Source organism: Hyperoodon ampullatus (genome assembly GCF_949752795.1).
Source record: "Hyperoodon ampullatus genome assembly, chromosome: 20".
Taxonomy (NCBI): domain Eukaryota; kingdom Metazoa; phylum Chordata; class Mammalia; order Artiodactyla; family Ziphiidae; genus Hyperoodon; species Hyperoodon ampullatus.
The window spans coordinates 30,888,657-31,177,014 of NC_136933.1; the positions used below are offsets into that span (position 1 = coordinate 30,888,657).

The following is a 288,358-nucleotide window of genomic DNA, read 5'->3' on the forward strand; positions in this document are numbered from 1 at the left end:
TTCTTTTTTGAATTGTCTATGTCCTTTGTTAATTTTTACTTGAGATGTATCTGTCTTATTTCATAAGCTATCTTAGAATAATAAGGCAAAGACCTTTTTCATATTTGTTGATTTTATAGCCTCATGTTTTGAAGCAAAACTGAGGATACTAATAAACTGATCTGAAACTGGGGAAGGTGGAAAGATCACCTTTTATACTTAGGATATGGTGGGGTACACTTCTTGTACATCTAAAAATAACTGTATAGTTAATTAAAATATCTGCTTAGGACTGTTGCCCACCACTTATTTTAAAAATTCAACTCTTCTAGTGATCTGTCTTGTAAGAATGAGGTCTCTGGCAGTCTAATTAAATGTAATGGATTTCTGGTGAGGAACTTCTAAAACTTTTTGTGCATCATAAAAGTTACTTATGATGTCTACGTGATCCTCAAATCTAGGTTCTCACCTTCGTGACAGAGTAAGACCCACATACAAAACGACACTGAGTCAGAATAAGCTTAAATAGCAACTGACACTTTCACCCAAACATTTCTAACTTAAAAACAGCAGGACTTCTTATTTATTTATTTATTTTTTGCGGTACGCGGGCCTCTCACTGTTGCGGGCTCCCCCGTTGCGGAGCACAGGCTCCGGACGCGCAGGCTCAGCGGCCATGGCTCACGGGCCCAGCCGCTCCGCGGCACGTGGGATCTTCCCAGACCGGGGCACGAACCCGTGTCCCCTGCATCGGCAGGCGGACTCTCAACCACTGCGCCACCAGGGAAGTCCCAGCAGGTCTTTTTATTTTTTTAATCATCAACAAAACTCACCCTAATTAGAAGCATCAGTGAAGTTTGCCTGAGACTTCTGAGTGGGCTTCTACTTAATAGTACACAAGGGTAAATAAAGAAGAATTGGGCCAAAGTTTTCATCTTTGATACAAAGGCATAATCAATAGATAAGCCCATGACTACTAACTGCTACCAAACACACATTCTCTCCTTTTCTTTCAAATGATGAGAACTCCCACTTAGAATCAGCACACTACTAAAGGACCACACTTCCCAGCCTACGTGGCACTGGTTATAGTGCCAGACCAGTTAAGGATGGTGAGCTGCTCCGTGTAGCTGAGCAGAGATCCAGTTCAGTTTGGAACCTTGCTGTTACCTCAGAACTTCCCTGTAAGGGAAGGGATAGCTATCCAGTTCCAGGAATTTCCTTGTGGATCCACATTAAGGCGCGTCCTCTGTGTAAAAGAGCACACACTCCCTCTGGTTCAGACCTTTCTCTCTCATCCAGACCCCTCTGAAGGATGCCGTGTAGCAGAGACAGGCTTCTTCCACAGATTCTCCTTTTGTCTTCTCACATCTGGCCATCTCTGGTCATGAGTTAAAGTCTCACTGAAAGTGAAGTAAACTTTAAAGGTTTACTGTTTACCAGACAGAGCCTGGTCTCCACTCATGGTATGTTCACGTGAGTAACAGGTGAGGTCATGGGTGTGTTAATTAACTAGACGGAGGAAATCCTTTCACGGTATGGACACAGAGTAAACCACCAGGATCTACACTGTAACTATTTTACAACTTTATCTGTCAATTATACCTCAATAAAGCTGAAAACATAGTTGAGAAAAGATAGGTGGACACATCAAGAGAAGGAATTAAAAGGCTACAAATACATGCATGACGTCTATCAATTAGACACACACTGGAAAGTTGAGGAAAGGAGTTTCTTAGAAAGACTTCTGTTATTTGGTATGAGGGTCTTGGGTATAGCGGTTGCAATGATGAGGTTCAAAGCATGTTATCGGCATCAAACAGATGCAGGATGGACCAATCTAGTTTGTAGCTTTTATGCTTTAACAATTGGCTTTTCTTGTCAAACAACCTTCCCTCAAGCAGGTCCTTGTGGTTATTCATGCTTAATAAAAATACAAAAATTCAGCTGCACGGCACTACAGTAGTACTTCAGTCACACTTCTACAACAAAATAGCTTTTGTAGTTTACCATGAAATGCCCGAAAATATTTCATAGCTACTCTATCAAAAAGCATCACTCTCCATAAATATCCCCAGGAAGGTTCTCCTTAAGGGCCACATGAGTATCCTGGGAGAAGATGGTAAGATATAAGGCAGGGATAATTGGAAATTATTGCTAATTCTGAGATGAGTGTCTGTTTCCTAGTTGAGATGCGCTAGTTAATTTATGTGAAAATGGTTCTGCAATATTGCTAAAGCAAGAGTTGTAAAAGATAAAGCAATTACTCTGCAAATGCCATGAGATAGCAAAACCACGTATTAGGAAAAAAATCTTAAGATTAAACACAAACTGCAAATCATCTAAGATATGCAGGCACAGATTCCATTCAGACTATGCTAACTTTATATCATAAACATAGTTAAATTAAAACCATCCTTTAAAAAGAACACTTACAATATACAACCATGACTAATTTCTTTCCTTAAAAAAGAAGAAAGGAATGTGCAAACAGATCATAAATTCATTTGGTTAACTAGCCAGGCAATGTAATAGGGATTTTAATCTGCATTCCACGGGTTCACAGGTGCCTTCTAAAACCTGTAAACTGCCTAAGGTTAAAATGAAATTTTGTTCATACGTGGAGAGAACTTCAATATTTTAATCAGATTCTCCAAGGACGTCCACGCTCTATCCTACCAAAAAGTCAAGGACTGTTGTTCCCAATGAAAACATGGGATACAAAGAAGATGAAATATTCCATAACCTGTTATAGACCAGGAAATAACTAAATCATCAAGGAACTCCTGAGAAAGTACTATGTGGACCTAATTTGGGGTATGCAATGAGTTTCACACCTTCTGGAAATTCAGTTTTTTATGGTAGAAGGGGACAGATTTTACTCTACAGAACATATTCGTATCTGATCATGACCTGTCATTTCGTTTGCTACATTAGGTTTCTTACCCTTTGTTTTGTGTTGCTGTTGAGGTGGGATTTTGCATTTACCTACTGGAGGGTACCGCACTAGTGATATTGACATCATACAATTTTTGTAAACCCTTAAGCAAAATCCCTAATTACTAATAATTTTAAATCAACCTAACATAAAACCTAACTGATGAGAACCATCCTTTTAATTTTCTTTTGCTCTATCTTACTCATTTTTTGGATGGAAAGGGATACTGATTTAGCAATTATAAATGGAAAGCACATCACTGTCCCCCAAAATACTACTGTCCTATAATTTAATCAGTGCACCTTTGAGCTCATCTTAATCTCAATATTGTTGAATTGCAATGCAGTCCACACTAGTTATTTATCTAAGATATTATAATAAGAGCATCAGTTCCTAGATACTCTGTTATTATCCATATCACCCCTGATGTATACATATTTTTCTGTAGAAAAATGTGCTGAATCTCTAGCAATACCTGAGTTAAACAGATCTTACATATGTTGTCAAAGGCAGTCTTTATAGTTCCTGACATTCGGTAGTGTGAATAATTTATATACACCATACAACTGAAAAGATTAATAATGTGAGAACGTTCTTTCTTTAGAAGAACACTTGACACTCCAAAGGAAGAGAGCTGTGGGAATGTGTACGGGGAAGAACACTGCACGTAAGCATCCAAGTTCTGGCCATGAGCTGCCTGAGAGAGTGACACACATTCACCAGTGACAAGGGAGCAGACCTGCCGCCTGAACCGAGCAGTGTGCTGGGCACGAGGAAGGTTCCAAGGAAGGTATTTCCTATACGTCCCTGTCTCCCTCCTCACACCCCGCTCACCTTGCTGCTTCTCAATCGAGTCCATGGCCGTCAGCGCAGCAGCCATCCTGCTGCCACAAGATGACAAGCATGAGGGTGATCAAGGGTCATAATTCCCAGTTTGTGGGACATCTAGGTTCGCCTGGAGTGCCCTCCTTCCATCTCTGCCCTGGCATTTTCCTTTTCAAATAAACTGCCACTATCAGTAACTGCACTCAAGTAAGCCAAGATGGACTGGGTAGTCCTCCACTCTCCACTTCCTGCTTCTGGTCCTGCCGTATGTAGCAGCATATGGCACGCTGTGCAGCAAACAGCTCTCTCATTTTTTTTTTTTTTTTTTGGTATGCGGGCCTCTCACTGCTGTGGCCTCTCCCGTTGCGGAGCACAGGCTCTGGACGTGCAGGCTCAACGGCCATGGCTCACGGGCCCAGCCGCTCCGCAGCATGTGGGATCCTCCCAGACCGGGGCACGAACCCGTGTCCCCTGCATCGGCAGGCGGACTCTCAACCACTGCGCCACCAGGGAAGCCCAGCTCTCTCATTTTAAAACATGGTTACATCTAAAGAAAACTGGTACCTCCTTCAGATACCGTCTCTACCGATGACCCTCTCCAACGAGGTGCGGGGAGGGTCGGGTGGAAGTAATCTGATGCAGCTGCCACTTGGGTCGCATGCTGCCCTGACCAGACATGCGGTGGCCCTTGCTAAAGGCTGTGAGAGGGACCAAGCTATCGGGCCGCCAGCCAGACGGATTTCTGAGAAGTTGTAGGTTAGATGGATGGGGAAGAGATGAGGAAGCAGAGCCTGAGCAGCTTCTCCTGAGAACAAACCAAGAGGCGTCCCAACACCCGGGCTACAGCGGTTGTTGAGTCACTAAACCTACAGTTATTTATATAGCTTATTCTGGGAAAGCTTTTCCTTTTGCAATGAGCCATTTTGCCATTAATTAGCTACAGGCCATGTTCAATGAAAATACTAAGTACCAAATTTCCATTTCTCGAAGAAGTTGAGGATAACTGTGTAACTTTTCAAAATGTTTGTCCACCGAGAGTCACGGTAATATGTCTGACCACGTGAAACTCAGAAGACACCAATCTGCTGAGGAAGAGTAACTGTTTAAAAGGCAGCAGTTATGTTAGGAAGCCTGGACCTGAACACAATGATTTAGGATGGGAAAAGCTGCAGAGGAGGTGTTTACACTTCACTCCGTGAAGCACGACTGCAAGTACATCAGATGCCTGACTTCTAGATTAATTGTGTGCATTATCTTATTCCGAGTTTTCTTGTGCACATAGGAAAAGCTATTAGTATGTTGTTCATTTAGCAGATGAACTTCACAGTTAAATTATCCTGTGTCATAAATGCTTCAAAGAAAAGCACAAAAATGAAACTCAGTTAAATTTAATTCCCAGACTGATTTTAATTTTAAAATCTAATTTAATATATTTGGGACAAAGCTTTTAGAAGCTCATTCTGTTGAAACTGAAACATGTAACATTATGGCAAATACTACTGTAGTTAGAAAGTTCACTGTTGACAAAAAAGAATTGTTTTTATGGTAATAATGTGAATACAAATTTTGTTGGAGCACAGCTATTGAATAAAAACAGTATTCCTAAGAAATGTATTTGAAATTGGTTGAAATGAATTATAATTCATAATTATATCCAACCTAGTTTCTAGTTCAATATTGTACTAATGAAAATACAGCTGGAGTTGTCAAAAGTTACGTGTGTTTATGTATATTTGTGTGTGTTTATAAAGTTCTCTAAATTTTGAATGTATATCTCTAAATTTTCAATGCTTTTTCAAAATATTCAGAAAATGGAGTGCCAAAAATGTTGGCTTTTGAAGCTTCAGGTCAATTGCAGTTACTGAGAATAAAATGGAACAGAAAAAAATAGACAAGAGCAAGAAAAGAAGTGAACAAATTGGACAATGCGAGATCAAAATGGATTTCAAGATTTAATTTTTAAATTCTCTGTGTTTAGGAACAGCTTGGCTTGTGGAAGAATCCTTTAATAAAGCCCCTATATTTTACTGGATAATTCTGTATTGTGTATGAGATCAAAATAAAATTGAGACGACCTACAATTACGTGGTATCTAAATTTGATAAAACATTTGAAAGAATCAACTTATTTGACAAATTTTTATATATTTGTCCAAGAAAATTACTCTGAATTGAGGCGCGAAGACAGTATTTGTGAAAATAGCTGACCTGACATGTTTATTATTTTATAATATGAGAATATTTAATTAAGAATATTTTTCATTTAGCCAAATTTTCTCTGAGTTTATGAGAATCTCATTTATAGAGAGGATACCGACAATTCAAAATATTATGGTTTACAGAGAAATGCCAGTTGAAGGAGTACTAATTTCAAATTTAATAACCATATAATAAAATAAACTGTACTAAAATCAGACCTATAAATCGCTGCCTTAACTCATATTCATATACATGGGAGTTTATTTAGTCACATTGCTTACAATAAAAATATTATCATTTACAACAGTAGTTTAGTAAAACCAAATAGCTGTCTATGCCGCGAACAAAATATTCTTTAAAATACTGTTGACTTTATCTCATTATTCTAACATTTTCATCATCCACATATTTATAAATGCAATGGTATATGTATAGAATCTACAAGTGTGCACCTATTGGGTACAAATATGGAAACTGTTTCTACTGTAGAGTGCACAGAATATAAAATCTGGAAACCAACACGAGAGAGGGAGGAGAGCTTCTCTTCTGAAACCACCTACTAGGACAGAAGAAGGTGGCTTTTTTGAGGGGATGATTCTTTTTACTAAGAAATGTCTAATCATTTCTGGAAGCACTGTGCTGTTCACAGACCGCAGTTCAAAAACAGAGAAGGAATGTGGTGTCCACAGCCTGTGGGGACTCTGCTGTCACTCCAGACAGAACCCCAACAATCACTCATCCTTGGTGAATACAACCTACAGCATTTAGCTGGAAGAGACGCGCGAACCCCTGAAAGAGAAGACTGAAGCCTGTGGATCTGCCCAGGGGACAGTCAGATCCAGATCTCCCAATCCTTATTCTTGTGCTTTTTCATTAGCTGCACTGCTTGTTTTGTTCACAGGTAGCCCTATTTAAGAGAGCACTGATTAAGGAAAAAGGTACAAGTCATCTCATGCTAGCAAACCTTGTTTTCTACCCACTTGTTTCCCTTAGGTTAATTAGTTTGTGGAAGGATTATTCTGTTTAGGAAGTTTGTTGTCCTCATTTTTAAGGAGGATGTGTAACAACAGTCCTTACTAGAGAGAAGACAGATTATTCAGAAAACAGAAGTGTTTCTCCTTTTTTCATAAATTTACATTTTGCTTCATAAAATGAGTGTCCTGAAGTGAGCAAACTCTTCCTTTCTGAATCCTGAAGGCTTGGGAAGACTCAGGTTTTGCAAAGAAGTCTACAATATGCCCTTTAATGATATAAGCTTCCTCAACAACATGACGGTGACGTGGGACAAGAACGCTGGAATAAATGAAATGAAATAATACAGCTTGGAAGGTGTTATTCTAAAAAAAAATGTATATATTGGAAAAGTCTTGCTCTGGTGACATAATCCCTAACCTGGGAAAATCATCCAGCTTTTTTCCTCTTTATTTGTTTGTCCACATGCAGTGCCTGGATATATGATCTGATAACAAGTATTACAAGTTTAGAAGACTGGGAAATTACTCCCCACTCCACTACGACTTCCCCCTCCCAAAAATAAACATTAAAATTTAAAAATTCTTTCAGAAAAGCTTGGCACAAAAGAGGCGTGGATTTAGGAGCCATTTAAGAAGGAAGATGCTCACTGACCAGTCAAGTGGAAGCTGCAGGGGGCCTGGCTGGAATGGGTGGGCGTCACAGAGAACTGAAACTCACCAGGAAAGGCAGCCATGGAAACGTCAGGGTTAGGGGCTTCCCTGGTGGCGCAATGGTTGAGAGTCCGCCTGCAGATGCAGGGGACGCGGGTTCGTGCCCCAGTCCGGGAACATCCCACATGCCGCGGAGCGGCTGGGCCTGTGAGCCATGGCCGCTGAGCCTGCGCCTCCGGAGCCTGTGCTCCGCAACGGGAGAGGCCACAGCAGTGAGAGGCCCGCGTACCGCAAAAAAAAAAAAAAAAGTCAGGGTTTTTCCCTGTTTGAGTTATCATATGCAAAAGAGAATATGAATACGCATATTTAACTCCAATTCATCACATTTCAATATACTCATTGTTACAAAGCAGTCTGGCCAAAGAACTCCAATTTAGAATAGCAATTTCTATTTAACATCAAACTCTCAAAATTAAAATAACGAAGCTCTAAGGGAAACATTAATTAATTAGTTATGTCCTTGGTTAATTTTGGTGGGTGGGGCTGTCTGACAATACATTTTATCACGCATCTCTACAATATACATTTCCCAGGAGCACCTTCTTTACTAGGGGGCCAGTGCAGAAGTGAGTCATAAATAGGGCTTCCTCATGCTGGAAGTCGACGGCTTATGTGGAATAAATAAACATACATTAGCTCTCAATAGTTTCAGGCCTGTGATTAAGTAAAATAAATAAACAAAAATTTCAAAGCAAGAGCCTTCCCAGAAATAGCCACGAAAATCAAAGGTGACAGCTCTATGACATGCAGTACAACAGTAGGCTTCAACTTCTAAACACCAATGATTTCTTTTCTGTATTTAGAATGCTTTCATAAACAAAAAGGAACATTTTTATATGCCTGAAATCACCTATCTCGGTCAAAATATTTTGGAAGCTCAATCTCATCATGAAACCTCATTAGCTCATGCTTCCAGAAGCCAGGAGCACTTAGAAGCCAAGTGGGCTCTTGTGGGCTCTTCTAAGAGGTCCACTGCACTGTAGCTATTTTATGAAATGCATGTCCCTACTGGTAGGACTTTGGGTTAAACAAAGATAAATTCAGTTACTAAAATACAATAGAATAGTACTCTTCTGCATTTGTACAGTTGTCCTGGAACACATCTGTTGATGGGGCATGTATCAGTATAAGACGTGGGGTGCAGGTTTCTGGGACTGTGGGACGTGGTATTAACTGCAGGCAGGTAGTGCCGGAACGGCTTGGTTTAGGGGGAACCCACACATGTGGAGTACGAAGTATTCAGGAGTCAGCACGTTTTTTTTTTCCCTTTCAGCTATCATGACCCATCAATTCTCAAAAAAATGTGTACAGAGCCTTGGGCATGTGTAAATCACCTTATTAGTTCATGCAACAGATGTAAATACAGACAAAACTAGGCTACTCACGTCTTGTGCATCCACTTCAGCCGGAGACAGAAGTATTTAAACCATTAAATTATAAAGCAGAATGGGATCACTGTGCCTGAGAGGTAGACATACTGAGTGTGGAGCATAATGGAGATCTCACGTCACGTAGGAAGGCATGTGCTCCCCTGTAAATGTCAGGGCCGTGTACCTGTCTGTCTCACCCCTGTTCCCAAGGAACGTACCTACTCCCTATGGATAAAGGCAAACCTACAAGTCATTTCATCTCAACTTCCTTCCTCTTTCCGATTTCCACACAAACCGCCCCCCCAGCAGCTGTTTTATTTTACTGGACATGCAGTGGGCACTCCAGAGATGAATGGTGTCCCCGTCATGGACACAGAGACAACACTCGGTCACTCTCCGCTGAGGCAAGATTCTCTTGTTAATAAAAGCACCCTGTAAAAACGGTGCCTTTTTTTTGCCTCTGACTGAAAACTGCACCAGGAGTTTCAAAATAAAAAAAAAAAAACAGAACAGAAGCTCATCGTGAAGATTACCTCCATATAAACAGTCTTCTTTTTAAGGAGAAGGTTTTCAGACGAGCCCACAGCATATCAACAACAAAAAGCATAAGCCTAAACTTAAAAAAAACAACAACTTTATAAACCTGTCTTCTGTTATTTTTGAAAAAAGGTTTCAACATGAAGTCATCTTCCTAAGGAGCATTCTGGGTATTATACAGCTTATTTTATGCACTTCACAAGCTAAATTTAGACAATTATACTCAACTCTGAGTTAAATTTTAAAACAATCTTTTTTTTTGTGGCTTGGTGAGGTTCTTTTGAGTCTCTAACGCTGAACTTCATTTTAATCCCTCTGAATTCTTCAGAATAAAACTATTCAAATAATTTGAAACTTCTATCAAGAATCCTGGCACTTGTCCTGCAGATAAAAGGGGCATTCCAGTCCTCCCACATACCGAAGAGCGAAGCCAGTACAACTATTTCCCAAACATAGATCTTTTTCTTCTCAGTTAATATTACATAATTCTGGTAGGATGTATTATTATCGACAGTTGATACTCTGATAAATAACTATGTGGTGCAACATTTGAGATTTGGACAATGCATGGCACAGAATTTTATAAATGAATTATCCATTATTGTGATGGTATTTACTCTTCCTAGCTAAACTGACAGATTCTTGAAACAGAAAATCATATCTAATTTTAAAACCATCAAAAACAACAATGAAAACAAACAGTAAGAGTAGTAATCACTATCTTGGTATAATCATCATTATTACAGTCATTGACATCAGAGTGAATATTTACTGGGCATTTAGACTGAGACAGGCACAGACTAACCACTTATTTCTCCTATCTCAATCCACACAGCCATCCTATGCAGTAATCACTATTCTTGTGCCCATTTTACAGAGGAGGAATTTGAGGCAGAGAGAAACACTGAATAAATATTACCTAATGTAACCCCTATTGAAGCCTGAGTTTAGGTTGGTCTAAAGGTTAAGATTGCTTTCATCCTTCCTCTGCTCATGGATAGCAGTTACAGATGCCAGATAAAACACAAGATGCTTAGCTAAATTTTAATTGTACATAAATAACAAATGATTTTCTATTATAATTACGTTCTATGCAACATTTAACATTTAAAATGTAAGTAACACACATACACTAAATGACTATTGTTGTTTATGTGAAATTCAATTCTTATTTTATTAGCTAAAATTTAAAAATTGGCAACCCTAAATTAGCAGTTTTTAACCCCTTCCACTCCCAACCCAGACCCTATGCCTGAGGTTTCAATAACCAACATACACAATACATACATACATGAGTCACTATATAAACACACAAACACACCTGTACAATAAAATAATTTTGAATATCCTACGTTTAATAAGAGTATTAAAGTTTTGATAATAGTTTTCAAAGCTTACTGAGCACTTACAATGTGTATTCTAAGCGCTTTACATGTCTTAATACATTTAATACCCACAACAACCCTGTGATGTAGGTACCATAATGTATCTTATTTTTACAGATGAAGAAACTGAAGCATGGAAAGTGCTATGGTCTGAATGGTTGTGTGTCCCCCAAATTCATATGTTGAAATCCTAAACCCCAACGTGATGCTATTAGGAAGTGGGGCCTGTAGGAGGTGCTTGAGTCATAAATGTGGAGACTGCATGAATGGGATTAAGGCCCTTATAAAAGAAACCCCACAGAGCTCCCGAGACCCTTCCACCATGCGAGGCCACAGTGAGAAGTCGGCAGTCTACAGCTCAGAAGACAGCCTTCACCGGTACACAACCACGCTGGCACCTTGATCTCAGACTTCCAGATTCCAGAACTGTAAGAAATAAACTTCTGTCGCTTATAAACTACCTTCCTCGTGATATTTTGTTACAGCAGCCCAAACAGGCTAAGACAGAGGGGTTACATTCTTTGGTCAAAAGCCCATGACAACTGGTGGGATGGGAGCCCAGGCAATCAGCTTAAGAGGTCTTGCTCTAAATCACTATTCTATATAGAATAACAGTCAGGGAGACACATGCTGAACAAAGTGCAGAGAGTTTTTTAATTTCAACAAGCCACAGTAGACAATCCTTGTTGAGGCTCAAGGCAATCAGTAGACACCTTGGAAGGGTCATGTCTAAGCACCAGGGCTTAACCAGCCCTCAAGTAAAGACAACTGTAAATAGACCTTAACAAATTTTAAAAGCAAGCCCAGAAAGATCAGGCTGACCTGCAAGTAACTTAGCTTCCCACTAAAACAAACTTCAGCACTCTTAATGGAGGACGAAAAACCCAAACACTCATGACTTCTGACATCCAGTGAGTGATTCCTAAAAATGAAAACCAGAAGGAAAATCATTCAACACAGCAGACCCATAAGTCATAAGTGCCAGAGACAATGGAATTAGCAAACAAAAATTTACATCAGCTATTATTAAAATGCAGAAAGATGTAAAAGGAACAAATGGAACTTTTAGAAATAAAGAACATAATATTTTTAAAAATGAGCCTTGGATGGACCTAATAGCCCAATCTATTATGAAGAAAAGAAGAGCTGAAAACATGAAAACTAAACTACAGAAAGACTTTAAAAAAGATCCGAATCTCAGTGACTTTTGGGACAGTTTAATATACATGTAATTGGAGTCTAAGAAAGAAAAAAGAGAGTGTAAGACAGTAAAAACATTTTGAACAAATGATGGCTAAAATTTCCCCAAATTTAATAAAATTCTAAATCCACAGATCCAATAAATTTAACAAGTCTCAAGATGTATAAACACAAAGAAAATCATACCAAGGCATATAATCAAATTTTGAAAACAGATGATAAAAAGAAAATCTTAAAAACAACCAGAGAGGAAAGACATCTTTCATGTAAAGGAAAAAAGATGTGATCTCAGACTTCTCATCAGACACTATGCAATCCGAAAGACAACAGAACATCATTTTTAAAGTGGTGAGAAAAAAAACTGTCAACCTCAAACTCTACGTTCAGGGAAACACATACTTTAAGAATAAAGGTGAAATAAGGACTTTTTCAAACAAACAAAATCTTAGAGAATTTACTTCTAGTAGGGGCACTACGATAAAATAGTAAAGGAAATTCTTCAGCAAAAAGAAAATGATACTAGATAGAACCCAGGTCTACATAAAGGACTGAAAAGCACCAGAAATGATAAACAGGTAAGTATACCTTAAAGGCACTTTCTCATCTTTAAAACATTTCTTGATTAGATAATTGTTTAAAACAAAAATAATAGCAAAGTATTCTGGATTTATAATATATACAAAAGTAAAATGGATGACGACAATAAGACAAAGAAAGGAAGGTGGAAATGGTACACTGTTTTAAGATTACTACATTATACATGAAGATATATATTACATCAAGCTATACCATAAGAAGTTAAAGAGAAAATTGTGAACCACAGAGCAACTACTAAAAATTAAAAATATGATATAGTTGATAAACAAAATAGAAGAATAGGAAAAATACTCAACCCAAAAGAAGTCAGGAAGAATTAAATAATGAAAAAAGAATAGATGAAACATATAGAAAATAAATAACAAGGAGGACTTAAACCCACTTATACTATCAATTAGAATAATAGTCAAGGTCTAAATACTGCAAATAAAATGTGGAATGTCAGACTGTAAAAAAAAAAAACAATGCTCAACTCTATGCTCTCTGTAAGACATACACTTTAAATATAAAGGAAGAAATAGGGTTAAAAGTAAAGGATTAGAAAAGATATTCCATGTAAATCCCAATTACAAGCGAACCACCAAATCCATGAAAAATGGGCAAAGGATAGGATACCTCAAAAAATAATCTACACAAATGATCAATAAGCTCATGAAGATTCTCAGAATCTGTTTTCAGAGAAATTCCAATTAAAATTATAGTGATGTACCAGTGCACACGTTCTAAATGAATGAAAACGAAAGGTTGACAATGTCTGAAAGGTTGACAATGTCTGAAAACAATTGACTGAAAACGAAAGTGATGATGTGGAGTCACACTAAGTCTCAGGCACAGCTGGGGGGAACGTAAAATGGTAGAGCCCTGGAAAACAGTTTGACCATTTCTTACAAAGTTAACATACACTTGCCATGTGACCCAGCAATTATGCTGCTAGGTAGTTAATGAAGGAAAATGAATACGTATGTCCACACCAAGACTTGCACATAATGTTCTTAAAAGTTTTTTTTTTTAATAGACCCCTACTGGAAATAACCCAAATGTCTATCAATGGGTGAGTGGAAAAACTGTAAATCCATGCAATGGGTTCCTAGTCAGCATATAAAAGAAATGGACTTTTAATATCGACAACGACATGTACAAATCTCAAAAGCTTTATGCTGAGTGGAAGCAGCCAGACACAAAAAGCTACATCCCTTTACATTAAATTCTATAGCAGGCAAAACTGATCCACAGCGGCAAAAGCAGATCAGTGATTGCCTGGGGACAAGGGAGCAGGGGATAACCAGCAGAGGACACACGTGATCTTTCTGAGGACTGGTAGTGGTGACACAGTTGACATTTGCCAGAAGTCTTGCTACACTCGAAATGGGTGCATTTTATTTATACAGGGAAATTTTTCCTCCGTGAAGTTGATTATTTTAAATGTTAATTTTACAGCATTTATTCTCTTTTGTAAGCCAGTGATTCCCAAACTCTCATCAATTAACACCTAGGAGGAAAGCGTCATACCCATGAATCTAGGGAACCAGAGATATGCCAAATTTTGGCTATAGATCAAATAAATAATTTATGACAGTAAAAACTAAATTGTTTACTTAAGCTGTTAACTTGAAGCTGTAGTGACTGGACTGCTCTAAAATATCACCCAAATCTGAAGATACAGAAGAAATTACATAGACTGTATTCCTCTCAATAAATGCTGGCACCAGAATTTTCAAAAGATATTGCTTGAACACCAAAATGTATATTGTTTGAGGGCATATACACTTGGTTCCAAAATGTATGGGGTTTTGCTCGAAATTAACTAGCTCAGTAAAAGTAAATACCAAAAAAGGAAATTACCTTTGCATAAATGCTTTCAGATACTCCTTCACATAACAGCAAGGCAGTAAAACCCTCACATTTATTTTCCTTCCTTTGATAACTTTGAAGCTATCATTTATACCTCCAGGTATATTTACAAATTGCATAACAAACTTCTTCATAATGCCTATGTTAGCCATAAAGCACAGTCCCAGTTTTGAGACTGTCACCTAAACTAGCTAACCCTCTGTGTATATTTTTAAAAACAATAAAGTTCAATTATTGTTCAAATCCCCATCTCGTGCTCAGAGGTCACAGCCAGGCACAAATTTCCAAAGCGGATATTAAGAACCGTTTATTTTAAAAAGGAATGATAATCTCTCAGTCCCATTTAATTCCACGTGGATTTCATGATTAGTTTAACACTGATGCTATGATTGCTAACTTACCCGCTGTGTGAGGCTCTGCGCTGAGCATTGACACCGCGGAGGGAACAATGGGCCTTTACCGTGAGGTTCAACCGCAATGGGGCATTAATCCACTGTCTGTACCGCTATATAAGAGCCTGCAGTTCACCTCCCCGACACCGCTGGCCTCTTAGGCGGCAGATCCCTTCCAACCATGGTTGTTTATCACAACTCTCAGGAATTACTCATTCAAAGGTACAACCCGTCACTGCACAGAAAAGAAGTTTCCCTCCAACATTCAAGAAAGCCTGCCCAGGCGTACATCTTCTGTATTCCCTGCAGCCACCCCAAAGCCATTGAAAGACTTGGATTTCTAAAACCACTGCCAGAAGAAAAGAAATACTCACTGAGAGAAATAAAGAATTTTCTCAATCCCCATTTAAATACCAACAAACCAGAAATATATACATATATATGTATTACTTATGAAGAAAAACACAAAACGTTAAATATACTAAATACAAGGAATAAAACATGACTTGAATAAATTCATACTCCCTGAATTCAGAGACTCAAAATCAAAGAAATTTAAATTAAAAGACATCTTTTACTATATACCTATCATTAAGATTTGACGACTTCCAGCTCCACCAAGAGTACAGGACAACAAAATCATCATCTGCTTTTAGAGGAATTTAAAATGGAAATAAATGTGGCAGGAGGCAACTTATCAAAATATCAAAGTTATAAATGTGCATCTTCTTTGACTTAGCAATTCTACTCTTAGAAGTCTAATCTACAGAAATCCTGACTTGCACGCAAGGACAAACTTTTCATTACAGCATTTTTGGGAAATAACAAACAAAAAGGAATGAATTCAAATGCCCCTCCATTAAGTACATTACTTTGCATACCTAGCATGGGTCTATGTAGCCTTTAAAGGAAATGAGTTGTGTCTATATGTACCTCTATGGAAAAAGTTACTGAAAATAAAAAATAAAAAAACAAGTTATAGAACAGCTTGTAGAGTGTGACCAAATTCATGTTATAAAAAAATACGAATGTGCCCAACACATACAAATGGATATGACACTATGCATGACAGTACTTAAAATGCTGGATTATTGAATGAACAAGTCACTGAATAAATACTTAGAAAGAAACCCAAAAGCACGTTGATAACAGTGATTACCTATGGACCGGAGAGCAAAATGGGGGAGGAAAACACTGTGGGGCCATGAAGGGGACTGTCACATTTTATATTACATATTTACTTGAATTTTTTAAACAAGTTATTTTTGAAGAGTTGAATTTAAAATTAATTTCAGTGGGGCTTCTCTGGTGGCGCAGTGGTTGAGAGTCCGCCTGCCGATGCAGGGGACACGGGTTCATGCCCCCGGTCCGGGAAGATCCCACATGCCACGGAGCGGCTGGGCCCGTGAGCCATGGCCGCTGAGCCTGTGCGTCCGGAGCCTGTGCTCCGCAATGGAAGAGGCCACAACAGTGAGAGGCCCGCGTACCGCAAAAAAAAAAAAAAAAAAAAAAAAATTAATTTCAGTGAAAATCTAAAGAAAGTAACCTATCAGAAAACTGTTCACATAAAAGCATTAAGTTCAGAACAAAGCCAAAAGCTAAACGAATGGGCCAATTTTCACAATGAAAAACAGCATTTAAATTGACAAGTGCCACTGAGATCACAAGCTGAAATCAAATAATGTAACTGGTTTGATCAATAAGGTGACTCTCAACCAATTTAATTTAAAAATTGTTAACAATTATTTATATAGATGTGAGTGACCTCAAGTGAATTGAATGGATAACAAAGAGTCTGGGTTTCATCTTATTATACCTCAGGCTTACTCTCAAATCATTTTATTTAAAAGATTAAGTTATTTAATATGCAAATTTTCTAAATTTGTTCATTAAAATTGTTTTGAAAATGCTTGTACCCGAAAAGGTCAATCCTGTTTATTATGATTGCAAATTGACAGTAAACTGCATAGAAGTCTAAATTATGTCTGTCACATATGGATTACGGTTTGAATTCAGAATACATTCGGAGAAGACCCCACATGGCTCTGGCAAAGAGAGCTAACGGCACTCAACTGCTGCAGTCCAAAGGAATATCAAATAATCCTTTAAAAAAAAAACCAGACAAGCTCGTGTAGTAATCTTCATGTCTATAATTTCATTTCCATGTATTTAGAATTGTGAATAACTTAATAATCTGTATTCTTCCTGATGGAAAACCTGTTATCCAAATTAAGAGACTTTTGTCTCTCCTAAATCAGTTCAGCTAATTAATAGACTTATGCTTTCCCAACTGATCTACATTTGCTGCCAGGCAAGTTAAAAATACCAAATTAAAAAGCCAATAAATATGTCTTCCCCAATTAAGGAGAGGCCACTCTACCAGTTTAACTGGCAAATTAAATAGTGCACTAATTTTAAAGCTATTTCAGTTAATAACATAATATGTTCATTATATGTGTCCATTAACAGTAACATAAGTCCACCAGATGGAAAAAGTCAGAAAAAATTCAATTGGAAATTAAAAGTTATTCTGTAGTAAACTACAAGTGAGTGGATACATATCTTGACGTAGAACTAGAGTATGATGATTTTAAACAGAAGCAGCAAGAAAAAGAATCTAGTCTTTGTAGCAGAAAAGGTTTCCTGTTTTTATTTTACATTTATCTGCTTCAGTCTTAACCGGCAGAAAAACATTTATAGCTTGGCAGTCAGAGGTTTTCCTGTAAGCACAAATGGAACCCCAGGGCCTGGTTCCAGGCTATATATGCTATTTCTGGGAAGATGCACACATGCTTTAAAGATCCCATGCTAGTCAAGGTAGGAACACAGCAGCAGAAGATTGCCAAACAAGGTTAGATCAAAGATGGTGCACTAGTCCCTTTATTATTTTATGATAGGAATATTGTTTCTGTGATTGTGAACAGTTTTATCTGTGAAACTGAACATGCCTGGTGGACTACCATTTATGAAATACGTAAGAGGTTTTAGAACCAGAGCAGTCATGAAAGCACCATATGTTGATTGCTTTAGAAAATGTATGTATCAACCAATGTAAATATGATTCAAATACATTTGGGAGCATAATCACAACCTGTTTAAAAAATTACTTTGAGCAAATCTAATAGAAAACATTTACCTATAAGTTTGGGGAAAAGATATATTGTAATTTTGTGAGAGAAAATAATGCCCTTTTGGTTTATCAAACATTTTACTAAGGCAGAAAAGATGGGTACACATTTGAGTTAAGAATAACAGCATTTTCACATTAACAAGAAAAATGTCCATAAAACTAATTATATTCTAAAATCTCTACTGTTGATAATAATTCATTGATATTTTAAAACTGCTACTCAGCTGCAAAATAATAATGAAAGTGAATAGAAATGCCTATAAAATTTTTGTGGTATCTGCTCCAACCAGATTGATACAATTAGGATAACTGGAAGAGGAGCTAAGAGGGAATTTTGAGGTAAACTGCCCATTTTTTAGAAAATATGAATGTCAAATAGCAGTATCTGCCTCAACTGCTTAGTCACACGATCTAATAATTTTAGTTTCTAAATGATGAACATCCTTTTAGTAATATTTTCTGATGGGAAAAGAATGTTAAATATGTATTAATTGCTACTAATTAATATTTTAAGGATAATATTGATGACGTCTCACTTGTAATAAATCATCATCTCTTCCAAACCTTCTGCGTCACTTGCTCTAACATCAGTCCACTTGAGAGACTTATTTTCATCTTAATAACAAATAGCAGAAAATAACAGTTTTTAAATGATGTACAAATGTCTGTTTCAGAATATATGGTAATAAAGTGCCAAAAAACAAGCTACATACAAGCTGTATGTGGCCTAAGATATGCAAAGAATTAATTTCTGTGCTGGCATCTACTGTAATTAGAAATGGTTCTGTGCATCATGATTAAACCAGTAACTATGGTAACGAAAGCAGGAAAGCATAAGTGCAAAAAGAGAGAGGCTGAAAAAGCCAATGATAAGTTGCACTTCATCTGTTTATTTTTAGAGCCTTTGTAATAAGCAGATCTATAAAATGCATATTAACTTTATTCTACTTCCTATCATTCATTGCCAATAGATTAAAACATATCATTCCTTAAACACACACACACACATAAACACACACACACACACACACACACACTACCAGGCGAGCACTAATACAACCTCGTGCACATTGCCCTTGTGTTCACGGGGCTGCATGGAGACAGTGACAGAGCAGAAAATTTGAGTAAGAAATTCACAGTTTTTGGTGTCTTAGCCTTTTTGCTACTAATTTATAGCAAAACCACCTGTTTCTTAGTTGCATGTGGCAACAGGCTCACATAGGACACAAACATGAATAGAAGGCAACCACCAGCCGCATGTCTAGTGCCGGATCTCAGAGGCTCTCCCAGGGCAGTCCACTGAGAGACAGCAGTACAGACACCCCAGTCTCCCAGACCTGGAATTCTTGGCCTTCAGTGTACATTTTTTAGCCTCAAAACCATGCAGGAATAGGAGGAATATTTAAAGCAGTTTCAAAAGAGAACATCAATCAAAACTGATGACGGGTATAAAAAACAAGCCATTTTTGAAGAGGTTTTGTTTTGTTTTGTTTTTTATCATTTATCGAGGCTGGAAAAGATTCTGAGGAAGCCAACAATGTGAGTGCGAACAGCAATTATCTCTTTACGGAAGACGGAGCAAGACGGAATAACATGAGCTTCAGAAAAACAACTTCAATTTATGAAATGACTTATTGTACAGATATAAGAAACAACATATCACTAAACAAGCTGTCAGAATCAAGCTGAATTTTAATAACAGACAGAAATAAAAGTATCATGTTCTTATTTAGCACAAACAGAGCTCACTAAACATTCCCCCCGCCCCATGTTTCAATTTTGTAATTCTGGAATAGAGCTTCTGGGTAAAGAATTGCAAACCTTTTACAACCCTTATTTCAATGTGAAGTAAGTTAGAAAGTTAAATGGTTTCAAAGGTGGAAAAATTAGTCTCAACTAAGACAGGGCACCAAAGACTAATGTTTCAGGAAAAGCTTTATGCAATTGACTCCAATGAGTTAATGTTAATATCATTTCCCATTCATTTATTCATTGTGTCAACCCATTTCAGGCATCTGCTCTGGGTTCTGGGATAAATTGTGAATAAGAGAGACAAATCTCCTGCCTCACACAGCTTCCATTCTGGGCAGGGATGTAGACAGGAAATTAGTAAGTAAACAGATTGTGGTAAGAGCGCTGGGTGAATAAATGGGGGGTGTGACAAAGATTAATTGTCAAAAGCCTACTTTGTTAGGTGGGTCAGGGAAAACCTTTTTGAGGTAGGTGAGGTTTCAATCTATAGGAGCCAGTGATGTGATGACAAGCATCCCAAGAATAGGGAATGGCACGTCCAAACGTGCAGTGTCTGAGGGACATAAGATGACAGCACAGGGATTTCCCTGGTGGCGCAGTGGTTAAGAATCCACCTGCCAGCTCAGGGGACATGGGTTCAATCCCTGGTCCGGGAAGATCCCTTATGCCACGGAGCAACTAAGCCCATGTGCCATAACTACTGAGCCTGCACTCTACAGCCCATGCGCCAAAACTACTGAGCCTGCGCTCTAGAGCCCGTGAGCCACAACTACTGAAGCCTGTGCATCTACAGCCCGTGCTCTGCAACGAGAAGCCACTGCAATGAGAAGCCCACGCACCGCAACGAAGAGTAGCCCTTGCTCACTGCAACTAGAGAAGGCCTGCGCGCAGCAATGGAGACCCAACGCAGCCATAAATTAATTAATAATTAATTATTAGATGACTGCACAGTCAGAAAATGGGGACAGGGGGCAAAGAGGAGAACAGGAGAACAGGACGGTGCACGGCTGCCGAGGCCGGCAAGGGAGAGATAACAGGTGACCTGGTAGGCCATGTTAGAGGTTGGATTTTTTTTAATGTATCAATCTTCCCAACAAATGAAATTTTTTTTTAACCTTTTGGAATCATTTCTTTAAAAGTGCCTGTTAGAAAGAACAAATACGCTTACTCACCCCAAACTTCTGTTCAACTTCCTGCGAGGAAGCCAAGATTGGAGATCACTGTTGTACTGGAAGCAGATCAGGAAAGCAGACAAAAGCACAACAGAACCTGTAGTCCCAAGTCTTCATGCACATTACAAGGTGGAGAGGGCAGCCTTCTTTATTGCTTCTTCCAAACCAAAGATGACTTAACCGCCACCTCCATTCAAGTCAACTAGGCACCAGAAAAGGAGCAAAGAATGTTCTTCCTCTTTTTTGAAAACTGAATGCCATATAACTTTAAAAGTCCAAGTGGAGAGCCTTTAAAAAATAGTTAACATCTTCTCAATAATTCAGAGTATGTTTTTTTGTTTCGTTCTCTTTTCTTTTCAATTTGCTTTAGTTTGATTGTTTTCTTTTCCATTTTGATGTGTACCAACAGAAACTCCTCATGTGATTTCCACAGCAACCGCTAGAGGGAAAACTTCTACTGAAGAAAATCATTTAAAAATATTCAATATTATCTTCATATGTTTCCTAAATCTGAAGAACTCAAAAATAATGATGTCTCCAAGATGAAAGATTATATATACAAGCATCTCGCAAATCTCATATGTATTTTCAAATGAGTCCCAATAATAATTAGCATTTGTGCTATAATACATATTCTGCAAAGGCTTTTACATTCATTACCTCATTTGCTTCTCCAAATGAATGGCTAAGACAGCAGGTATGATGACCACTCAGCTAAAATTTTAAAATGTTGATTTAACCAGACACCCAAGATTTTAATTGCACAATCAATAGCAGAACAGAGGTCTGAGTATTTTTTTCAAGTATGTTATATGGTCTCCCCACCAGGTTTTTTAGGAAAATAGAAAGTTTATAGTCTCAGTTTTCTCATCATATTCTGGATTTTTAGCAAGATACCTGGAAACACAGTAGACACTTGAATAATCACTGAATGTATGGATGAATTAACATATGAATAAAATGAGTGAATGAATGAAGTTCCTCTCTTGTTCCTCTGCAGGGGTGTGTGCTACCACAGCACCTAGCAAAAGGATACCTGGTTTTTTTCCAACCACATCTCATTTCCAAGTTAGTAATTGCAAGGATGCCTAAGGATATTACTTACAGCTTAATAAGCCCTATGAAGAAGAAGAGAACTTTGTAATTCTTTCTCCAATATCACGGAATCCTTATGTCACGGACTGAACATTTGTGTGCCCCCCCCAAAATTCCCATGTTGAAATCCTAAGCCAGTATGTGATGATGTTAGAAGGTAGGGCCCGTGGAAGGAGATTAGGTCCTGAGGGTGGAGCCCTCATGAGTGGATTAGTGCCCTTAAAAGAAGAGTGAAGGGCTTCCCTGGTGGCACAGTGGTTGAGAGTCCACCTGCCGATGCAGTGGATGCAGGTTCGTGCCCTGGTCCAGGAGGATCCCACATACCGCGGAGTGGCTGGGCCTGTGAGCCATGGTCGCTGAGCCTGCGCGTCGGGAGCCTGCGCTCCGCAACGGGAGAGGCCACAGCAGTGAGAGGCCCGCGTACCACAAAAAAAAAAAAAAAAAAAAGAAAAAAAAAAGAAAAAGGAGTGAAGGTTTGTTTCTCTTTGCCATGTGAGAATACTAGAAGAAGATGGCCATCCGTTGGCACCCTGACCTTGGACCTCCAATCTGCAGAACTGCAAGAAATAAATACCTGTTATTTACGCCACCCAGTTTATGGTATTTTGTTATGGCAGCTCAAACTGACTAATACACTTCATCTTGTTCCACCTTCTCTATACTGTTTGACTTTAGAAAACTAAACTAGGAAATTCTGATGATTCCACTAAATCTTATCTAAAGCATTATTATAACAAATATAGAACTAAGTCACATGGGTTAACCTCAGAGGAAAGCAGATACGATTAAATAGAAGAAAGGAGAATTATAATTGTGACCCCACCCCTTCCTGTTGCTGGAATCTTGAAACATTTGCCACAAAGTTATGTTATGGGCCTATGCCCCATCCAGTGAAATAAAAATATGGATACTATAACTAATAATAATTACGACCAATTAATTGCTATTAAAGTAAGTAAAGGGCAATTATTGAAATTAACTAAAGATCCTTGAAAACAAGTGATAATTTCCTGAGAAAGACCAGATACTTTTCCTATTCTAGCAAGAAGGCTGCACTTGGTGGTATGTATGTATGTGGGGATCAGGGTGGGGAGAGGAAACCAGCTACCTTTTCTCCCTCAGTTAAACTTCTTCCATGCAACTAAGGAATCAAGAAACAGCTCCTAAAATGAACAGCTAACCCAAAGTTTCATATACTCCCAGATATCATAAAATATTTTCAAAAGCAATACCCAGAAATTTAAAAGTACTTATCAATGAGTGATGTGATTACAAGTGATACTGATTTTTTTGTGTGCTTTCCTATAATTTCAATTTGCTCACAATGAAAAATGAATTACTTTTTGAACAAGGGGGAGATTTTTTTAATTCAAGTAGTATAAATTTCATATCTGATCTTAAAGTTACCTCTGTTTGGCACATATTTTGTGTTTAAAAAAAAAGGTTAAGCTGTTTTGGTTTTTTTTGTTCAATCTAAGAAGCTAAATAATCAAGTGCTATTAGATTGAGTCGTACCTAGTACTCCCTGTTTCTTCTTATCAAGAGCTGACCTTAGTAAAGATTCCTTGGAACTGACAAAGGAACAAGGGCATCTGCTCTAGCCAATCCTTCCAGAGTCCTTCACCAGTTTGATTTCAAATGCACTTAGCAGATAAAGTCAAACTGTTAGGCTTCACCGTATCTGTTCATTCTGCACATTTAGTACATTCCTTCAGTAGGTGGTTTTGCAAACAGCTTATTTAAAACTTATCTGATTTTCTGCATTAAGTTTTTCGGATGATATTCCATGAAATCAAACAGAAAAAGTTCTTGTAGCTTTGTGAGCTCACATATCATACATCCAGTGAATTTTTAAAATCCAGGAGTGAGGGGCTTCCCTGGTGGCGCAGTGGTTGAGAGTCCACCTGCCGATGCAGGGGACACGGGTTCGTGCCCCGGTCCCGGAAGATCCCACATGCCGCGGAGCGGCTGGGCCCGTGAGCCATGGCCGCTGAGCCTGCACGTCCGGAGCCTGTGCTCCACAACGGGAGAGGCCACAACAGTGAAAGGCCCACGTACCACAAAAAAAAAAAAAAAAAAAAAAAAAAAAAAGAATAAAATCCAGGAGTGAAAGGAGATGAAGTTATTAGTAATCAGACCATATATAAGCACTGCTGAATGACAAATGATTTTGTAAAAAAAAAAAAAAAATGTCAGAACCCCCTCAGAAAAATCTTACAAGCACACAGAGCTCACCATTAGGAAAAGTAATTCAGTTTATAATGAATATCAGAGGGGAAAAGATTCAATAGTTTGACAAAGTTAATATATTTGCTTTCTACAGTATTGTGATACTTTAAGAGATCTATTGCCCATCCAAACTCAGACACCTAATTATATTATTAGAAAAGAATAAATAAAATTATATTACCTGTGGGTCTAATAGAGCCCTAGTGAGATTTAATAAATGTCTATATTTCTTCAATTTTTTATTCACATCATTTTAATGACTTTATAAATTAAATATAATTGTAAGTGCCATTGATTCCTGAGACAAAAAATTTCAAGCATATAACAATATTTCCTATATAACTAGGAGGTAATTTTGAAATATGAAAATAGGACTAGAACACTTGAGAATTATCCTTAATTTTCAACAAAATGCAAATATTCCAGGTTCGACCACGAATTTCAAAGAAAGAAATTGCAAAATAATTTCTGGTCATTGAAATGTGTTTTGGGAGTGAAAAAATAGCTTCTGGAGTGCTTTTAGATTGAGTTTTACTCTCAGAAAAACCTAGGACAATCTGCTACAGTCAACAGACTGGGCAGTCCTCGCCAAACTATTTTTTTTTTTTTTTTTTTTTTTTTTTTTTTTTTTTTTTTTTTGCATTACGTGGGCTTCTCACTGCTGTGGCCTCTCCCGTTGCGGAGCACAGGCTCTGGACGCGCAGGCCCAGTAGCCATGGCTCACGGGCCTAGCCGCTCCGCGGCATGTGGGATCCTCCCAGACCGGGGCACGAACCCGCGTCCCCTGCATCGGCAGGCGGACTCTCAACCACTGCGCCACCAGGGAAGCCCTCCAAACTATTTTTTGCTGTGATAAGGCACATGTGTGGGGGCGGGGATGGAATGGGGAGAGAAGGAACAAAGTCCTCACTTCAATTCTAAGAAAAAATATTACTTTAAATGGCACACAATAGTTTGAAATGCCTTTTCCCCCTTCACCTTAAATGATTACCAGCAAGAATCCTACTATTACAGCAAAAATTACCAACCATACATTCAACTATTTAATTTCCAAAGTACTGAAAATAAGTCATGGCGGAAAGCTGAACTCTCAAAATGGAAATATCTACCAGTGGCTCAAATAATATTGCATTTAAAACAACATGGTATTTGTAAGGCACTTTTTCTTCCCTATGAATAGTTAGAAAGGTTTTTTAAAATTATTATTAGTTCAGGCTTCTGCTACAGTGAATGCCACCCATTCCAAAAAGCTCCTGGAGATTTTCCTTTCCACAAACCAGAACTTACTACTCTTATAAGTAAAATGTTGATAAATGACTGAAAACCTTTATCCTTCCTACTCATCTCACCACGGGACAAAAAATGATACCTTCCCAAGATGACTGTCTGTCCAGCCAACCCTTGTAGTAAGTCATTTTCTTCTTAAATATTATATTTGCCAGGAATGTTCAGTAGGACAAATGAGTGGAAGAATCATACACCATGAATGCTTGGCTCTTTGGCTACAGTAATGAAAGGCAAGTGATCACAAAAAGGGTGCCCTCAAAGGAAGGTATTATTAAGGTATTGTTCAATCACTTTCCCCAATTACCCATTACAACGAGGAGCTGAGGTTACCATCGCTCTGCTTTCTTAGGGTAAGTATTTTTTTAAAAAAGAATTAAATTCTTCTATTTAAGCAACATGAAACTAGGAATATTTAGAAAGCATTAGTTCATTCACCTATTCCACAAATGGTTTTGAGTGTCTCTGTTGTGAAAAGTTTTATGCGAGTGCCTTTCCAGAGCCCATGAAATCAAACAGTAATGTGGATAGCGACCCATCTCTTCCACTAATGAGTCCGGTCCTGCTGGAGTACGATGCCCAGAGAAGACAGAAATCCCCTCACCATGACAGTTGAATAGTGGGAAGGTTCTGCTTTGACCGTGTAAGATGGCATGCATTCTAAATATCTACATTCCTAATTCTCATCAAATAAAGAAGACTATCAAGGGCAGGGAGATTTTATTCTACATCAAACTGTTCCCAGAATTCTATAGTTTTTGCACCTGAAAAACCTATAAATAGACTGTGTTGGAACCTCTGCTGTACCATGACAACTTTCCACAGAGAAGTATTCTAGGAGGATAATAATCTGTGCACTAGTTGTGAAAATGGCTCAGGAAATAGCATTTTCAGAAACCTAAATCTACATCCACTTTAAGATATGTAGTATAAAGGGTTGAGGAGAAAGAACTTTCTAACCACAACAGGGGCAGCCAAATGCCTGCAAAGCAGAAACACGGCAGAAATTTAACTGATGCTCCCCTTAATTGCCATTATACTTAGTTAATACAGTAATATCGCTTTCTTGATTACAACACACCACACAACTTTGAAGCCTGCTGGACACACGGCAGAGGTACAGTGTGTGCTACCACGGTTACTGTTAAAAGGGGGGTGAGTAATGTTAACCCAGTTGGTTTATCATCATCTTTTTTCACAGTTGGGATCAACACTGGCACCATGAACGCTGGGTAATAGAAACGTGTACAGTTAACCTTCCTTGGCTCTTCTTCCCAACCTAGGATGCACCTTGCGCCTCCCAGAGAGGCAGCATGGTCTAGAGCTTCACTCATAAGGTAGACTCCAATCACACGCAGCTATTTACCTTTAAACTTTGTAATGGAATATAGGTGACATACAATATGATGTCAGTTTCAGTGCACAACACAGTGATTCAATATTTGCATACATTACAGAATGATCGCAATGATAAGTCCAGTAACTACCTGTCCTCATACAAAGTTATTAAATTATTATCAACAACATTCCTGTTGCTGTACATCACATCCCTGTAGCTTATTTATTTTATAACTACGAGTTTGCACCTCTTATACCCTTCACCCTCTTTCCTCTGGCAATCATCAATCTGTTCTCTGTATCTATGATTCTGCTTTTGTTTTGTTTTATTTGCTTTGTTTTTAGATTCCACATATAAGTGAAATCATGCACTGTTTGTCTTTCTCTGTCTGACTTATTTCACTTAGAATAATACTCTCTAGGTTCATCCATGTTGTCACAAATGGCAAGATTTCATTTTTTATGGCTGAGTAATATTCCACTATATATGTGTGTGTATATATGTATGTGTGTGTATATATAAATATGTGTGTATATATATACACATTCCACTACATACATATATATATATATATATATATGTATAATCTTTCCCCATTCATCTGTTGATGGGCACTTAAGTTGCTTCCATATCTGGCTATTGTAAATAATGCTACAATGAACATGGTGGTGCATGTATCTTCTCAAATTCGTGTTTCTGTTTCCTTCAAGTAAATACCCAGAAATATCTATTATCTTCTCACTAAAAAAGTCAAGTAAAACCCAAGAGGCTAAAGACTAGTGAATCTGAAATGATGAGTCAGGTTGTCATCTCTTGAGAGAGACAGAAGTCATCATTTCCATTCTTCCTTCAATCATTAAAGAAGGTGATACATTTGTTTTCTGAGAGCAAGGACAGCTTGAAAAGTAAGCTTATTAGGTGTCTGTGGTTGTACATGTAGTTCGGCCTTCACAGCCCCACTATATTTCTGTCCCCATTACTCACAGGGTCTCATATCTCTCTATTTCTTTGGGTCTCAAACATAGTTTAGACTTGAGGCATTTTCTACTTAACCAGGGTAAGAGTAACCCCTTACCTCAGCTGTCTGATGGCAAACAGCAAGGCAGGCAGTCACAACCAAAGACAGATAATCAGGAACTGAACCAAACACCGGTAGCACAGAGGAGGTAGTGCAGGGGGCTGGGAGAGCCTAATAAACATTTCAGTCAAGAGCATCAGACAGTGACCTTTAACAGGTAAAACACTCTCTGTCTCTTAGGAGTCCAAGATAAACCACAACTTTGTTAGACGGCGTCCTAAGGAGAGACAAGTTGTCCATCGTCTGGAAGAAGAGTGGCTGGGCTTTGGCCACACAGATAATCCACGACCAGGCAAAGCCCACGCTTGACGTCTCACCTTTTCAAGATAGCTCGAGGCACTGGCTCTCCACTTGTACCAACACTTACACGCCGTACCCAATCCTGGGTTCCCAGGGCAGAGGGCAAAACTCCACTAGGCCCATTTTCAAGAACAGCTTATTTCAATGCCGTTGTGCCCTTTGCTTTATTCAACAAATATTCAATAGCAAACAGAGAATATGTTCTCAAAAATTCAAATATGCTGGACTAATGGAACCCAGCAACCTGAGATAAGATTCCAAAGGCACAACTCACTAGGTCTGACCTTGTGGTAAAAGAGAAAATAATAATAATAGTACCCAACTCACAGGATTTTGACAGTAGTAAAACCAGCTAATATATGTAAAGCAACAAAAACTGTGCCTGGCCCAAAACAAGTGCTCAAATATAATGTTAGTTGTCATATATCTTGATCAGTACAGAGGCAAAGTAAAATCTTCTCAGGCAGAGGTCATTTTCAAGGTTCTCAGTTTTATTTATGGGCATCCAGTCTACCTCTGGTTCACCCGACTGTTAACTCATTTGGCTGTGCTCTTAACCAGTATTAAGGAATAACTTCATTGTAAGTAATTATTAAGTAGAGTATAATTCAAAATCTCTGCAACTTGATAGGAACAACAGCAACAAAAATTGGTTTAGTAAAAAAAAAAAAAAAGTACTGATAGAGCCTGATTCCTCAGTGTGATGAAGAAACCATCCATTTCTAAAAGTCTATATCCAGTTTGGGATAAAGCCAAGATCTGGGGAGACCCGTGAGGGCACCGCCCAGGGGGGTACTGGGGCTCGTTGGTGCAGCCTTTAGAGGGCCAACTGCGCAGTCTCTCCAACTCTGCCTTCAGTGACACTGAACTTTGTGGAAATACACCGAGAAAGTGGTCAAACACTTCAAATAAGGGTTTACCCCACCCTCGCTAGAGAACTGGCTGTTAAACACTTACCACCATACCACTGGGGCCACAGACCTGCACGGGATGGAGTGCCATCAGCCGGAGTGGACGTGAGTCACACGAAGTCTAATGCTGTGCCAGATATATGAGAAGGATCTTGTTGAGGATACTGTCATCAAATTTTTAAAATTCCTGTTCTCTGAGAACCCACTGGCCAAATTTCTCCCTTACATACCAGAAAGACACGTGTTCTGGCTTGTTTTCATCCTGCAGAAAATGGTGTTCATGTAACTGTATCCCTTTCATGTCGGATGTTAGAAAAACTAGACATAATTTATAGGTTACAAATTTATAGAATTTAATGATATATATACTCTGTTTAAGAATCTCACCCAGCTTCACTTCATTTTTCTAAATTAAATTCCCTTTGCCCTCTTTCCCCTTCACCATTTTTTAATCTCATCTTGCTATTTCTTTGTTTACATTTAGGAATTTATGTATCTCTGCAAGGTACTAACACTTTTAAAATAATGTTTTAAATAAATAATTAGGCTGTATAATTTAACTGTCAGATCCTAAATTATTTCTTAGTCAAATAAAACTTTTTAAATTACTTAGGCACAGATTCTGTGAGATAGGAAGCTATTCCCCAGTTAATCTACACACAGAGGTGTTCAGTGAATCAGGCTTGGCTGGAAAGTTGATGAATTCATCCTCTGACTCTAATTTGTAAATGTTTAAGTACTCATTTCAAGTGAATACTATATTCCTAAGCAATGTAATGCAATTTTAATCCCATTTTATGACAGCAAAATATATATTAAAAGGAGGTGGGGGGTGATGAGGACCATTTGGTACAAGTAACAATGAGATGGTGTTCATTATTCTCTATTATAAATATGGGAATAAAACAAATCATGTATGCTAGTGGGCATATTGTCAGGGATTACCTCACAATATTTTATATTTCTGTGTATTTTAGGAAAATACACAGAAATGACTCAATGGTCCAGACTAAAGTAATGCCTATCGAAATATATTTAACAATTGTTCATACAAACATTGGGGAAAAGGGAAATGGAAAAAAACATATTTGCCTCCTGACAGGCTTGCGGAAAAGACCAGCTCTTACAGAGTGTGCAGCTTTGAAATGTCCAGAATTGAACCATCAGGATTTAAAGGAAGCTGACAGATGAAGATGTAACACACTGAATAGATGCACTTTACCCATCACTACAGCCTCTGATCTCTCCGTCTGTTTCCATTAGTTCTTCTCCACCCCATACTCCCATTTACACCACGTATTGAGCAAAAATTCTGTGCTTCACAATAAGCTAAGTGCGCAGGTAGATATCAAAGATGCACGACAGGGCACCTGCCCTCAAGGAACTTCATTTATTTTCATTTTAATTGAACATACCCGTCGATCAACCCCGACTCCATACTTATGTACCTGACATTCTACAAGACGCTGAAGGTGCTCAGGAGAAATACTTAATTCCCCAACCAGAAATGACCCATAGCCTGGTTGAAAGAATTTCACCCAAGTGAAAGAATTTTTACAATAAATTGAAAATTGTGTGGTATAGAAGGAACGAGAAGGCTGGACAAGAAAACCAAACCAAATTAGGACAGGGATTCGAGGGAAGCTGGCGTGATGCTGATAATCGTAATGACAAAGCTACTCTGTAATCATTTACTTTGGATCAGGCATGATGGTCAGAGTTAAGTTTTAGGCTGACTACTTACGTACGGGCCCACAGGAATTGTCTAGTTGTACAAAGAGGCAAGGCAGACAGAGATATCTTTTGCTATCTTTTGCAGAGTTCTGCAGATTGAAAAATCCTGTGAAAATGTGTGTCTATATGTGTGTTGTGCATGGGATGTAGAAGAAGTTCAAAGACCTTTAGGACGACAGTAAGCTAAGAGGCAAACACTGCACGAAGTTCCAGATCAAAGCAGAGAGCCGTTTAGCAGGTCTATTCTGTGATTATCTGTATGAAAAAAAATGTAATGAACATCACAAAGTAGAATAAAAATCACCAAGGGAAAGAGAAATTTCTATAGCATTTCTACTGCACAGTCTGAAGTAGGAAAATATTTTGAACAAAATATTGAGGAAAGCTTGAATAAAAGTACAGAATCCCTTTTGGAGTTAAGTCTCGGGATAACCAGAAATACAGGAGTCAGCTCACCCTTAAGTAACTATAACTAATCCAAAGCAAATTCTGTGTGTCAGAGTGCCCGTTTCCCTAACGCCACATGAAAATCGAAATCAACATCAAATAGCATTCCCATTAAAAATGCAGAAGAACAAAATCAAAAACAAAATTGTTACATGGTGTTACAGAAATTTTCCAGATTTGTAAAATTTAAAGCAGTGGGTTACATCTGTGTGTTAATTCTCTGCAAAGCCAAAGCAATATATTTGCCCCATGTTGATCTGCACTCAAAAGAAATGAAACATACACAGAGCCTAATTTTTGTCTGTGCCTACAGCAATGAGAACAGCAATGTAACTTGTGATCCTGGCCTGTCACTACTGACCCTGAATGCTAGATCATTGTGTATTTTTTTATATTTCCTGTAAAAAGTTATTTGGGCCAAACAAAATACTTGAATGGCATCATTCACCTTCAAAGTACTTTTCGAATGATGGTCCCTTAAAGGAACGAGTGCCGCAGAGCTTAGGAAACCGTTGTTTATCCAGAAGCAAGTTTACTGTTCTACTTTGTAGTACTGGGTTTTGGGTGCAGGAATTGCAGTTGTATTTGAAATGCATTTTCAAAGCCATTGCCATTGAGAACTATAAAGCAGCTTTCAAACCCTGTTTCCAAATTCATTTGCTAAGTGATAGGGCAAAGTGTAAAAAAACGGCCCGAAACTGTATTCTAAACAGAGATGTTGTCTTTTTCTTTGTCTTTCTTTTTTTTTTTTTTTTTTGTCCTGACCAGAAAGACAGGTTTCCACAGATCTCTGGAGATCTCTGGAGAACTCTGCCCCTGGTCACTCTGAGTATATATCAGCAGTCCATTAAAAGCCTGAATCTAGATCGTATCTTAAAATGCACTGTGGTGTTATCTGCCTAGACCCATGATGTCTGCTTTGCCAGAGCACTAGGGTTCCCAAAAGGAGGCAGGTTTCCACTAAAGGAACCCTCTCTGGTTTCACCCTCCAGAGTCACAGCCAGCCTTCCGACTGCTCCGTCACTATGGCCTTCACTTTGGATGAAAATCAACTTTGATCCATTTGCCTCGTCATTTGTAAAGACCAGGATTTCTTGGCTTCAGATTGAGGCCTAGTATCACAAGGCTGCACGTGAGGTAAATGAATGAAGAGTGCCACTGGTGTCTGAACACATACTACATCTGCTTGGAACTCCAGCTCAAAAAAAGGCTTCCACTTAATCGACTGTCAGTAGAACTGGACAGTTGCAGTGTAGGGTGGCAGCACAACCAAATCATTCTACAAAATCAGTTTAAGAAGTAGAGACAGGAAACAGAGCCACTCTGCCAAAATGAAACATAAAAACAAACAGAAAATTAACTACCTTCAAAATGTCTGGATAGGTGGGGACTGGAAGTCCTGGGGAACTCTATATTCACTTTTTTTTTTTTTTTTTTTTTGCGGTACGCGGGCCTCTCACTGTTGTGGCCTCTCCCGTTGCGGAGCACAGGTTCCGGACGTGCAGGCTCAGCGGCCAGGGCTCACGGGCCCAGCCGCTCCGCGGCATGTGGGATCCTCCCGGACCAGGGCACGAACCCGTGTCCCCTGCATCAGCAGGCGGACTCCCAACCACTGTGCCACCAGGGAAGCCCCTATATTCACATTTCATAAACAGCAATGTGCCTATCTTCATAATACATAGCGTAATAGTCTATACGTGATGAGACCTCACAGCACAGCCAGGCTCACATGTCATGATTGGATGTATGGCTCATTACCTTTGCATGATTGCCATTTCATAACCTCTCATGCACCTAGAATTGATCCTCAACACACACACACACACACACACACACACACACACACACACACACACGTCACATGCATACAATTCAGCGACTGCTGTAATTACACTGGTTTACTTAACGTTATGCAAAAAGATGCTAACAGAAAAGATGAACATCAGAATGTTAGCAGAACTGGCGATTTGGGGGGTAGTTCAGTCACTACAGACTAATGGGTGTGTGCAATGCATTTAAAGACTGGACTTTGCTGCCCTGCGTGACCACAGAATCAGTTACCAAAACTCAGATATACTTCTGCCTCACGGCCACTTCCTCCAGGTATCCACACAGAATGGGTGAATGAAAGGAACTGTTTTAGAGATAACCCAGAAATGGCCAATCATCCATCCAGGACGGTTTTAGAAGGAGTTTTAAATGGAAGAGGACCAAAAATGCAAACCCCAGGAGTCTGATTCACTGTCCTCTTTAATTATCATAGCTAACGTTAATTAGGAAACTACTGCCAGACATTGTCCTAAGCAATGTATACATTTAATTTGTTTAATTATTATAACACTATGAGATAGAAACTATTATCCTATTTTAGAGAGGAGAAAACTGAGGTGCCAACAGGTTAAGTGGTATCCCTACTGAATACCACAAAATCATTGCCAAATACTCTACTCTGGAAGTCAACACCACCCTGGTTAATTTTCTTAAATAAGCTCCGATCACACACAGGTTGGCACCAATGTGTTCCAAATAAACCTCTTTTTTTTTTTTTTTAAACCACCTGGCCAAACTTGGGGTAAATCTTCAAATAGTTTGAATATAATAAAATGAAACATTTTAAAAGTAGAATCGAATTCTAGGCATAGAATTTAGCCATTTTGTGATGAGTCAGATATGGCTTTGAAATCTTTCAGGGTTGCAGGGTCGACACTATAAATTCTACTCTCCACCAGTCCCCTAATCAAGTAAATAAGAGCAAAGTGATCTAAATCTGTCTCGGGACCAAGACTGAAAAATCCCATTAAGAAGTCCAGAATATAAGTCATGCCACATCCTAGCTTTCTGACCCTAGACGAGAAACGTAACTTTTATACATTTGATCTGTACAATATGAGAAACGCTAAGTGATTTTAAACATCCCTTCAAATTCTAAATGTCTGTGGTGTCAAAAGACAAATCCCAGAGCACTGCTGCATTAGGGTGCACAAAATTCATGCTACCTTAACTACAGAGTTGTTTCCATTTTGGAAAAATGACAGTTAATTGTAAGATTAGCTACCTTTCTATTGAAAATTAGGGATAAAGGTAAATATGGGCAGTTCCTGACTTGCGTAGGTTTCGACTTAACGATTTTTCGACTTTACAGTGGTGTGAAAGTGATACACATTCAGCGGAAACTATGCTTCGAATTTTGAATTTTGATCTTTTCTCAGGCTAGAGATATGTGGTCCGATCCTCTCTTGTGATGCAGGGCAGGGCAGCAGCCCTGTGACCACGAGAATCAACAAGGGATAATATCCTTACAACTATTCTGGACCCAGAAAACCACTCTGTTCTTCACTTTCAGGACAGTATTCAATCAATTACATGAGATAGTCAACACTTTATTATAAAACAGTCTTTGTACTAGATGATTTTGCCCAACTGTAGGCTAATGTGGGAGTTTCGAGTATGTTTAAGGCAGGCAAGCCTAAGCTAAGTACAATGCTCCACAGGGTAGGTATATTGAATGCATTTTCAACTTAGGATATTTTCAGCTTCTGATGGGTTTATCGGGGCGTAACCCATCGTGAGTCGAGGAAGATCTGTAATGTAGTTTGACACATGCATACTGTTTAATGGATAAGTATGTATACCTTATAAGCAATATTATTATTGGCTTCTGCACTCCAAAGCCTAGGTAAGCCAGTGTGCTAATTTCTGAAGTTTTATTAACCCAAACATCCTTTAAATATAGCTAACACTATAAAGCACATTTCGAGCTGATGGACTATCATTTGGTTACTTCTATCCAAGTATCGTTTGGTTACTTCTCATGATACTATCATGACACTATCATTTGATTACTTCTCATGATATTCACACAAACCCCTTTACTGGAAATACCATGCATTTGAAAAACAAATTTTTACAGCGCTTGCAGATTATTTTTAAGCAGGAATGTTCATTCCTCAAAAAAATCACAATACCATGGAATGGACTTCCATTTTTGGTCTGGCATGTAAGGAGCTTAGAAGTCACCACGCTGTTCTAACAAGAGCTGAAAAAACTGAAGATGAACGACTCTTGTAAGATTCACCAGAACTGAAGTCCCAGGACAAACTTGTGTCCCCCAGATTGCAGAGACAGATAGGCAGATACAGACAACTCCAGTTTGCAGAAGCAGAGACCCCTCCCTGCTGGAACCAGCGGCACGGGAAGAAAACCTCAACTGTCTGTACTTGATGGCTTGCTGGAAGCTCAGTTTGAGCTTTTAATGAGTTTGAGAGTTTAAAACTCCAGGAGGCGCCAGTCTTAGGGAGGCCCCGGCACTGTTGTGAGCTTCACCTGCCAGAGCCCTGCTAGGTTCTCACAGAGAAGATCAGAGAAAAATTCCTTGGTGCTTCCATTCCGGGGTGGGGTGGGGGGATATAGCCTTTCTGAAATACACCCAGAGCATCCTGTTCTTCTCAACAAGACCTGCCCTCAAGCGAAATATTTTACCAAGACTAAACTGATCTGGAAGAAGGGAAATATTCCAGCCCACTCCTGAGTTTCAGTTTCACCTAAGGGGTGGTGTTGGAAACAGAGAGGCCCTGGGAAAGGTCACAGCCCAAGGTCATTAAAATACTAATACCTAATCGGAGGACTACAGATGCTTCTCTCCCTCCCACCTTACTGCCACATTAAAGGACTCCTGGGCAGGCTTCCCTGGTGGCGCAGTGGTTGAGAGTCCGCCTGCCGATGCAGTGGACACGGGTTCGTGCCCCGGTCAGGGAAGATCCCACATGCCGCGGAGCGGCTGGGCCCATGAGCCATGGCCGCTGAGCCTGCACGTCCAGAGCCTGTGCTCCGCAATGGGAGAGGCCACAACAGTGAGAGGCCCGCGTACCGGAAAAAAAAAAAAGGACTCCTGGGTAACAGCAGGGGAACAAAACTGAGAGAGCTACAAGTCTCAGACCTTATTTAAGAAGGAATTTCCAGGGAAACATTCATCGCTAGTGGAAATGCAAAATGACATAGACACTCTGGAAAACAATTTAACAGTTTCTTATGAAATAAACATACAATTGGCCTTCTGTATCCGTGGGTTTTGCATCTGTGAATTCAACCTAGCTTGGATCAAAAATATTTGAAAAAATAATTCCAGAAAGTTTCAAAAAGGAAAACTTGAATTTGCAGCTCACGGACAACTATTTACACAGCATTTACATTGTATTAGGTATTAGAAGTAATCTAGAGATGATTTAGAGTATATGGGAGGATGTGTGTAGGTTATACACAAATGCTACATCATTTTATATAAAGAACTTGAGCATCCTAGGATTTTGGTATATGCGGGAAGATCCCGATGGAAACAATCCCCTGTGGATACTGAGGGATGACTCTTTTCTTACCATATGATCCGGCAATCACACGTCTTGGTAATTACGCAAAGGAACTGAAAACTTATGCCCACACAAAAAGCTACACACAAATGTTTATGGCAGCTTCATTCAAAGCTGTAAAAATTGGAAGCAATCAAGATGTCCTTCAAAAGGTGAATAGATAAACAAATTGTGGCATACTCAAACAATGAAACACTATACAGCACTAAAAAGCAGCAAGTTATCAAGCCATGAAAAGACAAGGAGGAACTTTTCTCTTAAACGCCTATTGCTAAGTTAAAGAAGTCCATCTGAAAAGACTACATACTGAATGATTTCAATTATATGACATTCTGGAAAAGGCACAAGTGTGGAGACAGTAAAAAGATCAGTGGATGCCTGGGATCTGGGGTGATGGAAGGGGAGACGTGTCTGTGGAGCACAGGGGACTTTTACTGTCTGAAACTATTCTGTATGATACTATAATGGTAGACACATATCTTTATACATTTGACAAAACCCATAGGACATACAATGCAAAGAATGAACTCTAATGTATACTCTGGACTTTAGTTGATACTAAGGCATCAATATTGGCTCATCAATTGTAATAAAGGTACTACACTAATGCAAAACGTTAGTAACACCAGAAACTGTGTTTCTGAGGAGGGATGATGGGGTAAGTGTGAATTCTGTACTTTCTGCTCAATTTTTATGCAATCCTAAAACTGCTCTAAAAAATATGCTTATAAATTTTTTCAATAAATGCCACAGAACAGCACACAATGACAGTTTGAAGGATGAGTGATCATTAAGTATGAAAAATAAAGTTATTAAATTATTTTTACTTTCAAGGCCAATTCAGCAATAGCTTTCAGATATTATTGTTCTTTAAAACACAATGATGATGAAATATTCCACTGTGTCCTTCCTTTCTCCTTTTTTTTTTTCTTTTTCATCAAAGAAAACGTTTCCTACCAAAAAATATTTGGCAAATTCTCTGGAAATAAAACTCTTTTGCCCATGCACTTTGCCACCTCTCAATAAACAAGTTTGTTTTCACCGGAAATCTGCTTTTTGGGGCTTTTACAAAAACACACCAGACTCGTGCTTTATAACAGAGAAGGAAACTGAAGGCTGAAGGTCACATTCTAGTTGCAGCGAACACATGGGCCACTTGACTGCCAAAAGATGGCAGTTTTCAGAGATACAATAAGGAGACTCTCAACGGAAAAGGAAAAATAAAGAAATCAAGGAAAATGAAAAAATACTAGTAAACAGTAATGACAGACTGCCATATAGCTCTTGGTTAGTTTATATGTGTTTGTGGATGTGTGTGTGTGTGCATGTGTGTGTGTTTCACACATGTATCCTCTGAGAAATGTTTATTAAAGAGGGAGCTATAAGGAATACATACAAAAGAAGTTGGACGTGGCTCCTTCCCTCTTTGAAAGAAAAAAACAAATTCATTCTAAGCTTATTGCTTTCCTTATTCAAATTAGATTTAAAGGGTCATATGCAGGGTTGTGTAGCTTAATACCATCACAAGTGAAAAAGGAAAAAGGAGAAAAGAGTCCAGGAAAGACTTATCTTCAAAGCCACAACAAACTCCCTTGTTCTGAAATAAAAGGTCACATTAAAAGGCAGGAATAGCAACTGTAAGAAAAACAAGATTCTATGTCCTTTGTCACCCCTTTATTCAAATGAGCAAACTGCTGGAAGAACGTGTCTTCCGAATGGTAGGTCCACTGTGCTCCCCTGATGTCAGCATCATCTGATACTCACAGCCCACTGCTTTCCAATGGAGGAGCGCGGTCTACAGGACAAAGGAGTCAGCCAGCGCCTGAAGTCACATCCTGCCACTGACCAGCACGGGGCACTCCTGGGGAATTCAGCAAAAGTCGCAAATACAATGCAGCCTCAGTTAGGAAAGTCAAGGATACAGACCTCAGCAAGACTCCACTTGCTAGAAAAAGCCTGCTTGTCTGCAGCATCCATCACCTTCAGGCATTTATCTTCGGCCCAATTTTAAAATATAGAACATGTTTAGATTTTCTATAGCCCTAATATCTTAGCAACTCGGATCAAAACTGGCCCACTCCTGCTTCCATCTCCTGTGAAACCTGTCGTTCAGGGCGGCACTGACATACGCTTTGCCTTGATCTGCTATGAAAACACGGGCTCTTTCAAGGAGCTTGTACTTGCGTTTAGGTTACTGCTCATCCAAACCTAGGTAAGCCTATTCTCTGAGTCACATGTATTTTCAAAGCTGGACTCAAACAAGGAACTGGAGTAGATGCTTAGATGCCTAAATAATGTGCAAACATATTTTTAGAAATTCATCTCTTCCATATGAAAATGAAGACCAAACACACGCATAAAGACACCCCACAACTCCTCTCCCCAAATCCATCTCCTCTCCCCTTATAATATATAATATATATAATATGTATATAATAATAATATATAATTATATTATTATATAAATATAAATATAAATAATAATTTATATATAAATATAAATTATAACTATATTATTATATAATATAATAATATATAATCCTCTCCTCTCCTCTTACACTTCTGCCCAACTCTACTACTGATATATTCCCGTTTAAAAACAATTTTTATTGGAGTATAGTTGCGTTACACTGTTGCGTTAGTGTCCGCTGTACGACGCAGTAAATCAGCCGTGCGTACACACAGACCCCCTCCCTCTTGAACCTCCCTCCCCACACCCCTCCCACCCACCCAGGTCACCACAGAGCATGGCACGGAGCCCCCTGTGCTATACAGCAGGTTCCCACTAGCTAGCTATTTTACACATGGTGGTGTATTTTCCCATCTTAAGACAGAAAGCAGAACAGGATGGAACTAACAAGAGAACCAAACAAAAAAGAGCAGAAGATGGGCAAGGTAATAGAAGAGATGGTACAGGGAAATATGGCCCAGAAGCCTCTGATTGATGCTGTCTTTCCCTTTCTAAAGTAAAGATTCTGAAATAGAGTACTTATGTATTTTTCCAGAAAAATGAAAGTAGGATAGTGATGGTGTTGAAATCAGCAGTACAAGTATGGCTACAATTTACATAATGTGTGGCTTTGGGGTTTCAGAAAGAGAAACAAATAAGAGATTAAAAAGTACATCTTGGGGAAGTCAGTTATGGGTTCTCAGTACTTTGGGCGGTGGAAACAGAGTTATTTTCTGGGCAGGACAAGCTGGCCACACTGCTGGGGGTAGGGCAGGAGCTGGGCACATTGTTCCCTACTTGAAAAATATTTCCAGTCAGAAGAGAGTCATGTGCAGGGTAATTGACCTAAATTCTCCCAGGAGGCTAATATTCATTCTCCCCTTCACATTATGATTCTCTGCATATACTTTATTCTCCATCAGTTTGTTCAAAGGACCCTAGCTTAGCTCTAAAATTTATTTTAAAAAAGCAAAATGTTTTTAGATTTGTATCAGATGCAGCTACTAAGCACTAGATATTTTGTTTTAAATTTTCTTGTGCTGGAAATAAATTCACAAACAATACAATGTTCCAGTGTATCTTACTACTACAAACAATAAAACATATGGACATTTTGCTCAAAAATTATTTTATTTGCAATAAAATGCAAAATCTTTTTTTTTTTTGCGGTACGTGGGCCTCTCACTGTTCTGGCCTCTCCCATTGCGGAGCACAGGCTCCGGACGCACAGGCTCAGCGGCCATGGCTCACGGGCCCAGCCGCTCCGCAGCATGTGGGATCTTCCCGGACCGGGGCACGAACCTGTGTCCCCTGCATCGGCAGGCGGACTCTCAACCACTGCGCCACCAGGGAAGCCCCAAAATGCAAAATCTTTGATGGCTGTTAAATTCATGCCAATAATTATTTCTAGCAAGACTGACATAGAAATAACAACAAAAATTCATGAACATGAAATTTTAAAACATGGACATTTTCACTTGCAAACTGTTTTACTTTACTAATAATCCTTTTAAACTTTCTCTGAAATCTTTGTTATTGAAAACTGTTAGTTGACGTCTTTTTAAAAATGACATGGGATTTGTTGAAGATAAATTTGTAATCCATACTGCCTGGGCAGATAAAAGGAAAAGAAAAAAAAAATCTCCCCAAGACCTTTTATAATTTAAGAAAGTAGAGTTGGTATATATCTATATATTCTAAGAAATATGGCAGTTGCATTGTAGATACTCAGCATAATCCCTGTGCCCTACAACTGTTGAACTGGTAGCTGTGAAAATGTAAACCTCTTGGGGAGAATAGATGCCTCTGCTATTCCCCTTGGTCATCTGAAAGATGAGTGTAAATGTTTCTACACAGCTTTCCTTTATTTATTAGAAGTCTATGGGGACCTGAATCTCGGACTCAAAACCTCTCTCACACCGTACTTTTATTTCCTTCATAACATATTTTTGTCCACACTAGAAAAAAAGTAGAACAGATCATCACTCTTCCAAAGAGCTTTTATCTTGATCCGAGACTGAAACCATCTGCAGCCAACTATAAACACTTCTCTGGATGCTCCAGATATAAGCCTCCACTCAAAATTATCTTCAGTGGCAACAAGTATGTGGTAGAGTGAACAGTGCTGATCAAAGATGCAGTGGAACACCTCAAACAAAACTGTGGCTTACATCAGTGCTGATAACATCCCTGTTTTCACAAGAGCTGAGCTTAAAGCTTGAGAGCCTTTCCTAAGGATTCACAAACCAGAGACAGAAAATAAGGTATCAAAGGTAACAACCAAGAGGCTTCTGGTTTCACTGGGGACGTCAGCGTGGTTAGAGCTGCTGACGGACAGTGGGGAGACCCTGCTCTGCCTGTGATCAGCCACATCACCTCTGGCAAGTCTCTTGGTTTTTCTGGGCCTCAAGCTCTACGCTATAAAGTAAGTGGTTTGGGCTAGGATCTCCAAACATAATTTACAGCTCTCACAGCTCCAAGACCTACATATACACGCTCTATCATCTAAAATTTAGGGAGACTCTGCCTTGATAACACAGTGGAAAATAAAAATCCAGGGCACTTCCATTATCTTTGTTTCTGGGCTTTCTTTTACATACGCTAATACCTCTACTGGGTTTATGCTCACTTTTGTTGTAGTCTGACGCACTCCTTTCCATTCCTCAAACCCTTATGCAAAGTTTCCTTCTTAGATAATGAAGGGAAGAAGAGTCATTCCCTTCTCTGTGCTGTGAGAGCCAGGTACCTCTGTTAACATTTATCATAAGCAGTTATAGTTATACTCGTTACACTTGATTATCTTGGGTGTACAGAGCAGTAAACAGCGCCGGGCACAACAGGAGTGCACACTGAGTGAGAACGAATGGACAATCACATGACTGCCATCTCTGCCTCTTAATGATACATGTACAGGGCTAGGTCGGTGAAGACAAAATGTGTGCATAACAGTGAATACCCATCCCAAAAAGATGGTGAAGCACAGAAGCAGACGGTTACAGAAGTGACACGGCAAAATTAAGAGAACTTAACTTTGTAGATACAGAAGCTTCTAAAGTCAGGTCAAGGATTAGATAACATTGGGACTGCTGAGCCTTTAGGCATATGCAGTGTCCACTCTAGGTCTTCAAACCAAAAGCAATCCAACTTCAACGAGGAGAGGTTTAATCTTAAACAAACAGCCCGATCCCAGAAAGATTTTGCTTTTCATCTAATCCCCAAATGAACTTCACAGAACTTTAGAACATGGCTTTGCTGCTTGTGCTGCTGTTGTTTTCAGGACCCATCTTACTGTAGCTGAGACTCCTTTGATGTGATCAATTAAAAATATGCAGAAAGCTTACAAACCATCACAGGAAAAATGAGGCAATTAAAAGGGTCAAGTAAATAATTAAAATCATTTCCAACTCAACCATACATACTAATGAGATCTTGGGACAGGATGAATAAATGAAATTTTCAGTTAATCCCAAACCACTCTGTGACTATTAACTGCAGTTTAAAAAATGACGACTCATTCCTCAGAATGGTGGCTCTGAAAGAACACCAGGAAGGTCCGATTCAGCTCCTCTGTGCTCCCTCTTGGTGGAGGCGCTAAAGAGCAGTGAAAGGGCTACAAGAGGCCAGAAAGATGAAACGGCACATGTCTTCCAACCTCTCCACTCACACTCTCACTACTCCTGTCCACACTGTGTGGCCTCTATTTTCCAGTATGAAAACAGCCTCTAGAGTAGATCCTCGTTCTCTTTTGGCCTTTTCAGACCCACCCTGAGCAATGCTTCCTAGATGACATTAAAAAAATAATGTGGGGGGCTTCCCTGGTGGCGCAGTGGTTGAGAGTCCGCCTGCTGATGCAGGGGATGTGGGTTCATGCCCCGGTCCGGGAAGATCCCACATGCTGCAGAGCGGCTGGGCCCGTGAGCCATGGCCGCTGAGCCTGCGTGTCCTGAGCCTGTGCTCCGCAACGGGAGAGGCCACGACAGGGAGAGGCCTGCGTACCGAAAAAAAAAATAATAATAATAATAATGAGACCTTGTCAACCGTCTATTTAAAACCTTCTATGGCTCCAGGCTGCTCTTAGGATAAAACTGAAACTGGCCAACATGACCCCAAGGCCCTGTGCCATATGGATCCCCCCTCTTCCTGCAGACATCTCTCCTACCTTTATACACCAATCTGAACTACAGTGAGTTCCCTAAAGTCCATGATCTCGCACGTCTCCACCTTCAGCCTTCATACTTGTCTATAATTCCCTGCCCCTCTGCGCCGCACATCAGCAGAAGGGTAGGCTCTGAGAGGTGGCCACTGGTCCACGATGCTTGTACCTCAGTGAGTCTGTCCAACTCGGAGCTGACGCACTAAAAAGCCCCCTTGGAGAGACTAGCTAAAATCCTGTTCTCTAAGACCACTATCAGTAGTAAAAGAGCTAACACTTCGAGCTCCTTCTGCTAGAGCATTTGTCTTCAATCCAAACTTGGGTGAGTAATAAGGGGTTTTTTGGGGTTTTTTTTTTTTTTTTACTGGATCTTTTCAAATACCAATGCCTGAGTTGCAATTATCGACTTGTGCTTCTCCCCTATTAGTTTATGAATATCTGTGATATCACTAACCATGTTTACTTCCATCACTGTTATATTTTCAGCACCTAGCAGAGTGCCTGGCACACAGTAGGTACAGAGTGGGCCTTCAATCAATATTTATTTAGTGAGTAAATGCATGGACAAACAACAACAACACAACCCAAACTCCTCGGCATTGCATTAATGCCACCAGAGTTTCAGTTCTCACCAGTTTCTAGCTAACTCTTTAGAAATATTTAAACTCTTATACTGTAAATAAAAACATTAATAATTTTTATTCAGTTAATTTATTATTTGATCACAGGTAACTGTTCACTTTTATTCAACGAAAAATATTTATTAATCAAAGATAAAGTAATATAATTAGACTCACAGTCTTAGGACTTTGTTAGTTATCTATCTGGAAAACAAACTATACTAAAACCATACTAAATTAATTTCTATATAAAAGGATTCTGATTCATTCATTGAGGTAGAAATAGAAGCTGTTTCTTTCCAAAACCATGGTAACAGTTGCTTTGAAGGTCTCATATGTGCTAGGAATTAAAAACATGCTATTCGCATTTGAAAATTCAGTGATTTAGACTTTCTTCTAATTCAGACTTGTCTTATCCAATTTTAATAAATCATCTTAAAATGCTTTACACTGATGTTTTTCACCAGTTTGGGTTTTTTTTACTTCAGTTTTTAACTCATTGTCTGTGGTTTAAAATATGTTGTCTCTCAACTTTTGAAAACAACTGTCAAACTGAAGACTACAGGAGGCTTAATTAGCTGATGCTTGCAAAATACTTTGAAAATGAAACCCATGATGTTCCTGCTAAGTATGATGAATACCATTTATTCTTGGATAAGTAAAAAAGTCACCTATTTTGAGACACTCGAATTTGTGTGCACTCTTTACAGAATGCAGATTGTTATTTTTGCGGAAAGAGCAAATAAAACTCTATAGGAAAAATGCAAGATAAATAAATAAAATAAAATACGTTGTCTCTCAAGCTAGTTTCTTACGTTAAAACTGTCCTTTTGGTCACTGTAGGCAATTCAGTAAACCAGACGTTATAGTGCGACATTGTGATTCAGAACAAGTGGTATGTACCACGCATACTCATTAAGTGAAGGTTTCCAACAAGGAGGGCCAACTATCGTAGAGGCTTGTCTGTGTAACAGGTACAGATGACTGGTGACCCGGCAGTAAGCTCCACTGACCGAATCTGCCCTGAATCAGGGACTAGGTGTTCACGTAGAACCCACTGCTTTGGATCATCATTAAGACCCTATGGGTAAGGTAAGAACTGCCACAAAGAGAACCTGCAACTCAGAGAATTCCAACAAATTACACAAACGGCATAACCAACAAGTAGAAGTGCCCAGACTTAAACAAAACAAAAACAGAATTGAATAAATCTAGAAAAATAAAAAAAATATGAAATCCTGCATTCCCTAATATGGTGGGATATGAGACGTGTAGGTACATTTACATAATTAAGCCACTGGAGACTATCTGGTTCTTTAAAAATCATCTAAATATTCTGCAGACTAACAGACTAATATGTAGTATACTCATTGAAATTGGTTTTCAATACTAAAATAATATTTTATTCTTTGGATAAATGATTAATAGACAAATCAAAGAAATAGATTTTAGAAAGCTTGAATAATTAGTGACCAAAATTAATCACAATCGAGACAGAAGAATTCATCGAAGTCAGACTTTAGAATATGATACGACTATAAAATAATCAGAATGATTTTTGACGTACTAATAATGGAAATTCCTATCATGAATTGGAAAACAATTTTCATATCTTTACCATTCCTACAGCAGTTAAAAATATCCATGTAAAAAAAAAAACCCCTGTAAAACCAAGGGTTTGCAGTATTTTATTTAGCATTCTCTCTTGAGAGTGCTGTCAAATATTATTCAAATAAGCAACCTACTTCAATGTCTTGAGTTTAGAATAAAGGAGCACAAAAGTCTTATCGCTCTTTAATAATATCTTGGAATGTGGAGTTTAATTTACCTAAAGTCTACATATCAGTTGGAAGAACCTGGACATTCCTGGTGAATGGAAATACACTATGTTCCTCCCAATATCTGAAAACAGCAATAAACTAACCCTATTTTAAATAGAAGCCCTACAGAAACAGCCTTGTGATTCAAAACCTACATTTATGCAACACAATATTCACATAAAAAGTTAAAGACAATCTCAATAATTCTCTTTCCCATATGAGCAGTGTTACAGTGACATTATCAACAAGGGACTGGAAGGTAAAGTGTGTGAAACCAAACTGAACATCTGCACGCGATGCACTGACAGTAACACCGAAACAGAAGCAAGGATCTCTGGTCCTGCTTAAGAGGTGAACTTTGATAACCAAAGGGTGGGAAAATGTGACTCTGCTTTCTCTTCTACCTTCCTGAATTCCTGAACACTTCAAGTGCACGCTGCACCATCCTCCACATACTGACTGTATGCACCTCCCCTGCATGGCTCTCAGCTTCAAAAGCCATTAATCCAAGCCCTGTGACGACATAAAAATAAATATGTACATGTTTTTTCAAGATACTACACAAAAGTTTAAGGAATAAATCAGTTTTTGATGAGCTATCATTTACTATGGTCTTTGAGAATATCTCTGTGCTTGTTTTCATCAAAATCGGTTTTAGGTAGAGGTTGCCCCGTATTCACCAAACCCAGTTTCCTTTCCTCCAGGGCACAAATTGAGACTAGAATTCCAGACTTCCTTGAACTTAAGTGGAGACCTTAAGCCTGAATCTGGCTAAGGTAATATGGATAGAAGTGTATCTACCAATTCAGGGCTGAACAGAAAACCTCCCACTGATCTCCCTTGTTCTCTCTTCCCTCATTTACCATGTGAAAAATTCTGAGACTCTTACAGGATGATGGCATTACTAGAATAAAAGGGTGGGTCCCCTCCCCACTAGCCTCCACACCCACAGTCACTGGGCTGTGACTTAGGGAGAAATAAATCTTTATTTTGCAAGCCACTGAGATGCAGGTTTTGTTTTTTGTTGTTTTTTTAACAGCAATTAGTCTATCAAGAATAAGTGAATAATATAGAAATAAAAGACCCTAGTGTTCAATTCAGGTGCTCTCAATATTGATTGCATATTGGATTCAAGTACTGAGCTCTTTAAAAATACCAGTGTCTGGGCTATAAACTGAATTAATTGAAACTGTATTTCTATGAGTGGGCCAAATATCACTAGTTTTAAAAAGCTCTCCAGTAATTCTGAAGCACACTAAAGGATGAGAACCACTGCTGACCATGGAGCTAAACTTACACTGAATTATAATAAAGGTGGTATCTTAATACAGTATTTTATCTATTTCATCAGGGCTCATGTAAAGCCTAAAACTATCAATTTAAGGCAAAATTTCTGCATACTGCAAATCTGGAACTCTTACAGAAAAAACACCCAATAGATATTTTACAATAGCTGCCAATAAATGTGTCCTTCAATTTCAGGCAAATATTAGCCTTCCCTTAATTAAAATAAATACTCATATGATAAGAACCAAGTGTTTGAAGAAAAATTTAGTCTCCACCAAGAAACAACTGACACAATAATGTAAAAATTAACTACAGTTTCATGAGGTATAAGTTTACAAACATCATAGACTACCTCGATTCTATTTCTTTTTTTTAACTTTGTTGAAGTATAGTTTATTTACAATATATTAGTTTCAGGTATACAACATAGGGATTCAAGATTCCTATAGATTATACTCCATTTAAAGTTATTATAAAATATTGACTATGGGGCTTCCCTGGTGGCGCAGTGGTTGAGAGTCTGCCTGCCAATGCAGGGGACACGGGTTCGAGCCCTGGTCTGGGAAGATCCCACATGCCACGGAGCAACTAGGCCCGTGAGCCACCACTACTGAGCCTGCGCATCTGGAGCGTGTGCTCCGCAACAAGAGAGGCCGCGATAGTGAGAGGCCTGTGCACCGCGATGAAGAGTGGCCCCCGCTTGCCACAACTAGAGAAAGGCCTTGCACAGAAACGAAGACCCAACACAGCCAAAAATAAATAAATTAATTAATTTAAAAAATATATATAATGACTATATTCCCTATGCTGTACAATATATCCTTGTAGCTTATTTATTTTATGTATAGTTGTACCTCTTACTCCTCCCTCCCCCTATCTTGCCCGTCCCTGGCTTCCTTGCCCCACCGGTAACCACTAGTTTGTTCTCTGTATCTATGAGTCTGTTTCTGTTTTGTTACATACATTCCTTTGTTTCAATTTTATGAGCTTTATAATTTTAAGATGGTTTTTCACAATTAGATCATTATTTTCATGTATGGAGTGAGGTATGAGGTAATGTGTGAGGCGTTAAAATAACTTGTTTTCTATATGCAAACCACTTATCCCAACACCATTTGCTGAATAATCCTACAAGGATTAGTAATCCTTCTCTTAATACACATCAAGGACACACAGAACTCTGAATCTGGTTTTGGTATCTTTATTGTGTCCCAATGAAGACACCACTTTATTGTGTTTACTCTGTTAAACCACAGTTATAATTATTATAGTTTAAGAAATACATCTAGATATTTGGAAGGCCTAGTCCCCACCTCCTTCTTTTTCTTTTTCAGAATTTTGTGAACAATTTGTAGAACACCACTTTTCCATACAGAGTTTTAGAATCCCAAAAAATTATTTGGGAGTGTTACTGGAATTATTACATTGAATATATAAATTAATTTGAAAGGGAATTGGAATATTTCTGATAATGATACTTCACAGTCACTAACCAGATATATCTTGTCATGTTTCATATTTTCTTTTTGCCAGTAAAATCCCATATATTTGGGGGTATGTTTATTTATAGGATTCTTGTAGAATTTTTGCTACTGTTAATTGGGTTTTTAATTAGCCTTGCTTTGGTATTACTGACATATAGCAATACTCTTAATCATATATGGTGACCTTATGCCAAGAGTCCTTGCTGGTATCTCTTATTATTTCTAATTGTCTGTAGTATCTCTTCAATCTACTACGGAGACAAGTATATCATCCTGAGTAACGACACATTTGCCTTTCTTTCCAATTGTTCCTCTTTATTTTTCTTTTCTGATTGCATTGGTTAGGACATCTAAGACAGTGCTGAATAGTAAAAGTGAGAGTAAGAATCCTTGTCCTGCTATTGACTGTACTGGGAATGCTTTTAATGTTTCACCATTAAATATAATGATACTTGTAGGTTTCTGTAGGATAGCCTAGATCTGTTTATTGATGTTCTACTCTGTTCCTAATTTGCTTACAATTTTTACCATAAATTACTATTGAATTTTATTAAATATATATCTACTGATGAGATGATCATATGGCTTTTCTCCTTTAAACATAAAAAATTAACTTTCAGATCTTTAACCATCCTTCCATTCCAATACATGTTATTTGGACATAACTATTTTTAAGACACTTTAAATTAGATATTTTAGTCTTTTATTTGATATTTTTACCTCTATTCTGAAAAGTGATCTTTTGTATTCTTTCCTGTTTTTTCTACTCTCCCAATTATAGTATTTTTTTTATCTCCAATGCTGCTAGAATAATCTTAATAAAATAAAAATCTAAGTATCTTATCCCCATACTGAATAACCAGCAGTGGCTCCCCATGCTTCCTACACTAAATGCCAACAGTCTGTCGACCAAGACCCCCTCGTCTGCCTCCTTTTTACCTCTTCAGTCCTCTTGATCAATGCATACCACCCACATCTCTATACTCCCTTCAGCTGATGTGCTTAAAATTCATTGAACAACTTCATGCTTTTGTCACTTCAATGTTTTATTCATACTACTCCCCTGGCTAGAATGCCTTTACCCTGATCCATGTGTCAAGAAAACCATCTTCAAGTTTTATGGCTCAGCCCCAGACTGTCTCTAGGAATTCATTACTGACATTTTGGGAGAAATTTTAACTATTCTCTTCTGTCCATACACACCATATAAAGTTCCACTGCAGCATCTGTTATAGCTTATAACTCCAACTGTTTTACCACTATATCAAGTATCACATTTTTTTCATCTTTGTACTGGCAATATCTAGCACTAAGTATACTGTCTAGCAAATAACAAGTTTAAAATTGCTTGATGAATGGATTATATGGACAGACTTTACAAGTTCTGATTTTTAAGGCCATTCCTAGACATCTTTTGAGCAACCTTCTTCTTAATTCTAGCCTATTCCTGATAATATCTTCTAACCATAAAAGCCATAGCTAATCAGTTTATTCCTAAGAAAACATATGACTACACTGTGCATTGGTTTTGAAAAATAAGCACTGAGTTGATTGAACTTTGTACTATACTCACAAATCTAAAGTTTCCTGTATGATAGACTTAAAAAAAATTAAGACTAAAGATTTGGTAAGACAAACTAACTTTCATGGTTGTGTGTGTGCGCACGTGCTCACGTGTGTTTATATGTATTGAGTATTATCTCATCTGACGTGTTGTTACACTATTTTAACATATTCCATCATTTATTCTTCTCAACAACTCCAGGTAGTACACAGTGTTATCATCAGTGTGATTATTGTGCCTGCAAATAACAAAATACAATCACCGAAGCTTAGGGAGTTTAGATCGCCTTTCCAAAGGAGTGAGTCTAGGAACTGAAAACAGACTTTTCTAAATCAAAAAATGCAAAGAAAGTGCCATGACTTTGCCAGGGAAGGTTGATTTGTTTAGATTCACTTAGAAATTAATGAATTGGAGAATACAAAATTCTTTTCGAGTTGATTTAAAAAGTAAAACAACTTAACCTTTTTTCCCACCATTAACCCGTCTGGGAAAAGTCTAAACTTTGTAATTCTATGCCTCCAAAGAGGCATGCTACTATATCGTAGTAGAATTTAACACCAAAAAATTAATTACTCCCCAAATCTACCTTTCCCTAGAAAAATAAAATAACTATAGCTCCTCTCAAGATAACACTGTCAAGTGCAAAATGTCCTGAGTCTTTGTTGAAAATTAAACCTGAGTATTTGCCGTCACTGTAGCAAGTTCAATGAACTTCTTGTTATCGCTGGGTATGTTTATCTTTGTAACCCAAGCAATGGTACCCAACAACTTGGCAATTAATCATTTTAAAATTAAAAGATTAAGTCCACTGAAAGCCTAATTATGAAAACTAGAAAAAAAAAAGGAGTGCAAATAATTTCTAGCTTAGTTCACAAATAAACCTTTGAAAGGAATGCTTAATTAACTCTATGGTGTTGTTCTCCAAGAAAAGAACATATTCATTTTCCCTAGGAAATTAAACTTTTTGTAGTTAGATATTCAAAGACTAAAGAAACTTAATTGAGATTCTTAAAAGATAGTAAGTAGGACTTGTTGCTATGACTCCAAAAACCAGCATGCAGCTTAATCAGCATCCATTGCAATCACTGGGAGGAAATGGCTATTTTAGTTCTCAGTTTTACTTCTAAAGATGCAGGGATCAAAACTGAAATTTGACCTAGAAGCTGTCATGGTTCTAAAGATGCTTGACAAAAGGTTTGGCAAGTGTTAATAAGAATAGGAAAACAACAACCAACAAAGCAGTCAGATTTCTCAAACTTTCAGGACAGTAAAGTGCAGCAAACCAGCCAAGAGCCTAACAGCCAAAGATTATACCCAATGTACCGTGATGGGCATGCTCATAGCTCTAATTTGTTGTCAATGATCAAAGACTAGATGTTTTCTCATACTAAACACCCAAAAAATAAACAGTGAGCTACAGCCACTGGGACGGAAGAAGAAAGCCAGTGACCAAGAAAACAGAAGGACTGGCTGGACTTGAGAGCAAACAGCTACTTGCACCTCGATTCTGTAGTCCGTGCAGTAACTGGAAGACCAGAGGCATGCCTGCTGGAGCTATTGAGCAATCAGGGGTAGAGAGACACTCCCTGCACACATCTGAATCTAGACATTCACCTGCCTGTAGCAGCACATGTTAATTTAAGAAAGCTTCAGTGGAAAATGAAAAGACATCATTACAGATATCCAATTAGTTTTTTTTTTTAATTCACCTATCCAGAATGCATTGTTTTAATTATACAGTGTTTTATTTTAATTACGTTGCTTTGGGTCAGTCCCTTACATAGAAGACGGGGGGGAGAACTCAATGAGTCTTTCAACCCCAAGGATATAGCCTTCTTCAAATATTCATCATTTTGAACTTTAAAAGCCAAGGAAAAGCAAGAAACAGAAAAAAAACCCAGAGTGGCAAAAAAGAGGGGAAACAAAAGAGCGCCCCAGAATTAGGGAAACCTACAAGTAAGAATGTGAAATCTACGGTGTTAAGAAAAAGGGTCTTTCTTCTTTGCCCTTCATCTCAAATCATGCATATTAAATATAAAAAATAGGAAAAAGGAGAAAATATTGCATAATGCTAAATAATTGTGGATAAAAAAACTGTCGGTACTCTGTCATTATCAATACTTAACTATATCGCATTCTTTGATATCTAAAGTTTCAAATTTTTAATTTTTCAGCTTAGCTTGAATAGTATAATTGTCCATTGTTATAATCTGTAATTAAATATGTAGAATTAAGTTATTTCATTTGTAATTAAGTGGATGGCTTTACATCTCTGAGTCAAATTTTATAAATTTCTGATGATATCACACAGTCAATAGGAAATCTGATCTTAAGAGCTTGTTTGAAGGTTCTATCTAGATAGCGAGTGAAGCCAATTCCATAATCTTAGTATACTAACACTCTTTCATCCGGAAAGTTTGTCATCTTGCACAGTTTCCAGGGAGGACCACGTAGGTAGCAGGAAGTAACAGAACATCCCTCTGGACAAGTAGATCAACACAGCAATCCTGAATCCCTGGGTTGACAGAAGTCATACCAGATCACCCTCTTATTTAATAACATGGGATTTGATATATACAGTTCAGTTAATTGGCAACTGCCTGAACTGTGAATATTTTCAGTTTGTTTATGCTCATCCTTGATGGCTTCTTCCTCTCTTTCATCAGAATACAATTTCTTCTGGTTGGTATTCCAACAGACAAAAAGATAGTTTTCTTTTCATTATCTCTCACATTTCCTTCCTTTCTGCTTCATCTGTAACAAAATCTGCTAATTTCTTTATCACTCCCTGGCTGAGATGCTACAACTGCATGATCGCGCACTAGAACCGTTTTCTCAGTCCTTGCATGAAGGCTTCCTCCCGTCTGTGCTGCAATAATCCAGGCTCTGGGACAAAAGATCAAGGGAGTTAAGAAAATTTGCAACAGAGTGGTCGGGGTTCTGGGCCATGCCTGAGAGAAGGGAAATAACGATGGGCTGGAGCAGAGGGAAAGCCAACGAGGCTGTCGGGGCTCTAGGAGGACAGTGAGAAGGGTCAGAGTTGGAGAAACAGAGTGACAGCACAAAGGTTAAGATGCTGTCACTAGCAGACCCAACTCTGCCCACCGCTGGGCACCATTCCCACGCATTCTACACGACAGGAAGCCCTTGCGGCACACAGAGTGCGATGGGAATCACAGCCTCTGGTGTTGTGCCATGTTACTGATGCTCTGAGCATGACTGGTTTTAATTTACACAGTCAGCAAATCCCACTTAAGGACAGAATCCAGGGGTGAGTTACAAGAGCCAGGGTTGAGGGCGGTACGGGGATGGAAATGACTCGTCTTGAAAGGGATGCCCACGTGGGCCAACACGCTGGTAAGATCTGGGGGAACACAGTAAGAGAACAAAAGAGCTGAGGACGTCGTCTACACGTGAACAGGACTGGCAGGAATATGCAGCAGTCAACTAGAAACTGAAGTAGACAGATAGCCTGAACAGCAAAGGGGCAGACGTCTACTAGGGTAGCACCCCATGGCCCAGTCCAGAGGTCACAGAGAGTGGAAAAGTCAGGAGCCTTCACGCAAGACAGCTGGAGGGGACGCAGATTCAGGTGGGCCCCAGGGCACACTCACCCCACCTCCACGGCTTTGCACCTCTGTGCCTCCTGGGCTACGCCCACCTACTACCACCCTACCTTTTGACAGATTCACAGAAAGTCCAGGTTCTCTTCAAGATCCCTTATTCAGAAAACCTCCCTGATGACTGCAGCTTCCACTGGTCTCTTCCATTCTGGACCAATAGCTTTAGCAATTATTTTTATCTCCCAGTTAATACATAAACCCTTTTGGAGCAGAAATTATAGTTACTCTGCATCCTTCACTGTCATTATGTGTAGAAGGGCAGGCATGTGGTTGATCCTTAAGAAATACTTGTTCAGGGCTTCCCTGGTGGCGCAGTGGTTGAGAATCCACCTGCCAGTGCAGGGGACACGGGTTCGAGCCCTAGTCCGGGAAGATCCCACATGCCGCGGAGCAACGAAGCCCATGCGTCACAACTACTGAGCCTGCGCTCTAGAGCCCGTGAGCCACAGCTACTGAGCCCGTAACCCACAGCTACTGAGCCCACAAGCCACAACTACTGAAGCCCATGCACCTAGAGCCCACGCTCCGCAGCAAGAGAAGCCACCACAGTGAGAAGCTCGCGCACAGCAACGAGTGGCCCCCGTTGGCCACAACTAGAGAAAGCCCGCGCTCAGCAACAAAGACCCGATGCAGCCAAAAATAAATAAATTAAAAAAAAAAAAGAAATACTTGTTCAGTCAAATCAATATTCAAATATACTTAAAGGACTTCCCTGGCGGTCCAGCAGATAAGACTCCGTGCTTCCACTGCAGGGGGCACGGGTTCAATCCCTGGTCAGAGGACTAAGAGCCTGCATTCTGAGCAGCGGAGCCAAAGAAAAGAAAAGAAAATACATTTAAGAGTCTGCTTTTTTTGGGAGGAGTACTCTTTTTAAATTTATTTTTCACTTTCTTACATTTTTTCAGCTTTAATGAGGTATAACTGAGAAACAAAATTGTATATATGTAAAGTACACAACATGATGACCTATGCATACATTGTGAACGATGACCACAATTAAGTTCATTAACACATCCATCACCTCACAGAGTTAGCTCTTTATTATGGTGAGAAGCTTCAGATCTAGTCTAATAACTTCAAGTATATAATATACCGTATTATTTTACTATGTAAGTGTTGGTGGCCTTAGGTACGATGATTCTGCCACAACGATGATTTTAATATGATGCAATGAGATATATGAGCTATCACTGGTATTTTTAATTTTTTTACCTCCTTTGAGAGTATCACTTTACCTCCTAGTTTATTTAAACAGGGTATATTTATCACGTTATGTAAAGGGACGTTTATTAAGGTAATTGCTGTGAAATGATTGAAACTAATAACACTAATTTTTCTAGTGATCACTACTTCATTTGTATCTAAGGAACCAATTACTTACAAATGATGCACTTATATTAATAGTTGCTCTGGATTTTTCTTCTCTAGAGACTTGTCACCCTGAGTTTACTTTCTCATCTATAATTAACAAACAAAATTGTACTCTTCTTTGTAAATCTTTCTTTAGGAAGGAAAGAATGTGTAAAACAGTGACAATAATGGGTCTTTGTCACACGTATATGTAGCACCTCATCATGAATTTTTGTCCTTGTTGTATTATCTAGTAGAAAAACTGAAACAGGACTGCAGAAAACTCCCTTCATACCTGATGTCTGTTATCTGAGCTTCAAATCTAGGCTGAAGTAGATAGCTGACTTATCTCAATAATAGAAAATGTCTACTAAAATAAATATTACCGTGTATTTAGTCTTCAGCATTTTTTGAAAACGCAATTCCATTTCAGCATTTCCCTTTTACATAGTTTTTCTAATAAAAGAAATAACAAAATATTACACCCAGATGGAATTAGCCAGCAGTGAGTTATATTTTATTTTTATATTTTATATTTTATTTTATATTCTCATATGTCACCTCCTTCTTTATGCCCCAATATTTCTTTTTTAAATAGTGTTTGTTTGGGCTCATAGACTAGGATATAACCATGGTGCTATTTTTCACCAGCAGAGAATGTTGCTGATGGTTAAAAAACCAGTTCCAACACTTGCAAAATGATTCCTTTTCAATTATAACAACTTCACAGGACACTACTGTGTACTCACACACATAAAAATTAAACAAATCAAAGAAAATGCAGGAACAAGAACCACCCCCCCCCAACACACACACACACATATAGCCACATACTTCAGAAGTTCAGGATCCTACCAGGATAAGGAATACAAACCTACATGTTAAAATATATCAACCAGTTCCCTCACTTATTAATGATATATTAATAATGATACATAATGAATTCCATGTGAGCAATGTAGCCTAACGAAGCCTGAGATAATTTCTGGAAATACGTATGCCGGTTGTTTTATTTTGTTTCAGTTGTTCCTTTATCCTCACTTGGTAGGTATAAAAACATATACGTACAGCCATGAAGAAAGAAAAATACCAAAATCTTGTGGCTGAAGCCTCGAGAGTCTTCTCTGTTACAAAGTCTAGGTTGAAGCCACAAAGAAATGAGTAAGAAGGACAGATCTGCTTGCCATTTGAGAACCACTGCAATGAAACTATCCTCATGGATATGCTGTATTTATTTTTTGCTTGTTTATCAGCTTATGGGCATTTAGAGCTGAATGGAATCCTATGGGCCACTTAAGCCAAATCCTTCATTTGTACCTGAGGAAAAAGGGAACACAGACGGATAACAGCAGAGCTGGGACAAGAACCACACAGAAATCAGGAATTTCTGGTCTAGGGAATACTTAACCACATTCAGCTTCATCTCTGTTGCTTCATTTAACTGTTTGAAATAGATCATAAATTTATCTGTATATTCTTAGTATTAAAGGTATAAATATCCTCTATAAATGAAATATGAGAAAAATAAACACCATATGTTTGTCAAAACAGACAAGTTACAGCATCTTTACTGGACTTATTATAACACAATTTAAAACAATCAAGAATCATGGTCTTGCATTAAAAAAAAAAAAAAAATCCTGGGCTTCCCTGGTGGCACCGTGGTTAAGAATCTGCCTGCCAATGCAGGGGACACGGGTTCGAGCCCTGATCCGGGAAGATCCCACATGCCGCGGAGCAACTAAGCCCGTGCGCCACAACTACCGAGCCCACGCGCCTAGAGCCCGTGAGCCACAACTACTGAGCCCACGAGCCACAACTACTGAAGCCCGCGCGCCTAGAGCCCGTGCTCCGCAACGAGAAGCCACCGCAAGGAGAAGCCCGCACACCACAACGAACAGTAGCCCCCACTCGCCGCAACTAGAGAAAGCCCGAGCACAGCAACAAAGACCCAATGCAGCCAAAAATAAAGTTTTTAAAAAATCTTCAAATGGCATCATTTTTATCGACAAAATATAATTTTTTACTTTAAAAACCCTGTTTAAATACCAAATAGTTCCTGTGACTAATCGCTCTGTACTACGTTGCCCAGGGATCCTGACATTCCAAGGCATCGGCAGTGTATGCCTCTCCCTGAGGTCACTCCCCTTTTCTTAAAATATGAAGGAATTCTTGCAGTTCTTTTCTACCTGATAAAAACCTTCTTTTGACCTTGGATCCACCCAAATCCTTTCCTTCTCTCTCTCTCCTTCCTCTTCCCCCTTCTTCCCTCCGTCCTCTTTCTTCTTTTTAGTCTTTGAAATCTGCTCCAGGAGAGCAGGTTTGTATCTTCACCCCTTTATTAAAAGTACTGTAACCTCAACGGGCTTATCAAGGAAAAATCCGTCAATGCAAAAGGGATGTCATTCCTCCATTCTTCCTTCTGTTGGGCTGGACGCTGCAGGTTCCTGGTTTCTCAGAACGCTGTCCTCCTTGGACTCTCCTGCAGTCGAACTAACTCTGTCTCGTCTGTTTTCAGAGGATTCTTCTAGGGCTGTTTGCCTTCGTGTTTCCCATCTCATTGGGGCCTTTGGCCCAGTGCTGAAACCCTCCCAGGACCACAGCCCTAACTCTGTCATTCCACGGTCCTGCCTTCTTTCCTGTCTCCTGCCATGACTAATTCTAAATACAGTTTTCATCAGTAAGAGTCAGATGCTGTATTTCTGTAACTTTCTACTAAGTTAGTGAGGTAAACAGTGTTAGACAAACAGCTTAAGGGTGACAGTGTTTGCTGTGTTTATGCCAGTTATCTGGAAGGTGCCGTCTTCAGAATCTGGACGTGACCTCAAATAATGGGGGAGAAAATACACATTCACAACTAAACGTCCCAGATGGAGAAGTAAGGTGCTGAGAGTGCACAGAAAAGGCAGACTTTCATTAGATGCAGCGCTTACCAAATTCCAGGCACTTGTGCCCCATAGTCACGGTTTTTACCAGATTCTCCTAACAATGCGTAAAAATAGAATACTTTACTCAGCATTTATTACATTCAAAGCTTTTTTCAAATACCCCTCTTTTTTTCTAGAAGCATCCCTGTAAGATAAATATTGTTGGTTTTATCCCCACCAATTATAAGTTGAAGCCCAGAAGGTTAAGTGACAAAAGAGCCCAAGTTCCGTGGCTAATTAGTGGATAAATTAGGATAAAAATTTACTGAAATACCTATGTTTTAACTACTTCTACAGAACAAAATTGGCTCCAGGTATATGGTTTGTCCCATATTTAAGTATCATCATTATTCTCCTTTATTTGATATTTTAAAACACAATTTACATTTTTACTAAAATATATTTTAAATGAAACTTTAAATCTCTACCTTAAATAAAAAGTCAGTATTTCTTATTTTAAAAACAATGAAAAAAAACCAAAAAACAATGATTACCAAAGGCACAAAGTCTAGGTCCTGCCCTCTCTTTATTAAAAAGGGGAACTCTCTGAAATATCATTGATACTCTTTAATTATTCGACCTTTTTTTGACTTGAGTACCATTTTACCTCTCAGTTTATTTAAACCTGGATGCCTTTATTATGTAAAGGGAGATCTGTTAAGGTAATTGCTGTGAAATGAATATAACCAATAACACTAAATTAGGATTTCTTTTTGACTTAATCAAAAGAATTGAAAGAATATTGAGATGAGAATAACTTTATCACTGTAACATTCAACTTTATTTAATGCCATGTCCTTGAATCACCTAAAATGGAAAGGCAGTATAACATAGAGTCTCTGGAGCCAGAGGGCCTCAGTTCAGAATCCCTCTTGACTGTTTACTAGTTAGGTTACCTTGAGCAAATTATTTAAACCTCTCTGTGTAAAAATGAAGATGATGATAATAACGCACATCATAGGATTGTTTGGAAGATTAAACTACTAAGTACTTATAAAGCATTGTAAATAGTGCATGGCACATATTAAATAGTGTAGAAGTATTTGTGAAATATATAAAATAAAAATAATGGGGACTTCCCTGGTGGCGCAGCGGTTAAGACTCTGCGCTTCCAGTGCAGGGGGCCCAGGTTCGATCCCTGCTCAGGGAACTAGATCCCACATGCATGCCGCAATTAAGAGTTTGCATGCCACAACTAAGGAGCCTGCCTGCCGCAACTAAGACCTGGCACAACCAAAGAAATAAATAAAATAAATATTAAAAAATAAAAAGAAGCATTATCACAACTCATTTGTTGAACATTTAAAAAAAATACTTTGCATTTCACTAGCATACATCCCATGCTTTGGAAAACACTAAGCTGGGCAGATAGTGGACATTTTTCATGCAGGATATATACTTAAGCTGACAATAGTTTTGCATTTCCATTGGGACATAGAAAGGACGTGCCATGGAGTAAAAACGAGCATGATCAAGTAGCTGGAGGTAAGAAAAGGCTGAGGGTGAGGAGATGAAATTAGTTTGTAGTTTCTTTCGGTTAAGGGATAAAATGCATGAGCGCTAAGAGCAGGAAATGAAGTGGGGGAGGACAGCGACGCGATAAGAGCTGTGCTTCAGTGGGGTGTCTTGATCATCACATGGGGGTGATTAGGAGGAGACCAAAGCGGGGAAGTAACTGGCACTGAAAAGACCACGAAGGTCCAGGCTGGAGGGGGTGAGGGACTGGCGGAAAGCAACTGCAATGACAGGGGATAAGAGAGTGCGGACGGCCAGAGGGCTAATGACGTTCGCTCAACAAGGCCAGGTCTATTCGAGTCATCAAGAAAAAGAAAGAGGAGGAAGAGGGCAAAGGAAGAGAAGAGGGGCCAGTCAGATCCCGGCAGGAGGAACTCCGTTTTGCAGGCATTGAGGTTGAAGCACTAGAGGGGCGGCTGGGTGGAGGCCGCCGAGGCTGGAGCCCAGGGACACGGCTTTGGGAGTTATGCGCACGTAAGTTACACTTGGAACCATGAGGCAGGAAAACATTAGTAATTTTCAGAGGGAGAGTAAACTCTGGAGAGCATCACCCTATCCTAAGGCTAAGAAGCAACTGGTGAGGAAGGAAAGAGAAACTAGATAGAGACTTCATCAGGTTAGGTCTCAACAGGACACAAGTGAGGAGTAGCAGCTGTCACGGCGCTCAGCCAGCTTGATGGGGGACACAGGCTTTCCGGAAGAGCCAGTTCTCGAAGCGTGTCCTAGGCTTCATCCTCAGCACTGGTTGAACCGCATGTTAGAACTGAAGGTCCACCGGTCAAGCCCACACCTTCTGAATTTGAATCTTGGCAGTGGGACCCAGCAATTAGCATTGAAGGTATTCTCTAAAGTATTCTATTTAGACAATAAACGTGGAGGTTCTAGAAAAAGAAGTCTTCCAGAAACAGCAAGAGATATTTATTGTGCTATCGTTATATAGTTTGGGTAGACCTCGTACCTTGTAGAGAAAGTAGTGAGTGACTATTTTGACAGGTCACCTTAACAAACGAAAGAAGAATTTAACTGCATGTCATAGTACCTTCTGAACTCCTCAGGCATTATTCCGGTTCCATGGGTTATATAGGTCAGGCCTTTATTTCTTGTTGAGATGTGGTTTTTGTTTGTCTGCACATCATGACTACTGTGCACAAAGCATGTGGCTTCGTATCATCTACCCTCATTTCCTCACCTCTTGTCAAACAGTTGAAAATAGAATGACCTCAAATCAGTCAGGTTGAAACAGAATCTAATGCTTTTTTAAGGCCTCTAAGTTTCTAGGTTGAAACTAATTCCGTCCTTGACTTTAAACCCATCTCATTTACCCTAATTTTTCTTTGTTTTTCGACTGTCTAGGAGAAAGACCTATATTTTTGTATCATAAATGACAGCTCTGACTCTTTCCCGTTAAAAATAATGAGATTTACATTTAAAGTTTTAATAAACTGAATCTTACATGTTTAATTTAGAAACATATCTTTCAAAAAATAAGTACAGTTAAGACTACACTTACTTTTAGTTGCACCATACCAATTCCAATTATGTATTTTGTACAGTTAACACGTTTTTGAAAAATGAAGCAAGCTTCTGAACAGTTAGTTCACTACAAAACATTTAGTTTATTGTGACAAGAGGATCCTGAATAAAGGATTTATGCTAATTGACCTACCTTCCAATTTATGACATAAACTCAAATTTAAGTAAAATAAACAGTAATTTACAATAGCCTTAGAAACTTCAAATTTAAATTAAAATAAGAAATATTAGTTGATCGTATTTGAAATTATTCTGAGTACAGCTTATCCCAGCATTTTACTAACACATTTCCACCCAGGCATGAATTTCCACTCAAATGTTTTACTGTGAAACTTTAGTGTGACTATCTGGACTTCTTCATAGTTCTAACTAAAGTTTCAATGCTTTACCATATGTGTTTCAGAAAACTTGTATCAAATTTTCAGTTGTAAACCTGACAATGTCTCTACTGTGAAACACACATCTCTTTTAGGAATGAGATCAGGTAGTTGCCTACCTCAGTTTCTTCCCTCCTTCTCTCCTGGAATCAGGAGGAAGGGGGTCTAATGCCCCTCCTCTTGAATTTGACTGTCCTGAATGACTTTTGTGACCATTAGAATACAGCTGAAGTGATGTTTTGGGACCTAAGATGTTCTAGGTTATAAGAGGCCTTGCAGCTTCTGCCGTGTTCTTTCTTGGAACACTTTTCTAGGGCTGTTCCCTCTTGGAACCCAGCCACCATGTTGTGAAAAGTCCAAGCCACCTGGAGGTAACCCCACCTGAAGTCCCAGCCAACAGCCAGCATGCGGTCAGCTACAGGTGGGAGCTACTTTAGACAACCAGCCCAATCAAGCCTTCAGATGCTTGAACCCCCAGCAGATACACAACTGCAAGGCAGGAGACCTCAAAGGAGAACTGCTCAGCAGTCGGTCCACAGAGCCATGAGAGAGAATAACAAATTGTTGCTTTAATTAACTAGTTATGGAGACCATTGTTATGCAGTGAAGATAACCAGAATATTCATCTTTCTCTGCTCAGGTTCAGACTATCAGACATTTATAATTTTCTAGGGAATATAACATACTAGAGGCCAATTGACCCTTAAAAAGTTTTGCCCAGTAGTCTAGCATCTTTAACATGTTCTTGATTTGTTTAATGGAAATAGCTCGAGCTTATCTTTTTACATGTTTTCTCCTCTAAGTGTTACTAAATCAAGATCTGAGCTACATAAATGTACAGAATCATGCCCAACCCCTCATCAAACAAAAGAGGAAACAGGATCCCCAAGATGTGCATAATCCACCCAAAGGTGATCATTTGCTTCTCCTACTTCATACCTTGGCTCTTTCTACCCTGTTGACAACTGCCTCTAGGGGTCATATTTTCCTGAAAACAAAAAGTGTGAGCTCAAGACAATAATACCATGTCTCATTATTCTTGGCCTAAACTTGCAAATAATTTTACAGATCCTTAACTAAGTCCATTTTTACTGAAACTGAATGACAGCAAAATATTTGTCTGATGTTCTCCTCTTGTCAGAATTCCTGGACTCCTAGATCTAATACCGAATGTTAAAGATGTCGCATTCCACTGTCCTAATTTTAGGGCATTGATACACATTATGTAGCTGATGTTTCTCTTCCAGCAAACAGTGCTTATCCTCCTTCCCTTTCCCTCAACCCACCTCCCTATACTCCTACCTCCAAACAGATAATTCATAGATTATATGGATTTACCTCTCACCAAAGATTGGTGACCTTCCAACTTTTATTTTCCTTCTTGTTCTTGCCCTCTGATTCATTTCTCACTGTATGTTTCCAATCTACTAACATTTGTCTTTAGATGTCTAGCCATTACCTTTGAACTAACGTTTCAAAAATGAAATTAATCTTCTGTCCAAAGCATCCAGAACATAAACCATCTGTTTTATCCTTTAAATAATCTATCAAGGGACCTACTATATCCCCAATCCTCAAGGTTTCAAATCTCCAGAAAATACCTCTTATTCATTCTCTTCTTTATTGATTAATTTCCTAATTTTATAGACTTTTCATTAGAGATAGCATTCATCTATCTTTTTGTCCCTCCATCTCCATTACTGCCACTCTTCCATTAGGACTCAACTAGACATGTACCATATCATTTCAGGATTACTGTGACAACTGGTTCTGTCCTCTCCAATGTATCCTGTGTCTTAAACAACGCTGCTCAATTTATCTTCCTTAAGCGCTAATTTCATTACAATTCTTCTTTGCTCAAGAACATTCCAGGATTCTCTATTTCCTCTCACATAAATTCTAAATTCCTCTGGTTGCTTTTGAAGGTTCTCCAAAATCAAGTCCCATCCTGTCACCCCAGGTCCATGTCTTACTGCTCGGCTCCCCCAAATTCCTTCCTGCTTTGGGTAGGGGCCCATTATTCTATCTAGAACACCTCTTCCCAAATCCTTAACATCCATCCAAATACCACCAGGTTCAATACCACTCCCTCCATGAAACTTCCCATGATAATATCTAAATAATGAACTAAATAATGTCCAACAGCACCTTTTAAATAAAACAAAGAACGGTAAGTGACGTGGTTAGAGGAGAAATATAAACTATCCCCCCACCTACCTCACACTGGAGCCTGGAATTTCATAATTAGACACCATGTGGGTTAAAGTTAACCTTGCAGCTAAAATATAAATATTCTTAGCAAGGAGTCAGTCCTGCATTTTTTCAGTATGAAATGCTTCATCATAGCCTTTCTGGAGAGCAAAATTTAGGTGCAGAGGGAAAGCCTGTTGCATACCTAGATGAGCTGAAGGCATCACTGAGAAAAGAAAATACATAAAAGGAGGAAGCAAGGGATCCCAAAGTCTCAATTTGCCTACTTCGCAAATAACTTCTTTTTTTGAGGATTAGCCTTGTGCATTATAAATAACTATCCATTATTCAGAATATTTGATTAACCAATTACTCTCATTCTTCCACGATGCTAGAGTATGGATTTCTTCTTCTGAGTCAAGCAAGAATTGATTGCTATATTCACTCCCAGAGCACCATTTTCCTTTTTTTAAATGATAAATTTCAGTTGTCATGACACCAGAAAAAGATGGATTCGGCTTGCTGGCACAGTCAGGCATTCTGCCACACTGCTTTCCCCTTTATCCTAGCAGTTTGGACTCCAATGCTAAACCCTCACCCCCCTACGACCTCTAAATAAAAGAAGTTCTAAGTAATGTGTTTTTCACAAGTCAATGAAAAGAAGAGGAGAGAGATGACCTTAAGTGACCAAGTGTTTTCTCTCTAGTTTCTGGACAGATTTCCTTCCTTCTTTCTCTCATCGGCCCCCTCGGCTCCTTCCTTGGCTCTTGCTATTTGTGGACCGCGTGTCTGGGTCCCTGTCCTGAGTGCTGGCCTCAGACTCTCACTCCAGTGCTACCCGCTTGTTCCTTTCTCTACTTCCCTGACCTCTGGGTTCTCACCTGCTTTCTCTACCCACTCTCTCCTACTAGCCATCTGACACCTTCACGAGTTTTTAGTGACCTTGATTACAACAGGAAAAGGTAGTCCATTCCTGGCAGAAAAAGGAAGAGACAAACTTTATGTATCTGTCAGTTTACAGGTAGGACAGAGAAGACTTCAAGCTCAGGATTAGCAGAAGCGCTCAGGTGCTGACTCCACCCCCTGTCCCGGAGAACACTCTCCTGTAACCTGGGATCCTGTGTAATTTACCCAAGGACACTGAAGTAAACGCCAAGACCGACTGTTTTCATTACAGTTTGGAAATGCAACCTAGAGAAATAATTAACTGCAAAATTATGTGTACTTTACCCCTTGATAGATAGTCCACTCAAGCTTAAGGCTACAAGGCAAAAATGTCATTCTTTCTAGAGATTTTATGTTGGATCCAAATAGCATCTTAATGTTTTCAGTAAAATGAATGGGTGACGTAAGTCAATTATTTTGAGAGCTTTTTCCCTCTATGTGCTATTCTAACAAGAGTTTATATGCCCATGTATTTAGAAAGAAAGGCAAGAAAGAAGGGAGAGAGAGAGAGAGGGAGGGAGGGAGGGAGGAAGAGCCTGAAACTCATTCTGCCATACTTGGGGAAACGTTTTATCTTTCCTTTTTAACTTGAAAATATTCCTTCCGTTTCAGAAAACTTTTAAAGACAGTTCTTCCTGCGGGTCATCTGCAACACTATTTTACTCAAAGGCCCTAAAAATGGGTCTTTCTAAAACTTCTCCAGAATCACGCAAGAGACTATACATGTCTTGACCACAATGAACATTCACAGGCAAAAATGTCCTCGGCTTTCTCTTTCTTCCTTTCTTCCAAGTTGGCCAGCGTCTATGAACTGCACCGATTAGCAGTCAAAGCGTCCCCTAACCCTCGAGCCTGTGGGAACTTAGGAATTTCCACCCGAGCACGTCAATCCCAAAGGCCTCCCGTAGCCTGGAAGAAATCCCTGACAACAAAGGACAAGCGAGAGGCCGGGGGAGGGGCGTAAGGCGCTCGGACGCGCAGAAACGAGAACGCCGGCGTCGACGAGCCAGCCGGGCTGCCGGAGGGTCGCTGATCCGTAACCCTGAGCGGCGGCACGGCCGGGCTCTCTCCCGCCTCCGGGACGGGCCGCGCCGCCTCTGCAGGGCGCGTGACGCCTGCTCTCCGGCCCCCGCGCCCTGCTCGGCTCCCAAGCCTTCTCGTGGGACGCCGCCTCCTCGGGCTCCGCTCGGTCCGACGGGTTCACACCCGGTCCCCCTCCGCCCACCCACATTCCCCGGGCCATTGCAGCCGCAGCCGCTCAGCGCCGAAGCGGGCAGACCCCGTCTAGAAACTTGAGCGGAGCGGCGCGCGCCCCAGCACCCAGGGACCTGGGCCGGGACGGACAGCCCGCGCCTCTCGCCACCGGCCCAGCTCTGCTGGAGGCAGGTCGGCCTCCACGTCAAGCCTTTTGTGCCGCTGAGGCGGGGTCTGGAAAGGGTCCCCAACTCGCCTCGTCCCAGCGCCTTCCCGCACGCACACCTGGGCGAATGGAAAGTGCACGACGTCGCCACTCCTCAAGCCCCGTCTCAACTTGCTCGCCGAACCGCACACTGAAACGTGGCACACGTGGGGACAGCCACCCCGCCCCCCGACTCTGCTTATCCTCCCCCCCGACCCCGGGCCGCCCACGCGCGGCGACCCCCGGGCCGCGGTCCTCCCCCGGCGCCCGGGAAAAGTCCACAGACGGACGGCGGAGGCGGGGAGGCAAGCAGTCCGAGGCCGACCGACACCCACTTTCTTCCCGCCACACCCGCCCCCGAGGCCGAGCCTCACTCACCCATGGCGCCGCGTCCCCCTTCCCTGCGGCCCCTCCGGAGCGCAAGCGGCCGGCGCAGCCCGGGGCCAAGGGCTCAGCGCGCCTCCCCTGCTCCGCGCGCCGCGGCGAGTGACGGCCTCGCCCCTCCCAGCCTCGCCGGCTCCCGGGACTCCCGGCTCCGCGGCGGCCGCGCAGACCCCTCCCTCTTCCCACCTGCGCCGCGGGCGACTGGCTGCGGCCTCGCGGTTCCCGCCGCGCCCCCCCCAGGCCCCCTCCCCTCCCCTCCCCTCCCCGCTCAGGACTGGGCGAGCCACGTGCAAACGCCCTTCCCCGCCCCCCATACGTTAAACACACATTACACACCCGCACCGTCTCAGCGCCCCACGGATGACCGGGTAGCCAAGATAATCGTCCCCAACGTGGAGACCAGGAAAGATTCTTCCAGAAGAGTTTGATGGGATGATTTCTACATTCCCTAAAATCTTCTCCTGTTTTCAGTATTCCACTTTTTCCCTTAATAACAACATTAAGGCAATAGGAAGAGAAAATTCTCCCTTGAATTTGTCTCTCTTCTTCCTTCTCTGTTGAATAAATTTGTTTCTGTAACCTGGTAAAGCTATAAAGTCCTAAAAGACACACACACACACACACACACACACACATCATCATCATCATCATCATCATCATCATCATCAGCATATGCAGAAGTCACCTGGAAAATAAATGACTCAGTGCAAGAAGCAGGAGATAGTGCTGAAAAAGCACTGGGCTTGCCAGGTGGGAGGAATCAGTTGTGATTCTGGCTCTACTACTAACATACTGGGACTCAGTTTCTTAATTTGTAACATGAAAGATCTGGGAAAAGTGATCTCTAAGGTCCCTTCAAGCTAAAAAAAAAAAAAAATTATATAATTCCTTGGGCTATTGGCCTAGTTCTTTCAGGATTCATAGTGGAGAAGTTATTTCAGTAAGTCAGTCCCCAAGGTATCGCAAGCTCCTTTTTCGTACAGGACACACCCTAAAGTATACAAATCTATGCCATGAACAAGCAGAAGAATAAAATGAAGTGCATGGTTACCAACCTTAAGGAACATTGCTAACTAATGGAGAAGACACGATACGAAAAATAATTCAGAGCACGTTTGGCAGAAAAACACGAAGAAATGCTGAGCATATCATTAAAATGGCACAGAAACGTTTGCACAGCTATTTCTCACGTAGTGGAGGAGGCACACTCCTGGAAGGATGCCGTGAATGCCTTTCAGTTAAATGGAAATAGAAAGTTGTTCTTGTGGGGGGTGGGGAAGTAGTCGATAAAAGTCAAAAGTGTTCAGCGTACCACTGAGAAATGCATCACCGTTCTGGAACTGGACGAACATGAGCCGTGATTGCAGCAAAGCATAATACTTATACCTGGGTCCAAGAAAGTTAAATGATGAATGTTTGGAGATTAATTCATAAGCACAGCTTTTGGATCACCACAGACAACTTACTTCTTATTTCCTGAGGCTCTATTTCAAGATATTATAATTCTAAAATTAGAACTATTCTTCTTTTTCCAGTGGAATTATACCATGATTCTGAAATACAAAGTAATAGTTATAAATTAAGTGTGGTTTATTAAGTGTCGGGCACTGTTCTAAAGGCTTTATGTTAACGCATATAGTTCTCACAACAAACTTATAAGGGAGATACAGTTATTCCCACTCTACTGATAAGGAAACTGATCCACAAAGAAATAAATCACTTACCCAAATTCATATAGATAATAAACAGAAACGTGAGATTCAAACCCAAGCAGAAATGCTCCAGAGCCCATGAGCTTCATCAGCTCACCACACTATCTCTCAATAGTTATGTGGATAGCCACATGCTTGAGAAAGATGGTGGTATCATCTTCCAATATTAAGAATAATTCATAAATATTTCAGATACTCCCAGTAAGAATTCTGAAGTACAATAAAGATAGATCTCATTATATACTGCTATGTAATAATCAAAATCTTGATGCTGTCTCTCTTTTGGCTGATTATAAATTAATGTGTCGAAATTTAACATTTAAGTAATCTACCTGACAGTGACCATACAAATGGGCATCAGTATTCTGGATCTCAGATACAAAGAAGCCATTATTTCACCTGAGCTTTAATCAATGACATAATTTTATATGGGAATTCAATTAACTCATTGCCTCAATATATTCTATTCACAACGCCAGTTCTCCAGTATTTCCGTTTTCTCATTCCTCTCACCTCATTGTCCATCAGTCCCTACGACTGATTCTGCCTCCAAACCGTCTCCCCACTCACCCTTCTTCTCCAACCCCACTGCCTGGGCCACCTCTTCACAAGTCCTGTGCGGATGAGACTAGCACTTCTTTTTGAGAATATGGAGGTTCTAATCCACCACTGAACTCAAAATTGAGGCTTTAGCTAAATCCCGAGATGAGTGGAGGAGTTTCATTCCACATTCTATTGCAAACTGCAGGAGTTTGACCTAGGCACAGAGGGACTGGAGTTTGCTTGAGCCTTTTCTGGCTCTGTCAGATATCATTCCAACATCGCCACAGTTTTGATTCATCTTGGGAGAATGTAGAATGAAAAGGAAGGAACACCATCAGGGGGAGATTGGAACACACAGACGTTAATCAGCATGGGCCACAGGAGTCCATGAAGAGGAGTGCAAAAGTAGCATCTCAGTCTAGGGAAAGAACCCAGAGGAAGTCCTGCGAGGGGAGTGTCAGGAAGAAAGTAGTGTCACCTGGATTAGATTTCACAGACAGAGCCAATGAGATGAGGGCTGAGAAGTTCCCTCTGGATTTAGCAGTTATCAAGTCACGGGTGAAACAAGAGTGCTGGTTCAGCACGTCAAGGGTTCCTGGGTGAAATTTGAAACTGGCCCCCGTACATGGGGGACAAAGAGAGACCAAAAGGAAGAGGCAGCCACTCCAGGTTGGGAGGTAGCCGGTGTAATAAGGGAGTGGATTGACGTAGGAGGCTTGTCTTGGGGGCCACAAGACCAGTAGGTGTCCAACCCTGCCCGCCAGACCCTTCAGAGTTTATAGAGAGAGCCCCTAACCGGGTTCAGTCATGTAGACCATCCAGATGGTCTCAATAACACACTGCTCTCTCAAGGCTGCGTCCTTGAAAACGACTCCGAGTGTGGGAACAGTGGGCAGAAAGTACAGTCCAAGGACAGGGAGGGGGTGAGGAGCCTCCACTGCCCGGGTCCAACTCTCCAGTCACGTCCTCACGATGACCTCCCCCAACAATTAGCCAGAGTATTGTCCAAGGTATAACTTTGAAGGACAATAGGTAATGAGGAAGTGGGGGGTAGGAAGGGAATGGAGACACCCTATTCGTAGCTCAGCAGGGAAGGGAAGTAGATTGGGACTCGGGTAACAGAAGCGGTAAAGTTACTGAAAGTGTGAATGAAGGTTAAAAGCTGATTTAGTGGAAATAAAGCTGAAAGATGGGGACAGACAGCACCTTATGTTCAAAGTTTGCTGAATGAGACCTCAAGGTCTCAGAAGTTAAACAACTGGGAGTAAGGCCCAGGGTAAGACCAAAGGAGTACATGTGCCAAGTGCAGTGGAGGTGATGGTAATTGGTATGGAGGGGAGGGACTTTGAGGACAGGTGTTGGGAGGGTCAGCCACAGGGATTCTAAAGTCTACCGCAGTGATATTAGGAGTGGGACGGAAAGAAACAACAAGTCCGAGTCCAATTTAAAGGAGATAATGCATTTGAAAAAGACCTTGAGAATGTTAAAGAGCTATACAAATGTTAGTTGCAGATGCAAATATTCATAGAGAACATGAATGGAAATAGTTTATGGGTGGCCACAGAAGCCAATCAAAGTAATATATATATGAAAGACTCAAGAGGAAGCCGGGGATCCTTGAGCAGGATAACGGATGATGAAAGGGAGGTTTTCGGAGAGCAAGCTGGTTTTTCAGGGAGTGGACATGCCAGCCACAAGACTCCTATCATTTCTGTTGTTTAGTTTAATTTTCTGTTTGTTTCTTTTAGGCTTAAAATATTGGAATGGTCGGTTCACAGCAATATTTATCCTATAGATGTGACCCTCAAGCCTTGTTTTCCCTCGAGCAAGAAAAACCAACACCACACCTCCCAAATGTAGTCCCCTTTCCAGCCCATTGACATGAGTCCTATTCTTAGGAGAGTCTCACCAGGCTTTCGTTCACCTTGAAGGGAAGGGTTTGGTTTTTTGGGTGTTGTTTTTGTTTTTTGGGGTTTTTTTTTCAGTTGGGTCACAAGAGAATTTTGAAGGAGTCAAGGCCTTCTCTTGCAAAGTTGTGGACAAGTGTCTTGTGACAGCTGTAACAGTAAAGCATTATTGTTTGTTTTTAACTATTGTATTTAAACACAATATATAAGTTAGAATATACGTGTGTGTGTGTGTGTGTGCGTGTGTTTATTTCTATAGAGCCATCCTTCCTCTTCCACAAACATGGCTTCCCCTCTTGTCCCAGACTGCTCCTGGCAGACCTTTAAGCTTAGCAGTTATGCTTTTGAAGGCCATGGAGGTGCTGGGTACCCTCTTAGTTTGAGCCCTGTGGAGGGGACGCCAGGGCAGCTTGCACACCTGCACCCTCCACTGCACGAAGTCCTCTTGGCTGGTGTACGATGGACACACAGAGCGTGTGCTTCTTGCTCTGACCTCACCCGCAGCTGTTCTCGTCCACACCTGGCTCATCTGCAGCACTGCCTTGTTGGGCTCTGTGGAGTTCATGACCTTCTGGCTCCATGTGAACGGCAGAGACCATAATCTGACCTCCTGACATTCTTCCTTGATTTAATCACTGCCTCGCCTATCTCTGCTGCCTACCACGTGATGTTTGATCTACTGCAGTCTGCTTTCAACTTGATGCTGGTTTTTTTTCTGGCCAACTTGAAACGCGAGCGCTTGCAGAGGAGATGAAACATCTCCCCGTGGCCCCTTGCTAGCCCTGGATACCACCTGAAGAAGGGCCTGGGTCACACCTCACACCATCAGGCAAATTCCACTGGTTCTGCGCCTGCACCAGCTGCCCACAGGGGAGGGAGTGTCCTTTGGAGGATACGCCCTGGGGGGAGATGGTACTGTGTGGGGTTCCTACACGGCTGCTGGTGCCGTGGAGGAGAGGCAGACACAGGGCCACCCTGGGGGGTGCACTAGGGAGGTTGTCTTCCAGAGAAGGCTGGAAGGCACTTTAGATGCACTGCTGGCCTCTGCCCTGACTTCCAGTCCTCCTCAGCCACTGATGTTCTGAGTTGCTTCTACTCTGACTCTTCTTTGAGTAAGAATTAAAGGTGAGAATGACACGTTGGCTGAAACTCCGCTGCTTTGGGTTGGCAGAAACCCTGTGCTGTACCTTGCAGGATGGGGAAGAAATGCAGGTGTTGGTGGGACCAGGTAAAGTTGGGGGCTTCAGAGTGATGGCGTAGCCCCCCTGCTTGGCTCTCACGTAGCCCAGGAGCAGACAGGTGGTCATCACTTTGTCTTACTTCTGCTCCATTAACGAGTCCTGGATCTCTTCCCGTGTCTAACCCATGGACACCATTACTCCATCTCTCAGGGATCCTTGCAGTCAGGAAGTGGCTCGGCGCAAGGCCTTAGCTCCTGCTCAAGGCCCACGTTCATCCATGGATGCTCATGGTTTCTGCTAAAGTGCCTCTCTTGCTGGGGGTCAGGGTAAGGCATCTCATGAGCGGGTCTCACACTCCGTGGACACGTGGAATAGTGTCTGCTCTGCTCAGTACCTGCTTCTACATCTCCTTGTCGTCTGTCCATCAAAAGGCAGGGACCCGCTGATCGGCCTGGAGAGGATGGCTCCCAGGCCATACACATGCACTGCAGGGCTGTGGTACTTTTCGCCCTGGAAGAGTTCCGGGCAGCATGTGGGGCAGTGCCACAGAAGGTGCCCAGCTTGTTGCCCTGGGGGAATTCATTGCTGGAGCCAAAATCTGCACCATCAGCCTCCAAAAATAGGTTTTCTGCTTTGGATCTCTCACTCAGTTTGAGCTCCTGTAGCAACATACCATGGCCTGGGTGGCTTCAACTACAGATATTTCTTTCTCACAGTCTGGAAGCTGTGAGGTCCAAGGTCAGCGTACCCGTGGATCTGACTCCTGGAGAGAACTCTCCTCCCGACTGGCAGATGGCTGCCTCTCTCTGTGTCCTCACATGGTGGCGAGAGAAAGCTCTGGTCTCACTTCCTCTTCCTGTAATCATGGGGCCGCACCCTTGTCACTTCCTCTGACCCCAGTTACCTCCCAAGGGCCCCCTCCTCCAAAAACCGCCACATTAGGATATCCATGGGGGGTCTGTTGGGGATCCAAATCCATCAACATATGGATTTGGGGGGACACAGACAATCAGACCACGACAGTCCCTGAGGACGAGCCACCCCTGAGGACAGGACTGTACAGCAGACATGATCTGGTGGAGGTCGCCTCAGGCCTCTCTCTTTCTCTCTCTTTCTTGCTGCCATGGGCCACGAGGTAATGGGACAAGTCTCCTCCACTGGTTTACTGCATGACAAGGGCTTCAAGGCCTTCGTGCTTTGGACTTTGTGTGATCGTCCCCGGAGCTTGGTGCAGCTCTGCTGAACCATGTTACTGATCTTCACGGCCACTGCGTTCCCAGGCAGGATGTGCACCCACCATCGCCAACAGGCTTGAGGAGATGGTAGCTGCCTTTCTGGGTCTAACCCGAGGTGGCCGAGAGGCCCCGCAGTGCGTGGGGCTGACTGCTCCATTTTCTAAAAGGTCAGTTTACAATGGTGAAAAGCTGGTCCAAGTCCCCTCAAAGTAAGACCGGGCCCAAAGTCCACATGACGGCTCATTTTGTGTGTCAACTCGAGTGGCCCAGGGGGCCCAGATTACACATTATTTCTGGATGTGTCTGTGAAAGCAGTTCTGGAGGAGATGAGAATCTGAACCAATGGACTCAGTAAAGCAGCTCCGCTGCCCCAGTGCAGGTGGGCAGCCTCCCCTCCACTGAGGGTCTGTGAAGACAACAGAAAGGGGAGGGCGGAGGAATGTTTTCCGCCTTCTTCCTGTCTCGTTGTTGAGCTGGGACAGCTCATCACATCTTCTTCTGTCCTGAGACTGGGATTTATACCATCAGCTCCTCTAGTTCTCAGGGTTTGCTCAGACTGGACTGAATCTCACCACTGGCTTTCCTGGGGCTCCGGCTCACAGATGGCAGATCGTGGGATGGGACTTCTCAGCCTCCGTAATCCTGTGAGCTAGTTCCTTATTATACATATACACATATAATCTATAATAAATCCATACTATAATATACAATTATAAATAACAATTATATTCTTATATAATAGCAATGCATTATTATATAATCTATAATAAAATACATATGATACATAGTGTATATAATATATATACATTATATATATAAAATACATATATACTTATTATATATGTGTATATATAAAATACGTATATTATGTATCCTATTGGTTTTATTCTCTGTTGAGCCCTGACTAATACAATTCACCCAGAAGCTGACGTGGGCCAGTATGGCCGGTGAGGAGTGATGGAAAGGTGATGTAGGGTTAGAGAGACAGCAAGGAGTCCTACCACATTCGACATTATAAGTCATTGTAGAGAGTCTGCAAATCAGGGTCACTACAATGGGAAAATGTTAGTGTATATTAAGTAGTAGAGTGACTTGAGCTGATGCCTACTTTTAAAGGATTATTTTGTTTGCATTGTGAAAAGGGGAATGGAAGAGAAAGGAACAGAAAAACCAGGCCAGTTGAGAGATGATGTTGATTGGAATTGAAGCAATGGGAGAGATGGAGAAAACTGGACAGACAATTTGGACATAAAACTGACGTGATGGAATGTTTGATTGATGTGAGTTGAAAAAGGGAACGGGGTCAAGAATGCCTCCTGGGTTTCCCGTTCAAGGCTCCATTTATTAAAATGAAGGAGTTGTAGGGAGGAAACAGAGGTCCTGGAGAGACCTCATTTGTACATGTTAAGTGTTGAGATGCCTATGAAGCATCCCAGTAGAAATGTCAAGTTGCCAGTTGGACAACTGAGGACTGAACTGAGCTGCAGATGCAGTTGTATGTCTTCACAGCACAGAGATGTTATTAAAAGCCACAGAAATAGAAGGACTTACTTAAGGGAGAGGGTAAAAGAGAGATTCCAGGAAGGAACCTGAGGATTATCCTTGGATGTACTGCAGAAGAGTAGGAATCAGTGAATTAGAGAAGTGGCTGATGTGATTGGAGACAGTGAGAGAAGGGGCTGGAAGAGATTGTTTCAAAGAAGGGGTGATACAGAGACACGTCAGGGAAGCCTCGAAGAAGTGTTCTTTAAATCTGGCAAATTGAAGATTCCTAGTGACCTTGATAAGGGTAGTATCTGAAGAGTGGTGGGAATGGAAGCAAACAGATTGCGCTGAAGAGTGAAAGAAAAGGGAAAGTGAAAACGTTGCATCTTGTTAGAACATTTGCTCTGAGAGGAAGAAGAGAAACAGGGCAAGGATGCTGGGAATAGAAAGGCATGATGAAAGGGAGGTGGGTTCCAGAGCATGCTTATATGCTTATTTGACTAAATCAGGAGGGCAGGAGAAATCGCAGCTGCGAGAGGTGAGGTAAACAGGGGCAGGATGCCCATCCACAGAGGGGAGGGGGAGGGGAGGACAACTACAGACAAGGATGTTGCCGTGGGCTTTGTCAGAGGAAGAGTTTCCCCCTCGTGGCATTTTTTTTTTTTTTTTTTTTTTTTTTTTTTTTTGCGGTACGCGGGCCTCTCACTGCTGTGGCCTCTCCCGTTGCGGAGCACAGGCTCCGGACGCGCAGGCTCAGCGGCCACGGCTCACGGGCCCAGCCGCTCCGCGGCATGTGGGATCTTCCCGGACCGGGGCACGAACCCGTGTCCCCTGCATCGGCAGGCGGACTCCCAACCACTGCGCCACCAGGGAAGCCTACGCTAGTAGATTTTGATTCTGTGAATTGGACGGGGAACATCTGGGCCAGAGTCGGAAATGACGGCCTGCAAGTGACAACAGCATTTCAGAGCAGGAGTGGGCTGCCAGAAACCACTCGGTTCACAGCATACAATCCCTCCACCACTTTATCCTCTCTTCAGCAGCCCAAGTGATCATCCTAAGAATGTGAATCTGGTTATGTAATTTCCTGGTTTAAAATTCTTCACCTAAACATCAAAATAAGACAAACGTTCTTTTAAAATAAATTTTATTTATTTATTTATTTATTTTTGGCTGCGTTGGGTCCTCGTTGCTGCACGTGGGCTTCCTCTAGTTGCGGCAAGCGGTGGCTTCTCTTGTTGCGGGGCATGGGCTCTAGGCGTGCGGGCTCAGTAGTTGTGGTGCACGGGCTTAGTTGCTCCGTGGCATGTGGGATCTTCCCAGACCAGGGCTTGAACCCGTGTCCCCTGCCTTGGCAGGCAGATTCTTCACTTCTGCGCCACCGGGGAAGCCCCAAGACAAACATTTTTTAGTTAATTTTTATTGGAGTCGAGTTGATTTACAATGTTGTGTTTGTTTCTGCTGTACAGCAAAGTGAGTCAGTTATACATATACATATATGCCCTCTATTTTAGATTCTATTCCCATATAGCTCATTGCAGAGTACTGAGCAGAGTTCCCTGTGCCACACAGTAGTTCTTATTATCGATTTTATGCATAGTAGTGTGTATATGTCAATCCCAAGGAAGCAATTTACAAAACAGAAATAGAGCCACAGATGTAGAAAACAAACTGATGGTTACCAAGGGGGGAAGGGCAGGTGGGGGTAGGGATACATTGGTAAATTAAGACAAACACTTTAAGCAGCATAGAAGGGACTTGGTGCCATGGCTGCCGTCCACTCAGCCCTCCAGCCTTACCTCTCGTGGGTGTCATTCGCCACATCAATCTTTATGTTCATCCTGTGCATCACCATTCAGGTTCCTGTACTTTGCCGTGCTTTCTCTCCACTCTGACCTTTGAACATGTTGTTCCTTCGGCTTAAAACAACTCTTGCTCCCAACAAATCTCCTTTCCCACTTTGCTCTGTAAAGATCTGCTGTCTTTATTTTCCAACTTGGATTCAGTGGCTCTCCATGACCTGGAGACTTTGACAGGCACAACCACCGTCTAAATGCTCCAAACATAGCCCGTCCTCCCATCATACTGACTGCACTATAGTTCCATCTCTCATTGTCTGCGTCTCTATTAAACTACAGGCTCCAGGAGGGCAGGAACCAGGCTTATTCTTCTCATCACTGCGTCCCCAGCATCCGGCATAGTGCTTGACACATAGTAGGTGCTCAATATTTTAATTGAAATTTCACACACACATAATCTCTGGTTATCACAGGCATACAAGATATTTTGATTTCATGATCCTTCATCTTCCGGCTTGTGTAGAGGAGAACACTCCTGCCCAGAAATGTTAAACAATTTGCTTTAATTCATGGATTTTATGAGTGCTTAATAAGCATCAATCTCATTGTTTTATTTTCTAAAAGTGATTTTAACAACAACTTAAATCTGAACTCCCTCAGGATGGCAGGCCACTCGACCTTGAGGGTCCCAAGGTCTCTCCTCACAAGGATATTGAAGAACCCCTGGGGCTTAGGGTGCTATTTTCAGAGCCAGCTCTCGAGCTCCCACTGTCCCATTCTCCGTGAGTCCTTCAAGCCAGCCAGCTCTGCAGCATCCCTGCCACGCTTGGCTGGGGTTTCTCTGGAGAAAGTGAGTGCGCTGGAGCCTAGGGTCCTGCCTCACAACCTGCACTATCCTGTCAACTCTTCTGAGGCCTGGCCGCCTCCTGAGGGCATGCGGCAATGTCAGATCCTAACTGATGTCTCCTCCACCCACTCCCAAGCTCAAGCTGACAAAACCTCTTTTTTAATATTGGAAAAACCCTTCCTTCTTTCTTCATATTTCTAACAGAGGAATTCTTTCTCCTCACTCCCTTCTCTTCAAGGCATTTAAACTTTGGGCTACAGAAACCAAGAAGGGAATGGAATTGCAGACAATTTTAGCTTTTCTGCTTTTATGAGTTGGAACTCTTCCCACCCAGTGAACTCACAGGCGTTATACACAGAGAGAAATGTATTGCATTACAACACGGAGAAAACCAAGGTGGGGTTCTGGCCTCAGCAAGCTAGATCCAGGACTCAATGATATCATCAGGGTCTGTTTTTCCTCTCTCCAGCTTAGGGCTCTACTTCTTGCTTAAATCTGTTCTCTGATGATTTTTCTATTATCTCTTGTTACCACCCGCATTTTAGCTTCAAGACCACTAGGGAAGAGAATGAGGCTCTCTATCCCACAATGACCAGGGAAACAAACTTTATTGCACCCGCTTGACTTTGATGAGATCACATTTCACTCCTGACCTCGGTGGTTAATGTAATACGATGCACTGAATGACCTAAACCCAAGTCCCATACGTTACACTTGAGCTGGGGATGGGACTTCACCCAAATCACGTGGATTGAGAGTAGGAAGAATAATTTCCTGAGGGAAAATGGATATGACTACTGAAAAAAATGGGAGAAATTAATCTGGGCAGCATTAAAAAATAACGTACCTTTCTTATAGATAGTCTCAAAAATGAGCTGCCAACAATTCCTCCCCTCCCTGTGTGCACATGACACTAATTCTATCAAGAGGTGGAATTTCCCCTCCCCTTGAAGCAGGCTGGCCTTGTCCAGTAGAATGTGACCTGCCCAAGAAATGCAGCAGAAGTAGCCACTCTGCTGGTTTGGGGACTAGCCCTTAATAGGCCTGGAAGCTTTGACGTTTGCTCTATTAGATCCTTGTGCTTCTGGGTAAAAAGTCCAGGATGTCCTGAGAGAAAGAGGGACCATGTGGAATTGGGCAGCAAGTGGGGAGAGAATGAGATGCCTCCGCCGATGGCCAGCACTGAAGCCCCAGACACTTGAGAGAGACATTCTCGGACAAACGCAACTCAACACAGTTATACTAGTGAGTCCAGCCAACCTCTCGTGGAGAGAAGAACCAAGCACACAATCCGTCATGAGAAATTGTCAATCATGGTTGTTTCAAGCTACTGCATTTTGGGGTGATTGGTTGGTTACACATCAAAAGGTAACTGATATACCCATACATCTCCTTTACCCGCTACCGGAAAATTCCACTGAGACAAGGAAGCCCTAAGGTGTCACCTGCGTAAAGGGGAAGGAGAGACTGGAAAGGACTTTGTCACTTATCAGCCTACCATACCCAGAAGCACACTGGCCTCTGGCTCTGAATTCAGTGCTCTTCTCATTGGGATTCACTGCCACCCTTAGGAGTGTTCCCTGCTGTTCAGACAGGCATGTACTGTTGCTGAGCGTGGATCTGTTTGGACAAAAAGGTGCCTGAGCAATTTAGATTCTGGCGAGAGAACAGACTGGAGAGCTAGCAGGAAAAAGAAATCACTCCAGGAAAAAAAAATTGACTCTAGTGTAAAAAACACTGTAAAAATGATTTGATTGTTCGTACTGACTGCAGCAAACTGCAACAATCATAAGCTAGTTAATCTTACAGCAAAAAAAATAGGATCAGAACACAGTCATGAGGCTATAGAGCTCTCGTCATCATTATTTTTCTGTTGCTTCATTGATCTTTAAATTATATGAAAATAGAGTCAAGCTGTATAATGAATCATTTCATCCGAATTAGAGACGTCTTATTAATCTGTCGTCTTCAGTCTTGTTAAAAATTGCATTGGCTGGGCTTCCCTGGTGGCGCAGTGGTTGAGAGTCCACCTGCCGATGCAGGGGACACGGGTTCGTGCCCCAGTCTGGGAAGATCCCACATGCCGCGGAGTGGCTGGGCCCGTGAGCCATGGCCGCTGAGCCTGCGCGTCCGGAGCCTGTGCTCCGCAACAGGAGAGGCCACAGCAGTGAGAGGCCCGCGTACCGCAAAAAAAAAAATTGCATTGGCTGAAGAATAACAGTTAATTAATTAATATATATATGTTTATTTCACTGCCAACAGTATACTTTAAGACTAAGAGTTTTAAATTTCTAAAATATAATTTTAAAAATAGAATATTTTGAATCCTTGAATTTCCATAAATTTGAGAGTTATTTGTTCAATTCGAAAAGTTCTTGATGGTTAGAATAAAGCTTCCATTTCTGCTTCATAAATATACTTAATCTGTGAAGACTACGTATTATAAACACCCATCTCTGAACATAAAACTAGTTCTAGTTAAGCTATAAGAGAAGCAGGTCAAGAAGGGTTGGGGGATGAGAAAAGGGATGGGAATGGAGGGGAAGTGGAGGTGAGGTGGGATTGGGCAGAGAAAATTATAAAGTTATCATAAAGCTATAAAGGAAGAGAGAGAAAAGGTGTACATGGTCTCTAGCCTCACAAAATTACGATACCTTTGTCTTCCTTGCTATCAATACAAATTGTATTACTTCACTGCAGTGTCACCAAGGCTCATCTTGGATAAAAGTGAGTGCTAACATCCTTTTAATCCACTTATTTCCTCAACTTTTGCCAACCCAAAGTAAAAGAAACAACAACAAAAATAAGTAAGTTAAATTTGAATTTTCAAGAATCATGGAATGAATATATTAAGGTGCTATTAGTTTAAACCATTTACCCAATGAACAAATATGAAGGACACATCTATGGTAACAACAAATTATACATCCAAAAGTATTCATTGAGCCTTCCTACAGGTATGATTTGATGATGGTGTTGATAATAAAGTGGAAGTTATACATGATTATCAGCAAACCACCAATAAATGCTCTTTTGGCAGCATCTAGAGTGCCATGCTAGAATTTTTCCCATTTTATCCCAAAATAATTTTCAAATTTTCTTGGTACTATCACTACTTTATATATTTTTTAAAAGGTGAAGACCTACTGCATTCCTCTTAACAGGGTCATTAAACGTTAGCAATTATGACATATTAATATCCAGAGATAAAGTGTGTATGAACTTAGAGGTAATGTTTGTAGATTGGTAAATATTATGTTCACCCTTCATATCCTCATACTATATGTATATATAGAAATACATTTATAGAGAGAAAAACTTCTACTATAGGAGCAGAGTGTAGTTTATTTAGCTAGTCAGGTTAGTAAATGTTTTAAATGCCATTGCAAAGACTACCCAATGATGTATAATTTTAAAAACTTCTTTGCCCAGTAGTGTTGGTTTTAAAGTTTCCTTAACTGAGTCATAATATAAAAGTTATAGGAAACTCTTTGCTATATCATGTAATATTTACCACACAGTGTGATATAGTTAAGAAAAAGAAAGAAATTAAGATGAATGCCACTTGTGATAAAAAAAAAAATCTTTCGACAGCTCGTGCGCCCTGCTGCTAATATCAGAGTCCTGGCAAAAAATCAACCCATGCCTGGTAAATTTAAGCTTTAGTGAAGGAACCTAACCCCAAGTTAGTGAGTAGGGCTAGGATATCCCTTTACCTATAAAAAAGTTGCACTCTTAAAACAGACAGCACCTATACTTTTTAAAATATTAAAATAATATGGCTAATGCAAACAATTACTTATTATAAGAAGGAAATGAACTATAAAATCAGTAGCTTTTTGTCAAATGACCTAGGCAATTTTTACGGATCTCTTAAATAACAGTGGGGAAACTAGCAGTGGGGAAAAAATGAGAGCATACAAATCCATTAAGAAAATAATTAAACTATGAAAAGATAAAAAACTATTATATGATAACTTATTTCTGATTAAAGCAGCACTGTTATGGAATTAGATAACCATCATTTGGTAACCATCATAGTAATAATTGATTTCAAAAGAATCATTAACAGATGCTAAAACTAGTGGATAAAAAGTAAGTCTGATGAGTCACAGGAATTTTATATTCTTTACTGACAAATTATTTCCCATAATAGGCTTATTTATTACAATGAAAAAATATAACTTTCCATGGGGAAAATGGGCAGACACCACTGTAACGAAATGATCAAAGCAGCAATAGGACAAACGACATCTTGTGCTTCTGCAATATTCCTGCCAAAAATGCGGACACTGAACCCAGTCACACGGCTGTGTCCCATAAAGGCAAGTATAAGGACGGTCTACAAAATGACTGGCCTATATTCTCCAAATTTATCAAGGTTATGAAAACAAAGACACACTGAGGAGTGTTCAGACTAAAGCAGACCAAGAAGACAGAACAACAGGGAGCAAAGTGTGAACCAGGATTTTCTTCTGCTATAAAGGATATTATTGGAACAACTGGCAACGTGTGAATGATGTCTGTAGTTCAGATCATAATATCAATATTAATTTTTTATTTGGCAATTGTACTTTGCTCAGAAAGAGAATATCTTTGCTTTTATGAAAGAGTTACTGAAGTATTTAAGAGTAAAGGGGCATCATGTCTGATGCTTACTTTCAAAAAAATGAAGAAAAAAACATATACAAAGAGAGAAGATTAAACTCCGGGGGTGTGTGTGTGTAACATATTTGAGAAGAAAAGAGCAATAGACAAAACAAAGGTAGCAAATGTTAACGTGGGAACCTGGATAAAAGGCTTAGAGAGGGGCTTCCCTGGTGGCCCAGTGGTTAAGGATCCACCTGCCAATGCAGGGGACACAGGTTCTGAGCCCTGGTCCGGGAAGATCCCACATGCTGTGGAGCAACTAAGTCCCTGCACCACAACTACTGAGCCCACGTGCTGCAACTATTGAAGCCCACGCGCCTAGAGCCCGTGCTCCGCAACAAGAGAAGCCACCGCAATGAGAAATCCGTGCACCGCAACGAAGAGAAGCTCCCGCTCGCCGCAACTAAAGAAAGCCCACACGCAGCAATGAAGACCCAACGCAGCCAAAAATAAATAAATAAATTTATAAAAAATAAAAAGGCTTAGAGAAATTCTTTTCAATATTCTTGCAACTTTCCTACAAGTCTGAAATTATGTCAGAATAAGAAGTTGAATAAAAGTTTAAAGCACTGCTTTTTACCACTTTTCTCAAGCACTGTCAGCTGTTACGATCTTCTTAGATGTATTTTCAGTTAACAGTCCAAAAATGTTTATCTAAGTCCTATTTAATCAAAGAATTTTAACAAGAAAAATAGTTTTTATTCTCTGTCCAGTGTTGAAAATGTGTAGCATGGTTTACTCTGTCTGTATGGCCTCAGGTATAAGCACCAAATAGTTTTTTAATATGCCTAGTGGCAATTTAGCTAGAATATAATAAGGACAACATTAGTAATCTATATGCAGTAAACATATTTTGAAGGGCGTAATATATATGCCTAATAATATTTTAGGCTATTAATATTAGGCTATTAATATTGATTTAACTTCAATAGATAAATGAGAGAAGAATCACTGTCCTGAATGTACAGTTCAGCTTGATAAAGGAAAAATAGCAAGAACAAGAACAAGAACAAAATCTGTTTATGAACAAAGTTGCATTCAGAGACCTGTGAGTGACACATGCTGCCATGACCACTCTATTTCCACTTTGTGAAATTAGGTAACTAGGCCATTAACTTGTGGAAAGACAATCTGCAGTGTGATTCTTTTAATGAAAACTTTCCTTTGCAAGGACTTAGGCATTGTTTTTGGCTGTTCGGTGTCCTTCAGATGATTGGCATTATGCTAATGAAACACTGACCATTCGCTCACTCATTCATTCAAGAAATATATATTGTGCATCTCCTGGTACCCTCAGGCGTCCTGTCCGAGATGCTATAGATACAGCGGTAACCAATATAGGCAAAGCCCCTGCCTTTTTCTAGTGGGAATAGTGATGGATGGATAGATAGATAGATAGATAGATAGGTAGAGAGAGAGAGAGATGAACAGATTTCAGGTGTGGTTGACTGGTCTAAAGAGGACTAAAGTAGGCAAAGGATAATAGAAAGTATCAGGGAAAGAGTTGCTATTTATACAATGTAGTCAAGAAGGGCTGTCTAATAAGGTAACATTTAATCAGAGATCTGAAGGAAGCAAAGGAGAAACACACATAGAAATCTGGGATAACAGTATGTCAAGGCGGAGGACACACCAGATGCAAAGACTAGCTAACAACTAAGAAAAACATGGGGACCAAAGGCCTGCTTTTCCCCACTCTGCGGTGACATTGCAGGCCCATAAAGCACGTCAGCAGCACAATGGCAGAGAGCTTCCTCTGTATATGTAACGTCAGAGGAGAAACTTTATGGGAGGCATATTTCATTCTGAATAGAAAAGGAAATAAAAAACCTTAAAAGAAAACTGCAGCTCACTTGATCACCTCTCAAGTGATTGTGGTTGAGAGCCCATCCCCACCAGAGGTCAGCCTAACCACATGAATGGATTGTGGGTCTTCAAACTGAACTGGTCTTGATACTTCACAAAAAAAGCATTTTAGTGGAATTATGACTCACATCTCTCCTTTCCTTCTCGTTTTCCGAAAGCTTAATTGAAATGCTAAGGCTTTGCAACCATTGTGCTGTTTCTGTTATCGTAGTTAGTTCTTGGTGATAAATTCCACTAACCATCTTGGTTTGCCTGGGACTAAGGGAATTCTCAGGACCCTGGACCTGGGACTTTCAGTGCTAGAACCAGGAAAGTCCTGGGCAGATGGGGACAAGGTGGTCACCCCACCATGGTGACTCCTAGACATTTGTGTTAAGCAAAAATGTCTTTTTTTAATTTAGAAGACTAGGCAACACAGAGTTCTGATTAGAAGGTCTAAGAAGTTTACTTTTAAATAAGCTTCTTGGTAGTTTGGTTACAAGTAGACCTTGCTTTCAGAAACACCAATTTTAAGATTTTGTATTTAAATTCTCTGAAAAGGGGGTATGGGATGTTAGCTCAAGAATAGAAACACACAGTGATTGGGCACAACAATTTATTATACAATGACTTCATTTTATCTCCCCCCTAAGAAAATGACTTTTACTTGGCAATAGTAAAGAATTTATCCTCTGTTAAATTGATTTATATAAGGAGATAAGTATTTTGTCCACCAATTAGAAGTAAAAAACTACAATTTAGAGTTGATATTACTATCTAAACTATAGTCCTAATAGTGATTATTTATTGATTGCCTATTACATGTTGGCAGGGTGTGTCACAATTACATCCTTCTTTCATTTAATCCTTAAAATAACTGTGTAAGGTAGATGCAAATTTTTATACTTTTTAGATTAAGCTACTGTAGTTCAGAGATGTTAAGTTTCTTGCACCAAACAACTAAACCTGGAATCCAAGCATAGGTCTATGACTAAAAAACCCATTTTCTTTTCTCTAAAACAACCATGACATCTCCAAACTTCAGCATTCTAACACTCTTCAGTGTGCCTTTCTCTAGCCATTGGTGGAGAACTTAAAGAGGCCATATTATCACTCACAAAGCAAATCTCTGAAATATTTTTCTCTCAGAAATAATGAACAGACACCGAATAAACAGATTCTGTACCTTTGAGCAGGGGCCTAAACCCAAACTCTCAAACTTGCTCATTTATTAGTTTCCATTGATTTAAGCCCCAGCTCTTGACCTTGGAGATTTCAGCCTTGAAGTTAAACAACCTCATTATTGGGCCCACAAAGAAAGCGTTGGGTCTAAGACTGGGCTGAGTTAGACCTACGCCAGTTTAGAATCATTCTATAGATTCTTCTCCAGTTAGGACAGGACCATGGGTAAGTTCTTGTATCACCAAGCAGTGGGTTGGAAGTACGTAGGGCATGCCGGTGGGCTCCTCCTTGGATTTTGTCCATCATATTTCCCAACTGCCACCGTGGTATCTGACTCCTTGCTTTGGGCCACCATTCTCCTCACTCCCCACTTCTCATTTTGCCGCTATACATTGTGAGGCTGATTTTAATCTACAGTTCATCCAAAAACTTGGGGCTCCACACCACCCGCTCCTGCACCTGCAATTTACCTCAGCCTTGTCCTGTTATGATGTGGCTGGGAGAGTGACCACATACTACCGACAATATGGGAATATTCCTCCTTGAGATGGAAATCTAGAGACACGGTGTTTTGTCTGTTCTAACCATGGAAGTAACCTCTGCAGCTACATTGAGACACTTCTTCAAAATCTCAGAGAAGAGCTAAAAAAGTAACCCTTGGGCTTCCCTGGTGGCGCAGTGGTTGAGAGTCCGCCTGCCGATGCAGGGGACACGGGTTCGTGCCCCGGTCCGGGAAGATCCCACATGCCGCGGAGCGGCTGGGCCTGTGAGCCATGGCCGCTGGGCCTGCGCGTCCGGAGCCTGTGCTCCGCAATGGGAGAGGCCACAGCGGTGAGAGGCCCGCGTACCGCAAAAAAAAAAAAAAAAATAGGAGACATTATTATGGCATAGAATGTGAAATTCTCATTAATTTCTAATATACTTTGAAACTTCCAAAAAATGTTATAGTCAGAGAACCCTTTGGTTCATGCTCCTTTTTTTTTTCTTAAGTGAAAATCTTGTAAAGCACTGATCTGATACTTGGTTTCAAGGATGCTTAGCTATTATACACCACTTGGACACCATTAAAAAATGGCTGCATTAGAGCTGTACCACTTTCACACACATACACAAAGACTTGCAAGGAAATAATTTTTTGTTGTTGTTGTTGTTGCGGTACGCGGGCTTCTCACTGCTGTGGCCTCTCCCGTTGCGGAGCACAGGCTCCGGACGCGCAGGCTCAGCAGCCATGGCTCACGGGCCCAGCCGCTCCACGGCATGTGGGATCTTCCCGGACCAGGGCACGAACCCGCATCCCCTGCATCGGCAGGCGGACTCTCAACCACTGCGCCACCAGGGAAGCCCAGGAAATAATTTTTATACAATTTTCATGCAGGTTTTAGGAAGTAGTCAGTACTGAGGAAGGAGTGTCAAGGTTAGGAACTTCAGTGTGCCCATCACTCAAAACCCTAACCCTGCAAAAGTTGTAACTTAAGATCTTGGGTGATTTTCCTCTGGATGGTGAGAAAAGGCACCTTTAGCGTGTTGTCTGAAGTTGCTTTTCTCCTGCATCACAGCTCCCGTGTTACACCAGCCCTTCAGAAAGTTTGCTCTACCTTTCAGCATTGGGTGCTGCTGATGGGGAGTGTGAAGGGATAGAAAGATCAGAGGAACTGAGGGTGCTGAGTATTCACCCTCCTGCTGCTGCGTTCAGAGGAGGGCGTCCCATCAGGGAACCATGCCTGTGCATCTCAGTGATCACAGTGCAGCGGCAAGCGGTGGGAGGAGAGCTGCCAAGTGGGCGACTTAGCAGGGACATAGGTATGACCTACTGCTTTACAGATACACACAACGCCGAGCCAGTTGGCCCCTGGAAGAGAGGAAGACTAACTAATGCTTAGGTTACATTGCTTTGGCCTCAAGTAACTAAGTAGAGTCACAGTTATCAGAATCAATATATCATCTCAGGGCTGAACAAGCAACAAGTTGTATCTGATTGTTGCTTTGAGTGGAACTTAATGAGCAAGCAAACAGAAGCGAGAGAAGGGACTAGAAATCGAGCCTGGCCTCACAGAACTTGCACGGCTTTCGGGGTGGAAGAGGAATCAACCACTACGTTGACTAAGGATGCAGCAGTGCCACCTAGTGGCAACTCAAAATTGTCACAGAAATCATCAGAAAAATTAGGATTGTCCTGTTAAGACAGTACGTATACTCTTTCAGATAATGTCAGAAGCCTTATTTTTAAACTCCATACCTTAACCAAACAAAAAATCCCCAAGATTTTTCAGTATTCAGAGATTAATACTTTTCCCATTATATATAATCATAATACACTCCATCTATTCCCACCACCAAAAAAATCTCAGCTATGAACCACTGTAAATTTGACAATAAAGATTTGGGAAAAGCAGTGGCGAATTGATAGACTAAAAACCTCTTTTAATGATATCTATTAGATAATTCTAGTTTATAATCATGCCAATGCATATGCTATTTTAAGCTAAGTCTTAAATACTATTTCAGTTCTCTTATAACCAGAGATTATCTTTTTTCCCCCCAGTGAACCTACATGTCATGTTAGGAATCAATCACATTGATTAAGTTTAAAGTCTACATATCTGTCATTTCAATGAGTGTATTATGTATACAAAGCTAGGTCCCTAAATATCACCAGCACAACTGTTGAAAAGCCAGTGGAAATTCATGTATTGACTATCGCCCATCCTTCTGGCTGCCCAATTCCAATCCTATTCATGGTCTTTGAGCTGTTTTGCACTTCTCTTTTAAATTGTAAGTAACTGATAGATATGTAAATTCTGTCCTATCTGGTACAGATTCAGGTGACTTCTTCCTCTTTCCCAGAAACACAATTTCTGCTTCCATTTGAAAGTCATTTCAATACTCCTTTACACACCATATACATTTGTGAAGTTCTGAATTTTTTTTGAACTGGTTATAACATCTGCCTGGTTCCCTTCTATACTAGTAAAATGCTTGTAACTGGGGAAATGGCATATGATTGAACAACACACTTCTCAAAATTTAATTGTGTTTTCATGAACTAGAGGGGGAAATCCATTTGTATACCAAAAGCAATGATACTAAAATGCTCTGGCAATTAGAGAGTTCGAGAATACCTACAAATTAATCCCTAAGGATCTTGCCTCAAGTTTCAACATAAAAATAAAGCATTATGCAATGCAAAGGTTTGAAAAGCTAAATATAACCATCTTTAAAAATATTAATTTATCGACCATAAATTAACAATTTTTAACATTCATTTAACAGAACAACTTATGTAAGTGGTAAGTATTAGATGTTCACTGACCTGCTTAATAGACATTCAAGATTGACTTGCTTATTTACTTAATTACTTTGTCCACACTCTCCTTTTGAGAAAAAATTTTTTCAATATTAACATCTCCAGAAGAGAATTTGGATCCATTGCTTTTCTTATTCCCCTTTCATCTCTAAAAAGCCTAAAACTATAATGCAGTTGTGGAATCAGAGTGGCATAGGGACAAGGGAGTGTGGAAAAACAACATGCAAAAAAAAAAAAAAAATAGGACATACTTTTTATTAAACTGTTGTGCTCCTTAGAAAAATTTTTTAGGCTGTAAAATCAACCAGTTTATAAGTTTTCCCTCTGGAAAGGCAAAATGTAACATATTATTTTCATATTTCATAAAATATATATTCAAAGATTTCTCTTTTTTTTCTTTTTCCTTTTGGCAAGATGGCTAGGATTAAAAATACAGTAACACAGAAGAAATCTTCTAAGGTTTAATTTTACGACTGCTCTCAAAAAGCATAGCCAAAGGAAATTTGGCCATGCTCTGAATGAGATTTTATAAATGCTAGATTTTAACTTATTATTGTAGATGATTTAAGAATTTTAAAAACATGTGAAAAATGATTAAGTGCTCTTAAACCTGGTGTCACTAAAAGATTAAAATTGTGGATTAAAGATAAGTTGTTGGCAGTCATCCCCAGAACAAGAAGCTTTGTTTTAGGGGCCCAAATTCTTCTGAGATATTTTCGGCAAATTGCTTCATGTGGGACTCCCGTTCATAGCAACAACATCTTGTCTTGTTTTCACAGCAAAATGGTCTAAGGCATATTTTCCATAACCAGAAGTCTCAACCTTGCTTTATTTTGTCTCAGCTTTGTCTGTTGCACTGTGTCAGTCTAATATGTACACTTCTTCAGTGCTCTTTATAAAGCTTTGATACATTTTATTTAGATACATAGTTATGTATGTGCGACACACACACAGGAATGGAATGCCCATATTAAGGAAATTTTAGATTTAGAGAGTTATAGTATCTATCTCAGATAACATTTGCCTGTATCTTATACCAAATAATATTTCTATTTGGGATACAATAAGCCAAAAACATATTACTTAAGAGGAACATGGTAAAATTAAGGGTGTAAACTCAGCTTGTACCCTTAAAATTAAGGGTATAAGCTCATGGTAAAATTAAGGGTATAAGCTAAGCTGTCCAAGCAAACAAGAACTATTTTGCCTAGTTTCTATGAACTCCTAATATTCACTGCAAATATATGTTGAAAAAGCATCTTCCATTTAAAATAAAAAATGTATTCACCTAATTTTCTTTCAGTCTGATGGGCCAATTGTACACAATTGGGATATTTTAATATTAACTGGAGGCAGTCATTTGCCAAGATCAAACAGTAATTATTGAGAGAAAATTTACATATGGTAAAGTGCGGCTTTGGCCAGACACAGTGGTGGTGGATTCAGAGCACAGCACCTGAGGTCATCTATCTTTGATGTTTCCTACAGCTGGAGATGAGTGGCACATTTTCAAGTTTATGATAGATAAACAGAAATAAAGACAAATCAATGGATAGATAGACTGATGGCTTTAGAAACACCAAGCATCATAATGCACCCTGTGTCACATTTTTAGACACATTTAAGTAATTGTTAGTGGTGTGCTAATGAATATTTAACAACCAGTGCTCTGAATAAAACAATGTGTACAGGGCCTCCCTGGTGGCGCAGTGGTTGAGAGTCCGCCTGGCGATGCAGGGGATACGGGTTCGTGTCCCGGTCTGGGAGGATCCCACATGCCGCGGAGTGGCTTAGCCCGTGAGCCATGGCCGCTGAGGCTGCGCGTCCGGAGCCTGTGCTTCACAACGGGGGAGGCCACAACAGTGAGAGGCCCACGTACCACAAAAAAAAAACCAAACAACAATGTGTACATATATGTACACAAGTTTATTACAGATTTTGCTGAGATAAATGTTGTGTTACATGTTTACATATAATAATGCAATATTTTATTTTATTTTCCATATAGCTAACTGATTTTCACAGAATTCTTTCAGAATTTTTGCCAAGCCCTTTTATTTGTAGCTGAATGACAGTTGCAGTAGACAAATGAACATAGTGCTTTAATGCTGATTGATATTTTCATTTATGTTAATGAGTCAAAAGGGAAACAATGAAGGCTTTTTATTTAGTCGTTGACCTTACTGTCTTTGCATAATAGGTTCTGAATATTAGAAGCAGTGTTCCTCAAATTTTTTTGCTATTTATATTGTAATAACTATAAGCATATCACAATTGAATTGCGTTATTAATATTTTCTTCATCATTTCCTTAAGTTTATACCAGGGATTGGCAAATAACTTGTTTGGTCAAATACAGCTTGTTTTCATAAATAAGTTTTTTGGGGGCACAGCATACCTATTTATTTATGTCTTGTCTGACTGCTTTCAAGCTACAACAGCAGAACTGAGGAGTTGAGATGGAGGCTGTATGGTTTGCAAAGTCTAAAATATTGATGTTTACTCTCTGGCTCTTTCCAGGAACAGTTTTCTGACTCTGGAAATAAACCAGCACTTACCAACAGAACTTTCTGTGATAATGAAAATGTTCTTTACCCGTGCTGTTTAATATAGAAGCCACTTAACCACACTGACTGTTGAGCACTTGAAATGTGTCTACTGCAACTGAGGAACTAAACTTTTCATTCTTTTTAATTTTAATTAATTAAAAAAACCCACATGCTGCTAGTAGCTACTTTATTAGACAGTGTAGGTCTAGACAGTCAACAAAACCATGAATCACGGCCTGATTGGCAGCATTTGTTGATTTGGGGATTGTAAATACACTGATTTTGGCCAGTTTCAAGCATCCAATATCACGTCATGGAAAGATGAGTTGGGAAGAAATATACAACATTATATAGTATTTCCACCAGGCAGACTTAGACATAAATAGACATAACAGACATAAATAACATCAATAGCATAGACACAGATAAAATACTAAAAATAATTAGAAAGTGATGAGCTTGAGTATTTGTTTTTAATAACATTTTAAAATTTAAGTTTATATCACTCAATTTTAATAAGAGCTCTGTACAGCAATGGGTTGCTGAAAACGATGACAGCTGTCTCTCTCAAGCCAGTGCAATCTGGTTTCCGCCAGTGCTTTTATACACTGTAAGTCTCTAAGTATTTAGTTCTCTACGCGTTTACTGCATATCAGTTTGATCGCTTTTTTTTGTCATGCTTATTTCTGTTCTCTTACCATTTTTACACTAAAAATAGTGTGAGAAAGCTTTTCACTTAGGTGAATCTAAAGGCCTTTTAGCTAAATTTTCCTAAAATTTAAGTTCAAGAATTTCTACCTGGTTGCTTTTTTTTTTTTTTTAGAATATCCACAAAAAGTGCACCTGTCACATTAAATGGACTGGACACCTTTTCAAAGACGCTTCTCTCACAGAACATGTCTATCCTTGAAGACTGATTGACTAGAATCAATTGGTTCCCCTAATCCCTCTTCTAGCTAAGAACTAATGATTGCCCTGAAACTGTCAGCCTGAGTGTCTGACTTTTTTGGTTGTGAGATGAGAGCATCACATTAAATATTTGTTGAATAAAAGAATGAAAATCTCGGGCTTCCCTGGTGGCGCAGTGGTTGAGAGTCCGCCTGCCGATGCAGGGGACACGGGTTCGTGCCCCGGTCCGCGAAGATCCCACATGCCGCGGAGCGGCTGGGCCCGTGAGCCATGGCCACTGAGCCTGTGCGTCCGGAACCTGTGCTCCACAGTGGGAGAGGCCACGACAGTGAGAGGCCCGCATACAGAAAAAAAAAAAAAGAATGAAAATATCAGTAAAAAGATGTTTTCCTTAGAAATTAGGTTATACTATTTCTTTGGGTTCTGGATCTAACTATATCTGTGATTGTTTAAACCTCCCTTTCAAAACTTATGAACCAAATCATGGTAAAGGGAGGAGAGTACTGAATTGGGAGTCTGGGATCATGATATCAATGCTGCTGCTAATATAGCTGTAGGATCTTGACAAATTCTAGAACTTTCCAGGCCTCAAGACCTTCATCTTTCAATTGTGCATGCATAAGCAGATAATTTCTAATGTGTCATTTGGTTTTCTGATTCTTAACTGGAGAGTTGAAACAATTATGAACCGATTAGTTGTAAAAGACTTTGATGGAACAAGTTAGACATTGGGTCTTTGACAACTTTTTCTCTTCATGTTTATTGTTGTCACTGTACCGAGCAAATATCTGTCATAAATGAAAATGACAGTCTGTTTTCCCAGAAATCTTTCTTTCGATCTCCTCTCCATCATTCTTATTTTCATCATCTTCATTCAGGCCATCAGCATCTTTTCCCTACTCGATCATGCTTTTCATTTCTTTGCACCCTTATGGACCCCCAGCATTTGTAAGGTATCTTTTCTCGAGAAAAAGCTCTGGTTTTAGAGGTTAAATTCTAAGGTCTAACCTAATCAGGGAGTCCAATGTCTTCTTAAATCTGGTTTTATTATTTTTTCAGTTTAATCTTTTTGCCAATCTCTTTCCCCCCTCTTATCTTTAGATATTCACCTTCACCTCCTCCAGAGAATGCAAACAAGTCAAAAGTAGTTAAATCAATCATGCATTTTCCCCATTTTGTGCTTTTGGCCATGCTGTTCCTGCTGCATAGTATGTCCAGTCCTTTTTTCCAACAGGTGAAATCTAGTTGTTTCTTAAGTTCCTGTCCAAATATCACCCTTCTTGAGAGTTACTCTAAAAACAAAGAAAATTTTCTCCTTCCCTCATCTGAAATTATCTCACAGAACTTTTATATAACCCTATTTTAGGACTTAACACACCAAATATATTTATGTGTTGTCCTCTCTACTTTCTCTGGTAGATTATGTGCTTATTTATTTATTTATCCGTCCATTCATTAAACATTTATTGAAGATCTGCTCTTCACAGGCACTTCATTAGAATCAGAGAACAGACCTGTAAGAACTGATTCTAGCTTTTGACAAGTTTGTCTCTGTGGAGAGGTAACTTTTAAGTCAATTTTAATTTGCAAAACAGAATGCTAAGTGCCGTGGTAGGGAACAGTCTGCAAAGAATACTTTGTAAGAAAAAAGAGTATGGCATAGGAGGGTCAGAATTATGTCCAGGGAGTTTCCCTGGTTGGCCGGTTGGGGTAAACCATAATTTACTAACTATTTAGGGGCTTCCCTGGTGGCAAAGTGGTTAAGAATCCTCCTGCTGATGCAGGGGACACGTGTTCGAGCCCTGGTCCGGGAAGATCCCACATACCGCCGAGCAACTACACCCATGCGCCACAACTACGGAGCCTGCGCTCTAGAGCCCGAGAGCCACAACTACTGAAGGCCGCGCGCCTAGAGCCCGTGCTCTGCAACAAGAGAAGCCACTGCAATGAGAAGCCTGCGCACCACAACGAAGAGTAGCGCCTGCTCACCACAACTAAAGAAAGCCCGCGCGCAGCAACGAAGACCCAAGGCAGCCAAAAATGAAGAAATAAATAAATTAATTAATTTTAAAAAAGATCTGAAAGATGCTATTAAAAAACAAACAAAAAATTTATTAACTATTCAGAGTCTGACATAAAATTAAAGCTCAGTAAATGTTATTAAACATATATTCCGAGTATATGAAAGTTTATTTTCTCCTTGGTGTTTGATAAAGGTCATTGGTAGTGAAGATATTTCAGAGATACGAAGAAGGAAATATGAATGACAGTGCCATTTCCATTCAACCAGATTCCACAAGGACAATGTCAGTTTGCACACTTTGAGGGCAGGTGTATTAACTACATACAAATCCACCAATAGAGACAAATCGCATTCATAGGAGTCTTGCACAGAGCTTCTTGAGCCCAATCAGACTATAACGAAGTGCAGAAGAGACAGCATGCTGTACTCACCTTCCAGGTGAGGATCTACGCTAGTGTAGCCTAGCCTCTGAAGGAGGCTCAACGCCCACCCTCAGGCTCCTCAAGAAGATGGGGTGATTTATTTATTGTATACTTGACTCATTTTCCTAGAAAGTGCAAACCCGCTGTGCGGAATCTGTCAGGTGGTGAGAACGCTGGCCGTTCACTGTTCTTCCCTCCACTTTCAGCCTCCCTGTAAACTCTGCTGAAGCCTATCTCAGGGCCTGGGAACAACTTCAGAGCCGACTCCCGGTTGCCAGGTAACCACCTGGGCGAGCACAGTCTCCGGGGTTCAGGGGCCGCCTCCGCCTCTCCCCAGGCGCTCCAATCAGCGGCCAGTGTGGCTGTCACGTGGGGCTCCGAGCGGGGCTCAGAGCGGGACTTGTGGAGCCCGCCTCCCAGCCCTTCAGACCCCGCGGCCGGACAGCGCAGCCTCAGATCACGCGGCGCAGGAGGGGAGGGCGGTGCGGATCGGGTCCGGCCGCCGCGCCCGCTTCAGCACCTTTCGCTGTCCGCCGCTGCGGTCGCCTCCTCCTGCAGGTAGGGGCCGGCGGGCCGCAGGGCGAGGGACGCGGGCGGCCGCGGGCTGGAGGAGGGCGATCTTCGAGCGGTGAGGCGTCGCGGGGCTGGGAGGGCGTCCGCCCTCCCCCGCGACGGTCGCGGACCCGCGTGCGCGCGTCCTGTGGGGCTTGGCAGGCGATGAGGCCCCGAGCGCCCGCGCCGCTCACCGGCCGAGGACGGGACGCAGCAGAAGCAGCAGCAGCCCTTGCGCGTCTGAACTGCCCCAGGAGTGTCACCTGCGACCCTGATCGGAGACACTGCCTTACGTTTTAAGCTTATTCAGCCTCTGTGCATCTAGAGTCTAGATTGTCGCTCTCGTTACTGTGCCCACGGGCGCTTCTGTAAGGACCCCCAACCCCTTGAAGGTGGCCTTCGTACTCAGGCTGCGGCAAGAAACCCTGGGGTCAAAGGGAAGCGCATCCCAGAAAAAAGACAGACAGTATTGAATCTCAGAGGCGCACTGTGTGCTAAGCGAATCTTAAAAATATTATCTTTCCTATTTTTCAGAAGCTAACAAACCCAGACTTACTCTTTTGCATGCAGATATTAAAAGGAGCAAGCATTGGAGCTGACTTTTTTTTTTTTTTTTTTTACTATATTAAGTAAAAGCAGTTGATTGGAATGAAGTTTAGTGATGCCTTGGATCATGTATCAAAAGTAAAGCACACTTGTTTTGTAACTTCCATGTCCATTTGTATATGTATTTATTGACTTTTTTTAATTTAAAAGTCTCCAACAATGGTTTGAAGAGAGCGATTACATTTCTTTCATTGTCTGAGTATTTCAGAAATAGACACCCTTCGGAGAAACTCATTTCCCTACCAATTTTTATAACCGAAATTACAAGTCTTCCTTGAACATTTTAAGTCACCTCAAGTGAGAAAAAGCTTTTCCTTTAGGGTTTGTTTCTCTAACAGTAAATTCTTTGGGGAATTTCAAAGATTCTCTCCAGGTTTTCATATCTAATTTCTGGCTCACAAATCTCCTGGGCTCATCAACAGTAAGAGGATAGCCTTGGTGTGATTATCATAGAACACAGCATGGTCTTGGGTGTTATGTTGTCTCCCTCTTATTGGCATTAGTGGAGCTGATTCTGGGCTTGTGGTGTGGACAGCCCCTGTAGAAAAGCACTCTCTTACATCCTGTTGAGATTCTGCCTTACTGGCCCAAGTGTGCAAGAAAGTGAGCGTGGTCACATCTTACCTGTGTGAAGGCAGAGATCTGAGAAATCAGTCTTGACAGTCTTTCCTGTTCTGTGATCTAAAATTAAATACAGTAATTAAATGCCTTTGAAAAGTTGTCAGTTAATTCAACAGAGTTGGGGGAACCGTGCTTTAGGTGACTGTTGAGAGATTAATGTTACAAATGCTAGGTTTAGGTCATTGCATTGAGAGTTCCTGGGAAGTTTGCTCAACTGGAATAAACCAACGGCTTGTTTGAAAGGGCCCTCACGGAAAGAAAACTCATATACTTCTTAAGTGAGCTCCACAAACTTACTCTATATTAAAATGGCTAGTTGAATTTTACTACTTATATTGAGCTGATTTTCCCTGTGTTTATAGTACTAGGAATACTTAAAGAACTGTGGGTATCTCTGAAAAAAAAATTAGATATATTTACTTAAAAGTTTGAAATTCTTCATTCTTTTTATCTTTAATGATTAAATATTGCTGTACTAAAAACTTTTGTTACTACTCACACAATAATCCTATATATTCGAAAGCTGCAAATCAATTTAGCTTAGAAAATAACGTTTTAAAATTCCTCTGTTCCCAGTAGAAGGACTTCTAGGGCTAGAGTGTTTTTTGTTGTTGTGTTCTGTGAACTCTACCTTGCAGCCCTTAGCCTGAGCATGGGTGAGCTGCAGCAGCTTTTATATTGCTCAGAGAAGAGTAAGAACAGTTTTATGTTTGTTTCTTTTGCCCCAGTAGATACTGAAAGTGCAACATGAATGATTAGACTGTTCCTGTCAATAAAATATGTGCAAATTCTCCATACTACCTAATTTTACTTGCCTAAACTCTGTAATGAAGACTAAAATGAAATTCAAACAATTTGGAAGGATTCACATGTCCTTCCTGTATTCCAGAATTTATTCAAAGTCAGATCTAATATGCAAGAAAGGTAATGGTTTACCAGATTACTGAATAACGTGTTTACCCAGCCATTCATGGTAATGATGTGTATACAGACATTACTACTACTTTCTGCAATTGCTGAATTATCTCATCTTGTATTTTGTATCTATTCCATGTAGCAGATTGAAATATTAAAGTGAAATTATATATGTAGCTTCCAGTGTGTCTTCAGGAACAGAGGTCTTATTGAGAATATTTTAATCCATAGAAATCATATTAGGAGATTGGAGGGATTTCTTACTAACTGACACCTCCTTTTCTTTCATGTGAGAAACATATATTAGACCAAGAGTGGCTGGCATTTTTCAACATCCAGGACCAAGCTGTGTTCTATGATAATCATGTGGAGATTATTCTCTCACTGTTGATGAGACTATTCCTTGGAGATTTATGAGCAAGAAATTAGATATGGATACCTGGAGAGAATCTTAAAATATTAATTAAAAAGTGTTTTCCCACAAGTTGTAAAATTTTTTGATTTGCTCATTAATAATGATTTAAGTTTTTCTGCAAAGTCTTCTGTGATTTGGGGGGATCCAGTTATCTTATAAATTCTTTATCCTAATGCACCTCAATGGTACTTAAGTGTACATAGCCATCACATCTACATAAGTGTACCTAGCCATCACATCTACAATTGAATGTTAGAAATAAGAAGCTTTTGGAAGTTACATCTGAAGCCTGGATTATGGTTACCATTGGGTAAAATTTTGAAGTTGGACACATTTATTTTCTAGACTTTCTGACCCTTTGGTACTAGATGCCATCTAGAATGGTGTTATTCGACATGTATCTTAGACCAGCATCCCCTGGGAGCATGTCAGAAGTGCATACTTCCAGGCCACAGCCCTGCCAAATCAGAATATCTGAGGCAGCACCTGGAATCAGTGTTTTCAGGAGCCTCGAGTGATGCTAACGCAAGGTCACGCTTGAGAAGTACTGATAGACGGTACATTGTGCCACTGGGCCTAGACTTCTCTTGAACTGGTGGTGTTCGTATACAACTCCACCTTTGAAACTTTACTTAAACTACTAAATAAATGAACTCATTCCTGAAAATATTGAATACAATTGTGGATACATTTCATAAACATTTAAATTTCAATAGTAGCTTTTTGGACACAATATCTCATTTGCATTATGAATTACATTAGTTCATCTTTGTGGGAATTTTATGTTGGCTAAGGAAATAATTTTTGACAGGTGGCCCGTTGACTAGATTAGTAACCTGTCTCATATATGCACTGGTCCTGCCTTAGCTGATACAACTCTTCACTTATCAAACTTTAGGGTTTATTTCCGGCCTCTTATCAATGTATGGATGCATATATAAAAGAAATTTTGGACGTAGTGACTTTGTGTGAGCTATTTCTTAAAGCTTTCAAGCTTTAAATCCATTTGATTTCCTTTGTTGGTTTTTCTCAGTACTTGACAAAAATAATTTTTTTAATTTTTTTGCGGTACGCGGGCCTCTCACTGCTGTGGCCTCTCCCGTTGCAGAGCACAGGCTCTGGACACGCGGGCTCAGCGGCCACGGCTCATGGGATCTTCCCGGACTGGGGCACGAATCCGTGTCTGCTGCATCGGCAGGTGGACTCTCAACCACTGTGACACCAGGGAAGCCCCGACAAAAATAATTTTTAACACCCTTGGCCCAGAACATGAAAATGCCAGTCTGACTGTTTCTGCCAAATGAGAATCCTGATTTTCAGACACAGATAAGCATAAAGACCCACCCTACTTTAAAAACTCATATACAAAATCCAACTTACAGAACAGATTAATTAGAAGGGGGACAGGCATCCTCAGGTTTACAGAACAATTCATGCCATAGCTTCTCAAATCTTCCTTCATGAGGAATGATCCTATTTATAAAAATAAAGCTACTTATTTTTGCCATACCCTATTATAAAAATAATCCTACATCTTTTTTATGACAATGTTTACATGTTTACTTACATAATGTCTCTTTCAATGGAATATTTACCTCTTAACTTCTTAGTTTATGGGTGAAAAATACGTGATTTCACTCCTCTATTTCTCTTTGGCTGAGTCTCTCAGAATGGTTAATTGAAGGTATATGAATGATCCTATTGTTCAAGAAAAGTGTATTACATCTTTGATCAAATTAAAAATCTTTTCCACATTGCAGGTCAAGAGATTCTGTAATCCTTCAAGCGCCTTGAAAATCTAATTTCATAATTCAAATCCATATAATTTTCACTTTGGTGGTTAAAATGTAGGAAGTATAAAAATAAATATCTAGATGAATGATAGATTAAGTATATAGATGGATGATGAAATAACTGCATTCACTTTGCCACATCTTTGAATTAGTGTTTTGGTCTTCTTCGTCTTACCTATAATCCTTTGTTTTGCTGATCAAATTGGAATTCATACTGGTATAAGTGGTCATTCTGTGAGTCCAAACTAGAACAACCATAATGACCTTATTCTTTTCTATTCACTATCTAATCCAGGATTTTAACGTAGGTTAATACTGTACTTTGTGACCTATTTTATCATCTAAGCTTTTAAGAACATCAGGATTTGACATATGTTGGGGATGTTTAGATATAATGTCCTGCCAAGCACATGAAAGGTAAATTTAGGAATGATTGAAATTTAAGAGATTAATCTGGTCAGTAGAAGTTACCAGAGGCAGTTTATCTGATAAATATCTTTACTATTGTTGCACTAAGTAGTTCTCAAGCTTTACTGTGCTATATAAATCATCTGGAAATGATGTTAAAAAGCAGGTTTCCAGACTCCACCCCAAGATCCACTGGCCCTAGACTGTGATCCCGGAATCTTCATTTTTAGCAAGTTTCTCAGTTAATTCTGATGCAGGAGACCTGAGAACCACACGTTGAGATGCACCAATTTAGAGATTTTTAAAATTATATTTATCCTTGATAATCTATGGCTGTACATATCAGTGAAAATAGTGGTCATTTAGAATTATGGATACTAGACAGAGGAAGAAGATCTCAAGTTAGTGGGCTAGTGGCTGCTTAAAAAAAACCTTCCTTTTTTTTTTTTTTTTTTTTGCAATTTCCAAATGCTTTCTAATGAGCACATATAGTAAATACTAACATATTAACTATATGTGCTCACTAGAATTTTTTGCATCACTCTCAGCATATAGTGTATTCAAATTTTAAACACTGATTTTCCACATGATATTTTTAGTTTTTTTTAAAAAAAATTACTATAGGCAATAGATTTCTATTAAGAAAATTAACAAAATTCTGAATAGGACAAAGAGGAGTTCAAGAAAACTACCGAGTCTCTGCATGGTGATGTTTGTGACCCTGACCTTTGAATACACATTTTTATATACTTGTATTGATTTTTCTCTTTCTCAAGGCTCCCCGGAGTGCTTCCTTGTCAGAGTCTCTGCTTTTGCTTCTCCCTCTGTCTAGTGCGCTTTCACGTAGTACCTATGACACAACTATAGTACCTTTTTAAAATTTATTTATTTTTGGCTGCGTTGGGTCTTCCTTTCTGTGCGAGGGCTTTCTCTAGTTGTGGCAAGCGGGGGCCACTCTCTTCATCGCGGTGCGCGGGCCTCTCACTGTCGCGGCCTCTCTTGTTGCGGAGCACAGGCTCCAGACATGCAGGCTCAGTAGTTGTGGCTCGCGGGCTCTAGAGCTCAGGCTCAGTAGTTGTGGCGCATGGGCTTAGTTGCTCCGCGGCATGTGGGATCTTCCCAGACCAGGGCTCGAATCCGTGTCCCCTGCACTAGCAGGCAGATTCTCAACCACTGCGCCACCAGGGAAGCCCTATTTTTACTTTTCATATAGTCTGATTTTCTGGTAAAAATACTTCATTTTCAACTATTTTTGTTCTTACATATTAAAAATATCATGTGACCTAAGCTAAAGAGAAGTATACTCTATAGATTGTCACTTTGTTACTAGTGGTTAGAATCACCAGTAACTGGAGGGTGTTGTCAGCTATATTGGTTTGTTGTTTTTCAAGGGTGAGCTTTCAAATTGTTCTTAGGCTGTAGCTATTTAATATTTTTGGAAGGTCTGGTCAGGGCATGAAATGCTGGGATGGGAGCTATGTGTCGCTACAGATCGCTGCCAGCATTTAGGAACGTGCTGGTGGAGATTGCTCTGGGGCACACCCCTGTGGAATAGTACCAACTGAGGAATCAGAGGATCTGTTATGGGCGTGGCATTAGCAGGCATCCACTGTGAACCATCACGGCTGAGTCATCAGACTCTGTGGGTGTTCTTGTGGACCCCCAAATACATATCCTTAATCTAGCCCATCTCAGTCCCCTGCTGCTTGTTTTGCAGACTTTGGTTTTTACCCATTTCCTGCTGTGAGATTATTTGTTCCTTGTGTCCACCTTCCTCATCCGCTTGTCCCTGACGTTGCTTCTAAAAATACTTGTGGGTTAAAGCAGCATTAGTGCATATCTCAGAGAAAGACTTAACATGTTGCAAAATATGATGGCTGGGGGTGGTAAATGGGGCAGGAAACTCTAGGGGCAAAATAAAAAGATAAATAAAAGTGTCCAAGTGAAGTTAAAAAATATAATCCATTTATACAATACCTACTTGTATGTGGACAGGTCATTTCAGTTTTTATTTTTCCTTTAAAAATTAATTTCTGAAATAATTTGATTAGCCATTTCTCTTCAAGGAATTGAATGGTAATCCCATTTCGCTTGTTGATGAGTATATTACCTGTAATTTGGATACATTTCTTTAGCCCCTTTCCAAGTTGCAGTTATGTGTGTATATATATATATATACACACACACACACACACACACCCCTTCGGTTCATGTGAACTACCACTAGTTGACAAACCCTTCTAGCGTGTGTCAATTCACTCAACAAACATTTTGTACCTTCTATACAAATATGAATAAAACATGTTCCTTTGTCTTGGGCAACTCACAATTTTTGTCTCTGCAAATAATCACTCTCCAGTGCACACAAATATAGACTTAGAGGCATACAGATGAGGGATTTGGTGCATTTGTGAAAGGCTTCAAAGAAGAGGGACATTAAGTTGGGTCTTGATAAATATGATACAGCTCATTAGTCACAAAAAAAGGCAAGAGGTAAGACAGCTCAGGCGAAAGCATTTCACAACAACTTAAAGGCATAAAGCCATGCTGGTATAGAACATGTTTAGGAATTGCAGTGAAAGCGGGGAGGTTAGTAAGTAAAGTATTTCATTAGTTGGTACAAGACGGTGGCATTAGGGATGGAGGGAAGGGGCTTTTGAAGAGACATGTTAAAGGTAGTTGTTAAGACTTGGTGATCAAATGTAGCGGGAGGTGGAGGGGAAAGTGGTGAAAGAATCAAAGATGGCTCCATGTTCTTACTTCGGGTTACTGTCGAGTATAGTTTTGGTCACTGGAACAGGGAATGCAGGGCAAATGAAAGACTATTGGGGGCAGTAGAAAGGGATTCTTATCACCCGAAAGGGATAAGCTTGGCTTTACCGATGTTCATATTGAGATTACCAGATACAAGGCTGCGGGATGTAGGTACAGTAGGTACTTTAAAATGGAGTTTAAGGGCTTGGCATGAGAGACTGCAACCACTGAAATGGTGGCAAGGTAGTTAGATATACCCTGGGTAGGCGCTAGATATAGGTCCAGGGCGGGGTAAAAAAGCGTAAGGCAGGACACAGACACAGATCTCTAACTCAGAATAGGATAGACAATGACAAGAGAGACAGCAAGGAAGGACCACCAGTCCAGAGGGTGGGACCCTGCAGGAGATGCAAATTCTGAGCAGTTAGCCAGGAACCAGGGGCTCTGTGGGAACCCAAGGGCAGGACAGAAAGCGTGGTCCAGATTCAGGGACGTCAGCAAGATGGAAACAAATTGAGCACCAGAGTGTACGAGTCCTGGAGCTTCCTGTGGAAGCCTATTCCCAATTGACCTGGGGCTTCAAGCAGATATTCTTGAAAATATTTCTAGAGAATAAGGAAGAAGAGGAATTCTGAAGGGTACCATGTCCCATTTGGTATATTTTTAGAGTGAGATAAAGATGTTCTCAACTAGCTGCAGTGATATTTATGTGTCATACATGTGTTTCTATGCCAGAACAATGAAAAGTGAGGGGCTAATGAAATATTTGACATAGCATTCTCTAGTACAACAACATACTTATCATTTGATTTATTTCTTATTTGACTATAGGCTTACATTTTCTGCTTTAGCATTATTTTTACAGACACTGTTATTTATAAATTATTAAAACTATTTCAAGCTGCAATGTGTATGTACTTCTAGTTTCTTGTATTGAACTACATTTCATAAGGCAGAGTTTGGTAAACCCATTTGGTTGAAACACCTTGTTATTACTTTAGGTGCTGACTATTCTGAAGCCGGTTTCCAATTGCCTTGATTAAAGTAGAAACATTCTATGGCTTGGATGACTTACATTTCACATTGGTTTGAGCAAGATGATTGGTATGAAGGACTACAAAGAGTAAGATATATTTACGTTGTAATTATCATTTTCTGTGATTTTTTTCTGCTTTATTTCTCATGCAGCTGTATTTCTGTGTCATTTATATTGTGGACATTTTTGCATTGCAGGATTCTGAGGGTAAATAGGATACTTATGTGATAGACTTAAAAGCAGAGGTAAGAAAATATATAAGGATAGTCATTTATTGAAGAAAAGGTGTTTTTTTCTTTCCTGATTTCAGATGAATTCTTAATGTGTTCAGATTGTCTTTAGGCTTTAAAGATAAAATAGGATTCTTTCTAATGAGATTAATGTATGAAAATACCAATAATTTCAAGAAAGTAATTTTACATAATTTTATGATAGAAATATGTATGATAATACCATGTATTTTAATAATATTGTAAAAGAAAATGAAAAAGTGTTCTGAAGAAGAGTGCCATGTTCCATTTGGTAAATTTTTAGGCAATTAATTATGCTTCAAAGGGATTTGCATTGTTACTATGGCAACTTTCGGGTAGCATAGCTATTCTGATCTATTTCTACTGCGATAGCAGAAAACTGCCATCTTTAAATGCACCTTATCAAAATGGATTTAGTTTAGAATAACATAAGATTTCTCTTTGATTATGTTCACCTTTTAAATGAAGGATTTCTTAATTATTTAAATGAAGGAGATTTTTGGATTTTTCTTTTCATTAATGAGTGGAACAAAAGAGCCAGAATATCTTTATGTAGTTTTACCAGCTTTTTCACAATTGTTGTTTGAGGGCATATACTACTAAAGACATGCAGCACTTAATTTTTCTTCCTTCCTCCTTACTTCTTCAGGGTACTATTCTAATCACATCAATCAAAGATATTTTCTCAGCATTTTACTTCTTTTAGATTATCTTTTTAGTTGTAAATCCTCAGCAGTTTAAGCCTCTTGGGTTTTTTTCTTCAGATTTTTTTTTTTCCAGCTGTGAAACCAGCTGGTAAACATCTCTGGAGCCAGTAAATAGCTAACTCTGGAGAATAACCCTCATGGTATGGATCCTAAAGCATTCTTCAGAAGGGAGGTTGAGAATTACTGGCTAGCTCATCATCCTGAATTCCAGCCTTAACCATAATGATAGAAATATTTCAGCTTATGAGTTTAATAGCTGTATTTGAAGTTGCGCTGCACACACACACACACACACAGACACGCATGCACACACTATAATGCCAGCGTCCTTTTTTATATTGTGTGTGTGCACTTAAAATGTAATAACAGTGCATTTCTGATGTTCAAACAGAAGGCTTTTTTTTTTTTTTTTTTTTTTTTGCGGTACGCGGGCCTCTCATTGTTGTGGCCTCTCCCATTGCGGAGCAATTGCTCTGGACGCGCAGGCTCAGCAGCCATGGCTCATGGGCCTAGCCACTCTGCGGCATGTGGGATCTTCCCAGACCAGGGCACGAACCCGTGTCCCCTGCATCGGCAGGCGGACTCTCAACCACTGCGCCACCAGGGAAGCCCCCAGAAGGCTTTTTTTTTTCAGGTGTACTGCATATATTCCTCTATGGGAAAGGAAAGGGATGACAATCTAATTTGGAGGGAGGGGGTGACTGATTTTAAGAAAATGCATTTTGCTAAAATTGTGTGTCTCTTTTTAGTGATTTTGAGGCAGCTCATGGAGATTATGAGGATTCAAAATCCTTCCCTCCACCATAACCCCAATCTGCACTTTAATAAACTATGGCCTTTATAAGTGAATTCCTTGTTCCGAGACATATTAAAAGAATAACTAGTCTCATATATAGATATAGTCCAACCCTAAAATTACCATATCCTCTTCATGAGTTTAAGCTTTTCTTGGCTCAAGTTTTGATCAGTTCTTATACAGACTTAGATGACAATGAAACAGCTTATTCTAAATAATGAAAATTGAAACATGATTATTTAATTTCTTCTAAAATTCCAGCTTAAAAATTTTCAGATAATATATATGTGCACATATACCCTATATAATTAGCATTCAGAACACCAGATTTTTCCATAGTTATATTTTTAATGCTTACTGGAAAAGATAAGTTGGTTTTTGAGCTAAAAATTATAATTTAGAAATGTAGTGTTTGAAAAAAATCACGTACAAGTATGAGTTTTATCTTTAGATCACTGAAGTGGCCTTTATACTTGATATAATTAATATTTATGGCATATGTATATATTTCTACACACACAGCACATGTATATGAACTTGATTTTAACTTAGTTTTATAATTTTATTTTTGGCAGTATTGTAACTCTAGCCATATTTAAATTTCATGCTTATGTCATATAATCTTGCATATTCAGAGGTGAGCTTTATTGTTATACAAATCTAATGCAAATATACTCTTATAACTTGCTTTTTTACATTTCATACACTTACACTTCAGTGTAATTATAATGTATGTATTGTGTATTCCATATAATATAAGATTGAAACCAAGAATAGAATTTAGGTTAAAAAAATGAAAATAATATCTCTGTAGGGCTGTAGTTGCCAGGCTACTGACACTGTCAGTTGCATGTGAGGTGACACAATGCTCAGACTTTCTTCCTGAATCCTTTGTAAATCTGCATTATTCAGTGAACTGCAAGGTTTAGTACTTTATCTTTAAAGTGTGTATATTGTTTCTGGGCCAAAAAGACGATGTTTTCTGAAATAGCAAATCTTTAGAATGGACATGGAAATTCTTAGGCGGTTCACATAAGAATGAAACATATTCTTAACTAAAGATAAAAGGGTACGTAGTATTTACCTGAAATATAAAACTACCTGTCACATACAGTCAAAATATATTTGATTTCCTATATATGTGACATATTTGTAGGATTTATATTTAAAATATAAACATGTATTTTGAAATGGACCTTCAGTTGAACGTTTTCTATTTTTAGTAATGCAGAATCACTAATTGTGTAACCATTCATGCTGGCCACAATGATATCAAAAGCTTCTGGACATTTCTTTTTATCTCCTTGGTAACTGTAGATATCGCTTAATAAAGGCTACATAATATTATATATATATATTTTATGATACTTTTGAGAAAAATAATATAGAAGTTTCAAATACTAGCAGTTTAAATACATAATTCAGAATTATAGATGCAATAGTATTCATATGTTTAATGATGCATGAGTTTTTAATACCTCATTCAAAATCCTAATTTTTTTAAGAAGCTGCCATTTTGTTTTTTCCTGTTTATTATTTTAATGGCTGGTTTAGACAAGTTATTCAACTCTGAATTATGAAGGATTTAAGTTGTTGGACTATAAGACTTATAAAAGCTGCTTAGGAATGTATGAAGGCATACCAAATTGTATGACAATATTGAAATGTTTATATTATCTGAAGTTAGAAACTAAAAAGAAGTAAATCAGGATAAACTGATAAAATAAAAAGTATTGGCATGGATTTAGAAGTAATTTATTTGTTTTCAATAAATAAAGAGTTAGCAGAGGGACTTTTAGTTTCCAATTTGTCATGTAGGAGCTCAGAAGTCTTCACTCTGGCCTAAAACAAAACAAAAGAATGAAAACTGAAAAATCAACAACTTTTCTTAGATTCATAAGAGAAGTGAGGTCACAAGGCAAACCGCTGCCCCATATTGGAGAGACAGACAGGCAGATACAGAGAATCACAGTGCACCAGAGCAGAAACCCACCAGCAGAAACCTCTGTGGGAACCAGAGCCAGAATGGAAAACCTGAACTGTAATTGATGAATTGCTGGAGGCTCATATATCAAGTCCGAGAGTTAAAAACTCGGGAAGGCGGTGGGAGTAATAAGGAGGCCTCCAGGCTTTTCTGAGTTTTACCTCCAGGACCTTTACCAAGTTTTCACAGTATGTGTCAGAGAAAGATCCCTTCATGCTTCTGGCAAAGAGAGAGGAAAAGGAATTGTTTTGAAATATGTCAGAGCACTCTTCTTCTTAACAAGGCTGCCCATGAGGAGAAACTATTTTACCAGAGCCTGATCTGCAGAGATTATATCAGCACCTAACCTATCTGGGGGAAGGGAAAGGCCCAGTCTGCCTTAGGACACTAGAAAAAAAAAGAGCAAATTGAATTCAAAGTAAGCAGAATAAAAGAAATAATAAAAATTAGAGCAGAAATTAATGAAATTGAAAATAGAAAATCAACAGAGAAAACAAAACTAAAAGCTGCTTCTTTGAAAAGATCAATAAAGTTTATAAGCCTTTAGCCAGGCTACTTAAGAAGAAAAAAGAGAAGAAATATATTACTAATATTAGTAGTGAAAGAAGAGGTATCACTACAGATCCTATGGACATTAAAAGGATAATAAAGGAGTACTATCAATAATTCTATGCCCACAAATTTGATAACCTAGATGAAACGGACCTATTTTTTGAAGACACTCACACAAGAATAAATAGACAATCTGTGTAGACGTGTATCTAGACCTGAATAGACCTATGTATCAACAGATGCTGAAAGTCATTTGACAAAATCCAATACTCCTTCATGATGAAAACTCTCAGCAACCTAGGAATAGAGGGAAACTTCCTCAACTTGACAAAGAACATATTTATTCCTCATCTTGATAAAGAACAAAAACCCTATAACTAACATCATACTTAATGGTGAGAAACTTGAAGTTCTCCTGCTAAGATCAGGAACAAGGCAGGGATGTCTGGTCTCACCACTGCTTTTCAACACTGGACTGAAGTCCTAAGTAATGTAACTGGACAAGAAAAGGAAATAAAAGGTATGCAGATTGGCATGGAAGAAATCAAACTGTCTTTGTTCACAGATGACTTCAGTGTCTGCGTAGAAAAAAACCTCCTGATACCAATATAGTGATTTTAGCAAGATTTTAGAATACAAGATTAATATACAAAAGTCAATCACTTTCCTGTGTACCAGCAATGAACAAGTGTAATTTGAAATTTAAAACACATTACCATTTACAATAGCACCCAAAAAATGAAATACTGAGGTTTAAATCTAACAAAATATGTACAAGATCAATATGAGAAAAACAATGAAACTCAGACAACAGATATCAAAGAACTAAATAAACGGAGAGATATTCCATGTTCAGGGATAGAAAGAATCAATAGTGTCAAGATGTCCCTTATTGCTAAAACTTGATCTATAGATGTGATAAAATCCCAACCAGAATCTCAGGAAGTTATTTTTTTTGGTTATTGACAAACTGATTCTAAAGTTTATATGGAAAGGCAAAAGACCCAAAACAGCTAACACAGTGTTGAACGAGAGCAACAAAGTCAGTGGCCTGACACTACCCAACTTCAAGGCTTACTGTGAAGCTACAGTAATAAGACAGTGTAGTATTGATAAAACAATAGACAAATAGATCAGTGTAGCAGAATAGAGAGCCTGTAAATACACCCACATAAATATAATCAACTGATCTTCAACAAAGGATCAAAGGCAATACAATGGAGAAAAGATAGTCTTTTCAACAAATGGTGCTAGAACTGGACATCCACATGCAAAAAAATTAATCTAGACTAGACCTTACATCTTTCATAAATGGATTTTAGACCCTAAAGGTAAAACATAAAACTATTAAACTCCTAGAAGATAACATAAGAGAAACCTAGATGACCTTGGGTATGGCCATGAATTTTTAGATTCAACACCAAAGGCATGATCCATGAAATAAATAATTGAATGCTAAACTTTATTAAATTAAAATATTCTCCTCTGTGAAAGACAGTGTCAAGAGAAAAAGAAGACAAGCCACAGACTCGGAGAAAATATTTGCCAAAGACCACCTAATAACTGTTACCCAGAATATGTGGAGAACTCTTAAAATTCAACAAGAAAAGACAAACACCCCAATTAAAAAAAACCAAGGGGGCTTCCCTGGTGGAGCAGTGGTTGAGGGTCCGCCTGCCGATGCAGGGGACACGGGTTCGTGCCCCGGTCCGGGAAGATCCCACATGCCGCGGAGCGGCTGGGCCCGTGAGCCATGGCCGCTGAGCCTGCGCGTCCAGAGCCTGTGCTCCGCAACGGGAGAGGCCACAGTAGTGAGAGGCCCGCGTACCGCAAACAAACAGAAAACAAACAAAAACAACCCCCAAGGACCTACTGTATAGCACAGGGAACTATAGTCAATATCCTGTAATAGCCTAAAATGGAAAAGAATATGAAAAATAATACATATATATATGAATCACTTTTCTGTACATCTGAAACTAACACAACATTGTAAATCAACTATACTTCAATAAAAATAAAAGGGAAAAAGACTTGAAAAGACACCTCACTGAAGAAGATGACATGTAAGCTATGGAAAGATGTCCAACATCATAAGTTATTAGGGAATTGCAAATTAAAACACCAGTGAGATACTACTACGTGCCTATTCGAATGGCCCATCTAAAACACTGACAACACCGAAGGATGGTGAGGATGTACAGCAGCAGGAACTCTCACTCATTGCTGGTGGGAATGCAAAATGGGGCAGACGCTTTGGAAGACAGTTTGATAGTTTGTTACAAAATAAACATACCCTTACCAGGATCCAGCAATCTCTTCCTTTTCCACTCCTTCTTATTTACCTAAATGAATTGAAAAGTTATGTCCAGACAAAAACCTGCATACAGATGTTTATAGTGGCTTTATTCATAATTGCCCAAACTTGCAAACAACCACATGTCCTTCAATAAGTGAATGGGTCAATAAACTACGGTACATCAAAACAATGGACTGTTATTCAGTGCTAAGAAGAAATGAGCTATCAAGCCACGAAAAGACACTGAATACATATTACTAAGTGTAAGAAACCGATCTGGAAAAAACACCATACTGTATGATTTCCAGCTATATTCTGGAAAAGACAAAGCTATGGAGACAGTAAAAAGATCAATGGTTACGTGAAACTACTTTGTATGATGCTACAATGGTGATGCATGTCGTTATGCATTTGTCAAAACCCGTAGAATGTACAACACCAAGAGTGAACCCTAATGGAAACTCTGGACTTTGGATGGTAATGATGTGTCAGGGTAGGTTCATCATTATAACAAATGTACCATCTGGTAGGGATGTTGATAGTGGCGGAACTTGTGCGTGTTGGGGAACTGGGGGGCAAGTGAAAATCTCTGTAATTTCTACTCAGTTTTGCTATAAACCTCAAACTGCTCTAAAAATAAAGATTATTAATTTTTTAAAAAGTAAAACAGAGTTAGAAGAAAGTGAAAATTAAATGACTCCATTTTGCCTGTATATTTAAATATCTTTCCCTTATGTTTCTTTTCCAACTTCCAATAAAGTCAAAATTTGTTTACACACAAACATTAATAGTAATCATGCATACCAAGGATAAACTATAACAGCCTCTTTAATTCCCATGTGGTTGAAATAATGTATATTTTCAATGAAAAGTAATATTATCCTAACATTACTAATTGAAAAAAAGTGTATTTTTAAAATTTATCCAGAATGCTAGGAGTCATTAGAGGAGGAAGAGAGCAGGTATTTGTAGCCGTTTCTTATACTTGGAAGCACCGAAAGGTTGGGAGCACCGCTTTTTTATCATGCCAGTTTTCACTGCAAACTATTTACTTTTTGGGGGAAATATATCACTAGTTCCACCCAGATAAAGGAATTTAATGGGATGAAGATAGAAATTGGAGAAGAAAGAGAAGAGGAAAAAAGAAGAGATATTTTCAGGAAGTGGAAATATGAACTAGAAAAGATACAAAGAGGAAAGTAGCTTTATAAGTAAATGAGCTATAACGCAACTGACTCTGGGCTCGTTTACTCTGAAATCCTCTGCCCTGCCACATAAACGATTTCTATTCTGTGATTTCCAGCTTCCTTCTGTCCTGTCTTCACAATGAACACTACTGTTAACCCAGCTTGTATTCCTGCCTCGTGTACCTCGAATAGTTTCTGTGAGGCCGTAGAGTCAGTGTGAAGACTGTGAAGTTCTGAGACAGAGAGACAATCTTCCCAATATTGTATCGGCTCACAGCGTTTTACACTTGAATCTGCTGCCTTGAAGGAATTGCCAGTGTATAAAAATTGGTACGTTTACATCAAAATCTGGATATTTCCATTTCTTTGGGAAGTTCCAGAAATCTGGCAACATGGAGTAACCTTCTCCAGTGGTACTAGACCCTTTAGATAGGATATGCACTTTCTATTTCACTCTGGTCCCTGTCACTCCTGGTAGGATTACCAACCCTTGGTCAAATGTCAGTTGTCATTCATTTTATAATCTCTTGCTTTCTTAATTGAAATGACCTGCCTTGATGTTTGTTGACATTTGGAGATTTCAACTCCTGTTCTTTGAAAGTATACACTGAGATTGATAGTAGAAAATTTTTTCAGGGCGTAAAGATGATAAGGATTGAAGAAAACAGATGTAAAACAAAGAAGAGGAAGTTTATTGAAGAATGGAATTGACTGATATGCCTCTGAATTTGTTTTTCAAGGCAAACATGTCCCAGGTAAGACAAGTGGGACTGCTGGCTGCTGGATGTCAGCCGTGGAACAAAGATGTGTGCGTTGCCAATGGAGACAGGTTTGCGTACTGTGCTACCCTGGCCATCTATATTTATCAGGTAAAAGAATGCTGATTCTTTCCAAGTTTTCCTTTTATCAGGTAAAATTACTATTTAATTAATACTTGAAAAGCTTAATATTGTAACTTTATTGATATTGGTATTTTATTGTATATTTTGTTACTATTTATACTATGTTAGTTTTACCAGTCAAGCTTTTAGAAAATGCTCATATCATAATATTAAATTATTAGCAAATTCTTAATTGATTTAGTAATCCTATTTTGATGCTATTCATCAAAAAGAATTTCTTCAAGAATTAAAGGTCCTGTTTTATGAACGGTGAACAAGTAGTTCTTCATTCTTTTAAACTATATTCCCATATAAATAAATGGCATTCATTTGTCCATTTATTTCAAACCTTGCTCAGTAACATGTGATAAGAGAAAATTGTCTTATCAGTTGAAGAAGTGAGTAGTCCTTTAGAGAGCCTTCTATTAAAAATAGTGCAGGTGTAACATATTTTGAGATAGTCTTGGGATAAACACCTTTATCACTACCTTTTTTCATGTGCTGGCTCCATCCAGACATCTCTTATCAGTTCCCAGTCTACACAGCCAAGGGCCTTCTGAATTTTTTCATATAGAGGTGCCGTAAGCATCATAAATCCAAGTCCAGTTTTTCTTCTTAAACCTGGAGCCAGTATTTCAGTGTCACCCACTAGCCATTAGTCTAAATTACAGATGTGAGAGTTATCACTGACTCCCTCTTCTACTCACGTCCTACACCCTAGGTAACCAGGACTGGTTCTGGTATTTTCTACCTTTTATTCCCTTCTTCATATCCTTCTCACCTAAACTATTATAATAGTTTCTTAATATTCTCTTTGCCTCTGTCTTGACTCCCTCTAATTTATCCTTCAGTGTAATCAATCATCTATAATGCAGATCTAAAATTTCCAATCTTCAGTCACTCTTCATTCCTTAATATTAGCATCCAACCTCATCGTATGACATCCTTTCATGATCTTCCTGTCTCCGTCTCCCTGTCACCTTGTGCTCCAGACACTGAGATCATTGCCTTTTCCAAAACTACTCAGACTCTTTTGTATCTTGCCTGTGCTTGCACTGATTTTTCAGTTTGCCCACATTGCCTGTTCAGAGACGTTTTCTCGTCTTTCATATGTCAGCTCAAATGTATAAGCTCTTTTCTACATTCTGCTTTTTCCTCTTTCTAGTGAAGGACCTTATGGAATGGATTGCATCTCTACATGCTTCCATTGACCAAAATGAGTCTTGCTCATCTTTGAATTCTCAAGTTACTGCACACTCTTTGGCACTTAGTAACCACTTATTAAATGTTTCTTGAATTTTTTTTATCTTGAAATACCAACTCATTTCAGTTAAGAGTGAAAAAAAATTATTGCTTTATTCTGGAGTAAAAATTCCTTTAAGTTGCTAATAGTGTTGTAGTTTATTGAAAATTTAAGAAATAATAGCATTAATCTATAAATCAATTAAGTTTCTACAATGCTAAGATTTTACGTAGTCCATTTCTCAAGATTGAGGAAATATCTAGCAATCAAAATGCAATTTCAATATAACTCACATTTTGTTTTCACTTCCCATTCCCCAGAAGACAGGAGCAAACCTTCTAAATGCCCCTTTTGTTTTGCCACCTACCTCTTTACCACCCTGTGTGTGTTGCTAAGCTTCCTCTTAAGAAATTTCTCCCTTAATCTTTGGTCCCTATTGTCTTGTCTTTTACTTCCTCCTAAAGAAGAAGAATTTATCAGGCAGGGAAAACTATTCCTCTAAGGAGTCAGGGAGGTAAGAAAGTGGATGAAGGCAAAACTTAATTTTTTTTATGTTTGCATATATCTTGTTTAATGATGACATTTTATGACTTGAGTATTTAGGAAGATTAAGCTAAAAGTATTAATCTAAAAAACCTATGAAGAAAGTTTGCGTGTTATTAAAGACTAAAAAAAACTAAAAATTACCCTGATTTAGAAGTTAATACAAATAAACTTAGGTGACAGTTAATTACAGAGTTTGCTGAAAAGCTGTGTTTCAAAATATGCATTGAAAATGACACGATTAAATAGTGACATTGACACTAATTAAACATATAAGTATTATTTTAAATGTGAACATCTAAATTAAAGTGCTTTGAAAATTTTGCTGTATGAAATATTATGATTCTTTTTAGAGGGAATATTTATTAAATAACACCGAGTGTCAATGCACAAAATCTGAGTCCATAACACTCTGTATGATGACACTGATGTAATTTCAGATTTTTCTGAACTGTTATATGATATGTGTACATGCCACTAGCATTTTTCTTTAACCATTGAATTGTAATGCACTAATATATTAACTACTCTAAAAGTAGAGTAATTTATGATCCAACTCATTGTAAGAGTACAGTCTTAAAATACTGAATTGAAAATATAATAAGAATGTATTACTGGGCTTCCCTGGTGGCACAGTGGTTGAGAGTCCGCCTGCCGATGCAGGGGACACGGGTTCGTGCCCCGGTCCGGGAAGATCCCACATGCTGCAGAGTGGCTGGGCCCGTGAGCCACGGCCGCTGAGCCTGTGTGTCCAGAGCCTGTGCTCTGCAACGGGAGAGGCCACAACAGTGAGAGGCCCGCGTACCGCAAAAAAAAAAAAAAAAAAAAAAAAAAAAAGAATGTATTACTGAATTAATTCCTACAAATAGTTCATTATTCTATATTGTGCTTAAGATCCTATATGGATAATTTGTAAAGTCAGAGAAGATCACTGATGTGCAAAATGGCTTCTTCATACATTCCTTGTATTCATAGACTCTTTCACTGAGTGTCTAACTTATATATATATTTCTTTCTTTCTTTCTTTTTTGCGGTGCGCGGGCCTCTCACTGCTGTGGCCTCTCCCGTTGCGGAGCACAGGCTCCGGACACGCAGGCTCAGTGGCCATGGCTCACGGGCCCAGCCGCTCCGCGGCATGTGGGATCTTCCCAGACCGGGGCACGAACCCGTGTCCCCTGCATTGGCAGGTGGACTCTCAACCACTGTGCCACCAGGGAAGCCCTGTCTAACTTATATAGCAGTTTTTTTCTATTAGGTTCATTAGACACATTCACAATATCTACGATAGGTAACCTAAATCCCTGAATACTTTAAAACTTACAAACCTATGCATCCCTAAATGTACAGAAAATGCATTTATATCTTTAAACAGCCCAACTTAAAGTCACTATAGTTGTAACACTAATCAGATGAAAGCTCCATTGGTACTGAGTCATCTTTAATAGTATTTTCTCCAAGAGTTGTTCAGGAATAGATGAAGTTCAAGTAGTAAAAAAAATACAGGCGTTATATAGGGTAACGCCTTAGGAAATAATTAGATCATTAGTCAAATTTTTATATATGAGATATTTGCTACAGCATTTTCTGTGATAGCAAAAGTTAAAAGTTGTTTAAATGTTAAACAATAGCACAACAGCTCATTCTTTCAACAATATTAACAGAATCTCTTCTATTGGCCAAGCATTCCTAGGCACTAGGAATGCAACTAGAACAAACCAGGCAAATTCTTCTCCCGGAATTCATAGTCTTAGGAAGGATGGGGGCAGGGAGAGATAATAAACAAATGAGTAAACAAATGAATAAATACAAGCTTTAGGAAGAAATGTGTTCCATAAAGATGTAAAACAGATAATAAGATAGTCATTGACACCAAAAGCAAAGGCAACAAAAGCAAAAATCAACAAGAAGGAGTACATCAGACTAAGTAGTTTCTGCACAGCAAAGGAAACAAAATGAGAAGGCATCCTACTGAATGGGAGAAAATATTTGCAAATCATATATACGATAAGGGATTAATATCCAAAATCTGTGAAGGACTCATACAACTCAACAGAAAAAAACCAAATGTTCAGAGGACCTGAATAGACAGTTTTCCTAAGAAAGCATACAGATGGCCAACAGGTACATGAAAAGGTACTCAACTTCACTCATCATGAGGGGAAAGCAAATCAAAACCACAATGAGGTATCACCTCACACCTATTAGAATGGCTGTTATTTAAGAGACAAGCAATAACAAGGGTTGGTGAGGATGTGGAGAAAAAGGAACCTTTGTGCACTGTTGGTGGGAATGTAGATTGGTGCAGCTACTATGGAAAACAGTATGAAAAATTTCCCCAAAATTAAAAATAGAACTACCATATGATGCAGCAATTCCACTTCTAGGTACTTATCCAAAGGAAACCAAAACAATAACTTGAAAAGATACATGCACCTCCATGTTCATTGCAGCACTGTTTACAATAGCCAAGACATGGAAGCAACCTACATGTTCATCAGTGATGAATGGATAAAGAAGATGTGGTATGTGTACACACACACACACACACACGGATATTATTCAGCCATAAAGAAAGGAGGAAGTTTTGCCACTTGTGACAACATGGAGGAACCTTGAAGGAATTCTACTAACTGAAATAAGTCAGATAGATAAAAACAAATACCAAATGATCTCACTCTTCTGTGGAATCTGAAACACAAAACAAAACACCAAGCTCACAGATACAGAGAACAGATTGGTGGCTGCCAGAGGTGGGGAGTGAGGGAGGGCAGAATTGGTGAAGGTGGTTGAAATGTACAAACTTCCAGCTATAAACCAAATGTATCATAGGGATGTAAGGTACAGGATGGTGAGTATAATTAACAACACTGTATTGTATATTTTAAGTTGCTAAGAAAGTTGATTTTAAAAGTATCACAAAAAAAATTTGCAACTGTGTGTGGTGATGGGGGTTAACTAGACTTACTGTGGTGATTATTTTGCAATATGTATAAATATTGAATTATTATGTTGTACACATGAAACTAATAGAATGTTATATGTGAATTATACCTCAGTTTTAAAAAAAGATAGTGAAAGTCATGAGACAGGTTCTGGGGAGGAATATGAATTTATTTAGCTACCGTGGTCAGAAAACACCTCTCTAAAGTGGAGTTTTTGAACTGAGACCCAAACAGGAGAATGAAAAACCATGAGCAAATCAGTGAGGAGAGCATTCGAGGCCAAGGGAACAGCAAGCATAAGCCCTAAAGCAGAAATGATTTTGCTGTATTAGAGGAGCAAGGATGTCGGAGTGACCAGGGAAGAGCATGAAACCAAATGAGACTGGCCCGAAAGCAGAGGTTCATGATGCTGGGCGTTGAAGGCCGTGTTAGCAGTTAGGATTTTACTGCAAGTATACGGTTCAAGAAAGGTTGGTGTAGTTAATAGTTAATATGATAATGATTTGAAAAACTCTTATATAAAACTGTGAAAGGTTGGTTATGTGTTAAATGGAAAAACCAGGTTCAACAAAATGACATATACAGCGTATACATCTCAAACATGTTAAAAGTGATAGAAAGATGAATTGATCCACTAATTAATGGCACATTTACAAAGGAAATAGGAAAACTAGGCTATTCCTTTTGTCCACTTACGTATAAAAACACAACATAATGACCCTTCCAAAAAGCAATAACATAAAACAGGTCCAAATGATACCATGTAGTAATGAGCAACTGGCTTATTTAACCTACATTTTTTTGACTCAAATATAAGTTAAAAATTTGCAGAAAAAATATTTTAAGAACCAGGTGTTTTTCCCTCATAAATAGAGAGAGCTATGGAAAATAAGTCTCTGAATTATTATGCATATTTAAATGTACAACATTTATTGTTACTTCTTTTTCAAATTGGTATGTTTAATTTCAATTCTCTTTTATTTTTTTGAAAAATGATTTCTTTCAGCTAATTGAATACATTTGAATTCACTTGAAAATAGACCAAGGCTTGAATTATGTTCATATCTTGTTATTAGGTGTACTGATTTTCATGTATGTAGCTTTTTAAAAATAATGTGATTATTAATGGAAAGTGTATTACATAGAAAGAAGCACTGACATGTTTTATTTATATATTTTTTAGTTGGATCACCGTTATAATGAATTCAAACTTCACGCAATTATGTCTGAACATAAAAAAACAATCACAGCTATCTCTTGGTGTCCACATAACCCTGATCTGTTTGCAAGTGGCAGTACCGATAATTTAGTGATCATTTGGAATGTTGCAGAGCAAAAAGTCATTGCTAAACTCGACAATACAAAAGGTATACCTATAACTGGGATTTATTTTAGTGAATGAAAATAAATAGAATGTTACATGTGAGTTATACCTCAGTTTTTTTCTATTATTTCAATAAGCAAAATATTTTATTTCAATTAGCTCAAGTTTTAAAGTAGTGTTTTTCAAGCTTTCTAATGGTAATCTATATAAGAAACACATTTCACATCATGACTCATTATTGTGTATGTGCATGTGTACAAAACTGAAACAAAATTTCATGAAATTATCAGACTTAGTACACTGATCAATTAAAAAACATAGTCAACACCAAATAACTTTATTAATATTTAAATATAATATTAAAAAATTCCAAAATAAATATAAAATTAATAATTAGATACAATTTTCTCAATGAGACAATTGGCCTTGCTTGAAACATACAAAGACAATATTATGCATGTAGTCACTGCTCTGCTGAGTTGACTTCTTTCCTATATTTTTAGGTCAAAGTAGAAAGTTCTAGTTTATGCAAATAGATCTTTGTGAATGGCATAATATCATTACTTTCTTTCTACCTAGCATCTTACCCCATAATGATTATGAAGTTAAATAATCATTTTTCTGTGTTAAATGTCATAATAATTCAGTTCTCTTTTTGAGCGCTGAGTGTAGCTCAATTACCGATTATGTTTTTGAAAGCTACTGCTGGATATATTTTCCACATTCAGCCTTTTCTCTAAAAAGTACTGGTTGTAACTTTGAGATAGTAAACTGAGATGTGACAGTGTCACAAACTTTACTTTTCACAGAGTTTCTTTATAATATTCTTTTCAGTGTGTAACAACAATATTGAGAAGTCATAGGCAATTGTATTTAAATCTTGCTTCCAATATAACAATAACGATGCCTTTTGGAAGCTTTGGATATGTTCGACATAGATTGAGTATGGCTTTTCCCTTGTCTTTCCAAATTTAGGTCGTTAGGAATGCTGAAAACATCAGAAAAATACACCAATTTTGTTATGTAACTTTCGTCCTAAAAAATATTTACCAAATATTTTCAGCTAGGAAAATGAGCATCTCCTTCCCAGGTTCATATACGCTGCTTATTATTTTCACTTGCAGCGACCAGTGAATTTCAGTATTAGACCGTGAGTAGTTTGCTTCAATCTCTGAGAAAAATCTTTTCAAAAGTCATCTATTCAGTGAGCTTCCATTAATGTAAGTAACAGTTTTCCTTAAGGTTTTCAATACTCCAATGAGAAAAAGCCAAATTATGTTTGGTGCAAAGCTTTGTGGTGTATAAACAGTGATTAATAGCCTCAATCAAGATTTCATGTTTTTCTGGTCAAAGCCATTTCTCCACCAATCACAGATCCTACGGTTTTACCAGTATTGTTTATATTGATCAACAGTGCACTTTCCCAATACTTTAAATACAGCTTTGTGTGAGATTAATTTTAAATAACACAATAAATACTCCTTAAAATTCTTTCCATATTTCATGTGACATAAACTAAAAATGTTATACAATGCCATTGTGCTTATAAACTTGTCACAAAAAATCTATGCTAGACTATAACTGCATAATAACATTTTCTAAATGTTATGGAGAAAGACAGATTAGACAGCATATTATGGTATCATTACCTAGTTTGTGCACTGATTTGTCATCAAACACCATATGCATCACATCCATTCATTGTGGAAGAGATTTTTGTTCAGCTGTGTGCACCATAGCTTCCTTTGCCACTGAATATGCAATTAAATAAGACTTTTTCATTAACATGTGTAGAATGATTAAATAATTGTGGTAACAATTTGATCAATTTTATATATTTTTCCTTTTTCTGAAAAATTTCAGAGTAAATTCCTCATGTTGTTTTCAAAGATCTTAATTTGAAGATTGAAAGTTTTGATATTTGCAAAAATTATGAATATTTTTGGTCATTTTTATTTAAAATAATCCCCTTTGAAATGGTGTAGACTCTTTTTTTCTTTTCAGAATCCAGTTTAAACAGAGTAGAAGTTTGCATTGTCAAGTTAAAAAAAAAAAAATTAGAACTTCCACATCCGGCTGTTGAACTTGAACATGCCTCTGTATTCTTTTTACTTCATCATTCTTTTTTCTTAATATTAAAAACGTCACTTAAAAGAAAATGAGTATTACTTTGTTTAAATGTAAAAGGTTAAAAAATTGTCACCAACCTGAAAAATGTCACACTTAATAATACACTTTCAGAAAAAAAAAACAAAAACTGTTAACAGTAGAGAATAATACTACCTGCCTATATCAGAATATTGTTGGAAGAATTAAATGAGAGGATATTTGTAGAGCTCTTAGAAGTGCTTGCGTGTGACAAGCCAGTATAGCAGTGTTTTCTATTATAACTACATGAAATCGTTTCTGGTCCTTTCTCTTCCTTGCTGTGCTTCTCAAAACACACATTCCGAGAGCCATCATTCCAGTGGCTTCCTTCAAGTGGGCTGTGGTGGTTTGACCCATACAGCATGTCTTATCCCTTATTGGGGAAATTCTACTTCTGTTAATGTATCCGAAAACCAAACAGCTTTTTTATTGGCCTTATTTATGTACTCATTCATTCATTCAGTGAGTATTTATGGAGTTCCCATTGTATGTCAAGCCCTGAAACAGTTTTTTTTTTCTCTCTTTTTTTTTTAACATCTTTATCGGAGTATAATTGCTTTACAGTGGTGTGTTTGTTTCTGCTTTATAACCAAGTGAATCAGCTTTAGCTTCTGCCTCTTGGCACATTGTAGGCTGCTGACACAAATTGAATTTACGGTCAATGAACAACTTTCAACTCTGTGTCTTTGTTCATAGCATTTCCTCTTCCTGGGAAATACTTCTTGACCCACGTATTGAAACTCTGCTGTTCCTTCAAGGTGTAATTCAAATCCAGTTTCTTTCCAGGGCAGTAGCCCAAACAGTCAGAAACCCTTATACACATAAAAATCATTTGGAGAACCTTGTTAAAAATAGATTCCTGGGCCCTAACTCCACACGATCTGATATGCATATTCAGTTTGATGATTCCGATTCTATGTCGGGAGATTCACAATCTGTCTCCTGAGTCATAAATTTACCATAACATTTATTTCATCTCTTATTTATTTGATCACAATAACAGGAGATTAACAGTTAACTTTCGTATTTTGTCTTTTAGTTTAAAAAGGATTTTTACATACATCATTATTTTTTCTTGCCCTAACTTTCATGTGAAACAGGTGGTCAGCTGTTTTTAGTCATGTCTATTTTAGGTGAGGAAACAGGTTTACAGAGAGGTAAAGTGGCTTGTTTAGATCATTCGAGGCAAAACTAAGACTTAAATCCAACTCCTGATAAGAAGTAGTTTGTAGTGTTAATTTTGTTGTTATTAAATCCTTTTAGTAGCATGCAACTTTTCATAAAAGTAATCCTTATCTCCCCAAGTTATACTTAAGATCCTTTAAAGCAGGAATTGTCTTCTATATTAACTTGTATACCTAGAACGCCTAAAGCAGGTCTTATACACAAAAACTCAGTAAGAATTTATTGCTTTAATATATAGTTTTCTGAAAGAAAGAAAGAACTCTATACATTTCTTTGAGTATGTGAAGCATATGATCATATTAGTAGTTTTAAACCAGAAACTAGGTACTTTTTCATCATAGAAGTACCCTGCATACATTCCCTGCAGTCTTTAGGGTTACTTTATAAATCAAATTTCCAAGTAAGAAGGTAATATTTTTTAATAATGAACACAGTCTTGTATTTTAGTTGTTTTAGAAAGGTAGGATGCAAATAACATTTAACAGTACGATCTTATGCCATTTTTCTCTACTGTGTATTTGTATTTAATTTATTCCAGGGACGCCTGCCTCTCTCAGCTGGTGCTGGAATGCAGATGACACAGTGGCGTTTGCTTCCCAGAGAGGCCCACTGTTCATCTGGACCATCTCAGGACCAGACAGTGGCGTGACTGTGCACAAAGAAGCCCATAGCTTCCTGTCTGATACCTGTATATTCAGATGGCATACCCAAAAAAAGGGGAAAGTTGTCTTTGGTCATATTGATGGAAGTCTATCAATTTTTCAACCAGGTAAGAATTTACTAGTCAGGTCTCTTAAATTTTATTTTTCTCAGCATATATAATTTCTTATTTACACAGCATAGAAAGTTAACAGTATTTTAATTTTTAAATAATAGTTGTGCAAATATTATCCAGCACTATGCCAATTCCAAATAATCACTGGAAATAAATCTTATTTGTAAGACATCGTAGTACATTTAACTCAGCTCTGCAGATTTTACTTTGAGTTAACCCCTGTCAGGCATTTGTCCTGCATTTTTACTTTTTAAAGTCAGTTGTTTCATTCTGCACATTTACTAAGAAAATGGCCTGAATGACAAAGGACCTACAGCTGGCTTATATAATAACTTACTAATACTACTCAAAAATGTTTTCCCACCCTCTTGTAAAATACCATTTAGTTGTCACAGCTCCTTAGCAAAGAGTTTGAACTTGGGATAAAAAGGAACAATAACTCCTTGTAGCCCTATTAGTTAATTAACATGGCTCAGTGGAAAGGTCTGATAAATTAGTTTATGTTTATTTTTTAAATTTAAACAATAACAAAATATATAATAAAATTGAAAAATGAGATGAACAGTTCTCCACTTATAAGTAAGCACTGCTGACATTTGAAAAACGCACTGTTAGCCATCTGGTATCTCTGTTGATGGATGTGACTCCTGGTTCACTAGGTAGATGGATGAAAGTGCTGTTTCAGGATTAGAATAACTACTTTCACAAGGCATATTACATTCAATTTATCTGAAATTAATAGAAGAAATTGAAATTGAACAGAACGAACAGTGAACATCCAAATAAATTTTTTCTTTCCTTAGGGAATGATCTTTCTAATGTTAAAAAAAAAGCTATATAAATTATTGATAATGTCGGGCCATTTTATTTTTTTTAATTCTTTTTAACACTTTATTTTTTAATTTTTATTTTATTTTATTTTTTAACATCTTTATTGGAGTATAATTGCTTTACAGGGTGTGTTAGTTTCTGCTGTATAACAAAGTGAATCAGCTATACATATACATATATCCCCATATCTCTTCCCTCTTGCATCTCCCTCCCTCCCACCCTCCCTATCCCACCCCTCTAGGTGGTCACAAAGCACCGAGCTGAGCTCCCTGTGCTATGCGGCTGCTTCCCACTAGCTATCTATTTTACGTTTGGTAGTGTATATATGTCCATGCCACTCTCTCACTTTGTCCCAGCTTACCCTTCCCCCTCCCCGTATCCTCAAGTCCATGCTCTAGTAGGTCTGTGTCTTTATTTCCGTCTTACCCCTAGGTTCTTCATGACATTTTTTTTCTTAGATTCCATATATATGTGTTAGCATATGGTGTTTGTTTTCCTCTTTCTGACTTACTTCACTCTGTATGACAGACTCTAGGTCCATCCACCTCACTACAAATAACTCAATTTCGTTTCTTTTTATGGCTGAGTAATATTCCATTGTATATATGTGCCACATCTTCTTTATCCGTCGGACCATTTTATTTTAAATACATTTTAAAGAAGATCTATTATATACATTTTTAAGAAAGGTGAGAATAACTGTCCGTGTGCTTCTTTACACCTCCCCTCTGTGCTCCTTGTACACATCCGCTTGCCCCTTCTGGTTGCACTGATGTAACACGGGGAAAGTGTCATCTGTTGAGAGTAGAATGGGGAGGGACCAGTTCTTTGCTTCCTTTGGATTTGTCGTCTCGAATGCCCTCACCCAATCTGTTCCATTCTCTGCATTGGGAGCAGATTCTGGTTATAGTTGGTCCCTGAGGCTCACAGTTAAGTGACATAATTTGCAGACTTGCTCTGTGCCAATCAGGTAAATACTACTTCCTCTCCCTCCTCTATTCTTCATCCTCCTCAGCACCTGGGAGGTGATTTTGGGACAGTAAAGACCTGCCCTGTGAGCAGGTCCTGCCCTCCTCCTCTTGCCTCTCTGCCCTCTGGGGTGTATGTAGGGACACTGCCCATATCTCCCCCTGGCTGGCCCACACCTAGAGATTTCATGGGGATCGTGACACTTGCATCTTGCAGAATCTGTGCTGCCTGAGCTCTGAGGAGAATAGTGGAGATGTGCTCTTATTCCGGTCCATATTTCATTTTGGGTATTGTTCATATTTTGTAATTTGTCATTGTGACCATCTCCTTTTTCATTGACTGGGGCTTTCTTTTCTTGCTTTATTGCTGTTATTGGGCGTTTTTGAAGGTTTTAATCTGTTAAGACATTGAGACATAGTATTATGTGTCTAAGCTCTGAAACACTGAGACATTATACGCTTATTTTGGCATAGAAAGGACAGGCAGGAAAATAAAGCCTCCTGCACTTTTCTGTTTAGGTTTATGTGAGGGTAGAAAGTATAATATTTCAGCAGTCTGACCTGTGTGACTTCCAGAAGAAGCCACTGTTTTCCCATAACTCAATCACCAGGCTGTTAAACAAGGTAATTTGTGCATCTGTGCCCATATCATCAAGTGCTATTTTTCTGGATCCACCCATGTATTAGTTTGATAGGGCTGCCCCAACAAAGTACCACAAACTGGAGGGCTTAGAACCACAGAATTTTTTTTCTCTTATTGAGATAGAACTGGCATACATCACTACATGGGTTTAATGTGTACAGCATGACAGTTTGATTTACAAATCTTGTGAAAAGATTCCCATGATAAGCTTAGTGAGCATCGTCATCTCATACAGATACAATAAAAGGAAAAAGAAAAAAAGGCAAAAATAAATTTTTTCCTTGTGATGAGAACTCTTAGAAAATTTATCATCTTACAATTCTAGAGGCCAGAAGTACAAAATCAAGGTGTCTGGCAAGGCCCTCTGAAGGCGCCAGAGAAGGATCAGTTCCAGGCCTTTCTCTTAGCTTCTGGTGGTTCCTTAGCTTGGAGTAGCATAATGCCAGCCTCCCCAGGGCATTCCTCCTGCGTACATGTGTGTCTCTGTGTCCAAATTCCACCCCCACCCCCCCTTTTTTTTTTTTTGCGGTTCTCGGGCCTCTCACTGTCGTGGCCTCTTCCAGTGCGGAGCACCGGCTCTGGACGTGCAGGCTCAGCGGCCATGGCTCACGGGCCCAGCCGCTCTGTGGCATGTGGGATCTTCCCAGACCGGGGAACGAACCCGTGTCCCCCACATTGGCAGGCGGACTCTCAACCACTGCGCCACCAGGGAAGCCCAATAGTGTTATTTTAAAAATAAAAACTTCTTCAAAGTTTACAGTACTTAGGAATAATTGGTACTTCTGTTAAGGTTGTAATCTGTAAACTTAGTGTTTCACTGCCTTTCTTTTGTGAATGAGAGAACTGTTTAATTGGAGTCCCCTTTGGTGTGTTAGCAAAGGCCTTTTTTTCCATATCTCCAGTGTGTATATATTTTGGAAGAAATAAGAGGATTGTTTGCTGATCCTTTTCTTCACTTAACTTCACTTGTTTCATCTCCCTGTTTTTCTGGCTGCCTCTTTGTTCTGGTAGCCAGGAGTGAATTATGGTATGACAAGTGATAGGATGAATGAGGTCGGATGACAATAAACATTGGTATGCAGTTTATCGTATGCCCCACTGTTCAAAGCACTTCAAGCAACTAACTCGTTTACTCTTAAAAAAACAAACTCTGGTATCGTTATGTTCTCCACTGTAAAATAAAAAACTGAGCGCACAGAGATTAAGTATCTTGGGACTAGGATCTGGACCCAGGCAGCCTTCCAAAGTCTGTGCTTTTAGTCAGAACACGATGTTCTTCACTTCGGTAAACACTTCCCTATTCCTATGCTGTTGTAACTCAGTGAAATTGTAGTTGATGACAAGATGATGTATATTATTTTCCTACGTCTTTTTCTTACAGCTTTTCAGTAACAAATAGAAAAACATAAAGGGTACTGGGGATTGCCAAAGCAAAGCAGTCCAGTACGACTTTCATCCTTAGGACAAACTCTAATTCCCCTGCATTCCCTTGTCAGTTATGACTTCTGCATAGAAATGCCAGACTTGTATTCCCAAGACTCTCAGAGATCACTGGTATGCGAGGAGAAAGTTCATGTGATCTCAATGATTAATCTTATTTTGGAAATTTTGTTGAAAATCATGCTCTTTACATTTTAATAGGTAATAAAAGTCAGAAGCATGTTATGAGACCTGAATCTCTTGAAGGGACCGACGAGGAGGATCCCGTTACAGCCCTGGAATGGGACCCACTGTCTACTGATTACCTCCTAGTGGCTAATTTGCATCGTGGAATTCGCCTAATAGATTCGGAATCACTTTGTTGTATAACAACATTTAATTTTCCCAGTGCAGTAGCTTCTGTGCAATGCTTGGCCTGGGTTCCCAGTGCTCCTGGCATGTTTATAACTGGAGGTAACTTTACCCTACTCCCAGAGGTTTAAATATGTGTATATTCTTTAATTGAATCAGGGAAATTGTACTTTTATTGGTTAATTTTGTGTAAAACTTATTAATATCTCAAACATTATTATTATAGTAAATACCTCGTTTACTTTTATTTATACAGTGCATCATTAACACAATGACAAATAAAAATGAAAAGAAGGCCCAGTTTTCCAGGTTTCTGGTAACATTGGAATATGTCATATATGTACACACATGTGTGCATGTCTGTGTTTGTGTGTATACAAAAGACAAAGGCAGTTCTATTTCAGCCGTGGCAGGGTGACAGTAAAAATACTGGCTAGAAAAACAGTTTATCTGGATGAGGAGTCTGTTAGCCTCACTCAGGATTTTGACAGTCATGATTTCCTAATCATAAGAGAATTAGCAAAACTAAGAAGTGATGGGGGATGGGAAGGTGGGGAATTTAAAATAGTAATTAGGAATCAGATGACTCTACTTTGACCGTTTACTTAGCTTCAGAGAGAGAGAGGTCTCTGGAGACAGCACTTTCAGCTGCTGTATAAATACTTCCCATATTTGCTAAGTGTAAAATGAAAGACAAAGAGTCTTTATCTTTTCAACATTTTTAAAGAAGTCTTTACTTCTTTAAGCAGTTAAACTGCACATAGAAGTAGATGGATTCTTATTGGTGTATCTGCATTGCCTTTAATTTCACAGGATATAATTAATGATAGATACATATTCATAATAATATATCTATTATTATTATTATCATTATTATTGACCTGAGATTCACATACCATAGAAACTCACCGTGTACACTTAAAGTGTACAGTGTAGTGGTTTCTGTGTCCACAGAGTTCCACGACCATTAGCATCATTGAACTCCAGAGCGTTTCCTCATCCCCCTAATAAACCCTGTTCCCATCCGCGAGTCACTCTTCATTACACCCTCCACACCCCTTAGTCACTCATGTGTGTACATAAACCACTAATCTACTTTCTCTTTTGGTGGATTTGTCTTGTTCTAGACGATTCATAGAAGCAGAGTCATTCAACACGTGGCCTTTTATGTCTGGCTTCTTTGACTTCACGTAGAGTTTTCAAGGTTCATCCATGATGTAGCATGGATGAGTACTTGATTCGTTTTTATAGATGAATAATATTCCATTGTATGGATATGCCAGGTTTTGTTTATCCATTTATCAGCTGATAGACATTTAGCTTGTTTCCACTTTTGTGTGGGTATGAATGCTGCTGTGAACATTTGTGTGCAGGCTTTATGGGGACACACGTCTGTAATTCGGTTTGGTGTATATGCAGGAGTGCAATTTTTGGGTCATATGGTGACTCTGCGTTTAATCATTTGAGGAACTGCCAAACTCTTTCCAGAGTAGCTTATTAAGGTAGGATTTTTCGAAGGAGGGGGCTTTCTAATGAATCTTCAGGTATATCAGGCAGTCTTTGGCTGCAAGTGATCAAGGAAGCAGTTTACAAACATTTCGAAAGGTGAAGGATTACTTAATGGTAGAGGTGGAAAGTTTTCTGTGGCTGGCTTTCCTAGAGCAAGTGTGTCCCTGGGGTGCTTTTTTGTGGTCACATTGTCATAATGATCTTTGTCGGGGAAGCTCCCAAGGCAGGCAGTCTCTCACCCGAGAAAGAGATTTGGAACAGAAAAAAAAAAGGCAAAACGTGCCAAAAATGGAAAGGATGAATATCACTTCGTCTGTTTCTTTGTATTATGATATAATATTACTGTGTGAAGAATGTCAGTAAGTGGTGCTAAAAATCTGGCAAGTTGAAATTTTGTTATTACTTTTATATCTAGGCATTTTATGTTTCAAATAAAATTTGTTAATATAATGCTTTTTTTCTTGATCTGACTAGATTCTCAAGTGGGTGTTTTGCGCGTTTGGAATGTTTCTAGGGCAACACCTGTTGATAATTTTAAATTAAAGAAAACAGGGTTTCACTGCTTACATGTACTGAATTCTCCTCCAAGGAAGAAATGTAAGTAAAAATATCAAAATCTGATATTTTAAAATATCGTACTTGCTGCTATCCAATAAAATGAGTGATATAATGATATAAACGTATCAAATACTGCTACTGAAAAGCAAATTTAAAAAAATAGCCTTTGACAATATACGTGCTAAAGGTACCATCAAAGCCACACAACATCTAATATTGCTAAATTGAAAATATTTAGAGCAAAGTTACATTTAAAAATGCTATTAAATGAGGATATTAAAATAATCTCAAATCTACATGGGGAAAATGAAACAATGATATTGGTGAAAATGAAAAATATCAAGAGTGATGGGATTAAATAAAATTGGTCTGAACTAGGGGACTTTGTTTTAAACATGGCTCTTTTACAATCTATATGGTTTATAGCAAAGTTAAAATAACCTAAACATTGGAAATGTAGGATCTAGAATATATATTCCATGTTTGAATGTATTGCATGTTTGTCGCAGGATTGGTAGTTAGTATTATAGACGTTCTTCATTTATTTTTGTGGTTTTTTCTGATTGCCTTTTATTACTTCTATGATTAAGAAAAAATTATAAAATACATTTAAGGTATAAAAGAAAAATCTGGAGTATGGGAGGGAGGTTTAGAACTAGAATTTTTCCTAAATATGAGGGAAAAGAAATTGACTTCCTATTTAAGTCAACTGTGGTTACTCTGCATGGTTGGTAGTGTTTCTTTTATTTCTGTGTGGATCATAAAAAAACCTGGGGAAAAGAGTTTAGTGCTGGAACAACCTAGAGTTATTGATTCCTCCTTACTCCTGTCTATGATATACTAAATAATTAGTGAGCCCTGTTCAAAATAATGTTGTTTTGGTTAGCAAATTTAGTATCTAATTTTGTGGGCAATGGTGAGTAGTAGAAAATCTCTGTATTTGAACCTGCAGTCTTTTCACAAATTTAAGTTTTTCCTAATACTTCTAAATCCTGGAAACTGGAGGGTCTAGAAGCATTAGGACTGGAGAAGTATTGATAGTATGCTGGGGACTGGCATATTGTTTATGTATCCTGCATTTTTTGGAACTATTTTTTTCTTTGTTTATTTGCTGTGAACACCCATCTCGTAAGATGACGGAAATATCGTAGGTTCTTTTCTTCCTTATTTTTTTCTTATTGCAAAAGTGGTCCAGGCCCATTAGAGAAAAATCAGGAAATATAAAGAAGCACATACTGATCTTGTCATTTTTCAGTCTTCCCTTTCAGGTTGTTGATAGTTAGTTTTTTCTCCCAATTTTTTAATGTAACAGGAAGTGTGGAGTAAGAAAAATTATGTAAAAATGAAAAACTTTAAATGTAGACATAATCATCAAATTCTGGGAAAAAAGATGAATTATGGATAGATAGGAGCATAAAGGGTATCAAAACCACCTATAATATCAACAAATTAAAATATTAGAAAACAGTCATGGATTATATTAATTTTAACCAAACTTTCAGCAAAATTTCGTTGAACCAAATGCTTCTTTTGTTATTAATGGTTCATTCTAGTTTGGACTGCCTGTCGTTCTCCGATTCTAAGAAATGAGTATTATCCTAATGAACGCAGTAAGGAAGACTTTATTATATTTGAATCAAAAAAGACAATATACTGGGAAATATTTATACTCCAGTGTGTAATTAATCTAGATTGGTCTGATAATTTATGGTGGTATCATTATTTTGAATTATATTTACAAGAGTATATTTATGTTCTAAGGAAAAGCTTTTTTGAAAGAAGACAAAATATGTGATAAAGAATACAAAGAAAATAACTGAACAAGGCGACATTTATGTAATTGAAAGTTGGAGAATTGAAAGTCTATGAACAGTAAAAATTGAGGAAGAAGAGAGAAATTAAGATGCAAATGTATATCAGACAGTTGTAATTCTTAATTTGGGTGCTAAATTAAAGTGAATTATAAATAATCTCAAAAGTAATTATTTTCATTGGATTGAAAATTAGTGGAAGAGAGTTATTAGTTTTAAAAGAAAAAAGTTCACATGCGTGTGTGTTTGCTTATATAGAGGAAGAAGTAAGCTATTACATCCGCACTTTGAAAGAAAATTTTAATTCAGAAATAATCGTGCTGTGCTTTAATTTATGGGGCAATAAGAAACCAAATATTCATCACATGTTGTGATTCCTCAGAAACTAATTTTCATTCATTTTGCACCCCTTGCACTTCTATACACCTCTTTTCAAAATAATATCCCATTTTGTGTATATAAATATATAATATGGGAAATGCTGCTAAAGTACTCCTGTGGCAGAAAATCTGATCATTGCCTAAGAGTTTACTGATATAAATTCTGGATAAAAGAAAACAAAGAGCGTCTTTGTAAATTAAGTCCTGTGGTTTCATTCCAGCCTATGGGAAGATACTGGCATAAATGTTTACTTGTTTATTTATTTTTTTCTTTTCTAGTTTCAATCCAGTCCCCAACCAAAAATCATTATACATCCTCAACGAGTGAAGCAGTACCACCCCCAACTTTGACACAGAATCAAGCATTTTCTGTTCCTCCTGGTCACGCAGTGTGCTGTTTCTTGGATGGTGGAGTTGGACTTTATGATATGGGAGCTAAGAAGTGGGATTTTCTTAGGGACTTGGTATGTCTGTGGTCATTCTTTTATACACAATACTTACTTTGTGTATAAAATGATGTTTACTTTTACTTATGTATTATTGATGATATTCTAAAATTATTTTCATAGAGAATCATATATTAGGACTTTATCTTGGTTGATTGAAACATTTTAGAAAAATGTTTAGAACTATTAAAATTATTTAGTTGTAGACATTATAAACATTAAACTTCTTTAAATATTAATGTCTGTTTAGCTTATCAGGATTACTGTGCATTTGGTAGTTTTCCCATTATTGTGTGGGCCACGTTACTCCTTTGTATAGTGGAAAATCACATAGTTGTAGTATATTTTGGAAGCAAAATGAGAAATAGAATATTCTTTCAGAAGGAAGGAGAAGTCCACCTCTGCCAGTTACTCTGAGCTTTCTTGTTCTCATTCATGAAATGAGCAAGGTTGTATTAAGTGTTTTCTAAGATTTATTTCTATTATGGAGTCATAATAATTCTATGAGTCTACGAACTTCTGTTCTCATGATCATTAAGCCTCTGTGTAAAATAGAATACAACCCTGCTGAGGACTCACATTTTGTCTGGGTTTGTGCTATGTTTTTTTATGCTGCATTCCTAGGGTCACGTGGAAACTATCTTTGACTGCAAATTCAAACCTGATGATCCCAATCTTTTAGCAACAGCTTCATTTGACGGCACAATAAAAGTCTGGGATATAAACACACTGACGGCAGTGTACACTTCCCCAGGGAATGAAGGGGTTGTTTATTCCCTTTCATGGGCTCCAGGTAAGAAGTATTTTATTAAAATCAGAAATACAATTAAATGACTTTCCTAACTTTTTTTTTTTTTGCGGTACGCGGGCCTCCCACTGTTGTGGCCTCTCCCGTTGTGGAGCACAGGCTCCGGACGCGCAGGCTCAGCGGCCATGGCTCACAGGCCCAGCCACTCCTCGGCATGTGGGATCTTCCCGGACTGGGGCACGAACCCGTGTCCCCTGCATCGGCAGGCGGACTCTCAACCACTGCGCCACCAGGGAAGCCCGACTTTCCTAACTTTTATTTTCATTTGTATTATCTTCTTCCTCACAGTGCCATCTTACTCTAAATGATTGTGGAGGCAGATTAGTACCAACATAGTTGTTGGTGCAGTTTTTGTGGGTTTTAGAATAGACTACCTGCACAAGCACGTTGATTTCTGGGCCCTTTTGTATGACATAGTCATATAGAAAAGCCACAGTAAATCAGGATGATACTGACCCATCTAGTTTTAGCTGCCTTTGTATAGATATGCCTATAAAGGTGTAGTGTATTTTACATTATAGAAGTTTTCCTTAAAATTTTCATGTGAATGAAATATATGAAAATAAAACATGTATTTTCTAAAAATTATAATACCTGTCTCTGATACATCTGTTTTGTGAATATGAATGATTATATATCATCACAGTTTAATTGTGAGCATGTGATTCTATATAAACTCTGCTTTTGTAATATTGAAGAACTTTTATGCTATAATTGGGTCTTTTCTTTGATCTCAGAATGATGCTACCTTTATACCTTCCTGTACGTAAAAAAGAGATGTCCTATGAAACCTCTGACATTTTCTCCCAAAACATTTTCTTCCTGTAATAAATAATTTTACACACCTAAAATGAATTTTTCACTTTATAAACTATGTAGAATGCTTTACTTATTTGTCCTAATACTAACATATTAATTTAAAACCCACTTATAACCAAGATATAGCTTATTTTTTAGCTTATCTCCTTGTGCACAGAGATTTTTAGCCCTGAATATATGGGCTGTCAGGGTTTTGATGTCTTCAGAGAATTTGGGAATCTCTTGGAATTTTATGCATAATTTTTAGCATATGTGTGCATGTTCCTATATCTGTCAAAGATTATCACAGCTATCAGATTTTCAGAGAAGTCCATGATACAAAAAAGGTAAAGAACTACTGTTTTTGTATCCCTTATCTCCTACCATGAGGAGAAGATCTAGAAGAAGGTTTTACTTCCAAGTCTTAATGACAGCAGCTGTTCTCTGAAGCAGAACATACTTAGTGCCATTATAGATCCAAAGCTAATTGGAAAAAAATGTTACTTCACTAATTAAGAAGTGAGGAACAAAAAGAACTAGCACTCTTTTCTGCTCCCTTCTTCACCTCCATCTTCATTTTACTTGTGATTGTGAGAGCCAACATTTATCAAAGAGGATCTGAGGTCAGAGAGGTTGAGGAACTTACCCAAGATTATATACATAGGGAGTAGTGGTGGAGTCAAGATTTGAACCCTTGTCAGTTTGATGTTTAAGCCTGTGCTCTTAGTCATGGTAGTTTGCATCATCACAGCAGGGCCTGCTGGGTTGAGATACAGGTATTGGGCCTCCAGGGCAGTGACACTGTAACAGCAATGAGCTGATCATTCTTCCTTCTACAAAACGTATTCAAGCCTCAAACCTAAAGCTTGAATAGAAATTGTGACTGTGAAAACCATTGTTTCAAATCATAACACAGAAGGCCCAATCTTACTTAAAGTTTATTTCACTCTCTACATTGAGAATTTGCCTTAAGAAAATAAAAATGTTGGAAAATGGAAATTCTGCCACTTTTTGCAACGTGATTACTGATGAACCACTATTGTTGGGTAAATATGGATGAACCTTAAAAGATTAGCAAAGGTTGACACTGGATGGAAGTAGAGTAGGTTATAGATGATTGCAAAATTTCCTTTATTTTTAGAGTAGATATCACAGGAAAAGTTTTAGAAATGCATATAAATATGGAAACTTTCCCCCAATAATTTTAGAGCACTAAAAGGGTAGCAGAATGAAAACCCTAGAAAAAAATGGTGAGGCCTTTTCTTTTAGTATTTATAGTCATTTATCACAAAATAATTCCTCCATATTTTTACTCCTAGGAGGCAGATATCAGCTATTTCTTTCTTCTAATGGAGCAAACCTCTTCTTTGACTGCCTTGCAACAAATTCAAGACCAGCTACTAACTTAGCTGCAGTTCGATTTTAACAGATTTTTTTAACTTCTTAAAAACAGAGAGCATTGTTTATGTCCTTGATGGAGAAAATGAATTTTTTCATGTGTCCTGCTTAGAGAAATACTTTCCTAACCATTAAAAAAATTACTAGATGGTCAGAAAAATGTAAATACTGACTGGATATGTAATAATATTGAGGAATTTTATTTTATTTTATTTTATTTTATTTTTTTTTTTTTTTCGGTACGCGGGCCTCTCACTGCTGTGGCCTCTCCCGTCGCGGAGCACAGGCTCCCGACGCGCAGGCCCAGCGGCCATGGCCCACGGGCCCAGCCGCTCCGCGGCATGTGGGACCCTCCCAGACCGGGGCACGAACCCGCGTCCCCTCCATCGGCAGGCGGACTCGCAACCACTGCGCCACCAGGGAAGCCCATATTGAGGAATTTTAAAATAATTTTTCTATTTGTGATTGTAGTAGTTTGGTCATGTTAATAAAAGAGTTCCTGTATTTTAGACATCCATCCTCAAGTATTTATTGATGAAAGAATACAATGTTAGAGATTTGCTCCAAAGAAATCCAGTAGGGGCCTATAGACAAAATAAGATTGACCATATTTTGATAATTGTTGAAATTGTATGATGGATTGATGCATTATGCTGTTCTTTCTATATTTGCATACATTTGATAATTTTCATTATTTAAAAAAAAGAGCCACTTTGCAAACTCAAGTCTTACTTTTTCAAAAATTACATTTTTGAAAAGAATTACATTTGTGGCAAACATTTCGTATAATGTCTAACAAATTGTTTCCTAAGGTGATTTAAATTGTATTGCTGGAGCAACTTCTCGAAATGGTGCTTTTATTTGGGATATTAAAAAGGGCAAAATCGTACAACGATTTAATGAGGTAAGATGTGTTTATTGCTAGTCGAATAACATAATGTCTTATATGGCTTCACGTTTTTTAAATGCTTTCCTCTCTTAATTTATTAGTTAGTCACCAGGTGGCATCGTAGTCTTTTAATTAGAAGAAAATCCAAGAGCACATGCACATGCTAAAATGAATTCTGAAAAATGTAGCTGAGTCTAAGATAAAAAATTCACCTAAAGTTGCATTAGAGGTTCAAAGGAATTTTGGGTCACCTTCCACAAAATTGTCTGGGCAAATATTCAAAAGTTGGAAAAAGACTAAACTCAGAACAAGACCCAAATTATAATCCCAATTTTGTCACTGATTAGCTCTTGACATAGAGAAGTTAATTTTATTGCCTTGAACCTGATTGTTCATTTATTTATTTTTTAACATCTTTATTGGAGTATAATTGCTTTACAATGGTGTGCTAGTTTCTGCTTTATAACAAAGTGAATCAGTTATACATATACATATGTCCCCATATCTCTTCTGATTGTTCATTTTATAAGATGGTGAAGTTGGATTATATAATTTCTTAGGTTTCCTTCCAAGTCTCAAATTCCATTTTTCCATGACAAGTTCTAAAAGCTCCCCTCTTCCTATCTGTAGTGTCACAGATTGTACTTTTCCTTCTGCTTGGAGTTAAATTGGCATCTCATGTTTCCCTGAGTTCTGTTAATATTTTGTAAATACGTATGCTCTTGTCACGGTATGTTAGTTGTGAATGGAGGGAAATGTGAACAGCGTCTAAGATTGTCTCTCACTCTCTTGACATTTCGTTCATTTCAAATGATTACTGTTGAAGTTTATTAAACATATAACTTACTTGATAATTATTTATATATCGAGGCTTTAAAACCATTTATACAAAAGACTGTTCTCTCTCTGAAAATCAAGTAGCGTTGATCTTCCAGGGGTTACGGAAGTTATGTGACAAATGCAGAGCCGTAGGGAAACGTCACCAACCACCAGTGTGCAATTCTGCTCTCAAAAGAGGAAACTTTGGCAAAGGACTACAGGTCATCCTTCCCTTTCTCTACTTAACAACAATGTTCTCAGTTCAGCACTCCCCCAGCCTGCCCTCTGCCCTCCGCATCACCAGAATGATGCGTATCCCATAATAAGTAAGGATATAAGAAGAAAAGATGAACCTGGAAAAGAAACTTTTGACCTAATTCAAGAATCTTATCCTTGGATGTCAGATCTGTCGATTTCTTCTTCTAGCATCTTGGCATCCTGTCAACTAAGTATCTTCCTATTAGTGCTCGGCAGGTGCAGCCTGATTCCAGCAGCCCAGCCCTGAGCATCAGGGACGTCTCTTACGTCCATTTATGTCTTTCCCAGTTCCAATAGCATAATTAAGACCAATATCGAAACCGTTTACATCTAGGATAATAAATGTGGGGAAAATGAACACTTCAGTTCACTAAGTTACACACGCCTCACAAAATAAAATGCAGGACGTGAAGGAGCCATAAGTGCCCCATTCACAGGGACGAACACAGCTGATGGAGGACCTCCCCTCCTTCAACTGAGTGAGTATAGAGACTACCTCCATTCGTGTGTTCATCTTTATAAAGCTACCCACCTTGACCCCCCAAGGAAGGTAAAAATAACAAACTGGAGACCGCCTTAGTAAAACAGCCTTAAGGTTCCAGATAAAAAGTCACTTTAGTCTTCCATTAAGAGCAGCCACGATTTAAGTGCTATATAAAACTGAAATGTTTTAAACAAAATTTGGAAATGGATTGGTTGCAACCTTTATTCACCCATTACCTAGTTGATGAATGACATTCCTATGTATAAAATATATTCTTTGTGTTTTTAAAAATTCTCATCATACCAGCTGTGACTGTATTCCTTTACCCTTTCCCAGTCCAAGAATACAGATAAATGTAGAGTACAGGTAAATACAGAGTGATTTGTTATAATAATAACCTTAAAGCTTCTTTGTTTCATAAAAATAAAATTTTGAAATTTAGAAGAACAATCAATAATAACAGCTGCTTGCAGCATCTCTTATACTGTAGTTTTAGGAGCCTAACTGGGTTAGAAAGCAGATAGATAACTATCTTCATCTCCAGAAGGGCTTTTACAGAAAAAGGTATTAAGCTATTAAGCAGAGCTTAGTTCTACAGATGGCTGAGGAAGCAGATTCTGGGTCTTTACTAGTGTCCACAAAAAGGAAATAGAGCCACCCATTTATGTCTTAAAACAATGGTTTTGTTTCTTAAGTGTTGACAGCGTCACACATTCTTTAAAGTGTGTATTCAGCTTTCTGCTCTTGACAGTAGTGTCTCTGTAGAATCATCTAGAGCAAGTTCCTAATAGAAAAGTAATAGAAGAAGTAAATAAATAAGAGGAAAAAGGGGTGAATTATTTCTTACTGATAGGTATTTTACATTTTTTGAAGCATGGAAAAAATGGAATATTCTGCATTGCCTGGAGTCATAAAGATTCCAAAAGAATAGCAACCTGCAGTGGTGATGGTTACTGGTAAGTACCATGTATGAAATTACACGGTTTATAAAAGATATATTTGATAATATCAGTTGTATCATGTTAGCACATACATTAAAATATTCGATGAGATTCCATTTGTACAGCTCTACCTACTATCATAAATATTATTTATAAGCCCACATAGGCACATGCTACATTGCTATGATATATCAGTAATAAATAACAATGCAATGATGTTTTAAGAATAAACAAACCACTAATTCTTTCTAAATGAAAATACTACTCGAATTTTAACTAGAATACTGTGACTTGCCTCAAAGAAATTTAAAGGACTTTCACAGAGTCTAATTTTCATCACATTTTGAGGGAGTGGTATTTCAGTTTCGCAAGTGATTAAAGAGGTTTCAAGTGCTCTAGAAACTTGTTCACAGTAGGTGTTATTATTTAAAAAAGGATAAAAAGGTTTTGTAAGGAGGAATAAGATCATGCCTGTGGGAAATGCCTATTTTTAGAAAGTGACTAACTTCTCAGAAATATGTGCTTTCTTAATTCTGTTGAGTCCCAAGAAAAAGTAGGCTTCCAAGAAATATATGTAAGGGAAGAATTGCCTTTGAGTTAAAAAAAATGTTTTTAATCCAGTGGTGCTACCCTATAGCTATAGGTATTGTCATCTTTGACAGGTAGTATAAGCACTTACGGTTGTTGAGAAATAGTAAAGTTTATCTCCTCTTAGGTTTTGCTATACCCAGCCCCAAATCCTCTCATCCTCACTTTTTAATTTCAGTGGAAAATACAGTAGTTATGGAAACCAAAGATCTTTACCAAGAAGTTAAAATTTTCAGAAACAGTGATTTTTTTCTCTTGAAAATGACTATTTGCTCATTGATACATACCAAAATACGAAAGATGTACGTAAGAGTTTTTTGACTAGGTGATACATGATTAGATTTACCATATATTCTCAGCGCGTTACTTATTTGATAAATACCACAGTCAATGACTAAATATTTGGAAGCGTAGGTCACCACCATTCTCCAGTAACCTCAGAGTTTTGGTGGGCCTAGTGATGTTTTAAAAGGGTCTTTTCCAAAGACTTCTAAAACTTTGCAATACATTAATTTATACACAGCTTTGTGTCCCTAATGGAATCAATAGCCCTTGCACTATGGTAATATAATAGGAGGGTATTAGAGCTTCTTTTGTTTTTGCAGTGAAAGTATATAGGATCTGTTTTAGGAGAAGGGGTCCTCTGAATTTCTAGTTGTATCACTTAAAATATGCCATGAAAATATTATATGTCTTGGAGTTGGTGTAATAGTGCATGCACCCAACACTATAAATGAGTTGTTTTAAACATACATTTTGAACTGTTAAATTTTGAAGCTGAAATCTAATGCATATGTTTTAAAATATATGTATTAAACTATGTATTTCCCTAATTAAAAATATAAGAAATCGTTTCTAAATAAAAATGTATCTCCTTTAAATTGGTTTCAGTGGGTTACCATAATTAATACTATGTGATATAAATATCATTACTCATAATTGGCAATATTTACACAGTACTTTTAAATGTTCCTTGTGCTTTGCAGACAAGGTCTCTTTCCTAAAACACTTATGCTCGAATTTTACAGTTTTGGCTTTCTTCCCTTGAATGATGTATTTAGACTGTTGTAATTTTCTATTAATATATTATACTTAATTTCAGTATTATTCGAACAGTTGATGGTAAAGTACTACACAAATACAAACATCCAGCTGCAGTGTTTGGTTGTGATTGGAGCCAAAACAACAGGTAGGTATTTTTTCCGGAAACAAGTAATAATTACATTTCAGAGATTTTGAATAGCCACAAAGTTTAATGTTATTTCCATAGGTAATATTCATGACTCTTTTTAGGTAATATTCCCTTTGCCTAGCCTTGTAATTGCATGTGTAACCATCTGTTTTTATTCTGTGAGGTTTTTATATGATTTAGAAATACTGATTTCCTACTTTCAAGCTATTTCCTGCTGCTTTAAGGAAAAGCACATGACTAACTAAAACATGGAAATCAGCCCAATCTGTGTGTCTTCTGAGGAACGTGGCCCTTTCTCTGAACCCTTTTTAGGAATCTGGGCAAATGGTATTTTGTTCCCCGTGACTTTCCATTGCCTCCACCTAATGCAAATGCCACGGCCTTGGGTGATTTCCCATGACACGGAACTTAGAATGGTTTTGAAAGGTCAGCCTTGCTTAAGAGCCTGGCATTAAAGATCAGCTTAAATTTAAAAATTAATCCAAGTGAAACCTCCACTAAAATTGATCCTTTAAGCCACTGCACTTCCAAGAATCTTGTGTTTCAAGCCTCTCTTTGATGGGATATAAATTATATTTAAAAATTCAAACTTTCTTTAAATATTGTGAAAACAATGTGAATTATGCTTTTCCATATTAGAGTCATAAAATATACATACTAAAATATTAAAACCTTATTACACTGTGTTCTGAGTCAAATCACATATTATACAAAATGATGGATCTATGAGTTTCTTCCAGTAAATATAGAAGCATTTATTACACAGTTATGGGTACTTTAAAAAAAAATTTTTTTATGTGGACCATTTTTAAAATCTTTATTGAATTTATTACAATATTGCTTCTGCTTTATGTTTTGGTTTTTTTGGCCCCGAGGCATGTGGGATCTTAGCTCCCTGACTGGGGATCGAACCCATACCCACTGCATTGGAAGGCGAAGTCTTAACCATGGACTGCCAGGGAGGTCCCCGGTTAGAGGCTCTAAAATGAGCTCGTGACCAGCTCTTCCGCAGTATTTCGCATCTCAGTGGCCTGAAAATGCAAACAACAAACTGCTAAAGCCCAAATCCTTGACCTCTTATTTTATTCTATTTTTTTTTTTTGCGGTACGCGGGCCTCTCACTGTTGTGGCCTCTCCCGTTGCGGAGCACAGGCTCCGGACGCACAGGCTCAGCGGCCATGGCTCACGGGCCCAGCCGCTCCACGGCATGTGAAATCTTCCCGGACCGGGGCACGAACCCGTGTCCCCTGCATCGGCAGGCGGACTCTCAACCACTGCGCCACCAGGGAAGCCCTCACTTTTATTTTTAAAAATCTTTTCTAAATGTTCTAATTTCTGTATTTATATTCCACGTAGCATCCTAGGAGATAAGTGAAAAACACCTTGAACTTATAAAAGTTTATTCATAAGATATTTCTGAATTTATAATTTGGATATCTGTATGTACCTTCTTTGAATATTTTTTCATTTCTAAGATTTTATCTTTATGTATCTGCATAGACATATATACAGAAATATGCTCGTGTATACGTGTAAATATTTGTATTATGCAAAATATATTTTCCCACATAGAGGAACGGGCTGTTTATCAGCGGGCCTTGGGCACATGTAATCTACACATTTATAGATCGGCATGCAGTTTACAAACTGGTGTATTTATGCATGTAAGGTTAAATAAATACAGGTATTACAACCCATGCGACAAAAATCAACAATTTGAAGTTTGGAGAAGGTTTTGATAACAGCTGGGTCCAAAACGTGTAACTTCCCCTCTTTACCTTTAAAGCCTAGGGACTGTTTATACGGTTGTTGATGTTCCTTGGGGGAGACCGTTCTGGCTGGTACCTGATGCCACAGGCCTGCCTAGTCCTCGAATTCTGTTGGGAACAGTGTTCCAGGCATGACGGCTAGGGTACACAGATAGTTGCTTAGCTATCTCACTCTCTTAGAGGTAATGAGCCAAGATCATTAAAAGATCAGATCCACATATTATATTCCCAGAGGATTCTGTTGGATCAAACAGTTAAGCATCTCACCAAAGAGAATTGGAAAACCAGGAATGTGACTTACTGTCAGATGAGACGACCCTGGTTCTGCGGGGAGCTTTCCAAGTACACTTCTGGGGGAAACATTGCTATTTATAACCCCACCACAACAAAATTTACCAATGGTCAGGGCATGTAGTAATTAATAACGTGCCTACCAGCAGTTAAGCAAATCTCAATCACAGACCATTCAGGACCCGTCTTAAGACCCAGTAGTTGCAAAATATAAAGGTCTGAGAAATACTAGTTATGAATCTGGACATCTTGAAAAAGAATGTATAGAAATAACTGTACCATTATCTCTCATAAATAAAATAAAAACACAACTGATTGAAAGGAAACATTGAGAAACTCTGTACTAGAGCAGTTGCTGTAAATAATGTTTTTATTTATGTAAGTTTTCAGTGTAACTTCATTAAGGAAGCAAAAAATTCTCGTTTTAGAAGTTAGAACTGTGTGCATTTAAAAACTATCAGTAACAAATAATATCAAACTTTTTATTTTTTTAATGTGCCGTGGGTGATATTTCAGAGACATGATAGCCACTGGCTGTGAAGACAAAAATGTTCGTGTCTATTATGTGGCCACCAGTTCTGATCAACCACTGAAAGTGTTTAGTGGGCATACAGAGAAAGTGTTCCATGTTAAGTGGTCTCCTCTGAGGGAGGGAATTCTTTGCAGTGGCTCTGATGATGGGTATGTATTTTTGGATTCTAATTTTCTAGTCCTAAAAATCATAAGCTTGTAATTTTCTAGAAGTGTACTTATTTATATGATCCAACGTGTATGTGGAACTATTTTAAACATGTATTTAACAAGTAGGCATTTAACAAGTATCTAGTTGCATCCAACTAAAAGTAAATTAAATTTTTCCATACTTAGCATCTTATTCATTATTTCTATTTCCTTATTTATTGTACTTGCAATAGATGCTTATTTCTCTCTTATTAGGAACAAAGTTAACAGAAATCTGTTGGGAAAGGGAACAACGTCTGAAACAATAAACCTTTGTAAAATGTAGAGACGAGTTTATTTTTAATAATGTTCCCATATTTAATGTGGAAAACAGCTGTCCTCTGTTTTCATTAAGAATTGAATAAAAGAAGATGATTATATATGTTAGCATGAGAAGAAGATATTTTAGAAATGAGAGTGACTTAACATTTTTTCCTGGGTTTATGAAAGTTTCTGAAATCTTGTCTATATTTTATATCCAGACAAGATACATTTGCATGGTACAGTTTGGGCTGTTTGAATATGAGATAAATTTAGGTAAGAAAAATCTTACTTGGTGCAAGTAAAAGTTGTAGTATATAGTAATCACATTATCCAGTCCTGGTATAAAGGGGAAAAAGAAGAAAGGGGTCTTTTTATATATAGCAGAAAGAGATATGCCTTAAGAAATAAAATATGTGGTATGTCTTCTAATAGTGTAATATAACCTTTGGAGTATTAATATTTTGATATTTTTCAGGTTTATATAAATCTTTAACTAAAAGATTATTGTGAATTGTCCAAGCAGAGTTGGCATTTGGAAGTCTTTAATTGATCTTGAGTTCAAGTTGTCCTTCAGTAACATTTATACTCTACAGATTCAAGTAATATTATGAACCCATTTATATTTAAATTTTGTACTTGATCTGAGAGTGATTCCACAGACTAAGAAACTTATTTAACTGACAAAAACATGAAGTGTTTCCTGTGTTGATAAAAGCATAGATACACATTGATTTTTCAAATAATACCCAACATCATACATGCTGTATTTTCAAGTTATACAAATAATTTGAGTGCTCTTAAATTATTGTATACATGTTGTTAGTCATATTTTTCTTTGGCTTTATCTGCTCTGGATATTTTATTTTAAGAAAGCAACTTTTTAAACATATAAGCTGCAAAATCATATATTTAGTATCAGGGGTTAATGACCAGTAAAAGTAAGGAAAAAATATTGGAATAGGATGGCTCTAGCCTAGTTAATTATTCATTTTAAAATAAATAAAATTCATTTTTATTTGCTGTAAAGAAGAGAATCATAACATATATTGAAACATAAAATGTTTTTTCAATATACTAAGAAATAATCATTGTGTTCCATTAAGAATATGCTGATACTCTAGATAAATTATAACTTGAATGGTATTATATACATAATATTCTGTTTTCAGTTCTGTTCGAATCTGGGATTATACTAAAGACGCATGCATAAACATTCTTAGAGGACACACGGCACCTGTGCGGGGATTAATGTGGAATACTGAGATCCCATACCTACTAATATCTGGCAGCTGGGACTATACTATAAAAGTGTGGGACACTCGGGAAGGAACGTGTTTGGATACCGTGTACGATCATGGTGCAGATGTATACGGTAAAGTGTTTTTCATGTACTTTTAAATTTTGCTATATTAATGATTATAATTTCTGAGCAAGACAGTATTTTTGAAGAAGTCTTACAGTGTTTCATTTTGAAATAACATTTATCTTAGTAGAAAGTATACATGCTTACTATTTAAATATCAGAATACATAGAAGATAATAGAAAATGTCATCAGAAATAATCAGAAAATAACTCTTGTTAGCACTGTGGTGTCTTTCTCTCTATCCCTGTAGAGAAACATACACACACACACGCACGCACGCACGCATGCACGCACACACACAGATATACCCTTGCACGTATTCTCATGTATGGCTTGGATTTTTCTCCATTACCTTACCATCACCCCAAAGGTAAGTTGTAAAACAGGAAATCCTTAATAACTTAGGTATGACGTAGTTAGCCATTCCTTTACCTCTATTTTTGGATATTTGGGGCAATGTTTTGTTTCTTAATATAGTATGACGTTTTTTACTATAAATGAGTTGGGGATGGAAAATCAGATTCCTTACCTTTTGCACATGATTTTACTCTCATTTGTAGTACCCAAACCTTGATGGAGTTGAGTAGGGAAATGAAGAATCAAAAATGATTACTGAGGGCTTCCCTGGTGGCGCAGTGGTTGAGAGTCCGCCTGCCGATTTAGGGGACACGGGTTCGTGCCCCGGTTCGGGAAGATCCCACATGCCATGGAGCGGCTGGGCCCGTGAGCCATGGCCGCTGAGCCTGCGCGTCCGGAGCCTGTGCTCCACAATGGGAGAGGACACAACAGTGAGAGGCCCGCGTACCGCAAAAAAAAAAAAAAAAAAAAAAAATTGATTACTGAGAGCAGTTAACCCCAACCTAGTCATTGTATCCATGTGCTTGACGCCAGTGACCTCTTAGTTACTGCAGCGCGGGACTGAGTGTGGGAGAGAAGCCCATTTCCGGACATTCTAAAATGCAAGGTCCTCAAGTCTTTCTTTATCGTGTAATGAGAACGTCCACCCATCCATGGATCACTGTGTATTCCGTGGGTATGACAGTCAGCTTGCTGACACACCAACTGAAATGTAATTTCAACACTTTCATCCAGGACCATCTGCTTTCTAATAATTATTCAACTCTGTATTCATATCTACAGAAGATGCTAAATACTTTTTTTACATCCTTGTATTGTTTTCAGCCAAGACAGAAATGGTATCTAAAACACTTCTCCACAACTCCAGTTCTGCGGAAGGGTTAGGAGGTACACATCAATAAGACATATTTTTCAGTGCTTCCTTTAGTAAATGGCGTTATTTCTTCCATCAGGTTTAACATGCCACCCACGTCGCCCCTTCACTATGGCCTCGTGCTCCCGGGACTCGACAGTGAGACTCTGGTCATTAACGCCGTTAATCACTCCTTTACAAATAAATATTCTGGCAGATAGATCCTGGGAAGAAATTATCGGGAACACTGGTACAGAAACTCTGCATGTATTAGATCTTCTTTCTAAATACGATTTTATAAGCGCTGTTTTCTCACTGAGTTGTGTCTCTTCTCCAGATTGTGCTGTAGAACAAGGCATGCCTCCTCTGCTGTGTGGCAAAGTGTCAAGAGATATCAAACAGGAGATAGAGAAACTAAGTGGCAACCCTCGAGTGAAAAAACTAAGATGGTTTTCAGAGTGTTTATCAGTAAGTATTATAGGAATTAAATGTGAAAATTTCCCCTTTAGCCAAAGCGAATCATGACAACTTTTTGTCATTAAGTTATCACATGTTTACATGTGTCATCCCAGTGTAAGAAAGCAAATGGTCCATAAGATGTGAGGGCAATGAGACATTAAAAGAGAGACAGAAGGCGGCAATTTGCTGTTTCCACCCTACTAACACTGATAAAATCAATCATTGACTAATCAGCAGCATTTCTGACAGCCTTTAGGGCACTTCAGCTACCGATCTACCTCCTAACTTGTCAGCTGCTGCTGTGTGGTCTCCATTTGTCTGCTTTTATAGCATGCTTCCTAACCTTCTATTCTGGCCCTCGCCTTGATATTATTGTCTTTTATTATTGGCAATAAATCAACTTTTCCTCCTTAATTATTACTTGCACTTCAGAACTGCGTGTTTTGTTTTGAAGACCCTTTTCACCTCAAGAACTATTCGTGACCTTCCACATGATAATAGATAGCTGAGATTATTTCTGAGCTAACAAAATATGTAATCAAAAAAGTTTGCCACCGACCTTAAATGATTTTAAATTTAGTGTTATTTTATAAATTATAACAGTTTCTACTATATACATTTGAAAATATCCAAAATTTTCATATTATACCACACACACTTATAGACGCACATTTGTATATATAGAGGCTATTTTGTTGGGACTGTGGGTGATTCAAGGATCTTTTGCAACGAATAAAGCTTTTTCCCTCTGGTCCTCAATAGACAATTTGGGTGCATGCATTAATCCAACAAGGATCTCAGAGGGCCTAACAGACAAAAAAGCAAATGGAAACCAGAAACAATAAATAAGATAGAGTATAGTTATTATCCTGTTAATTTTTCAAGTTAGATATGCCTGCATTCTATTTTTAAAGGTGAAAAATGCTGTGGGGTTTTTAATTCATTATTATATCTTTGAATGTTCTGTATCAACTTTTTAGCCTCCGGGTGGCAGTGACAATTTATGGGACTTAGTTGCTGTGATAAAAGGGCAAGATGATAGCTTACTTCCTCAGAACTACTGTAAAGGAATAATGCATTTGAAACATCTGATTACATTCCGAACAGTAAGTAAAGTATGCAGATGTGATGTACTCAAACAAAAAATTGTTTTGCCTTTTCACTATTAAAATATGAAAATTATTTTTTGCATATATAATTAGAGTTGGTAGACTGAAGTAAGTGACCACTGAGGACATAAACCTTCAGTAAAAACTGATCACGAGAGTATCAGTTATTTTGGGAAGAGATTAAGGCAGCCATGGTTTTCCTAGGTTGAATCTCATGAAATTCTTCAAAGGTCACCGGGAAAGCCCTTGAAATGCTTTACCTTTACACTATTACCAGATGATTGTATGTATGGACTACTCTGATTTTTGTCTCAGAGTCCTACTAGGCTGTATTCTGGGATATATTTTATTAGAACTGATCATATTTTATCCCTTAATGAATTTCAGTACAAAACTACTAGTCACCTTATACATGAAGCGATATGCAGTTCCAACAATAAACCAGTCCTGAGACCAGAAAGAAGAAAAAGCTTTTATATTTGCAATGAAGTATCCGTGGGTGACTATTTAATTGTTAGACCATGGAGAGAATCATGCCAGGGATGTGGATTTGATGGTGATAGGGGGCAGCTATTTTCAAAAAGAAGTACCCTTTTCAATCACAAACTAAACACCTAATGACTGTAACAGTTACCTATTGATAGTATAGAAACCAATTAGAATAACTTTTAGTTTTTATTTTTAGTTATTTATTTATTTATTATATAGTTTTTCACCAGTTATATACCACTTTATCACTCACTACCTTTTGGCCTCTGGACTTCTGGTGAGTTTTAAGGAAAATGGGATTTAGCCTCTTCCCACCCACACCAGGCATATCCAAGCCCTACTCTTCACCACACCAAAATATTGTGTTTAAAGAGGTATTATATTTTATAGATAAAAAGCATTGATTTTAAAAAATATTTAATTTCCAGTGCTATATGCTTATAAAATATGTATCCGTATAATGCTTTTATAATGATCTGTTAGCACTAACTGTTGCATAACAAAATTTAGAAAATTTCATTCTCTTCTTAACCAGTCTGAAGCCCAAAAACTAACCACAGTCAAGATGTCTAAGTTTGGTGGTGGTATTGGTGCCCCTACTAAAGAAGAAAGACTGAAGGAAGCTGCTGAAATACACTTGCGACTAGGACAGATTCGGAGATACTGTGAGCTGATGGTCGAACTGGGAGAGGTAAAATGAGCTGTTAAAGCAAAACCAAGCAGTCTCACACGGTGTTCCAAGTCTCAGTTAGATACTAAATATCAAGCTTATCTTCTTCCAGGTCTGGTTGGTTCTCTGCCAATCTGATACCAGGGGTATATACCTCAGAGCAGTAGTTACCCAAGTGAGGTCCTGGCTCGCAGTATCAGCATGCCTGGGAACTCCTTAGACATGCATTTCCCACCCACACCTACAGAATCAGGAACTCGGGGGATGGAGCCCAATGACAGGTGTTTTTCTAAGCGCTCCAGCTTCTCTTCCCAACAAGCTAACCTGTGAGAACCACTGTCCTCGACTCTAGTCTTTGATTCCTAAAAAAAATTTAGCTCACCTTTGTATTTCCCCATACATTAGAGACAAACAATGAATTACTGCTTGATCTAAAATAATAAAGTGTACCATATAAAAATGTTATTTAAAAGGAATTGCAAACTAAAAAAATGTTTAACTTAGGAGCAGTGTGAAACTTTTCTTATGAAGAAATAAAGGTATGACTTAAAAGTAACTTATTTAACAGGGCACTTCTAGAAAGAATATCAAAAGTGAAGGAGAGGGCTTCCCTGGTGGCGCAGTGGTTGAGAGTCCGCCTGCCGATGCAGGGGACGCGGGTTCATGCCCCGGTCCGGGAGGATCCCACATGTGGCGGAGCGGCCGGGCCCGTGAGCCGTGGCCGCTGAGTCTGCGTGTCCGGAGCCTGTGCTCCGCAACGGGAGAGGCCACAACAGTCAGAGGCCTGCGTACCGCAAAAAAAAAAAAAAAAAGTGAAGGAGAAAAAGAATAAATAAATTTGGTAGAACAGTGGAATTCTTTATCTTTCTGAGTTATATATTTGGGTGTATATAATTTTAAACTATATTTAATTCCAATTTAATTCAAGATAATTTAATCAGGCATTTACTTATGGAACTAATAATTTTGTTGTTGTGCAGTTTCATCAATGGACTAAATGATCCAAAAAACTGTGCTTACAACCCTTTAGAAATATAGGTGTCCTTATAATTGTTCCTGATCACCACCTTACAAATAGCTTCTATTTCTGTAAAATTGATAGTATGAGATTAGGAAAACATTTATTCTTTTCACTTGCAACACATGTTTTTATTGAAGGAGCTTGGTGATTTTAAAGTTAATTTCATCTACATTTCAGTTTCTTTCTTCCATTCATCCCTACTATAATAAAGATGAATTTCCCCCAAAAACATGATTATAAATAATGTAGTGTTAAAAATTCCCTAACCTATTATTTTCAGGCTAATTACCAATTTTCTAGCTTTATTTGCAGTAGAACTTGTCTGTCTCGGAAAGCCTTAATTAATATGAAGTTTTGATTTATGTAGTGATATTTCAGAATATTTTCTCCTCAGTTCCCTTCTAGACTTGAATTCAGTGAAACCTGTGTCTTCAAACAACAGTCACAATCAGCCTTAATTGAACAGTGAGCTTCTTTTAGTAGTAGTCTAATTTTTTAAATATGAAGACAGGAATGTCAATTATAAAGGGAAAGATGACAATAAATAAAAATTATGACAATGAGTAGGGAAAAATAAAAATAGAAATAAATGCCGTGTTTGTTAAATATAAGTAACAGTGAAATAAAAATTTCAGTGTATATATGACTTTGAAAATAGAACATAGAATACCATAGACCAGATTACTCTGGTGTTGTGTGGGAAGGTGAGTTAGTATATTTTTCAAACTACATACTTTATGTACTACCCCTTTTTCCAACCTCCTTTCTTTTTCTGTAGGCTTGGGATTTTCCCTGCTAAATCAGGGAATTTATATATCTTATTTTATTTTAAACTATGGTAATACTTATACTCTAGGGAATGCATGAGATAGTATACAAAAAATATCCCTGGAAATCCAAACACTCTAATAAAAACTTGTATTATAAATATGAGTTCATTTTTTAAAAAGTCTGTTAAGAGTTAGCCCATACAATCAAAATGGGTATGTTTCTGCTTTTCTTTTCTCCTGTTCCAGTGGGACAAAGCCTTGTCAGTTGCGCCAGGGGTGTCTGTGAAATACTGGAAGAAGTTGATGCAGAGGTGAGGCAGAGAGTCTGTGTCCAAACAGATGTTTTACATTTTGTTAAAATAGAAGCAATATATAAATATGCTAGTACCCTTTGAGATTTTTTACTTTTATGTTGTTTTAAATGATAACTGAATTTCATATCTCCTGATACAGTAAATTAAACGAATCGGTTATAAGTCATTTGGCGTTCTTATATTTGAGCTGACCTCTGATAAGAACAGTGGTGGAAGGCAAATTCCCCCATGTTGACGGAGGAAATGACAGATCAGTCAGCATACTCACTGGTTAATGTATTGCTATTGAAATATAAGTGGTAAGATTTCTTGAAGGTTACCAGAAGTTTGTGAAATAGTCATTCCATAAATCATCTCAGAAATTCTCTCTGTGGACACTAATTCCTGCCGTGTCCTCTGCATGTGTACAAGGTAGTTCTGATGATGAAGAAGAGTTTTACCACTGAACAAGGTTAACCGGATGTCCTTGCTCTAGAATGTTATAAACAGGATTTCTTCTGAGGTGTATTGGTTTCCTAGGGCTGCCATAAGAAAGGACCACAAACTGAGTGCTTAGAACAACAGAAATGTATTCTCTCATGGCTCTCAGGTTGTCAGCAGTGTTGCTTCCTGCTGGAGGTTCCGAGAAGGAATCAGGTCCGTGCTTTCCCCCGGCTTCTGGTGGTTACCGACAGCCCTTGGCACTGCAGGCTCTGCTTAGTCTTCACATGGCATTATCCCCCGTGCGTCTCTGGGTCCAACTTTCCCCTTTTTTAATAAGGATACCAGTCATATCAGATTTAGAGTTTACCCTAATCCAGCGCAGCCCCATCTTAACAGTTATATCAGCAAAGACTCTTAAAGTCACATTCACAGGTACTGTGGATCAGGGCTTCCATCACGTATCTTTTGAGGGGGAAACATAGACTGCTCTCTGTTCTGTGCTATTCGTTTCACAAATATTTAGCGCTCACTATGTGCCAGTTACTGCACAGGACTATTTAATGAGTAATTACCTTGCTTCTGGCATTAAAAATGAAGTTTGGTTTTCGTTTCATGGGACATGGTTTAGAAAAAAATTCAACTGTAACTCACATGTACCAATAAAATCAATCAGAGACTAAGCATGAAATACAGAAGGATTAACGCATTAGCCGTGGGAAAGTGGACCATTCCCTAGCACCTACTTTCCCCAAATAAGTTAAGCCATAGCTAGCTCCAGCCCTCAGACTGCAGGCTCCTTAGACTAAGCTCTAAGAATCCAAAGTAATTCTAAGTTCATGTATCTTCTATCGTGTGTACAATTACTACACGATTGTAAATGTCATTGCTCCCACTGAAACCTTAATAAAGTCAGGTTAGCAGAGGGTATTTATTTCACAAAGCAATTTTGTTTCAACCTAAGAAACAACAGTCTTTTTCATGTATCTTTGAAAACCAACACCTGATTTTCTCTGCTCCTTAGTTCACATGGTGGCCAGAAAATCATCTCCCTGCAACTCCTAAGTTCGTGTTTTATGCATCCAGCCATTCAGAAAGATTGATCGGCAGTCTCTCAATCCTACTTCTGAATGCCCAGGAAGAGAATATTGTTTCTAAACAGCTATAACAGGGAAATCAGGGTCAGATGGTAAAAGCCTGGTTGTTAGGGAAAACTCCAGTGACCCCATGAACTGGAGACTGTTAACAGTGATCTAGGCAAACAATAATAAAATTGTTGTTTTATTATTAAATAAAAAAGTGTCTACTGCACCCACCCAAAGGTTGGCAATTGAAATGGAGTTTGATGCAGGTGCCAGCATAAATTAAATATACCAGATTAGTTTTCAGTAAAACTGAGATTAAACGTTAAGAGTGGAATTAACGAGGTTGGTCATTGAGAAAGTAATGGGGACTTCATACAGGAAAAGAGAAACAGAGACAGACAGACAGACAGACAGTGATGGATGTGGAGAGACAGAGACAGACACATGTATATCCTTCATAATCTCCAAGATCAGGCCCCCGCTTCCCCCTCGCATATTGGGGGAGAAGTTTTGCCTCGCTTGGGGCAAAACTTCTTAACCCTTTCCAGCATATGAGCACAGCAAAAACATAGCTGGTTATGACAGTGAGTAGGGAAAAAATAAAAACAGAAATAAATTTCATGTTTGTTAATTATAAGTAACAGTGAAATAAAATTTTATTGAATTATCCTTTTTAATGATTCTTAGGCTACTTGCATTTAGAGGCTCGCCAGTCATTGTTGTGCTCACTAAAACACTTAAAATTCTCTGTCTTTAGTGAAGTAGACACCCACATATGCATTAATCCAATTGAGAGTAGATGTCCCATCACACTTATCAGAAAGATATATTCCTTATTTTAATAGCTAAGCTACATTAATTTTAAGACCTGAAATGTTCAGTGCATTTCAAATATGAAAATCTGTAGTTTCCTAAGGGAAAACAAGTACTAACAGTGTTTACTATTTCAGAAAACTTTTGTCCTCATTATGTGATATGATCATAAATCTAAGTCTTTGTGGATTCTGATGCAAATTTTAGATACTTCAGAGAATCTCAGTCACACTGAGAACCTTGAAATTACTATGTTGTATTAAAAAAAAGCTTTGTTGTTATTTTATTAGGAGAGCTGATCAGTTAATCCAGGAAGATAAGGATGATGTCATTCCATACTGCATAGCCATTGGCGATGTGAAAAAATTAGTCCATTTTTTTATGTCAAGAGGTCAGCTTAAAGAAGCTCTGCTTGTTGCCCAGGTACGAACACGTAACGACACAGGCTGGACACACTGGGGGGGGTGCGTGTGGGAGGGGGAAGGTCATGTTCACGTGATGGACAGAGTTGTAGATGGCTTGGCTTCTGCCTACCTCCCGACCTTCTTTCTTGGACATTTCAGTCACCCTCTCTTTGCTCTGGCCACACTGAACCTATTTTAGATCTTTAAACATGCAAGCATCTCTGAACTCTGGCCTTTTCTTCGCTGCTGAACGTTGTATACACTTGAACAACTCTAGTAACCATTCACTTGAAGCTTCTGTTGATACAACAGAGTTCACGGGTTGGTTTTTTTGTTTTTTGTTTTGTTCTTTTTTTTAATTCTAAGGGTATCTCCAAATTGTATAAATTTCAAACATCATTTAAATATACTTTGTTCAAAAGAATATTCTGAAATGGGTCCATTATCAACAGTTAGCTACAGATTAACTAAAGATTGCATTAAATTCCAGGCTGCTTGTGAGGGAAATATGCAAACCTTCCATGTTTCGACACCTAAAGGATCTTCTTATTCTGATGATAACTACAAGGAAGACTTTAACGAGTGAGCGATTCATTCTTTGTTGGGGATCAATATTTTTTTGTGGCTGGTTTCCCTTTAAGGCAGTTCATCCTTCTTGGCACGTAGAGGACTTGTCTGTCTCGTGTCCTCAGCTGCATTTCTCACCACAGTCTTGTTCCATCGCAGCATCCATCCCTGGACGAGGAGGGAAATGTCAGGCACATAGACACAGCCGCCACACGTCTTATGTAGCTTCCAGAAAAGCAAACTGCATTGCAGTACAGAAATTGCATATAAAGCACCTAAAGCCTTAAAATCTGATCAAACCTGCTGGGGAGGAGAGGAAGTAAAAGTAAGATGTGCTGTTTATCAATGTTTCACCCTAGATTCAGCGTGGATGACATCTCCCTGACATCACTCAAAATCCATGACCCTGGTATTAGCATCTGGAACAACACCTAGGCCTCTTGACATATACACGCTACTATATATAAAATAGATTACTAATAAAGACCTGCTGTAGGGCACAGGGAACTCTACTCAATACTCTGTAATAACCTCTATGGGAAAAGAATCTAAAAAAGAGTGAATATACGTATACGTGTAATTGGTTCACTTTGCTGTACAGCAGAAAGTAACACAACATTGTAAACCAGCTGTACTCCAATACAATTTTTTTTTAAAAATTAAAAAAAATGAAATCCAAATACTTAACGTTTTTAAAAGAAATGGAAATTAGGATTCTCCAGCCTTTTGACCTTTTTCAAATCTAGTAATCTACCTTCCTCTGTGTCTTCTCTTAGCTCCTGTCATTGCCCTAGGAAAGAGGATATTTAAACTCTTAGGACACTTGACAAGTAAAAATGATCACAAAATTTCAGGCAAATAATGTGTTGGGACTACCATATTTCTTCCTGGTTTTTTGCTGTTATTCTCTGCCATTTCTAAACTTGGCATTTTAAAGATCTAACATTGCACCACCCCTGTTCCAGTCACCACCTAAATCTTGAAAAGTTTCTGTTCAACCTGTAATTCTTCTAAGATTAACTGCCCCTGTAGCTGAGGCATAACTTATTTGACGTAGGATGGGAAATTCTGAAAATTTGGCTTTTCTTCTGAAAAGGAGAAAAATTGCAGGGGAGAGCAGGAAGCCTATCAGCTCATCTGCTAAGAAAGACTGCTTTCCCGATTTTCCCCCCAAATCAGGCTTTCTACCTAAACCAAGGATGTAAAATTAAATCTTGTTTGATCCCTTAAGCAGCTTGTTATAAAAAGGCATCAGTTCACTTTTATGATGGAGTCCTTGTGTTTATATCCAGTACGTACACTTTTTCTTCCTAGACTCCTGCAGGAAGCCTGCAGAGAACTGGCGGAATGGTATTTTCAGGATGGCCGGGCAGTCCTAGCCGCGTGTTGCCACCTCGCCGTGGATAATATCGAGGTACATTTCAAAGTGGCTCATGTGAATGAAAGCTCTTAAGATATGTCATGATGTTTGAGGGGGAATAACACAGTGACTTTCTATGTAAGATCTGGATTTTGCATGCTTTCCAAGCCTGAGCCATTACATACCCAGTAAACACAGATAAACTCTACAGACTATGAGATCTTTTTATTTACAAGAGACGTATTTGTAAAAACCTAACTTTAAATATTTCATCATATATGAGAAGCAGTAGTGTGGTAAAGGGAAGAATCACTGGACTTGGACTCAGAATACCTGACTTTTGAAAGCAGTTATTTTTATAAATACTTTAGTATATTCTTCACAAGTTATGTTTTTGAGGTATTTTTCATTTGAGCCTCTAAAGTAATAGGAAACCATTAGGTAAAGATGTGGGTTCTACTTTGCATGTATCCTTAGCTATGTTGGCCTTAAAGGATAATTGATAGTCATTGTACAGTACCAAGGAAGACTTTAAGAATTAACTTTTTTTCTGATAGAGAGACTGAAGGACATGTTGAGGATACTGCAGAGAGACTGTTATTAATTAATCACAAAAATGTGAGCAGAGGTTCAAAACTCTTAAATTCTGACCTTATAAAATGTGCTCTGTGTCCCTTTATCAGCTTTTCCATCTGAAAACTGTAGTTGCCCTTACATAAGTACTGTAGGCAAATGTTACACTCAGTATTTTCTAAGAATAATCGATTACAGGTTAATACAACTTTATCTGCTTTATGAGATGAAATAGTGGAATGATGATCCTACCCAGCATCTATGAAACTGAAGGAATTCTTTTCTCATTGAGCAAGCTGGCTATGGCCTACCTGATTCGCGGAAACGAGCTTGAGTTGGCAGTCTGTGTGGGCACAGTGCTTGGAGAGCTGGCAGGACCCGCAACCCACTATGCCCTCGAGCTGCTGGCGAGAAAGTGCATGATGATTCCAACGTGGTGAGCATTTCTAAAGTCAAAGAATAGTTTCAGAGTGATGGAAGCATTTTTTGAAGATTGTAAGTTGGTCTTGATAAGGTGTGTGTTGGGAGAATATAGGAGCTCCTTTTAGATAAAGATAAGATGTGAGCACGAATTAAGAGTGAGAACCACCGTGGCAATGTAGCGAAATCTGCCGTCACTTATTCTAAAGTAGCCCAGTTGTAACGTTCAATATTTCAAACACAGAAAGCACCATGAGGCAGTAAATGTGCACTTCTTAAGATTCTCAGGACCACGCATTCCCACTTTTTAAATTCTGCATGTCTACACTCATTCTTGTCAGATCTTGAGTCTTAGTTTGAGGTTTAGAAAATAAAGTCACTTTTCTAATGGAGAGTAATAATAAAGCTCGTGTAGCCGGACACTTGGAGCAAACTTGGGCTGTGCTGTAAGAGGCAGACCCGGGAGAGTCCTGGGGGACCTGGAACCCCAGCTCACAGCAATTCTCCCTCACGTCTCAGGGCAGACAGTCCTTCATCGTGGAGGAAGGAGATGGTGCTGTCACTCACGTGCTTGTTGAATAAAGATGATTTTAGACCTCCGTCTTCTCTTTCCCCAGAACAGGTAGAACCTTGGGAAATTTCCACATAAGCTTGTTTATGAGGACTTTCACCTCTCCCCACTCCACACTCCCTGCACACAGGCCCCCGCTCTTACGATGCAGCTATACAGACGCCACGTCGAACACCACAGATGAGAATCATCCTCATCGCTAACGCTTCCGTACCGCTCAGTGTGCGCCGTGCACCGTCGTAAGCACTTACGTGCAGCAGTTCACTCAGAACTCTGCAGTAGGTGTTGATTTGTCTCTGGTCTCCATAAATGGTCGTGCCAGGACTCAAAGCTACATAAACTGGCTCCAGTGTTTGCATTCTTAGCTACTGTCTTAGTCAGCTGGGGCTGCTGTAACAAAATGCTCCAGACTGGGTGACTGATAAACAGGAGAAATTTCTTTTTCATGGTTCTGGAGAGTGAGAAGTTCAAGATAAACTGGCAGATTCAGTGTCTGATGAGAGCTGGCTTCCTGTTTCGTAACTGGCTGCGTTTTTGCTGTGCTCACATGGTGGAAGGGGTGAGGGAGCTCCCTGTGACCCCTTTTATCAGGGCACTAAATCCCATTCAGCACGGGTCTTCCCTCATGACCCTATAAGCTCCCAAAGACCCCAACTCCTAATACCATCCTGCTGGGGGTTCGATGTCAACATAGGGCTTTTGGGGGACACAGACATTCAGTCTATGGCAGCTATCTCACGACACCACCTCCTCCTCCAGGCTGAGTCAGAAAAAGAGCAGTGCTTCCCGGACTCCTTTTCTGTTGGATCTGGGGGCTTCAGAGAGATTCGGGAATCTCAGAGTTATTTTAATTTTTACCCGTATGTTACAGTGATGTAAGAGCTCCCTCCCCCATCAGAATGGACTGGTGCCCCACCGTCAGTCTCAGACTTAAGTGTACCTAAGGCAGACCATCCCTTGAGAGGACCCAGTTCCGTCCCTCAAGAACTATGGTAGTTGGCTCAGACCCACCCAAAAGCACGAGGTCTAACTCACACTACTTACCCACAAAGGTGACTGACTGACGCTGTGCCAGAAGTCATCATCTAATTCAAATACAATGTGATTACTTTTTTAAAAAAAAGTAAAGGTAAAAAGTAGCAAAACATGGATATTAAATTTTAAAGAGGTTTCAAAATCTTCCACCTGACTCTATGTCTTATTGCTTTTAATATAAAACAAACTTCTCCTTCCTTTTAACTCCCTCCAGGAGTCCTTTCTCTATATAGCCATAGATTTGTGTACCAGAAACCAGGATAAAGTTCAAATGCTGAAATACGTGGATCTGGCTTTTTTCCGGGTGAAATCTAATCCTAATGTAATTTTATAAACCGAGAACACTTCGTGTTTTTTACAGTTACTGGTAAAAGTTTGCTTTTTCTTGGTTGTCATTGCCTATTCATGGTATTCAAATTTATTTTCTTTTTAGCTTTCCATCCACTGGATACAGGTATTATCTAGTTTTATTAAAATCTTCAGTTAAAAATTCACATATTATTTTATTTTTAGAATACCAACTCTTTACTAAGAAATGATCACTAACTGTTTTTGGTTTATTGCTTTGCAGAATGCCAATTCATTTATATAGTTTAAATAAAACCTAACTACAAAGTAATGAGAACAGTTCCTATAACCTAGGTACAAAATCACTCATGATTTTATACTTTAAACCTGTGTAAAAAATGAACGGTGTGAGCTTCCCTGGTGGCGCAGTGGTTGAGAGTCCGCCTGCCAATGCAGGGGACGCGGGTTCATGCCCCGGTCCGGAAAGATCCCACATGCCGTGGAGCGGCTGGGCCCGTGAGCCATGGCCGCTGAGCCTGTGCGCCTGGAGCCTGTGCTCCACAACGGGAGAGGCCACAACAGTGAGAGGAGGCCCGCGTACCGCAAAAAAAAAAAAAAAAAAAAAAAAGAACTGTGGCTTTCTACAAAAAAACAATAATAACTAAGCAAATTAAAATGCCTGTTCTATAGTGAAATATAAGAGTTTGGATCATTTCGCTGGTCTATATCAGTATATAGAAATATATACACACATTTTCCCCTACTGGCATACTGAATTTTCAATAAATAGTGAATTAGCCTAAAAAGTAAATAAAATTAGCTAGAATTGCTGTAAATTTCTCTGTATCAGGATATGATTCTAGGATAAGAAAGTCAGACTTTTGGCTGTAGTTCATAGAAGTTAAAGTAGAATTTTAGCACAGCTTTTTTAAACACTATAAAAGCAAATGATAATTTCTATATTCTCATGGACATTATTAAAAACTGCTATTAAATGTTAGTATCAGAAAACATAAAGTCATACTTTTTATCAAGAACAGATGAATTGGGCTTCCCTGGTGGCGCAGTGGTTGAGAGTCCGCCTGCCGATGCAGGGGACACGGGTTCGTGCCCCGGTCCGGGAAGATCCCACATGCCGCGGAGCAGCTGAGCCCGTGAGCCATGGCCGCTGAGCCTGCGCGTCCGGAGCCTGTGCTCCGCAACGGGAGAGGCCACAACAGTGAGAGGCCCGCGTATCGCAAAAAAAAAAAAAAAAAAAAAAAAGAACAGATGAATTACTCTAATTTGGAACCTGTAAGAACACTCAAAGATTTACTTGCCCAATGATGACAGATAATTTGACACATACGAATTATCCCTATTCCTGTTCTTTACTCACTGTATTCTGATTAAACGTCTCCCTAATATTTTCTAAAATAATTTATTCACTTGAATGACCAATTTAGATTTTACTGAAGGCTGCACAAAGAAGGTGGAGGGGGCTTTACTCAGAGTGCACAGCACAGCCATTGTAACTTCACATTTGGAATACAAAGTCATGCTGAATGTCTACCATTTTCTTGAAAATTGAATAATAATATCGTAAGCCATTAAAAATTAGTGATTTCTCACTTATGAGGCATGAAACCAAAACCTCCTCACCTCGTGATTTTTAAAAATGATTTTATACAAAATATTTTAATGTAAAGCTGTGAAAGTCCACACATTTTTTAAATGTCTGATTTCAAAATGATCTATTCCATTGATTAAATCTTTAGAAAGCAAATCGGAAAACTGCATTTCTATCTTTGATTTCCACCTAAAGTTTAAGAAATATGCAGAATACCCATACATCTAAACTTATAATATCTAAATATCCATTAGTTTTTATGAGCTGGAAAATACAGTTGTCCATTGTTGGCAAGTGTAGCAAAAGTTGATGAGAATTAGCTTTCACAGAGTCTGCCTTATAATTCGCTCCAAAGAACACGTCTAATACTACTTAGTTTGGTTAGAGAATTATTCTATAATAACAAAAGTAATCTACATTTAGAGGAGTTTGTTAACTAAATAGGAAATTAGTACTGTTTATGTAAATAGAAAAGCAAGGGAGGTGTAATGAGTCTTCTTCCTTTGAAATAGTTCTAAAATGTTATTTTTAGGCGTTTTTTCCTCATTGACGTTTCCCCGTTTGTTCTGTGAATAGGAATTTGGCAGTTGATCTTCTCCTGATGACCCCTGATAGCGAACTACAGTTAGTAAAGCTCTGTGCTTTCTACCCGGGGTGTATCGAAGAGATAAATGATCTTCATGAGAAGGTATGCTGATGGTATTAAGTATTCTACTCTGGAATGCAGTGCTGTGATTTCATTAGCTTTAGGTTTGGTCAAATAGTGATGCACACAGAGAAATGAATATACGATCCTGTCAGAATCCCCTCATAAAGACAACAAAAATTATAACAATAAGGAAGAACATTTATTGAGTTTCTACTGTATGTTTGGAACTGTTCTAAATTTTCACATCTGTCTGTTACTTAATTCTCATGAAACCCTGAAAAGCAGGGGATACTGTTCCTAATTTGTAAAGAAAGTGAACTCAGAGAAGGTAAGGAACTTTTTTTTTTTTTTTTCCCGCGGTACGCGGACCTCTCTCTGCTGTGGCCTCTCCGGTTGCGGAGCACAGGCTCCGGACGCGCAGGCTCAGCGGCCATGGCTCACGGGCCCAGCTGCTCTGCGGCATGTGGGATCCTCCCGGACCGGGGCACGAACCCGTGTCCCCTGCATCGGCAGGCGGACTCTCAACCACTGCGCCACCAGGGAAGCCCGGAAGTTTTAACTAGTTAACGGTGGGGTGAGAACTTCAACGTTTGTAATTTCACATCCCAAGCCCTTTCCACTTTGCATCTTAAGGTACATGTATGCTAACTTTAAAAATAGGCAGTTTAGGATCTTTAAAAGAATTAGTGAAGTATAATAAAATTGGCATGCTTATTCTAAAGTGCTTTTTTAAAATGCTCCATTACGAATACAAGAATTTATATACCAAGATTACATACAAAAGCAATCAAAATGTTCAACAATAGGGAGATTGTATTAATTACAGTACATGTCTATATTTCATTGCTATTAATCCATTAAATATGTCATGAAGTTCTATTTTTATTGACATTGGTAGATGGCTATAAAACAAGTAAATAAAAAGCAGATGATAAAACTATGTACACACCATATGATTTTCATTTGGAAAATCAACTGTGTACATATTTATTTTATTTATAGCACAGTACAGTTCTTTTAAGAAAAAGACGATATAAATAAAACATTTTCTCATCTTTAACTCTCAAAATAACAGAGTTTTCTTATATGAACCTTGATTTTCCCTGCAGTGGGTAAGTGGCTCTATTCATTCAACAAGGGATACTAACTGAGTATTTTGTTAGTACAGATAGACCAAAAGTGTGTGTGGATGAGTGTGTGTGTGTGTGTGTGTATGTGACTGTGTGTGTTTATGGTATCAGGGAAAATACTTGTGAAAGGATAAATGTTGAAAGTTACCAATGGGTTGTGAGATTATAGGTGATTTTAACTTCTTTATACACTTTGCTCCGTGAATCACCTTTTAAATGAGCTGTGCTTTGCTTTATAAACATGACAAAAGTTATTTTTAAGTTGAAGTTAAAATGCACATGGAAGGAGGCAGGAGTGGATTTTTCAGTTATCCTTTAATTTACTGTGTAGTGTTTCAGTGTACACTGACGTATTCTCTGAGGCCAGAGGTGCGGTGTTAGTGCAGAGGCTCTTAAGAGAGGCTAAATCCTTGTCTGTATTTACACAACTATTAATGAGGGGACAAACACAGTATTCACCTGGTCTTTTCATCACACATCCTGAAAGGGTATAATTGGACTCTCTGGCAGACTTCATTAATAACTCTTTAGAAAGACTAGTTAGTATGTGTGTAAAGGTGTTAATAACTCTGGAGAACTTCACAAGTAAGACTAAAAATCATATATACATATATATATATATATATATATTTTGGCTGTGCCATGTGGCTTGCGGGATCTCAGCTCACCAACCAGGTACTGAACCCAGGCCATGGTAGTGAAAGCCCAGAATCCTAACCACTAGGCCACCAGGGAACTCCCCTAATAATTATATTTAAATATTAAGTTATATAGCTTTTAGAATTTTAAGATAGGATAAGAATTACAGGAATGATCAACCTACTTTTCTTATCATATTCTGTGTCAGAATGAAATTTCAGTGGGAACCATTTGTCAATTCCCTCTACTCTCAGAGCATATAGCAAAGTGAAGAAACTTTTTTCTTTCTAACCAGGCACAGTTCCTAGCACATAGTAGTTGCTCAGTAAATAACTGGCATTCAGTGAATAAAGATGGGGAAACAATATGAAATGTCACATACCTGAGAGCTCTTTTAGTTTAGTTTGTTGTAAGTTTTTTGAGAGAGTCTGAGGGGTCTAAAATATTCAGTTTACTTAAATTTTAAACAACGGAAAATATGAAGCTGTGGAATAAATGCATTAATAAACAAATTGAATAAGACCATCTTAGTAACTTACAGGGATGTAAAAAATAGTGAGAAGGAACTAGAGTGACAAATCTCAAAGGAGAGGAGACGGATGGCCTAACTGTGGATGAACCACATCCTCTGCGGTCACAGCACAAAATATTTTTTGCAGCGGAAGCTCCGTCTCAGTGGTTGCCAAAGACTAGTAAGACAGCAGTAAACTATGCCTGTGTTGCTTAGAAACAAACCAACAAACTTTAACACCTAAACTGCAAATATCATGAACATGTCAGAATTTTATCTAAAATTAATTTATAACTTAATTATAAGTTAAAGTATTGATTTAAGTTATTAAGTTACTAATTTATAACTTAATTCCTGTCTACGTTATGGAAGCAGAAAAACTTACATGAGAGAGGAGTAGACTCTCAGTTTTAACAGAAAAAAACATTATCTGAAAAGATGGGGAGCGTTGCTTTTCATTTTACAGTAATGAAATTTCACAGGCTCAAATCTCCACGTTGTAGCATTTCGGAATGTCAAAGCTAAAAACGTTGAGAGCTTGTCCTGCTCAAAATAAAGTTGCTTTGTCTCAAGGCCAAGTGAAAGTAAATCACTGTGTAGACAACACGTAAGCATGCATGCACCTTTTATGTTTTCTACATTTAATGTAGTTTTTGAGACTGGTCAGTATATTTGTTCTCAAGTAACTCATTTCAGCATTTCCTGCTCAATTACATTTGCAGGTACTAATTCTATTATCACAATCAGGACAATTTACTTTCACCTCTTTTATTAGGTACTTGTGTGATTAAAACTACTGACTCATTAGGTAATACCCTATTTATTGTTATTAGATCTTAAAGATATTCCCATAAATGTATGCTTTTAGTACAAATTATTTCATTTACATCTGTTCTCAGCAACTTTAATAAGCAGGCATATTGGAAACATTTCACACTTAATACTATTGCTTTTATCCCTATAAATTTAGTAACAGTGTCATCAAACCAATTATTTTCTAGTGCAAGCTGCCCACAGTAGAAGAATGTATGCAATTAGCTGAGACAGCCCATGCCGATGGCAATATATTCGAAACTATAAAGTATTACTTGTTAAGTCAAGAACCTGAAAAAGCCCTTCCTATTGGTATTGACTTCATCAAAGGTACGTGTTCAGTTGGTAGTATAATTTAAAATCTACTCTTTTATTTGGTATTTTCATTCATATTGATAAAAAGGCGTAAAACCAAGCACTAGCTGTCCTGAATTTAAAGAGGAAAGAGATTGCTGAGTGTTTGGTATCGGGACCTGATTGTGATCTAGAAAATAAAGAAGTAGATAGCGTTGACCAGAAAAGAATCAATTACATAAATTAAAAATTGGATGAACAAGTTTTAATCCTATTATTTAGAGAATCTTTTATTTGGTTTTATTTTGCCAGAATACATCAGTAGTTCAAATTGGACTTTGGATACCATTTACCCTGTTCTTGACCTACTGAGTTATGTTCGTACTGAAAAATTAGTCCTGCATACATGTACTGAGTGAGTACTTTTTCTCCAAAATGCGTCTGAGCTTATGTAATGTTTCGGAATGGCTGTATTTTTTTTAATTAATTAATTTATTTTTGGCTGCGTTGGGTCTTTGTTGCTGCGCGCGGGCTTTCTCTAGTTGGCCGCGAGCGCGGGCTACTCTTCATTGCGGTGCGCGAGCTTCTCATCGCAGTGGCTTCTCTTGTTGCGGAGCACGGGCTGTAGGTGCAGGGGCTTCAGTAGTTGTGGCACGCGGGCTCAGCAGTTGTGGCATACGGGCTTAGTTGCTCTGCAGCACGTGGGATCTTCCCGGACCAGGGATCGAACCCCTGTCCCCTGCACTGGCAGGTGAATTCTTAACCACTGCGCCACCAGGGAAGGTCCCGGCTGTATTGTTTTTGGTGTTCAGATCAGCAAATAAGATCATCTTGGACAGAGAGGTGAATGTGTAGAAAAATTACAGTTTAATTTGTGTTATCCTTAAGTAAAAATACAGAGGTCAGTTTGAAACAAATAGTAAATCTTAGTGGTCCCATTTCCTAATACCTAGTGTGTTCTGTGTATGTACACACAGACACACACATACACACCTGGTTCAAATAGGGCCAATTCGGAGCTTTGGGATGGTTTTGGACCTCATGTCCTCGGTGGTCTGTCTAGTGGTCCTATCTCTTAAATCTCCATGTGTGCAAAGCACACTAGGTTGGGGAAAGAAGTGAAAGTGCTAGAAATTTAAAAATAGACACTATCCTTGAATTCAAGTATTATTTAAGGACATTGTCATCCATGTAACTAAAATCCAGAGACCACGTATATTTATACTGGAGGCTTTGGGCTATTTTTGTTGCACTGCCATGTGGAAAAGCTGGTGCAGAGCCTGTGAAACTTTGGCAAGCTTCCCCAGCTGGGTGTGCAGGAGGCGTTCTCCACCGTCCCCTGCAGTCTGTACAGTATGCCAGGAATCCGTCAGTCCGACCCAGTGCATCACTCGGGGAGCAATTACATGAAGGAACAGACAAGGAAGAGAGAAAAACAAGAAGGCGGAGTTCAATATTATTTAAAGACTTTTATTTCAAAATACAATGTATGTTATTGTGTACATGTCTGAATAGGAGTTAACTGATGAATAAAACATCATCAAGTTTAGAAAATGTTCTAAGCATATTTTGCTATAAATGTCACCCATCAAAATGTAGAGCCACAAGTACAATAACTGTATATGAAAGCAATGTTCTGTACCTCAAGTTATGGCCTCTTTAAAAATAAATATATTCTCTTTCAGAGCTCGGAATGAATTGCTGATATTATGTGGGTACGTTGGTGCTTTGCTGGCCATCAGAAGACAGTACCAAAGCATCGTCCCGGCACTTTATGAGTACACGAGGTAAAAGCAGGTTCTCTTCTACTGTGAAATTAGAGAAGTGCCTTTCACTGAGACGGTTAGTGTCTAAGTGCATCACAGAAGCAACAAATACATTTTGCACTCATCCATTTATTAACTAAGCATGTATTTCATAATAAAGCGGCAGTAAACGATATGAAGTAGCAGTGAACTGGGGTGTCAGTGACAGAAATCCTAATTCTACCTTAAACACTAAGGTTTCCTGGTCTTATGTCAAGACACTGAGGTAGGCATTCTCGGGCAGATTCCATCAAGGATCTGGAGTCTTCCCTTCTTTCAACTCCGACACTCTTGGCTTCCTTCCTCTTGCCTCCGTGACCCCAGGTTACCAGGTAGCTCCCAGCCCTCTGGGTATCGGATCTACATTCGAAGCAGAAGGAGTGATAAGGGTGAAAGGATGGAGACCACAGAGGGCAGGACCCTTTGATTCAGGAAGCAAAGTCTTCCTAGGGCTGTGCACCTACAACCCACTGGCCAGGGCTGTGTGACCCTACTTTCAAAAGAAGATGAAAAACTGTGTATTTTAGCTTTCCCATCTCTACAGTAGAAAAATGTGAAGCATATTGTCTTCAGGTATAACCTACCCGCCAAACTCCTGTGTTTTCTAACAGCTTGCCGAACATCAGCCATTGTGCTTAAAGCTTGTCATACTCAAAAATAAAATCCAGTGCCCCTGGGGGGAGGTCTGGTGTAGCTGTGGGCCTGACCAGCGGGCAGCAGAGATTCCTGCTGTCAGGGCTCTCAAGGAGAGATCTACGCAGGCAGCATGACCCCGATTTGAAAGCAACTTTTAACAATATTTAGAAAATATATCGTAAGAACAGTAGGATGTATCACATGGAACTAATATTATTTAACGAGCTATGTTCAGCTCTGTACGACTTTGGTCATGAAAGAGAGAAAATGGTCCCTTGAAAAAATATCACCAATGCAAGGAAGGCATTTTATTCCTAAGGCAGGAGAGACTTGAGACAGTGCGGCTGGGTTAGAAACGTGTTAGTTCAGAGAGAGGGACGCGAGCTCTGGGACCTGCCTGTACGCTGTCCCTCAGAGCCCACCTCTCGCCTCTGGGCGGACAGCTCACCCTTCTGCGCGCAGGCACAGCGCCTGGCTGCGCGCCCCGCAGCTCGCTGACCTCGGTGCGCTCAGAATTGAAGCCACCTTCCTTCTCACACCTCTTCCTCCTGGGTTCGCTCTTTCTTCTGATGATGTCATTATGCTTCTGTCGTCCAGACTTAAATGTTCAGGATCAGGGTCAGCGGTTCTTCCTCACTGTCAGCATCCAGTTAGGCAGTAAGTTCCCACGCCCGCACGTTGCTCATTCTCTGGGACCCACACTTACTGTCTTCGCTAACTGTCCCCTGTGGTAGCCCTTCCTCTAGTCACCCTACGCCCCCTCCTACCACCCCTACGACGGTGGCATTAGCCTCCCTGACAGTGAGACTCGCCACTAGTGAACAGATAACATTTTAGGTCCTTAGTCTTACTTTGGAATTCCACAGAAGTCACACTCCATCCTCACCACCCACCGTGTCCTGCTACGTGTTCTCGGCTCCAGCCAAAGGGAAACACCTGTGACGCCCCGTACACACGTAAGCTCTTCTCTGATGTTTTCACAGCGCTCTGTCCACCTAGTTACCTGGGTTTTTCTCCTCACTCTTGAACGGTGCTCTGTCTACAGTAGATCATCAAAAACTCCTGGGCAGACAAAGTACTACCAAGTGCAGAACTGTAGACAGGGAAACCATATGATTTAAAGAGTTTGTTTTGGAGCCAGGCTGCATTCTCAATAAAAAAATTTTAAGTCAATAATTTGAGGTTGAAAAAAAACAAGCTGCCAACTGATTTGAGATAATATTACTGAAATGTTAGGGGTACGTGTGTGGGGGGAGGGTATTTACATATTTTTTCTCACCAATTCTGATCATGTCCCAGCAGAATGACGACAACCAGCAAGAGTTAACCGCAAGATATAAATTATAGAAATGCTTACTTTTAGTCTTATATCATCTTAAGGTCTTATGTTCTTTTTCTTTTTATCTCCTAAACAGCTTTTACTTTTAAATTTCAACCAACTAGCTCCTTGAGAAACACACTGAGTTTGTAACTTATGGAAACTAGGACTAGTAATTCCTTATCTACAGCCTCATAATTAACCACATTATATCTGTTTTCCAGTTTTCTATACACAGATGTGATGGATCACTGCTGTCACTGTCTCACTGCTTTGTTTTCACACATCCCTGTCTTTAAAGAATTGAAATCAGCATTTCCATTGCTTTCTGCTAATTGACATTCTTTTCTTACTCTTCCACTCGCTTTCTAAGAGTCATTTTTCATACGGAGACACACCGGGCCACACCGTAGCTGGCCGTGGCTGTCACCCAGCAATACTCGGCCTGTCATCCAACCGATATTTATTGAATATTTTTGACCTGCCAGGGACTTGCATGCACACACACACCCCTACATGTATATATTTACATATACACATAGATTTGTGAGCAACAGTTGTTAAATCTGAAAGTTTTGCAGTTATTTAAAGTTCATTTGCTCTTTTGCTATCTTTGTCTTGGATGGCAGATGTTAATTTCTTTTTCACATATTTCAGTCAGCTATTGAAACGTCGGAAGGTGTCAGTGCCTATAAAAATTGAACAGCTTTCTGAGGAGTTGGATGCATGGAGAGCTTGCACACAATCCATCAACCGGTGAGTGAATCTGATATAAAAATTGGGATACAGAAGGTATCACTTAATATTACAGACAAACTTATTGACAATTTGGTTGTCTCATGATTTATCTTGGCAGGATAATGAATCTTGTGTTGTTTAGCATATATTCAGTAATAATTTACAATGCTCTTTCCTGCCTTTTTTAAGTCCTTCATTTTACTATAAATTGAGCCTAAAGTTGATTTGCCATGTTTTATAAAGGAGAACTAAATAATCATCAGGGACTGTTTTTTAATCTAAACCTTAACAACCCTGGGATTCTACAAAACTAAAAATGGAATATCTGTTGAAAATATAGATCGTCAGAAGAATCTCCATATACACCCCCTTCTGATTCACAAAGAATGGTTTATGCAACTTTACTGAAGAGACTAAAAGAACCACTCAGAGGAATTATTGGACCAGATTATGTGACCGGGTCAAATCTTCCGAGTCATTCTGATATTCACATCTCTTGTTTTACAGGATTAAAAATCCAGGTACAGCGTAATGTCAGGCATAAATTGTGCATGTTCATCATTTTTATTTGTATCATTATTTTTTGACATGTGATCTTAAAATAAGCACAACCTGAATAAAAGAGACCTGTAAACCTGTAAAGAGACCTGAGGCCCAGTGAGAAAATATTGCCCTTAATGCTTCCATATTTGGTGTAAATGTTTTCTCTCTCCTTGAAATAAATTCAGAGACATAGTCATGGGACTGTTATCATAAAAGCAATTCATATAATAGATATACTTAGTAACAAATGTTTTAAAATACATATAGATCATATCCTTAGGGAAATTAAATAAGAAAGACAAAGCAACAATCAACACTGTTACAAATTATTATATCTCAGTAGATTAAATTTAACTTTATAGTCTCCATTTGTATTTTATAAACACAAAGAAAGCAATTAAAAACTGTTAGATGCATAATATATCAATATCATTGATATATTATGCATATTCTTACATTGACTTACTGAACTTTGCAGCAATTAAAAATTACGGGGCTCAGTCGTGAGGGATGGCTAATTCCCAAGGAATGGTCCTTCATGCCCAATGAAAGTAATGATGGTGAACGATGCCAGAGCCTCCCAGTGTGACCCAGGGGTGCCATTATCTCCAGAAAATAAGAGGCGCCTTCATCATCCCAGAGCCAGGACCGGTTGTAGGTGTCCCCAAGAAGTAAACAAAGCTGAATCCCCATGAAATGCTAATGGAGTCCAGGTGGGACTAAAAGAACGCCACCTCTTGGGCACATTCACACTTTACTAAGTGGATTCTTGTATTTCTAACGTAACGTAGCTAATTACATTTCTAACACTGACATGCCAGGTCAATGGAGAAAGGTACATGGGGGGGTAATCACTCCAATTAAATATCTTGCTGCTAATGTAAACTCTAACTATAGCTTGACTTGACACCAGAAACAAACTAAGTCTTCAGAACACAGCAGTATATTCCAAACCACAGACAGAACACATAGTTGTATACGTGCTTATCCACTTACGTTCAGAGATAAAGAACCAAAGCAGTAAATTCAAGAACTTATGATTAAGAGCAAAAACCATTATGCAGTGTTTAGAATACACTTTCAGTGCCACTCACCGCCCCGCATGTACTTCCAGTGCCCCACACTTCCCTGTGTCTTTCTCCTCTTCAGGACTTTTTCTCCATCTGAGACAGATGACCTACTCCACAGGCTAACCTCTGCCTCACACACACATTAGAAAAGGATCTACTCATTATCTTACATACACTAGGGCGCAAATGACTGATTCAGAGAGGGGGCTACCCTCCTAGGATATTTCTGTTCCTGCAGAAAATCAGTGTGTTCTACTTAAAGCTAAAATTTCAAGTACCTGTGAATAGGAAGCTGCCTACTTCATGTAATGGATTTTCTAATATCTAGAAACAATTTACTAACAACAAGCTGTTATCATTTGAAATCATGATAAAAACCCGGATAACTTGAGAAAGTAATGAAGAAAGTAAGTTTTTATTCCATTTTGTGTTTGTAAAATCATGCTTTTCCTTCTAAGAGCTGGGAGATACACATTGAAAGATTTTTTTGGATTTAATTCTTCAGAACTACCCTCGACATACATAATAGCTGATGTAACTAAATTACAGATATACTAGTAAATCACAGGGTTGACAGGATTTTAAATTATATATACACATATATAGCAGTGTACTTTTCATCTTCTGGAGAGCAGGTTGAATTTCTGGCTTAAATAATTTACCCAGCTGTATTGATGTAGGCTGTATGATTAAAAGAGCGAAGTATATTAAAGTCTATTATTAGGCATATGTGCCTTTATAAATGTTAACTTTGTAGTAATCAACAGGTTAGCAATACCTATTGCCACTGACAGCGCCATTGTAATTAAAGAATTCAAATTATAAAACTGAATTCTATTTTGAAAGACATCAAGGCATAATGTCAAGATATTTTAAAATGTTTCTCTATTTGGTGGCAATTCAAAGAATCTAATTTTTCTCTTCTTTTTAAATTTCCTATCAGTGTTGCTTAAATATCACCAGTGGTTTTTTATTAGCCTGAGTCTGTTTCTGGAAGTTTAAAAACATATTGCAAATTCATAATCTCATCTTCTCTTCCCTTAACTGTCACTGTGCAGGGCCCTGTATTTTTCCTTGAAGATGGGAAATCCACCATCTCCTTGAATGATGCTCTGATGTGGGCAAAGGTGAACCCGTTCTCACCTTTGGGGACTGGAATACGACTCAACCCATTTTGACAGAAGGTTTTTCTCACACTTGATTGCTTTTTTAAAGACCTTTTTCCGGTTAGTGTTACCTTTAACCTTTGTTGTCCTAGAGCCAAAGGTCTGGAGGAGGAGGTGGGAAGTGGGGACTCACAGCTGATTTTATTCGTTAACTTCAGCAAATAAAATATTTATATAATTTCAAGGAAAAATAGGTGTCTCCTTATTTGGGAGGAAAGTAGTATTTAAATGATAAAGGACTGACAAATCTAAAAGAGCATATGAACTTTTCACAAAGCACAAAAGGTACCAGATATTCTATTGTTGAAACACGGAAACTTATAAAATAGTGCAACATCTAGAACAGTGCTTGAGGTGCAGTGGGCGCTCAGAGTATTTGGGTGACTGAATACCTTGAAGTGTCGAAATGTAAGGTGTGTACAACTGATCTTCAAGTTAACAAACACTGGTATTGTCCTCTATAAAATGTATAGTAAACCACTAGTTTTAGCTCATATTTAATCGAAGTTTTCAGTTATAAGTTTAATATATATCAATAAATGGGTATGCAAAGCACTTTTAAGTTTTACTTTTTTAAAGAGAAAACATTCCCAAGTTCTATAGCTGAAACTCAAATGTCTAATTATAAAGGAATAGGCTATATAAGCATGAAAAAAATTGGAAGTGAAAAACACAAAATGCAGTGAAATCTATGTGATCATTTGCATTTGATGATAATTCACTATTTTAAAAGATATTTGGTATTTATGAATATTAATTTTGATGAATGTATTTAATATTCACATAATCTCTAATCAAGTTACATTATAATATAGTTATAATAAACAATTATTTGATGAAAATTCGTTTCAAATAAATTTCTGTAAGTAAATAGGATGTTAGTTGAAATTTGGGATATATTATGTAAATTCAGGTTTTAAAAATATTTATTAAAATAGTACATCTGTCGATATTTTTAAAAAGCCTGAGGCATGACGACAAGTATTTCAATTGTACTAGAATTCTGACTTCAAGATTTACGAAATGAATGCACACTAGGAAGAATAGTACTTTGATACTCAAGCTGTTTTACAAGATTTATAATACAGGTGTTCTGTCTAATTAGGGAGTGAGCTCATATAACTAGAATAATGGTGGTTTTTATTATCTTTAAACTTGTTGCATTTAAAATACTTTAAAATTTTTCTTAAGCTTCTTAAAACAGAAAACAATATATATTATGTACCTGTCTATCACACTGACCTACTTCTAACTCCACAAAAAAAGCATTTTAGCCTTAAATTCCATTTTATAAAGAAAATAGTTAATATTATAGAAGAGAATGTATACAACTCAGAGATGCAATGGGTAATGTAAATCGTATCTGAGACTAACACACCATTGTAAAGCAATTATAGTCCAATAAAGATGTAAAAAATAAATAAATAAATCGTATCTGAGAAGTACTTTTTAACCCTTAGTGATACGTGTAATTCAGATTTTTTTTTTTTTTTAGGTGAGGGGTGTTATTAATTGGCATGTATGTACTGAAATCTCCTCACTTAAAAGGTGGCAGTCTAAATCCTACTATCATTCTCTGTTTTGTTTTAAAATAGATTAAAAACCCTAATTTGTGCTTTAAATACTTCAAAGATATTAAGTTATACATATATAAACAATTGTTACATTCTTCTGTATTTTTAATGAATGCAGGAAATAATATTTTAATGTATAAAGTATGAAAAAGATCTTACAACTCTTTATCACATGAAGACCATTGAGGTATAACCCAATATTTGTCTAAAACCTAAATTTGATTGATTCAAATGCAATTCTATTATTCCTTGACTTCAACAATGTTCTATACCTTAATATTGACTATTAATTCTTCATAGAATGTCAGTTGACTATGTTGATCTGTATGTGTCTTAATATGAAAAACAAAAGTTTTAAAAATTTATAAAGTTAAATTTCATTGTTATGTTTAGTATGCATGAAAACCCAAACAAAGAACATGAACTTGTTTTTATTTGAAGGTGTCCATATTACTGATAATGTAGACAAATTATTTTGCAAGTTTAAGTATGCTTTTATGAAAGAAGTCTCATTAAACAATGATTTTAATAAATACTGCAGTTAAAGCCAGGTATGACACAGTTAACTGCTAAGATGAACATCCGTCTTGTCCCTAGAACCACCAGTGAGAGGACACCACCTCTCGCTGAATTCTGGGTTAAAGTCCTCAGAGGTGTGGAGGGCTGCGCCGTCCATCTGGGTTATTACCTGGCTTAGAAACCTAGAAAAATCATGGGACTGGACTGTTCAGGAGGATGATTCTCCACTTGTAAGAAACACTGACTACAATAAACCCCGGAATTAGTATAAGAGAGAGAAAAAAGAGGCTTACTAATTAATATAAACAGCTTATCACAGAAGCTTCCATTCCCGTGATAAGCATTCTGCCAGTTGACTGAAAGGTTCTGTTCCTATAGGGGCTGCTGTAGCTCCTACAATAGTTCACTGCTTCCTTCTGTCAAAGATGTTTGTGAACAAAATGACCTTCCTTCGATTTGCCTGAAGCGTTGGCTTCTGTCGACACAACTCATCTGAAGAAGCTCTTGACGTTCCCTACTTTCAACATATCCCCGCTTCCTTCATTTCCTTAGTCACTATGAAATGAAGCTTCCAGACCCTCCTGTATTTTCAAAACTCTCCGTAGGTCCCACAGGGGTCTTGGGAACTTAACCAAGGTCAGGCCATGAGTGATTAGCTTTTTCAGGAGATTGAACACAGAGTCAAGAGAATAAACTTATTATTTGACTGTTTATCCAAATCTAATCCTTTTCTCTGGACGTTTCTCTAGCTGAGCTTCAGAAGACTTGTTTCTAAAATCCTTTCCTAAGGAACTATATATTATGGTTTAAAAATTATTTTCATAATTTTCTAAACCTTTCCCAAGAAGTCATCGATTTCATCAGGGCTCTCGATAATTTCTTTTACTAAATATTACCTATCCAGAAGGGTATGATTAAACAAGGAAGTCTCTGGAGGTAGAAATTCTAATTAAACTCTCTAAGGCTTCAAAAGTGCAGAAAAACGAATAGAGTTTTGTTGGAAATTGACAAGCATATCATGGGATTCAGCATTAGTAATACTCATCTTGGGAGTCAAATGACACTATTAATGAGATAGCATAAAAACGTGAATAATTCCACTTGAAGAAAATTTTCCAAATACGAATTTTAAATTACCAAGAATATATGAAATATCATCAGTCTTTCAGGATATCACTGCTTTTGTTTCCCTTCAGTAAAAATATGGGGCATGGCAGCAAGCAGGAGGCATTTTTTTTAAATCAAACTAAATTGTTTGCTAAACACCAAGTAAAACATGGTTTTCCTTCCCCACAACTCAGCATCAACAGGAAAGGTGACTATTTTCTTTTTGATGGCTTAAGTAAAGTTATTTATGGAAGTGGGCAAGATTTTCTATGGGCCTATGTATAATAGTAATAATCGTTCAGAATAAATTTTGTTGATGAACATGACGTGTAAATAAATAAATATCAGGCGTATTAGTAGCGTGGCTCTTTTCTTTCTAGTGAGGAAAACATATTACAAAGTAGATTCGCCATTCCTACAAAATTTATGAGAAAGAATTCTTACTCGTCTTGGTGAATTATGTTTAACTGTACCTTTAAAATTATTTTTGTTCATTCTATACTAATTAAGCTGATTTTGTATTTTCAACACCACTAGGTGCAGGTGTTGAATAAATGGTTGTTGAATTGAATTAAAAAATATGTTCTTCAGCCCAACTATAGACAAGACACCCCTTTAATTTACTTATCATTGAAATATATCCAAGACTAGGTGATTGTATCCCTTTAGAGTGGCAAGAGGTGGTGGCATCGCTTCTTCAAAGCCCATTAGACAGGTGCTCTTCTGGGTTCCTTTTCCATGTTTCTGATAGGTTTCATGGAGTCAAAAGAATGTTTTCCAGCTTGCTTCATGTGAACTCCTTTAAGTGGATTGCCACCATTACCTGTATTTGGTGTAATATTTAAATAAAATTAAAATCCATTTGTGGTTATTAAATAGGTATACGGCCATCTGTGTTTCTAACATACCAGACATATGCAGAACGGCTGGCAACAGGCCTAGCACAGGTTAGTCTAAATGCCTGGTAAACAGAATATTTAAAGCAGGCATTATCGTAGTCAGAAATACAAAACCTGAATGCCACCGTCTCCAAAAGTCATCGGTGGAGCCTAAAAATACCCAGGGCTTATTTTGGTGCATCTGATACTGAATATGACTCAACTATTTTTAGATGTTGCTTCAGAAGGCAGGTGAGGCAACAGTGCTGTGATTTTAATAGTGCTTAGATTTGGCAAATATACAGAATTCATAATTCGGTTTCTAGAATTCTGCACTGAGGCATCCAAGCTGGCCACTCAGACTCATATGAGGGGCCAGTGACAACTAAGAAATCTACATTCCCTTGGTGCATTATTTTGCTAGATGATAGATTTAGGTAAACAAAGAGAGGAACTTAAGTGTTAAAAAAAAAAAAGGTAACAACCTTTCTTACAATTAATTTTTGCCACTCTATTTGATAATTAGAAGCTTTTCAGATGAACAGCCTGTGATTTCAGTACCATTATGTGCAATTTTGGTATATGTTGTCAACCATTTAAACACGTAAAAACCATTCTTAACTTGCAGGCTATACCAAAAAGTCAGGCAGAGGCTGACTTTGGCCCGTGTTTGGCTACAGTTTGCTATGGTGTTAAGTGCTTTCTGAATTAACAGGATTTAAACTCGTGGCTTCTTGTAAAACAAGTGATGGGGAAGTCTAGGTGTGCAGGTTGTCTGTATCTGCCTTAGGACTGATTCATCATCCAGCTGCTACAGGATTGAGTTTTGAGCTCTGCCAACGAGCTTCCCCTGTTTCAGACGCACTTTTTAAAGCTGAAATCGGAATTGAAATGGCTCCTATAGTAGCAGGCAGGGAAACGCTGGCCTGGGATTTTCCCTTGTTGTGACTGGTTCTTGGCGGACAGCATGCTCCCACCACCTACCCAAAAGCACACACATCAACCTGCTGCACCGTTCTAGACTGAATGCCTAGACCAACATTTTAACTATTTTGAAATTTTAAACAAACAAAACAAAAACATCATTTTTAACAAGTGAAAAAACTTTAAAAACTTACAACACAGAGGAGCAACTATTTCCTTCGAAACGACTGAGTTACATTTGCACCCAGAGGCTTGGGCAGGACCTTGACTGAAAGTCGATTCTCCCACTGTTGGTTTGACCTCAAACCATTCTATAAAATGTAAACAAAAATTCTTTCTTAAAAATTCACTATGGCCATGGTCAAAATATGACACCACAGTTTTAAATTAAGCAAATTACTTAGACATCTGTTGTATCATATTCCTGAGAGCAGTGTGGATATGTAGGTTAATAACCCTCTCCACCATGGTTCACATCTCTGATGCACAAAATAGTTGCTTTAAAAAAGTTACTTTAAAGACAGTATCCCTATGTTCCTATTAATCTTTTGTTAAGCCTTTTTTGTTTAATTCAACCAATTTATTTTTTATTTTATTTAAAAATTTTTTGGCCACACAGCGTGTGGGATCTTAGTTCCCTCACCAGGGATCGAACCCACGCCCCCTGCGTTGGAAGCACAGAGTCTTAACCACTGGAAGCTCCAGTACGCTTTCATTCAATAGTAATATATGTACAGAAAAATGAACAAATTGTATGTTTACAGTTTGATGAATTTTTGGAGTGAATACATACCTGGATGCCATCACCCAGATCCAGAAATAGTATAGTGCTAGCACCCCAAAATCCCTTCGTGTCTCTCCCATACAGTACCCTAAAACTAAAACTCTGTCTTGACTTCTATCATCATAGGTTAGCTTTACATGTTTTTATATTTCATATAAATAAAACAATACAGTATCTATTTCATTTTGCAAACATTTTTATACTGTAAAAATAGTGACAAAATTATTTTCCATGTTTCCCATATTTCTTATTAACTAATTCTATCAACTGCATCACTTGGGCGTCGGTTTCATTGTGCTTCTAAAGATCACCAGCTCCTCAGCAGCTCACCCTCACTGAGGCTGGAAGACGTGTCTAAGGTCATTTCTGCTCATCAGCCATGCCCTGTTTATGCTTAAACACCACCCTGGTCAGTAACATTCCCAGAACTGTGATTATCACAATTAATTACTTTGGCTGCTTAAAATCAGCAGTCTCAAAAATCAACACTGGTGATAACAGAATTCTGTTCAAGAATCTAAAGTGTTGAGGTATATCCATGGCTAAAGAGAAAATGTGTTCCAAAGAAGACAGCAGAGATATAGGTTAGCTTTGCACTAAGATGGACATTTAAACTGATGACTAAATAGAATGGTTGTGTTTCGTTCCAGGAATTCCCACAAGACCCAGTGAGTGGAAGTAATAGTGAGATAGATTAAATGTAAGCAAATATTTGGTATAAAAAATAGTGATACCTGATTTTGCGGTGTTAAAAAAATAACTTGACAAAACGAAAATGCTGAACAACAAAAGAACTGAAGTGGGGCGGGGGGCTGGTAGGGAGTGGTCAGTGTCCTAGTGTTGTAAGGTCCTTACAGTTTGAGGAAGAGAATAAAGATATTACTCTTAGACTAAAATAAATATGCATGTTAGAATTTCTAGCATAGCACTAAAGAGAGTAGAAATTTATAATTTTCCAAATTAGTAGGGAGGAAAAAAGTCTTTGGATAAAAGTTCAGTCCAAAAGAAGAAGAAAAATAGGTAAGACAAAAACAAGAAACAGAGAACAAATTAAAAGCACAAAATAATATGATAGATATGAATACATATATGGTAATAAGTATGACTGAATTAATAACAATAAAAGTCACAGTAGATGAAATTACAACAGTCTATGAATCAGGGCACAGTGGCAGGCTTTTCTTTCATCTGTGCTCAAGAAGAGCCTTCTTAAGCTTGGAAGAACCCAGTTGACTATTTCCAAGCAAACTTACCTGGATTCAGTTTTCTGCTCAATTTTCTTTGCAACATTTGTAAAAGGAAGAGGAACTCTACTTTACGTTCATTGTTGAGCTTGTTCGGATTGCCTATTAATTCTGATAACCTAATGTTATCTTTAATAGACTTTGAAGCTGTCGATCTGGGGACCAGGGGCAACTGCATCTGGTAACTGTAGTCTGTGAAATTCACAAGGTCATCCTGGATACTTTTAATGCTGGAAATAAAAAAATAAATATTGTTGACAAGCCCCATTTTAGTAATAAGGTTTATATTATCAAAAGTTTCATATTATATTACTAGAAAATTCCAAATAACTCACTCTCGATGTGTTAACAAGGTGTACACCTCCTGTATCAGTATTTCAGGTACTCCGGCTTTACAATGAATTGTTCCATGGATTAGTTCTTTAGGTAATCTAAGTTTTTTTCTCGCCAGGAACTGTAATAGTAGAAAGAGAATATTTTCACCATAAGAAGTTCTATAAAAATCTCCAATTACTGGGCTACCCTGGTGGCGCAGTGGTTGAGAGTCCGCCTGCCGATGCAGGGGACACGGGTTCGTACCCCGGTCCGGGAAGATCCCACATGCCGCGGAGCGGCTGGGTCCGTGAGCCATGGCCGCTGAGCCTGCGCGTCCGGAGCCTGTGCTCCGCAACGGGAGAGGCCACAGCAGTGAGAGGCCCACGTACCACAAAAAAAAACCCCTCCAATTACTGTGAATTCACTTTAATCCCTCTTTAATCCTCAACTAATATTTTGAGGTTTAACATGTTAATTATTAAAAGTTATTATTACTCAGCAAGAAAATCAACCATTATATCCCACTCCAATTTGAAATGAGTATGCTCAGTTTCACAGGTGACTCATGACATAAACTTTAATAACCTTCTTTTCAATACAAGGAAACAAGCTGCCTACCCAGCTGCACTGCGGCCTAAAACATGGCCACACACGCATATACAGAGAAATCCACGACCTCAAGAATACACCTCTTCAAACATAAACTTTTCAACAGTTAAAAGTGTCATTGATTGCTAATTTACCTTTTCCAACTGTGCCCAGTTATCCAACTTGACTTTTAAAGAAGTTCCATTTTTAAAGGATGACAATTTAAGGTCCCAGGGGTAGTGTACAGTGAATATTTCTGCTATCAGGAAGCCATTTGAAAAATCCCTGATCCATAACAATAAGGAAATAAAATAAACTGCAGTTACTTACACAGTTTGTGATTATGGTTCATTAACACCAATTTAATATACTCTACTGACAGCAACTTACAGAATGTTGTTGTACCATTGCTCCAAGGAGGACCTGCTATGGAATAGCCTTTGGGTAAGATGACACACACCAAAGGCCATGGTGCTCTTTTTATGAACCCCAAACTATTCATTTGTATCGAACCTGCATTTTAACAAGATGCCCATGTGATACCTAGGTACACTGACATTTTCAGGCGTGTCTTTCTTGAGGAATACCGAAATTAGTAAACCAGAGTCCTTGCCTGCAACAAAGTCATTATTTTTATGGAATTTAGTTTGCACGCCCAGAGCAAATATTAACTGCCACCAGTATTAATGTCCGATGTCTCTGAAGAAAGAGGCTGGACTCTTTTACATTTTTTTGTAGTCACCGAAGCAGTCTGCATTAGCTCAAGTCTATGTAATGATTGATTGACTGACTGACCGATTGAGTGAAATGCTCCATCCTATTTTTTCAGGTCGGCTCCCCAAGAAAGCAAGCGGTGTGTGTGTGTGTGAGTGTGTGTGTGCGTGTGTGTGTGTGTGTGTGTGTGTGTGTGGTGAGCGGGCGGGGGCAATCCCAGGAGAAAGCCCCTGCGCGGACCCCGGGGCTGCTCGGCTCCGACCGAGGCTCCCGCCAGGCGGCGGGGCCGGGCCCTGCTCCAGCACCTGCTGATGTTTCTGGGGAAGAAGCTGAGATCCAGGCCCTGGAGCCAGCGCAGAACCGACGGAGACACGCGGGAGCTCTTCGGGGGATGCGGATAGACCAGACACTTCTTAGGCCTCCCTCTCATGGGAGCGGCTGGACGTGGCGCAAGTGACGGTGACTTGGGTACCGTCGGCAGTGTCAAACGCTCTCCTCCCAGACCGGCGGCAGCCATGGCGCCTTCTGGGTTTCTATGGCAGCACAGGGGGCGGGGCCGGGCCTCGGCGGGGCGGGGCGGGGCCTCGGCGGGGCGGGGCCTCGGCGGGGCTGGGGGCCCGGCGCGGGCGCCCTCAGCCTCGCGGGTCCTCCAGTTGGGGTCCTGCAGCTCCGGGTTGGCGGACGAGCTTCCCTGGCCTCACTGAGGACTCGGTTCCGGGAGCTTAAGCCTTGGGCGGAGCTTTCAATCTCCGTTTTAATTGGTGTGAAGAATAACCGGTTTAGAGCCCGCCCTGAGAAACTGACATTTTGAATATCGTGGTTTCTGTCCCGTCGAAGGCCTAGTTTCAGTCAAGCATTTGGAGGAGGTTGTGAGGACCTTTCAGAGGACAAAGACAGTTTTTGTTTGGAAATTGGAAACGATAGGGTTTTGTTCCAAAATGCCAATGAAAAAAATCTTCAAAATTAAAATGAATAGATGCTTAATGGCTACAAAATTTAACGTACCTATTTCCTTAATTATTACGCTGTGTTCATAAAAATTACATATTTGAAAGCGATTTGTAAATTCGATTTTCGCACCTCACAAAGATGCCCCAGTAGGCATGATTCATTCATTCATTCGAAAAATATTTATTGAGTCCCTACTAGACCCTGAGCTAGTCACTTGGGATTTATCAGTGAACAGTACAGAGGGGAAATAAAAAGGATTGCAGAGCAGGGACAGACAATTATAAATTAAATATTTACACAGCAGAGTTGTTAACATCCTTTAGAAAGTCTTACAGTAAAAAAAAATAATGTGGTTCGTAATACATATTATTGCACAAGATAAAATATGGGATAGGTCTTGAGAGTGGAGCTATGTAATATTTTGTTGAATGTGTATTCATAGACATGTTTATTAATCAAGTAAACCAATGTGAGTCTGTATGTGGTGAAAAAGAAAAACAAAAACGGAGCTATACAAGTGTTTTTTCTTTGCCCAATGTGTTTTTCACGGGTGATTCATTTACTTGGTGAACTTTTTTTTTGAGGAATTATTACTCGGTGCTTTGTTATGCACTAGGTCTTCACTATTCAATATGGTAGCCACTAGCCCCACGTGGCTGTTCTGATTTAAATTTAAATAAATTTCAATAAAATAAAGTGAGTAACACTGGCTACATTTCAACTGCTCAGTAGCCACATGGGGCTTGTGGCCACCACATTGTACAACACAGATACCACAGTATCACTGCAGGAAGATCTATTGGGCAACTGTGCACTAGATTATTTATAGAAGGTACAGAGATATAAATACCTGAAAAAAGATCATGCACCCTGAAAAGCTCTGCCATGGTAAAAATATATTAGTATCAGGGAGGAAGCAAATAATTTGGCGTGAGGGAGTGTAGGAGTCCTCTCAGAGGAGGTGACCTTTGATGTGAATCGTATAAGGCAGTATTTTGGACTGGTTAAGGCAGAGGCTTTGGAGCACCAGGTCTATTTTTTATTAGTTATGTGACTTTGGGCAAGTTATTTAACCACTTTTATTTGTAAAAGATGGAAATAAATAGGATATACCTCACAGGGTTGTGTTGAAGGATTAAATTAACAAGTTAAATGAGTGAAGAGCCTGGCACAGTGTACACACATAGGGCTCAGTAAGTTTAAATGATATTTCTAAGATGAGCATGGAAATCTGTGGAATGAAGAGGGGAGGGGACAGTTCCACACAGAGTTACTAGTGTGAGCAGAAGCAGACATGATCTATGATATGATCGTTTTTTACGAGTTTTAAGGAATAACAAATAACCCATTAAGGTCAAAGTGTTTTAGGCTTTGGCATGTGGGGCTACCCCAAGATTTCGGTGGTGATGGCTAGAGAGGTAAGTTAAGGCTATAGATTGGGGCTTGACTGAGAACAGTCTTGCTGAGGAGTTAGAATTTTTTCCTGTAGCAAATGTGCCAATTGTGAAGCAAGTAGTTCTCTGTTTCAAATACACCCTTCTAGGTTCTGCCCCATGGAGTTGGAGCTCGGCCCTGTAGTTTCTCCTTTGCTGAGTTGTATTAAATCCTGCCGCTAGGGGGCACTAGAGAGCGACCAGGAGGCCAGAGGAGAGGAGAAAGGCTGTTTGGATGAAGGTCCCCATGGCAACAAAGCTCCAGCGGGCAGGGGCAGTCGGTGCCAGCGTCCAGGTTGGGCTTTTTTGGTTTGTTTTTGTTTGTTTGTTTGTTTGTTTGTTTTGCATTCCCGGAGCAGGTTTCATCGTACTCCCTCAGAGGTTTCAGCGACCACTGAGAAGCGCTCAGAACTCCAAGCCCCAGATTTTACTCTAGGACCGCTCCTCTGAGCATCTGCTGTATACGCTGCCCGTTCCAAGGTCTGTAGGGCTTTCCCTTCAAGTTCTAGACTCTCAGAACCCCTGTTCCTTGCCTTTGCTCTCCAGAACGAGGGGTCTGTCTCTGTTCGTTTGATGGTCTCATTTTAGTTCCGTTTGACCGTTTCCTTATATTAAATTCTTGTTGAATTCGTGGCGTTACTGTGCTTTCCTGCTGAATCATACATTGCTTCATACTCGGAGTAGCTCATCTACGTGTTACCAGGGCAGCTAAAGAACCTGCTACTCCCGTTCACTGGATCCACGGCATCACGAACAGAGTGGACCAGCCGGATATTCTGTGGGATGATACGACACTCAGAAGCCTCTGCTGATCTTGTGGCAGAGCCAGAAAATTGATTTGACCTGCGGCAGGATGATGAACGTGCACTGCTTGTCCTGCTCAAAAAAAGCAAGCGGCTCTTTGTGGTTCTTGCAGGCTGTTAGAGAGGAGAAAAAGTACTTTGCAGATCAATAGCGGCGTAGCAGTTGCTAGAGATTGTGGCGATTTGTTCCAGTAAAGATACTGAAGCAAAGCAGCACCCTACGGTCCTTGTCCCCCGGGTCCTCCGCCTGCCCTTTGTCTGTGGAAAAGCTATAGCCAAAGAATAAGTTTAATCAGAGAAGTGAGAAAATGCAGAAACAAAGACAAACAGTCAAAGGAGACCAAACAGTACTAGTTTACTCATCAAGCAGTCAAGGACCTTTACTTCCTTCTCAAGGTCTATAGATGATATTCTGAGCTGTGTCCTGTGAGCTGTCTTACAGATACCGAAACCCACACCAGGTGGGGAAGTTAACTACGTGATGGCCAGGCTGTAGCCGTGACATAAGCTGCCGCAATTCCGAGAACTGGCCTCAAGAAATGGAAACAAACCGACCCTGGAACCGAAGATTAACTGTACGTAAAACAATCAGGATGACCGATTTCAAGATGACCGTCAGAGCTGCCTGTGCTGGTTCTGCAGGCAGCGCCATCTCTCTGCCCAGAAAAGCTCTTGCCCACTGGTTGCCAAGGGGGGCAGCTGGCCTTTGGACACGAGTCCGCCTTCCCCTTGCCGCCCTGGTTACCGGCATCCAAAATACAGCAAACTTTCCTTTCCACCAGCCTGGCCTCTTAACTGGCTTTGGAGCGGCGAGCAGCCAGACCCCACTTTCAGTTACAATACCTCAAATGGAAAAGCAGCTACAACTGAAGTTACCTCCTGAACAAGCTCACTAATCCACAGTCATCCTCTACGACACAGCCAACTTCTGCGCAAGCCAAACAGCCCTTGCAGTCAGTAACTGTTGTTGACCTATGTCAACATAAGAAAATTCAGAAGAGCTTTACTTGATACGAGTATTTTGTTGATTGAGAAGCAAATGTTAGACAGGGAGACTTGCAACAGAAAGTGCCTAGAAGCTGGCTTTAGGCGATTACAGCACAGTTTATAAAGTGTAAATGTGTGAGGACCTTCAGCCCTCCGGACCCGTGGGTTCCACATCTGTGGATGTAACCTATCTCAGATAGAAAATATTAGAAAAAATAATTCCAGAAAGTTCCAAAAGGCGAAACTTGAATTTACCTCCTGCCAGCACCTGTTTACATAGCATTTACGCGGTATTAGGAATTATAAGTAATCTAGAGATGAGTTAAAGTATGAGTTAAAGTTAAAGTAGGGTGTCCATAGGTTATAAGCAAATACCATGCCATTTTTTTTAAAGTTAATGCTTGTCTATTTTCTTTTCTTTCTTTTTTTTTTACATCTTTATTGGAGTATAATTGCTTTACAATGGTGTGTTTCTGCTTTATAACAAAGTGAATCAGCTATACATATACATATGTTCCCACACCACGCCATTTTTTATAAGGAACTTGAGCATCCCGGGATTTTGGCATCCTCAGGCATTCCAGGGGGACTGGAACCAGATCCGTCACAGATACTAAGTGGCGACGGTGCCCTCTTTTCTATTGTGATTGGTTACTGGAAACGTACACTCCTTTTCATTGTATAAGCTCACTCACCGGTAGCTACCTAGCTAGGAAGCTGTAAGGTCACGCCGACAGGGAGCAAGCTTAAAGTCTATTTAAGGTCAGCATCAGCATTTGGGCAAGTCTGGAGAGCTCAAGTTTTAGTTAAGTGGCTAAGGGTACTTGGTCTAGGGGCATTTTCAAACTGTGGCCTTGGTTTTGATTTCTCAACACCACACCTCTCTTCCACGTTGGAGCTGGGGGGGGTGCAGACAGTGAGCACCTGCTGTGTTCTGCTCAACCAGGGACATCTGTGCTGTACTGGACGTAACCGGCCCCCACCTGCTTCTGCCCACGGGGAGGTGGCGAGGTCTCCCTGATTCTGGAATCAGACAGAAGGTTCACTCAGGCCTCCTACTGAGCCATGTCCTTCTACTTAGACGATGTCCATCTTGAGGTGATATTTGAAAAGAGACCTCAAGTTCTTCCTCTAGTTCTTTTAATGGGGCAAAGGAATTACCTGAGAAAGCACCATGTGACTTACCCTGATCACGGAGAGAAACAACTGGTATATGCTTACAACCATTCTGGACCCAGACAACCACTGTGCTTTTCACTTTCAGTATTCGATACATTGCATGCGATATTCCATGCTGTGTTGTCAAATAGGCTTTGTGTTAGATGATTTTGCTCAACTGTAGGCTAATATATATGATCTCAGCATGTTTAAAGTGGGCCAGGCTGAGCTCTGATGTTCTGTGGGGAAGGTGTATTAAATACATTTTCAACATACGATATTTTCAACTTATGGTGGGTTGATCAGGAGGTAACCTCATACTAAGTATAGGAAGATCTGTAGTTTTTTTTTTTGTCTTTGTCTTTGTGGAATGTTATCCTTGCACCTTTACAGACATACATATATATTATAAGATTTGGATTAGAGGACCTTCAAGGTATAATTTTCAATCTGCACTATCCTACTCTCACTGCCCGTGATACAGTGATTTGAAAACCAGTGGTAAACAAAACTAGGGCAATTGAATCATATTCTCCCATTATCTTCCATTATAAAATCAAATACTAATTAGGAGGAAAAAAAAGTGCTTTATTCCAGGGATAAACATCCCACTTTAATATATTAAAATACAGATATTTAAATTAGAACACATCTTCCATAAGACAATTGTACTCAAGCTGAGATACAAGGTACCAGCATACTAAAATTTTCAAGTGTCAATTTTTATTTTAATATTTGATATTTACTTCTCTTATTGGCACAAGATCAATTAAGAGGGATGCCTTGCATTACTCTTATACTCCAAGATGACCTCTAGCTCAGGGAAAATGCTAGTAGAAAACTGTTTTACAAAAGCAGTTTTAATACATAATTATACTTAATAGGGTTACTCTATAATAAAACAACAGTTAAATGCATATTCTTCTGAGGCTATTACAAATTTATTAAACTGAGATATTTTGTAAAATAGACTAAGTTAAAAGTCTCTACCCACATAGAAGACATTTTTTTTTTCCCCCTGTGGTACGCGGGCCTCTCACTGTTGTGGCCTCTCCCGTTGCGGAGCACAGGCTCCGGACGCGCAGGCTCAGCGGCCATGGCTCACGGGCTTAGTTGCTCCGTGGCATGTGGGATCCTCCCGGACCGGGGCACGAACCCGTGTCCCCTGCATCGCCAGGCAGACTCTCAACCACTGCGCCACCAGGTAAGCCCTAGAAGACATTTTTTAAACAAACATGCTACAGCCTTATTTCTACTTTTGAAAATCTAAAATGATTTTTTAAAAATGCAATCTTAGTAACCTTGGGGTTACATACAATAATAGTTTATTTCCCATGGGTCTCTGAAAGTCAGCCAAGAACTAAGTTCCTAGTACCCTGGGTCATCAAAATAGTGGTCAAAATATTTAATCAAAATTTTATCAAAATTTATAATATAAAACTCATCAAAATATTTTCTTCTACTTTACACAGTGTTATAAGTATCTTGATTATCTTATTTCTAAATCCATAATAAACTCAAATATAGTCTAAATTACAAAGAAGGCACAAAGTCTTTTTAAATTTTTTTATTTAATTTTTAAAATTATGTTTACATCGCACTCAAGTACAGTTAAGCAGAAGAGAATAAACCCCTGCAGGGGACACCGCTACACTAATACATTCTGGTGTACAGCATTCCCTTGCAGTACAGTCTACGCAGAACCCTTGCTTTGTGTAAGAAGGGTTAGAAACACCACAATGAAGGTCCACAGATAGCGTACATTTTCTGAGTTTTCTACATTTGCTAAGTGATAACCCCTTGTCCCTTTCTTTGAAAACCCCACAATTTAAGGCATTTTTCTTCTTCCATTTTCTACAGCCTTGGACTGCCCTGATCCTTGAAGTGTGACCCAGGGCCTCTTTATCAACTAGATATGAAGTTCATTTTCCTGGGTCCAGGTATCACCAGCTATCAGCAGTCTCTGAACTGGGGGAAGGCTGGAGTGATACATGTAAAAGCACAGAAGGGAAACCTTGAGAGGCCACCCTTGAGAAGGACAGGGTGTTCAGATAGTTTGAGCAGGTGTGTAATGTTCCAAAGTTCTCAGGGTGAGAGGGCAGTAGTGACCATTTTAGTCCTACCAGTTTCTGAAATAGGTCCATTTAAAGCAGTGAAGTGACCAGTGGGATCTTTGCAGGGAAGGGGCAATTTATCCTTTCGTTACTGAATTAATCATTATAATGACAAGTGTACATCTAACAGGGTGGGTTTCCTGAATGAGAGTCAACTTTATTTCAAAAAGGATATGACTTGCTCTCTTCTAAACCATACTCATATTTTGTATTAATATAAAAAATACAGAGAGAGTCAATTACAGAGGCCAAAATTTAAAAGCTAACACAGTATTTGAAAAATATAGACCTTTAAAAATATAATATACAAATACTTTTAGTAAGGGTTCACATTTTTGTTTCATTCTAAAAATGAAATGGTGAATTTCTCATTTTCTTCTAAATCAACAAAGGGATATATGGGAATAGCTAGTAATATAGAGATATTTTAAACATACTATAGTTCAAAAACAGTAAAAATGCATAAAACAATAGTATGTACTAGTACACTTTAACTAAAATTGCTATTTCACGTCTTCTCCAGGGTGTTCTCATATCTCTTTACCTTATCTTTAGCATATTTTAATATGAAATATACTCTATGCAGATGAAATAGAACTTTTTGATTTTCAAACATTTAGAATTATTTTACTGCCTTATCGATACTGTAAGAAATTCTGCAGTAATGTTGGCAGCTGGAGCTGTGGGATAAGGTGTAATCTTGGTCTTCCAATGTAGTTTCTGATACAGAGTCTGCAAAGTTGGCACAGAGAGCTTGGGGTGGCTGCAAAAGACATGAAAGTATCTGTTCATTAAAATTCAAATGGAGTTTTCTATGTTGTAAGATACATGAAATCAAACCACAAAAAAACTACAGTGCTTTGCAGTAAACTAGGGGAGTATGACCATTATCCCAGGAAAATTTATATAAGTAGTTGTAATGCTTTTATTTATAAGACTTTATTATAATTGAGGTATAGTCTATGCCCATGCATGTTCTTTAAAAAATTATAATCTTCAGGCTTATGAAATTATTGTTGCATGTAAACCTTCAAAAAAATTTCTGCTTTTAGAAGGAGATATAAATCAAAAGCCCCAAGAAGTGTTATGAACTAAAAGGGAAATTTTAAAATTATTTTTTTCTCAAATTAGGTTTTTACTATTTAAGTCAAAGCAAGTTTTACTACAGTGTCTGGACCAGGCTTTAGAGTTTCTGTTTTAGAACAAAAATACTTCATGATTATGTTTCTATAACACGTTATAGTAATGCATGCCCTTATAAAATGGGGCATGTTTCCAAATATTTATTAAAATATTAAACAGAATTACATATTGTTTATTGTCAAAAGAAACAATATATTTAACTTAACCAAATGAACATAGAATTTAGGTAAGATGAGCACAAAGGAAATCAAGATCATCATGATCCCATCTTTACAGGTGGAATCCAAGTTAAAAAATTACCTTCTTTCAAAAAATATTCCAAATGTTATGCCATTGTTATTTTACATGCCAACAAAAAGTCTTTAAATTTCATCTACTTCAGGCAAACGAAACTTTTTTAATGCCCACATGGATTCTTCTTACCTTCATGCTGAAGCAGTAACCTTTCCACCAAACTGCTAGAGGTCGCTACGTCGACAGGTCTCAGAAGCTCTGTGTTTTTGGCATTGATGTCCGCTCCAAATTCTAGCAGTAAGTTTACAATTTCTGTACAGGACTGTTGAGCAGCAGCATGTAGTGGGGTATCCCAATATTTGCCTTTTTGTACGTCAGCGCCTACATGGAAATGAGGAATGATGGTAGATACAAACAGAGTTAGTTAGACGAGTCACTTAACCTCACCAAGGTGAGGTCAGCCACAAAGAGGACCTCAACTCTTTCTGCAAGGAGTTATTTCTTTATGTATAATATACATAAACATGCATATTTCATCTTAAAACGTGATACAGCTGGTTGGAGAATGCACACTTTTGTTAGATTCTCTAACATTTTTCTCTGTGTTTGAAAGATCTCATAATAAAAAAATTTTTTTTAAATTTTAAACAGTTCCCAAAGGAGTCATATTAATTAGTATTACAAAGAGTGTACAATTCGGTTGACTCACATCCCTTTTCAGCATAATGGATAGTTTTTAGGATTATTCAAGAGCTTATGGCTCTTATTCTTTTCATTTATTTTAAGGCAATAGAGCACTTTGGTTTCTTGGAAAACTCATGAATCTAGATAGGTGAGCTCTTTGGGTAAAGTGTATCTAGATTTTCCTCTTACTTCTCACTCATGTAGTTTAATTCAATAAATATATAAAGGCACTGAGCCTCTTAAACGGAAAGGCCCACTATATTTCTGCATGCAAAACAAGTTTTTTAAATGCTTATATTAAAATACCCTTACACGTCAAATTATCTATTACATAGTTATTTTATCTTAGTGCAAGCCCCTGGTCCATGGTGGTCATCATGTGCAATGAATACATATTGTTTAATACTGTAAACAATAATAATCCCATTTTCCAGGACATAAATAGTTACAACACCAAGACATGTCTATCAATAAAAATCCATTAATTCCTTCTCATTTCTGTTGTCCGATACCATCAGTAAAACTAATGATGCTTATAAGAAGCAGTACATTTTAAGAGTCCCTTTATGACCCTCTTGCTACTCTCAAGTTTCAATAAATGTAATTGTTTTCAATATTTTCAAATCAAATGTAAAACATTTAGTGGAAAAATTATATTCCATAACAAAATCTCCTTAGAGTAAGAGTCAACTCTGTTGGTTATATCAGTTTTATGGGAGAACAGAGCCTGAGAATAACAATCAATCCAGTTAGTAACCATACTTTTCCAGTTTCTTTTTAACCCAATATAAAATATTTGGAAAAGAATAATATTGCTAGCAAAGTAAAGGAAGGTGATAAAGAATAAACTCTTCTGATTATACAAATTTATGGGAAAATATAACCAGAAAATAACAGTCTGTCAGCCATTATTAGCAGAACTCACGTTTAAGACTCTTACTAGATGTAAAGGGAAAGAAATAGCGGATGCAGACACTGCTTGAAGAAGTTTATAATTTAGCCAAGATGATGTGAGTAACGCATAAAGGGATTACTAAAAATATATGTCAGTATATATCAGAGGCCAAATGAGTGTCATAGACAGTAAAAACCATAGAAATTCGCTTACTAATTTTATGTATATTTTAAGCACATGCCACATGAGAGGCATTGTGCTAGAGAAAAGAGATGATGGGGAAAAAAAGACATAATTTATATCCTAAAAGGGCTCCCAGCCCTACAGTGGGAGAGATCACTATGGTCTCAAAAGATTAGGAATAGTCTCTCAGGGTCTAAAGCTGAACCTTGAGGAACTGGTTTGTTTCAAGTAAATGGAGAGGGATTAAGTCTTTTCAGGTAGATTACAAAGTCTGGGAAAATCTTGGAAGAAAAGGTATCTAATCAATTATAATCCCTAACATTTCTTTTGATGGGTTTGTTTACAGAGATATACATACACTTGGCACCATTATATTCACCCTTGAGGATTTTAATTTTATGACCTTTTATATGGCTTTTGGAGTTTTGAGGTGAAGTGGGGTTACCATAAATGAGGTTCTTTTTATGGGTTTTATAGTTATATGTGGGAATGCTTAGAATAAGAACATTTTTAGCCATGCGATGTAATTTTTAAAGATGCTTATTTACAGAAATCAATATGGAGCTGAATAATTGCTTGTGTGTATGAACAGAATGGAAGATGTTGTCCAGAAAATTACCAGCGTAAAGAAGCTTCCGGATGCAGTGGAACTGCTGAGACATAGAAGCTACATACAGAGGGGTTCCCAGATGAGGAATGTCTTGATCTACATCTACGCCCCAGGATATGAGGATTTCCAGACATTCATGGTGACCTGCCAACACAAAGTACAGGTGAGTCTGTGTCTCCTGAATACCTGTTCCCCCCGCAAAATGTACACCTCCGCCTAGGCTTCTCCCTGCAGTATTCACTATACACAGGGCACCGCATGTTGCTGAAGGAGCTTTCTCCCCTTGTCACTTAAGCTGGGGTCACGGGTACCTTTGCTGGCGGCCTCGTGTGTAGGGGAAGGAAGACAGGACTCCAGCTGGGGTTTGGCGCCATATTCCAGAAGCAGTTCTGTGCAGCTGGGGCTGCCTTGTGAGCACGCATTGAATAACGGGGTCACACCGTCTATGGTGATCGCATTTACCTAAACCAAACCAGAGCTCTGAGAATGAGAGTCACAGAATCATACAGCATTCGCTGTCAGGCATTTAAAAACAGGTACATGACCTGGGAACAGATAATCGAGAACTTGTGACCAGTAAAGATGACAAGGCTATTTAGCTCACACATATCCACAAGCAAAGCTTAAAAACTACAAGGATAAATAGAAATATGATGTGGTAGATAATCCACAGGAGTGGGCGTGCAACTAGGAGAATCATGAAAAAGAAAATACCCGAGAATCAAATACACAAAAATGGATTCAGGGCTTCCCTGGTGGCGCAGTGGTTGAGAGTCCGCCCGCTGATGCAGGGGACGTGGGTTCGTGCCCCGGTCCGGGAACATCCCACATGCCGCGGAGAGGCTGGGCCCGTGAGCCATGGCCGCTGAGCCTGCGCGTCTGGAGCCTGTGCTCCGCAACGGGAGAGGCCACAACCGTGAGAGGCCCGCGTACCGCAAAAAAAAAAAAAACCCAAAACCAAAAAACAAAACGGATTCAATGATTAGGTACTCTGTAATTAGGAAAAAAAGGTACAAATGTAAGAATCATGACAGTTGTGGTGAAGCCATTTTGCTCGTGGCAGTTGAAATTGGAAATTCCATTTCTGAGAACTTATATTAAAACAATCATTCAAAAGATGAGCAAACATTACACGCATAAAGATGTGCATCTATGGCTATTTAGAATCACGAAAGCAGCAAATAGCCTGAAGAATACCCCGTATCATGCAGCACGCTACCCATTCTTTTGCAATGACTGGAAATCCTGCTTAGAGCGCGAGAGGGCGATTTGAGAGCTTTATTTTTGTTCTCCTAGTTTTTGAAAACTACGAAGAAGGAAAGAGAAGCAAAACGAGCACTTTGCTTGATTCTCTTAGCCGGTTGATGTGGAAACGGTTAACGCTGCTCAGAGGCACTTACGTTAGCTCCGGCTCGCAGAAGTGTCCTGGCACAGGCCACGTGATCTCCAAGGCAGGCCTCGTGTAACGGGGTGACGTGGTCTATGGTTACTGCATTGACATTATAGCCCTAAATATGACATCAAGAATTTTGAAATGTGAGCAAAACGTCAGAAAAAATCCTCTCTATAATTGTCATTAGAGGGCGGTATCAAAGCTCAGAGAATTTCAGGCACGTCAGGTTCTGGTTTAGCAGGAACGTGGCCAGTTCAAATGCCCACAGCCAGTCAGCTGTCAGAGCCCCTGAACCGAACTGTTGTGACCATCCTATCTGCACCCTGTACTGCCTTAAGTAGTTTGCCCAAAGGATTCTGAATGTTTTCTCTAAGTTCTGCTTCCTTAACTTTTTTGTTTTTTGTCTTTATGAATTGTTTTGGTTGCTATTATTTTGTCTTTTGTTTTGTAGAACTAAAGACTGTTTCTAGGCTGGATCGCCTGTTTTGATGGGGGATGTAAAATTTCAGGTCAGCCTAGACTGGGGTAAAAAGAAATTGTCTTAAGTTGCTCCATGAATTTTTGTCACTAAACAGGTACGACTATGTAGGGGAGAAAAACCTTTTTTCTACTCTTCTAGGTTCTTTTGGCTGGTCTAATAATCAAATTGACATAAGACCAATGAACAGAAGAAAAACAAGTTTAATTTCATACGTATGGAGGCCCCATTGGTACAGGACCCAAGAAGTTGTCTGACACAGGCTGTTTACGTAATTTTATAAACAAAGCATTAATTGTTTGTGAAGACTTGACGAGACAAAAGGATTTGCCTTTTGGAGTAGCAACTTAAAAGTAAGTAGAGTTTGTTTATACGCTTCCTCCACCCCAAATTCGCCTTCTCTGGTGACAAGGATGCTCACCATCCCCCCAGCATGGGGAGGATACCTCCCCTGGGAGCTTTGTTTCCCGATTTCAGGGGGACAAAGGAGAAGCAGAGTGTCCTTCTTTATACTGGCTGTTTCTCAAATAGCTTTAATTCAAAATAATCAGTATGCTATCTGGGCATATTTTGGGGCAGCCTGCTCTGAACCCCATCAACTAGATTGTATGTTAGTGGTTAAGAGGTCTGAATACAGAGTCAGTTAGATGTGGGTTTGAAGCTCCATAATGCAGTAACTATTTTAATTTGGACAACGACTCTAACGGCTAAATTTTAGGGTTACCATGAGGATTAAGTGAGATGATACATGCAAAGCAAGAATGATTACAATGCCCAGCATATAGGAAGTGTTTGATTTTATTTTATTATTCAATGAAAACTAAGTGCAACTTAAACTATTTTTATTCCAATTAAACTAATGATATCAGACTAAAATAATTAAATGTCGCTAGGATATGAGATTCCCCGGCTTCTTGCTCTTTTTGGTAATTCATTGTCTATTGACAATCATTCTAAGCAATATAAAAGGAAGATTTTCATGGCCAAATCCCCGTAACATCTCACAGATTACCATGCTCTGTAATAATACCAGAATGGACATGAAGAATCTTAAAATGAAGGCGAGAAAATAAATATCACCCCAAATCTCTGTCACTAGCAAGTGGCAATTTTTAGGATCCCTTAAATTATCCTTTGGGACGTTTTGAATTGGCTAGCCCGCAGCCAGACGTGGAGAGCTAATTCCCAACTGCTGCCCACTAAGGTGACCCGTGACAGAAGCCTCTGTGAAGGTCAAGATTCCGCCTCACAACGCCTGGCTGGGGGCATCCTCTGACTCCTCTCGCCTGGCCTATCCATGGACATGAGCTACGTGTTGAGAAATGTCCTAAGATTCCTCTCCGAGAACTGCATGACCCTTTCAGGGAGGTTACCCTTTAGAAGTTAGTGACGTTTTTGCAGTTTTTATTGTATTTTTCATCAAGTGATGAGCAAACAACATAGTCACAGGGTTATCCCAGAACTGGAAGGCCGCAGGGAGTGCCTGCATCCTCACTGTACAGGTGAGAAAAAGAAGGCTCAGACAGGCTGTGATTCACCTCAGGTGTCAGCCTGGAATCCAGGGGCTCCAAGCCCCCCGGAATGCTGCTTAAAGTGGGCGACAGCCCTTCCCCCCTTCGGAGTCATCCGAGAAAATTCCTGTCTCCCTGATACTGGGAAGCACCAGGGAAAGGACTTCCAGGTCTGGGTGTGCATTTAAATCACGCTGGCCAAGGCACAGTCCTTTCTACTTCAATAAGGAATCTGTGCTTTTCATTTTTTCCTGAGGTGAGTCTGATGAGCAGACAGGTGCAAAAATGATTGTTTTGTAGCTTTTGTAGGCAAATCCCTGTAACATACTACAGATCACCATAATGTAAAAAAGATTGTTTAGGCATCTGGTCTGATCACCCCCTCTTGGATGTTTTATGACTGAACTAAGGCTGCAATTAGCTGTACACATTGTATGGAGTTAAGCATATTAAAAATGTGTAATGAATAACACATACCTCCAATTACTTCCTGCTTAAATATGACTATCAATGAACAAATATACTGTATGAGAAATCTGAAATAGTAAGACATAAGACTACACCGAAATATTTAAAAAGAAGTTTCGGAGATAAGTGAGAAACTGTGAACTTGGCTAATAATATGAGTTAAAAAGACTAGTAAAATTTATTAAGCAATTTTATTATTTTGAGTTGATTACTATTGGCAACGAACGTTCATACGCTCACGGGACAAGGGCATATTTTAAACTATATGTTATGTTTTACCTGTGATAATAATGTTCTCAGAGCAAGAAGACGACCTTGACTTGCTGCTTCATGAAGTGGTGACCGATCTGCCCAGGAACCTGCCAGAAAAGAAAGAAAACAAACATCTATGAGTCAGGGTAAACCCTGAGAGATACAGTTAATTCACGCGGAATAGACATTACTGAGGCTCCGTGTTCAGCGAAGTGACCAGGATGACTCACCACGTCCCAGAAATTCCATGCTGATCTAAGGGACCCCGATGGGCAGTTTCCAAACCCAGGGGGCTGTGATGCATGTTCTGGAATACGCCTATCCCAGGCCTACTGTACCTTTTGGATTACTCTTCAAAGAAGAGAAGGATTAAAGTCACTAGATCTGCCCCAGAAGCCCCCGTTTCATGGTTTTTCAGGCAGACCCCAGAAAAACAAGTTTTTGCACCATCAGCAGAAACGGCAGCGGGCACACCGACCTCTCCCCACCCCTGCCCACCCTGCTGTCCCCCTGCTCTCTGCACCCCGACGGTGGCCTGCCCTCGGTGTGAGGGGCTGCAAGTGTCTCAAGGAGCTGAGCTCCAAGTCCTGAAACTGCAATACACCAGGCGGGTCCCAGAAATGGTGTGTCACAGGCTGGGAGGGGCAGACTGTCACTGGGGTTTTGGTTTTTTGGTTTAACTTTTTATTTTATATTGGAGTGTAGTTTCAGGTGTGCAGCAAAGTGACTCAGTTATACGTATACATGTATCTCTTCTTTTTCAAATTCTTTTCCCATTTAGGCTGTTACGTAATAGGGAGCCGAGTCCCCTGTGCTATACAATGGGTCCTTGTTGGTTACCCATGTTAAATACAGCGGTGTGTACATGTCAATATCAAACTCCCCAACGATCCCTCTCCGCCACGCTTCCCCCTGGTAACCATAAGTTCGTTCTCTAAGTCTGTGAGTCTGTTTTGTAAATAAGTTCATTTGTATCATTTTTTCGAGATTCCACATTAAGTGATATCATACGATATTTCTCATCTGTGTCTGAAATGGTGCTGAGAGAACCAAGGGCTTGCTTGGGGTCACTGATTCTCCTTGTGCCAGCAGTGGGCGGATGGAGGTACCAAAGCCTCCAACCCTGTGCCCTGGTGGATAAAGCCCTGACCTGTCATGCGCCCCGTGACCCCTCTTCTGACAGGCCTTTGGCACCTCCCCATTAGGAGAATCAGTGCCCTCCCATGTAGAAGCCCCCTTTTCCTTCTCTCCCAGGCCCCTCTCAGCACCCGCCCACCCATCACCTGCACCGCTGTGGTCCACCCAGGTGACTTTATAAGATACTGGGTTGGTGCACAGTGATTTTCTTGTAGGCAAGACCAGCATTGTCAGTTTTATTTAATGGACATGAGAGATCACCTTAGAGTGATTAAACACACAGACTATGCAAATCAGAAAAATACTCACTTACAGGGTATCATCGGCTGATAAAGTAAAGCAATGCTGACAAGACAGAACATCTTCCCGATGTAATGTGATCGTTTGCGAACACCTGTCTCCTTGTCTACTACCCTTTTTGTGGATCCATAGGATGCAATAAATTATTTTAAAATAAAAATAATAAATAAAATTTAAAATAAATTATTTTAAAAAATAAACTGCTGATCAGTCCTAGCGCAATTTAAATAAAGTCACTTAGCTGTTGGTCAGAAACATAAATTTCATGAAAAGCATGTGTAAAGCTTGCTTATATAGGTCAGGAAAATTATTGGAAACCACTTCATTATTCCTACACTTCGTACCTTTGAAAATGCCCAGACATATACCTATGCTTCTGTATGATGGTCTTACAGTAGAACTTTGCCACAAGTGAGGTCCAAACAATTCTGCTGGCTAAAATGTGGGACAGATATCACAAGGTAAATGAAATGACCCAGTGAACCCAGTAGAGAGGGCAGAAGTCAACTGACAATCATCCGTCTTTTTATATCCCATGATCTTATGGGGTATTACTGAAAATACGAATCTTTCTTTTCCTTACGGCTGATTTTCGAGTGACGGAAATCACAGCTGATGTTGAACAGTGTTTACTACGTGTGTGATACTGGTCTAAGCAGTGTGTATGAACCTCATTTAGTTCTCACAGCTCTTTGAGGTACATTCATTAATAATAATGTATTAATAAATAATTAGTATTTCTGTTTTAAAGTTGATGAAATGAGAGCTGTAGAAGAAATGAAAACATTTAAAACGAGTCACATAGTCTAACTGCAGAGCTGATGCTCCTATAGTTCCAACTGCACGGCCGTTGTTTTGCCTTCCCATCAAGCGGTATTTCCTGCTTGTCCAGAAGATGAATAAAGCCAACGTCCAGATCTTAGAATTCTCAACTGAACAAAGAGTTACTGTTACTAGTTTTTGTGTATTATTTCTTTCCAGTAGGCAACACTCCTGTACTTTATTAAAAGCAGAATTGAATTAATGCACCCCAGTAAATATTTGTTGATAGGACAAAATTGGGCAGCAAAATAATAATTTATAAGAACCTGAAACATTATGTTCTCACTAAATAAAATGCAAAAGTCACCATCATAAATAATATTCCTTTGGGGAACAACTGTGTTTCAAGTTCCACCTATGAAGACAATAGTCAATGCTTTAAAAATCATACACATCTGTTCGTTCTATCATTAAACAACCTGATGTCAGTGTGAAACTCTAGAGGACTTCAGAACCTATATCAGTTTTCACTGCGACTATTTAAATAAGAAAATTATAATATTAACTTTCCAAACAGACTGCATGTATGAAACCTCTATATTCAGTTTAGTCGGCAGAGCAGTAGTAACTTGATAAGGTTTCAAGTAGTCAACGCTTAAATATATGTTTGAAGTTAAATATTCATTTATAATATTTATAATGATCATGTGCTCCCTCCTGTATAATGGGTTGATAAATGTCATTATCCTTAATTTACCTCTGAAAGCTGTATGCTGAATTGTACGATGCCCATTTGTTATCACCGCCTATTCTTCCGTTGTCACTGGCTAATGTAGCAATTCACCAGATGTTGGGACTGGGAAAGGCCTATGGAAATGGCCATTTGGATTCATTTTGGACTTATTTCTCTCTAGTACATTATGAAGACATTTAAGGGGCAGCAAAACTAACAATATTTGCAGCTGAGGGTACTAGATATTCCTGTTTTGCGTACAATTTATCCATCGAAACGGCCGCATTAGTCTTCTGAACCATTTCAGCATTGCTTGCAGATGTTCAAAAGAGAGAGAGGAAAGCAGAAAAAGGGCCATTTAGAAACCAGGCCACTCCAGGGCCAAAATAAAGAAATGCAAGTATTCGTTGAATTTACCATCCCGTCACAACCCCAAGACCGTGACATAGCTTTCTGTCCCCGCTGTCATCTTCTTGATCACCAAGACTTAAGTCCCTTAGAGTGGAAGAAAGAAAACTGAAGCCAGACTTTTGTAGGTGCATTTGCTGTTCTCTCTCTTCACTGGCATGAACAAGGAGTTAAGTGTCACACACTGCAGGACAGGGCGGGTGGTGGTCCGTGAGAGAAGCGCCGAGAACACATAGTGTTGGATGAGGGCCCCCTTGGCCCATCAGGCAGGGACCAGGCTTCTGAGAGCCACCGCCCTGGTACTTCCTGGGATGAACTCAGCTCTGCTCACCTGCCTTAAACAGGACCCCTGTTGCCTGTGGTGCCTTAAAGAAGGAGGTGGGTAGGAAGAGGGGGAGAAGGAAATGGAAACCGGAAGGAAGTGAGAAACCAGGTGCGGGTCGGAGCCCAGAAGTCCACGGAGGAAAAAGACTGCGGGGCCGGGAAGGCCTGGCTGTGCAGCCCAGCCTGGGGCGGTGGGCTTCGGGAGGTACCTAGCCTCTCTGCGAGTCAGGTTGCCCATAAAACAGGAAAAACACTACCTACGAGACAGGACTGAGGGCAGATTAGCAGTGAGCATGCTAAGTGCATGCCTGCCATGTAAGTGCACAATTAACACCTAGCATTCTTCGTTAAATATGAACTGATTGACGGGGACATTTTAATATGAATTTTAAGGGACAATACTTTTTTCTCCAAAAGTAGGGGAACTCAAGCCATAGATAACAGCATCTATTGACCAAAATGATTTTCAGTGCTATCAGCTTAATTAGATAAACCACATAAAGCGATTGAATGATTTATAAATGTTTTTAAGCCAACAGTCAACACTGCTGCTGTATTCTTCTTTCCTAAGTAAGCTGTAAGAGATAAAGTCATGTCAGTCCAGTAAAGGAGTAATTTATAGTACATGCTTGAGGTCAATGACAAAAAAAAGGTTTTGTTTTGAATTCTGCTTGCTGAACTCCCAAGCACCCCCCGCTCATTTTCTTCCTTATGATTCCTCAGATGAATTTCTATAATTAATCTGGTAACATGTGAGAATCAAAGGATACATCATGCTCCAGTTTCCGCTCTGAACTAAACCTTCACCCCTCCCTGTTTCTCCCTTTCAATATCTGAAATTTAGCAACTGCAAAGTTCCATTCAAATGTGTTCAATATTAAATACCTTACCTTTCAACGCGGATATGCTTTATAGTAGAAAGATTTATAAGCTTTCTCAAGACCAAACAGAAGATAAACATCTTCATTTGCAGCGACTTTTTAACTTTACAATCTTGTTAGACTTTAAATTGGGTATCTAAGATTTTTAAAAAATGTTCAGTTTAACTCCTTAGGATAAATCATTCAGTGTGAAAATTGTTTTACAAAATATCTGTAACTTTCACCAGCTAATCTAATGTCCACGGTTACGGTCTCACTGCAGCAACAGTGGAGGTGACCGCCTATATTTAGAAACACCACCAGCTCCCAGGCATCTGGTATATCATTTACAGCGAGAGAACCTGCCCTGTTCTGTAAACATCACCTTACCAGAGCAAAACATTTACGTTCTTAGGTATTTACAGATTGCTGGGGGTCTGTACCATACCTAAATCACCATCTCCCCACGGCACTTCAAGCCAGCCACTGTTGAGGTAAATCCAACTCATGTCTTTTTTTGATCAGCATTAACAACAACAAAAAAATCACTTGCCATGTGCTAGCTCTGTTCGGCCATTTTATGGAGCTCTAAGCTCCTTGTAACATGACCTTTCACCCGCAAAAAGAAAAATAGCTTTTGAAAAATCTGATTTCTTTTCGAAATTGCCTTTTCTTATTGCTCACTGCTCTTTGAGGAACTGGCTGTTCCTAACTCATTTTGTTTTCTCCTTACAGTATGTGCTGTGCAATGAAATAAAAACATTACACTTAGATCTCTGCTCAGGGCTATGATGAAACCATTTCAGGTTTCAGAAAGTCTTTGCCTTCTCCCCATCCTGGTCCCATCCGCAGAAGTGGAAGCAAGTCTCATAGGAAAGCAGACTTAGCAGTGGTGCAGACGGCACTCTGGGTTTGGGTCACACTCAGTTTTCCTCAGTGGTCCCAAACAGGAAAGTCAGGACAGTTATCTCAAGTAGGGGATTACAAGGAGAGGTGAAGGGCAATGACCTCTTCACATATGAATCCGAGTGCAAAACGCTAATACCCTTGACAGATGGTCGATCTTAAATCAACAGTCCTCCTCATGGTGGACCTGGATTTACCGGAAGTTCAGAACCCATCACTTTCACGGCCACTTTCTAAGACTCTGTATGCAGTTCCAGGTTATTTGTCTTAAAGAAGATCCGAAGATGTGGCTAAGCTTCAGGTTCAACAACATCTGACCCATCCCTATTCACAAGTTTATAAAATACTTTTAAAATCACCAGGGATTTACTGACCCTTACTGTGTACTTTTCTGTTTAGCAGATTAATAGAGCCACATAAATCCTGGAGGACGTGGTTGATTAGTGGGGAAGTAACATGTTGCCAAAACCAATCTCTTCAGAGATTGAGACCGTCCTTGTCTTTCCATTCTCAGAACATGTGCTTGTCTTTCATTTCCTAAGAACAGTGCTAGTCTGGATCTGAAACCACCAGAGCGAGCTGTGCCTTGGGAACTCCAGGTATATGGACTGACTTGCACGGATGTGCCACTTACTCTGACTGATTTCCTGTTCACGGTCTAGGAGCCCCTCCTTATCTTATACGAAGACAGGGTATGGGCCCGAACAGGAAAAAGCCACAGATAAGTGAAAACATCGCTGTGGTTTATCTCAAGAAAAAAGGCTAAATTTTCAACAAAGTGAAGATAGTGGTTTCCCCCATGAATATCCAGAATCAAGAGAGAAAGACCATTTAAGACGCTTTTTTTTTTTTTTTTTTTTTTTTTGCGGTACGTGGGCCTCTCACTGTTGCGGCCTCTCCCGTTATGGAGCACAGGCTCCGGACACGCAGGCTCAGCGGCCATGGCTCACAGGCCCAGCCGCTCCGCGGCATGTGGGATCCCCCCGGACCGGGGCACGAACCCGTGTCCCCCGCATCGGCAGGCGAACTCTCAACCACTAAGCCGCCAGGGAAGCCCTAAGACGCTTTTTTAAAGCTAGTGCTGCTCTTGGGAGGGATGCCTCCGTCATCCCAATTAACCCTTAGTGACCATTGGTGCTGCGGACAGAGCCTGCTGGGCTCCATCACAGAGACCTGAGTTCAGAGTCCAGCACAGACACTAGTTATAGGAGCTTTGGTAGTTATTTAAACTTTTGAACCTCAGTTTTCTCAACCATAAAGGGAAGGATAATTCTATCTCCATCACAGGGCTGTAATGAACGTGAAAGTACTTAGCACATTTGTACTACACACGTTTGAAATATGACAAACATAATTCTATATTAAACAGGTACCTCCGTATATCTGTCCCATGAGCTTTTTACTACATCTTCTCAACAGGAGATAGAGTAATTTACCTTATTTAAGATAACAAAGCCTTAGCTCATCTTATTCCTCTTACATATATCTGTAGGAGATATAAATGGATAGGAAATGGTCAAAATTCAGAGACAATTATCACATGCATAGGGACAGCTCTCCAAACTATAGCTCTTACCTGGACTCCCCTACAAATTTTAGTGACACATTACAAAATGGACTTCTGGACATTCACGTAGATATTCTGCTGGCATCTCAAGACATTGCTAAAAGCAAATTCATCACCTTTCTCTCAAAACCAGGTATTCCTTTTTGCTTCTCGATTGCTTTAAACAGTGTTCGTTTTCCTCCTGTCACCTGGCACTAATAATATGGTCTTCAATTTAAGTACAACAGTTTTCAGGGGAACTTCATATGTATTGACTATTTCCTGTGCTTTTTTGCAAGGAGGTGGTTATTATGAAACGAGGTACTTCTTTGTCGTCTTTTATTTTTCACGGATCCTCATCCCAAGCTCAGTCCTTGCATCAATCTACACTCATTCCTGGGGGGAATCTCTTCTAGTCCCACTGATAAAAATATTATCTACATGGTGATCATCCCAAATTTATATCTCCAGACCAGCTCTCTCCTCTAAATTCAAGACGTGTATTTCCAGCTGGCTCTCCAACTTCTCCACTTAGATATTTAAAGAGACAAACTGCAACTTAACGTGCCCCAGACTGAACTCTGGCTGTGATCCTCCCAAATCTCCTATCAGTAAATGGCAACTCCATCATCCCGGTACTTCAAGACCAAAAGCCTTTGTGTAATCCTGAATTTGTCTCTGTTTCTCACACCCCACAGGCAAACACCAATAAGTCCGTTTGCCTTGACCATTCAAATAGAACCCAGCTTCGACTATTATCTCATAACCTCCACTGCTACTACCCTAGCCCAAGCCACCATAACCCTCGCCTGACTTACTGCAAAAGCCTCCTGACTGGTCTGTGTGTTTCCACCCATGCTCTCCCAACAGTCTGTCCTAAACACAGGATCTTTGTAAAGTCAGAAAGGCTCCGATAGCTTCCTTTCTCACCCAGAGTAAACTCCAAGGAACTTATGACCTACGAGGGTGTGTCCACACGTCCTCTGTGTCCCTGGTCCTCGTTCAGCCACCCTGAGCAAACAGACCATCTGTGCGTCTGTCGACTCTGCCTGCGGGGCTTCTTTCTGAGATACGCACGTGGCTTATCGCTGACTTCTGTTCTCCACTGGACGCGCCTCATGGGACAGCCCTTCCTCGACTATGAGAATGTCCTCCCCGCCCCCTCGCCAGCACTCTTTCTGTCTCGTTTCCTTGCTGTGTCTTTCTTCAGATCGCTTATTACCAGATCTTAGAAATCGGGACTTGCTGCAGTTTGCTCACTGCCGTATCCCCAGTACCTACCATGTTAATGACATCTATTGATGGAGGAATGTGCAAAGTCACGTGAGTTGTAGAGGCTCTTTAGGGCTGGGGTGCTCTGACTTCTAAATTCATTGGTTCTTAAACTGTGCCAGGCCTCTCGCTGTCCCCATCAACGGGCCCTGAGAGTACTTCCTTAAGCAATAATCTTGTGCCTCACATTCATCCACCGTTTATTCATTCATTAAATGGTGATCTATCTACCAGGCAATTTTGACCCTTCTGGATGCTGGAGATACACGGAGATGAATGAAGTATGGTCTGCGTCCTCCTGAATTCAGTTTGGACTCTACCCTCCCTGATGGTTTTCCTGACAGCAGTCTCTATCTCACCAATCTTGCCTGAATGCTGCCACAGAATTAAACTTCCCAAAGCACCTAGAGTTCTGGCTAGCTAGCCCACAGAGTGCCTTTTGGGAAATTGAAAAAGGCGCCCCTCTCCTGGGGCAGCGAAGCCCCCCTGCTCTGGTAACACATGCTCCGTCTTCACAGCAGCACGTGGCTGCCCTGAAAACCCCTCTGGAATCTTGTCGTTCTCAGGCTCGAAAACGTTACTGCCCCTGTCCCCCACTGAATACGGTCCAACATTCTGATCCTGGAATTAAAGGTTGCCTACAATATGGACTAGATCTTCCCCTTGGTTTTATGTTCTACCACTGACCTTCACATACCCTCATTTAAGCTAAACTGGGCGGTTGTGCATGTTCCCCCAAACAATTTCTTTTCCTTCCTTTTTCTATCATCTTCCCCCCAACTCCATTCTCGTTTTCATATCGCAGAGTAACTTGTTGAGGTGTATCTGTGCTTTGGTTCTTGTTTATCCTGCCCTGCTTTCAGGGGCCGATTAAGTCCAAATAGGAGAAGTGGCTTGAAGATAGCTTCTCTTAAGTGAAGAGTTAGGCTCCTGGCTGGGTGGGTGGGAGGGGGGAGGTACCTTAGGGTGAGAAGGAGACAGAAAAGAGGAAGAAGACTAAAGAGGGGGGCGGGGCTTGTGAGGGACGAGGAGGGAAAGGAACAGACGGACGGAGAGGCACAGAGCAAGAGAGAGAGTGTACCGTGCTGGCCCAGGTCCACGCCCTGGCTGCGCCCGAGCGCTGATGAGACATAGGAACCAGATGGGCCCTAAGCTCCTGTGTCCCCACCTTCACGACAGAGTTACACGCTTTAGTCTGGCGTGGAGGCAGTTGATTTGCTGGACCTTTTTCAAGGGATACAAGGGGCTTGAACAATGGGTTCATGGGGGGAAGCGCGCGTGGGCTGAAGGCTGGCTGCGCCTCCCTCATGGGGCTGGATTCAGCTCCAGCCTCTGCGCCAGGTCTAAGGGAGAGGATGGCAGGAGATGTGACTGCAAAGACGGCATCCCCAGGAAGCTTGGGGGATGGAGTTTGAGGCCAGATTTAATCCGGAAGCTACAGAAGGCTGCCATTTTTGACCATGTCAGTTCCTGGAGTCAGGTTCTTTCTCCCCAGACTAGAATGGGCTTCTCCCTCAGCTCCATCCCGCCCATCTTGCAAACCCCAGCTCAAAAGCTTCCTCCTCCCCAAATCCCGCGGATAGCCCCAACAAGAGTGCCCCATTCTCCTCCTGTAATCCTCGGCTCCTTCCAGCACAGCTAGTACAGAGTCTGCAAACTCAGATTTTCTTAAATCAGAGTCTCACTCACCACTGTTCTACTTCGGGCTTTTTCCACCTTCTCAGACATAATCGCATTGATCCTCACAAGAACCCTGTCTGAGAAGCCATGGGGAGCTGTGTAGTGGGGTTAAAGAATGGGCTGTGCAGGAAGGAATGTCTAGACTGGCCCTCTGACTATCACATATTTGCTAATGCAACTCGGTAAATTTCTTTAAATTTCAGTTTGCTCATCTATAAAATGGGGGCGATAATATCTACATTTTCTAGTTGTTCTAAGGGTTAATGGGCCCCATGTGAGAAGTGTTTGACACAAAGCATGCCCTTAATAAAACTTGCTAAAACTTAATAAAATTATTATTTTCATTGTATGGAGATTCAAAGTGCTATGGACTGAATGTGTCACCCCAAAGTTACCATGTTGAAACCCTAATGTCCAACGTGATGGTGTTATGAGATGGAGACTTTGGGAGGTGTTTAAGCCATGAGGGTGGAGCCCTCACGTATGGGATCAGTGCCTTACAGAAGGGGCTCCAGAGAGATCCTTAGCCCCCTCACTATGTGGGGACACAGTGAGAAGGTGCCAGCAATGGGCCAGGAAGAGGGTCTTCATGAGAACATGACCATGCAGGCACTCGGTCTGGGACTTCCAGGCTCCAGAACGGACAGAAATAAATTTCTGTTGTTGATGAACTACCCTATCTATGGTATTTTGTTATGACAGCCTGAATGGATTAAAACAGGACTGAATTGTGTGCCCCAAATCTCTATGTTGAAGCCTTCACATTCAACGTGTGTTTGGAGATAGTGCTGTAGGAGGTAATTGGGTTAAATCAGGTCATGAGGATGGGGCCCTAATCCGATAGGGTTGGTGGCCTTATAAAAAAGAAAGATCTCCCTGTCTCTGTCTCCGTCTCTCTTCCATGATCAGGCACCAAGGAAAAGCCATATGAGCACACAGTGAGAAGGCGGCTTTCTAAAGCCAGGAAAAGAGCGCTCACCAAAGTCTGACCACGCTGGCATCTTGAGCTTGGACTTTCCAGCCCCTAGACTGTGAGAAAATAAATTTCTGTTCTTTAAGCCACCCAGTCTATGGTATTTTGTTATGGCAGCCTGGGCAGACTAAGACAGAGATTAAATGATTTGCCTCAAGTTATAATCAGTAACTGACAAAGCAGGAAACACACTTGGTTCTTTGGAATGTTCAATGAAATTTTATGATACAACAGTTTCTCTTCAACCCCAGAACTCATAGTGTACTGTGTGGGCTGTTAATCCATAATGGGCCCATAAGAAATATTATAACTAACCGACTAATTCAACAAGCGAAGAGTTACCTCCTGAAAGTGAAAAGAACTGTGGAATTCTGTTTTCTACATTTTCATATAATAATAATAATGTAATAATAATTTTTGAAGTAGTAGCAACAATATAGCAATACAGCAACAATAGCTGTATTCTTATCTAATTATAAAAGTGGTACGTTAAATAGGACAATAAATACATTGTAAAACACACAAAAAATCATAATGCCATTTTCCAAATATAACTATTAAAAACATTTGTTGTACATCCTTCCCAACTATTTTTCTAAATATACAATTTTTAATCAAGATGCAACCATACTACTCATATTGCTTTTAACCTTTTGTTTTCATTTATAGATATCACATGGTCATTGTTCCACTGCACAAAATATAATTTTATAATATTTTAAATGATATAAATTAGTCATTTAAAATATTGTAGAATTGTATGTCATTGTATAGGTACACTATTATTTACTTAGTTAATACCCTACTAAATGATGTTTAGGTGGCTTTTAGTTTGGAGGAATCAACATTATTTCTTATCTTTGTGAATGTGTCTAATTATCTTCTTAGGGTACATTCTTAAAATTTCTATACATGTCATCAAATTACCCCCAGCAAGACTGGACCTATTTACATTCTCATTAACAGGCTGGAAAAATTTGAATTAAATCTAATGAACGTTTGCCAAGACATTTTGCTTTTTTTTAAATTGAACCATGGACCATTTCTTTTTTTGTTCTATTTTCAATATATTTAAGCTGTGTCAAAGAGGATTGTGTAAAACTACATCTCCTTTACACAAAACTAGATTTTTAACATAATTTTAAAGCTTATTTTCAACTTTTTCTGGAGTCTATCTTCAGTGAAGGCGTGTGAGGCTCATCCAGGTGAATGAGTTTACTTAGTTTAAAATTTTTTACCACCGTATCCAACTCTGTTGCTCATAACTCTGGTCAAGCACATATTTAGATAACTGACTCTTCATGTAGGAAATGGCAGAATAATCTTTGTTGTACGATAATTGCCTGCATTCCTCCTGGATCTTTAAAGAGTCTGAGAATGATGAGACTATTTATTACTGCTTCCCTGCAGCCGGCACAGTGCCCAGAACATAGTAAGTACTCAATAAACACTTGTTGAACCATTAACTTGTCTTTGTAGTCACCTGCTTTTTACCTATGCTAATTTGTTCTTAATCTTTACTGACAATCTTAATGTTAAAGAGAAATGAAAAGGAAACGTACTTTGGGGTCAGGGGTGAGGGAGGGGGAAGAATCAGGTTGCTTTCTCGGCCTTTTAAAGGAATGACAGTGTTTTATCCTACTTAAAAATTTGTTTTGCATGTTTTCTAGATTTATAACAATTTCTAAATAATATTCATCAGGCCCCAACCATTATATAGTAAATACAGCTCTTACACTGTGGGGACTAGGGGGTCACTTTTATGTCTAAACCTGTATTTCCAACCTTTAAGGCCATCATCGACCATATTGATGTTCTACAAAAGTTGACACTTACTCTTTCAAAAAAGAGTCTCCTTACACAGCTGCGTTTTGGTACTGTGCTTATTCTCCCCGATAGCTTTCCTATTTTTCTAGTACTAAAATTAAAAGCTTGGCACCAGGGCGCTTTAGGGAAGTGGTTCTATTCATTTTTTTGCCTACATCACCCTCCTACTTTATAGTTCAATTTAAATGGTTCGAAATTTCCAGATTTAGTTGCTTGGCAACAGTCTTTTCCTGCTTAATAGCAGCTTTCCTTGTTCCCACATCAACTTAGAAACACCTGCTGAACCGGAAAGGTAAACAACCCAGAGTGTTTACTGCACAGTCATAAGGAAGATTCCACAGGTACATTTTCCACACGCTAAAAGAAGATACAGTGCAGCCCTTTGCCATGCCATACGTTTACATGTCAGAGTCCGCATTCTGGAAAGCATCCACAGCTTCAAGTTAGTATTTGCAAAAACAGGTCAATATCGTTTATTTCAGGACACCAACAGACTTGCAATGGCTGCTCTACTAACCTTGACTGGTCAGAATACCCCAGCTAGCTTTTCGCTTAGAAGAGCATCCTTCTACGCTCGCTAGCCTTCTTTTCGGGAGGGTCTGCTTAATGCAGTTCCCTTCAACAGCACTGTCTGTGGGCATAGTGGGGACGACGTTTCTGCCCAGACAACCAGATGTCACAGTGCAAGGGCTCCAGCCAGAACAAAAAGGTCAGCGGCTGGATTTCTAACTACTTTTTCCCTTCCCTTTGGGCTTTCACAGACATTCCTGCGTGCTGACTGGAGGATGGCCTCCACATTGAACCCTATTCAGAAACACGGTGGGCAGGGCTGGTAGGGGTGGGACTGGGTCAGAAAGGCAGTAGCTTTTCTATTTTTAAAGTGGAAACTCGGCTGCTGCCAGCTGAGTATTTAACTATCTGAGTGACACAGAAAGTAAAAATGTGTTAAATTGCCTTTCCTAGTGGGAAACAGAATAGAAACTGAGCCCTGTCTTTAAAACATGAGGGCCTATTTGAAATATCTATTGATACAAATCAATCCAATGTAGGATCGCCTGTCGATGATAGCAATAAACAACGTTGCAGCCAGAAAGCTCAATCGTGGCCGGTGACCAGAGAGTCTGTCTCCTCCATCCTCAGAAATAAATAGTGTGTGTGCCTTAGGGTCAGCTGGTAGCTAGCTCATGTTTTCATCTTGTAAGGATCTAAGTTTAGAATTGGCTTCCATACAAAATCACAGTCTTCCTATTTATATAGGCATAGCTCTCTATTGTGATTTTTTCTGGAGGTCATTTCTAGACCAAAAGACGTCAGCAGTCAATTTAAGTACAGCTGAGATTTTTCACCCTAAAAGGCAGAGGAAAGGGTAGCTGGAGGGAAGAGAGGAAAAACCAAACACGTGCCTGGTATTTTTTGCTGGCGCGTAAAACTGAACAAGGAACGTGGTCCATGACTGAGTCAAGAGCAGTGGCTGAACCATGACAGGGCACCAAGGATTAACTGAGCTGGTGATCCTGTTACACGGTATTAACCTACTGAGGTTGGTCTAGATGAAAAATGGTCACAGATTCTATTATCTATATTTTTCAATCACTATTACCAGGGTCTACCTTCTGTTGGTATACACAGAAAAAAAATTATTGGGGGTACTGCCTTCTTATAACAAGCTGGGTAAGAGAAGAAAACATCTCATGAGTAAGATAATTTTCCCCTGTTCATATCTGCTGTTGCATTTCATTGCCAATATTGACTTCAAAGTTATCACGAATGAATACCAGGAATATCTTTTCCTTATCTTGGATTGATTTCTAATCCTCGGAACTATGTGACCTGGGGCAAATAGCACAATGATAACTCAGTTTCCTTTTCTATAAAATGAGGAGCTTGGAGAAGATGGTTGTTTTCTGGCTCTAGCATTCTTTGATTCAGAGTCTAGGACTAACATAAAAGGCCAGGGTGGTATGTGAGCTTTGGGCATATTATATCACCACAAAGGAGGCCAGACACTCCCAGTAAAACTGGAACTTGGGGTCAGCTTAGCCGAGGCTATTTGTACGGGGGAAACATTCCTAGGAGGTGAGAAAACCTTAAAGGTAGTCCAGGAAGGGGCTTATGGAGTCCAGCATATTTACAGGAGCCAATTGTCATGAACCACTGGCTCTCTGCCCTCACTGGTACCCATAAGGGGAGTGCAAGGACCTACACAAGCCACACAGTGAAAGTAAATACTAATTTTTGTTTCTAAAAGAAACTTCAATTTTAAACTTTTGACTTTTTGGCTTTGCACTTTTCTTTTGTTATTGTAAAATAAACATGGGATGCTTTCTTATAAGAATTGGGACATTTTTGGTCTTAACAATCTTGGACCTCTGGTCTTCTAATGGCCTCTTCCTATGTCTGTCTCCTACACTATGTTGTGTACTCTGAGTACATACACCTGTTATTCAACAGGTCCACCACTGCACCTCTTACAATGGGCAGTCAAAAACTTATTAGTTTAAAATGTAATTTGCATATGGAATTCCCAAGAATACTTTAAGAAGGCCTTCTATAGTCCATGGGGGGTAATAAGCGGATTTCCAGTGCAGCGGGGGGAAAAGAAGCCATTGCATTTGACCATAACCACATACTTAGTTAACTGAGGTGTATGTGGCCTGCAGAACACATATAATAATTCACATAAATAATCAGGTGGATCAAGGAGATCACAGTTACTTCTTCCAAAAATTTTAAATACATCAAAAGTATAAGTAGTTTTCTAAAGTGACTCTATGGAATTGAAAGAAAATGTTTCAGTTTATTTACTGGAGAAAATAAGGGACGAAAGATTGCATCGATTATGCACAGCTGTATGATTTCAGTAAAATATGCACAGTGAAGTGAATATGTTTGGCACAGAATCATTTAAATGCCGGGTATCTGTGATTGTATAAATAAGAACTCATGGTGAAATCTCCAGACATATAGAAGCATCTAGCATCTTGCCTAGTGTAAATAAAAAAGTGGATTAGATCAACTGTGGGATATCATCAGGCTCTGCGAGTAGGCAGAAGTTTTAAAGAAAGCGGTATTGATAAAACAATAAGGAAAATAAGAAAAATTATTTCATAGAAGATAATGAACTCTGAACATGTCTCAGAAAAAGTATCTGAGATAGATTACAGATTGGAGATGGCATGCTATTACTGCCCACAAAGGCTAAAATGAAGCTTGAACCCTTGTAAGAAGGACATGGGAAATGAAACAGGGTAATTCTATTCCCAGGAGCCATTCTATTCCCACTTTAACAACGTTAGCGTATCTGAAAACACGGGGACCTATGTTTAGTCTGGTTGCCAATCCTCAGTGATAAAGTGATACTAAGGTTGCAAAAGCTTCAAAGAAGGACACTGGAAATCATCGGAGAGACAGCGCACTTCTACAGGAGAGAAACCTTATTACTTTTATTTATTTATTTATTTTTGGTACGCGGGCCTCTCACTGCTGTGGCCTCTCCCGTTGCGGAGCACAGGCTCCAGACACGCAGGCTCAGCGGCCATGGCTCACGGGCCCAGCCGCTCCGCGGCATGTGGGATCTTCCTGGACCAGGGCACGAACCCGTGTCCACTGCATCGGCAGGAGGACTCTCAACCACTGCGCCACCAGGGAAGCCCCCTTATTACTTTTAGATACCTCAAAATGGAAAGTTGACATCTAAGAGGGAATATGATTGAAATCTACATAATCATACAAGTCACAGGTGTGAATAAACTTTTCAAGACATTCTGAAATACTAGGACGTTAGATCATGTTCTGACAGTTTTAAAAGCTAAATTTGGGGCACAAATGTAAACTCTTAAATAGACATTTTTCCAAAGAAGACATACAGATGGCCAGGAGGCGCATGAAAAGATGCTCAACATCACTAATTATTAGAGAAGTGCAAATCAAAACTACAATGAGGTATCACCTCACACCGGTCAGAATGGGCATCATCAGAAAATCTACAAACAACAAATGCTGCAGAGGGTGTGGAGAAAAGGGAACCCTCTTGCACTGTTGGTGGGAATGTAAATTGATACAGCCACTATGGAGAACAGTATGGAGGTTCCTTAAAAAACTAAATATAGAACTACCATATGACCCAGCAATCCCACTACCGGGCATACACCCAAAGAAAACCATAATTCAAAAAGACACATGCACCCCAATGTTCACTGCGGCACTATTTACAATAGCCAGGTCATGGAAGCAACCTAAATGCCCATCGACAGAGGGATGGATAAAGAAGATGTGGTATGTATATATAATGAAATATTACTCAGCCATAAAAAGGAATGAAATTGGGTCATTTGTAGAGACGTGGATGGACCTAGAGACTGTCATACAGAGTGAAGTAAGTCAGAAAAAGAAAAACAAATATCGTATATTAACGCATATATGTGGAATCCAGAAAAATGGTAGAGAAGAACCAGTTTGCAGGGCAGAAATAGAGACACCGATGTAGAGAACAAGTGTATGCACACCAAGGGGGGAAAACTTGGTGGGGGGGAGGTGGGATGTATTGGGAGGTTGGGATTGACATATATACACTAATATGTATAAAATAGATAACTAATAAGAACCTGCTGTATAAAAAAATTAAATTAGATTAAAAAAAAGTAAACTCTTTTTATTTATTTATTTTTAGTTTACACAGTAACAAAGTTCAGGAGCTCATTGCTCCAGAAAGGTGGTATTTAGGTAAACTAATGAGTAACTAACCCATAGGTGAAGGTTTTTGAGGGTGTGTGCCTGAGCTGGGGGATTTGATCATGGAGTTCCTCCACTGTCAGAAAAAGAAGATCAAGATGAACAGACGCTTGCTTGGATCTGGGTTGGCACTTTCCCCCATTATGACCGTGGAATATTTCTGACATATATGCCATCCACCACCCAGTTTAACAGTTACCAACTGATGCTGAGTCTTGTTTCATATACAGCCTACACACATCTCTCCCTACCCCTATTCCTATGATTATTTTGAAGCAAACCTCATCATATTGTTCCACCCATAAATATTTCAGTACAGATCTCTAAAAGATGCAGACTCAAGGCAGAAATAGAGACACAGATGTAGAGAACAAACATACGGACACCAAGGGGTGAGGTGCGGGGTGGGAGGAATTGGGAGATTGGGACTAACATATATACACTAATATGTATAAAATAGGTAACTAATGAGAACCTGCTGTAAAGCACGGGGAACTCCACTTCGCTGTACAGTAGAAACTAACACACATTGTAAAACAGCTATATCCCAGTTAAAAAAAAAAAGCAGACTCTTTGCAATCATAACTACTATATATCATAATCCCACAAAAACAGTACTTCCAATACATCAGCATCTACAGGTCAGTAGTTTTTATTTTCTAAAGAGCCACTCAATTCATAAACTGCTTTCTATAATGATACCTAAATTGATATAACCGTTAACTCCTTTATCTTGGGGCAAAAATCAGTGATCTCTCCCTTTTCTAAATGTCTGTTTAAAAAACATAAGAGTCCCCCCACCAAAAAACATTGCTTGTTTTCCCTGTTACCAAGGGCTCACTAAGTACAAGACACAATCATCGTCTTAAATCATCACGAAGATAAGGTAGAGCCCCTTTACCTGTAAGTGCCAAATTTCCACCCTTGCAAATTCCCATCTGGAAAAGGCCATTATTCAGTTCTTGGTGGCTGCCTTGCTGTGCGCTTCATTACAAAGCCACGTGTACGTATTAACTCTTAAGCATCATCTCTGAGCCCCGTTCTTGCTCCATTTTACTTTTTATTGTTTTGTCTAAACATGAGTACCTACATCTATTGGCCTAGTGATGGGAACTGAGGGCAGGTGGGGTCTGAGGGCAAACCTGGCCGAAGTCTCTTGGGAAAAATAGAGGGATTGTTACCTAACAGTTAACCCTTGTTTCAAAGGTTATCTACCTCTTGTATAAAGGTCGCTGGGAAACCTATAGCGACATCTTGTGGTCCATGACAGCTCCTGTCTTAGTTGGAACTGAGTGGTTAGGAGAGGCCAAAGAGGCCTGAAAGAAAAATCCCAATTAACGAAAATACGGTTGGTATCATTACAAAACCACACATGTAATGGTGGTGCCTAAACCATGTGATGAAGGCTTTTTATTAGCTTGTGTGCACAAGCCTTTGAGAATAAATGTCATATAAGAAGGTCTTTCCAATGTTACCAACGTTGGGGGGGTATGATGAAAAAAACTATAAGCATAATAAAAAATTCCGGTTCAATATAGTTTGAAATAATAATATATATGTCCACACAAAACACGTTTTCATGGTAGATCCTGAAACAAGATGGTAAGGGGCTTCTATTGAGGAAAATATACCTGTCTTCATTGTCCAGGAAACTAAATTATGAGGAGTCATTCTCCTTTAGCTGTTCTTACAGGTGATTTCTACCAAACTCAAATATTTGTTAATTTTGAGAGCTAAAATCTCAAAATGTTTAAAACATCTTGTATAACCTTATAAAACATGCCCTTGAGTTTGGAATATTTCAAACTATACCAAATGACGCAAACAATTTTTTAAGAGACACAAATAATCCCTGTATGTAGAAAGAAAGTAATAAAATACAATTTTAATTCAAAATACCTGAATGCTTAAGCCATGAGAGACTAGCATAAACTCTAACTACTAAGTATATTAATTCCTAGTTGTGCAATGAATGAATAAAGGTAGTGAGATGTCATTCATTCATTCGTTCATTCACCCATTCATTCAATATTTATTAGGTGCCTACCAGGTGCTACTTCCTGGGGACACAAAATGAAAAGGTGGTCACTGCCCACTTGAAACTTAAACTCTACAGAGGCATCTGAGAATTGCGTGAACCTCGATCACTACCTAAGCAGTCTTTGTATGTCTGGGAATCAAAGGCTCTTCAAGTCATGCCAAACTCAGAAACTCCCACAGCAAGGTTGCAGCAGTGCCCCTTAACTGCTAGAGATATCCATAAATTATCTGATTTACGCATATAACTTTCACCGACGTTTAATAAATCGTAAGTGGTAAACAGTGATTCTCAATAAAGAGGACACGACGTTACCACAGATGGTATATTTCCATCACGAAGACTTCTGTGAAGCCCAGATCTTTGTGGAAGGGTAAGGAAAAACCAATTTTTGCTGTTGCTGTTATTCTTAACGTGGTATCTTCGAAAGCACTTGGCTAGCCTGTAAGCTATGAAATCACTGGAAAAACAGCAAAATGAAAGATACTATTGTAAAAGAAAAAATAAACAAGGAAGATCTAACCAAAGAGAGCGATCCTGTTTTTGAAAGCAGGGCTCCACATTTTTCAGACCTCTGCTAAACATATATTTAAAATAAAGTACATATTGCATTAAAAAATTCCTATTTTTTTTAATCACAATACATAGGAAAAAAAGATTTTAAACTCTCATTGATGTGACTTTTTTTTTTTTTACCAATTTTACTTACATCAGCAATTTATCTACATTTGATTTGATAGATGTCAGGAGAGCCACTTTCTAATGGAGCTACTGTAACCAAGCAGGACCCTGTGAGGTCTTCCCAGAACAGACCTCCACCGGTGTCCTCCACCTGCCTTTTGTCTGTAGAAAAACTTCAGTCAAAGAATAAATCTAATCAGAGAAATGAGAAAATGCAGAAAGGAAAACAATCAAGCAAGAGAAAATAATAATACTTTAGCCACTGAACAAAGTCAAGGACGTTTAGCTCTTCCTCAAGGACTGTAGATAACACTCTGAGCCATGTCCTTTGAGCTGTTTTGCAGATACTGAAACTCCCACCAGATGGAAGAAGTTAACTGCATGCTGCCCACCAGCACGTAGACCGCAGACCGGGTGGAGCCAGAAGGTTGATGATGCTGATTCCCCATTACCTCACCACCAGCCAATCAGAAGAATGTCCACGAGCTGACCACGCCCTGCTCCTTGAACACTGTAAGACCCCTCACTACCCCTCCAGGGGGGACAGACAGTCTTGAGGGCAGTAGCCCGCTGTGGCCCCCCTTCCCCTGGCAAAGGAATAAAGCTGTTTCTTTCCACTTCACCCCAAACTCGGTCTCCGAGATTTAACCCGGCACCGGTGCACAGAGGCTGGATTTCAGCAACACTACTTGTTCCAGTATTAGTGTCTTAATTAGGAGCCTCAGCTCTGCAATCCAACTGCCAAAGCTGGTTCGTCTCCCAGTTCAGCCAAATACTAAAATTGTTACCTTGGGAAAGCTACTTACTTTCTTTGTGCCTCAATTTCCTTACATGGAAAATGGGATAACAAGCCTACCTTGCAGGATTTCTCTGAGAATTAAATGAATTAATACATAAATCAGAACAATGCCTGGTACCCAGTGAGCCCCCTATTAATGTTAGTTTTTTTTCTTTTTTTTGCGGTACGCGGGCCTCTCACTGCTGTGGCCTCTCCCGTTACGGAGCACAGGCTCCGGACGCACAGGCTCAGCGGCCATGGCTCACGGGCCCAGCCGCTCCGTGGCATGTGGGATCTTCCCGGACCGGGGCACGAACCCGTGTCCCCTGCATTGGCAGGCAGACTCTCAACCATTGCGCCACCAGGGAAGCCCTAATGTTAGTTTTTATGGCATTATTCTTACTAGTTTATAATGTAGATATAAATGCATCATTCATGCTTTCTTCATCAAATCTTGTCTTTCTATCTAGTGGCAAAATTGAAAAGCAAATTCAAAACCCTCAAGTACTTCAGTTACTGGTAAACCCTACAGATATTCATGGTTCATTAGTTGTTTAGTGACTATGGTGTATATAAAACAGTTTCTGGTATACTAGATGTGACTTTGCTACCTCATAAGCAAAACAAAACAAAACAAACAACCAAACAAAGACAGCCCATGAAAATGAAGCAACAGAAAACACTGCAGAAGAAAAGTTGCAGGCTCAAAAATACATCCATCCTATGTCACAGGTGAGTCTACTGGTTGCAGAGAAAGAAACGTTCATTGATATATAACAGACCAGCCATTTTCATGTAAAAGTCAAAAATTTAGGAAACACTAAAAATATTAGAAATGAGGAAATTTTTTAAAAGAGGAAAAAGCCACACATTTTGAGGTAATAATATTCTGGAAGATGGAAGTCTCTTAAATATCCTTATCAACAGCCCCTTGGTTCTGGAAGGTTTTGCCAGTGGTGATGAAGCCAAGATGATCTGGACAGTCCCCAAGTTTGCCGAGTTGAACTGAATCCAGATCAAGTTGAATTTTACCTAAGTTTTTTCCCGAACAGACAAAGAACTGATGGCAGTTCTTAAATGTGCAATAACGCACTATGACGTCTTACACTGGAAGTGCCTTAATAACTTTGCCATTACCCCAGGGCTTTTACCCCAGATGTTGATGTGGAACCGTGCGTAAACCAACCTGTTAGTTCATCATGCCAATCCCACCCCCCCAAAATTCCCTTAGTTATGTCCATATACATTCATTTCCAACACCGCCACCCTGTAGTTCAAGGCCTCGCCTGAGCTACTGTACGTTACCTACTGTAATAGTCATTCCCTGTTCTGCTTACATTCATTCTGGCTGTTGTTCAACCCATCTTCTCTTTATTGATCAAGTGATATGTTTGGGATCTGCTTCAAAATAGTTCCAAGGTAACTTTAGCAGCTTTGATTGTGTGCTTCTGCAAAAGCAAGGTTGTATCTCCTAATAGGATGTTATCTTGCTGCTCAATTTATGGGCCAGGATGTTACTTAAAACAGGAAACCTCACCATAAGAGATTTCTTAGAAAGATGATTTCTCATGCTCGTTTTGGTTTGCTGATATTTCACTTAAGATTTTTGCAGCTACAATCCTGAGTGAGATTAGCCTCTGATTTTCCTTATACTGACCTTCTCAAGTTTTGGAAATGTATCAGTTAAATTTCGATCTCTCTGAATATAATATATAGAACGAGGGATGTCTTATACCAATGAGCCCTTCCACAGGTGTGGGTTACGAAGCCTCTGCAAGGCTGTTGTCTTTGCATGTATGCTGGGCTTGGCTTTACTGTAGACTGTCTGGCTGGAGGTCTGCAGTGAGAGCTGAATGTTGAAGCAGGGGAGAGCAAGGATGTACTGGAACCAGAAGAAAACCTGGAGGGTGTTTGTCTCTCACCACCTCCAACTTCCAAGATGCAGGTGACCTGAGGAGAAGCTGGTACCCTTCACCACTTGAGAGGCAGTCGGGAGGGAGCTGAACCAGCTGTGGGTCTGGATGTTGCTGGATGAGCAGTGGCCTGTGCCGGCAGCCATGGTGCCCAGTGTCCACAGCAGACTTCAGAGTGTAAAGATGGTGGCTCTTCACTCTGTACATATTTTTCTTCTGGTTGCTCCCAACCCAGAACAACAGAGGAGGGGGGATTCCGGGAAGCAGTTCAGGATAACTAAGGTGACACCGTACACAGATGCCACAGGTAACAGGGCACTGGCTCCACGAGATGAGAGAGGCTAGTCTCTTGTTTTCTCTACTGTCATGGTTCACCTATTAGAAATATTTCTACCTAGGGTGCTTGGTAGAAGCCACTGGTAAAATCATCTACTCTTGGAGATTATTTCGGAGGAAGTTTAAAAACTAATGATTATATTAGTGATTTTCAGACTACTTAGGTTCTTTATTTCTTAAAAAACTCAGCTTTGATAAGTTATATGTTTCAGGAAATTGTCTATTTCATCCAAATAGTCAAAATTATTGGCATTAAGTTGTTATATAATAACCACTTATTATAAAAATTTCAGCAACGTCTGCTATTATGTTCTCTTTGATTCCATCTGTTGTTTATTTGTAGCTCTGTTCTGACAGAGGTATACTACTTACTAGTTTTTCCACAGGTTATCTTTTAGCTTTGTTTATAATCTGTTGATAAAAAGTTACTTCATTAATTTCTACTTGCAGCTTTATTATTTTCTTCCTTCAGTCCGTGGAAGTTGATTTTGCTCTTTTCATAATTTTGATTGCTTGATCTATGAGTTAAAGATATTTTCTGTTTCCAAACATAATGAGATTTTTTCTCATTGCATTGTTAATGATTTCTACATTAATTTAACTGAGAGGAGTGGATGTGTTCTATATCAGAGGTCAGCAAACTATGGCTCCTGGGCCACATCTAGCCTACCATCTGTTTTGGTAAATAAAGTGTTATCAGAACAGAGCAAAACCCATTCTATTGTACATCATCTATGTCTTCTTTGAGACTATAACTGCAGAACTGAGACTACATGGCACACAGAAGCTAAAATATCTACTTTCTGATCCTCTACAGAAAAAGTTTGCCAACCTCTGGTCTGTCTAATACCAGACATCGGAAATTTCTTAAGACATGCTTTATGGCCCTGTGGATGCTCAAGTTTTGTAAATGTTCAAAATCTACATGAAAAGAATGTGAATTTAGAGTTCCATTTACCAATAAGAGCTACCTCCTAAATTTCTTCTATATGTTTATATAGTGAGCAGTGTTTGTCTCCTTAATCTATCAATTACTAAGATAATTCTATTAAAAATTTTTCTCTTTCGCCTTGTAGTTATGCCAATATTTCAATTTTCTATTTTGAAGCCATTTTACTGGGTGAATACACAGACTTGTTACAGCTTCTTAGTAGATTTAACCTGTTATTATATAGTGGCATCCAGTAAATTTTTTTTTGGCCTAAAAATCTTACTTATCTCACATTAATATAGTGACAGCACTTTTATTTCCTGAGGCACATCTCTCATGATCCTTTTATTTTCAACTTTTCTGAATCCTTATGTTTTAGAAGGGCCATTCAAAAAGTTCAATCTGAAAATTATCTTTAGAGAACTCAATTTATACTTATTTAAATTACTAATAGATTTAGATTAATTTTTCCTATATTAGTTTGTATTTTCTCCACCTTTTCTGTAGCTTTGTTCTCTTTCTTTGGTTCTTTTGATTTGATTAATTTTATAATTCTGTTTCCTGCTCTTCTCTGAAAGTTATATATTGTATTTATTTTTTACCATTATCTGTACCTTAAACTTTATTCAGACTCAAGCTTTAAGGGGATCTAGAACAGAATCACAGTCAATTAATTTTTGTGCTGAAGGTTTTAATCCATAGACTGGAGGAAGAAGAAGAAATTAAAAAATGGTAATATGGCAATTAGAAAGAAAGAAACCTGGCATTATTCACAAATAATATGATTTTCTACCTAAAACACCCTACAGAACCTACAGATTCTTATTAGAATTAATAAGAGAGTTTAACAAAGTTTCTGGGTATAAAATTAATATACAAAAATTAATTGTAAATACAATTAATTTGTATTAACTGTACAAATTAACCTACAATGTACAGGTGGAAAATGAAAAAAACTAACAAGATACTATTTATAGTAGCATAAAACAATTCAGTACCCAGGAATAAATTAAAGAAAAAATATGTAAGACCTTCTCAGGGGATAATAATAAAACAATACTGAGAGACATTAAAGAAAACCTATATAAATGGGAAAACATATCATGTTTATTCATTGGAAGGTCAAGTGTTGCCAAGATGTGAATTCTCTCTCAAATCAATGACTGATAAGTTAAATGAATTCCAACAATAAACTCAACAAGTGTTTTGGGAATCACAGAAGTTGCTTCTAAAATAGATATAACTCTACCAGGTATCAAGACATAGCGTAAAGCTGTAGAAACCAATATAGTGTGGTTTAGGTCCGGGGAAACATAACCAGTAAGAAAGCCCATAAACAGATGGGCATGATAGGCCCTATACTTATTCAGAGTGGGTCTGCTGCAACTGTAAATCATACCATTCCAAAAATCAATTCCAAGTGGATAACTGGAAAGGAAAGCTTTAATTAGAGAATTCAGGAAAATACTTTCATTATCTTGAAATACAGCAGGGTTGTAACAAATAAATTACACACAAAATATTAACCAAAATGGAAAAGATTTATAATTTGACTATCTTTAAATTAAGAACGTCTGTTCACCAAAAGAAAAACCATAAAAAGTGAAAAGACAAGCCACAGAAGATATTTATAAGAAGTTCCTTCAAGTTTTTTTTCATTTTCTATCTAATTGTTAGAATATAAAAATAACTTCTAAATATCCACGAAAAAGGAGAAGATGACGCAATTGAACAGATGGCAAAATATTTGGCAGGCACGTGACAAAGGAGAAGTACAGCTGGCTAATAAACACGAAAATGGCATTATTAGAGAAATGAAAATTAAGCCATAAGATATCCCTACATGCTCGCTAGATCGGCAAAAATTAAGAATATTGGCAATACCAAATCTTAGCAACAGTGGGAAGCACAACAAATTCTTATATGCTGCTGGTTTCACTATAGATACAACCATGTTGGAAAACAGTGTAACACTAGGTAAAAAAACGAAAGATACTCATGCTGTTTGACCTGGCAATTCCAGTCCTAGAGCTATACCAACTTATTTGTACTGGACATTTAGAGCAATATCATCCGTAATTACTCTAAATTGGGAATGGAATTTATAGCATTGAACATGAGTGAACTTCATATACACATAGATAAATCTTCCTATCATATCATTTAGTGAAAAAAAACAAGTCATGAGAGAGTGTTTAACTTATATAACTTATATAATTCAACTTATATAAAATTTAAAAACAGACCAGGGGCTTCCCTGGTGGTGCAGTGGTTGAGAATCTGCCTGCCAGTGCAGGGGACACGGGTTCGAGCCCTGGTCTGGGAAGATCCCACATGCCACAGAGCAACTATGCCCGTGAGCCACAACTACTGAGCCTGTGAGTCTGGAGCTTGTGCTCCGCAACAAGAGAGGCCGCAACAGTGAAAGGCCCGCACACTGTGATGAAGAGTGGCCCCCGCTCGCCGCAACTAGAGAAAGCCCTCGCACAGAAACGAAGACCCAACACAGCCAAAAATAAATAAATAAATATTAAAAAAACAAAAACAGACCAAATGAAACCGTATCAATTTGGGATGTATTCAGAGGAGTGAAAACCAGAAAGAAAGGCAAGAAAATGATAACAATAAAAGTTAGTCGCCCTCTCTTTGGGGACAGGGAGGGTGTTGTGGTTATAAAGGTTTACCTGGAGGGCTTCTGGGGTCCCAAGGATGCTCCACTTCTTGACTTGGGTCATGGTTAAACAGGTTTCTGCTTTACAGTCTTTTATTAAATTCTATAAATGAGTTCTGTTCATTTTTTTCCCTATGTAGTTTATTTTTTGATTAAGAAGATGCTAATTAATAAAGACAGGGCAGCCAAAAAGATTTTAAAATAGAGGATGAGGTTAGCAGAAAACATAACACCCCAGTAAGAGACGAGGAAGCACTTGGCTCTTCTGACCCTGATGTCCTTTACTCTTGGGGCCTCCCTGCTCACCCTGACAGCCTAAATCTGCTGAACACCTGCTCTAGGACTGAGGGCAGTGAGAGACTTCAGACCTTCTCCCAGATGTGCAGAGGGGTTACTGTTCGCCTCCACGGGACACACAGAGCGCCCAGGATGACCCAGGGACTTTCTCTTAGCACCGAAAGTGTGCACAGTGGGGAGGATGGAACAGCGCCCCAGCGTGGCTCGAGGGCAAAGCTGCCAACAGCACGCATCAAATGACCTTGGGTGATCCTCAAAGTAAAAAGGCGAAAACTTGTCTGCAAGAGTGCAGGGGCTGTTCTCAAATCACTGCAGTTACACGTATTCGGTGACTCACAACAGTTGTTCTGAGCAGCTCAGGTGAGAACATTCTACGTGCTCTGGAATAAGGCAGGTGACGTCACGGGGGTGATAAATTCACAAAGCGTGGCTTGGGTTCTGAGGGCTAAAAGCTTCTCTGGTACAGAAAGGATTCACCAGCAGTTAACATAATGTGAAAGAAACGCTATGTGTTTCAGAGCAAAGAGTGGACTTCAGATACCATCAACTTCTGTGATTTACAGATGGCTTCAAAGAGCCCTATGAGTTCAACAGAGCTACCTCGAGTGCATCTGTAAAACGTGGGCTCTCTCTTCCAACGATGCAGCTTCCACTCCAGCAGCTTTACAATTTGAGCTTCCAGATTCAGACACACACACACACACACACACACACACACACACACACACATACAGAGTCAATGGCTTAAAAATAAAAGGTCCCAAACCCACCGATCTTGCCCAACTCCTCCATTTTGCAGATAGAGAAGCTGAAGTTGACGAAACAAACAAACAAACAAACAAACTGAAGTCGGGAGAGTGTAGGGGGTGTCCTCAGAGCAACCCAGAGCGCTACCAGCAAAGCAAGACCGGAACGGAGACTGTCTGCTTCCTGCATGTGCTTTTCCAACGGGTGACATTTGCTCCTTAACCACAGGCAGACAGATCGAAACCAGTGAACATAAAATAAGGAAGGCGAAAACAGACCTAATAACCGATGGCACCTACCTATGTCATCAGACTTTTGTCAGGATTAAATGAGTTTATAATTGTACACGTTTAGAACAGCCCCTGGCGCGGAACCGAGAACTGGGGCAGTGTTTACTCTTCTCATAAGTGACACTTTTCTTGTCCTTTCCTTCTCTTTACCCACTTTGTTACCACACTGTTCTAGCTCTACCAAATGTCAGTGTGAAGTTTTAAAAAGGCCACAAACCCATACAAGGAATGAAACTAGCAACCCGTGTTCTCCAGTCAGAGGACGACAGCTGCGGGGAGGAAAATCTGATATGCGCCATGGACAAGGGCTTAATGGCCGAACAATTTACACGTAATGCATCTCCTCCCCGCAGTTCTAGCCACAAATAGTTTTATCACCACTAACCACGTGCTCAGGGTAGGTTTAGGCGCTGGCAGCAGCTAGTTTGTTCTATCTTGACATTTGTCATGGACAGTGCAGAGGTGGCACACTGACGTGTGTTTCTGACATGTGAACATGCTTGCAGATGTAGGTCTTAGAGCAGAAAGCGTAGGACGTCAAGAGTCCCAGGGGTACTGGCCTCAGCCCCAAATTTGTCTGGAAAGGCGACGTCCCATACACTCGGGCAGAGCAGCCCAGTGTCCTGCAGGCAGTCTGGCCTCACCCAACTACGTCCCAATAGGAGGCCCACCCCGCGCTGGGGGGCTACGGAGAACCACAGAGAAGAGAGCTCCTGACACTGGAACAGACCATTCCTCCTACTGTAATCCTCTAGCTGCCTGTGTATGAGGAGCCAGTTGTGTGTATAGGCAAAAGCAAGATTTTAAAAATTTTTCCTTATTTTTATGATTCCTACCACTCTGCTAACTTAAACAGGTACTAAAGAATTTGGGGTCCAGGGACTTCCCTGGTGGTCCAGTGGTTAAGACCCTGCACTCCCAATGCAGGGGGCCTGGGTCGGATCCCTGGTCAGGGAACTAGATCCCACATGCCGCAACTAAGAGCTCGCATGCCGCAACTAAGACCCGGTGCAGCCAAAGAAAGAAAGAAAGAAAGAATCTGGGGTCCAGGAGTAACGTACAGAGTGGCTTAAAGGATGAAGAACTGAAGTCCAGAGGAATTGTCCTCAGCAGGTGTTGAGAACAAGTTTTACATCAGCCAAACCCCTTCTGTGACACCTTCTAAGACTTGACAATTTCCTGGTTTGCTGCAGAGAGAGAAAAAGAGCGATCCCCTGTCACTTACAGTTCTGATATCTGGTGTTTGGTGTGTTTTCAGTTCACGATACACACTCTGAAGTACCATGTTGAGCATTCAATTTTAAATGAACAGAGAGAAAACGTTTAATAATAGTTGAAGTTTGGCTCAGAGAGTTTAAAATATTAAGAATAAAAATGCACTCACTTACAATGAGAAATCAAAAGGTAAACCACTAGCATTCCTCACCACAAGGCAAGAGATCTTTGAGTTAATATGAAATGAAGAAGATGCTTGAAGATATTCACAGCCATGAACTATTACTGTTAACAAATGTACATTGAGGGTCTGTTTTGTTTGGGGAGGAGGGCTGATGCCAGGGCATAAAGTTGAAAGGAATCAGAGAAAAGGGACAGTAGGTCTGATTAAGAAGGAGTGGGGGCATTCGTTACAGATTTAATTTCTGGGCAGTACTGACTTTCTGTCTTCATTTGTTCTCTGAGAATTAACTCTGAGAGTCCCTCTATTCACATTTATTCAGCGTGTACAGGGGCCACACCAATGGCCGAGGCAAGGTTAGAATTGGCGATGCCCCGGGGTAAGTGGTAATAAGATCCATATTCTTAAATTTGAATTCCCTCACCCTCTCCCTTCCTTTTCTCTTTCTTCCTTTCTCCCTTCCTTCCTTGGATATTTACTTAGTACCACCATGTGCTAGGCATCTTTCCAAGCTCTGAGAGTGAAATGAACCTCTGTCTTCACGAGACACACAAGCTGGTGATGATCTGGCTTGGTGAGACAGTCAATGTTGAATCTGTTCGGGATACCACACAGATGGGGAAAAAGCAGCACAGAAAGTATTAAGTAATTCTGGGTCTAGGAAGGATTATTACAAAGGCTGCAACCCGTCACAGAGATAGCTCTGGAAAAAGAACATTGCTTGTTTCATAGTATAAACGAAACAAACAAAATGCTGCAAATGGTCAGGATGAGCGGTGTCAGAGGCAACGTCAGAAGACCAGGGCTCATGTCTCACTTTCCTCTAAGTTGATCAATAACCTTGAGCAAGTCTATACATTTAAGCCTCTGCTACCATCTCTGTAAAATAAGCATAATACCATCTAGTAGTTTGTAGAGGTCAGTGATGAGAGATGAAAAGGGATCGTGTGTGTGGAAAGACCTCGTGGATTACAATAAAAATATGACGTTATCACTAGAAAGTGTGGGGTAGGTCAAGTCAAAGCTAGAAATAGAAAGACACTTGCTGACCACCCCCTATTAAGTTCAATTGCCGAGAATTTCAGAAACTAAGGGTTCACTTTATGGTAAAGAGGATGTTTACTTTTCTCCGTTTCTCATTTTCTCCTCCTTCTACAATTATTAATCACAGAATATTTACTAGAAAAGCAACACAGATGTACCTCAATTTAAGAAAATGTAGTACATAAAAATGTATATTTACAAAATGAATTATTTCCAAAGGAACTCCTTTAAGTAACAAGTTTACATGATCATAGAAAAATTCAGTAATTTACCAAAAGCTGTTTTATACACAACGTATGAAGCAAAACTGTGCACATAGTCTGGTGTATATACATGTGATTGGTGCTTTAGCAAGTTGTAAACATAGCTTTAAAAGCTCCTAAGATTTGGCTATTTTGAAAAATAGCATATCTTATAGAATATTTCAATTTCTGATATTACAACACGGAGCTGGATTTCTATCATCTCATAAAACGAATGGCCAGTATTATATCTGCAGCATCATTCCTTAAGAGTCTACCGAGGACTACGCTAGTCTGAGCTACCTTCCAAAGATCTGGGGGAATCATCACTTACTGCTGTGATCTCAGAAATGCTACTCTCCAGTTTGTGAAGTCACCGTAAGACATTCTGATTTGAGAAAGTTCCTTGTCCATCACCATGTTCCTGCCAAGCTTTCAGTAGTAAAGCTGGTTTCTGACTTGCACTTGAGCTTCACCCTTGGTCATGGACACTGCAGGAGGGACGCTAGCCCCAGAGACCTGCCAACGAACAGCCTTAATATTCCTGTTCCCCCAGGGTACTATATACAGCTTAACGGTCTCATACTGAAGAAAGAAGACACAATCATTATTTGTGATTTATTATTCTCTTAGTAGAGGCTTAGTCACCTTCAGATAATCCTTGCAGTGGCCCAATAAAGAAGAAAGGGTTCCTTAAAAGTTCTTGGAGGGCTATTTTGCAAACCTGTGCCTAGGCTCCCAGATAATTTAAAACCCTGATAGATTTTGAGGTTATTCAATGATTCTATGATATAATTCTGTATCCTCTTCCCAGATATAGTCTGCTTATTTTTTTTAAGAAAAAGGTTTTTTTTCTCTTTCTTCATAAGAAAAAAAAAACTTTTTTGTAAGATATGTCCAGTGAAAAACTATGTTTTGCTTGCTTCCTGGAGAGACCAGCTGGCAGAAAAAAAGCAGAGAAAATAAAGGAAAAAAGCCAAATCCCTGAACAGGCTGACTCAGCGCTTCACTGTTAGCGCTGTCAGTATTGGTTTTTGTCTTCCCTTTTCAAAAAGCTGCCAGGGATTAAGAGAAAAAAATAAAAGGGTGAGAAGGACAGTTTGGCTGAGGAAGTTAACATCCCGGGCTTTGCGATGTTGGAGGTTAAGAAGCTTCAGCCCTTTCTCTGGTGGCCACGATAACAGAGCAGCCGGAAGTGTGCAGTTCCATGTCACTGTCACATGCCATGACACACTCATCATAAAGCCCTTCCAGAAAAACCCAGGCTTTCTACAGTATACTCATAACCAGGTACCTGACCAGTTTGCCCAGGAAAACATTTCTGTCCAAAGAATTTCTGGCAAGAGGAGTTTCTTAGACAGAGTAATGTGATGGTAGAAAAAATGTCTGCAAGTCATTTAAAACCCCGTGCTGGGGCTTCCCTGGTAGCGCAGTGGTTGAGAGTCCGCCTGCTGATGCAGGGGACACGGGTTCGTGCCCCGGTCCGGGAAGATCCCGCATGCCGTGGAGCGGCTGGGCCCATGAGCCATGGCCGCTGGGCCTGCGCGTCCGGAGCCTGTGCTCCGCAACGGGAGAGGCCACAACAGTGAGAGGCCCGCGTACTGCAAAAAACAAAAACAGAACCCGTGCTGTGAACTGGCCCGCCCACGTAGCATCCCCTCCAGGTCCTCGACATCCTAACCCAGCCTGCTATCTCCCTTTGCTCCGATCCCAGGTGATGGCTCAGAAAATCTTGTTTTTCGTGAAGCCTGTCAGAGAAAAATGTCTGAATCACAAGAATATCTTGAGTCTTAAAGGCACAGAACCAACTTCTCATTTTTTGCTTGTATTTAGGGGAAATTTTGCGTATTAAATACTTAAAATTCTGTTTGGAAGGGGCCAGCAGACAAATCCCGTGGACGGCACAGAGACCTGGGGAGCTTGAGGCTTGATTTTGTCAAGGCTGCTGTTCACACCATGTGAAAGACCAGTGGTGGGAGAGCCAAGTGGTTGAGAGAAAAATCTCAGGAGCCAGTTGGATCTGGCTTGAAATTCTATGCTTTTAGTTACTAACTGAAAAAAGTTGACAACTTAACTTAAACTTTCACAGGGCTCCGGCTTGTTACTCTTAAATTGACATACAAATAAAACCCACCACGTAAGTGCTGAAATCATGTACCTGAAGAGCTAGCATGATGCTGGGACAGAACACTTGCTTGTCCTGGTGTGATTACCTGCTTACGGTGACTGTTCAGCAAATATAACATGATCATTTCACCATCTTTTCTTAATGATGCTTCTCTGTGTTACTAAATGGTGGGAACTTTTGTACTGTTTTTAAAAATTTTTTTAAGTACAATATAAAGAATTAACATTCATGGAGCCAGACACTGTGGCACGTGGTTTAGGTAATACACTATATATCCCGTATAAAATTTACGGTAACCCTCTGAAATAAATATCATTATGTCCATTTTAGTGATGAAGAAACTGAGGCTACAGACTTCAAATAACTTTCCTAAGACCGCACATCTCAAAAGTGCCATGATAGAAAAATTTATGTGTGACTAAATCGCTATGTTACCAGCAGTGTGATTTATGCAGGGGTCTTTTATTCCTTCCACAGATATTTGCTGAGTTTCTTCAATATCCAAGGCATTGTTTTTCCTATTTGCCATTTCAGTTATTTCAAGGACCAACTGACTTTTCGCTTAGTAAATTATAATTTCCTTCTCTAGAATAACAGCAGTTTTCCCCTGTAGCCCTGTTACAATTCAGTATCCAAGTTTTTGGCAGGAATCAAGTTTGCCTCGTGAGCTTTAGATAATTACAAACTTCTTTTTTTCTCCTTCTAGTTAAATACTTTGTCTTTCGAAAATCTTATTTTTAAAAAATAATCAAAATATTCATTATAATGCTATAGAATCAGGTTTTTGCTCATGTGTGTGCTTTTAAAAATTAAACTTTAGGGCTTCCCTGGTGGCACAGTGGTTGAGAGTCCGCCTGCCGATGCAGGGGACACGGATTTGTGCCCTGGTCCGGGAAGATCCCACATGCTGTGGAGCAGTTAGGCCCGTGAGCCATGGCCGCTGGGCCTGCGCGTCTGGAGCCTGTGCTCCTCAATGGGAGAGGCCACAACAGTGAGAGGCCTGCGTACCGCAAAAAAAAAGAAAAAAAAAAGAAACTTTAGATCATTACAAAAATCTCAATCATTGGATCCAATTAACTTTCATAAACAAAAATCATTTAAAAAATATTTTCATTACTTCCAATGGACCCTAAATTTGAGCTTACTTAAACAGATTTCCCTTTCTTTCACATTCCTGGAATGTCACACCAATTAGATACGCAAGCATCGTTTTAGGACTTAATATTCACTATACAAGAGATAGTCTCTCCAACGCAAACCAGTCTTATTTGATTTCTTTGAAAAATGGTAAGTAGCCCTAAAACTTCACTCCTCTACTAGATTTTACTGGATGAGCAGTTTCATCATAACTACAGGGAAAAGACAGAGAGATAAATGCTCAAATTTTCATTTAGCTCCTTTTCTTTTGGTTCTTGGAGAGTCACTATGAAGAAGCATTCATTCCCTTCCCAGACTCAACAGGTCTGTGATTTTATGTATTTGAACTCTAAAGGAACTGGCTCTGTTCCTTGTCCTAATTCCCCATCCTGGATCATGGCTCAAGAGGGAAATAAGACCCCAAGTTTTCTGAAATTCAGAAATTCCTTTGGTGCATCATTTCATTCTATAAATTACCACTTTCTCTTGATGGATGAGGGGAATCATCATTTCTCTAGTGAAGGAGGTCGAGTTTGGAAAACAGAAGTGGCTCATCAGTCTTCCAGCCGTTAATCAAAGATATGCTGGGTTGTTCCTGAGGAATTCACTCACAGCGTCATCAGGACTTACATGCTCATTATTTAACTGCTATCACAGTGTGTTCAGAACTCTTTAGAGGAAGAGTGGCATCCTTTAGCACTTTGGCAGCAGACCACCTGCCTCGATCAACTAACAAGGAACGTTCGAGGAGCAGATTTTCAATGCACAGGCCTTAACGTTAATCGCATCATTGTCAGTTTTTATTTAAGTCAAGCTGCACACTTGAGGACGGAGATGACCTGGTGTTTCTATTTCAGAACGTCAATGGCATTTCCATATTGAATTTCAGTTTGTTTGTACTCTGCCCATAGTTTAAGACCATAAGCCTTCTGGAAAGAGTTTATGTATTTCTGAATGCTTCTGTTTTGCTCAGTAAGTAATGGTGACATGGAAATTTTAGCTGCTCTCATGGAGAGAGATTGCCTTTGTGCCATTTGACATAGTTATGCCCATTCCTGACGGGCCCCAAATGTTTGCTGTGGTTCTAATCCCTAGGAAAGAATGTGGAACGGATATTCAGTTATGACTCATTTTACAGGGTGGTTAGGGTCAGTAAAGATGCATGTAACTCACATAATATTTTAAATAAACTGGGACAGTTTCGTTTTAAACATTATTTTCTTCTTTTCTTCAAGGAAAAATGCCTCTTGAAGCCCAGCGTCCAAAGATTCATGAAAGTAGAGTTGTTCTGTTCAGGAAGGGAAAGGGGTCCCATGGGAACTTGTTCCCAAGCACCGCCCTAGTCTCTCAGTCCCTGAGGCTCTTCTAGAAAACTCCTAAATCTACTTAGCAGACAGATTTTTAAAATCCCATCCCACAGTAGCCAATGAAGAATTACAGGATTGAGAGAAGAGACCCTTCTAATATATGTCCTCTTCAACCTAAATTTCACAGAATGGACTGGTTTAATTACAGGCCACCTGGAAGTGCTAACGATTTATGAGCCTCTGTAAGCCTCTCCTTCCCTGAGCTGATATTCTTGGGGCACTTCCAGTCTCAAAAGCCAGTGGTCTGCTTTGTAGCATTGCTGTGAGAGGGCTGGAAAGAATGAATGATTTGTTCTTTATGCAGCTGGTAAAGAAGAAATGCCAGAAGTTCTACATAGCCTGTAACCAAACACTTTCTTTTTTTTAAAAAAAAATCTATTGGAGGGTGATTTTGGAGGAATAACCCCCCTGCTTTCATTGACATGGTTCATGTGTCACTGGGGATAAACTTTCCTCTCTCTTCCCCAGGTTAGAAAATGAGCTTAATGTGCTGAGATTGAAGCTGGAATCCATGGAGCTGCCATGGAGCCACCCTGAGGATGTGCACAGCCGACTCAGTGCCCAGGAGGTATTCGATCTTCTCTGAGATGTAGTTCATGGAACAGATGTAATGACATGTTGACTCATTACACCCAGGATTTTGTAAAATACTCATGGTGGCACTGATTTCCATCATTACCTAGTGACTCTTTCTTGTAGGCTGAATCCAGTAAAGGCATTAGAAAACTCGTAATAGAACTCTTTACTTTGGATGTGTGATTTGAGAACACGTGTATTTATTTTTCATTTTGGCACCAACCATCTGTCTCTGTCTCCTCACCTAACATTTATCCTTTAACATTTGCCCCCATGAACCACACCTGTTCAGTTCCACATCTAAAAGTTCTCTTTTTCTTTAGAGTCAGCTTGGTTTCATCCACACTTGTACACAACCAGATATGTTCTGCCTTTGAAGTTTTACCTTGAGCTCCACCTTCTCTCAGGAAGGGCCTGATACTCCCAACAGACCTTCTTAGAGAACATTCATTGCAGAACTTCACTGTGTTCAATTTAGCACCTTATGAATTTCTACTTGCTTGCTGTTTGCTTGTTTTATATGTGCAAGGTTTGGCTCCGCCGACCCAAGTCTCCTGTTACTCAAAAAGCAACTCATATACTATATTTGGTAACTATTTGCATGTACACCCACATATATACACATATACATATCCGTCCATGTACACGTAGCACATAATATTGTGCCAGGAACAGAGTAGGTATCCAAGTATTTATTGAACTGAATTAAATTCAAAATTGTATCAGTTATGTCAATTAATAAGAAAAGCAGCTTATTTTAATAATTTACCACCTTCTGAAAAAGATGGCAAATTGGAAAGCAGAGACCTAGTTTTCATCCTTTAACTGTCCTCATTATACAAAAATTTTAGAGTTGACTACAACAATGTCACCTATATAGAAACTTCATTTTGAAAGTGTTCACCAGAATACGTGTCATTCTTCAGAAGGCTTAGTGGAGAAGCAATGAGCACACTTGCTCTTTCCTAAAACAAAAAATTCTTAGAAATAATAATAATAGTGGATTGAGCGATGAAAAGAACAGAGAGTAACAATGGGGACCGGGGGAGCTTTAAGCATTATGAATAAGGACACGTGCACGATTGTGGGAGAGACTATGCATGGGCTTAACACAGCTTTTATTTAACTGGTGAACCCCAGGCAGAGCTCTTCTCATCTGCACACTTGCTCTTCTGTGCTCCCCGAGCACCTCTTCAACTTTGTAAAATAGCACTCACCATGCTTTAAATTACTTGATTTTCTCTCTCTGTCTCTCCCACTAGACTATACACGCCTTGAGGAGAGGGACTGTGGTTTGTCTGTATATTTTATCCTTCATACCTAGCACAGGCCTTTGACATAGAAGACACACAAGCCAAAGGTATGGGAAGAATAGCCCTAGGAAAACTGACCCCTCCTAAGCTATCATGAGCTAGGCCGAGTTCTTTAATTCCAAAACCCCATGCATTTCTCCAAATATAGAGGAAGAGGAACAATATTAATACATTAAACTATGACAAAGTCTTTTGTAAACTTGGAAAGTTTGTTCCCAGATTCCTGTTCTAATTCACAGTATTATAATGGTTCCTTCCAAAAAAAGTGCTCTGGCATTTCCAAAAAATAGCAGAACATGGGCAAAATTAAAGTCTCTTAACATTTTTTTTGGTAGCACTTTTGATTATAATGTCACGTCTGTTGTGATAGAAGAGCCATTCCATTGATTCCAGTTATTCTTAGGTGGTGTCCTTCCACCTAAGTATAGAAAATGTGTCCCCAAAGTCTCACATCTTCAAGGTATTTTTATACCTTTATACAGTGAACAGCATGACAGAAGTCATTCTACAGGTTGGCTTGAAATTTGTCATGGCTGAGATTCTGAGAAATGTTCCCAGCATAACTAACCTCATAGACAACTAACATGGTAGCACCAACAATCATATGAAGCAAGTTGTTCCTTGGGAACAGGTCTAATGGATATGACTGCTGCACTTGCTGGCATCTGCTGTAAAGTTAAATTCTTAAAGCTGTTTTTAAACCTGGGATGGACTTTACTGATGGAGAAAGAATATTACATCATACAAAATCCTAGCTGCTTTTCCTACCCAGGTTACACTATTCTCTGGAATGACAAGTCCTTTTGCCATTTGACTAGTGGTGCACGTTTACCCCATATCCTATTTCCAAGTGTCAACAACAGACCCACCAAAAAACAAACAAAAGCATGCTTAATGGCAACCCTGAAATCAAATGTATGAAATCACAAGCACAAATATTCTACCAGATGATTCTACATACATTCTGTAGTCTACATAAAGCCTCAACCCTGAAAGGAGCACCCAAAGAGGTTGGATGTCACTAGATTGTCTCTCAAGCAGCCTCACAGAGACATTACCTCGATGAATTTTCCACCCTCCAACATTTGGCCCATGGCCTTGCAGGCTTGGAAACCTGATCTGTCAGCAAAGCTGGAGCAAAATCACATCTGAGAGGTGGACTTACAACTCAGAGAGCACGGAGCACTAAAGAGTGATGTCAAGATGCAAACATAGTAATTTACAGCGAGAACCATAAATGTCAGATGGGCTAAAACACTCCTGGGGCAAGCCAGCACATTCTCTTTCTGCGGACAGACGCGATGGAGAGCCAAGTCATAACCAGAATGTTGCCTGGTGATAAAAAAGTGGAACAAAGGGAATAAACAGTAAATAAATCAACGGCAAGGCTGGAATTCAGATTCTAGTTCTATGACTTCCTGATTCACACTGACATTTCACACTAGAGATAGGTGACCCACCAGACTCACCAAGCAGCTGAAGACCCAGCTCTCTGGGGTGGCATAGGCTGGGAACTGCAGGCTCGCCTGGGTGGGTAATTAATCTTTCTGAATGACAGGCTTTTCCTTTGTTATAACGAATTCCGGGAGACCCTAAGGTAACATTTACTCTCTCTGCCAATGCTATTTAAGGTATCATCAGATTCATTCTTTTTCCTTTTCTTCTTTTTATTTATTTTTTGTTGTCATCCTTTCTTTTCTATCCACACCACCACCACCAAACAAGTCCAGGTCCTCATCTCTTTATGAGGGGCAGGGGCCTAACTGGTCTACCTACTTCGAACCTGTCCCACTGCCCAACTCCAAAGATCACTACTATATAAATCAACCTTGAATTAGCGTTTTGTACGTGTCTCTTCCTATTTTCCTACCTTCACTCATACCAAACACGCTCAGTGACTCCTACTGCCTTCAAGTTGAGTTTGAATTGCTTGGCCTGCTGTTCAAATTCTTTCATATCTGTGCCCAATTTATTATCATTTTTCTACTGCATGAAACTTCGACTCCAGTCCAATCTACTGTCTCTTAATATCCTATGTGCACTCCAAGTCCTGCCTCTGCTCTGTTCCTGGGTTCCTGGGGTCAACTCAAGATCTTCCTCCTCCATAAAAATGTCTCTGAAGGTCCAAATCTGAAACTGACCTTTCCAGTCTTTAGGCTCATTTGGTATTCAGTGTATCTGGAAAGTAAGTATTATATGTAGATATACCATCTCCTCAACTAGAATAACCTACTTACAGTTGGGAACAATACATTTTGCCTTTTTTATACCCTGTTTCTTCAATGCCTCCATACCAGGGGTGCTCAGTAAACAGGTGCTTAGAACTGACCTTGTCCACAAGTAGGTAAAACTACTGAACTCTCCTCAGAGCCTAAGATAGAACTTGAAAGGTATGACCCTTAGCAGAGGAGGGGAGCTGTCTCTCCAAGTGCCCGTGGGTTATGAGTGGCACATGGCTTCTTCCAAGCCCTTGGAGTGATATCAGGAGATCAGTGTTCTCCCCTGCATCTTCCCCTGCTCTCCGTACTGTCTGATGTCACAGCTGGAGACACTGTTCCACTCCTTAGTCTCACTCAGTCTCAAAGTAAAGTGTTAGCTTTAAAAACAGACTAGACCTCTGATATGTGGGCACTATCACCAGGACACTTAACAGCAAGAAACATACAGGGAGAGAGTTACACAGAAAATCCTAACGAGTCCCTTCAATACGATGGCAGAGTTAATAAAGGGATGAAAAGGCAGATTTCTAAGGTTTATAGGCATAGCAAAGGGATCAAGAAGGAAACAATCGTAAGCGATTTTAGTTACCATGTTGCTTTTCAGTATTCTTGTTGTGTAATCATACCTTGGTCTCAAGCCTGAGTGGAAAGTGCATTGAGAAAGCTCATCCCATATTTGTCTAATACAATGAGCTGATCTGCAACCGTATCTGGGAAGACAGAGTTTCTTTTATTTCATACCGAAGCACTACAGCTCATGGGGAGGACATCCAGAATGTTGTCAACAGGGTCTTTCATGATTATGAAAGACATGAAAATACGCACATCATCTCATATTTCATGGATTTTGGCAACTCCACATCAGAAATGTTGGGGAATGATCTGGCTAAGTCTTGAAAGTAGGAATGAGAAACCTAATTCAGAATGGAATGAAGGTGATAATCTCTGCTAGGAAGGAGGAAATTGCTAGATTAAACAAAGATAATTAAGCCTGATTAATCATAAAAACATAAACAAAATAAAAATAAGTTTAGTAGTAGTAAATAAAAGAAAAAGCTATGTTAAAATAGAGAAAGTAATAATTTCCTAGGCAAGGAAGAATTAATTCTTAGAGGTAGACCAAGAAAGAGCTTGTAAGGTTCCTGACTGTCCTCCTAATATTAAAATAAAATTGGAGACTAATTATGCTTACACTGAATAAAAATTATAATAGTATATTGTATTGTTTAGTATATAGATTAATGCAAGCTATAGGAAGGGAGAATTCTGTTAAACAGATACAAAATTAAAAATAACAGAAAACAAACATTTGAAAACTCTATGTTCCCCATTTTTATTCCCAGGAAAAGTATTTTCTATTAGTGAGTGTGGATTTCTTTCTCTCCTTTTTGGGATATAATCCTAGAGTTCTAATATATCTTAACACAGACTCATAAAAGTAGGCGGGAACATGGAAGCCATTTCACATATTCCCATGACCTCCCAGCATGAGCACACTGAGATCAGGCTAAAGAGGGGACAAGTATTTCTTTATATTTGTAAATAAGTACAAAAGGAGATTCCAGAGCTTCCTCTAAAACCCTTGTCAATCCACTAAAAATGGTGGAGTTTTAGCCAATACTTCAGTTTTTATGCACGGCAATTCTCATAATACGTAGACGAGATTTGAGTATAAGGTAATGAGCTATGGGCTGCCCGTGACAGTAAACTTTCTCACGTTAGGATCGCATAGCCTATTTAGTCTTATATCTAAAAATACGGGTTTAAAAAATAAAATTAAAATACGGATTTTGTTTTAAAATCTAGTCTCCTATGTTTGCTGGTTTTTAAACAAAATATTCCATTTACCAACGTGGTGTATGCCACATTTAAATAGTTATACCTGGTCTGAAGCAGAGCTGGTGGGTGAAGGATTAAATATTGTCTATTTCCCTAGATCCCAACTTCCTTGTGAGAGTTTCATCCTGGCATTTAGATTAAATTCCTCACTTGGCATAAGAACAATCTTCCTCAGGAAAAATGTACTCCTTATCTACCTCATACGCCAAAAAAGATTTTCTACCTTTATTCAACTTTCCATGTATCTACAGAGTCGCCTAGATTTTAAAATAAGTTATTCCACACATTGAAAAATGTAGAAAAACAGATTTTAAGAAGGCAAGCTTTCTACTCTAAGCATTCTTTAAAAAAAATACACTCTCTAATTATGTGATAGTGTATTTTGATTCTGAAAATTAAAGTTACTTTAGAGGTATGTAGGGCTGTAAAATGTGCATGCTTGCCTGATGATTTTCAAACCAGAAATTAATCAAAAGGCTATAAGAAATTAAAATGTCACCTTGAAGCCCATCCTAAGAATTTCTTTTATTATACAGAATTTCAGTGCAATAGAATGGAAATGGTTTTACAGCCTTTCAAGTTGAGGGTCAAAATGATCATTTCTCATTTAGTCTCACACTTCAGTTTCTTGTAGGAAGCATGATGGATGTACTTGGTTGCATACATGTTAACATTTGTTAATTCATGTTCCTATCCTCATATGATCAATTTTTTACAAATTGAGCAAAAGCAACAACAATTCCATCAGGAAAACATATGCCGTAAATCTTAATGTTCACCACATTGTGCTTTACTTTATAATGAAGCGGTTAACCTTGGTCAAATAAAAATTGTGAGAAACCAATAAAACTTTCAAATCTTCTCTTATAACAATTCTTTTTCCATATAACTAAAGACTTGATTTAAAAAATCATAAAATCTCAGGTATATTAAAGGACAGTTGAAGTGCAATCAGTAACTGAAGCCTGTGAATGCATGGCTTGGCACACGAAATGTTAAAAGTTAGAAAATATTTATTAATAGGAAAATACTGATATATATTTAAAACTATGCTTCCATGAGGCTATTCTGCAATGATGCCTTGATTTCATTAACCCAGAAAAAGTAATTTTCTTTTTTATGAGGCCATGAGGGGAGTTAAATATTTTCGCAATGACAAGTTGGCAAAATATTCGCTTTGAAGCAGTCCCTAAGGGAAACATGGGATGTTTTCTTGGATCGCGCGTGCAAAATAAATCAGCGCGAAACACGAGCGCAGGTCGTGAACATACCTTGTCCTGGGGTTACTCCGTAAAATTCAGCCGCTATCCGGGCCGCCTCCTTGCGGTTGCCTTTCACTATGTAGAAGTGACTGAGGATGGCGAGGCTGATTTTCACAAAGAGCTTGAAACAGAACAGTGAGAGGATGGTGAAGTAGACGTTAGACAGCTGCTGAGCAAAGGGCCGGCTTTCTTCGACCACCGACATCGCTGCACCAGCCCGGCTGCTGCCGCCCTCGCTCAGATCCAAGTCCCGACTGTGCCTGGCTCCGGTCCGGGATGCTCCTGGACAGCTGGTCCTGAGGAAGGAAAACAGCAGCTGGTAACGATGCCTCCAGCTCAAAATATTTATACCGTCCATAAAAGTGCTTCGCACACTCCTATTGGTCTGAAGGTATTGCGCGGGGGGCAATGGCAACACGTGCCGCTTCCCGACACTCCTGACTTTCCGTGCTGGCTGCAAAATGACACCCCGCCTCCCTGCTCTGAACTACAAAATCCAGGTACTGAAATGTAAATACAGATTGTTTCCCTTCAGTGTCAGCAGCGCTTTGAAGACTTTGCGTAAGGGGTTCCTGGTGTTAACGTTAAGTGCTATTCCTAATATCAAGGAAAAATTAAGCCCATCAGTTCAAACCTTGAAAATGGTCGTATTTGTAGGCCAGGAGCTAAATTACCAAATAGTCCATGGCTTGATGATTTAATGATCACTCATCAACTTCGCCAAATTGTGGCTTCCACCGTTGTCAGGAAAAAAAAATGTGTAAGTGGATAGACTGGAAAGTCACAGGCTCATAACCTTAGAGTGTTTATTCATCCACTGAACACTTTTTTAAGCACCTACTATATGTCAGGTATTTTGCTGGATGCTGGCAGACCAATCTCTGCCACAAGGATCTCAGAGTCTAGAGGAGGAAACAGCCATAAAATAAATACAAGTGAGGACAGGGTAGCACAAAGAGGAAGGGCCTAATCCTGGTAGCAAAGAGTCCAGAGAGGCTTCCTGGAGGACATATAGTATCCAGAGAATTTCAAGTAAACGTAAGTATTCCATCTTGACTCTCCCAAACCAAGCAAAACAATATATCTTTTAGCCCCATAATCTTTGTTAAACCCGACCTGATGTAGTTTAGAAATGAAGTTCAACTGTTTATAAGGGCATCCTTAGGCAAGCTATCTGTTTAGAAGAGAAATCAAGTAAGTTATTTAAGAACAATAATGTAGAGTGACAGTATTTTGACATTTAAGCCAACAAGAATACGCCAAGATACAAAATGACATATTATACAGGGAGCTTGTTTATACATTTATATGACCAGGCTTGGGGCCTGTTAATTGTTGTACTGCTTCCCGATTCTTCCGAAAAGTTCCGGAATCACAAATAATAACAAAAACGTAAGAAAACAGAAGTGGCTTTTCTGGGAATAAAGGAGCATATCAGTGATTGGTCATAGTGGTCAGTGTTGCATGCTTTTCATGCCGTGTATCTTGCACTGATTTATATGAAACATCCCTAAGACAAAGGAGGTATTGCTGTAAAGTAAATGTGTCAGAGAAAGCAGGCTTCTTCTTTCCCCAGTGACTGCGTGGTTCCCAGAAAAATAAATTAGATAAAATATTAGAAAGCAGTCACTGCCCTCTTTCTGGAAATGCCCCTTGGTCTTGTTCTCACAGGCAGAGAACTAGACTAAGCGGCTCTTCACTGGCCCCAGTGTGCCATTTCACATGTGCTTTGGGAATCAATGAAAAGGCACTGCAGAGTATAGAAGACGAAGTAACTAAAGGTGAGATTGTGTTAGTTAAGTGACTGGAGGAGATGACCCTCCAGCTGGTCTTTCCCCTGGCGTGGCGATGCATGAGTACGCACCAGAGAGGCGTGCCCCGTGGACAGCTGGACCATCACAATACTCTGAGTCACTGTACCCACATCCAGTTCAGTGCTTCAGAATCAGAAATAAAACCCACCTAAGTCATGCCTCAGGGTCTTCTAAGGTTTCACTCCTTCCTCTCTACCAGTAAGTGCTATTATAAATAATTGTCTCCACATCAGCTCATCAGGGCACTGGATGCTTTTGGGTTGAGGAACACTTTTATTTCAATACGGCTGCTATCATTGGAGCAGTAACTTTAACTCCTTATACTTTTACTAGTAGAAAAATACTGCTCTCCAATAGTTAGGATTTTCTGTCAAGATGTCATGCTTTATTTTAATGAGCTCCTTGATTTCCCGCCTCTATTTCTTTCGTTAGCATAAACTCTCCCTTGGCAACTTTTACCATCTCTACTTCTAGTATCACTAAATAAAAATTAAGGCTAAATAAAATAACTCATAGTAAGTGAACTCATCAAATATAAACTAGATGCTGGGGCTTCCCTGGTGGCGCAGTTGTTGAGAGTCCGCCTGCCGATGCAGGGGACACGGGTTCGTGCCCCGGTCTGGGAAGATCCCGCATGCTGCGGAGCGGCTGGGCCCGTGAGCCATGGCCGCTGAGCCTGCGCGTCCGGAGCCTGTGCTCCGCAACGGGAGAGGCCACGGCAGTAAGAGGTCCACGTACCGCAAAAAAAAAAAAACTAGATGCTGTATTTTTCACATTATAGACCCTTCCAAGCAACATCATAAGTTATTTTATTAATATTTAAAAGACACATGAAAAATACTGTGCACCTATTTTCCTGGCATTTATGTTTTCTTAAAAAATAAAATATTGATTAGTAATTTAAGGGATTTATTGAGATAAATACTTTTATCATTTACCGTGTTGAGAGGATGTGGTAGAGTGATTTGGTGATTAGCCAGTATATCCCAACTGATCTTGTTAGTTTTGATCAATCAATCAATCAAACCAAAGTTGAGCTCAACAGTTTTGTTACTAGAATGGGCGATGTGAGAGGAGATAAAAACACAGGAAGAAATCATTTTTTAATATAAATTTATTTATTTATTTTTGGCTGCATTGGGTCTTTGTTGCTGCGTGCGGGCTTTCTCTACTTGCAGCGAGCAGGGGCTACTCTTCGTTGCGGTGCTCAGGCTTCTCATTACGGTGGCTTCTCTTGTTGCAGAGCATGGGCTGTAGGCGCGCCAGCTTCAGTAGTTGCAGCACGTGGGCTCAGCAGTTGTGGCTCGTGGGCTCTAGAGCTCAGGCCCAGTAGTTGCGGTGCACGGGCTTCGTTGCTCCATGGCATGTGGGATCTTCCCGGACCAGGGCTCAGCTGGTATCCCCTACATTGGCAGGTGGATTCTCAACCACTGTGCCACCAGGGAAGCCCAGAAATCACTTATTGAGAGTTGACTATAAGCCACGTTTTACATAAATCTTCTCATTTACTACCTTATTCTATCCTGGAGGGGTGAGTATTATTGTCATTTACATTTTAAAGATGAAGAAAGTGTAATTCAGGGAGTTAGTGACCTGTAAGAGTATTTGAACACAGTTATGACTCTAAAATACGTGCTCAAGTTACTGCCCATATTTTCTATTTTTAAGCACTTACCGTCTGAACGAGCAAGTACGATTTGTACATACAGAGTGAGACAGTCACAGAGACTTACACACACAGTGGAGAGGTCGGTCTAAGACTGCATTTAATCAGGTACCTAAATTAGCACCTAAATGAGTGGGGCAGCTATCCATGCTCTGATGATTACATGAGATGGAATCTTGTGTGTGCTTGACATCTGGGAACCAAGGAAAGCAGAATGTTTGGTGACTGGGCTAATACTTCTTGGTTATTCAAGGTTAAGAGTCGGTGAGCAGTTCCCATTAAAACAGCAGAGAGGAAGCCGATAGAAGGGCCAAAGAATAGGGCTGTCGAGAGTGAGTTCATTGAAAACAACGCTGAGTGTTCAAAAGAGGGTCGAATAACTGAGGAAAAACAAAAAGAATGAGGATCAAGGAAAGGACAGGAGGCGTTCGCTGGGGACCTTCAACTCAGTATCTCAGTAGGATAATGGAGTGGGAATTAGGACTTCGGTGATCAGGGGTGATCCTCGGAGCAACGTCCAAAGAAAAAGGGCCCCTGGGGTTCCTCCTTTTGTCACCTTTCTGGGTATTGTCTCTGCTCCTCCGCACAGTACAGCTGTCAGAGGACAGTTCCTCTGTAAGGCGCCCCCTGCGTCCCCTAATCTTGCCCCTTTCAAGGTTCTTGCTCAGCTTCCTTTAGCATCCCAGGTACTATGTGAATTGGCATTGTGTGTGTGTGTGTGTGTGTGTGTGTGTGTGTGTGCGCGCGCGCGCTTCAAAGACTTAATTTCATGTCATTCAGATGCTGAATATCATAATGACTTTCAAATGTGGCCAGATTAGCCTTCAAATTCTCATAGAAGAGAGAATTTCATTTCCAGAGATTATGGCGCTAAATTGTTTTGACTTAACTGCAGTTTTGACCCAAGCTGTTATACTAAAAATGTCAAGGAGACATAATAAAAATTGCCTTTTTCTAGTGCTTTCCAGTTGATAGATCTTAGCATAAAGTTTTTTTTTAAAGATTTTTATGTAGAGGAAATAGAGTGACCCCACTGAAATAACCATTTCCTTTAAAAAAAGTGTGATCCCATATTCTCTGGTAGAAATCTAAAGGCTCTAATTGACTTTTTATAAAATTACAGGGATACATTTCAAAGAGCAAAGTTGCTAATGTTCAGTACAATGGCAGTCATCTTCCCAGCTCCGGAACAGGGAGTTTGAGGAGGATTTGTGCACAGTGAATACAAACTGAGAAAAGTCATTTGCTCATAAATCTGAAGTTCACTGGTGGCTGGGCTGATAAAATGAAAGAGAAAAAATTATACAAGTTGCTATTGGTGGGATAATAGCTCACTGCTGTGCTTAAGACACCATTCAAAACATAGCTCTCGTTTTTTAATTTTATGAAATCTCATGAGGAAAAAAATAAAGGTCTTGGATGGTTAAAATACACGGGAGCTTTACATGTTTGTATACATAGGAATTTGAAGAAAAACAGAAATGTTTACACTTGAAGTTGAAATCCTTAAAGGGAATTAATAACTGAATTTAGCCTTATCTCCATTCTGTAGGTTCTGTAGATTCTGTTTAATTAGTTTATCTACACTTACCCAAAAGCTGTAATCATGGAAATAGATCCTTCACAAAGCACGTTGTCAAGACTCCTGGCATGGACTTAGGCACTGTGATATAATGCCTCTGTCCTAAAAAAATAATGTACTCACAGCAGAACTATAGATACTGATGCCTCGGGTTCCTATTAGATATCTCTAATTATTGATGAAGGACAAATGCTCATAAAGATTATAATCATCATATTAATTATTTATGTTGTTAGTTGGGGAAAGTTGGGATGAGAGGTGTTCTATTCTGTTTGACTGTACTTTTGGGGGCTAAATTCTTGCTTCTGGCCTCTAGTCATACTTCCAGTATAATGGAACAAAAGGGTAATTCCTGCTAGCATTAGAAGAATCCATAGGAAGAATAAAATACTATCCACAAAGTTGTGATTTACTTAGATTTCATCCAGGCTCTCTGGGGAAAAATTGCAGGCTTTCTCCAAAACTCAGAACAGCCTCTATCCTAAAAATTGAGTCACGTTAAATCGACCTATGTGGTCAGCCCTGAGTAGAGGTTCCTTTAGGTTAGAAAGATTCTAGTCATATATGGGGTCCAGAAAAACTTGGCTGAGAGCTGGCAGCTCTACATATTGGAGGGTTTAAAAAATATATTCTAATTTTAAACTAATATATACTTATTAACACCTACTACATGCCAAGCACTCACTTTTCTAGATATTTCATCTGTTATAATGGAGTTTTTTGTTTGTTTGTTTGTTTTTTGCAAACTCATCTTTTGTTTAGAGGATCATATCTCACTCAACCTCAGTCCATGTTCCTGACCTCCTGGCTCCAGAAAAGGGCAGTTGACCAAATTAGGCCAACGAAGATATTTCTGGAACTGCTGTTAGAGTTCTGGGAAAGATGCTTTTATTCAGCAGGGAAAGTTAAGACAGCAAGATCTAACCCTAAAGATGCTAGGAGTTCTCCTTGGCAGTAAGGGAACAGCCTGCCTAGGAAGGAAGCCAATGGGAAGAAAAGCATATAGTCAGGATCTGGGGAGGTAGTGTCATGGCACCTTCATCCGAATACCTGGATCTAGCTGCACCTGAAGCAGCAGATCTGATGGTAATACAGATTTGACAGTAAAATGAAATAATACATTCCTTTTAGTTGTTAATTAAACCCATGTGGATTGGGATTTCTCTCACATTTACAGGAAAAGTCCTGATGTATTTATATTTTCTTGAGTCCTTATAAAGAAAATACACCATAGGCATCATTCATCCCTTCTGTACAAGGTGAGGAAGCAGAGACTTAATGACCAAGCAATCTGCTGAGATTCCACCTCTTCAAGTGGAAGTGCTGGGACTCATGCCTGAGCTTCTGTCACTGCAGCTCTTCTCATATTATCATTCACAGGTTAGAGCTGAAACATTCGTATTGTCTAGGGTACTCACTGTCTTCCCACTCTATCTCGGCCTGAGTTACAGTGTACGTTTGTGCCACATTTGGGTTATAAATAGTATTTAACTGAATACTCAAGTATATCGTTGGGCTGAAGCTGATAGGCCCCGCCCAAATCGTTGGTGATTAAGAATTTGTAGTAACCTTCTCATTTTAACAAACCACCTATTTTCAAGACGATTTAAAGGGAAGACTTTCACTATGGCATCATTTTGAAGATCCAAAGCGTGAGGCCGTCTGAGCAGTGAAATGATGTTACAATGATCTTTCAAGTAGAGCGTGGCGATCTCATTTTTTTTTTTTTTTGCGGTACGCGGGCCTCTCACTGTTGTGGCCTCTCCCGTCGCGGAGCACAGGCTCCGGATGCGCAGGCTCAGTGGCCATGGCCTAAGGCCCCAGGCGCTCCGCGGCATGTGGGATCTTCCCGGACTGTGGCACGAACCCGTGTCCCCTGCATCGGCAGGCGGACTCTCAACCACTGCGCCACCAGGGAAGCCCTCATCTGCCTTTTTATAGGTATACTTTTACAATTAATAGTTATCATTTCTTCAAAGAGGTAAAACATGTCAACTGCCCTGGGATGTTGCCAACTGGCTAAGAAAACTGGGATCTACAAGTGCCCCTGTCTAGGATGCTAAGATTTCAGTGTCTTTGACAGCACGTGTACTGCCTGTGTGCTCTCCTTTTAAATCTATTTTTTTAATCTCCAATTATAAGCCTCATTATGAAAGAATCTACCTCACATGTTGTCAGGTTTAAATGCAGTAATGCATAGCATTCATGGTGCATGATAGGAGCTCAGCAACTATTAGTTTTATTATAATGATTCCTATTATTTTGTTATTTAAATAATTTAAATTAGAATCCATTGCATAATAAACACTACAATTTTGCTGTGTGTTTGTCTAATTAAATGTCCAAATTCCAACAGTACTTTACTCTCTGCCAACTACAGACATGTACTCACATAAAAGAAATCTATTGAACTCCCTCTGGTGTTAGAAAATAGGCCCATTTCTGGAACTGGGATTCATAACCAATGTTCCATATAAAATAAATGATTATATTTAATTTTTTATTGAAGTATAGTTGATTTACAGTGTTGTGTTACTTTCTGGTGTACAGCAAAGCGATTCAGAGATATATATACTCTTTTTTCATATCCTTTTCCATTATGGTTCATCACAGGATATAGTTCCCTGTGCTGTACAATAGGACCTTGTTCCTTATCCATTCTATAGATACTAGTTTGCATCTGCTAACCCCAAACTCCCCATCCATCCCTCCCCCACGCCCCCTCCCCCTTGGCAAACACAAGTCTGTTCTCTATATCTGTCAGTCTGTTTTTGTTGCACACATAAGTTCATCTGTGTCATATTTTAGATTCCACGTATAAGTGATATCATATGGTACTTGTCTTTCTCTTTCTGACTTACTTTGCTTAGTATGATAACCTCTAGGTCCATACATGTAGCTGTAAATGGCATTATTTCCTTCTTTTTTATGGCTGAGTAATATTCCTTTGTATGTGTATATATATACGTCTTCTTAAATGATATATTTTGCTTCAAGATATGAAGGATAGCTATAACTTCCTAAGAAATTTGTTCATCACAAATATTTTAGAGTATTTTATTCCTTTTCCCAGGCCCAGGACAAAGATGCTCAACAGTCTTGGATACAGGGAAGAGAGCAGACACTCCAGGTCTTAGAAATAAATCTGATCTCACATTAGAATCCATGGTTGCTTAGTTTAAGAAACTAAGGTTCTGGGGCTTCCCTGGTGGTACAGTGGTTAAGAATCCGCCTGCCAATGCAGGGGACACGGGTCCGAGCCCTGGTCCGGGAAGATCCACAAGCTGCGGAGCAACTACGCCCATGTGCCACAACTACTGAGCCTGTGCTCTAGAGCCTGTGTGCCACAACTACTGAAGCCCGTGCACCACAACTACTGAAGCCCGTGTGCCTAGAGCCCGTGCTCCACAGCAGGAGAGGCCACCGCAGTGAGAAGCCTGTGCTCCGCGACGAACAGTAGCCCCCGCTCTCCACAACTGGAGGGGGCCCGTGCGCAGCAACAGACCCAACGCAGACAAAGATAAATAAATAAATGAATAAATAAATAAATAAAAAGAAAGAAAGAAAGAAACCAAGGTTCTGGAACTGCAAAATCTTATCTGAAGATGTGATCATTGCAACGGTAATACAACAATGGTAACAGCGCAATATATTTTGTTATGTATTACAGCAACCCTAAACCAGCCCATGAATTAAAGTTGTACAAGTAGGGGAAGGCAGGCAGTGGAAGCTGTATGGCTGTCTGAAAGCCTGGGCATTTACCCTGAGGAGCATCTGTCAGCCAGCATCACACATGTCCCAGGATAAACTGGGTAAGGCAGCACAAAGTGCTAGGGTGAGGTCTTTCAGAGACCCAGCTCTAGCTGTGAACTCTGTGAACCTGGGCACGTTCCTTAAACGTCTGGCCTGTTTTCTTACCTATGAAACAGGCTGATAGTGCTATCACAGACTTGTAAGAGTGTATGAGAATCTGGCCTGAATTTTGTTCAATTTCCTTTTAAATAAAGGCAACCCCTGAATTTGAGAGCCCCTGATTTTATCACTGATTCTAAAATCATAACCAAGCTCACCCTCCAGTAATAAATTGCAGTTTCTGACCACTAAGTAACCACAACCTACGCCTCTGCTGAGCAGGTCAAGATAGGGCTCCCGGTTCACCACATCCTGCTGGGGCAGGTCCTGTGAGCCAGCAGACGACACACAGCAGGCAGACAAGGTCCTTTTGCTCTCACACTGTTAAATCAACATCAGCTGACTCAGCCTGGACGCGGAACAAATAAAATATCCAGTTTTTTACAGGAGATTTTCTTGAGATTATGCAACTTTTTGTGCTCTTTTATCTGATGGCCCAGAATGTAAAAGGGGCAAAAAGTCAAGAGAAGCCTTCGTTTGACCACCAACCTCAACGCTGGTTCAGTGTTTTATACTCTCGCCTGTCTTTCTCACTTGATGCAGGAAACACTCTCAACCCTCAGTTTTTCCTTACAGTTACGTTGTGGCTTGAATTTTTCAAGGTAACTGCCCCCGAGTTTGGCCTGGTCCAGCTTTCTTGGGGAGCTCCCCAAACTGGCCTTAGTCTGTAAGATCACCAAAGGTAGGAGTGGGCTTTTTAAATATTTTGCAGAAACAAACAAAGATGAATATGTATGACGCTGAGGTCCACGAAACCAAGCTAAGATCACTCCTGTGGATGGGTGGGGAAGGCAGACTCCACGAGACAACTGAGGGTCCTGGCAAGACTGTGGTGCCCGTCACCCCTTCACATATTTGTCATCACGGGGATTTGGCAACTCGTATGTCGAGAAAGCGAAAGATCAGTGTCTGAGTAAGTGAGGAGCTAATTGGGGTCAAATAGGTTTTTAAAGTGTATTTTTCCTCTCTCCCTGAGTTGGGAAAAGTCCCTTCCGTTTCACAATCTGGCTATTCAAACAAGCGCATTTAATATTGACCCACTTTCTCTTGTACGATGGTTTTATTATAAAGAATATCTGCAGCATATTTAACGGGCCTAGTTACTCTCGGGTTATCTGAGGGTAGGTTGTAGGTATTCCCTGATCATATATGAACACTTCCGGAGAGGCAGCAACGCCTCTGGGGCCGTTGAATCCTGACCCTCTGACTTGCCATTTCTGGGACCGCCGGTAAGTCAGTTAAGCTTTCTGTGCCTCTGGTTTTTCATTCATAGAATGTGAATAGTAATAATAACTACATCAACTGGTTGTCAGGACTATTAAATAAGTTACTATTTAAAAGTATTTGGAACAATGTCTAACACATACTAAGTGCTTTACAAGAATCTGTTGAATAAATAAATTTTGAACTAACAAAAAATATGGGACTTCCCTGGTGGCGCAGTGGTTGGGAATCTGCCTGCCAATGCTGGGGACACGGGTTCGAGCCCTGGTCTGGGAAGATCCCACATGCCACGGAGCAACTAAGCCCGTGAGCCACAACTACTCAGCCTGCACGGCTGGAGCTTGTGCTCCACAACAAGAGAGGCTGCGACAGTGAGAGGCCTGCGCACCGCGATGAAGAGTGGCCCCCGCTCGCCGCAACTGGAGAAAGCCCTCGCACAGAAACGAAGACCCAATACAGCCAAAAATAAAAATAAATAAATAAATAAATTTAAAATAAAAAATATGGCAACTGAAACAAACTGATGAAGATGCGGTTGGAAGACGTAGCTTGGGTGTAACTTGGTGTAAGAATCCCAGTAACAGAGATGCCCTAAATATAAATATGAATGCCCTTTCATTTTCCATGAGAAAAGATGAATCCTGAAAAAATGTTCCTAATGGGTATATTCATATGAATCAAAACTGGAAATAGTCCAAATGTCCATCAATAGGAAATGGATAACCAAACTGTGGTATATTTATAAAACATAATACAGTTGAACAATAAACCGATTAAGCTACTGATGTGTGCAAAACATTGAAGAGTCTCAAAAACTTATGTTGAGCAAAAGAGTACATATTATATGATTTCTTTTATATGAAGTTCAAGATCAACACTATAAATATATGGTGATATGGATTAAAAGAATGATTCCTGGGGTTGGAGTTGAGGATTGACTGGAAAGGGGAATGAGGTATCTTTCCAGGAAGACGGGAGTATTATCTCTCTTTATTTGGGTGCTGGTAACATGGAATATATATTTTTAAAAAATCTTGTCAAGTGTATATTTCAGATCTGTGCATTTTACTCTAAGTGAATTATATGCAATAAAATAAAAACTGACAAAATAAATAAATGCTGGCTTCTGGTAATGGCAGGCTAGTTAATTCAGAACAGACCTCCCAGTGGAGACAACAAACATTTCTGGATGAAATATTAAGACCCTGTTCCTAGTAATATCAACAAACTATGAAGAAAGTGAGAAGTAATGGAACCAAGAATTTAGGACAAGAGGAAAATCCAGAGAGGGGAGCAAGGGATTTGGGGCCACATTTGCCCTAGGAACAGGAGGAGATGGCAGAGAGGTTAACCAATCCTCCTCACAGTCTCTTGAGGACAGGACAAATAAAAGTTGAAGTACAAGGGCTGCCCAAATCGAGGACCATGGCACAGGGCTCACACTGAGAGCTGATATCCAAAAGCCGTAAAATATAGAAGTAAGAATGAACCAGAAGTAAGCCCGCTGCTTTCAATGACTACAATCCACATGGTCTAGAAAATTTCTATCCTGGAGATTGGATTAAGGTGACTCCAGATGGCTAGTGCTCATAGGCACCTGTCAGAAAGAAACAACAGCAAGCATGCTCTCTGGAAGAAGACAATATCACAGGCCTTAAATTATTTCTATACATCTTTTTAAAAACATATCTAGCACTCATTGAAAAATAAGGAAACACACAAAAAGGTGTATCGATATGAATCAGAACCAGCACAAAGAACAAGAGAAAGAGACCCATGAATATTCGGGATAGTGAAGCTTCCAGAAATCTAACATGTATCAAGTATTTTACTAAGCTTATAGAGACAGATGCCAAACTAACATCTCAGCAGGAATGGGGTCTTTAAAAGGGACATCGCAGATTTGAAAGCAAAAAATTAAAAAAAACCAGATATCTTCGAACTGTAAAACTCGCTATCGGCAATGGACGGGCACACCAGCAGGTCAGTTTTAACTAAAAGAAAGTCAGTGCATCTGAAGGTGAGTCAGAAGAAACCAGCCAAGATGAAAGAGACAGAAGAAAGAACAAGAGGGAGAGAAGATGCAAGTAGAAAATCTAACGTATGTTTAATCAAGGTCTTGGGAAAAGAGAATGGTCCAAAGCAAAATTTGGAAAGATAATGGCTGAGAATTTTCCAACACAAATGGAAGGTATCAGTCCACAAATTCAAAAACCTAATGACTCCCAAGCAGGCTAATTAAAAAAAAAAAATCCCCCGTCAAGAATGTGAAGGGCCTGAGATTTTACCCTACTTAAAATGTAATAAGTACCTGCCATAGATTCGTGGCTGCTGACAGAACACACCAGCCTCCTGGGTCAAAGGCTATTTCAAGTCAAAGGACTCCATTATTCAAGGTACAGAAAGGAGCAAGAGGATAGTGTTTGCATCAATTCCTCCAGCCTCTCACGTCCCTCAGGGTCCCAGGTATATCCTGCACATGTGGTTTGTGTCACAGCTGAGGAACTCCAAGCTTTAGGAACCCAGATCTTTCTTAATGGGCAGTAAGCTTGCCTCAACTTTGCCCTGGAGGGAGACCATTATCTTTATTATACTGTGTACTACACAAACCTGCCCTCTGCCCCAGAGAAAGACGCTGATCTCTATCTCCCAAAGAATGTTATACAAACATCCTGGAAAAGATAGTCTAGGAAAATGGCAGCAAGTGCCTCTGCTTACAGAAGAGCACAGACACAGAGACCCATGGAGAATTGTGTGCCAGCCAATTTTCCCATCATTTCTGGTTTCTGGCTAATTTTCCCTTGAGTCTGTCACAGTGTCAGCCACTGTGACTAATCTGATCAACAGAGGTTGATCACCATCTGGTTTCAGCTTGACCCAGCCGGCAGTGAACCAGACCCAGGTTTCAGTTCTTACGAAAACAAACAGCAGCTGTGCACGTGCATGGCTCACACAGACACAGTGCTGAGAAAATGACTCCCTATACCCCCCAAAAACTACTGTACACTTTCATTTAGATGAAGTACACACAAAGGCAGATTTGAACCACTGTTTTTAGGGACACATACTTAGGTGGCAAAAGTACGACGAAGAATAGCTAGGCAGTGTTTTACCAGGTTAGTAGTTATCTTGGAGGGGCAGGAGGTGTGACAAGGGAGGTGCACATGGCAGGGGGCAACATCCTATTTCTTGAACCTGAGTTACCACTTTATAATTGGTTACGATATACATTTGTTTTGTGCATTTTTCAATATTGTTGAATTTCACAAATTTTAAAAAGGGAGTAAGTCGGGCTTCCCTGGTGGCGCAGTGGTTGAGAGTTCGCCTGCCGATGCAGGGGACACAGGTTCGTGCCCCGGTCCGGGAAGATCCCACATGTTGCGGAGTGGCTGGGCCTGTGAGCCATGGCCGCTGAGCCTGTGCGTCCGGAGCCTGTGCTCTGCAGAGGGAGAGGCCACAACAGTGAGAGGCCCGCAAACCGCAAAAAAAAAAAAAAGGGAGTAAGTCCCTTAGCATGTTAATGGGTAAAGGAGTTGGAATCTAAAATCAAAATCATTTGCTCTTCTGGGTTACCAGTTCAAAGTAAAAAAATATATATATATCAAGCTAAAATAAGATCCAAACACGATGCTACTAATTTCTTATTCTGCTCAGTCCAAGGAGTTCTCAGGAACTGGGTAGAGGTGGAGTTCCTGCAACCTCTGCAGCCTAGATTCTCACTTGAATGACTATCAGGGCATCAGAAGTCCTACCAGCTCAATGCCAGGTCCTGGATGTTTCTCACTTATCAGAAAGCTCAGAGATACTAGGTCATAAAGGATTGTCAACAGCCCTAGCCCCATACCAAACGCAGAAAATACACCAATTCCCAGGTCCTGGCAGTTATCCCAGGAAAAATTACGTTCCTAGAACCCAGTATTAATATTGCCAAAACCATGGCAGAAACTCAATAGTATCTGAGCGTACGAGAGTAGAGAAGAAAAAAAAAAAAAGAAAAATCTGGGTTTTATCTTCACCAGATTGCCTGTCAAAGGATGCGACCTGTACAACATCTATGCTGTGAACTTAAAGAGAAGACATGTGTCAGCAAGAGCTGAATTCGTGTACTGTGGAATTATTACGTCTGGAAGGAAAAGCCCACCCATATACACTCTTCTTTCTCAGAGTGACATTTGTGACACTGAAATCTTTTTGCAGAGATTCAGAGTTTGCAGCGGAGACGGTTCCAGCTGCGGGATCTTGTTTGGGGCACTTTTCTGTCCACCCAGTGAAACATCGTCCTTTGCATTCCCCGTTGAGCCTCACACGTGGGCACTCTGGGCTCTGTGTGTGAGCCCCCCAGGGGGGCTGGTCCCAACAGTTTCTTGTGAGCAGACACTTTTAGTCTTGTGCCACAGAGGCTGCTGCCACTGTCTTTTCTTGTGGAATTGCTTAGGCTTAAGAGACTTGTATCTCAGACAAAGTGTCCAGCAAGTCCTCCACATTTGTTCCAACTGGAAAATCACCCTCAACAAACTGCTGAACTGAAAGCTACTTTGGGGATTTTTAATGCCTGTTTCCTGAGAGGCCTGGGGAGGCTTTTATGAATTTCTCCAGGTGCTTTCTTTGCTCCACTGTGAATTCTAGAACCCCAAGCATGTTTCTTCAGTCTGGGGGCACAGGTTTGATCAGTGGCTTGGTTCTAGTCTTCATGCTACTTTGTCCCTTTGAAGTTTATCTATTGAATCTTTGAGTATTTTTATATTTAATCCCATGGATAAGCCACATGAATTCAAGGTTATTGTTCCTTGGACCAGCTTGCACCTAAATGTAGATCGGGGCATCTCAATTTTAATTCTAAAACGTTTCTAAAAGTGTTTTGTGGGAGCACAGCAATCAGCTATCCTACCTTCTGAAAGCAGCAGATACATTCTGTCTTCTAGTACCTAAAAGGTCTCTTTCCAGAAAGACCTGTTTCTCTATAATGAATGCTCCTTCCGGCTCATGTCGCACTATCATCGCTGAGGTCCCACACTCTGCAAATGTTTGCCGGGTGTACCTCGGAGGCAAGCTGTAGTGACCTGTACCCCGAGACTGCACCTGTGCTGATGTCCTTGTGCCTTTGTTTCAGAAAGATGCTGACCGGGTGTTGTTTGCTCAGAGCCTCCCCTACTTGGAGTTCTACCTTTAGTAGGAGAAGCCCCTCACCCGTGGGCAGAATAGAGAGGTCACAGCTGCACACCCCCAGCGGGGGCAACATCCACACGGCCAGAGTAACTTAGTCGGAGCAGTGAGAAGCTGAGTGCATCACTGTGAAAAAGCACCCGCCGGCCACCCAGCATGGCTGCTTTATGTCTTTTGTGGACCCTAGGCACCACGCCTTCAGGGACCACTTCTCTGAAATTAAAAAAAATTATTACAAATTTATAAAAAATTATGTTTTATGACTGCATTGGTATAAAGGCAAATCCAAACTGGATTATATCTCTTTCTGTTCTTCAGATTTGAAAAGAAATGAAAGCACTTTCAGGGGCCCCTGAAAGGATCGTGGCTGTAGGCGCCATGCTTACTGTGTCTACAGGGTGAGTTGTCCCTGACATCAGGCCAACATGCCCTGCCCCACAGGAAGTCCAAGCCCCAAGCCCAGGCTCTGACAACTCCGTGTTGGGTTTTGTTCCTTCTCACTTATTTCTCAGGGATCCCGGCCAATGTAACAAAATGACGAAGGCTTGAGGGCGTCCAGTAAATAACACCTTTTATCCCTCCTCAAGGAACAAGACAAATAGTTAGGAAGATGGGGGGCAATGTATCACCTTTATTACCCAGAGAGGCTAGGTTGAAAGATACCATCCATTTACTCTAGGAATTAGGAACATTTATCCACCCAACTGCTGGCAATCCTGGATGGAATTAGACCGCTCTGCAAGGCAGGGAAGAGTGTGTCCCTGACGGGGCAGCAGAGATGCCTCCTCCTGGGAAGAAGCTAGCTCCCAAGAGGTAGAATATGGAATGCTGGGGAGTGTGCCCAGATTTTTCTCCCTAACACTTAGCAATCAGAGTAGTCTCTCAGTGCAGGGGAGGGAAAGGGAGGAGAGAGATCACCTGAGTGTCTCTACCTAGGAAAAGGCATCAGGAGTTCAGAAGAAGTATTCCCCTCCAAAGAGTCCCTGTTAAGCTTTAAGCATGTTTAGAATCTCTCAAAGGATTGGAAGAATAGGAGAGGAATTACGCTCAAAGTTACTTTGACTTTTTAAGCATAATCCGCAGGCAGAACGAGGGAATGAAGGTAAAGCTCTATGTCACTCACTCAATAAATCAATAATATTTATTAAAATGGTTACGCCTAAGTCCTTTGAAATAAAGGCCGTTCAAAATACCTGAAGCATTTTTTTTTCAATACACGTAATAGAGGAATAGGCGTAGATTCTTGGAGTTTAACAAACAATCGCAATATCCATAAAAAGTAGGAAAGTGATTCCTTGCACTTGAGTTTCTGTTGCTAGGTTGAGTAGCACTAAAAGTAAACAAACAAACAAGGCAGAGAAAAGAAAAGTCTTTGATAAAATTATCTTTTTATTATTATAGAAAGATGCTGGTCTAACTCCATCAAATCTCTGTGATATTCATTGTTCAATAAAAATATATTCACTGAGGGCCTCTACATGTTATCTGGGCATATGGTGGTAAACAAGACAGTCTTTGTCCGCATGGAGGCTGCATTCTTCTCTTAAAACAAAACAGGTTCCTGGGCTTGAACATTAAAGAGAAATTACACCCAAATTTTGATCCATAGGTTTCCCAAGGACACAAAAACCAATAAATATTATTTGAAGGAAGTTGGGAAGATAAAGAGTAGCCTTTGAATTTTTGAGACTACTGTGACTGGTAAAAATGATACTTGTTGGTCAGTTATGAGTCATAAATATAATTATCAATTGCTGATCCATTTTTCTCTTTCACTTCTGCATGTAGATATAAAAATACATCATAAATCACCAGCACAGAATTACCATAATCAGGTCACAGTCAAAAGGGGGCAGCTTTATTCAACAGCAGTTTAATTGGAATAAATATCCTACAATATCCCCTTTTAGAAACTTTTTAATATACGGAGTCTTGAGGCTTTTTGCTTCCTCAGTTTTATCTCACGATAATCCACTTTATCAATTATGTCTGGCTAGGTCAAAGTGCACTCAGCCTTAGTGGAGTGTAGCTTTGTTTTATCAATAAACTCCTGGCGAAGTTTCCTAATCAGATTTATGTTTTACGCCTTGTATAACTGTGTGAGGTGACCTCGTAAGGCAATTATCATTTAAATTTTCTTCAGCCAGGTATGCTTTCCAGTAACCACACGCCTATATCTCAAGCTCTGCTTTTAACCCATTTCTTTCTTCTTTCTCAATCTTGCACCTGAATAACTCATTAGTTGGGAAAGCTCAATCATTAATTTGCTTACTGCTATTGATATTATAATTAATGGCAACAATATTGTGCTTTTCTAGTAAGTTACTGTAATAATTATTATACGTTCAATCATCACTTTAAAGTTGCTTTGATACATTATTAGTGCTAATCACTGCTACAATGTCCCTGAAATACATACAACTCTCAGTACACGTGAACACACACGTGTTCACACACACACACACACACAGTTGGTTGATAACTTGGAAAAGATACTTGCCACAAATTCCTTAAACTCAACTCAACGCATCTAAAGAAATAATGCCACAAATTATATTTTCTGACAATCCAAACGATAAAAATATTTGTTACAGATTTGAGATAAAATTAGGAATTCTTGGAGTAACTTTGTAAAAGGATTGCTAAAGCAGGTTTTATTTTTCCTCGGTCGGAGTGATTCTCAAATACGAATGGGTTTTCTTAAGTTCTTTATTTCCATGGGGATTTTGGTGTCGGCGCTGGGTAATGCCCGGTAGCATCACTTGTGTCTCACAATGACTTCTCGTGAATACTGTCATGTGATGTGCCCAGACTTGCCACACATATTAAGACCTGACCAGAAATAAAAATACAGTTTCATCACTGAAGTCAAAACTGTGTTAACTGCTGTGAACAGATGAGATTCCACAGAGGCCTCTGGCCAATGTCTGCAAGACAAGGGCTGATGTGGAATCCACGCGGCCTCTGGACCGGGGCAGGACCACATGACTCGCTCTGACAGGCGACGTGGGAGCGGATACATGTCACTTCCAGGACGAGGCGCACAGTCGGCCACTTGCCCTCCTTCTTGCCTCAGCAAATACAAAGCCAGGAGACCAAGCCTCACTTGGCCTGGGAACCTGAGTGAGGACAGCATGTGTCCCCAGCAGGACACAGAGAGGGGGCAGGAGGCCCTCTGGGCTTTGGGTCACCGAGGTTAACATGTCACTGCGGCACGATGGAGCCTGTCTGACTGATCGTCTCAGCTAGGCAGTCGCGAAGCTTCCACAGCAGAAAACGTGGGCTGAGGATTTATATCCATTCATTCAGTAAAACTTATCGAGTGTCTACTATGTGCCAGCACCATGTTAGATTTCGGGGAAACAAGTGTGAGCAAAACAGTTTTCCCTTTTGTCATGGAGCTTATATTCTCGTGGAGAACCTGAATACTAATGACTTAAAAGATAAACAGACCTATGGGTGCAATGTAGGGAACAAAGGGCGGTGCTGTGACAAAGAGTAACGCCGGTGACCTACAGCCAGGGAAGCCAGGGGACGCCTTTTAGAGAAGATTAAGCAGAGTCCAGAAAAATGAGAGTGCCAGCCACGTGAGATGGTGCCAGGCACCGAAGAGGAGCTCAGGGGCCTGTGGCAGTCCAGGATTCTGGTTTCCCAGGACCTGACGGAGGGCCGCTGTGCCTGAGGCCGGGCATGAGATGGTGCTGACACAGGGGGGCATGACCGCTGTTTTAGGGCCACGGATAGCGGCCGATGTCATGTGCCACCCAGATTCCCCTTCAGGACGGAAGCGTTTCTTCTCCCAGCTGCTGGCAGTGCCGCCCGCTGACTGCCCTTGGCTGTCAGTCCTCTGGGGAATTGCCCACGATGCTCTCTACAAACCCGCCTGCGTGCTGGGCTCTTAAACAGCACAGAAGGGTCCTGGGAGCAGCCGCCTGATCTGACCTCAGACCTTCTACCATGATCTAGAAGGAACTGCTGCCACCAGTGACCACCCAAACGACACTGCCTCTGCTGTGATTTACAGGCTGCTTCACTCACCCCCAAAGCCACACACCTGTGTCTGCAAACATGGATGTCAGTCATCATTGCCTCCGATTCATCTAGGAGTCATCAAAAAAATTACCGAAGAATTGCGGACGCTTGACTTAGAATGTTCCTTATGAAGAGTGATTATTTTAGAATCTGCACGAATGTCTTCAGGAATGGATCAGCTGTTAGCCTGCTTTTTGGCAAAGTCAGAAAAAGCCTTTCTCTCAGTGGAACTATAATTGATTATCTGAGTTCACTGGAGAGGGTTGCCGCTTGAGAGATTTATTTAGAGTGTCTCAGATCTAATCATTGGACTGAGAGTCTAGTGAAATGCTTCTTTTATAATTCCACAGGGTCTTCAAATAATTTACTCCTAGATGAATCGGAGGCAGGGAGCGCACGTGTGGGCACCGCCCTCAGGAGGCAAAAAGCTCAGGATGCTGGTGTTCGGGTTTTCTGTTCTCTTTGCTTCTAGAGTTCATCGCTCTGCATAGGAATTTTCAGAAGTGGGAGGACTGGCATTGGTTGTTTGCTAGTATCTTCCAAAGCAGAGTTTTGGAAACTATGTATTACAGTCTCTGGTAGGAGGCTCTATTTGAATCCTTTTAATAGTAACAGCGAATTTGCCTGCTACTGTTCAACTTTTTTTTTTTAACAGATTCTCTTCTTTGTTACCAAACATTGTTGTTTTAGGCAGCAATAAAGCAGATAATGAACACGTTTTCATTAAAGCAAGTCTTCTAAAGAGACAAAATCTCCCTGGCATAACAACAATCAGATATTAAAAGAAAACACAATGGGAACATTAAGCCAGTGTTTCATGACGCATAAAAGACTCCTACTCTTTGCCATGGTTGGCTTAACCAAAGAATTCTATTTTGTTTTAAATAGTCTAATATACTATTATATTTAAGAATAAAAACACTACTAACATATATATATATAAATATTGGATTTGGAGATTTTATATATATATAATGCTATCATTTCAAATAACTTTGAAATAGATTACCTTATTAATTCTCATAATGCATTGACTGAACAAAAGCATTGTGTAGGTCGAATATATACTTCATATAAAAATGTCAATTTAGCCTGAGAAAACCAGGGACGCTTTATTCCCCCCGTGGGAATAAAGCTTCAGTGATCTCCCTGATCAGCTTCCTTGTTCTCCGTTGCTATGCTATGACTTTCCTAGACCCCTTCTGTTCCCTCCTTCTTACTATCTATAACCACAAATATGGGCAGCATTCAAATCATTTTCCATGAAACTCTTAGGTTTCAAGAATCTCAGGAGTAAATATGGTGAGGTGCCACCTGACCACACATGCTGGTGGTGTTCATGAGCTTTAGTGCTTAGAAAGCTAGGGCCCTTGCAATGAGTCTGATTGGGAGAGAAGTCTGCAGGACACATCCTCAGAGATTTGAATCAGTGGGTCCAGAAATCTTTATCTAAACAAATATCTCAGATAATTCTTTTGCAGCCAATCGATGAGGCAACATTTGGGAACCACTGTTCCTGACTACCTTGGCTCTGATACTTCACATTGTAAGGCATAAGAATATCTGGTCTAGCACCTGGAGTGGATCTGTAATATATTTGATGGAGAATTAATGCAGCATTTAACTACATTATGAGTGCAGTTACTATTTAAAACCCAGAGGTGATGAATGAGATGAATACAGTTGATAATAAAATAGCAAGATTTCATATATCATAATTGCATCAGCTGTACTTAAGTCACTAAAAATTAAACGCTTTTTCTTTTCTGAGTCAACAGATCATGACAAGAATCACGAGTGTTATCATTGTTTGTACTGAATTATTCTCTCAGATAATACTTAGTATGACTTGTGTCAAAGATACCGTTTTCTTCCCAATTAATTTTGTGTATAATACTGCCCCACTCCACCCTGGTCAACTGAAGCAACTACCTCATATTCCAAGTTTTTGTTTTCCTGTAGATAGTGTAAATAGCAGTTTCAAATTTTACATATAAGAATCACTGATTTTGGTGAAGAACGACTCATTAAAGTCTGTTTGGTACATGATCGACCCAACGGCTGAGAGCCTGGATCTATAGATTGACTTAGAGAGGAGGGCAGGGATGAAATAAAAAAGTTAAGTCTTAGGGACAGACAAGAACAAAAACAAATAATAAACATAAAAGTAGCAGACAACATTTATTGAGCACTATTATATCAATTTAGAATCTATAGAAATCTCTTATGTATTTCAGTATATCCTAAAATTATCAAAATATAGAATATGAAACTCTAAGTATCTTTTCATGTAATATCTCATTTATTGCTCATGATACTCCTGTTATGAGCTGAATTGAGTCTCCTCCCAAAATCATATGTTGAAGCTCTAACCCCTAATGCAACTAACTGTATTTGGAGATACGGCTTATTAGGAAGTAATAAAGGTTACGTGAGGTCTTACTCCAGTAGGACTGGTGTCCTTCTAAGAAGAGGAAGAGACATGAGAGCTCTCTCTCTGCAGGCACATAGGGAAAAGGCCATGTGAGGACACAGCAAGAAGGTGGCTGTCTACAAGCCAGGAAGAGAGGCCTCCCCAGAAACAAACCCTGACTGACCATATGCTGATCTTGGACTTAAAGCCTCCAAAACTGTGAGAAAATAAATTTCTGTTGTTGAAGCCACCTAGTCTGTAGTATTTTGTTATGGCAGCCCTAGACTAATATAACCCCTATGAGGTAGTAGTGTTAATAGCTCCATTTTACAAAGGAAAGGTACAATAACCTGCCCACGGTCAGAAAGCGGACAGCAGAATAATTTTCAGCAGACTGGACGGCTATAAGATCAGTCAAAATAAATTAGAAAATATGTGAAAAGAAGTGCCATAAGCAAGAATATTTAAAACATAGAGATATGGTTTATAACAACATAGCAAGATTGCTTACACAGTAATTGAATTGCAGGATTAAAAATCCAGGCAGAGAGAAGTAATCTTGTAGAAATGCAAGTGGCCCAGGAAAGGCAGAAATGGGCTTTTATCTGTTATTTGAGGCTAGATGACCTTGGGAGCAATTCCGGAAAATTTTTCTAGCTTGATGCAGAAGAACAAACAAGGGAGTAGGTAAAAGATAAAGTGTGAGACAACTGTAAAATCCTTATAGCTGTACTAACACAAAATGAGCAAAAAGACTGCATCCCATTGTACTTAGAATAAAGTCCAAATTCTTTACCATCGGCTGTATTTGTAGCATAATCTTAGAACTTATTATGAACCAAGACATTTTTGAAAATGAAATAGCATCACAAATTTTCAAGTACAACATGGTTAAACCAGAACAGTTCTGGGCAAATGTGGGTACAGCTTTGCAAAGCTTCTCTTATAATCAGAAAATGAAGCCCAATGAGTACATGTAATACATCAAGGCTATGTGGCTAGAATACCCAACTTTAGAAAAAGGATTTACCAGGAATTATTTCATTAAGAATTAATGTAAATGATCAAGATATATTCTCAGATATCCATCATCTACATGTTTTATTCCAGCAACTCTCTCCCTAAACCTTTAAATAAATTTTCAAAGGTGTTACACACGTAAGAAATAATTCTTACCTTAAAAACATGAATTCTAGGCTTGGTAGAAGAATTATAAGTTCACTGTAAGCCTTTGAACCAAAGAGAAGTACAAGTGTCATGTGGGTCCCTCTCTGTACCCATATGTACGTTCAAAGCCTCAATGAAGATAGAAAGTGAAGAAATGTAGTTTGTAGATTGACTGAAGTTTTGCTTTTTCTTTATATTTGTTTGAGGAGAGAAGGAAGACACCTTTCACCACTTTCTTCTAGGAATCTTGGTGTCAAGAATCACTTGGGATCTTTCCCAGGAAGGTTGTCACAAAAACTACCAGCTGCTAAATATGATAACTTATAGTGAAATGTGTCTTATACAAATCAGCAGCATAAGGGCAGAAAGACATGCAAAGCGTTCATGTACAACTCAAATCCCGTATGCTGATTGTCACCCGAACCACAGCTGTCTTTGGGGCGCTGGGTCTTGCCTGCTGATATGGTTAAGGCAGCGCACATGGCACGATCATTTTCTCAGCGTCTGTTAACAGATCTTATTCCAGGTCACAAGTTCTTTGCTTCCCCATCTGCTCCTACAGTATCATACACTTATGAACGGATTCACGCAATATGACTCATGATGAAACCACAGAAGCAGAATTTGTGTTTCACGAATTCCAGTTTTAGTAGTGTATTCACATCCCTTGAATGGTACTTTTTACTTCCTTCCAATATAAGGATTCATAGAAATGTAATAGTGCAAAAAATTTGAACAGACTCCAGCACCCAGAAGCTAAAATCTAATAAGTTCTCTTGAAACAATTTTTTTTCTTCAGAATGGACCTTCCAAAGTAAGGATGTAAAGAATTCAAATATTTCCTTATTCCTTTTTTGTAAGTTACTAAGATAGAATAGAGTTCTACATGGATTTTTAACTTTTTAAGGTATTCTCAGTAGCTAAAAAAAAAAAAAATCTCAGAAAAAAATAGCAGTTTTAGGTATTACTCTGAGTTTTCTAACCTTCTCTGTTACATACATATATTGATTTTAAATTCTTTTCAGCTTTACACTCATAAATAAGGAGCATGAAGGTGCTATGGGTTCACACAAAGAATGATGAACTTGGCTGGAATTATGGATTTTGCCTAATTCATTCCTCTTGCAGGGTGATCAGATGAGCTGATGAGGCCGCTGCATCACTCAGTGATTAAGAAGAAGCAGTGAAAGCATCTCCATCCAATGCCATGGACACGAGAGGAGGCAAAAGACTGTGAAAATCAGGACTGAGCAGGTAATTCAAGGTCAAGAACCCAGGCAAATGAGCTCGCATGAGTTGGCACGACAAGCAGGGCCCAAGGCGGGCACTGGGAGCAGAGTGGCGAAGGCAGGGAACCTGAAGACCCGGTGGGGTAAGTGCCCGGTGCGGTAGGTCAGAGTGTGTGGGCAGCACCGGCCGGAACACAAGACCGAGTGCACGTGCAGGACTTAGGGTAAAACACAGACAACGACAGCAGCTCCCCTTACAAAACAGACTGGGCTGTTTCCATACGTTTTGGTAGAAATCCTTTAGGACTTTCTAAATGTGAAAATTCATGACAGGGGAGATAGTCCTTGTGTCGGGGTCCCCTCAGTTTTGGTGATTCTCTGGAAGGACACACAGGACTCAGTGTACAGTCATGCTCACAGCCAAGGTTTATGACACTGAAAGGATTACAAAACACAATCAGCTGAGGGCAGCTGTGCATGGGAAGCCATCTGGGGAAACCAGGCCCAGACCTCCAGGACCCCCCGCCCCGTGGAGTCACACAGGATGTGCTCCATATTCCTCCAGCTGGGGACCGTGACCACATGTGCAGTGCTGTCCACCAGGGAGGCGTTCGACTCAGTGCCCAGGGTTTCTACATGGGAATCGTCATGAAGTCACCCTCTGCCTAGCACGTACCAATACTCCAGACTCTCAGAAGGAGGGCAGGTGTGGCACGGACCACATTGGTTCTACTGACAGTCTAGGGACAGTGAGCCGCTTTTATCATTTAGGGGAAGTTTTATACCAGTTCAGGGAACCGTTTCCCAGCCAAGTCCCCAGATGCCAGCCAAGGGCCAACCCTGCAAGCAGGTACTTCTAAGGACAGCAGTCTCAGGCCTATTGGGTTAACCCTTCTACACAGTTCCCATAACTATTTTCCCCGTTTATATCCATCCCAGATGCAGCTGGCTTTGTTTGCCAGTGGGTATCTAGAAACTTTTCTATACTAAAGAGAACGCAAAGGAGCAAGAAGTAATAAACCTCACCAGGCATGGTCTGAATTTCTGGATCTTACTTTAGAGCTTTGGTGGTCTGCACTCATTATAGCAGGGTACTGGGCCAACTCCATACTAGGACTTGATGCCTCAAAGCTGGCCTGAGGCTGACAGCCCTTTCTCAGGCCCCTTTACCTCGGCTGTGACGAGCTTCCTTGGGATGTGTGTGCAGTGATTGCAGTGATACAAATTAGAAGCTGGATTTTCCAGTGGCCAGATGTCTAGCATGTTAGAGATACAGTTGGAACAGTGGGTTTCTGGGTGAGTCTGAGGGGGCCAGGAAGAGAGAAAAGCTGACCAGGCTCTTCGACTAAGAGAATGCCACAGCTTCACTAGCAGCTTCTCACTTTCCTGCAAGGACAGCTGTCTAGATGCTATGAGCAGAGAAGGTGGATATTAATTGCCTATTCTATCCAATAACTTCTGGATGTCTTTGATTATCTAGAGAATATGGAAGGACTTCTTGTTTTTCATTTTCCTTGGGAGGGTGACATTTAGCTCCACAGAAACCAAGGGTCTCTGGGATAATTTCCAATTAACCGCCATGCCCCGACCAAGGAGGCTCCATAAACTATTCTGGCCTGTGCATGAGGGGCAGGCAGCCGTGAACCCACGTGCTAACCTGTCATGCAGGCTAACAGTCAGCACACACAGGTGGGCCAAAGACAGTGGACCGAAAGGCTAGGTTCAAAAAGCAAGCCTGAGAAAGGAGGGCCCGAGACAGGAACGAAGACCCACAGTGCAAAGCCGAGATGCAAAGAGTGACAACAATGGAAGGACAGAAGTATGGAAGAGCGGCTGCTTGGAGGAATGTTCTAGAGGCCGACGATGAACTTTATAAAAGCCCCACAGCCTCCTGAGTGGCAACATTTGCTTCTTTGCTTCATTCCAAGGGCCCTGGGCTGAACGGGTAATTTTCATGTAAGTAACAACGAAAATAAACATACATACTCTAACAAAAATGGAAACATATTCTTAAGTTTCCTTAGTGTCATAGGAGTCATGCTTGGAAAAACTTTAACAGACACAAAATGACCTGAAAGCAACAAGTTTTTTTTTTTTTTTTTTTTTTTTGGCAGTACGCGGGCCTCTCACTGTTGTGGCCTCTCCCGCTGAGGAGCACAGGCTCCAGACGTGCAGGCTCAGTGGCCATGGCTCACGTGCCCAGCCGCTCCGCGGCATGTGGGATCTTCCCGGACCGGGGCACGAGCCCATGTTCCCTGCATTGGCAGGCGGACTCTCAACCACTGCGCCACCAGGGAAGCCCACGAGTTTTGTTTTGTTTTGTTTAAATTACCTAGTCCTTTGTCCCCTCAAATGCCCAGTAAGTGGTTTTCCTTCTGCTTAAGCGTTTTGTTTTTCTGGTTTTCTCTCTTTAAAGAAATGCATAGGAATAGAACTGCTAGAATTATAAGACTGGCATGGTCTATTTAATAGTCATTAACCAAACAAATATCTTGAAAAAAATAGTTTTGAAGCTATCTGTTTGGTTAAATACACGTATGATAATATGTACTCCAAGAGGCTCTATATAGGGTATAAAAGTAGTCATAGATCCATGCAATCAAACCTAGGAGGTAAGGGTGACATAGACGATATAACCATAAAAATTCATTATAACATAAAATTAAGTTATAAATTCTGGTTTATGGAAAGAAGTTTCTGAAAGAGTTCAAAGCAGTGAAATCTAGGTAAGTAGAACTTGTCAAGGAATATTTGGCAGAGGCAGGGAAGCCTGAGTTGGAACCTAAAAGATGGGAAGAAAGTGGAGGGGGAGACTAGAAGGGGCGAGCGTTCTAAGTGAAGGGAACAAGAGGTAAGGCGTAAGGAATCTGGCAGATGAAGGCCCTGGGAGCTAGGGGAGAAGGTGAGTGTTGCAGAGACAAATGTGGCAACGTGGGCTGGACTTAGAGCTCTGAGGTCTTGAAAATCAGGCAAGAAAAATCAAGCAAGTGGCAGAGACAGCATTTCATAGCAGAAAGGGGGCTGACAATTTTGGAGAGGCAATTCACAGAAAATACTAATGAGCGACAAACATATTTCATCTGTAACCTTACATTCAGAAATGCAAACTGGCAATCGGCTCAGCATAAAAACCAAAAACTCCATGGTTGTTAACCGTGCCTGGGAGTGTAAATGGGCACAACCTTTTGAAGGCTATTTGTCATTTATCGCAATTTGAAACACATACAACTTTTGGATCCACGCACTGGGAGAGAAGTCTTTGAACCTGTGTTCATGCATGTTTTGCTGGGTACGCCACCGATGCAAAGTCCTGACTTCTCTTTACTCAGGCCGTTTCTCGAGTTGTATTTGCAGTGGGCAACCTTGAGGGAGGTGGTGATGCCTCCTTGCTGACTGCTTGCTGTAAAAGGTACGTTCCTCAAGCTTAACACTCCTCAGCAAAAATGCAAATGGTGTGGGCACAGCTGACATCCGGGCCCTGTGTGTCACCCCTGAGGGACTCGGAGGCCAAGAAGAACCAATTCAAACATGATGCTCGTGCTGCTTGCTGTGCCCCAAGTAACAAAGTCCTTAGTCTCTGACCCACGAGTCTCACATCTCCTGGCTTCATCCATGAAACAGTCCTCCATGAAGCTGCATCCATGAAATGCCAGTGAATTGGTGCCAGGATTGGAATTTGGGCTGAATGACTTGATACGGGTATTTCCCAGAGTCCTTGGAAATACTCTCAGTGTAGTAAAAACCTAGAGGCTCTGGATGAAATTATAGGGAAATTCACAGATGTAACTGCTCCTTCCCTCTATCTGCACTGCCATCGCCTTGATTCACATGCTCATCATCTCACGTCTGAACTACTGCGATAATCTCTCACCTGGTCTACCCGCCAGCAGTCTCATGTTTCCCTAAGAAATTACTTATCTACCTCGAGACCCCATGGTCTTTATATTCAAATGACCTAAAATTCCCAGAGGTTCCAACTGTCTCCTGGATGATGTTCAAACTTATCCCCCTGGCATTCAAGCCTTCTACAATTTGTCCTCAGCCTTCAGATCCAAGTTAGCTTTCACTTGATACCATTTTACCAGTTTGTACTTTAAATACTTGCTATTTGTGTATGACATGTATATTTTTTCTGTGAAAATTCTTCAAAAATATGGTTTATGGATTCAGGGCATCTCAATTCAACTAGAATTTTTTGAGCATCTACTAGGTACAAGGTTCTGTCCTGGACATTGAAAGGGATAGAAAAATGTATGACTCTCCATGATGGACAGTATAATTTATAGTCCCTTTATGAAAAGTAGTTCTAATGGGAGTCCTCAGTGGGTCAGACCCATAACATACTCCACTGCAGCAACTTCCTTGGGTAGCCTGGTGCTTCTGGGGCACTTTACACATCCCGAACACAATAGCATATGTGATTACAATGCTGTCTCTTTAGGTTTATCTGCCTTTTCCACAGCCTAACTGTCCACGTGCACACAGCTTTATTTAAAGTATTCCCTAAGTTACTCCTCTTCCTTCTTCTTGGCTCAGTGTTACAGAAGAATAATTATTTGCAAATAAGAAGATGGAAACTTTACCTTTATCCTGTGGTTCTTCCTACTTTTGGAAAATATAACTAAGTATGTCTTCCCCGGTCGACCACTCCCTATTTATTCAAGTGCTGACAAAGCCCTCCAACTGTTTCTCTCATAACTGCCATCAGGTTCTCAGTAGAAATTATCAAAGAGGAGAAGACATTCAGTCAAAAAGTGCTAAACCTTAACTGAGGTCTACAGTATTATTTTAGATAAATAAGAGCCTCAATTTCCTTCCATGCAATCTTGGCAACTGACAAGCTAGAACTCAGATCGAAAAGCATTAAGAGTAAAAGAAGAATACTTTATGATGCTAAAGACTACCATTCATGATGAAGACATACTATTACTTAACAAATTGTATAAAGCAGAAAGTATAAAGATGAGAGGAGAAACAGACAAAAACACAATAATTTGGAGACTTTAACACATCTCTCTCAATCCAAGAAAACAAAGATAACAAAAAGTTAATAAGGATAAAAAAGACATAGATAACATAATCAATAAGATAGATCTCATAGATATATATCAAGCTCTGTATACCATTAGCAGAAAATACATAACCTTTTCAAGTGCACACTGAATATTCACAAAAGTGACATTTTAGGCCACAAAGAAGACCTCAATAATCCAAAGAGCAGAAACAACATTCTCTGTCTACATGAAATAAAATCAGACATCAATTTAAAACAATCAAAAGGAAAAAGGTCCCTCCTCCTGGAAATGTAGCTCGTGCGCGCATGCACACACACACGCACACACACACACAATTAAGCTACCCCTCAGAAGAGAAATACAAAATTTAAACACAACTGATCAAAAATTTTAGGATACAGCTAAAGTGGTTATCATAACAATAAAAATGAAAATATATCAATTAAATATCTAATCCTTAAAGCTAGAAAACCAAGGAAAAGTGGAATGGAAATAGTTGATAATGTTAAAAACAAAAATTAATGAATAAGAAAACAAGGAACTGTAGAATTAATTAGGAAATGTAAAAGATAGTTCTTTGAAAAAATTCAACAAAGAAAAAATACTAATTAAAATAATAAAAAAGGGAGAAAGCACACATATAGGTAATTACATTGAACAATCAATAACCATCAAAAAAGAAGAGTAGCATCTCAAGGTAATTTCTACCCAATTTTTAAAGATCAGATAATCCAAGTGCCACTTAAATATCCTAGGGCATAGAGAAACAAGGAAAACTTACAAATTCATTTTCTAATCTGAGTATAATATTACGACCAAAAAAGAAAAACACAGATCAATTTCACTTACAGATATTTATGGCAAAAACTTAAAAGAACAATTAGAAAAGAAAGCCTAAGATCATATTAAAAATTAATTCATCATGACCAAGTGGAGTTTATTCCAGGAATGTGCAATGGTTCAATATTAGGAAATCTGTTCATATAATCCATCATATTAATAGAGTGTCTTAGTTTGTTCTGGCTGCTATAATAAATTACCATAGACTGGGTGGCTTATAAATAACAGAAGTTCATTTCTCACAGTTCTGGAGGCTCAGAAGTCCAAGATCGTGGTGCCGGTGGATTCAGTGTCTGCTGAGAGCCGGCTTCCTGGTTCATAGACTGGTAGTCTTCTCATTGAGTCCCCACATGAAGGAAGGGGTAAGGGAGCTCTCTGGCGTCTCTTTCAGAAGGGCACTCATCCCATTCATGAGGGCTCCACCCTCATGACCTGATCACCTACTGGAGGTCCCAACTCTTAATACCATCACACTGGGAGTTAGGATTTCAACATATGAATTTGGGGGGTGGGGTCACAAACATTCAGTCTATGGCATAGAGTTAGGGAGAAAAATTATGCGATCACATCCAAAGATACAGAAAACACATGTGAAAATAATTCAACACTCATTCATGTTAAAGAACACTTCTCAATAAAAAAGGAATTAATGGATATTTCCTAGATATCAATATGATACCCACACACACACACAACACTTACATCACAAAGCCACTATCTTACTTGCTGGAGAAATGAAAGGATGCCAATTATCTCCATTATTGAGGGTTTTGTTAGAAATATTAGCTACTGTGATGGACAAGAGAATACAATTAGAAATTTAAAAACTGGAAAGGAAAAGGTAAAGTGTTCTCTAATGTACATGGTATGATTAAGTATCTAGACAATCCAAAGAAACAATGGGAGAATTACAACAGAATAAGAGAATTCCCCACCCCATCCCTATTCTGCTCCTATTGTGGACTTGCATGTGTTTTGGAATTCTCAGTCACTCAAATTCAAGCCATGATGTCATAATAATATTAATTTCACTTGTGCTTTCACAATCTACTTTCCACCATATTTTGCACACACTCCTATCTAAGCAATTGCTAAATCATAGATTTTTGACTCTGAAATGTCCCTATCGGTCTTTCTTTTTTTTGTCCCTTTGTGGTCAACCTCAGGCACTTACTCTCTACATGTAACTTATAAATGGCTGTCTGTTCAGTGATGCCACTCTTGTTTAACATGTAGTGTCTTGTGATATAAGATCCTAACTCCTTGGCCAGGTTTTCTACAAAAGGCCCTTAATATACCTTTCCAGACTCTTTTCCACCTAATGCTTTATACATACATTGTTCAGCTGGACCAGACTGCTGGGTATCTCTTACATAAACCCATACTTGCAGTCCCGTATCTCTTAGAATACTCTCCTTGGACATCAACACCTGTAACAACAAGCATCCCTTCTCTAAGTCATCCTATAATAAGAATACCTAATTGTTTTGTTTATGCACTGTGCTAAGTATTCAATAAATCGTTGCTTTATTGAATAACCTCTGGCTGCCTGGAAGATAAAAATTTAGGGTTTTAACTCAACTAAGGATCTCTCCTTAGTTCATAGTTTATCCGTTTTTCATTACTTGGCTTTGCTCCAGTTTAGCAGGGACTTTGCCTTATTAGTCCTGTACTCTCAAAGCCTAAAACTCTACCTAGAACAGTAGGCACTTAGTAATAATTCTAACTGCATGGCTGTATGAAAACTGAGTGATTAATGAATAATGCAAAGAAGCAAGGGCTCAACGATAGACAACGTAAGCCAGCATCAGGATCATATCATCACTTTCTGGTTTGCAGGTATCTCAGGTGTTCGTAAACTCTTCTGGCTTACGGACAGAGAATTTTTTTTAAAAATTAATTTCATCAGATTACTGGGCCCTCTGAATCCCATTTTTGTAAGTACAAAAAAGCCTCGTTGCAAAAGGAACAAAGGTGTTGGCAGACAGTATATTTAAGCTCAGGGACTGGCACTGTATGAACCCTACGGCCCCTCAGGGTCATTATGTATTGATGGCTTGCTAATGTTAAATTGTAAGTTTATGTATTTTATAGCACATATCTTTTTTATATATGATACATATTAAATATTTTACGTAAATAAAACTTAAATTATACTTCGTGCGACACAGCAATTCCACAGCCACCACCGCCTTTGATCCTAAGGACCTAGTGAGGTCATCCTTTCAGCTCCCCGATACACCTTGTTAAATGGACTATTTAAACTGGGTAGCAGCATCCTTATCGGCTAACACAGCGTTAGCAGCCGCTGGAAGGCAAAGCATTAACAGGAACTGGTCTAAGGCTGGGCGTGGAAAGCAAAGGCTCCCACGCCCTCCCAAAAAGCCGAAGTTCTAACTTTGACCAGGTTTGACAAAGGGGAAGACTCGGCGCTTTCTAAAGCTCTGCTTCCAAACGCGACACGTCAGGACACAAATCAAACTACCTGGCCCCGCTGCCGGTTTAAAGTGCAAATGGACGGAACCTAAGCACCCAGGAAGCCGCAGCCGCAGAGCACCTGCCGTAAGGGCGGGGAAAGGATGGTGGGCGAGCCGCGGGCCGAACGAGAGGAAGCCAGCGCCTAGGAAGCCAGCCTTCCGCGGCGAAGCCCCGCCCCTCCCTTGCTGGTCGCTGGTTGGTGGCGGCGCCAGACCGCGCGAGGAGGGGCGGGCCCCCGCGCGGCTCCGGCTCTCCGGTTCGGCGCGTCCCGCCCGCTGGTGGGTGTGTCCAGGCGGCGGGAGCGCGCGCGCTCGCTCGCGTCCGGGGACCGGAAAGGAGGCGGGGCCGCGGCAGCGCGCGCCCCCCCCCCCCACCCCGGAACGCGCGGCGCAGGCGGCGCGGCTAGTAGGGTGGTGGACCGCGGCCGGAACGGGGTCCCGAGTGTGCGTGGGGAGCGGGTTTCGGGACGTCGGCCGCGATGAACACGGTGCTGTCACGGGCGAACTCGCTGTTCGCCTTCTCGCTGAGCGTGATGGCGGCGCTCACCTTCGGCTGCTTCATCACCACCGCCTTCAAAGACCGGAGCGTCCCGGTGCGGCTGCACGTCTCGAGGATCATGCTGTGAGTACGGCCGGGGTCGGGCAGCGGGGCTGGGCGTCCGGGCCGGGCTGGGGCGGGGGGCGCCGAGGCCGGGCTGCCGCGCGGGCCCCCTCCCTCCCCTCCCGTCCCCGCCTCCCCGAGCGGCCTTCGCTCCCGGGCGGACCCCTTGGGGGAATCTCCCTCGGCTCCCACCCTCCGCCGCACCTTCCCGGGCTTGCTCTTAAATGTTCGTTTCGAGCGTTGCTCGGATCGCTGCCTCCGCTTCCTTCCTGTGCCTCACTTCCCTCGCCCGCGCCCGGCCAATAAGGGAGCACCACACCAGCCCAGCGGGCCCGCCCGGCCGCACCCCCGCCGGCGCGGGGCTCGGGGTCCCGGGCGCTCCCGGCCCGACTCGCCCCCCACCAGCCCCTCCGCAGGGTCCGTCCCCCTCGTCCCGCCGCCGAAGGTACCCGCGGCGCCTGCGAAGTTGGCAGGAGAGGTTCGGATGCCCGGGGAGGAGTCGGCCTCCCAGCGCTCCCAGGCGGCGTGCTTTTAATTTTATTTGTGAAGGGCCAGCCGCTTGAATAAATCAGAGAAAATGCCCGAAGTAGAATTTTGAAATGACATTGTCCTTCAGTTAATGCCTATTTTTTTATGCTAATTTTTATTCTCTGGCACTTTATTCGATTCGTAGCTCCCCCTCCCCCCCCCCCCCCGGTTCTCGTGTCCTTCTTATCTGTGCCATCTTCCAACAAAAGCTCCCTGGTCTTAAACCTTAGTTTTATTTCTAAGTCACAGACGCCAACAAGCCAGTCATCTAATGGCTATTTCCCACGTTTTTTTTTTCCCTCCCTGCATTGATGTTTGTTAGGTACTCTTTTTTAAATCCCGGTAGACTCAGGCAGGACATCACGAGCGCTGTCTGCTCTGGGAGGGCTTAGAAGAGGTTGGCACATGGTACACACTGAACAGCTGTTAGCTCCTGTGAATCTTGAGCAAGCTTCCTACCTTCCTGGGTCTTCATTTCCTTTTGTCTGAAGTGGAAGTAATACCCAACTCGTAGGCCTGTTGTGAGGATTGAGATAATTGTCAAAAACACACAGTGGCCCTGACCCAGATGCATACCTAGTCTGTGCTCAGTGAAAAGTAGTTGTTCATTTAATCTTGGTTTCCATACCACCTTGCAGTCAAATGTAATTTTCTTCTACCCAGTCTACCAAATCACTTGACATCGAATATTTCCACATTCTTTGAGCACTTTTTTTCTCCCCCTGGGTTTTGTTAGGGGTTCTTTGAAGGTAAATGAAAATAGCTGAAGACCTCCTTTTATAGTGGATTAGAATGTTTCCATTGTCACACTTATAAGTTTCTCTGATTTTTACTTGTTTCTTTGTGGGATACAGCTAGACCCTGTCTTTCACGTATGTAAGGAATTTTGTGAGTTTTGTATGCTGTTATGTTTGAAGGATGGTGAAACTGTTACCTTTATTTCTAGAAAAAATGTAGAAGACTTCACTGGACCTAGAGAAAGAAGTGATCTGGGATTCATTACATTTGATATAACTGCTGATATCCTTTTTAGCAAATATTTCATCGCTCTTTAGTATTACAATGATATACATATTTAGTGATTTGGGGGACAGTGAGTATGTTTATCCATTGAATCAGTCAAACCTTGCTAATTTCTATGCCTATGTTTTCATCAGTATAGTTGTGTTAACACCTCCTCGTTCAACCTTGAGAAAACTTGTATTTATAGATTGATGAGTTATTATTGTGTGAACACACTTTAAATTCTTCACAGAAACATTAAATAGATCTAACGCTACAAGAGCGTTTGAATCTGTATTTAGGAAAGAAAATAAAATTAGATCATTTAGATTAAAGACGGAAGAATGTAACCACTACTCAGCCTACCTAGATGTAACGTTTCATGTACAATCCCCAAGAATATGTCCATGTTTTGTGATAGCAGAGAGAAACATATGTTGAAAAAGTGAATTGCATCTTCTGTGATTCAGAAGGTCACTGTCAGATGGTTATTGGTAAAAACCATATTAGCATTTTGCCATTATCGTTCTTTTTTTTAAGTACTTTTACAATAAGAGTCAGAGAAATCGTAACAATTAAAAGAGTTATTTAAAATAGAGGTGATTTAAATATTTTCTCTTTATTTTGAATTTCCACCTTTGGACACCTCTGATCACTGGGCCAGTTTAATCTTCTGTTAGGGTCTTAGATTACTATCTTGGCAGCGTTGTTACGTGCCACCTCTGGGATCTCATCTGCCTTTTTAAGACCCCAGGATTAAAATTGGTTATGGAGATTGAACTGTCTGAACTTGTGTAAAGCAACTATCTGAACAGTGGAAGCAGATTATCTACCTGGGGAGTTTACCTGACATGTCTCTTTGCTAGCCTGGAATTACTTTTAACTTGAGTTTTTTAGAAATAAACTACTAGGTTTAGAAGTAGACTAGGAATTAGTTCTGTAGGCACTTTTTTAGGAAATAGAGTACACCATCAGAAAAGTCCTGTGTTAAACTTTTGCTTTTAAGTCTTCATGTCTTTAAAAAAAAAAAAAATCTAAGCTAGTGAGAGAGAGTTTGGAGCTAGTGTGAAAGTAGGAACTTTGTGTATGTGGGCAATTATAGTGAAATTTAATTTCATCATTTGTAGTTTAGGTTTTCTTAATATGGCTGCTAAAACTTAAAATTGTACCTGTTTTTATAAAGAGATATTTAAGACTTCTGAATTCTAAAATAGTGATTCTTAATGGATACACATATCTAAGAGTGGAATGTCTTGAACATGTAGCTGTTAGTATATAAACGGATATAATAAAATGACTTAACCATTTACATATGATGCTTAATGAAATCCAAACATTAACTCAGTTCATTTCTCAGTGACACCAGTTTTGTAATTAATCCTGGTGAGTTTTTTTTCACTCGGGTGACAACTAGTGAAACCAGATTGGTATTCAGCTGCGTACTCTTAAGAAAGCACTTCATGGGTTGAGACATTTTGATCTCTACTGGCATATGTCCAAAAATAATATGTACAATTTACCGTACTTGGTTTAATTACTTGAGCCTAGTTCACTTTTGCTTAACATTAAGTTATATTGTGGTGATTGGTTATACTCAGGACTCCATTGGAATCATATGTGAGATTATACTGATAATCTCACTGATATTTTTTGACTTTGGAATGAGCTGGATTTTACAGTATATCATCTTCTATATATTTTTATTAAATTAGAGGCCCAGTATATTTCTGGGCCACCTCTCCTTTTTTTTTTTTTTAATTTTAGTATCAGTATTGCTATGAATAATTAAGAAAAACTAAAATCTGTTTCAAAGTTGTATGCTGCTTTATGATTTATATATTCCTTAATTTATATACATCTAGAAAATATATTTGATTGGAATGTTAAGCAGTTGTTTCTTTATTTATCAGCCGAATATTCAACAAAAAATAATGTAAGTATATGTACAGAAGTATTTTCGTAGATATTTAAAACCTCATTCTTTAGAAAAGAATATAAATTTTATATATTCGAAATATCTGACCTGAGTAATTTAGTAAAAATCACAAGCCCATGGAAAGGTGACTCTACTAAGAAAACTTTATCTCCTTTGGTAGCTTCTGTCTTTTTTGTTTTTCTGTCTGCCTCTACAGCCCCCCTGCATCGTGGTTCCCAAGAGTGGGGTGCAAGCAAGGTAATGCCTAGATATATAAGGAAAACAATTAAGACCTACTATTTCTTTTCTTATGGATCTAAGAAGAGTTGCCAAATTTTCAGTTTGTTCAGCTTTTACTTGGCATTAGGATGCAGTGGCAACTTGCAAGCTCCTCATGGGCCACACCGGAAGCCAAAAGTCCATTTATGTATTTCTCAATTTAAAGTAAGAGAGAAAAAAGATGTGAAATTTTACTGATACTCACTCTATGGACTGACACTGATACTCTACTCGGTCCTTAAGTCAAATGGTCACACGCCTCCTAAAACGCGCATCTTCTCTGGAGGAAGAGGGGGAATTCTGTAGGGCAGGCAGTCAGCCTGCTACATACATTTATCCATTCACTTTCAGCATTTTGCAAAGTTGTGCAATGTGTACCCAATTGAGTAGATTATATCATCTAGTTTTAAATAAACTAATCCTCACAAATGGAAAAATGGTTAAAAAATTCTTTCAAAGAAATTACAGATTGAAGAGAATGCTAATGGTCCAGACACATGTGAGCGACAGGAAAACGGCCGAGCTGACATGTCTGCTCCTCTTGGGCTGCTCAGCCACGTTAAAGGATTAAAAAGAAAAAATCAAAGAGATCTAATAAATAGTTGGCTGAGAACAATTTAGCATTAGTCAAGAAGACTATTTGAAATGCACATTTACATTCACTATCAATAATAATATATCTAACTATAATAGTAATGTGTATCATGTACGTAATTTGTAAACAAAGATGCATAGTTTGGGGTTGGTGTTCAAAATAATTCGTTATCAAAAATCTTTGGAGACTATTTCCAGTGATAAGCTCCAAAGGATGTTGCTGAACTATGGGTATATGAGGAAATGAGGAGGTCGAATTACTCCTCAGCTAAGTCCTCTTTAAGGTAAGATATTCTCTCTCCACAGCTACCATTAAAGATAGACGGCAAGGTACTTGAATCAGTGAAATTTGTAACTTGTGCTTACGACTCTGTTACCCAGATATGGAATCAAAAGCTGTAAAGATAACTAATTTGTGAATCGTCTCTTAGATTATTTTAAAATCCATCTAAATATTTATATTTTTCCTCTTTTAATACATGATGTGAGCTGTTTTGATAGTCTTTTATTAAGCCATATATCTACAATTAATTTATATTGAGAAATACATTACTTTGTTTTGAGTTGTACAGGACTTATCGGTTTGAACACTTAAAGTATTCTTTTTAATCATAAATTAGAATTGATTAGAAGTTTTATAATTAAAAGCTATTAAACTGTTAGATTAAAACCTATTATAACATTATTAAAACTATTAGTTTGTGACTGAAATTTATTAGTCCAGTCTGATTTAGAGCTTTTGTTTCAGATAAGAGTAAGGGTTAAAATATTTATATAGCATATTGATAAAACAGAAATCTTCTTAGGTCCTAAAAGTGTAAGGTGAATGATTCTGATATGTGCATTAACTCCGAAAGGTGCAATCTGTGGAATCAAAATGTGCTTCTATGTTGTTTTTACCTGAGTTACCCTTATGTTTTGTTATCAGCATAGCCTGAGGTAATTCGTAGTTAAGAGATGAGTCTACTTCTGTATTGTATTTGAACTGTATATTCATTTTCAAGGGATGACAAATTAATCAACTTTATTTGTTGATTGGTTTGATTAGTTAACTGGAATCATTAGCACTTCAATTCTTTGTATATTTATTTTGAGCATATCTTTTATGGAGGCTACTTTGTTGGGCAGTAAGAATATTGGGTTGAATAAGTTTTGATCCCCTGCCCTTGAGAATCAACAAAGCATTAAACAGAAAAAGCTGCTCTGAAGATAAGAGTGACAGTTATAAGCACAAGTATTCTACAAGTTTCAGCAAATGATCCAAATAAATATGTCACCTTCTTGCTGATGGATATACCTGAGTCAGATTCATATGATTCATAAATCATTCTGATTTACTCTAGCATGGCTAGTAAGTTAATACAGTTTGGAATTTGACAGATCACTGCTTTGGTGAATGAATAAATATACATAAAAAGTCATTTTACTTTGGCATATCTTTGATTCTTTGTTCTTCAGTCTTGATGTTTCTGTTTAATGTTGGAGGGTTTAAGGTGAAGATTTGAACCCCTTTTTAGAAATTAACTGTTCCACATTTCTTTTTAGTTAATGCTGAGCAGTTGGCCTCACAAGCTAATGGATGGTACCTTCATAAGAACACATTTCTTGGCATTTAGAAGTGGTTACAAATGTGCTTTTTCTCCACTTTGTACTCTCATTTTCCAAACGAAACTTGTTTATGATATGTCAAAGCAGTGGCTTAAAAGAATTGTCTGACTTCTAGGATTTTGCCATAGTAAAACAATAACGTGCCTATGTTTTCTTAATTTAAAGGAAAAAAAAAACCTAAAAAGGCTTCATTTCTTTAGTGATTCCTTGATAATTTAAAAACCTTGGAGATACATAAATTTTCATGAGATAATCTAGCAGCAGTGACCTGTATTAGCAGTGTGATCTACAGGGATTAGTTCTCTCTGTTTCCCTGGCACCATGCAGTGTCCACAGAGTTGGAGGGTCTCGGAAATTTTACAGGGAAAAGTGATTTAAAAGAATGCTTCCCTTCTAGGGATCCTAGTGCCTTCTGTTTCTCCTAGGGCCTCACTCTGGAGAGCACATAAGTCTAAAACCTTGCATTAAACTTTGAGGGGCTCTGAATAATACAGTTGCCTTGGCAATAGGGGTGATTTCCTTTAGGGAAGTATCTTTCTTTTGTCCAGGAGAAGTTTCACTCCTGTATCTATCCACTTGTTACCATCTTGTCTGCTTTAAGATTTTAGCAGTTCCCTCAAAGTTGGATTCATTCATATAAATTAAACTCTTCGCTTAACATACTTTTGAAGTGACAGAGATGCTGTATCTGTTGAATTATCTAATTAATTTTTATTTTAATGTAGGCTCTGAACCAGGTTGTTCTGTGGGACAAGATTGTTCTGAGAGGTGATAATCCAAAGCTGCTGCTGAAAGATATGAAAACGAAGTATTTTTTCTTTGACGATGGAAATGGTCTCAAGTGAGCAATTCTTTGTCATTTTTTTACGTGTGATGTTACATGAAGGGGAGGGAAAGACGTGATGTGTTTTTATTTTAAAGAAAAACAGCTAAAAAGAAAAGTTGAGAGAGAAGAAAAGTATTTATACAGATGTGAACTGGAAGATGGGGTAGAAATAGGACCGTGCAAACCCAGGTCTAAAACAGTGCCCAGTTCTCTCGCATTATGGGACGTGTAATGGTGAGACGAGGAGGGCCTGGGGCTCCTGCCCTTAAGGGTACAGGGAGCCTGGGCTGCTGACCCGGGAGTGGGACTGTCGTCAGAGGGCTCCTTCGGGGGTGTCAGAGGAGCCTGGGAACCTGAACCAGGAAGCCGCGTGTTGGTCAAGGAGTTGATACCGAAGTTTCTAGTTTTGGTTCACTTAATCTCTCTGAACCTCAGTTTCCTTTTATACAAAATGAAGGAATTAGAATGATTGATCTTTTGGGTCAGTTTTAGCTCTTAAGCTCTGTGGGTCAACTTTGGAAAGGATTTTAGGGGAGAGCTATTTTAACCAAACCTGGTTTTGCAGATGAAAAGTTTCCAGCCCTGAGAGAGTTTGATTGATTCAGGTTTGCCCATCTGGATAATGATAGAATTAGGTTTCAAATCATTGTCTCCTGATTTCTAGCTCAAATCTCTCTGTTTCCTGTGTTTTACTCATTTAAGCATTTTGGTTGATGGCTCGAATAACTGTGACTGTAAAGTGACTTGAGGAAGGTCATTATGGGAGACCTGCAGTGAGAATGCTGGTGTTTCCCAGCATCATCTAGGATTTCAAACGACTTGAGAAAAACTTGTGTGTAGATTAGAATTCCAATTAGGAATAGCTGGTTAAAAATAAAGTATTTGATACCTCAGTGCTTGAATTAAAACGTTTTTATTGAACTACAAATGTTTCTGCTGACATCTGTTTATTATATCTTTTTATAGGGGAAACAGGAATGTCACTTTAACCCTATCTTGGAACGTTGTACCAAATGCTGGAATTCTACCTCTTGTGACAGGATCAGGACATGTATCTGTCCCATTTCCAGATACATATGAAATAACGAAGAGTTATTAAATTATTCTGAATTTGAAACAGCATATTTTTATACCTAATGAATTGTATCTTGTTTATCTCTTCCCTTGCATCGTTATTGTTTTGGGTTAACTTTTTTTTTTTTTTGGTGTAAGAATGAACATCAAAAGGCATATTTGAAGGGAAAGGTTAATGTACTACTTAATTTTCCAAACAAACAAAGGCCATCAGAGTGGAGTATTATAAGACTAAGACAGCCACACGAGAAGGATTTGTGAAATATTTAGATTCGAAGTATTCCCTGTATTTCCATTATTTATGGAATATGAAGTGAGCATGAAGGGTAGTGAAAACTTTCAGGTGCCTCTGGAGTTATAAGAACTCTATTGATGCCTTGCATTTATGCAAGTTCACATTGGATGTGATTTAGAAGCAGACATTCTCTATAACCTCTTTTAGGGTATGTCTGAATACTGGAAAAATTAATACAATTGTTGGTGAGAAGCCTGGTTTACAAAATAGCGAAAAGTGACGAATTTTATTCCGTTTGTCTTAGGAATGCCCACAATGCTTGTTTTTCTGACAGGTGACTAGCAACCTTCTCCACTAAAGACTAAATACCTCTTTATATGCTGTAAATCATTCTAAATCATTTTAAGGTCTCTTAAGTCAACCAAATGTGTGTCTTTCAGTGCTTTCTCTAAAAAAGTTCCTTGGTATTATATCTTTGTGTGATTTTTTTTAACATTGCCATTGAACGTTGAAAATGTTTGCATGGTTTATCTAGTGAGCATGCCTAGTGCCACTGAGTGGTAATTATTTAATTATTTTTCTAGGTCCACATTTGAATAATTATTGGGGTAATAATAATCAGTATGTGTTGGTGTGCGTTTCCATTTACAAGCACTCATATATTTTACTGTATGTGATCCTTAGTAATCTAATGAGGTAAGTAGTGCAAATGTTAGCTCTTTGCAGATAAAGAAACAGACCCAGAAGTTTGTGGAATTGCTTCAAGGTTATTACATAGCTAGCAAGGAAGGGTGTTAACCCTTGAACTCAGATCTGATTCTTTAAGCATATCCTTTTTTTATATGTCCGATTACAGACTAGTCAAAATTCACTTATATAATCTTTATTATATTTTTTGTTACCCTGGACGCCCTTTCTGTTACCTAGAAGAGATTTCCTATCCTGTGTGGAAATGACTAATTTTCCAGTTGCCAACAATATAGAGGTAATATCTCACTCATTCTCTGCATAAATTAATTATACTCATGTTAAAAGTATAAGAATCCAAATGTATGTAAAAATTATTTAGAGATTGATTATATGATATTTAACATGATTTTTTTCTACAGTGGGCAAATAAGCATCCTCAAAGGAAGCAACTACAAATCAGTCACCCTTAAAAGCAAGACCAAACACTGTAGGTACACTATCAGCAGTAACCAAAAAGGGCTAATATTTTCTACGAATACCTTACATTAGTGGCTTAACATTTGTTATACTTACTTCATATGAAATACATCTCCGTTTGATTGCATTGGTTGGAACAGCTCCTGCCTGTAAGGGTGTGTGTTCTGTGAAGGTCAGTTGAAGGTCAGAAGTACAGTATCATGAATGCTAGACTGGGTTTGGCTCCCAGCTTTTTCATTAAACTTTTCAGGGTCTCCGTTTCTTTATCTGTAAAATGACAGAGTTGGACAAGTTAGCTTAAATAGTAGTTCTTTTATACCACACATGTCTGTAAAATTTGTTGTATCCGTTTGGCAGAGAGATTGAACAGAAAAGCACCTCAGTAATGTGACGGCAGCCAGATGATTGAAAGACAAGTCAACACATAATTCATATTGATCTGACTTGACTTCTGTTAGATTTTACACCCAGAAGATTTAACTTCTTATATAGTTTGTACAAACTTAAAATCTGTCGGCATCGAAGCTTAAAAGTTGGGTGTGTTCTCCTTGGGGCGGGTACACGTAAGAAGCCTGCAGCCTTAGCCAGACCAGGGGCTGGTTTAGGTGTTCGTGGGCATCTGCATGCGTGGATCTGTCTTTGCTGGAGATGAACGTGGAAATGTACTCCAGTTCCTGTTCAGTCCAGGCCCACCCACTTTCTGGAGTTCAGTGAGAAAGGGGAGTAGAAAGGCCCCTAGCACAGTGGATGCGTTTGCTTTTACTCACTAGCTAAGGGAAGCTGCTCAGGACAAGAATGCTCCAACATGGGAATAAGAAACCTCCCTCTCAGGAACTCACTTGTGGGTATGCACAGCTTCATAAGTTCACTGTAATTCTGCACGAAGAAGATGGACCTGTGTTCAGTTGATAACCATATCATCGACCTCAGCGTCAGTGTTTTCAAGAAGTCTTAGAAAGTCTCCACAAAGACCCAAGGCTTCACACTTTTAATTAGAAACATCTGAGCCCAGGGATGATCCTGGGAAGAGAATAATTGCAAGACACTCATCTAAAGTAATTATGTTTAGAAATGAGTTAATTTTAAGATGTTTTGCTTACATGCTCCTTTTCTCTAGCAGTTTAACCTAGACAAGCAGCTATATCAGTGATCCTATTCCCCCAGTTGATTACATTTGGTTTCTTTATGCTTAAAGGAAGATAACAGAAAACTTCAGAAATTCCTTATGGTGTAATAGGAAAAGGGGGTTATTTTGAGCTTCTGTTTTTGGAATTATTTTACAGCTCTTTGGTGGGTCTGGCAACTAAGAGATAGGCTTGAAGGCCTCAAGGAACGTTTGTTCACTATTCTATCTGAAGCTTAATGATCTAACGCTTTGGGTCTTTGGGGGTATAGGTTAATAGAGGTGTTATTTTATAATGCTTTGACTGACCTGAAATGAGTTTATGGGGGGAAAAAACCATAAGCTGTGAATTTTGGTAGTAAACATCTGTCCATTTCAGACGCTTCCCTTGCTTTTAGCAGGCAGCCTGTGTACCTTTTATGTGACTGCCAGTGGTTTAAAGAGATCTGTTTCAAAAAGTGGTTGCATGTTTTGATGCAATTTGGGAAACTGTTTACTTTACAAATACAGATTCATAAGAAAAAATTCATGAAAATACTGAAGATATGTTTGAGGATTTTCTTAATTGCAATAAATATTCAGCATTTTTCTAATGAAAGTGAATTTTGTTTATGAGTAAAAGTATGCATTTTAAAAGACTTTCAGATTGATGCTTTCTTTTATGTGAAGCTGCTGCACTAAGAGAAAATGGCTGAAACCAAGTCTAGTAACCTTGAGGTGGTTTTCTTTTCTTTTTTTTTTTGGTGGGGTGGGTCAGGGGAGGTCAGTCGCACCTAAAAGGTCTTCTCCAGAGACTGCGCTCCTATACTAGACTGTAAGCTCTCCGAGGGCAGTCTCGTGGGTTATCTTTGTATCTTGCCCAGCGCCTAGCAGAGCACTTTGCACACAACAGGCGCCCAATAAATGCTGATGGAGAACCAAGTCATTGTCTCTGTAATGTGGCCAGACCGTGGGGACTGCCTTGCAGTGAATGCTCTCTGTAAGGGCCGCCTTTGTCATTCTTGAGCTCCTGGTGACGTTAGCTCTGATTATTCTTCCTTCTGTTCATGCCTTGGGACAACCTGGGCCGGGCTAGTGCCGCTCTGGTTGCCGAGACCTGGGTTCTCCCAGTGCCAGGCTTCTGGTGAGAGCCAAGGGGTAGTGACTGGTTGAGAAGATGGATAAAGTAACACTAGAAAGTCACCACACAGACCTGAGTTTAAAAACTCTCAAGATGCCTGTGGAGCTCATGAAGAACCGGGTCAGAATAGACAGCTGGCTCCATTTGAAAGCGTGGCGGGCCCAGCCTCCTGGCCTCTTGGCCTCCCAGGCATGTCGGCGGTTTGGGTCGCTGCCCTCGCACTCCTGACCCCTGGGACGACCCTGTGAGCCCACTGAGTTGTGGGAACCCTGCTTTTTCTTTCTGTTTCTCAAAAGAATGTTTCCCAGTGAACTCAGACAACTGAAACGATAGAAATACTCCCTCAAAAGAACAGAAAGTTGAATTTAGAGGGCAACTTAGTTATATTTAACCTAAGTGTATTTTATCTGGGACCACACAAGAGGTCAGCTGGGTTTTGTTTTTGTTTTCTCTGAACCTGGGCAATGCTATATCAGAACTTTAGTCCTTAGACATTTTCTGTCACACATTTTCTCTTGGCTTGATTTGTTAAAGCGAGATTTCTGGATTCTGCAGCCTGTTGCCTGATGAGTGAGTTATCCCTGTAGAAGGAAATTGGCCCCGTCAGTAGGTGAGCCTCAGTCTATCTGAACAGACCTCAAGTAGCTTTCAGCCAGGCCTTTCCTTCCCACTGGAGAGGAGCAGAGAGGTATTTCCTTTTTGGAATATGTGTGGTTGATGCATATCCCACTGGTATATCTGTTGAGTATACTTGGGACTAGGGATCTGGGAGTTGCAAGGTAGTTTAGTGGTAAAACCCATATTCAGACCGTGGCGTCTGCACCAGAGCTGAAGGCCCCTCCGTACAGGCTGTGCTGTTTCGCCAGAAACATGGGGATGATCGTAACTTTCTTCCAGAAGTGCTGGGAGAAGTAAATATGTGTGGGAAGAGGACCTCCTGGGATTCTTGGCACACAGCAGGTTTTTATTACTTCTACGACATGTAGGGCATGTAGAGGAGTTGAGGGAACAGGGCCGAATGGTTCACAGACTTTAAAGTCTTAGCAAAGATGCAGGGTTTTTTTCTTTTACCTATAACGGTAGGACAACTTAGGTAGTTATTTCACTTGATGCAAAACACTGAGTCTTGCGCCAATGTTTTTCACCTAAGAATGGAAAAAATCACTTAGCTTGATCATGAAGATTAGTTGATTAATGATTGTGAGAAGTACAGAAAAATGTACCCTCATTTTAACCATCTGGAATAAGAAAGGCCAGGGAAAAAACAAGGAATAAAGCTGACTGGAAGTTGGTGTGTGAGACAAAATGCACCGACGGTGAAGGGGAGGTGGATTTATTCTGGCCCTTGCAATGGGGAGAACGTCCGTTTCTGCAGAAGGATTTCTCAGAAGAGGAAGGAGGCTTGGGTTTCTTAGAGACAGGTGAATAAGAGTCCTGCGGAGGTGGGGTGGATGCCGTTATTTCTCAGAACGTGGGCTTAGTGGGCATCGTTCTGCTCTCAGAAAGTCCGAGGTCGGGGGCTTCTCAACCACTGCTTCCTTCTGGGCGCACAGGGCGCAGGAAGGATTCAGCATTGTCACTGGTTTTGGGAGAGCTAAGAAAACTGCAGAATCCTCTAGTGGAACAGCATCACCATGGGTCGGCATCCAGGAAGTTACAGAAGTCAAGGTAACAGGTCAGAGGCCTCATCAGGAGAGGAAGCATCCCAAAGAGATGAGGAACCTGAATCAGCTCTATCTCCCATTATTTGTAACTTTCAACTTCAAGACTTGACAGTTCACTGACCACCAGCTCTTTACACTGGATTATACCGTAGCAATCAAGAAATTAAACATGTATTTACTCAGCATCTTTTCTACCAAGTTCTAAGTATTTATTTTTATTTAAAATCAGTGCATTATATATTCTTATTTCTCTCCGTTGGTCATTTGTCTACTTAACAATCCCTGATCACCCTTCTGGTAATGAGATACTCCTCTCATTATATGGACTGCTGACAGGTCCTAAAAGTTGTCCTTTGCCTGCCCATCCCTGCTAATTAGAAATGCATTTCTGGTAAGTAACCTAACAGTCATTCCAGTTTTGCGAAGGGTGTTGGTTAGGAAGGAGGCTAAATATATTGTTTAAAGGCCTTTATTAATCCTTCAAAAATTATTACGGTTCACTGGAAGTTTCAAAAATAGCACAGACAAGTCCTATGTACCCTTAATCTCAGCTTCCCCTTGAGGTGACATCTTACATAACTATAGTTCAGTATCAGAACCTGGGAACTGGCACAATCCATAGACCTTATTCAGATTTCACCAGCTTTACTTTACTGATCTGTGTGCATTATGCAGCATCTGTAACGGGCCAGACACTGTGCTTGCTTACACCCTGGGGTGGAGTGATGTGGTAATACAGACAGCACCTCAAACACTTCAAATGTTCTGGGGAAGTTTGTTTTGTTTTTAGAGTAAAGCCGGGAGTTCTCAGCCCTGCCTTTAAGATTTTTCCGGTTATAGAGTCAGGAAGTAAAATACTGTAATCGCAGTGATTACTAATGACAGGATAGACACACTAGAGTGGGTGGGAGGCGGGGGAGGGGTGTGGGGGGCACACTGCACACGTCACGTTGAATCATGCAGCCAAGATTCTCCTGACGGTGCAGTGGGCCGGGAGGGCTAAGCTGGATGCTGAGACTCCTTGCCCTGAGTGGACACCTGTGGAACCGTGTCCAGGCTCAGCGCAGCTGGCTGCAGTGCAGCGGCCGACCCTGGTGGGACCCGTCAACAGGAGAGATGGTCAGACTCCAAGGGAAAACGTAAAGTCATCCACAGAATGGCTGAAAAAACAGATGGCCTTATCCAACAGGTGATCTTACCTGTGTTTCTGTGACATAGTCTTGGAGCTGCATTAAGTGCTAAATCTGGTGATGCTGAAGGGCTTCCAGGATAAAATGTGAGCCCTATTATCTGGCTGGGATGACTCCAGGAGGCCAGAGGGACCAATCCTTCCAAATCTAAGGCCTTCTGCTGGTCAGTCCCCTTCTAGGAAGGCACATTCTGTGAGAAAAGATCTCCAGGGCAACCTATGAAAGGCAGTGGGTCTATATCAGTACCTGTGCTTTTATGACACACTCCTGCCACACACAAAATTGCAAGTGAAGTTTCACAAAATAATACTTCGGGCTACAGGCATATGCTCATTTACCCTTCTTCCATGTCATTAAAAGAAAAAAAAGATGGTCATGACCTAGTTAATCAATTTCAAGACTCCTTGTTTAAAAAAAGTTCAAATTGTAATAGGAATCAAGAAATTGAGTCTACAATATAACAGAATTTCATAATAACAGCTACAATTTACCTGCTATTATATGCTAGGTGATTTATAAACATCATCATCAGCCATAACATTCCTGGGAGTCATTTCATTACTCAGCAGACGTTTACTGTGCTCCTGTTTGCCAGGCACTGTTCTAGTCGCTAGAGACGGAGCAGTGATCAAAGCAGAAAAAACAGTTTCCGCTCTCATGGAGCTCACCGTCTAGTGGGGAGGATCCCTAGCAAACACATGAGGAAGTAAGATGTATTTTGTGTCATAATAAGTACTGTGGAGAAAAAGAATTGGGGAATGGGGATAAGGCGTGTTTGGGTGCAAGCTGATACCTGAAGGAGAAGAGAGAATGGACTTCAGGGTATCAGAAAGAGGAGAAATTCTGACCCCGGGAGTAGCAAAGGCCAGACTCTGAGACAAGGATTCTTGGCTCATCCAAGGAACAGGACTGATGTGGGATACAGATGTGGAAAAACAGGTTCAGGAAACTTAGCTCAAGGTCAGACTAGGAGGGGTTTTGAACACAGGTCTAGCTGGCTCCAAAGTCCATTACAATGTCCATCACCAGGACATATATAACACTAGTTACTGCACATCTACTACGTGTCATCCATCCTCTTACTCAGCTTTAACTATGTGATGGTTGCCTCACATTTTCTGGTGAACTACAGGAGTCAGGTACCCCTGGCTAGAAATCACATAATAAAGAGCTTGTTTATAGAAGACACTCAGGCCCAACAAGCTTTACGAAGATTAATAGGGGAAAGAAGCAAATATATATCCAGGGCATCACTCTTTTAATTATTTAGTGAGGTTGCATAAGAGAATAATTTTCTATATATATTCATATATTTTCATATAAGAACTTAATATAACTCATTCATATAGTTTCCTATATATTTATTCATCTTCTACGTGAAATATTTTAAGTTCAGTGTAACCTATAAAATCACTAGAGAGGGAAGTAGTTTTCATCAGTACAATTTTCCCAATTTCTTGGTTTTAAAGTTAATTTTTTACAGTAAGAAGTTTTCATGTCCAGTCATTTCACAGACGGCCTTCAGCTGGGCACTGTGCTCTGTGCAAGGTCTACACCTTGGTGGTCTGGTTTTTCTCAAATGAGCCTCTTTTGCTGATTACTGGGGCTTTGGTGCCCCCTGGTGGTAGATCCGAAAAAAACAAGTACTAGGTCTCCCGCATTCCATGCCGCCTCGTGTTGCGGCCTGATGGGTATGATTTACAACATGGAAACGCATAAAGAAAAATTACCCACAGGAATGTGCACTTGTGGGTTCCTTTAGTCTTGCGTCACATAGAACTTGCCAAAAGCTGTGAGAGGGTTAAGGTAAGAGAAAGCAATATCTAATCTCATGAACAGACGGGGCTCGAAACCAGTGGTGTGGAAAAAATATCTCTAAGAGTGGGACTAAGGGAAATAAATCAGTCTTATCGCAAATGTGTGCATACTGCCGATAAATCCACTCCTGCTGAAACAAGACAAGTAAGTTTTTAAAAGTTATTGAAAACCAGATTAAAACCCACTAACAGGATGAAAAAATGGTATTTTCTGGGCAATCTGAACTACAAACTGTTTGGCAGCAGTAGACGCTGTGGCTCCACAGCAGACAGTTTCCAGCCATTTTGCTTTCATCCTTATTATGTCCTTGTGTTTAGGGATGTCTCCTTTAAATAGCATAAAGCTGGATTTTAAAAATCCAATCTGATGCTCCACATCACTAATCATTAGAGAAATGCAAATCAAAACTGCAATGAGGTATCAACTCACACCAGTCAGAATGGCCATCATCAGAAAATCTACAGACAATAAATGCTGGGAGGGTGTGGAGAAAAGGGAACCCTCTTGCACTGTTGTTGGGAATGTAAATTGATGCAGCCACTATGGAGAACAGTATGGAGGTTCCTTAAAAAACCAAAAGTATAACTACCATACGACCCAGCAATCCCACTACTGGGCATATACCCTGAGAAAACCATCATTCAAAAAGATTCATGTACCACAATGTTCATTGCAGCACTGTTTACAATAGCCAGGACATGGAAGTAACCTAAGTGTCCATCGACAGAGGAATGGATAAAGAAGATGTGGCACATACATACATTGGGATATTACCCAGCCATAAAAAGGAACGAAATTGAGTTATTTGTAGTGAGGTGGATGGACCTAGGGACTGTCATACAGAGTGAAGTAAGTCAGAAAGGGAAAAATACCGTATGCTAACACGTATATATGGAATCTAAAAAAAATGTTTCTGAAGAACCTAGGGGCAGGACAGGAATAAAGACACAGACGTAGAGAATGGACTTGAGGACATGGGGAGGGGGAAGGGTAAGCTGGGACAAAGTGAGAGAGTGGCATGGACATATATACACTACCAAATGTAAAATAGATAGCTAGTGGGAAGCAGCCACATAGCACAGGGAGATCAGCTCGGTGCTTTGTGACCACCTAGAGGGGTGGAATAGGGTGGGAGGGAGGGAGATGCAAGAGGGAGGAGATATGGGGATATATGTATATGTATAGCTGATTCACTTTGTTATACAGCAGAAACTAACACAACATTGTAAAACAATTATACTCCAATTAAGATGTTAAAAAAAGCCAATCTGATAACCTCTATCTTTTAATTGGTGGTTATCATGAATATCAATTTATTTGGAATTATTCTCTCCTTTTTGTATTTTATATACAATCTTCTGTTTCTTTGCTCATTTCTTTTCTTGTTTTATTTTGAATTGAGCCTTCTTGTTTGTTTTTATTTCATTTTTAATTCACTGATTTTTCTTAAAAATTTATGTAAACCTTGAAATATTACCATACATGTGTAACACATTTTTAAGTTAATGATTCTTAAATTAATTCTTAAGAATGCAAGTTTCACGAGAGCTGGGATTTTTTGACTTTGTCTACGGCTGGGCTGTATTCCCAGCATCTTGAAGAGTTCCAGGCGGCACACTTGGGCCATATTCACCTGCTCATGACCTACATGCTACTATGGTCCATTATTTTAGCTTTTTTCAAATTAAATAGGACAAATCTGACATCACCCTCATCATCATCACTATAAACGTCTACGTTTAGGTTTACTCATAATATGTACCATTTTCCTGACTTGCCACTGCTTCCTGCTTTGCCCGTCTTTCTGAAGTTCATCTCTTAGATGTTCCTTTGATGAAAAAATGATGGTGGTAATGCTCTTAGGTTTTGTTTATCAAAAAATATGTTGCTTTGTCCATGTTGTTGAAACGTTTTGCTGAGTGATTAATTCCGGATGGACCGTTATCTTCTCTCAACTCTTTGAAGATATTTGCTATAGGCTGAATGTTTCAGCCCAGCTGCCCCCAGCCCCCAATTCGTATGATGAAACCTGAGTGCTCAGTGTGATAGGGTTACCTTACGAGGTAGGGCCTTTGGTCCTGAGATCAGGTCCTGAGAGCAGAGTCCTGCGAACGAGATCCATGCCCGTATCAACGAGGCCCCAGTGAAAGCTCCCTCACACCTGTGCAGGGGTATGGACACAAGAAGAAGTCTGCTACCTGGAAGACGGCCCTACCTGACCACGCCAGCACCCGGATCTCAGATTTCCAGCCTCCAGAACTCAGAGCAGTAAAAATTTTGCTCTTTATTAGCTACCCAGTCTGTGATAGTTCGTTGTAGCTGGCTGAATGGACTAAGGCATGTTATTCCTCTATCTTCTGCCTTATCTTTTAGCTTCTTAGAATATGTATCAGTCTAATCATTTTATCTTATTCTGTATTTTCTCTGTTGGCTGCTGATATATTCTTTTCTTTCCGGTTTGATATAAGTTGTATTTTGTGTCTGTGGATTTATTTCTTTTACAGAAATGGAAAACGCAGTGATTCTTCAAATA

The 288,358-nt window shown here is 39.6% G+C and overlaps 4 protein-coding genes across 12 annotated transcripts; 2 read left to right on the forward strand and 2 right to left on the reverse strand.

Annotated features, from left to right (window-relative positions):
* Positions 1 to 103,124: 103,124 nt before the first annotated feature.
* WDR17 (WD repeat domain 17) lies at positions 103,125 to 169,951 on the forward strand (the record flags this gene model as incomplete). Of its 7 annotated transcripts, none has more annotated exons than XM_079726687.1 (30): positions 103,125 to 103,190; positions 111,620 to 111,748; positions 117,672 to 117,855; positions 121,684 to 121,914; positions 126,004 to 126,255; positions 128,137 to 128,259; positions 130,691 to 130,875; positions 131,482 to 131,650; positions 134,674 to 134,765; positions 137,185 to 137,267; positions 138,943 to 139,029; positions 141,609 to 141,773; positions 143,246 to 143,448; positions 144,751 to 144,900; positions 144,988 to 145,118; positions 146,090 to 146,215; positions 147,243 to 147,398; positions 149,415 to 149,479; positions 152,091 to 152,223; positions 152,695 to 152,786; positions 154,086 to 154,185; positions 155,001 to 155,140; positions 157,164 to 157,184; positions 159,204 to 159,315; positions 162,558 to 162,699; positions 162,976 to 163,078; positions 164,349 to 164,450; positions 167,080 to 167,178; positions 167,501 to 167,681; positions 169,832 to 169,951. In XM_079726687.1, the coding sequence occupies 30 exons, from the start codon at positions 103,125 to 103,127 to the stop codon at positions 169,949 to 169,951; spliced, it is 3,942 nt and encodes a 1,313-aa protein (XP_079582813.1). The 7 variants fall into 7 exon arrangements, with proteins under 7 accessions (XP_079582813.1, XP_079582815.1, XP_079582812.1 ...); XM_079726689.1 differs by having other exon boundaries at positions 126,049 to 126,255; XM_079726686.1 differs by lacking the exon at positions 157,164 to 157,184 and having other exon boundaries at positions 117,672 to 117,882.
* A 3,787-nt stretch (positions 169,952 to 173,738) lies between these two features.
* On the reverse strand, positions 173,739 to 179,103 carry SPATA4 (spermatogenesis associated 4; the record flags this gene model as incomplete). Its single annotated transcript, XM_079726727.1, has 6 exons — positions 173,739 to 173,971; positions 175,136 to 175,252; positions 176,979 to 177,199; positions 177,305 to 177,423; positions 178,028 to 178,157; positions 178,892 to 179,103. 6 exons carry the CDS (start codon positions 179,101 to 179,103, stop codon positions 173,847 to 173,849), a joined length of 924 nt encoding a protein of 307 aa, XP_079582853.1. The 3' UTR covers positions 173,739 to 173,846.
* A 7,564-nt stretch (positions 179,104 to 186,667) lies between these two features.
* On the reverse strand, positions 186,668 to 236,905 carry ASB5 (ankyrin repeat and SOCS box containing 5; the record flags this gene model as incomplete). Of its 3 annotated transcripts, none has more annotated exons than XM_079726796.1 (7): positions 186,668 to 186,795; positions 187,599 to 187,790; positions 189,791 to 189,925; positions 190,093 to 190,243; positions 191,182 to 191,289; positions 193,911 to 193,990; positions 236,557 to 236,905. In XM_079726796.1, 7 exons carry the CDS (start codon positions 236,903 to 236,905, stop codon positions 186,668 to 186,670), a joined length of 1,143 nt encoding a protein of 380 aa, XP_079582922.1. The 3 variants fall into 3 exon arrangements, with proteins under 3 accessions (XP_079582922.1, XP_079582923.1, XP_079582924.1); XM_079726797.1 differs by lacking the exon at positions 236,557 to 236,905 and adding an exon at positions 207,129 to 207,252; XM_079726798.1 differs by lacking the exon at positions 236,557 to 236,905 and adding an exon at positions 198,856 to 198,916.
* A 32,575-nt stretch (positions 236,906 to 269,480) lies between these two features.
* Positions 269,481 to 277,594, forward strand: SPCS3 (signal peptidase complex subunit 3). The gene is made up of 5 exons (XM_079726597.1): positions 269,481 to 269,703; positions 271,157 to 271,230; positions 273,069 to 273,145; positions 276,334 to 276,449; positions 277,401 to 277,594. Exons 1-5 carry the CDS (start codon positions 269,561 to 269,563, stop codon positions 277,531 to 277,533), a joined length of 543 nt encoding a protein of 180 aa, XP_079582723.1. The 5' UTR covers positions 269,481 to 269,560; the 3' UTR covers positions 277,534 to 277,594.
* The last annotated feature ends 10,764 nt before the right edge of the window (positions 277,595 to 288,358 follow it).

Bases quoted from the DNA above. Each gene is read 5' to 3' on its own strand.
- SPCS3 (XM_079726597.1), top strand. From the start codon at position 269,561: ATGAACACGGTGCTGTCACGGGCGAACTCGCTGTTCGCCTTCTCGCTG. The intron at 269,704-271,156 runs GTGAGTACGGCC...CTTTATTTCTAG, and splicing joins CACGTCTCGAGGATCATGCT to AAAAAATGTAGAAGACTTCA. The intron at 271,231-273,068 runs ATATCCTTTTTA...TAATTTATATAC, and splicing joins TACATTTGATATAACTGCTG to ATCTAGAAAATATATTTGAT.